Source organism: Pelecanus crispus, chromosome 11 (genome assembly GCF_030463565.1).
Source record: "Pelecanus crispus isolate bPelCri1 chromosome 11, bPelCri1.pri, whole genome shotgun sequence".
Classification (NCBI taxonomy): Eukaryota; Metazoa; Chordata; class Aves; order Pelecaniformes; family Pelecanidae; genus Pelecanus; species Pelecanus crispus.
Window position 1 is genome coordinate 9841286 of NC_134653.1, and position 285601 is coordinate 10126886.

The 285601-nt window shown below is 44.2% G+C and overlaps 9 protein-coding genes across 18 annotated transcripts; 6 read left to right on the forward strand and 3 right to left on the reverse strand.

Annotated features, from left to right (window-relative positions):
* Positions 1-1856: 1856 nt before the first annotated feature.
* On the reverse strand, positions 1857-60942 carry VPS35L (VPS35 endosomal protein sorting factor like). 6 transcript variants are annotated; one of them, XM_075719333.1, is made up of 31 exons: positions 60905-60942; positions 54519-54618; positions 53404-53571; positions 52961-53080; positions 52578-52602; positions 51450-51526; positions 49839-49967; positions 46496-46580; positions 45447-45506; positions 43432-43528; positions 42970-43017; positions 41833-41926; positions 39505-39582; positions 39006-39128; positions 38236-38282; positions 35950-36061; positions 35629-35745; positions 35220-35273; positions 34712-34792; positions 33750-33812; positions 32622-32707; positions 31483-31563; positions 28976-29039; positions 26955-27053; positions 26081-26158; positions 24799-24913; positions 14401-14540; positions 12281-12446; positions 10363-10481; positions 3196-3342; positions 1857-2629 (listed from the first exon to the last, which is right to left on the reverse strand). In XM_075719333.1, exons 1-31 carry the CDS (start codon positions 60919-60921, stop codon positions 2531-2533), a joined length of 2889 nt encoding a protein of 962 aa, XP_075575448.1. In that variant the 5' UTR covers positions 60922-60942; the 3' UTR covers positions 1857-2530. The 6 variants fall into 6 exon arrangements, with proteins under 6 accessions (XP_075575448.1, XP_075575449.1, XP_075575450.1 ...); XM_075719334.1 differs by lacking the exon at positions 26081-26158; XM_075719335.1 differs by lacking the exons at positions 39006-39128; positions 39505-39582.
* Positions 60943-62980: 2038 nt separating this feature from the next.
* On the reverse strand, positions 62981-82094 carry CCP110 (centriolar coiled-coil protein 110). Of its 4 annotated transcripts, XM_075719329.1 has the most exons (15): positions 82063-82094; positions 80959-81110; positions 79464-79592; positions 75777-77421; positions 74676-74800; positions 74344-74533; positions 72467-72606; positions 71974-72090; positions 71607-71708; positions 71213-71329; positions 70622-70701; positions 69950-70012; positions 68953-69012; positions 68302-68384; positions 62981-63631 (listed from the first exon to the last, which is right to left on the reverse strand). In XM_075719329.1, the coding sequence occupies exons 2-15, from the start codon at positions 81103-81105 to the stop codon at positions 63579-63581; spliced, it is 3051 nt and encodes a 1016-aa protein (XP_075575444.1). In that variant the 5' UTR covers positions 81106-81110; positions 82063-82094; the 3' UTR covers positions 62981-63578. The 4 variants fall into 4 exon arrangements, with proteins under 4 accessions (XP_075575444.1, XP_075575445.1, XP_075575447.1 ...); XM_075719330.1 differs by lacking the exon at positions 82063-82094 and having other exon boundaries at positions 74350-74533; positions 80959-81153; XM_075719332.1 differs by lacking the exons at positions 68302-68384; positions 68953-69012; positions 82063-82094 and having other exon boundaries at positions 74350-74533; positions 80959-81153.
* Positions 82095-82349: 255 nt separating this feature from the next.
* On the forward strand, positions 82350-91083 carry GDE1 (glycerophosphodiester phosphodiesterase 1). Of its 2 annotated transcripts, none has more exons than XM_075718738.1 (7): positions 82350-82425; positions 86503-86678; positions 87982-88087; positions 88862-88954; positions 89558-89769; positions 90175-90358; positions 90811-91083. In XM_075718738.1, the coding sequence occupies exons 2-6, from the start codon at positions 86572-86574 to the stop codon at positions 90320-90322; spliced, it is 666 nt and encodes a 221-aa protein (XP_075574853.1). In that variant the 5' UTR covers positions 82350-82425; positions 86503-86571; the 3' UTR covers positions 90323-90358; positions 90811-91083. The 2 variants fall into 2 exon arrangements, with proteins under 2 accessions (XP_075574853.1, XP_075574852.1); XM_075718737.1 differs by lacking the exon at positions 82350-82425 and adding an exon at positions 84520-84774.
* Positions 91084-96229: 5146 nt separating this feature from the next.
* Positions 96230-117299, reverse strand: TMC5 (transmembrane channel like 5). Its single transcript, XM_009486253.2, has 22 exons — positions 117226-117299; positions 116464-116663; positions 115948-116052; positions 114167-114259; positions 113294-113393; positions 112596-112686; positions 112026-112274; positions 110689-110840; positions 110008-110152; positions 109267-109422; positions 108522-108688; positions 107777-107855; positions 107307-107404; positions 103769-103864; positions 103124-103199; positions 102138-102271; positions 100780-100953; positions 98875-98953; positions 98463-98555; positions 97261-97362; positions 96926-96971; positions 96230-96345 (listed from the first exon to the last, which is right to left on the reverse strand). The coding sequence occupies exons 1-22, from the start codon at positions 117297-117299 to the stop codon at positions 96230-96232; spliced, it is 2625 nt and encodes an 874-aa protein (XP_009484528.2).
* Positions 117300-135126: 17827 nt separating this feature from the next.
* On the forward strand, positions 135127-147046 carry TMC7 (transmembrane channel like 7). The gene is made up of 14 exons (XM_009482801.2): positions 135127-135265; positions 135466-135551; positions 136093-136238; positions 136791-136938; positions 138398-138568; positions 139387-139389; positions 140049-140206; positions 141125-141242; positions 141801-141898; positions 142191-142374; positions 143202-143332; positions 143605-143760; positions 145078-145156; positions 146335-147046. Exons 1-14 carry the CDS (start codon positions 135178-135180, stop codon positions 146392-146394), a joined length of 1626 nt encoding a protein of 541 aa, XP_009481076.2. The 5' UTR covers positions 135127-135177; the 3' UTR covers positions 146395-147046.
* Positions 147047-147956: 910 nt separating this feature from the next.
* On the forward strand, positions 147957-154228 carry COQ7 (coenzyme Q7, hydroxylase). Its single transcript, XM_075718827.1, has 6 exons — positions 147957-148035; positions 148250-148449; positions 148854-148968; positions 149071-149210; positions 152999-153067; positions 153729-154228. The coding sequence occupies exons 1-6, from the start codon at positions 147957-147959 to the stop codon at positions 153804-153806; spliced, it is 681 nt and encodes a 226-aa protein (XP_075574942.1). The 3' UTR covers positions 153807-154228.
* A 21642-nt stretch (positions 154229-175870) lies between these two features.
* ITPRIPL2 (ITPRIP like 2) lies at positions 175871-177361 on the forward strand (the record flags this gene model as incomplete). The annotated part of the gene is made up of 1 exon (XM_075718903.1): positions 175871-177361. A coding segment is annotated over one exon (1491 nt), but the record flags the coding sequence as incomplete, so codon positions are not given.
* A 16671-nt stretch (positions 177362-194032) lies between these two features.
* On the forward strand, positions 194033-233557 carry SYT17 (synaptotagmin 17). Its single transcript, XM_075719004.1, has 8 exons — positions 194033-194047; positions 197387-197404; positions 198790-198938; positions 204098-204246; positions 204675-205294; positions 216508-216628; positions 217415-217570; positions 233361-233557. The coding sequence occupies exons 1-8, from the start codon at positions 194033-194035 to the stop codon at positions 233555-233557; spliced, it is 1425 nt and encodes a 474-aa protein (XP_075575119.1).
* Positions 233558-244368: 10811 nt separating this feature from the next.
* On the forward strand, positions 244369-246860 carry CLEC19A (C-type lectin domain containing 19A). The gene is made up of 4 exons (XM_009480929.2): positions 244369-244532; positions 245023-245116; positions 245865-245997; positions 246781-246860. Exons 1-4 carry the CDS (start codon positions 244369-244371, stop codon positions 246858-246860), a joined length of 471 nt encoding a protein of 156 aa, XP_009479204.1.
* The last annotated feature ends 38741 nt before the right edge of the window (positions 246861-285601 follow it).

Consider the following 285601-nt stretch of genomic DNA (forward strand, 5'->3'; position numbering starts at 1 on the left):
CAAACCCCTTCCTGCAGGGTCTAAACTTGTCTTTGAAGAAACCATCTCCTTTCAGGTGTCATTTAAAACCACCACTACCTCAGGGTGAGTCTGGTTTGCACCAGTGCTCTGAAAGCTCAGTGACTGGCTTCAGCCAGCTCTTCTAGGCTTCGGCTGTTGCTTTACTTAAATTCAGGTAGCAGAGGTTCTGTTTTCTCTTCCAATTTTAAGACAAATGCTGAATTCAGGCCCTCAGCTACTTGCCTAGCAAAAGAATGAGTTGAAATAAAGGAACAGGTAGGAAAATGTCAACTAGTGACTTTATTTAGGAGGAGAGGGACAACATGTACAGCTTTCTGCTGCAGAGCCAGTCTCGGATGGGTAGTGACTGGTCTTGCACTGCCACTGATGAGGATGCTGAAGGTGATACTAGTCCTAGCCTTGCCTTTGGATAAGGACTCTCCTTCCCATCTAGAACTGCATAATGTATACCAGTGTGTTGCTCAGCTATAGCTTTGTGGATGGCCTGGCACCTTACTCTTGATAATACTGTGCACGTGAAAATATCACAGTTTGAAAAACAAGACACATACCTGGGGAAAAAACTGCCAGTTTTTTTCAAGCAGTCAAACTTGGTCTGGCCTGTATATTTGCTATATACAGAAGAAAGAGGAGGTCTATAATAAGCAGAGTGCTTTAACTAAAATTAATTTTGCTCTAACATGGAAGTAAACCAAAAGCAGTTTATTAGAGTGGCTGCGTTAGCTTCTAAGCTAGATGTTTAGAGTTCGCTCCTGATAACTAACCACAGCTTTCTGCCTGTCATTGAGCTATTTTTGCACTAATAAAAACAGTAGTAAAACATTTGAAAGCATTCCTCATGGCGGTCTTGCATCAATAAAGAAACCAAAGTTATACTGTACTCAAAAGACAACATGCAAAAAGTGGTGCCTGTATGAGGAAGAGGAACAGTTGGGACATTTGTAAGCCTGCCATAAGAGTTTCCATTTTACAGAATTTGGAACAACCCCACACTGGGTTTAGAGCAGCACATTTGCCCCCAGAGGGCAATTTCTGCCACAGCACAGCTGCTTAGTGTGACCCACTTGGTGGTTTAGAGAGCTCAGAGTTTAATCCCGCTTACCCAGTTTGTGGTTTATGTTTCCAAGCCCAACAGGAAGAATCATCTACGTGCTGTTGAGAGTTGTTTTGTACAGCTGCAGCAAGAAGGAAAGCTAAATTGAAGCAGGACATGATAAAATGTGCAGTGCTATCATTTCATTATCTATGTGTGCTTTATGTAGAATTAAGGAAAGTCAGTATAATTAAAACACCTGTGTACTAAAGGTTGGAAAGGTTCTGTATCAAGCTGATACCAGTTCATAATTGTTTTGTGTTCCTGCAGTTTTACTCAGCTTACATATATAGTCTGTACCAGGACCAAAGGGTCCTAGTTCAGTTCTTTACAACCTTAACACAAAATAAGTATTTTAGAAGTGCCCTGCTTCAGTAACCACTGAGGAGATAAAAAACATGCAAAAAGAATGGTTTAATAATTTGGGTGGTATTTATTATCAGCTTGCTAACTCCTTAAATATATGGTTCTAGCAAAACTGATTACTTGTTTAGCCCTAACAAAACAAAACATTTTTGTGCAAAAATGTATCTTAATATCCATGGAAGGATTTAGCTCATTAAAATACTTACCACTAAGCTAAAGCAGTAATAGATGCAAGGTCTCAGCATGGTTCCTTACCATGGGACAGAAGTAGTGAGAGTGAAATTTATTAGGTGTAATAGCAGTACATGTAACTAAATTCCACAAGGGTAAGGTGATAAATTTGTCTATGCAAAGAAACACCCCCAGAACAAACAGATGAACTGCAAATTGTTTTATTCAGTGATACAGTGTACCTTGCGAATATGGAGTACTTTGCATACATTTCCATTTTCCTTTGCAGACAGCATTTAAAGATTCCTTCCATTTTACAAAACACCACTGAACTAAAATGAAAGCATAAACATCTCTGTGAAAATGTACTGTGCAAATTAGAACAGTAACACCTCGGCCATTTTTCTCTTTTACTGGAACTGACCAAACAAATGTTGGCAGCATCCCAAAGCAGAAAGACGACTTAGTAGGATTATTATATTGAAATGCTGCTTTCTACACAGGAGAAAGACTATTCTGCAAGTGGGATGAAGTTTGGAGGCTGTGAACTGATCTGGGCAGATTATCTTCTTCCTTTGTTGTTAAAATGACAACAGATTAGATTTCGAAAGGCTTTTGCAACCATAGACATTCAAAATACCCTTTACTGGATCTAAGTGAGCATTTAAAATAAGAATATAGTGGTAAAACTGGAAACAGAAAGTCAGGTCAAATTATTGCACTCAGAACAGTTTTACTTTTACCTGTGTCCAAGTCAATCTGACACACTAAGTAAAATAAAAATACACTGAACTCCTCCAGTCAAAATCTAGAGCAGTGATTTTTGGCCTCGGCTACTTGCTCTCTTGTACAGGTGACTCCTTGGAAGAGAGGCATTCATCAGGTCCTGGACTGCAAAGGAAGCCGAAGGGCCAGGTCTGTCAAGTGACTCATTTCAGGTTGTTTGCTTCGCCTCTTGATGTATTCTAGCGTTTTCACCTGGGTATGAAAAGAAAAATATTTTGAGATTTTTAGTGTCTTTGTCTTTCCTCATTTCATAAGCCATAATTTAATCTACATGAAGGTGTTTTAATAGACACTCTCATGATTTTCCCTAAATTCCACTGGCTACACAAGCCCTTGCATTTTTTACTCCAGAGCTCGTTATCACGTGTATCTTTCTTAAAGGCTCTAGAAGGCCCATTGTCCAAGCTTACACCATGCAGTTCCTGCACTAAATAAAAATGCTGTATTTCTCTTAAAGATACTTTTCTGTACTGAAAAAAAGTTATAGCACCCAACATTTCCAGGTTCCTTGATGTATGAAGTACATTTAAGAGTGCCAGAAAGATACAGACCACTTGAAATAAGAGAAGCTCCTTATTCATTAAGAAGCATTTAAAAAATAAGGTTCTTTTTTAAGCTCATTTAATTTTTTTTTTTAAGAGAGCAACTTGTAAAGAGATTAGGTTTATTCAGATCAAGAAAATGTTACCTTTTCCCAAATGAGGAGTTGTAAAAGATCTTAAGAACTAAAATTTCTCTGCATTATCTTATTCCCTTACCATAGTCTTGGTGTCAGCAAAGCCATGTTTCTGAGCAAGATTCCAGAGATTGACTGAAAGCTGGTTTAGTTTGTTGTTTCGTAGATCCCCATGAGCTAGAATAGTGTTAAAGAAATAGAGTGCCAACTGACTCTGTCGCTTTAGGGTCTATTAAAAAAAAAAAAAAAAAAAAAAAATTCCTGTATTACCACATAGTCATCCCAAAATATCCAGCATAACCTAGCCAGGTTCTTTGAACTCTTAGAAGTGCAAGAGGCAGATATTCATTCTGTAATACACAGCAATAATTACGGACACAAGAATATGGGCATAGTTTCCATGTTCCATTCAAAATGCAACAAGTAGTGATAGTCATGGATCAACCTAAGTTGCTGTAAATAAAATAATTACACAAGACTCCTACATCTCATACCACTTCGGCACAGCACAGTATGTAGTTCTGACACACATTTATCTCAAGACTCCCTCAATTGCATAGAAATCACCCTCCCACCAACCAACCTTGCACTTGCATCACCATGGAGAGATATATATATATTTTTAGAGACCACTATCATAAATCTAGATTAATGCAACTTCAGGCCTTTTCCAGCAGTCTATTCTACTTTTATTTATTTAACCAAAGATGTTTTCCCTGCTATTCTTTCACTGCAACTTTGGTGATACCAACATATTTGCACCATATTTGCAGCTACTTTCCCTAAAATTGCTGAGGAGAGACCTTGAGGAGGAACCCTGCTTCATGGTAATCTACCATGGAGGAACACCATGCCCTTCAGCCTCTGTGGAGGAGTTCTGGGACACAGACAATCCTGCACTAAGCTTACAGGGTGCTAGCACCCTGATTTGGGGTGAGTGGAAAACAGAAGTAATTAAAACGCTATCGCAGATTCTGCCCATTCCTACAGAGTAAGTTTTGAAAGGCTAAAAGAACAAATTATTAATGGATGCATCTGAGATGATGTATTTGCTTATACTGCTTTGCTGCGGCTGTCCTTTGCTTTTTGTTCAAGAAAGACCACTGATAAAAGCATAGCTCCATCTTACACGGAAACCACAGCAGCAGAGCAGTAGTTAAAACTGTCAGCTGAGCACCTCAATGAATTAACTTAATACTTCACTTCAGCCCTCTCAGTTCAATACATGTTAGGGTAGCTACTATACAGCATTCAGATACGAAGTTACAGGAAGAACTGAGGCAGAGATTGGGGTGAGAGGAGTGCAGTGATCTCTGTGACTTGCATGCTCCCGACATGATACCAATGCAGCCTCTGCCCTTTCCCTAAGGGACTGAGAGTAAATTAATTTCCCTTCTCACTGCCAGCAGAAGGGAGGTCAGATGCTATTAATCAAAGAAATGGCACACACTGAGCTATCAGTCCTCCAGATAAATATGGAAAAGGAGAAAGCCATGCCATTAAAGAATTGGCTAACTAGAAAAGAGGACACAGCATGCCCCGAACTAGAAGCATCAGACTGCTAGTGTATGTATGTGACCCACACAGTAGATTTGTACATGCAGAACGAATCTGACACATCAGAAACTGTGTACATGCGCACACACACATATATGCAATCCCCAGAGCTACTCAAGACCCCAGAAGTTCCCTAAGCGCTAAATTAGTTACCTGAAACTACCAAGACGACAGCTGTTCCTGTAAGTTATCTACATTAGGAGTTTCCATCCCAATAGCTCCAAAACCTGTTTATAGGCTAAAACTACAACTATCATTTGGGAGTGTTGAACTGTACTCCCTACCAGATAGAGAAATACAATTATCAGTCTAGTTCAGTAGTATTAACACAAAGAGCAGAAATACAACTCAAAAAAGACAATAAAAGGGACAGTAGTTACGCTTAAATGCTTAAATATTACTGTAGTATTTCTCTTACAGGACTAACATCCTTCAGGGAAAAAGAGAGAGAGGGTACAGCCAGCTAGTCCATGTTTTGCCACATTATTCACAAGGCATCCTGCCACATCACCATGTATCCTGGATTAACAAAATAACCTATATCACCTGTAATTCTTTTTCCCACTGACCATCTAATGCCTGTGTGTCTTCTGCTGAATACAAACTTCAAAGAAGTTCCTGGGAACTGCTTGGAGGTTTCCTTACAAGAAGTGGGATAGTTAAATTGTTGGCCAGAATGCAAAAGCAGCAGTACTCCAGTCTGAATATTAGCGAGGTCTTCCAGGCAGTATCAATGCAAATACAAAACCCATTCTTTAAAATAAGGATGACATTTTGACTAATTTGAAACATACATACTTCAAAAAGGTTCATACTTCAAAAAGGATCTAGAAACACATTAAAAAGCTAGAAGAATGAGATGCATACTAACTCTCATTGTACTGGGGCAGGTATACCAGACAGGATTTTGGCATCTAGTCATCAAGTTACACAATGCAAAGTGAAGAGAGAGGCAGGCTCAGGTATGCTGTAAATCCCACCATGTCTGAAAATGAACAAGAAGAGTCAGACAAGGCTTCACATGATGAAGAACAGGAATGTTTGTGTAACATGGCACCGACCTCCAACCCGAGGGAGACATTGATGCCAGCATGCTGCCAAGCCTGCTGACATGAGTGAGATTGAATTGTGGGTGGCACTCCAATTCACAGGATGTATTCACATGCAGCAAGGAGAAAGCAGCTGAGCCAAAAGCTCAGTTATTTGGCAACCACATATATCATGGGACTAGTAATTCCCACACCAAAAAGAATTGCCAACCTTCTAAGGCAGCACATTTTCCATAACCTTTGAGATAATGCTGATGACAATGAAACAGAACAAGCTACATCATCCCGGAACGTGACCCCCTTGTGTCCCAGCCCCTCCAAAGTGCAGAGCAACGTCCAAATTTCATACAGCGTAACAGAAAAAAAAATAGGATCTTTCATATAATGGACCATGTAACTTTGTATTTGACAAAATTCTGGCTAGCAATTCAAATATTCATTCCTGTCTTTCAGTGACTTTTGCCAGACGTGTCGTAAGGATACCTTGAGCCTTCTGTTAGAAAGGCATTTGTGCATTTAGATACGTTGCTCCTCTGAAGGCGTGTCTAGCCTGCTGCTGCTCCCGTGTACAGCTTTAAAATAACTGGCTCTTATACTTGTTAACAGTCCATCTGTGGCAGCACAGAGCTCAGCATGGGCTGTAACGCCCCTCCAAGGTACTAAGTATGTCAGTCTAGGCTGAGTCTCCATGCTGATATAGCATCTGTTTGCTAGTTATTACCTGAACTATCTAGCCCAAAATTAATTCCAGCACTACTATGTTGCTGGTGGTTACATTCTTGTGATCCAAATCTAGATATTCCTAAAGAAAGCCATGACAGGCAGCCTTGCCTTTCCTCAAAAGCTCTCACGTGAAGCCCTTTGGGAACCTTTTAACATCTGTTAGTTCACTGGAAAAGATCACAAGCTGCATGGGACAGACCAGGTTTTCAACTCTCTCATTATGCAACTGTCCTAACATGGGATAAATGAAGCACCTAGCACCAATGGCAACTAATACGAGTTCATTTATAATAAAAGGAAATACTGATTTGAGAAAACAAGAACCAAGCTGCAGCTGGGAGCTCACATACCACACAAGAGGATGCATATGCCCTATTTCACCATTCCTCTAGAACACTCAGATGGTCAGAAGAGAAAGTGCTTTCTTTTTGATACAATCCTTGAAAGAGCAGTCCAGAACCTCCCTCTAGAGTACTCAAGAGTCTCAGTGACAGCTTCTGCTGGCTCACGGTACAGTAACACACCTCTAGTTAAGGCAGGCTGAAAAACTTTACTCCGAGCTCTATACTGGCACCATCGTTCATCTCCTTTTCAGTGTCCTTAATCCATTTTTAAAGCTTTCAATATTCATAGTGCTGCTCACATCAGTTTGATTTCCCTCTAAAATTAATACAACAAAGATGTGCTCCATGTGGAACCTGTGGTTCATGGAGGATCAGACCATACTTTCCAAAGCCATACTCCGTAATCCTGCTGTAGACAGACCATTAGCAGAATCCCAATTTATTTATTTTCGTTTCCACCATTTACCAAGTACCTTACAAACATGCAGAAACAATGTTCCAAATCCAACTATTTCTAGTCTTTAAACTCCACCAGCATGCCAGAGACAATGGTGCAATAAAAGGATTAATCTGGGAGCTAGGACGCTCCAACTCTGAGACAAAGAAGTGGAGCAGCTCACCAGCCACAGTTCCTCACTGCACTGCACCCGTCCTCTTGCCAAGTCATCAACAGGCAAGCTGCAAGCATGCCAAAACAGGCACCTCCACCACCTGCAATGTCTTATGGAAACTGTAGCAGGTAAATTCCCTTCCCTCCTGAAGAGGAACAAAATGTTTAACCACCTTTAGAAAATCTTGGCCACTGACACAAAATCCTTCAGGAATGAGCAACCTCTTCTCAATTTAAAACACACCCGCCCACACAAAGAGAACTATGTCCAACTCTGCTTGTAGTTCAGTATTCCAACACATGTGAAATCAACTGAAGTTTTTGTAAGTTTATATAAAATTGAAAATCAGTTGTGTTGAAAGGAGAAGTCTCAAGAGCGTACCCAGGAATTGCTTTCTACTGCTCCATTTTTGATACTTACTATAAAAAGTCCAGTATCTATCATATGCTACACAGGAAGACTGCCGTCCTAACATGGCGCTGCCAAGGACACAACAATACACTCTTAATGTTTTGGATCAGAAGTGGTGTTTGAATAAAACATACTCTACCTGGACACCTATCACTGAGTAACAAGAGGCAAGGTATTTACATTTGTAAGAAACCTGGAGCATAAGATTAGTCTTCCACCCACACAAAGGCAGAGACAAGTCACTGATACATGCTCTCATGACCAGAAACAGCTTGAACTTTGCAGAACTGTCCAGAACTGAAAATTTCCATTCAAACACTGTAACATAAATGAAGCATTCTCTAATAGTGCGAAAAGACCACACTATGTTAACATAAGATGCATTGTTCTCTTCCAAATTGCCATTTTGGTGAAAGCATTTTATTGTGAGAAAAATTTATTTTCCTTTATAGCTTTTAAAGGAAATGAACCAATAAAAACCCAGTATCATCAGAGGCTTGTTCATTTAAATGAGCAGCCAAGCAGATGAATAATAAAAGGTCACCAACACTGAAGCAATCCAAATACCACAGTGATTTTGTGAACAGTTCTACTTTAGCACAAATGGAGGTCTCAAACAATATTCTTGTCACCTCTTTCCTCAGCAACAACAGCTTCCTCAAAAAACTATTCATTCTTACAAAACAATTTTTATCTAAATCTCTCAAGGACTTTTACTCAACAAAGCAAAATAAATGCTACCCCCCTTTGAAAGTAAGGATGGACAGAGGAGTAAATCCAAGGCCACAGAGGCAAAGGCAGGGCAAGGACCTATATCCATGCTGCTTAGCTTTAAATCCAGTTTTCTATGCAACAACTGCTTCAGTGAAATAACACAGGATCTCATTACTCAAAGTATTAAGCTTGAAAGCTGGGGGGGGGGGGGGGGAAGCCTTCCAGAAATCACAGAGTTCAAGCCCTACAAACGTTCTCACCCACATACTCCATATAGGAGTCAGATGCAAAAAATCCTCAATACCTCAATATACAACCCAAGTCCTGAAAACGGAAATCTCCTTCCAATACCTGCTTGGACATTCTTAGCTGTGCAAGAACTTTTTTTCCCTGCTATTATTGTTCTGAAAAAGAACTGCTGTTTACTAGGGTGACGGGTACAATGGTGTAGGGGCATTTGAACAAAGGATTTGTTAATCTTGCATTTCTACAATTGCTCAAGGAAGGGTACACAGGATAGCAAAACCAGAGAAAAGGCTAAACGTAGCATAGTGTCCTCCAAATATGTATCATTTAATACATTCTGTATTGGCAAACACTACAGGCTACTGTGCACACAGGCTATCTAAAAAATTGCATCAAATTAATCATCCCCTGTCCTCCCATTTCAGTCTACAAGCCACAAGATTTCTATCATTATACAGCAGTTTAGTAAGGGGTGATTAGGGAGCTGTGGAGGGGTTCAATCTCAGAAACAGGTGTATTAGCAGAACAGTAAGTTTTCATTATTTCAGTAATACTGAAAACATTAGTCACCTGCCTTTCACATACAATCCATTGCACTGTATTTGATCTCTCAGAGCCTCTGAACTCCAATCAAGAAATCCAATAAGCTGCCTAGAGTTTTCTTTAGTTTATATTGAACAAATATAACCCTGTACTAAAGCCAAGGTAAAGCCAAAACACCTTTTCGCTCCCTCTGCACCCCTCTCCTGACTTCATCCTAGCATCTGGGATGCAAAACTTTTACAAATTAAAGGTGGTTTCCACTGTATTTTACCCAGTAACAGACGTAACTCTGAATTCTCAGTTTGCCCATTACAGAATAGGATGCACGTTTCAGGCTACTGTTAACTTTGCTGGCAAGAAAATACAGTTTATTTACAGAGCGAGAAAGGTGACAGCCAGGAGGAAACAATAGGAAGGATGGACATGGAGCAGATTTTAGGCATACCTGTGCTGCAATCAAAGGAGTGACTGTAGCACTCTCCAATTCTCTAGCTTAGGCCAATAATTGCAATACCAGCATCACTGAGCTCATTATAGGCAGAAAGACTTTCATAAGAAAAAAAAGTTATCCCACACTGAGCATCCTATTTCCATAACCAGACTACCCCATGACTCAAGCTGGTTAATTTTAAGCTAACTCTAACTTCACTATGCTGCTCTGCAATCATCATTCTGTACTGCAGCAGAATCGCATCCTTTGGTGCAGTGCCACAATCTATACCACAGAGTATACACCAGAGTAGCTTCTACTGCCTGTCTGTTCTATCAGACTATCCACGTACAACATACAGCTAAGCAGGTAACTTTAGCCTGCATCTTAAAAATATATTATAATTGCTACATGATCTCTTTCACATCATTAGGTCTTTCCACCACAAGCCTGCCCATGTGCTTGAGTCACTTTTTAAACAAGTAAAATTACCTAATTTCCTCTGTTTGTAAAGTTCCTGTAGCTTTCTAAAAGGCTAATGCCTGGTCAGGAAGGTGGTCTGTTTATTCAGCTCCAAAGTAATTTTGGTTTTGTACTGAATCAAGCTGAGTAAGAACATACCTCATCTTTTCCAAGGGTTTTCAGATGATCCAGGATCTGCGCTATCACTGTTTCACACAGCTTATTAATTTCAGCCAGGAACTTGGAGTCTCCACCATACAGGGTATCGTTGGAATCAACTGCAGAGATGAATTCAAGCTTAGGTCTGCCTAAAGAGCTATGCATTTGTTTGCTACTGAAAACACTAGCTATTTTTAGAAAACAAGATTTGGAAGTTATAAAATGACCCTCCCCCATGAAACACAAAATAACCTTGTTTAAGTGCCTACCACCTGGTTGCCTGCTATGTCCTCTTGATTTTAGGAACAGAGCACTGAACAGAATCTTCTAGCTTAAAGCCAGTCTTATATTCCTGGATGCAGCCAGGTTCAAAAATATCCGCTAGACTTAAATGCAAAGCACCACAGTGCCAATTTTCACTTTTTCCACAGAGAGAGACACCCTGCTCCCATCAGTTTAGAAGAGTATGGCCATCATCTTCAGTGGCAGCAGGACTAGGCCAAACAGTTCATGTTTTACTTAGTGAAAACAAAAAGATTTTCAAAGGAAACTGCATTTTAAATTTGTTTTTTTCCTAAAATAAAATCTTGATTACCTCAAAGTCACAGAGAGAAATTCAGAGAGTATATTTTCGATTTCAAAGCCCTTGAAGGATTTTTTGGAGGGAGAAAGCTCTTGATGCTTTTAGAGCTTATATAATTATGAGTTTAAACATGTGTTTTGGCCTCAGTTATTTATAATGTTTTACTAAGAAGTAAAGTACAAGAAATTTGTAAGTTTAAGCGTATTCTGGGTAAATCAGAGAGCACATAAGATAAAAGATGATCCCCTGTTCCCAAGTAAACTTCATTTTAAGAAGCTAAGGTACATGGTCCACCTAGAAAAAAACCATCATCCAACCACTGGGGCAAAATTACTAGTTTATATTTCCGTGCTTCTCTCCATTGAAATCTAATTCATTTAAATTTCTCATCTTGGGATTATGCAGTTATTTTGGTTATATAAAAAAATGGAATGAAAGAAAAAGCAGCTAAACCACGTTTCCTTACAGAATTTGAACAGCAGGTTTACTATGGAGTAGTTGTTCAACTGACAACTGTTTTCTGTGCTGCTAACTGCAAGAGATTCTTGTCATGGTTGGTAACTCTGACAGACCATTCACCAGAAGAACTGCAGAGTATATTCCAGCCTGCCTCTTTGTGAAAGCCCTGTGCAACTAAAAGAAAAAACCAAACTAGCTTGGCCTCTTAGACTAAATGATCTTGCCAGTATGCTTTAAAAGATTCAATTAATACTCTACCTTAATTTAGTAACCTCTCTATGATCAGAAGACAAACACATTTTAGAGCAATCAAAATATTATTACAAAAAGACTACAGCCATTTTATAAAATGCAAAATCCTTAGAATTTTTTTCTAGCTATTCTGAAGATTTTTGTAAGTTACCACCACAATTTCCAAAACTGAAAGCCTGACTTCAAAGCAGCAAATAGATTATTTAAATAATGAAGACTAGGCATTACATTCTGAAAACTGGAGTTGTTAATAAATGTGAATGAAACACCAATGGTAAGTATAAATAAGTTGATACTTTAGACTAAAAGGAAACCCTCCATACTTATAAAGTTCTAATATTTACTTGAAAAGTTCACAGTTCTAAGTATTTGTATTTGTATCCTGTATCCACCAGGAACAAACTAAGTAAACTATCCTGCACAGATTCACTTTAAAGAACAGACTGTACATCTGTTTGGCAGCCACCTCCTGTGATTGTTTTATTACAATATCTGGACCTGCATAGGAAAAGAATCCATTCTGTAAGACTGACTACCATTGACCTTCATTAACTAGGTACAGTGATAACACAATACTACAAATTGCATGGTGGAACACAAGGATCCAGAGCCACCCTTAATTACCTTTATCTACATGGTAGATATATGCTTCTTGAGTCATTGCAGACAGCAGATGCAAAACATTAGTATAAATCCTGACTTTGTCATCACTGTTATCCTCCCAAGTATAATCCTGGATCACATTTAGTAATCCTCGCACAAGAAACAACACTGCTTGTTCTGGATGGTCCTACAGAAAAGAGAAGACATAAGTCAAAACCAACACCACAACACCCCAACACAAAAATGGGATTATCTGCAGTCATTCAGGGGGTTAGAGTCACAATATTAGCTCTATGAAAGCAAAAACTACAATATAATGAAAGCCGACAACTACTTTCCTGAAGTGTGCTTCCTGCAAACCCTTTTAAACATTTGTTCCAGTTTCTTTCTAAAATGCCCATCTGACCCATAATCATAAACTTGATCTAGGCAGTCTCCACAGACAAACTTCTAAATGCTTTGTTTTCTAGTCACAGCGGGTAGTACGAAATTAATTGTCAGCTTCTTAACAGCTAAGCCTCTAAAATTAAACACACTGGGTAGGATTTTGTTTATTAAAATAATGTCAGTAAGCTATAGAAACAAGTATATTACTCATAATTATGAGTTTCAGAAGAACACCTACACTGGGAAGTCAAAGTTACAGACAATCAATAATCTTTTAACATGAAAGGAATATAATTATAAAGGCATCTGCTTTACATAAGCTGTGAGTTTTTGCAAGCAGTTTTAATACTGCACCCAGCTTATTTCAAGCTGGCAGTTGGTGCAATGATGCCAACATACATAGAACAAATCACAGTCCACTGGGGACATTTCCTTCTGATCATGTATCCTGTAAAGTAAATAGCAGAAAAAATTATGGAAGCTAATTTCTGATCCCTGGTTATTTCATTGCAAGTTCTTCTTCATTACTGAACCTGAGAGGTTGGATCTCCCTCCTGCAATCATGTGTTAATGATCTGAGTCATTTCTCTAAGGAGCAGCCAGTTCTGACATAGCCTTCCTTCAGTCTTAGTTCTGCAGTTAGTGGACAGCAACAACACATCGCAGTGGCAACTAGCCTTTCCCTTCTAACAACACAGCACCTCCATGCTGCTGAACATGCGTGGCTTGGGAGACCCCTTCCATTGGAAAAAGGAGAATACGCTGCTCTGATTATGAGTATTTGGACAGCACTATACTATGTGCTCTTCACCAAACGTAGTCAAAGAAAAAAGGAAGGAGGAAACCGTAAGGAATGTTTCAGCGAGGAGGAACAACCTACCCTCTCCAAGAACAAACGAATAAACCTAAAAAAAATTTTTTTTTTTTAAGCATGCCATGATACTAAGCCAACCCTTGCTGGGAAAGCAGACTCTTCTCAGACAGGGCCAGAACTGCTAACAGAGGGAGGTAAAATCTTCAAGCGTTAGGTTTCCACTGCAGTGAAATCTTGCAAGTCAGAGGCCTGTCTTTCTTCTCCAAGGTCAACAAAATACCTTGGTTATATAAGATTTATTTCAGGTCTTCCAGATTAGTTTACAATTTTTCCTCATCTTTTAGCTATAGCTGAAAATACAGGAACAAAAATTACATATATCTCTCTATTTAAACTTGACAATTGGTTAAAAATTGGAAGGGTGCAGAATGGTAGTATTTTGTGAGATATTCATCAGAAGAGGAAGGTTATGCCAAAAACACATCTAATTATTGTTTTCACTCAAAAGATCAGGCAACCGATAACAAAAAAACCCCTAGCTGAAACGAATAGAAATGAGAGCTCTATATTCCCCTCCTCAGGTATTAGATTTTGAGTACTCAGCTAAAATACCACTTTTCTGCAAGGATCTATTAAAACAGTAAATGATGTTTACACAGTTAAATCATGGCAAGATTTCACTCTACCCCAAATCCAGTTAAGTGCAAGGTGCTACTGAGAGAGGCAATGCTGTACCTCCACCCCCAAACAATTGTTCTGCCTCCCCATTTTGCACTGGGGTGAGTGATTTTGCAGCCAATGAACAAATTGGTTCAGCTTGCTCGTGGAAAACTAACCACTGCAACTCCCATGCCCAAAAGCCCAGTCTACTCTAAATTTTTAAACAGGAAAGTCAAAATAGTCTACTAGCCTGTGTGCTATTCATACATACACAACTTACCGGAACAACTAATAATGTCGAAAAAAAATTACAAAGGAATTCCAGGAGGAAGGCATCAGAAGGTCGCATCTTTCCATCTACACTGATCATTTTTGGCACTTCAGGAACAAGGCTCACTGCAGCTTTGAAAAAAGCATCAGCTACAAAATAAAAATATAGTTGCTGTATTATCACTCCAACTGCAATGGCAGTCATGCCTGTGATCCAATGATTGCTTTGAGTTTGTTTCAAATAGACTACAGAAAATGAAGGTATGCTTAACTGCAAAGAAACTCGAGACTCTGCAGTCAAAAGCTGTGGTAATTCAAGTGATGCTGTTTTTTCAGAAGACGTTCCCACGTCACTGAAGACTTCTGAAATTATAATTCTTCTCCTTTGCTTAACGAGAGGACACCACTGTTTCAAATATATTGCATATGTGATAAAAAAAAAATTAGCACACAATTCAAAACTGACCTACCTAAAGAAATGCTTATGTCAGGAGAATGGGGAATCCAATGGAGGGAAAAAAGCATATTAGATCATGCTAACTTGTTCACGCATTCATTCACAAAAGGCTGTTAAAGTTATAAGGAAGTATGGACAACTTCATTTCTCTAAGTATTTACAGTCATTAAAAGCAAAATACTAATATAGTACCAGAACCTGAGGTATTGCTGGTTACCCAGATAAAATGGTTCTTTCCAAGAATCACAATACAGAAGCCATCCACCATTATGGCCTTGGCAAAATAGCTGTTAAGAGTTTTTTCATACCTCTTTATTATGGCTCTAATCCTACCAAAAAAAATACCAAACCCCATACCACTAGAACATCTATTCCTCAGTTTATTAAGTTAATATTCACAAAGTAAAACCAACTATATTTTCCCTCTTACCCTAGAAGACCTCCTATATACTCTACGAGTTCACAAAAAAAATCTGACAGCAACATTCTTTTGCATTTGGCTACATTTCAAAATATCGAAGTATCCAAATCCTATTCAAGTTATTCAGCTGTATACTTCAAAGCATCCTTCAGAATTAATACTGTATCTTTATTTTACAGGAACAGAGACTGAGGCCATGAAATCAAATTTTAGCAAAGAGAAAAAGAGAATTCTTGGTGAAAGCCAAGAGGTGTTACATGGCTGGGATGGAGATACCACTGACAGGCATGCACGGGCATTTCCCAGAGTGCAGCTTGCTCTGGAAAAATTCATTTGAGCACATGAGACTCCAAGCAAATTTGCTAAATATAGTACCAACTGATATCTAATTTAAGCTTATGAGGAATACCAGGGAAACATGTGCTTTGGAAAAACTGTAATTCTTCTGACTCTCATTTCTTTTCAGCACACAAGTGCTCAAGCCCTTCTGAACTTTTCAGTGCTTAGAACGCAGTCAAACATCATACTTTCTTTTATTCTGCACATTTATTTTGAGGTAAAAGAATGTTTTTTATTTATTTCAAACAACATAGAAGTTTACAGAGCCTACCCAAAGGAAGATAAGTAACCTTTCTCTGAGCTTATTAGAGGAAGGAAAGCAGCAGCAAATGTTCACTCTAGCACAAGTAAATGAATCGCTGTCACTTCCACAGTTGTCTCAGCAGAAAAAAAAAAGCGCATGTCCCACATCACCATATAATCAAAACATGTGACCAGACAAATGAAAAAATGTGTCTCAGAAAATAGTCTGCATATCATAGTACCCATGTCTGTGCAGAGAATACTCCTGCCTTCTGAAGTTATTTTGTAACGGCACAGGAGTGATCTGTGCAGCAATCAGTCTCTGCAATGAAAGAGAAGAGCTGCAAAGTACCTCACCTTAATTTACTGCCTGCTCTCCCAGCACAGTCCTAGACATTCTCCTCTAAACTTTTGCCTTAGCACAAAACAAAAACCTCTTATCTTTGCTATGAATAACAGCAGTTTGATTCAACTTAGTCTTCTCGACCTTCAGGCGTTGCTGCAAATGAGAGCTGTCTTCTCATCTAGTTGAGCACCTTCAGAGACATGAGCTCCCTCGTTAGACCTGCTAGCAAGAGCAGCACACCCAGCTCCTCTTCAGGTGACTGCTGCTGGGAACGAGGAGCAACCCGTCCACACCACAGACGGCCCACTGGGCCCTGCCCTTGTTGTGACAAGCTCCTCCATGCTTCCATCTTTTTCTTCCCTACCCACAGCCATCACACAGCTGCTGCTGCTGCCTCCCCGCTGTCTCCATGTGGCTGCTGTCCTCTTGCCACTGCCACACGGTTGCGTTCGCAGGTCACCTGCAACCCCCCCACGTATTTTTGCTGTCTCAGCACAATGGGGACTCTGCAGGGCTCTTGCCCTGACACTTTTAATTCTTCTTCCTCGCCTCGTTCCCCCTGTCCCACACACAATGTAGCAAGGCAAACCAAAAAAGCAATAGAGCATAAAAGCAGATAGTTGCATTTTCTATTGAAGAGAGAGGTATTTTACTTTGGTACAGAGTACTGGCAAAGGAGAATATATTCATTTTGCTACGAGTTCAGCCAATCTGTCCTAACCACAACATGGTTCCTATGCTGGAACACTAAAAGCACATTCATGCAAGGTATACATGCTTCATAACAAGCAAAAATAAAGTAAATTCACATTAATGCAAAGGTTTTATTAGAGAGTTTGCAGAAAATTAACTGTCCTCTAAACACTACCAACCTATTCACTTGTAGAGAGGTGTCAGAGTATGCATCACATGCTCTGAATTTAGAGGAAAAGTTCAGTAAACAGGTTGTCACAGAAGTGCTGACTATTTCCTTAAGTATGAAATAAGTATTGGTATTTAATTCTGAATTACACTAATTATGAGGTTATGCAACAGTGCTTTCTCTACATCTTTTAAAAGTCAATTTATAAAGCTGTTACTGTAGAGATGTTTCAAGAGAAAACCATACTTTTCTTGGCTTCCCAAAGGTATAAGGAACCACTTAAAAAGCACTGAAAACCACAACAATGTTACAGTCTTGATTTAAAAAAAAAAAACAACCCAACAAAAAAACCCCAACAAAAACCCCCCTTCTTCTGGTGAAGGATGCTGTTTTATTATCTGCCTAAGTATGATACTGCTTCTAAAGTGAGCCACTGTTAAGTTGGATAAGGGGAGAGCAGCCTGCGCATTACAGCAAATCATCATGATAAAGTCTTCCCAGACTGCTGTTAATATCTTGTGCAGTGCTCCGAACATGACATACTTCATGCTTCGCTAAATTTATCCTTTCACAGTAGGTCCTTCATTTTGGTTGACCATAATCCTATAAATCTTTTCCCCAAGCATACATGCTGACCTTCAGGCTACAGAAACTAACAGTCTTGGATATCCAAGCCAGCACTTCCAGTAATACTCTCCTAAGAAAAAGCGAGTGAAATTGGTATTGAATGTTTTGCTATTGTCAATATTCATTATGGTATGTACACACACACGTTTAATTGTACGTAAACCCAAATACATGTACCTCCATATATTTCTATATATCAATCTCTAAATATAAAAATTTAGCTTACATTGTATTTGCTGCATCTGTGATAGTCAATTAAATTTAATTTAGGATTTCAGGCAGGCAAAAAAACAAGGAGGAACAAAGCCATTAGAGATGGGAAAACAATTAAGCTCCTTAAGTCCACCTTCAAAGAGCAAAAGGGAGTAAGTTTGACATACCTACACAAACTATTTTTAGTCACACAATTACACAAGGCTAAGTCCACCCAAAGGACAAAACCCCCATACGCCATCTTCTGCATTCCACATCACCTTCGTGTCCTACAATGCTGTCAAGCATATTTTAATATTCCAAAGATTTTTCTTCCACATCCAATGGATGTTGGAAATTTAATGAAGCCTTGTACTCCAGTGCAAAAAAAATAATGGGAACCAAGCATGGGGGTTTCTGTTGCCTTTTTTTTTCTGTTGAATAAAGTAAAGCACTACTGTTTTGATGACCAAGCATTGCAAACATTTGGAACTCCTTCTCCTCACATTGGTGAGGTCACTGTGAGAGTTTTGTCACATTGTTGAAATGTGTTTTTCCCTTGAGCTATTGAACATTCTCAGTCTTAAAACCCTCTACACATCACTTCCAATCCAGCAACTACAAAGAATTATTTGAAGTAACAAAGATGAAATAAGAAAATCAATGCGCTGCTGCTTGGTGAACTGGAATGTACTATGGTAATTCATACTATTTCATACTAATTTATACTATGAATTAGCTGCAGATGAAAAGGTAATTATGTGGATGAAGCTTGCTAGTGCTAGTTTTAGGAATAGCTTGATTATAAATTGTTAGCACGGCCTTAGTACTTCCAGACAAAGGCATACGAAGGCATAAGTGGGAGGGAAGAGATTCGTACAGGGAGATCATACAGTATGAGCAAGAACACTGGATACTAGATACTTTATTCTTAAGCTGTAATCAGTAAATGCAACACACACCACCGCCCCTCCAAAAAAAACAACCAACCAACCAACCAAAAAAAAAACCCAAAAAACCAACCACAAATTCCAGCCTGCCTCTCTAAATTCCATGTAATCCCTAAAGACTGTGAGGTAAAGTATCATCAGCAGTCTTTAAAGAAAGCTCCATTAGTAATACTGGAAACTTTAAAATAATAAATGCTATAGTTAAATACTGTAGTTTCTCCTGGTTATTGGGGGGGGGGGGGGGGGGGGGGAATCAAACAAGCAGACACATGGGAAAACATGATACAACACTAAAGAGTCAATATGTTTTTTGCAGAGAGAAATCATTCCTCAGAAGTCTCTCAAGTTTTCCAAAGAACGAGCAAGTTTGTGTTTAAAAGTGACCTAGCCGATGCAAATACTTAAGATTTTTAAAAAACATTTAACAATGTCCCTCATACAAAAGGCTCTTAAAACAACTAAGCCGACAAAAGATAAGGAGGAAACTCCTCCTGAGGATTCATAACTTAATAAAGGATGGGGTGGAGAGGGAAAGGAGCAGGAATAAAAAATTTTCACAATGGAGTGAAACGCCTACCCTGTTCCTTAAGGGTACAGGGTACCCTTAAGGTTCTGCTGAGAGATGTGTCCTTACGATGATCTGGGAGGTGACAGTGTTTGCAGACTAGTCTGGAATGTGACTGCAAAGCATCGCAGATGGATCTCATGATTCTGAGCAGTAAAGCAGCAGATGAAATCTAATATTAGTAAGGCATGTGGGGAAAAAAAGAGCCCTTGCTGTAACTATAGAAAGATAAGCTCCAAACAGGCTATTTACACTCATGAACGATTTTGGAGTCATCATAGATGGTTTCCTGAAAACTACATCCTAAACAGCTGTTGAAACGGCAAGGCAATTATAAGAATCATTAGGACAGTAACGGAAAACTGACATGTCATTGTATCACTTATATAGCTGTTGTACATTTATACCTGGAATACAGTCCTGATCTTCCCATTTCCAAAAGGATAAGAAGATGATGATTAAAAAGGTGCTAAGGCGTGGAACCATTTCCTTATTAGAAAATACTATACTGACACAAATTTTTCAGACATTTATCAACTCCAACATCTCATAGGTAACATGAAGAAAATGAACAAAGAATGACTGAATTTTTCACAGTATCGCTAGTAGGTCAGCTGCATGCACTGAAACACTCAGCTAACATTAAAAATCATACAGAAATAAATCCCTGACTAGTAGATTTCCAAGTAGCATGTAACTGTGGAACTTACTGTCACATGAAGTTACAAAGGACAACAAGTAAAAATTGAGAAAGAATTAAATTCCTAAAGATTGGTCCATCTATTTTATTAAATACCATGGTCCATATGCGACCTCTGATGAAGGATGGATTTAGACCACCTGCAGCTGAAAGCTAGAAAGCATCATTCTACATTATTGTTTCCTGTATGTTCCCTTAGTAGATGCTACTAGACACTTTCAAAAACAGGTCATGGGCTAGACAGACTGGAAGAACTGACAAACTGATATGAAATGCTAGTCTGAAAAGCTTACAGAGACAGAGATGTCATCTCTCTCAAATCACATGGAAAAGCTACTGGCTGGGGTAAAGAAAGGAGCAAGTTGTTGTTCAGTGAATGGGAGAAGTTTCCAGTTGTGGAAATTCCAGGTAACAGTACAAATCATAATTTTGTTCAAATAAAGCAACATTTACTACTACTAGTAAGGAAAACAGTATCTCATCAGTTTCTCCCAAAGCTACTGTGCTGCCTTCAAGGAAAACAGTATTTAAAAAAAATGAGAGACAGCATATACCAATCTCACCAGAAAAGCATGAGCCAAGAAGTCCCAAAATCTGTAATTGAGAAAACCTCTTCAGGTTCTTATTTCTCTAAATTCTTTACCGCAAATTCTCTCTATTTATATTCTATTTATATTCTTCAGATCTATGGAGATTTTAGGAGATTAGGAAGACATACTAAAAATTGTTATCTAATGCTACTGAGAAAACACACTAAAACATTACTAGACTATGATTAAAAATTACTTATTAGATATTCCATACTATACTTTCTCCAAAGTGTGGCTGAAGCCTGTCACATGTAGAGAACATTCATGGAAAAGTAACATTTTCTGAAGTAGAAAAAGAAATTATTTTTGCAATCTACTAGTGAAATTGTGTTTCGGCTACATTTGAAGAATAGAATAAAAATTCAGAAGTACATTAAGCACTGTATGCTTCAGAATTAAAATCTGCATTTGCTAAACAAAATGAAGATCTGTGTCAGTTGATTTGGGGGACAAAGACTTTCCATTTTTAATAGATTTTTATGTTTGACAATATCCCAGTGAAATTAGTCACACAGAATCAGTTGAATTACTTTATTCACTCCGCATGTTACTTCTGAAGCAAGGCAAGTATTTCAGCAGCCTTTAAGATAAAAATGCAATTGAACATGCATTACCAGAAAGTTGTGTCATCTCTACCCACCTGCTGAATGCTGTGACCAACAATTAAAATTATGCTGTCTGTTCTGTGACAGACAAAAGCAGCATTTCCATGGGAAGGAAATATGTGCAATTAAAATACCACCTATATCTCAAAAATCCAGAAGAATGACACAATGGAGCATGCATTTAATCTCAATTTAGTCCAAGCACTCCCTATGACAGAAAGCATGCCGATGAGAATTTATTATTCTATGCTGGCAGCATGCAGTGTTCTGTGGCTCAGTTTAAAAAAAAAAAAAAAAAGAAAAGCACATCACTGTAAAATCTAGCATCCTCCTTTCTATGGTGGGCTCTTAATAGGCTCTCCAGAGGTACAAACTATGCATCCAGGACAAAATCACCTAAAACATTCTGAACTTAATTACAGATTCATTTTATTTAAAGCACCTATTCAGAGCTGGAGACAAGAGAGACAGTAGTCATGTTTAATACATGTTGAACAGCATACCTGGACAGACATCTGTCACTGTATTAATACTGGACTTTCCATGAGCCTATAAATTCCTGTTTCTGACCCAATTTCATTGTATTAAAGAAAATCTATTCTAAGAACAATTACAATTACAGTTTTATAATACTGAAGTATTTGGGTGAGTTCAAACAAGCACCACAGTTACTTTGATTAGCAGTGTGGCAAATGCCAGCACACAAGGCTCTGATTTGATAGAGCAAATTGGAACAGTGAGACACTAGGACGGATGCTGCTGCCCCTTGAGATTGGGAATGAGGCAAAACCCAAACTCCTCCAGTTATAAGTAGATTAGCTGTGCTTCTCCAGTTGTTGGTAGTTTATCAGTGCAATCCTCAGTTTCGCAAACTGTACCTACTGTTATGACCCACACATCCTCTTTATTTAAAAAAAAAAGCAATCTTTTAAATTCCCCTTATCTACCCCAATAGGTAATTTTACTCCTTTTTCAAGTTAGATACATCGTCAATTTAGAGAAATCTTCCTATTGCCAACATAAGTCTATCCTGTGAAATTCAATTTTGTTATATGTTTAAGTGAAAACTCAGCTCACTGAAATAGCCAGACTCCCTGTAGGAACTTAAAAAAATCCAAGAATTTAACTCACTAAAAACAACAGCTGGAATCTTTAAACTGCATGCACATGCATGCACCACTACTGACTGAGCTATCAGATCAGGTACATTACCTTTCAGTTTTATTTCTCTTCCCAATTTTAAACTGATTAAGCTAATTCCAATCAGCATGAAGTAAAGGTTACACACAAGGCACAATTTCACTCCCTAGCCTAATGCTATCATTAATTGCACACTCTTAAAACTTCACTTCATGCTGCACTGGTTTTAGTAGATCAGTGTCTAATTGGCATCAGTTCACGCAGTTAACTGACTGGATTTAAATTTGCTGTTATGAATTAATCAGTACTTCTTATACCCATGAAATGCATTCAGTTGGGATACAGATTCAACTGCGTTAAAAGTAACTTTCAAGGACACGTTATCTGACTACAATACACCAGAATATGCAAAGACAGTTCACAAAAAATGTCCCAAGACTGGTGTCACTGTTGCCTAACTGGTTAACACATGCTAAATTACGCATGCAAGTGACATGTCTCTGAATACAAATGATGCCAAAAATAGCTTTTCCAAGGAATCAAAAAAGTGTGTAACGGTAAAACCTTGGTAAATGGAGTTACTGAACACCAGAGTTTTGCACATGCTTCATTTCAGCAAAAGCTGAGATGGACCAAATGCTCCTCTCTCTAGCTCGTGGGTCTAAAATTCAGGACAGAGCGATTAATAAATATGTATTTTAGAGACTGAGTTCATAATACTTTGCATGTACCTGCCACCTTAAAAGATTTCAGAATGGGGATCCTATTGTTTAGTGTGTGCACTGTGTTCACATGTCAAACAACAGCTGCGCAACATTTATAAACTCTCACACTGAAAAATCTGGACAATTGTTGGGGCCCAGGAGTCTCACTCAGGGAAGACTTGGATCACAAAACTAGTGGAAAACCACTTTATAAATTGAAAGATTATTAAATCGCAGAGCTGATACCAACGTGGGCAGGGCATAGTCCTCAAAGACCAAATATTACAGAAAAACTGCTTTGGATTTGTTTCCAACAGAGATGCACCGCAACACAGCAATAATAACAAAAATTGATACAAAGAATAAAGGTAAGCTGGTCAATTAAACAAAACAGAAAGAAAAAGCAAGTCCATTTTTGGTAACCTGTTATCTACAAAGAAACCGCACAATACTAATTGCACAACAACAGACTTTGCAGATCTTTTATTTGCACAGCGTACTTGGACACAACAGCCAGCTTTACTCTAAATCCCTCTGCTTTGCTATATGGGCAGCATCAGATTCAAAACAAAGAAATACAACAGTCACCCTGCACTAAAAAGTCTTAATCAGCATCCTAAGTCAGCTTGTTTGTGCAGCTGGAACTTACTAGTAAATGCAGAGCTTGGAAAACAAGCTCTCATGAAGCAGCACAGAGTTAAAACAAAGAATTAATAGCCACAACAAAAGATGTTGCAAAGTAATCCAATTTATTACTCTCATAGCTCCACTGAAAACATGTAAAGGAAAAGCCTTTACTCTTGGAACGCAGACATTTAAGGTCAGTAGTAAAATTGCAAAACAAGGTAGAATGACATCACTTTAAAAAGGAAAGAAACTTACTGCGAACAGCTAAAAGTATGAAAAGACTTTCAGAATAGGTGTCTTCCATTTGTGATATGAACAGGAACCAGATCGTATTAAATGGTGGTACAGACTTAATGCTCATTCTGGTGCCAGAGTAGCTCCAAGTTTTTTGTCAGAATTTCCAATTACTTAAGACTGAGGTAACAGGATGGCTAAAAACCCTACTCAGGCCTTGGTTCAATCAATAATTCAGATCAAAAAAAGAAAATATATTTTTCATTCTTCATATTACCTGGTATTACTCTATTGTTTTGCTCTGATATAATGGCACATTTTCTTAGCTAAGCATTTATCATGCATGTACTTTGATAGCAAATTTCTGGTGTCACTGACCTAAGTTTTAATTCTTTTCCAGCTCGTTGCAGGATTTTGTCAGCCTGTAACTACTACACAGATGAACTAGTTTCTTTTCCCACAGTTATAATAAAGCACATAATTTGTGATTAGAGTGCTTGCATAATTATGCAGGAGAAGAACATTCTATGCTTTCCATACAGTCTAAGTAATTTAGGACCACCTACCTCATAGCCATAACTATGTCAACTAGAGTCAGCCGTCTTGGTTACTTAGATCACAGGATTAGTGTTAGAATTGAAGAGTTGCTTTAATATGACAAGTTTTCACTGTAACAGTGCTTGATACAGGGCTGTATTTTAATTATATCATAAATATATGACTTACAATTTCAACCAAGTTATTATCCACAGCTAGAAATATTTCTGAAATAGGAGAACCTTTAAGTAGACAAATTCATACCTTACCTTGTGAAAGGCACTGATTTGCCAGAGCAACCTGTCCGGAGTGTAGATACAGATTAAGACGTGTGAAAATACTGCTCAGAGATGGAATTGTAATGAAGCAGAAGGCAACACAAGCCTAAAGCAAGTAAAAAAATTAAACTGAAGAAAATGCCTAACTCAGAGTTAGAGCAATCATTACTGATTTCATACACAGTTAGGAACCAAAATCTCTAAATCAGTTTTGGGAAGGACTTTCAATTAAAAGCAAATATTAAGTGAAGTCCAAAATCAGCAGCTTCAAATTTCTCATTTCAATAACTATAACAATATTTATTATTATTAATTACTGTTATTATAAGTAGATTAGCTCAAAACTTACTCTATGACTCTAGCTCAAAGAGTTCCTCTCTCCTCAAGTGACCAGCTTGCAGCTCAAGACTAAAATCTAACTAGAGAAGCAGACTACTGGTCCTGAGGGACAATCCATCTGTCAAACTGGTCAAAGCCGGTGCATTGTGCATATCTGGGAGGAAGCAGATATAGTGCAGCATGCTGCAGCTTTAGACCTACTGCCACAGCCCAAACACCTAGATGGAGTGGGTCCCAGAAGTTGGCCAGCTATCCTTTGTCCAGGACATCATGCACAGGTGCCGTGAACAAAAATCCATTAATTAATGGTAGCATATGCAAACACCTTCACAACACATGAAGACATCTTAGTTGCTACGTTTCATGTGAGAAGAGAGGAACACAAGCAACCTGCATAGCCTGTGCATAGTTCAAAGCTCTAGCTAGCTAGCTCTAGCTCTACCATAACTATACAGACTCAGAGGCACTAAAGCCAAAAGGAGCACTCTACTTGAAATTCAAGTACTGATTTCAGCATATCAACACTGATATTATGAGACAGAAGTTTAAACACATTATTTTCCCTCTATCTCCCATTCTCTCTGTGATTGAGTTACACAGAAATTAAGTATTTTATTTCAAATATAATTTGAAAAGCTGAGCTTTCTAAAATTCACATAAGCACCTCTCCAATGAGCCTTCCTTTGGAGAGGGAGTCGATCTTGTTGCTCTTTTTTAACACAAAGCTGCCATTAGATGCTTTGGGTTTTTTTTTTTTTTTCTTAAATGGCAGCATTTGGCTTTAGAGAGTAAAGATCAATGGTAACAAGAAAAAATGAGACTACAGTGTCAAAAAATACTAATATTGTTTTTGCAAAAATTACAAACTTACGTAGCAGCAGATAGTATTATCTGCTAAGAAGGCAGGCTCAAAGTTTATGAGAGTCAGACCTACCCTGACAAATGCAGCAGTCTTTCTGGAATGATTTCCTTTCATCACCTTTCTTGTTTCCATTGCTAGTTGGTTCACAGACTACACATAAAAACCAAAAGGAAATCATTAAGAAAAATGCACAGATTTATTAGGTCAGCAGCAAATAACAAACCGCATGTTTTACTGCATGCATTTAGAGAACAGAAACTGTCAAAAGGGACCCTGGTATAGCGTGCCCTCACTGTACTATTTCGTTTTTACTTGGAGAATTTTAGTGACTGTTCCTTAAAGCAAATACACTTCTGAAGGTTTGTGAAGGTAGACTTGTTGATTTAGTCAAGGCTTTAGATCATCCCTTGCTTCCCAGCTATAGTGCTGTCATCACCTCCTGCCTAGTGTAAAAATCGTTTCTAGCTAAAACACTTATTAAAAAAACCCAAAACCAAAATAATAAAAGGATTTAAGAGAAGAAACAATATTGCAAAGGAATCAGATACAGCTAGTGCTCACCTGACATGTGACTCAATATAGAAAAGAGATTAACCTTCCCAATCACAGCAGGACTCTGCCTATATCTGCAGCCAGACACAGTCTAATCTCTCCTAGATGGAGGATTATGGAAGAGAGAAACTAAATTCTGAATGCACAGAAGTGCCATTTATTTTATTAGACATGAAATCTCTTGCAAGATAGCCAATTTTCTTTGTTGCAATGATACTATGCATGCCTGTCAAGCAAGAACTTCAGAGAGTTTAGGGTGATAAAATGAGAGATGAGATCAAAGTCTACTTTAAAAAACACCTCATAAAAGACTTCAGACTTACTTTGACATGGACCAATAATCTGGGAGGGGAATGGGAGAACTGCAAATATATGTAGATAAACTGTAGCTTACATGAATCAACTGGACTAGAACAGGCTCCAGATTGCAAAACATTGACCTGGCTTCAACATAGAAACTCAGCTGTTGTTCAAAGTCACGGCCAAAGGAAACCTATAAAAGACAAAAAAACCCTAGATTTTATCATTGTAGACCATTAACTTTAAGAAATAAAACACTGCATGCAGATAAACCACAGATATTAAAAAGTCAAAATCTCCATATATTGACAAGAAAATACGCCACCATTAACAACAAAATAGCACCTGAGAATCTCTGTCCTTTCAACTGTCTGCTTTCCAATACTTAACCTGCAAAGAAACCTGAAAGTTTTGCTGGGAGGTTTTTGTCCATATTCCACATGAGCTTTTACTTTACAGATCAAATATTTATCAAGAAAACAAAATTTAAATCCTAGACTTGTGAAGTGTTTTCAAAACTAGCAGAACTCTTAATTCTTTACAGAACAGGGACAAAGGCTTGGTATAGTTCATACTTAAAAAGCAAAACAAAAAAAACCCAGAAAAACAGAAATAGATCAGTGAATCTGTATTCAGATTCCTGTCATTTCTAGTTGCTAAAGGGCGTCCAAAAGAAATTAGCATTTTCCTAACTAGATATACCAGTAAGAAAAGCAGGTTTTCCTTATATACTTATATAGTATGGCAAAAGCCTGCGACCTTGCATGCTGGCAGGAAAGAAGAGAAGTCAAAAACAATGCCTTGTGTGAGAACACCCTACTTCCAACCCTCCAGATTTTAAAAACCAAGTGCTGTCAGCTGGTGTGTCTCAGCTGTCAATTAAAGCCTAGCAAGAGAAACAGTCTCCAGGCAGTCTACATTTATGTATTCAAATGGAATTTTTTTCTAACAGAAGTAAAGGTTGCATTATTTATTATTTCTCAAGCCACATGCAAAAGAAGTTTTTACAGAATTAAAATAAAAATTACATTTAGTCTGTACAGTGAAAGATCAAAGGAACTGCACCAGAAAACAAAAGATTGCTTCTTACATTACAGACAATTGTCTTTGCCTTTGACTGTTATAACTGCTCTTCCCTCCACATCTTAATGTGTACTGGTTTAAAATTTGTAACTAGTCATTTTGCTGCTGTGGGGTTTTCCCCCCCGCAAACCAAGACTATAAAGCCACATCAAATATTATTCAATGTGGGAAATCCTCCTAAAGGAAATTACACAATATTATACTGCATATAAAGCTTAATAAGACAAAATTATATTAAAACATATTAAACAGCAAATTATTATAGTTGAAGAGAAAGCAACCATCTAGAGATAAATTCATAGAATTGCAACATAGAACAAAGAGGACAAGTAGAGACAAAGCCTGTCAGCTCCGACTACGTGAAAGAAAAGCCAAGCATTGAGAGCACCTGGTTAGAGAATAAAAAAAGCTTGAGAACATCTCCCTGAAACAACCTGATGACTCAAATACAACAGACAAGAACAAAACATTTTACTAAGATACGAGGGAAGGGTTAAAAATTAATTTCAAGACAAAACAACTGGAGTTTTTGTGGGTCTAATTTGATGATACAAATGATCTTATTTGTAAATTAAGATAAACAGAGATAAGAATAACATACAAGTTATATTTATTTTGCGTTGTTTAAAGCTGGTATTGGTTCCATTTAGAGCTGGGTAGTGGAACTTGATTCACATAAATCAGTGACCTCTCTGATGCTATAATAGGCAAGACTAATTGCTGTATAACTTTTAAATACTTACCATGTTTTACATGACATTTAAAAAACTAGCAGAAAATATGATTAAATAAACAATGTGTGCACTTTAAACTCTCATATTGCACCATGTCAGCTTCAACACTATATGATATTTCTTTCAACACATGCATACTTATTTCACTAAAATACACTGGTTGGGGTTTTCAACGGTCTTAAGCAAGTCAGATGCAGAGTCTCTGATTCAGCTACATAAGCACCTGTTTCTCATGGGGATCTCATGAAAATCTGAGCTCTAAGGTACAACCCAACAGTTGCACACAATTGTCACTCACCATTTTTATGAATCCATTTATCAAAGCTGCTAACATTCTTTTCTCATCCTCAAGTGTTAGTGCACTGTAAGAGAAAATTCATGTGGTAAATTTTAGAATATTGCTTATCTTATCTCTCTGTAAAGGTTCAAATGATACATGCTCATTATATAAATGTTATGTCCATATAAAATATTTATTGCACACTAAGACCACTAAGCTCGGCATTTTAGTTATAAAGAAATAAAACTAATTTTAATATGAATATCACCAAGTCAACCATGTACCCAACTAAATTCCAAATTAAAAAAAAAAAAGGTAAAAATTGCTAAGAGTGTCTTTAGATTTTACAGAAACTCAGATTCTGGCATGAGGAGAAGGTAGCTTAGCTAGTGTGCTTTACTGCAGCAAGCAAATGGCTTCAGTCTTGTGTTACAACATGAGAACTTGAGTAGGAACTGATTATAAAAACCTAAAGAAACCAGTAAATCTATTCTTAGAAGAAAGTTATCCTATTTAAAGGGAAAAGCTCTTAAAATAACACTTTAAATAGTTATTGTATTTATTTTAGAAACAACATTAGTTTATTGTTTTCTTTGGGTTTTCAGGGGTTTTTTTGTTTGTTTGGTCTTTTTAAACTAACCCTGCCACATAATTTAAAAAATAATTAACATCACCTTGTTCCAGTGCTGCCTTTTTGATATTGTAGTAAGAACTGAACTGATATGTAAAAAAGAGTTTCTTTTCAAGATTACCACAGATACCTATTCTATAGCAAGAGTCCAAACCTGATTTGAAACAAATTTACATTACATGAAAATCCAATAAGTCAAACCTATTTCACTGAAAAAGGATGAACAAAAAGTTAAATTACAATTAACTAATATAATTTAATCCTTTTACTATTATATACTTGTCTCCAGCTTTGACCTTTAATATATCAGTTACCAATTTCCTAGCTCAGACACCAGATGGGAAGAGAACAATAGTTTTATTATACCAATTCAGTAAAGGAGGAAAGAAAATCTCAGCATGATTAGCTCATTAGTGTATCGCCAATCAAAAGAGTCAACTGATGAGCTCTGAAAGGCTCAGAACCTTGTAATGAGATCTCTGGGTCACTTATAGGTTTCCAGTTCAATTCTGAATCAGACCTCGACCAGTCTAAAGGCTGTTATCCTCCAACAGCTGTTACAGGAGTTAGCAAGCCCTACACAATGGGTTGGGAGTTTCCTGAACCAGGATGTAAAAATAGATGCTGGAGTTGCTCGAAGATAGTTAGAATTTATGATGATTTGCCAGTAAAAGATGACACAACAGAACCAAGCTAACGATGTACACCATCTTATCTCAGCTAAAAAAATGGCTGGTTTAATGGATTTTAAGGACCCCGCTAAACTATCAAATTGTTTTGGCAAAACGTCACAGGAAGCACCAAATAGAGATTGCCCTAACCTGCTTTTTTTTTTTTTTTTTTTTCAATAAGCTGGTTTAGCTTCAATATATTGTTCTATTTAAAGGTTGAAGTGGCTTTTAGGGCAACATACAGCCAAATAAGGTGCTCTAACCCAAAATAAAGCACTCCAGATGGTATAAACTGGAATTACACGCCAAATCTGACTGTTTTATTGGCAATAAATCTTGCATTCATGGCATATCAAGGCTGAGAAAGTTACAAGTTCCTTTACATCATCTGCCACGCTAAGAGGTTCTGGGCTCAGAGTGCCAAAAGAAACTGTGCCCTTACAATTCTACTCGACCCAAACCAGAAGAAAAAAGGAGGTTTTTCCTCTCAAGATCTAAAATTATCAGCATTGTGATTCTGGCTCTATTTTCAATCAGACAGAGATTTCTGTGTAGTTTTTGCAAGTTACCTACAAACCACAACTGTTTTCCACACTGCACAACTGCTATTCAAACAGTAAGGGTACAACAGGGCACCCAGGAGCCCTAACAACCTCAGCACTCAAAGTCAAGGGGAAAAGAGAAGAGGAGGATTTCAGGGAAAGACATAGATGGTTCAAGAGCTTCTCCTGTGTTCTAGCTTCCCCTACACAAGTTTCTAGAGATATTCCATGTGTCCTTTTAAAGATTTCACACACCTTTGTAATGGCTGAAAAAGTGGCCTAGAAAAAGGTGTAACTGAATATGGCAATCTGTGCTTTAATAGCTACACATTCACTTAAATCTCAAAAAATAGTTTATTATTCACTATAACCCAAAGATTACAGTGGTTTCACTCTCAAAAATACCTTTAAAAGATTGGATTGTTTAGTGTCTCTGCTTCACTAGGTAACTCCACAAAACCACTGCCTTTTAAAATTCTGCTTCAGTATACAAAATAAAGCAGTAATTAAAGAGCAAATGGTATGTGCTGCCACTTCACTGCACAGCTCTTCCTGCACCACTAATTGGATTCATGTCTTAATCCACCATGAAACAAACAGCCTCAGAAACGTGAAACTGTACACCAAGCAGCCAAACTTTGCATAAACAATAGTTATTAGTATGAGTAAAGTTAATCTTACTTCACAGAATCATGCATTGTCTTGCAGATGTGCAGAAGAGCATTGAGTATAACAGGATCCTTTGTAGATTCCTGCTGATGCCTATAAAATGTTTTAGAAAAAGTGATGAAAAATCCTGCTCTGTCAAAATGAAAAACAATGATTTAATGCATACTTCAAATCAGCATTGTATGACACTACGGAAGTTTTATGTTCATTTTTTAACCTACAGAAATCCAAAGATCATATGGTTAATAGACGCACAATTGCAACAAATGCCAGTCAAGAAATATTATCTTAATACACACACAGCTTTACTGCCAAGCCAGAGAATCTGACTCCTCAAGGGACAAAACAAGTTAGACATGTGATACATCGAGGCAATCTATGAACATCAAAACAAAGCAATCCTAGACCTACCAAGTAATATAGTTTCTCAGCTACTGAGGGACAGACAGGAAGGGTAAGTGTCACATTTAGGTACAGAGGCACATGTGCAGTGGAGCACCACTAAGATGATTAAGGGGCTGCAGCATCTCTCATATGAGCAAAGGCCAAGAGAGCCGGGACTGTTTAGCCTATAGAAGAAAAGGCCTGGGGGGGGGAGCGCTTAGCAGTGTATATAAATACCTGAAGGGAAGGTGAAAAAGATAAAAAATGTTTCAAAGAAGCTGTTAATTATTTGAAAAGAAAAGGACTGTTTGACTTTTACAATATTTGAAGATGCAGCCTCATCTTCTAAGTTCATTTTCAACTGTGGAAATACCCGTTTTTCTACATAATAGAGCTTGTAACAAGAGACTGCCTCTTCCTCCATTATACCAAAGTAACAGTTCTGTGCTGTCACATCAGCTGGAATATGAAATAAATTTTGTAAACCAACTAAGGCAACATGAATTTAAAAAAGCTCCAAGAAAAACTATTCTGTTAATTCACAGCAAGTCAGCATCAATACAATTACTTCAATTCCAGCTTTCTTTGTGAACAGTTAAACAGTCAATCAATAGATTAACAAAATTGACACATTTTCATTTTTTTATCATAGCCTGAACACCTTCACAAGCTAAGTGGCCTACACACTGACTCATCTTCCCTAGCAATCTTTCAATACATTCCCAAGACCCTCCAGAGGGCATTTAATCTCAATAGTCTCCACTTACTTAATGAAAGATTCCATAATGCACTTGCAAACCTCTACTCTCACACTTTCTTTCTGGAACATATCCAGAAATGGCAAGAATTTCTCCTGAAATTACAAATACATAAACAAGTAAAATTAGGTATTTTACAAACAACACACTAAAACAATAAATAATTTTGAAAAGTTTTATAATCATAGCTGCTTTAGTTAAAATTATTTTAATCATTTTTGAAGACAGTAATTCATCTCGAAGCATGAAAGAGTGGAACAACTGGAAACACACCAATGGCTGAAAGGTGTGTCAATTTACTGATTGCAGAGATCCAGAATAAAACACAAAACACAGAACTGTTTAAATCAAATGTTGCAAATTTTTTAGAAGCAATCATATGCTTGAAACAGCTTAAGATCACGACAGATTCAGACATCTATGGGAACAAAAGATAAGATATTAAAACCAGTGAAAACAGGCCACACGCCAGCAACCATTTTGCATATATCCAGGGCAACTTGTGAAGGTCCAAGACATTCAAATTTTCTTCAAAGATAAGGTTGTTCAGATACTGAAATACTTAGTTTCTGTATCATCTCAAGAACATAGCAAGGGTAAGTTTTTCAGAATTATATGAGCAATTTATGAACAAGACTTGACTCCAAATCCACAGGGTCAGTCTTGAATTTCACTCTTCAGCTGGTTTCAGTACTTTGACACTTGCTGTCTTTGTTCCTCTCACACAGTCTCTGACCTAAGTTTCACTTTGTTTCAGTGCCAAACTTAAGCCCTGTAACAGAGCATGTTACGTATGTATCATAGCATAGAAACAGGTATCAGCAATTACGCAAACACACACACAAATAAATGGTATTTTATCTTCCACTGACTGTCACTTATGCCATAGTAACAAATTTAGAGAATCTAACAGCCCAAGGAAAAAAAAAGTATAGAAAACTGGAATTGGAATAACGAATATTTAAGTAGTAAGTGGCAGAGAGCTTCCAAAACATTTCTGCAGTTATCTACTTGATAAAAAGCCCTCTCACTATGTGAGCTCGCAAACAATCTAAATATCCAAGTCAGGTAAGTTCTCTTGCACAAACAGTACAAAACAGTTCTTCCTAAAAATTTATTAAACAGAGTATCACTTACCACTGAAAAAAGCAGAGAGAAGTCATAGATATAGGTAATAACTTTCTGAATAATTGACTGCAGCTAAAGGGGGGGGGGGGGGTGGGGTGGAAAAAAGGGAAAATTATTGTAATACAAGTTAAATTAAGATTATCCACACCAGAGATTATTCTTCTCTGGTTGTTCATGGAAAACTGGGTTGGAAGACACTTCAAGCATTCATCGATGTATTATTTCTTTCCCCAAAGCAGGATCAACTACAGCTATGCTGTTCCTGACAGATGTTTTTCCAACATGCTCTTCAGAACTCATATGAACAGAGGCTGACCAGCCTGCCCAGACTTTATTTGTTCTTTACTTTTTATAGTTAGGCAAATTTTTCTAATTTCTAGTCTGCATGTCCTCCAGCTCTCTAGACAAAAAAAAAAACCACCAAAACCCAACCAAACAAACAAATCCCCAAACAAACAAAAAACCCCAAACCAGTTTGTTAAATCTTTTTTGGTAGGCACCTTATGTACCCTCCAAGTAACCACAAAACCCACCTTCTAGAGCCTCTTCAACTAATCCATATCTCACCTGGTATACAGTCTCAAGAACTGGACACAATAATGCACTGAAGCCTTAACAATGTCAAGCAGAGATGGATTATTTTATGGTTTACCTGTTTAAAAAGCCTGCCGTGACTGCTAATTTTCTTCAGCAGAACACCAGTGTTGATGTAGGTGTTAACTATTGCTACTTCTAAATACATAAATCATTCTGGTTTAGCATTTCTCTGAAAATCTCTGAAAGATTCATGTGCAGGGAAAAAAGGAGGAACAAATCTCAGCATTACACTGTTCCAAAAGGCTTCCCAAATTATAGCCAGTGTTTAAAAATAATTACTGACATCTCTTACCACAAAATAATGTTTAAGAATTAATTTCCTCTAAGAAAATGCACTTCAGATTTTTACAGATTTGGCAAAATAAATTCTTTACCTGTGGGTAAGCATCTTCAAATGCTCGATCAGGAGTCATGTGTTTGATAACATCAGCCAAAACTGTATTGACCTCTCGCTTCTGTGTAGCGAAAAATAAGGTTACAAAATACAGTAATGAAATCAGCACATAAATCAAGTCACCAAAAACCAGTTGGATAATTTATTTCCATTTGCCAAAGCACCAGCTTTCTATGGACCTCTAATTAAGCCAGGAACTTTAGCCATAGCTCCAGTAAATGCTTACTTAAACTGGTCCATCTGCCATTAAGATAAAAGGATAAGAACTATGCAGTGCTGGGGAGTGATGAAGACTCCTTCAAAGCTGCATCTTTTGTCCCTATTTATCTTTCATGAAAGGAAATACATTTTTTTCATTCACTACTGAAGTCCTACACACTTATATTGAATAGTCATAGCTTTTCCATTTTTAATACCAGACTGCTAATGTAGCCGCTTAAGTCTGTATCAGAAAACCTTCAAAGAAAACAAAAGTAATTTTCACGTACCGTAAAATGCCTGCATGTATACTCCACCCACACTTCAGCACAGTTGATATAATCCTAGAAATACATGTGTCTTATGATTACCAATATTTACAGGAGATTATGAGAAATACACTTGCAAAAATTACACTTAAAAGAATTAACTCCTGAGGTATGATTCATGCAGACGCAAAGATCTAGCACTAATAACAAACCTCAAAAGTTGCTAATGTAGAATTATGTTATGTAGAATTAACTTATACTTAAGTAGAGCTCAGAAAAGCAGGGATCATATAAAGATATTACCACGTATCATATTTTTTGGCAACTCTATGTAAACCATGTCATGCTAAGCATATGCTTACTGAACAACTGGCTACAATTTTGCCCTAAACACAGAATCAGCAGTGAAACAAAATGGACAGTAACTCACCTGTGGGTTCTTCAGCTTTGTTATAACCTTCCAGGCTTCATTTAATATTTGAAGGCGATCATTTTCAGGAGGATCAGCTAATGCCAAGTTTAATCCCAGGGAGCGAAAGAGGAGATGCTGAAAGTTAATGAGAAATTTTAAATTAAAAGCAGATGTGTGTCTGTCCAACACTGTTCTAGCAGATAACATTGTGCAGAAAGATTTTTTGGATCAAACCACCTTCTATTTAAACAATGTGCAAGTTATGTAGGCAACTAAGAGTATAAAGAACTCTGTCAGACAACAAACAGGAATTGTTACAAATTACATACAAAAAGTTACCTTTGGGAATCCAGATTCATCACACTCTTTAATCATGCCAATGAAGTCCATAGATCTTGCAGCAATAAACTCTGCTCTGAATGCTGACATTACTGAATTCAACAGCAAAGCACTACAATGAACATAACACAAATCAACACAGCTCAACATCAACTAAAATTTTGTTGTCCTTTCATGTACATTAATCTGAACTACTTAGACTAACAAATGTCCAGCATCTATTCTAAATATAAAAAGAAGGGGAGAAGGAAGAAAAAAACCCTCACAAATTGAGCTTGCACTGATGAGGAGTAATAGTGCATAAGCAAAACAAAAATTAAGCCATCAGATAACGAAAAGGTAACCCTGCCTGTACAATACTTGTTCCACACAGTTTTTTTTGAAGCCATCCTTTTACCAGAAGTTTACTAGAAAGATCAAGTAAACCTGGAGTAGCTGACACATTTAGAAACTTACTCTCTCTTTTTAACTACAGTTCAGAAGTATACTTTGGCAGGGCAAATCTCTGTTGAAGTTTTTCCTCACTGAATTAAAATATATATGCATTATAAAAGTCAGATTTCTAGCAGATGCATTGTTAGGATTAAAATAAATCTGAACAGTCATTATCATATGATAACTGGCAATGACATATTTAGAAATTTATGATTAAACATTCAGACCTGTATTTGTATTACTATCAAGCCAAAGTTATCGATGGAAGAGTGAACTCCTTGCGTTACTGTAAAACCCGGTTTAGTGATAGTATTATGCAAACGTAAGAAACAAAACGCAGTATCATCCAAAGGCAATTCCTTTGGGCAAACTCTGCCATGAGTTAGCACAGAAGCTGCCTCATAAAACACTGCATCCTTCACTAGTCTGAAACAGGCAGTTGGAATACAGGGCAGTTTACCTTGAAGGAAATTCTGTGAAGCGCTTAAAACAGCCCAGCATCCTCTTTGTTTCTGACTGAGCATTAGTAGTCCCATTGCAATCTAACTAGAATTTGCATTTTATCATTAGGCAAGTACTTCCAGTTCACTAGGTATATGCTTTGCAATACAGAGAAGCAGGCTGTCACTTTTCACTTAGGTGGTTGCAATGTAGTTCATAGAACATACTGAGATTATTTAAAGATTTATATACTGATGCCTCATGCTTTGTAATATTTTGACAGTCATGAGAAGACATAAAAACACAGAACTCCACTTTAAGAGAAAAGTCCTGTGTTTTATAGATCATCTAAACCGGACTATTCAACTTCCCAATAAAAAGACATGTCCCCAAAACGTTTCTTTAAAAAACCCTTCATTATACTTAACATTTTGTCCTTCCTTCAAAGAGCAAACAGGCACAAAGAGGAGGCACCTAGCCCACCTTTACGAGAAATGCTAAAAGGTGATTTAAAAATAAGTTCCACAAAACAAATCAACGTCTACACAAAATAATTAATACAGCAGAGTCCACGGATTATTTTTACCCATATTATACACTCTGATACAACAGCATCTTCACATCACGTTTTCAAAATGACACTTTCCCCGCACCCCTTAGCTCCATCACAGAATACTAATGTTGGCATTTCTCATCTAAGTATTAAAATATTTCAGTTCCTCAGCCACTGCAGAACTGGACTGTGCAAAGCACATCAGAAAAACTAGGTAGCTGAAAACTTTCACAGAACTCAGCCTACCTACCCAATAAAATGAACTGAGATTAGCTCATCTGCAGTCCAAACTGCATTCACACAGCTCAAAGTACATCCAAAACCTTCAGACCATCTTTCTGAACTACTCACTGAAGGTGACTAGTCTGCACACAGACTTCTAGGAGACATTTGGGATACTAATTTTAACATTGAAAAAAGCAGTAACCTAAATATTACCATCTTACAAAGGTGTCAGCTGCTTTACAACTTCCCTTGCAAAATGCATGTATGGGCTGACTGTAGCCAGTGGAGGCTAGGGGGAAGGAAGGGGAGGAAAACAGAGAAATGAAGCACCACCAGGAATCAGAGACATAGCTGACTGAGAACACATTACATGTCCTAAACCTTGGCTTAGGGGCCAAAATGCAGCAACCAAGTTAAACTAATTAACTTCTGCTCTACAAGTAACCTACCATATTTTAGAACTCATCTCTGGAAAATAGATGTTCATTATCATGATTCAGTAAGTTACTGGGAGAACAAAAGCTATACTATGCATCTAAAAAGTGTTTTCAAAAGGGAGAGAGAGAATTTTATTACAGGGACTCACAGGCACTCATTACAGACTCGTGTCTTCTACGTTGTGTAATACTTACTTGTTCCCCAATTTTTTGCATCTCTCCATCATCTCAGTAAGCAGAACCTGGAAGAGTTACTTATTAAAATTAGTGAGTCGAGATTCTGCAAATAAATTCAGCTTTAATTACTGTAGTGAAGTCTACTAAAAGTTGTTTTAATTACCTACCCAGTACATTCCAATAATCCTGTCTTACCCTGTATTTACAACACAAGAAAACAATGGTGTAGTACAACATAAAACACACCTACTGGAATACGTACAGTGGCATTTTAATCAAAAACACCATTATATGGAAGTCAAATTTGCAATCCTTCACCCATGCCACTTCTCAAAATTATTACTATTTGCCAGCCAGGTCAATTACCTCTGGCTAGAGAGGTGAAGACTACCAACTCTCTGCCACAGAATGCAAAACAGGCTTACTGAGATTAAAATAGCCCATTGACTATTGTAAGCAATTACAAAGCTACAGTTTACTCAAATCATTTTTATATCGGTATGACAGAAGAAACTAATGACCTCAGGAAATAAAGATTAAAGTAGCTAAAGGACAGCAAGAAACAAACAGGAATACTGCCTATGAATTTAAAGTGGTCTAACTTGAGCTTTGCGGAAATGAACATTCTTCCTGTATAGAAGAGAGAAACAGGCAGTCATATCTAGGCTCTTTATACTCACTTTCACACTCATGTAAGTATTGACTAAGGGTTTTTTTTTTTTAATAGGCAAAATTAACTCTTCACCCCAACGCTTCCTTTATCAGCAAGCATGACCACGCTTACTTACTTCAGGAGCACGGTATGCAATACACTGTAAAATCCAGTCTATAGCAGGAGAATATAGAGTCAAATACAAAGGAATCTCCACACATTGTACTACCAGCTGATTCTGAACTGTATCCCCGTGAATCTGTTGAAATAAAAGACAAAAACGTGTTGCTGTGAAAAGGTATTTAACAGGAGCTATGATAAACTGGACAAAGTTTGTGTATGAATGGAAATGACAACAGACAAGAACACAAAGATACACAGATATTCTGAAGCATTCCTTGCACGCTGGGGGAAACAATATCAAGTTCATAGCATATTTTATTAAAGTATGGACACATGCTGAATACAGCAGTTTCAACTTATGAGAATGTAAGTAAAATTTCCATACTGTATCTGAGTCCGGGAATATCCCTAAATCTAGATTTAAGAACTTCAAAGATTTTTAAAAAGTATGTGGTAGTTTGGTTAAGAAGTGTATTTATGTGATTTTGTGAATAAAAACCCTATTTGCTTACTTGCTTAAATGTTAGAAGAAAGTCAAAGAAATTTTTGTTAAGGCTTTCTTTGAGTTGTGGTGCCACTTCCATCCCAACCTGTATTAAAAGAAAGAGAAAGATTTTATCTGCATCTATCACCTACGATTCTCCTTCAATTGTCAGTCAAAAATGCATCTCCTGGAGGAGTACACCTAGTCACACACATCAAATCAACAAACAACATTGAATCACATGCTTTTGACTGATTATTTCCTTGCTTGCTATTATAGTCATGTCCACTAACAACTACCCCGAGGTTGTTACAGCTGTGTTTAAACATGGTTCCCCCAACATCAGGTCCAAGTATCTGTAAGCAGTGAGGAAATCAATGTCTACCCCAGTGGCTGCATTGCAACCGCCTATATTCATTGTATGCAGAGAGCCTACAGTGAAGAACAGTTAAAAAGTCAGTCAAAGTTCAGAAATTGCTTAAAATCATGTGTATTTATTCCGTGGACAGAATGAAGCAAGGATCCCAAAGGAAAATATTACTATATAGCTAGATGTAGATAAAAAATTGATAAATAATACAAGGTGATGCACAAACACAAGATCTATGTAGTAAAGCTAGAACTGCAAAGGAAACTAATCCATACGGGACTGTTTTCAATAACACAGATAAAAAATATAAAAAAATAAACATGTGGCATATTACTAAAGAAAAGAGAAAGATGCAGAAGTGAATCAGAAGTTAGTAACAGATCAGCCTTAAAAATACACACAAAGAAATCCACCTCAACAGCTTAAGGTTCCCCTCTTCAAACAAACCCAGGGTTTGAGTTTTTGGGATCCCTGAGCATATGCAATTCTAGCTGACTTCATCACAAAGCAGAGGTACCTTGCACAGACCCAAGCCAGTCATCTATCACTTTTCTTTATATATCATTTGCTTTCAAACCATGGGGCTAAAGAGAAATGCATCACTTTGCTGTGTAAAGATCTGGTTCTTTGGTTTCATGCAAGTGTTTATTCCCACATTTTACTACGCTGTGGCTTTAGATGTCATTTATATTGATACTACAGGTTTCCTATTCAAGATTTTTTAAAAATCTATTTTCATTATCTTCATTGTGAAAGTATTAATATAGTGCTAGTAGCTGGAATACAGAAGATTAAACGCCTTCCATTCCAGTAAGTTTTCTTATTTTAAACAAAAGTCAGGATTTTAACAGCTAGTATTTTATTCCAAGAAAACTTTCACTATTTCGTATGATCATCTTTGTGGACAAAAAGGAGCATGCTAAGCTCTTCCTTACTACATAACTGGAGTTACTATTACTAGATTATTAGTCCTAACTGCTCTACCATTATGCATCTCTTTTAGCTGTATTAGGAGCAGTAAAAGGTGGATGTACATACAAACTGTTTCCTAAAAAACCTTCAGAAACCTTGCACTATGTAGCAGGAATGATGAGGCTATGACAAAAATGCAGGCATTATTGTATTTCAAGATTCAAATAAACTAAGCAGCTCATCTATCAGAGTAAACCAGAGGTTAGCGATTACTTGCGGATTCAGGAATTCATATGGACACCCTTCAAGAGTATACCAAAAGCATACTGGACAGTTTATTCAAACATAACAGATAGCTCAACACTGAAAAAACTCATTATATTTCATAATGGCAGCTAATTTCATGCAAGTATTGCTAATTAGCAGCCCTACCATTTTCCAATTATAGTCGAGACCTTTGCCACTACTTCAAAAATGTATTTCACAAATATTTTTCCACTATTGATGACTTTTTTAATCATTTTAGAGTCTCCTCTTGGGTAAGTTTATCTTGGCTGAGCTGTTAAGGTAACTGCAGGAGTAGTTGAGGATAAGAACATAGCCACACTGCGCAGTCAGACAAAAAATCCACTGTCTGAACCCTTAACTAAGTGGCTCCTCTGTAAAGGAGCTTGCCAGCCCTCTGCCTGCTACATACACTCTAGCAGTAGGAGGAGGAAGATAACATAAGGAAAGTGCATATATTAACTACGAAAGCAGCGCCTAGCAAACAGCATACAGTCTCAAAGTCCAATTTCTCCTTCTACTTGGGTCCCTAACATTCCGCCCTACCTGAAGACGAAAAACTGGCATAAGCAGCACATAAAATTATTTTTCCTTATTATAAACACTTAAATAAAGATTCCCCACTATTAAAACAAAAGAGAAATTTTATTTTTTGGTTTGTTAGAAGGAAGAGACAGGCTGCTGACTACTTCAGATAAAAAACAGTAGTTAAAAGAAATTTTCTTTTAGTGGCAGAGCTAGCTGCAGTAAATCTTTGATACAGATCTGCAGTGTTAAATGATAGCCTACCCTGCAAAGGTACGCTCTTGCATAGACTGCAACCAGTGGATCTCCAATTCCTCTAATCATAGATGTTAACCGTGGGAGACATTCCGAAATCCCCCTGTTAAAGATTTTTCAGAAATGAAAATGAGATTTAGCAACTGATAACAGAATTATATCACCCACAGATAACTTCAGTAGCTGCCTTGTAGATTGACAATTGAGCATCAGTTATAGAAACACCTACCAAAGAAGCAGCATATTAGCACAAAATTTTATTTCAGAAGTAAGATTTTATCTGTATAGTAACACATACCCTATATTCAAATTGGAGTATTTGCCATTAGGAGTAGTGCAGAGAGCCAGGTTGGATGCTTGGCTTGTAAAAGATAAGTGCAACTAAAAAACTCCTCCTCTAGTTTGGAGGAACGGCAGAGCTCTAGAAGGGCTGTAATTCAATATGAAGAAAGCAACCACTTAAAGCAGAACTGGCAGAACTCCTTGTAGGTCTCATTTTCCCACAGGTCCTTCTTGACAGAGCTGTACTAGTGCCTGGAGATGAGGCCCATCAATTCCAGTAAAAGAACTGCTTTTTAGGGATAATGAAGTTGTCACTATAGTAGCAATTTGGCTTACAATACTCATTTCAAAATATAACTGAAAAAGGACGATTACATGTGAGGGAACATTTTCAGCTCAGCAACTGACACTGTTTGGCAACATATGAAGCTTATACCAAGATTTTCAACAGATAATGGTTCATTGCTCCTAAACTGTTTCTCCAGCTCTGTCTCCAGCAATGCGACACATCAGGATTTTCCTTTCAGTTTTCTATCCCATCTTTTTGCCGCACTCCTCATCTCAACAATCTTGCTTCCCCCTCTACTATCCGACGCCACTGGTTTTTAATTTGCAAACTCCTCATGTCACAATTATACATACATTCCAAAACTGAAAGCACTATTGCATTCCAAATTATACCACAGTTCACCTTGAATTTATTCCATGGCATTCTCACTAAAAACTCTGAAACCTCTCAGTACTGTTCTCAGATCTACTCAGATCCTACCCACCATTAATCACAGACCTTGCATGCTTAACTCCTTAAATTAGTTTATAAGCCTGCCCACTTGCTTCCTTCCCACACTTAACATTTACTCTTACGTTTTGGATAAGAACTTATTGCACTTCAGTATTGCTGCTTCCACGTAACTAAAATGAAGCCAAGTTAAGGAACAAAACTAAGATGCATGCCATTTAAAAACACAAAACCAAACTTACATAATGAATACATACTGAACAAACTATTTCAAGGCCTTCTGTTATTATTTTCAGTACACTTTGTTGGTTTTTACAATTCATCTACAAGATTTTTGTTTCCCCAGTTTTCACACATCAACTCTACTTTATCACTGCCACGCTGCTCACAGCCAATAATTCAGCATTCAGTTTACTATGAAACATGACTCAAAATTAAATTCAGAACATACAGCCTGAAACAAACAAAACAAAATCAGTACAAACATCAGATTGCTGTGGGTTTTACTGAAAGAAACATGTTCATTTTTGGAAAAGTCTACAAGAAACCTGCAGACACACTGCAAAAGTCTCATTTGACAAGGATACAATCTGGGAATGAGTTCTCTGATTGAAGCAATCTTGAAAAACCAGTTTAAGCACGTTTCTTTAGCCGTATCGTTAACACTCTCTGGAGAAAAATTATCTGGGAAAAATAACAACAATTCAAAAATAGTTGCAATCTTTCTGGAAACAACTTACTTTTCATTCTAGGTTTAAAATCTCTTTCCTTTCAACAAGGAATTAGGCATACCATAACACACTAGGCAATATGTTTGATTCTCAGTGCTCTCTTGCAGCAGTAAGAGCTGAGAACACAGCCAGTAAGAAGAGGTAACTAGAGCTTCCATCTTGCATTAAGTAACATTGCAGAAGCTGAAGTCAAGCACTCAAATCTAATCTCAGATCTGCTACTTAGAAATCTAACCTCAGCCTCCCTGCAAAAGCAGAAATTGTGAAAAAAAAGTACAGGGAATCTTTAACAAATACATGTATATAAATCTATAACAAATGCATACATATAAAACAGATTTAAACACTCAAATTCTTTAAAAGGCTAATATATTCTTTAAAGAATATTATCTAAAACTGTATTGCAAGAAGGAAATATTAAATACTGACAAAACACTTGCTTTTGTACACTAAACATCTAACACTGCAGCGCAGTTCTCTCCTCATGAGCTCTGGGACTATTTGTGTCAGCTGCCAGCAGGAAAAAGCTGCCACCCTGGGGTGGAACAGATGGGTTATGGGGACAGTGCTCTGGTCAGGCGGGCATGCAGCTGCATGGCTACCTGCCCCCTCTTTCTCCAGATTGCCTGGAACAGAAGGCAAAAAGGGGCTGCTTAGGATCTACCCAAGTCTGAGGCAAGGTGGCTGGGAAGGATGAGTCCCTCTTCTCTCAGTCATAAAGCTACACAAGCAGCTTCTGCTGTGAATATCTGTTTAGAAACTCCCTGTGAAACAGTTTTAAAATACCAGTGCTCTCCCATCCCTGCTCTCAGAGGGTGAGAAGCTTCTGTTCCACAAGAAAGTTTCCCACTTCCAAGACTAGTGAAGCCACACGCTAGATGCTGACTGAGTACAGGAAGATGTTCTTTCTCACCTAGGACCACAGGAGTTCTCATCCAACATTGTTTCACTTGGTTCCCACAGGACGAGCATGGAAGTTGGGCCTGAAATCCCCAGGGGTTCACGCTGCCATGCACAGCAAGCACAGCACAGATTTTCCTTATCCCTCCCACTGCTACAGCTGCTTGGGAAGGTCCCACCAGCAATGCCCCTGGCAGCTGTACAGCTGCAGCATGAGCTCAGCTCTCCAGAACAGTGGTAAACTGGGCCCAGTAATCGTGATATGCTACGGGAACTGTCTGCCTTCATTAATGTTTATAAGAACAGTTTACCAGAGCTGCAACAACCAAATTTATTTTAAGTATTTTCTGTAAGTTTATTTCAAATTTAAATATTTGCTGTTTCAGGCTTCTGGCTCAGATCGTATGGATTTAACTGTAACCTAATGGTACTGTTGCATTGCCAACTACAGAGTAAGAATGTTTCATATTTCAAGGACATGCACTTAATACACTCCAAATTGCAAGGAAAAGCCCATATTTCAACGGAATGTTTCGGTGCCTTCCTAAAGAAGTAGTTCCATACACATTTGTACCGTAAATATCAAATTAAACTTTTACATTGTGTTAGAATTTCAACCAAAAAAATGAAAAGGGCCCAAGTTAGAAAGATGATACTGACAGCCTGCTCCTTCTTCCAAAATTCTTCCTTAATTAAAGCAAAACTATCAACAGTTTCCAATGTAGCAACAAAAACATCTGTTTACCAAAACCTGAGACGCTCAGCTTTGTCTGTACATTCATGTAAACATGCATAAACACTGCGAATGGTGAAAACTATAAGCAATGGATTTTACTCTGTTAAAAATTACTAGATTCAAATCAGAACTTTTTCCATAGGAAATACAGTAGCATGGGCCCTATTTAACCTTTCTCAAATTAGTTCAGACATGATTTTTTCCAGGAGCACAGTAGAAACAAACACAAAGCTACCTGGCAAAGAGACACGATTGTCCACGCACATTGACAGAATTCTTTCATACACTAGTTTCCCTGTTTTTAAAAAAAAAAAAAAAAAAAAAATCATTCATTACAAACTAAGAACTGTAAAACACAAAATGTTAATACAAAGGTTCCCTCTCCAACAGACATTGATTGAAATTAGCTGGAAAAAACTTCCTAGAACACTAACATTATGCTGCCCTCTAGTGAGGCTGAACTGTTATGTCTGAATTTAGCACTCCGCACACTGTAAAGAATTTATCTGGCTCCCTTAAGTGCAGAGGTAGCACACAGGTCAGATTTCTCCCAGGCCAGGAAAGGACAGCTGGTGTCCTGTCTTTGCTGAGTTTGGACATTATGTTATCCTCAGCAACTTTCAGTAAGTAGGAAAGATCACAAAGAGGAAGTAAAACCTGAAAAAACAATTGGATCTATGTCAAAGTGTATCCTGCTAAACATCGAAATACCCTTCAACTTTGAATGCCGTTTTAAATCTTTTCCATAACATGGCAGAAAACCAAGAGAATCACACGAAGTGAATGACAATTTCACTTAGAGGATCATTTTAAAATGATAAAAGTAGATTTAAAAATTCAGTAACTACATTTTGATTGCTTCAGAGTCCCTATTCAGCTAAAGAAAACTTTGACTTCTTCAAATATAAACAGAATGAAATATTGAGTCAAGAGGCTGCCAAAACCAAAATATTTTCATAATAACGACAGTGTGTTTTAAGTTTCAAAATGCAGAGATCATGATTTTTCCCAAGGTTTTGTTCTAGATATTCACTAATACATAAAGCATAGAATTACAAAATGAAATATTTTTATTTTAAAGACTTCACTCATAGGAGTTTTTGAACAATTCTATACCAACATTTATACCACTGGTGTCCAAATGTTCATGTTGGAAATATTCCGTATTAAAACTGAGAGTCATTTCAGCACTTTTTGGATAACTTTGACGTTTTCTAACATTACAAAATATTAATTTCATCTTATTAACAACTGTGTAGTAAGTCTGGCACATTAGATACTTACCAAAAGTATCGAGGATATCTGTAATTAAAACAAATTTACTTGGATAGAACTGGATTACCGTTGTGTCTGAAAGAAGCTTAGAACACTAGAAGGGGGAAAAAAAAAAAAAAAAAGAAACTTTTTTAGAGGACAAATGCAAGTTTGTGTTTTTACTCCAGACAGGCTGGAACAGATGAATATCTACAGACGGAAAGAACCAACATGAACTATCCAGCAAAAAGCACAAGAACCTGTAACATAACACATCATGGTACTCTGTATTTTTCAGATCATTCTTCATTTCCAGCAGAGCTAGTCACAGAACTGTTTTTCCTTTATACAAGGTAATCTACAATCCAGAATTTCAGCTGACCATGCAGACCTGTGCATTTGTTCAGACAAGGCAAATTCTCTCCCAGAAGCAGCGTCAAAAGGCACTTCTTTTCTAAAACAACTTTTTTAAGGGCATTTTTCAGTTTCTCACCATCTCTCTAAGCATCCATATCAAACACAAAATTTGATAATGACTGAATTAAGAAACAATTTTATAAGTTTAGCTAATGAGCTTTTCACCACATCTTTGTGGCTCACATAACCAGTTCAAACATTTTGGAAATGGGCCAGCGGATCCACAGTCAGCTCCAGGGAGGAATCTGTAATCAGTCGCCACCCACAGGCATCCAACATGATCGCAGCAGCTGGACTATAATGATGGCTGGTACAAAGTCACATTTGAAAACATATGAGCCAACTTAGTTCTACTATCGTTGAATATTAAGTCCAGGTAGGAACATGTTCATTCATGATATGAATTCAAAATACACACTGAGGAATGAAGATATTTTTAAGATATTTAATTAAGCTATACTTTGTTTTCCAAGATGGTGCAAAAACTGCAGACTAAACTGGAGTCAAAAACTTTGGCAGAAGTTTATTCACAAAAAAATCAACTTCCACCTAAAGAAAACAGGCAAGTGACTGACTTGTGAGAGAAAGCTACCTCCTCCCTACTTGAGCCAAACGCAGCCTTCAACCATGAGTCTTCTCTGGTCTCTATTTAAGACTGACAAGTACAGTATTCTCTGTGATCTCTGTCCCTTCTCTCTCCTTCATCAGGAGACAATTCTTCAACCTCAATAAAATAAATGAAGTTCAAGTTTTCATTACATTCCACAAATCCAGGAAGCAATCTGATACCCCACAAGACTGCTTTGTTTAAACAAGAAAATCATAACATTTGAAAATGCTTAAACAAGGGGCACACTTGGTCTTTTTGCTTTATTCATCAGGGAGGAACTTAAGAGTGCACCAGAAAGACAGGTGAGAGCATTCACATATTACAAGCAAAGCAGAATCTTCCCTACTGTGTGGTCAGTCAGTCACCTTCAAAGAAAGGTAACGCAGTAGCTGTTTAGGACCTACACATACCGTGAACGCTTAATTACCACCTTTCTTAGAGCTCACATACATAATCAACTTACTTCAGCTTACTCTAAGTAGCTTAGCTTACCGCATCTTGACAAGTAAAGTATCTTTTAAAAAGGCACTTGAGGAATTCCCATTATAAATCCAGACCCTGCCTCAACAACCAGAACTCTTCCTGCACTTCAAGCTCTGTAAAACTCTCCTACAGAGAATGAAGGCTCCATCTCCAATGTCCAAATGAAAGATCTCGTGTAAATTCATCATTAGTTCTTATATCAAGATAATTCTGGCATTCAAATTCAAATTGCTTTTCCCAGCCCAGTACACATTTCTGAAAATAACAACCAAAAAAAAGGGCTAAACTTACTCCTCCTATTGCACACTAATCCATATGTGATACTAATGATAGACTACGTATATAATCACAGCCTGATGTCAAGAACACTGCTTAGTTCTTTAAGAGGATACAACATTCTTAAAATTATGTTATCTCCTAGGAGGGACCACAAGGGAAGTTCAGTCAGGTTTCTACCCTATCCTGTTTTATAAGTATAGAATTATTATTAGTTATTTATAGTCTCCTTTATGAAAGATTTCTGTATGCATGCTAATTACCCAAACACCTATTTCATTCTTACCCTGTCTTTCAATTAATGATGAGCATCTGCAACACAAAGTTGAAGTGCAAAGTGAACAATACACAGACAATACTTCAAGATAAACATATGCAATTTTGGTATCACTTTTCTAAAAGAAAGCACTGAATCCCATCTTAGAAACTACATTATTTCAAAATTGTTTCTGAAATGATTTGTAAAAGTATACATGAAAGTATTAATGCATAGATTATCACTGCATGTCAGACACTGCATATATACATATTTTAATGCATTGTAAATATAGTACATCCATGTCCCTCTTCCCCTCCTCCAGACTTTTAATATAGTATTCTCTTTCACTAAGATATTCAAACTTCACAATGCTATATATGGATTCTTTTTTTAAAGAATAATAGGGCTGATTTCATAGTATTACAATAGAACATTAGTCACCCTAGGTCACACAATTTTCTGATCTCCCTTCATTTACATTTCATTTCCTTTATTGTCTTTACCACAATTTAAGATGAAATTACTGCAAACGGTTTTCACAAGAATATCCAGCATGAGAAAAAAAAAAAAAACAACCCACCCCAAACTGACTTTATATAACCCTGCTTGATGAATATTAGCATTACATCAGTTTTACAGCTTTTAAGGATGTCATCATCTCCTCTGTCCTCTGATGTACTCTGCCTCTGGCCTTTTTTTAAAGGCCAAGCCAAACAAAAGAACATTTAATTTCCTATTCCCCCCCTGCCTCCCTCACAGCCCATCACCCCAAATGAGCCAGAAGATGACTGTGGAAAAGTTAAAAAAACCAAAACAAAACCCCCAAACACTTAAAAAACCTGGAGTTGTTTTCTGTACTTTGCTAGGGTCCTAAATCAGATTATTCAGTTGCCTTAGTAAGTCTGGATGGAGAAAACACTGACATTCCAAAAGCCATTCTGGTATTATTTGGGGTGGGGGGCAAGGGGGTAGAGGGGCAAAGAGGAGACAAAAGGAAATTACATGTCCTAGAAAGAGTTGATACCACTACATGTTATTTTTTCTAATTATCCCTAACCAGGTAAAATTTCCATATCCGTCATTTGGCCACTCTCTTTAATGAGAATTCCATCCCACAGACCCTAGTCAAAATCAATATATAACAACAAAGCTGAAAATCCAACTGTTGTCAGAAGGCATAAAACTCTCTGAAAGAAATGTGTTTCAGTGCAGAACAAAATAAAATAGTAGAAAAATAACAGAAACCCTTCTTTCCCCAAGAAAGAAATTGGACAAGCCACACCACCAAACTCACTCAGTTCTGTACAGAGCAAAAACATAAAACTGACCTGGATGACTATTTTCAGAGCTTTTACTTTCTGATCAGAAGACCAAGCATCCTTCAAAGATTGGTTCAGTTCTTCAATTCGGTTCATGTAATCCTGCTGAGTCAAATTCAACAGCTCTTTCTGTGACCCCTGGCAAGAAAACACAAGTCTGCTTAATAAGAGAGCGAGGGAAGGAAGGAAGGAGAGTGCTGTTATTATAGAGTCAAATCACCAGGGTGGGAGGAATGCACAAAACTTATTACAGAGTTACCTAATTTTCCCTTCTTAACTTCACAGCACCACTATTGCAGGTGTTTGGCACAGGAGTGCATCATAATAGCTTTGGTTTTCAGGAGACATACATGCTGGTACCCAAACAAAGTTGTCCGTGAGATCAGAAATGCCGGACTATTTAGTGGTATTCTACTTGTGGTATAATTAGGACACTAACACTATACATAAGCAAAGTAGCACCTGTGTAGAGTCAGTATCAGAGAGAAATGAAATGTTTTGCCATCAAGGTCCTAAGAAATTTGTTGACAGCAAGAAAAATCTGGCTATGCTTCACCCTCAGTAAGAAAATAAAACTACCTTCATTTCACACTCAGTACTGCAGCATTCTTGTGATCTTTTTTCCAGAAGACCTTGCAAACCTTATAAAAACATTACATATCAAAAATAAACTAGTGAAACACCGGAAGCAGAAATAATTGTTTAAGCTTTAGAACCAAACTGACACAGGAACAAAGTGACTATAAACGCATTTAGAAAAATCAAAAGGTGGTTCTGGAACAGTCTTAAGTAGAAGCATGAGTGACATTAAAAACTACCTTCAGGACTAGTTTTGATGAGCTTATTAAGCTGCATTACAGAACAGATTTTGTAATATGAGAGTCTAGAAACAACCATCAGTAAAACCAAACACAGCTGAAGAGAGAAAATGCAAACGCAATTAGTTTCACACAAGGTTATATATTTCCTTATGGTAAAGGGTACTTTATTTTTCTACTAAAATAATCCAATCCTTCATTTGTGATATGCAACTATTAGAATGGTGCTGGCTCAGGCAACAAGCAATCTGAAGTTAGTTAAGAGGCAGAGGCTTCAAAACAACATTACCCAAAACAATTCTAGAAAAGCACCCCCCAGATTCAATTTTTAAGAAAGTTATGGAGCACCTCATCTTTGCAAATACTGCAGTTTGAGAAATAACTTGAGTACTCAGTCTTTCTATCAAGCACTTAAGTGTAACTTTAGTCAAGCTCAGGTAGACAGTATGCAGCTTCTGCAACAGGGGCAAACAAAATTATCAGATGTTAAGACTATTAGGTGCCTTAAGTTTTATAGCAGCTGCAGACCATACACAGTACCACAGTAAATCAACATCAGAAGATCAGGTGAATTTTTGAATCACAATTTCTAGTGACACAAAAATATGATTCTGCCTGAATTCTGTAACAATAAGGATTGAAATTACCAGAGAAGTCCCATGGAAAGTATGTATTTGTCTAAATACTGCATAAGCACAGGCAGAATCAGGACCTTCTTAAAAGGTTTCATAAAAGATTTTTATTTCACAATTTTATTTCACTTTTAAAATGGTGATGTAATTGGATCAGAAAACTTTCTCACCTCTTCCAGATCATCCAGTTCTTCTAATCTTGTCCTCACTTTTTCAGAAACTGCTGAGCCAGTAGTTGTAGCTTTTCCTGTAAAGAATTATATGTCTGAGTTTCTTTAACATTTAAACACTTGGATTTTTAAAGGGAAACAAACCTGAAGGAACTTGACAGACTCGGACAACTAGTCAGCTTCCATGACAGAAGACAAGTGATTTGATTCATTTGGTGGCTGTTCCAGAAGACACACATTTAAACGTACCTACAAGTTCATTCACTTTGAACAGGGAATGACAAGTAAGCAAAACTGAATATAAATGGATTTTCTTGCAAGTTTTGGTGGTAAGGAAAGAACCACTGGATAGAACCATAGGATAATTTAGGGTAGAAAAGCCCTATGGAGCTCTGTGTCCAACTCCCCTCCTCAAAGCAGGTCCAATTTTGAAGTTTTAAGAGGTTGCACAGGGTTATATCCAGTCAATTTAATGATTTCTAAGGATAGAGATTTCACACCCTCTATGGACATCCTGTTCCCGTGTTTGACCATCCTCATTCGAAAATTTTTTTTTTTTCCAGAAGCTGAAATGCTGTATGATTACTCATATATAAAAATTCTGATTTACTATGCAATCAGCTATGACTGCTTAGCCTGGATTAGCTTCATTAGAAAACATGATAAAATATTTAACATTTAGTTCTTTTTTGAACACTCAGCATACAGTTGAAATAATTTCACGTTCATGTAAAGAGAAGAACTGAACAAGTTCCCAAGGGACTTGTTTGCTTTCCCTTCCAGCAAGCAGAAGAGTTGATAAACATGATCCTCAAAGTATCATTGCTCACTTCAAATAGAAGAAAGTTTTAAGCTACAGTGGAAGGCAGTGAATTCCTTTTCTTTCCACAACACGTAATCACAAATTCATCAGCCTACAAGGCACACATAACAAGGTTTGTTTTCAGTAATTATTTTAAGTAAAAATGCAGCAGAAGTCTTATTCACAAAAAACCCCCACAGATCCAACCGTATGTCAGAATGGGGGAGGAGAGGAAATCACATTTCAACTATTCTTGACCACAAACCCGTCACTGCAATCTACCTCAAGCAAAATCTGTTATTGTTGGATATAAAGGAACTGCTTACCTTTTTCAGATCCCATGTAGAGATTCTGTGAAGAAACAGAAAAAGCAGACTTTTAGAAAACATGTACTCGTTAGCATTCCAAGAATGTACAGGGTAACCACACTGCTAATTAAGCCTCTAATCTTTTAGAAGTAGACATAAGACCAGTAGTTATTTGTATTGTTATAAAAAGACAAAGTGATGGCTTCTAAGTATCAACAGACTTTTGGACTCAGCTCCGAAACAATCATTGTAAGTGAGAGCTTGTAGTACAGCTTTCTACAACATTAAGACTGAAATTTAGAGGACCAGTATTTACTCATGAAATAATTACAAAACAGCAACATCCAAAATCCATTCAAGGTCTGGTACAAATAAATAAAACTGGAGAAGCTGCCACTTACAATAGAGAGCTTCTCTGTTGTTGTATATCTAGCAAGGATTTCACCACGCTTGCTTGACCACGGTTCAAAGTCATTTCCTACTGAGCTGTCATCTTTATCCCGTTTCTTTCGTGTACTATCCTATGAGGAGAGTACGAGTGCAAATGTTAAATACAAATCTGGAAAAAAAAGAGAAGGCTGATAAAGGTCAACTTAATGCTTCAAGTGCTTACTGATCCAAAAAGTTACAATATTTTTTTTAAAAAAAATCTATATTTAAATAAATGTCAACATAAAACAGTTAAATTAAAAAGAATACTTTATTCTATTAATACAGTATATTTCCTGTTTGCATTAACCTCCAAATTGGTAAGACAAATATATTTTATCCAGAGTTGCCTTTGTGGTTTTGTTTTGGGTTTTTTTTATTTTATTTAGTTGAGATAACTGCCCTCCAGTGTTACCATGGTAGCGGCAGTTGTCACAGGATCTGCAGCTGCTGCAAATAACGACAAGGGATCGGTACCATCCAATACACTGCTCAATGGATCCATCATAGAACTAGAAGAAGAAGAGGAGGTAGAAGAAGTACTTCCTTTCCGGTTCATTTTCTTGGTCTTGGATTCAGTAACCTGAAAGAAAAATCCAAAACTATTAAGCAAAAAGACTTTATCTTCCCCCTATTTTCTTTAATAAATCATCAAAACATGTACTACATAAATTGTGCTGCTGCAATGAAAGCAAGGACCAACCTACAAGAAACTCTTTAGAATCAGCATTAGCATTTAAATTGAAGCACCTCTTTTTCCCCTGAATCTAGAGGCACTCTGCACTAGTATTTCCATTACTTTTTTCTTTTTCCTTCCAATTCTGGGTCTACAGAACTGTAAGAACAACCATTCTAAATTTCTTTCTAGTACTGCTCCTCCATTTTATTGTTTTTTCCCCTCTCCTTCAACCTCTTTCTTGCTATTTCATTTCCTCTGCCAGTCTCATCTTTACTTTTCTTGCACAATACTCAAGCCTGAAACATCAAATCCACTCTTAAGGCCTCTGTCTTATCTCCCTACTGACCTTCCTGAGTAGGAGCTGCTGTCCATTTATCATTCATTAGCATATGACTGCCATCTCTTTGAAGCTGGATTCTTTTTCTACATCCACATTTTTAAAAGCCTCTCATACGTTAAAGAAATGATAAATGTTTTAAAGCATATGGCTGACTGGAAGTTAACACCAAAACACATCTTACATTTGCAGGTTATTTGTAATTCAACAATTTGATTTTAAACTTATCCATTATTCAGCATTTAATGCAATCAAGGAAACCCACAAGTTGAAATGCTATATTAGTCAGAAGGAGAAGGTTTTGACACATAAGAGCACCAGCAAATTTCTGTAAAGGACAAACAACAGAATAAACCTTGATGCCTCTAAAATAACAGGCCACTAACACAGAAAGCAACTCACAGTACCACCACCAACTTCAAAGCCTTTTAATTTTAAAGGAGTGGAAGTACAAAGAGGAACACAATCAGTTTTAATTCACATTTGTTTTCCAAAAGCACAAAAAGAAACTCACTGTAATGGGTTTTAGTGGATGGTAATCGCCAAAATCCAAGGTTACAGATTCCAGTTTGCACACTTCAGATTCTGAAACATAGTTTCTTGATCTCGCATGCCTTAAAAAGCAAGAGTAAAGGGAAAGTATATGTGCACATAAATAATCGCATACTTACAGAGAAACATATCCTACATCTATATAGACGCAGGCATATTTACAAAAAGAAATGCATGTTGAAAAATAAGTCAATGTAAAGACCAAAATTTCTCTCTCTATTGAGATACATAAACTAAAACTGAAGAAGTTTTACTTTCAGCCGTTCAACTGTATTCTGCCTCTACAGCTGGATTCTATTCCATTCCACTGAACACCAAAAGGGCAATTTAACCAAGCATTTGTATGTGTGACAGGCTGATGGAGATTATTAAACACATCTTTTAAACTGAATAGTCAGAGTGAAAGAAAAAGGCAAGTGTGGAAACACAAGGGAAGAAATCAAAGTGATCACACACAGATGTAATGGAGGACTACCTAGATTAACTTGTGTAGCTGCAAAGCTCTTCCCTGAGAAATCTATTTGTATCTGTTCACTGTACTCATAACAAAAGTTGCAAAAGTCAAATTATAAGAAAAACAAATCTGTATTCACATGCTTGCATTGTGGATAAGTCCTTGTATAAAAGCCTTGCCTCTCCTACAAAAATTAAGTATGCCATTAAGTGAAATAAATCACAAAAATCTACATATTTCAGGTTCTGTTTTGAATCTGACATTAAGAGAGAACTGTGAGAACTATGGCCTCCACCTCTAATTGAAAAAAGACCTGATTCCAGAAAAGAACATAAATAAAAGTATTTGAGTAAAACAATGTTGCCACTAGGAACTAACAGTAACATACACTAATTTATCAATCACAATTTAAAGACACTGCTCTTTTATAAAAAAGACCATTCATCCTGGTTTTAATGGCTCAAATATAAATATAAATTTATATTTTAAAAATGTTTTTAACACGTTTGACAATGTAGGAACGCAAAAAAGGGGGACTAAAACTTCCCTGACTAGCACCAGATGACAATTTCAAAAGAGGCTTAAGAGTTACAAATGCTTTCCAGTATCTCTGACAACACATCAATATATGAAATTAATTCCTTTTAATTGTATGGAGTAGTAGTACCCTGGTTTCGGCTGGGATAGAGTTAATTTTCTTCCTAGTAGCTGGCATAGTGCTGTGTTTTGAATTTAGGATGAGAATAATGCTGATAACACACTGAGGTTTTAGTTGTTGCTAAGGAGTGCTTACTCTAGTCAAGGACTTTTCAGCTTCCCATGCTCTGCCAGGTGCCCAAGAAGCTGGGAGGGGGCACAGCCAGGCCAGCTGACCCAAACTGCCCAAAGGGCTATTCCATACCATATGGCGTCATGCTCAGTATAGAAACTGGGGGGGTTGGCCGGGGGGCAGTGATCGCTGCTTGGGGACTGGCTGGGCATTAGTCAGCAGGTGCTGAGCAACTGCACTGTGCATCACTTGCTTTGTATATTTTTATCATTACTATTACTTTCTCTTCCTCTGCTGTCCTACTAAACTGCCTTTATCTCAACCCATGGGTTTTACTGTTTTTTCCCTGATTCTCTCCCCCATCCCATGGTGGGGGGAGGATGAGCAAGTGGTTGTGTGGTGCTTAGCCATGACAAGTAGTAATGGCTAAACAGGGAAATGAAAATACGAACTCAGAAAAATACACAGGACAGCAGCTTCCTAAAACAACTGCCATTATAGCTACCACATGGTACCTTCCTTTAGCAGTAGCAATAGTTAAGTACTAAGGCAGAAAGAGATCCAAGTAAAATCTAGAAAAAATATATTTGAAAAGGTTTTCTCTGCACTCTACCCTCCACAGCTTCTTGATTTCTTTTTTCTTTCGGCTGGAATAGAGTTAGTTTTCTTCCTAGTAGCAGGCATAGTGCTGTGTTTTCGATTTAGGATGAGAAGAATGCTGATAACACACTGATGTTTTAGTTGTTGCTGAGTACTGCTTACTCTAGTCAAGGACTTTTCAGCTTCCCATGCTCTGCCAGGTGCACAAGAAGCTGGGAGGGGGCACAGCCAGAATAGTTGATCCAAACCGGCCAAAGGGCTATTCCATACCATATGATGTCATGCTCAGTATAGAAACTGGGGGGGGCAGGGTTGGCCGGGGAGCAGCGATCGCTGCTCAGGAACTGGCTGGGTATCAATTGGTGGGTGGTGAGCAATTGCATTGTGCATCACTTGCTTTGTATATTATTATTATTATCATTATAATATTGTTATTATCATTAATATTTTACTTTATTTCAACTATTAAACTGTTCTTATCTCAACCCAAGAGTGTTTCTCACTCTTACTCCTCCAATTCTCTCCCCCATTCCATCGGGGCAGGGGGAGTGAGCGAGCGGCTGCGTGGTGCTTAGTTGCTGGCTGGGGCTAAACCACGGACACCTTTGAAACATGCAGAGCAGCTAATTATTCCTTCCTGTTTCATCTAAGCACACACTAAGGCCTTACCTGAATGAGTAAAACTATAGGATATACAAAGGTTTCTTTAATCCGACTCCTAACAAAAATGAACAGCATTCCTCCAGTATAATACATATCTTCCCTGCAAAAACTAATCCAAACTTTCAAAGAATTCCATTCCTACTCAGAGACCTAACTCATTAGGAAGAATTTCAGCAGTGCCAAGCAGCCAGCTCTTCTACAGATACTATGTACCCCCAAAACCCCAAAATTAATTAAAAAATATTAAGGATGAGTTTAATTTACAGTTGTGCTACTCCAAGGAGAAGCTTTGACATCTAATGAGATACAGCAGACCAACAGAAAGACTCCAGAGAAATCCACGTGCTTATTCCTTTTGTTTTATCTCCAGTTCCTTTTCTTTATATATTAATAGTCTCTTTAATTTACTATTGTCCCATGATTCAATGATTCTCCTTGCTCACTTGCTTCATGGGTTAATTAGCATTTGCGTGAAAAATCTTTCACACTCTGGCTGCCTAATTATAACATTTCTATTACTCCGTTACAGTTCTGTCAGTATTTCCCTACCTCTTCTTTACAGGTATTTCCAAACTAGCAGTAAAGAAAGATGTCACTGACAGCTCACACTTGGCATCCCACTCCCAGGCCAAAATCAGTCGTACTCTAACAATAATGTAAGGTATCACTGGGCAAGTATACATGTCTAATACACACGTGGGAATGAAGAGCTGTTCACCCTGCAAATAAGTATTTAAAAAGTACATTTACAACGTGGCTATTCAAGAGATAAGACAGCTTGTAACATAGCTAATATGGGGGACAAGTTCAAGCTTGCTCTGGCATTATGTTCCACTTATTCCCCAGGGAAAGGAGATTAAGCATTCCTTTCTTGGCCACAGCAGCGCAGCCAACTTCCGAGACTAAATAAAAATAAGACCCAGGCCAAGCCGGGGTTTCATCCCCAGTGCTTACTGCAAGATACATCCCTGCTTGCAGGTGCTGTTTTAGCAGTGGGTTTCAACCTTTTTTCACATGTGAGCGTCACTGCAATTGCCACCACTCTATGCCTTCGGCACTTGCCAGATTGCCAACCTTTTTCCCTCCTCCTGGTAAACAATCTTTTTTTTTCCTGGGACTGCAGTACTTCTTCCTTACCCCTAAGTTACTGAAGCCCTTCCAGCACCCAGCCCACCCTATGAACCCAGGTGCCTCCCTCATGCTCCAGGCTCAGCACACAGCCAGCCCCCATGCAGCAGAACCTCCAGCCTGGACTCCACACCTCCCCTTCTCAGGACTCAACACCTTTCAGGTGCACAGCACCCACACGGAGCCAGTGCTTATCATAGAATCATAGAATGCTTTGGGTTGGAAAGGACCTTGAGAGATCATCTAGCCCAACTCCCCTGCAGTGAGCAGGGATCCTAAAGCAAGGGCTTCAAAAAGCTTACAGGGAGCACAAACAAGCAAGGCATGTAAAATGGAAAAGAATCTCTTTACAACACTAGACGTATATTGGTATTGATAATACAATGAAGGGTATCCCACAAGTCAATGTACCTATCATTATTTGAACATAAACTCAAACAATATTTCTAGATAGTTACACATAGCTGTTACAAAAATGAATTCTAGCCCTAAATTTTAAATTACTTTATATATTTTCCAATTCTTTTTACTACTCTAACAAATTTTTAAACTAGTAATTTTCTTAATTTGAACACTATGTTAATGCAAGATCCTTTTATTCAGTGCCAATAGGTGCTATTTTTTTCCCTCATATGAAGACTGAGTATGCAGACAAATAATCTGTAAAAGACCTTTTTAAAATTAGTATCTAACAATGCTTAAAAATAGCTAGCATTCTACTGAACCCTGTAGCATGACAATATCTTCCATATAACAGAAAAACGTGCATTAAAACCTTGTACTCTGGTTCATTATTTCTCCATGGCCACTTCTGCATCAGTGCTACCAGAGCTACTTATTAGCCTGCTACCTCATCGCTGCATTATGTAAAAATCAATTTGTCAGCATCCCTACTGCTCTGCTTTGTGGCTGCCGTCTTTAGTTTTTCACTATATTTTGGTACCGCTAGAAATCCAAAAGTTGCAGCCACATTTATTCCTTTCAGTTTCTGCAAGGTCACTGACCACACAGGTTCCACTGAAATTACTGCATTCAATGTAAGTACCATCAGTTCCAACAGCCAACTAACATGTTAGAGCCGTCTTACACCCTCAAATTTTCTTAGCTACATAAATTCAAGTTTTAAAGTATTTCATATCCCAGTGAATTTATTTTTAAAAGTACAGCCCTGATGTTGTTATAAAACCTCAACTGGTTTCATTAACAATGACTTTTAAATCCACCAATTATTTCCACTTTTTATTAAACATGGAAAGTTTGCTTGCACATTAATAACATGAAAGAGCAAGACAGATGATTTTCAGCATGACAATGTATATATGGGGAAAACTTTTTGGCATCCTAATGTTCTAATTGGCTCCAATTGCTGCATATTACTTTTCTTCATTCTACATTAGACTGAATTTCTAGTTTGCTCACATATATAACATATACGACTATAACATATCAGCCACATCAAAACCTGTAAGTTAGATATATTTGATGTGTTAAAAGAACAATAGCCTCAAGAGAGCAAGTCTTCCAGAAACAGAAAATCAGCTTGCTGTAAACAAGAACAAGCTTGGCGAAAAGTGAACATATTTTCCTTTACTCTGTCAGAGAGAGCACACCTATTTTGCCCTTCTTTTCAGTAACAAATACCAGGCTGTGTAAGTTATTCCACGTCCTATGCAGCGCAGCTTCCTCAGCTCTATTTTTCCTGTAGAAACACTGCATGTCGCTAGAAGCCGACTCTGCCTCTTCACTTTGCAGCTCGTAAACACCGTGTGTGCTTCTAAAGAGCCTGTGGAAAGTAACTAAGGGAAGCTAAACTGTGCCAATAAACTTAAATTCACTGTACAGAAAGCTTCACCGCCGCGTTTTGAAATCCAGAGCCCAGGCGGCTGCTGCGAGCCCACAGTGACCCCGCCCGGGCGCGGCGGGAGGAACACGCCTTCCCCTCACCGGCTCCCTTCTCTCACCAGAGGGGACACGTCCTAAAAAACCCAACGCGATCAAGCCAAACCAGACGCCAGCTGCCCTCGAGTACCTTTCTCGCTCAGTGAGGGGAAAATAAGGCCACGGCAGCGCGCAGAGCCCGGCGGCCGCCCGCTCCCGCCCGGGCTGCCTCGCCAGCGCCTCCGTCCCTCAGCCGCCTCCGCTCGGCTCGGCGGCGGGGCCGCCCCCGCCACCCACGGACCTGGAGGGCCCGCTCCTGCCTGGGAACCGCACGTAACATCGCGCAGAGCTCTGCCACCGCCCCGGCACCCCACGGAGCCAAACCCGGCTGCACCTTCCGATTTCTCCAGACAGCCGCCAAGAGGACCGCCGGACTGCGCTCGCAGGCCAGCGGGGCCGCGCTAAGCCAGCGCCCCGGCCCCCTCCCGCCACTCGCGGAGGTTCCAGCCCCCTCCGGCCGAGCGGCCCCGAGCCCTGCAGGAAGCAGCCCCGGGGGCGGCAAGCGCTTTCGCTTCCGCAAGGCGAGGCTTCCCCAGCCCCGCAGCCCTCGCTGGGCAGGGGAGCTTCCCCCGCTGGCACTCGTGTGCGTTCTCCGAGCCGCCCCCCGCCTCAGCGCCGCGGCCCCCGACTGTGAGAGGCGCCGAGGATGACGGCGGGAACCCGCAGCCCCCTCAGAGCCCGTTCCCCGCCTGGCCCTCCCCCAGCGCCGCCTCGGGGGCCGGGAGGAGCGCAGCCCCCTCCCGGGACGGGGGCAGGCAGCGCCCGGCGCCCCCGCCCGCGCCTCCCGCAGCCTCACCAGGGGAAGGCAGCCATCTTGCCGCCCCGTCACATGACGCCGCGGTCGGGCAGCGCCTTCCGCCGCCATTTCCCGCCCCGCCCCGCGGCGGGAAGCGCCTCGCCTCAGAGCTGGGGCGGGGCGGGGCGGGCGGCGGCACCGCGCTCCCGCTGCAGCTCCTCCTTTGGAGGTGCTCCTTTGGCTTTTTCTGGAGTCCCGTGGGACATACTACACGGAGTAAGGCCGCGGCCAGAACTGTTCATGGAGGGGTCAAAGGAGCCGCATTGACCGGTACGAACCGCAGCGAGCTGTGAGGCGGAAGGCCTTGCGCCACAGGGTTTGCCTTTTCCTATTTTACATCAAGCGACTTTTCAACCCAGAAAAAGAAGAGATGCAGTTCTTTTTAAAGATTTGAAGTTTATTGTGCAGTATGCTTCAAGTAAAAAGCAAGACTGGTGAAAATGAAATAAAGTACAAAAATAAATACACTTTTATGATGATATTACAATTCCACACGAAATAAAAAGATAAATATGTATAAATTCAAAACATCAAGTACAAAACCAAATTCTGGCATTTGTCAAGAGGAAGGCCTCATGAAAGTTAAAAAAACCCTTGTGCTACAATGTTGTGTTACACATACTGGAAGCGTGCTGAAAACAAAAGAGGTTTGGTGTGAAACCTGAACAGAAGGTAAGCACTCACGTTCACTAACACTTAAACTAAACCTATCTTTACATCAACATATTGCCTATGCTAATAATAAATACAGCACGTAAAACATCCTTTACATCAATCTTTAGCACTGATGTATGACCAACACATTTTGTCACCTGTGACACAGGTTACTCGTCACTGTAAATTTCCTCCCTCTTGAGATGTTTTCCACTCCTAAGGAAGCTGGGAACCAAAAGAGCTTTGATGCCGACTGGGGGAGCAGGAACCTTGCCTCGGCATTTCCTGTATTACCTCTGAAATCTTAGAGATCCATAGCATTTGTATGAAGGAGGCAGGTCCTCCACTGCTGTAAACTCTTAAATTTACACCATTAGGGGAGTCCCCCCAAGCTTTCAAATAAACGCCACAGTAAAGAGCCACCCAGCAGTGTCATTCTTCAAAGTGTTTAGGCAGCATTTTTGCCTTTTTCCAAGTATGCAATTTGGGTAACTTACTGCATGGTATAAAACATTTGTTTTGAACAATGTCACTAGCTGCACAGGACAGACTTGGTAAATAAAAGCCACAACTAGTGCCACAAGCAAGTCAATTCACTCATCACTGCTCCTGAAGACACTCTCCTCATCCGACCATTAATGTTCCTCTTTCATGCTATTTAACACAATGAAATTTTCGGTCGGTCCTTCTTCTCTTATATCCATGTAAACATGTTACAAAGCCTCTGAAGTTAGGGTGTTGCATTGTATCGATCCTGGGAAAGCGACAGAAAATAAGCCATTTCACATTCCAGTAGTCAGTTCTCTACCAGTACTGTTACAGAGCACAACAGTAAGTACTGCAAAGACTTCCACAGCCAAGCTTTTCTCTATTGGACTTTGAATGTTAACATCATGTCTCAAATTCATTAAAAGACAGAAGTTACAGAATTCTGCTCCCCTCAAGTTGAAGGATTAATATCCATCAGTAGGAAGGCCAAGGCAAAATATGAGCATTATCTTCTCATGTCAGGTTTTCATAAATATGAGAGCGTGTTTGTTGGGCTTAGGTAGCGATTTCCACACAAACCCACTGCCCCCCAAACCATGATTTTGGTACAAGGGCCTGTTAGATCACAGTAGAAGAGAAACTGCTCAGAAAAATTGCAACTGTCATCAACAAAACATATCTGAATTATTATTACGGACATTCATTTGTAAGTCTGAAATGGTAGAACAATTAAAATCTGGCCTTCTGAAGTTTTTGTAGAACATACACTTCTCTTCATCTTGGCCAAAAGTTGTTTCCATAAGAAAATGCAGTAGACCACAAGGAAAAAAAATCCTAGGACTCCTCCAGCACAGTGGTTTGATCTACCGTATGTATAAATGCGCAATTTCAGTATAGTCATCAAAGTACGTCTGTCTGCCCAGCAGTTAATCTGCATCCATGTCTGTCCAACTCAGCAGAAATGCAAAACATTTAGGCCATTAGTATTTAAATTGAAGTAATCTCATTCATACAGAAAGTACATTCAAAAAGCCTCTGACAAATTTACTGATGTAAGAGCTCAGTTTTGTTTGAATTAAGGGGTTTTTTTCTTATTTAACTGCTTTAGCTTTATGGTATGAAACTAAAAATACATACACACAACTTATTTAAGGTGGCAGTCATACACAGAAATTGCTATTTTAAGTAATGCAAAAAGCATATATCAGACACAAGAATCACAGAGTGTGAAAAAGTCACAAATTAACTTAATGTTGCCCTGTGGTGGTCTTTAAATAAACAAGATTATGACTCTTATGTGTACACAGTAGTATGAATATATAGTAAGTTTTAACATGCAATTTTTCCACAAGTATTAGAGCTTCACAGCCCTTCATTACTTCAATAAGCTTATATTAATGTGTCATTGTCTGGAAACAACAAAGTATGTTTATCATTTCTAAATGTACATATAGAAGATGCAGTATTTGAATCAGTGCTGAGAATGCCATCATTAAGAAACAGCCATTTTATCCCAGTGAGTGCTGTCTTCTTAAATTGTCACAACATTTGGCTTCTTTCTTTGGGTTTTTCCTGCATATGCTCCTAAAAATAAAATAGAAACATTAGCACTTTACAATTAGTAGTACAGGTTTTTGTAACAGGATTATCCAACAAAGATAGGTGAAAATGTTTAGGACAATTTTTTTTTTTAAGCAGCATTATATATTCAGTGGCTACTTTTAAAATGACAGTTTTCATGTTACACCCAAAATGCCTTAAAAAAAACCTACCTATAGGTTTGAAAGTAACAAAATTTTATAGTATTTCCTTCCTCAGTAACTATTCCGTCTTTTCTGCTACTCTACAACATCTACAACTACAATTCACAAGTTTTTAAAAGATAAGTCTGTCACATCACCAAGACAGAGATTAAACGACTGATAAGTTTAACTATGCCAAGTACTACTTTTAAGCAAACTATCAATTAAAGAAATATTACAAGTCAAATATTTAAGATAACTTTCCTTTTCGCCAGCTGCCACATTAACAAACCAAGAGACAGTTGTAGGTTTCCATATGTCCATATACACAACCAGAATTAAAAGTGCAGTATGAATTAAGGTCATCAGGCAGAGCCCTTATAAAAGGAAAGCTGCTCAAGTATAAAAATAATAATAAAAAAAATGGCTCCACATGGAACAAATATATACACATATATATTTAGAAAGCCATGTTATACTATGCATAGCACAAGTATCTTCCAGTTATAACGGTTTAGCACTGCAGGCTGCTAAAAAGTAGCACAACTCAGCATTCATTAGGTTCAGGCAGTTATTGAGAGTGTCCAGCAATGTGAGCAAACATTTACACAAAGCAGTGAAAAATCATACTACATGGTGCAGAGCAGTGGAAATGGAAGACAGCCATGGAAGAGAAATAATTACCAGGCAATTAAATGAATGTGACAAAGTGCCAGTCCTTTCTAGGCTCTTCAGTTACTCTTTCTCAGAGTTGCAGTGGTTACTTACAGGTGTCCAAGGGCTACATTCAGCACAGTGCAAAGCAGCTTTGGAAATGCCCACAGAGACCTTACCGCAGCAGGATCCCTCACATCTGAACATTGTTTCCCGCTATACAAAAAGGCATTCTCGCTGGCCCAGCACTCTCCAGTGCTGTACTCTTCAGCTCACCTGTGATCTCGTAGGACAAACAACTAGGCTGACAGGCATGATGTTTTATTAGTAATTTAACAGTACCTCTTAACTCTCAAGTGCACTCCAAGTTACATAAAAATCTCACATACAGAATAGGACAGTATAAGGAAGTGTTAGAAACCCCAGCAATCTAGACTAAGGAATCGAAGCAGCCAAATTTTACTGAAAAGTTACAGTCCTTCTGAACACAATTATCACCCAACCTTTTCTAGTGGCAAGGGGAGCAATTACATGAGGCCTCTCTCCTATGACATACAACTGACTGGCTACTCACACATAGCAAGTCATGATGCCTTCCTGAAGCGCTGGCCTGAATGCCAACACACTTCACAGCACACACTGTCTCACACGGGTAATCTGCTCTCTGCTCACACTGGACAGGCACGCAGGAAAGACCATGCTTGGCCAAGTGCTGCTGCCACCCAAACGGTCTATGTGCCTCATGCCCCGTATTTCTTTTCCACCGCACTTACTCAGACCGGGCAGAAACAAAGGAGATTAATAGGTCTGCTTGCAGCAGCTGCCCGATCTCAACCACCTTCTTTCTAACACAATCAGATCACATTAAATGCCCTGCCTGGCACAGTTTGGAGGCTACTGACTGAGCATCTCTGTCCTATTTAAAATAATAAAAAAAGAATCAACAAATAAGGCTCTTTACAGATTTATTAGTTTGTAGTTTTCTCTTTACCACAGAACTCTGGACTGAAGGAGTACAAAACAACAAAACCTAAGTTTAGGATCACCAGCTGATTCCTCAAAGAAATGCCTTCTTGCCAGAAAAAGACAACAATCAATCAGAGTGGTATTAAAGCTACAAAGCACTTTGCAGACATAATTTAAAACAACAATCAGAAGAATGAAAAGAAAAAAAAAAAAGAAGAAAGTAGTTGGACGAATATGCTACTGTTTTCTTCTGAGGGTATGTCTCACATCTAATTTGAATGCATAAGTGACATTTATATACAATAGTTGTATTCTACTAACCTTCCTTCCCTTCTGCCCCTCTAATAAGCACAATTTAATTGGGAGTCAGGGATGAAAACAAGAAATTAAACAGAAATATTATGGGTTAGGAATATAGCAGGCTGACATAGTTGCAGATATAAATAAAACTCTGTATTGCCTAGACCAAACCACTGCTACAACTCTTTTATTTTCTGACGTGCACAACTTCCACTACAATAAGAGAAGCATAGGCATTTGTTTCGCTTTTTACATTTTCTTTTCAAATTGACTTGAGATTTTCTCTGTCTATAGTCTTTCCCAGACAGAACTTGTTGCCTCACTACAGATGACTTGCAAGATCTCTCTTGAAAAGATACTTTTATTACTTCAAAAAAACAGATTTAAAAAAAATACTCACAAAAAAACCCTATTCAACATACTGCCAAGCCTTTCACTATTCACATTTTATCCATATATAAAGAAAACCATGTTCTATTTAAATGTATTCAACTTCAGGCTTTTTCATTATCACAAAATTATGTGGATTATTTCTTTCACGCCAAGTGTTCCCCATCTAATAATTTCAGAATGCACTTCTATTCATTTAGTGCAAGTAGTCTAACCTACTTATAAAGGAGCATACGGAAGTACTGGTATAACACCATGGGGACACATGTGATGTCCAAACACTAAACGAGGTTAACATTGTGCAACCAGAACTAGGCAGCATACAATTGGTTAGACACATCTGCTTTAAGTTCCAAGCAGGCCACTATAGAAGGCATTAAATAGTTTTCCAGATATTCCACAAATAGTAATAAGGAAAGGCAAAGAGAAATTTAGAGATATATCCCAAAGGATTTTTTTCATTGCCAAGTATCAACTGTCACAACTTCGATAACTATGACTAAAATAAACTCGGACTTACTTAGCAGAGCAGCACACGCTGCCAACACAGAAGAGTGAGAAAGAATGCTTTAACTGGATGTCTGATGCCAGACGCAAATGTAAAAAACACTGTAGATCATTACGAGCTGAGCATGGATTATATGAGATTGGGGATGGCATCCAAATCTCAAATCAGTGCTAAACTTGACACTGACACCACCCTTACACTGCTACTCTTTTACAACCTCTGTAACAGTGTAACTGGTAGAGGTCTTGATTGTTTTGATGTCTCTGCTCTTCAGCACTCTCATTTACTAGTAATACCAGACACGTTTTTGCAAACTTGCAGATGAGAACTTGCCTTAATGGCTACCTCTGGTTGCTAAAATTATATTGCTTAATTTTCTTCTTTGTATTTCAGAGATACTACTTACTACCTTTGCTAATTTTTCTGTAGTGTCACTGCGTGCAAGTGAACAACCACCTTGCTCCACTTTAGTGGTGACAGCACTGCCAGTTGAACTGGCAACAGAAAAATAAATGAACAAACCCTGGTTGTAATCTCATCATTTACTCTTTTATTTCGCCCTCCCTTTTTTTTTTTTTTTGTCCTCCTCCTTCAAACTGAAATGCTACAGACGTGTATGCAGTTTCTTACTATACATCCTTCTACGGCCACTTCTCTTGGTTTCACAAAGTACCATGAAAAGAGCAAGCACTCTGGGAAAACATCATATTTCAACAGTGTACATACTGCCCTAAAATTCACAGATACTCCCTGCCAGCATTGCTCCAAGGCAGTAATAAATGGAGAATTTCCCTTATAGGACAGGTTTGATACTTAATACATAAAGATAATTCAGATCACTATGGAAAACAGCTGAAATCTTACTATATTCTAATTTGCCTTCTTTAGACCCAAAATTCCCAATTTTTATACTTGGCTTTTGGAATTCTCCTTCGAGAACAAAGTGTAACTAAGATCTTAAACAGTTTTAAAATGTATAAATCACTTTACCTTTTGAAAAATTAAGGTTTGTCACTTAAGAAATTTAAAATCTGATTAAAAAATTGAAATTGTATAAGATGTTTCGTAGCATTTTATTCCCTTCATGGCTGAACTGGCTGAAAACTGAGAGGTTTGGCACTATTATCAAACCTTTTTAACAAAAGGTAACCAATCGGTAATCTCTGTATGCAAGTACAGGAATACTCCACTTTTAAAATTGGGTCATTAAGACTCAAACATTTTGTAAGATACTACAGTAATATATGTAATTTTAGGACTGTATGATGACTGAATGCCAGCTGATATGTCTAAAACTGTCCTTTCTGTCCTTTCAATAGGTTTCATGTTAAAGACAAGTTACATGTGTGTACAGAACTAAGAATCAAGTGACATTAAGATTCTAATCCAATCTAAGTTTGACTACTATTAGCTTCTCAAACAGTTACAGTGAAGGTATCTGGCAAACTGTTTCATGACTGGGCATCTAGCGAGTGAAAGCAAATGAGCTGTGCAGTACATTCTATACACTGTGTTTACAGAATTTGAAAGTGGATGGTTAAGTTACCAGCACATGTTTGTTTAAAGAGACAGGTTAGATTTAAGACATAGCAAAGCAGGTGCACAAGAAAAGGAAAACAATATATCCCCATTTACTTTTTCTAGATACTAGTAACTTATTTACTATAAGATCCAAGCACCAATTTTCTACACACCTGAAACAGCCTTGTTAGACACTCTGCTCTCTGGGGCCTTCTTTCTATTTTGCTCAACCCCCTTCATTGAGGTCTTAGGGGTTCTAATTAAATATAAAAGAGTTAATAAGTCACTTGCATCGAAGTTGAAAGGCTGTATCCAAAAATATAAAGACACTATCAAACTGTGTTTGGCATAAAAACATTTTTTACAGTGTCCCACAGAGCTTCCTCCTACGTGTACAATTCCTATTGACATTATTATGGCTTAAGTAGGTACATTAAATAGGACAACATCTCCCCATGAACAGATTTTTAAAACTCCATTCAAGAAACCAATTCAGTTCAGATACTGTGTCATTACAGTCTACATTTAAAAATATACAAATTTCATTAAGTGGAAGCAAAGCTTCATGGAATGAATGTTACAAATAGAAATGTTGGAACACAGTGTAAATGGAGACAATACACAAGAGGATGAGAACACTAAATATTTTTTTGCAGTATAAGGTAAAACAAAGCTTCATCACTCTCAAAATACTGTGAGAAGTAATTATTTTCACTTTGAATAAGAGTTGCACCAGTACATATAAATATTATTCAGAAATCACTGTGCTCTTGCACTTTGCATTTACTTTTCATCTTTAGGCTATGAACATGCAGTGCCCTTACCCTTGTCTGCAAAGCAGTCTATGAACTGGGGCATTCTGTCCTTGATTGGGTTGAAGTACGCTGTTAAAACACAAACTTCTATTAGCGCTTTTTCCCTTCTTTATAAAAAAAAAAACCTCATAAGGAATACTGAATTATGCATCATGTTTCACATAATGAATTTCAGAAAGGCTAACAGGTTCTGTAATGCAGACAACATGTAGGCAAAAGTGGCAGCAATTAAAATTCCAGAATAGGATTACTACTTCCGCCCCTTAAAACAAACAAACAAAAGAGCACACAGATAAAACCCCCTCAACAGTGCCTTGGGTTCCTGGTCATTGACAAGAACATACAGGAAAAAAGGATTGAATCGCTTAAACTAGTCACTGAAGATTGAACTGCATTAGTAGACAGCATGTCTTCAAAGCTTTTGGGTAAGCATGGAATAAAAATAGTTTTTAAGGGATGCCAGGTACCCGACTTTTTATACTAGAAAAAGGTGCAGACAGGCCTCATAAGAGAAGGGCTACTGTCTTCCTGAACAGCAAATACTGAACACTGTAATTTCTGTGATCTAAGCAAACAATCACACAATCTAGAAGCAGGAACTTTTTCCCACCACAGAAGCCACTTCTTATCTGACAGCTTTCTAAAGATAAGCATACCAATGATTACATTGCAAAGTAAAGGGTATTAAGAAAAGCAGTAGCATCAAACTGAAGCTTAAGAGATACTAATAGTGTATCTCAGAGAAAAACCTTGAACCTGAGCACAGAGATTTAAAGCCATAAATAAGCAATTTCTGAAGATAAAATTTCAGAGCTGATTCGGAAGAAAATAGATCTTTTCTAACTTCTAATGAACTAATAAACCCCGTTCTCAGACCATGCTAAATCAGATTTCATTACTGTCTGTCATAACAGTGGCAGGAATTGAGCTGATGGCAAACCCGCACCACAGATCAAATATAAGACAGTTCTTTAAAAGCCTCCTAGTACAAGTAATCTTCACTCACCGGCTTTCAGGAGTTTTTTGTTTTATGATTATTTTTTTACTTGGCATTCCCATTTCTGAAGCTCTAGAGAAACAGAAGTATTGAAACATATTTAAATTATAAAATCATCATCTAGGTCTTAAACAGAAATAGTAAGAGAAAACCTACAAGAGGATCTCTATCTACATGTAATACTGCCAGAGCAATACTACAGATTATCACCTTTTACTCATGACCAAGCATAACACAACTGTTCAGTCCACTGTGTTGCACGATAATGCCTGCTACCACCCCCCCCAAAAACTTTGCCAGAGATATGCGACCAAGTATCTCTACTGCTAGGCACTTTAGAAAGATGGATAAAATAACTTGGAGCACTTTTTACAATTTACAAAATCAACCATAAACTAAGTGCACAAGGATGATTTTGCTCACCGCTGAAATAGAGCATAAACCCACAACTTAGAACAAATGTTTTTATCCCTTACAAACAAAAGTCTCCTAAAAGTAAGAGCGAACTACTATTAGTAAATCACCACACACATGAAGACTTTTTTTATTCATTCTTCCTAGGGAAGATATTAGTTTGCAAAGAAGCTGTTACTCCAAAAACTTCTTTTCACTGTTTCCAATGCCTCCTACCCATCCTCTTGCACCCCGCCCCCCCCACCACAAAGGGAGAACTGCACATACTTCATGTACTTTTTTCTGTCCAGAGATTTCTGTGTAGCTGTTGAAAGCGTCGCTCGCTCTCTCGGGCTCTTTACTTTATCCTAAAAAAGCAAAAGAACCGACAATAACACTACTTACTGCTCTTCTTGAGCTTAACCCCATCTGACCTGCCCCCTACTTAAAAAAAGAAAAAGAAAAACAAACCCCAAACCCCAAAACCAAACTAACCCAAAATTGCTTTCAGTACTAAGTTCATGTTCAGGCTAAATTCAAGGGTTTTTTTATTTTTTAAAATTAAAGGTTCTTCCTTATGAGATCAAAAATATTTGTGCCATAATGAATTCTTATTTAAAGTACAAATTTTCTGTTATTACTTTCACCATGTTTTTCATTCTATTTTTTATACATCTACACACTAAAAACTCCAACATATTAATCTCCTACTGCAGTGACCTTTTTTTTTTATTCGAAGAAAGTTACCTACAGAAGCATAATTAAACAACAATTTAGATCTTAAAAGCTTTTTACTGAGTAAGGAAGAATCTCTTAAAAGCAAAATGATTCAGTACTTAAAGTCTTAAAACAGTTCACATTCCCTTGGCTATAACACACCATCTGCCTGAGCATCTTCTCTTTACGAACTTCACGATCATGACGCAGAATATTCATTCTTTCCGATGCCTCCATCGTAAAAAAGATGTCATGGATGTCATACAGAGCAGCTCGCAGCTGGAAAGAATAATTAAAACTTTAATAAAATATTCAGTCCAGCTAACATTCCCATGGTTTTGGTCATCAAGCTTTTCTCGCTTTCAATCTAAACAACACACTTGAAAAGATAATTTTGAAATCTCTCTTAATGTATCAGCACAAAAATAGAATCTTCTCTTCACAGCCATAGCTTAAACCTTTTACTTTAAACAAAGTCACTGTGAAGGTTTTAGGTATTTATATTACAAAAGCAGAATAGCTAAGAAAGAAGAAAAAAAGGTTTAAATTGTGTCACCTGAGCCATTACTCTTTCATGAAGGGATGCATCTTGTGCTGAAACACTTCCTCTTTTTAATGGGGCTTCAGACTGAAAATTTTTTATGAACTCCATAGTATCCTGGGGAAGATGGGGAAAATAAGATTAAGCACCAAGCATAATCCTTCACAACGAAGGAATCATTACAAACTATACATATAGGACGTACAGCCTTTGTCTGACTTGGACCTTATGACACTAAGCAACGCAACACTCAAACACGTTCATGTGACAGACATTCCCAAATTCTTCTGAAAACAGAAAATGCATGATTTTGTCTCTCAGCTGAAGATATGAGCAAAAACAAACAGGAGGAGAAGCTGTATAACAAAAATGCTGATCTTACTTTTACAGTTTGCTTCAGATGTTTCAGTTTTTCTGTCTGCAGGAGTCTACGAGTGAGAAACCCCTTTGCCACAGCAGTGACCTTCTCGAACTTCACCTGTATCTCTGGACTGAAAACCTTAAAAGAAAAGAAGGTTTCTAAAGGTTCTAAACATTCAATAAAAAAGCAAGAATTATGAATTATTTCTGAAATAACATCAAGCATGTGACTTAAGTTTTCAAGTAAGAAACAAGCTGTTGATGAAGTTTTGGCTAGGCCAGAAGTACCCACCATAATACTAACTTAGCAGAAGCAATATATTGTTATATGATTATTTTGCATGTATGAATGAGAAAAGTATCCTATACAGTTCTCTTGTGTAATCAAAGTTGATAAAGGAAGGGATACCAAACATTTCTGTGAGATTTATTACTGCACAGCTATTATAAAGTTACCAGTGTCTTACAAAAACTAGAGGGCTTCTCAAGCTATAAACAAACCTTTTTTTCCTTACCTGAGTCCACCTAGTTTTGATCCTGTTACTTGGCCTAGATACTGAGGTTTTTATAACTCCACTACCTGATGGTCCCCAGAGAAAGAATGACGTTTCACTTGTTGAAGCAAAGGTGTTAGGTGTCGTAGTATGAGCAAAACCTGCATGCAAAGCAAAATATACAGCTCAACACACAGACTTGGTCCATAAAGTAATGACTACGTGTGCGTGTACACGTATATACATAAGATATATACACAAATACACAAATGCAGTGCTCCATAAAAAACAACAAATGCAGATAAAAATCAAGCACATATATAAACTTTAACTCTGGTTGCAGTCAGGAAGCCTTTTTGGGCTTAAGAACAACTAAGCTCCCAGTGCTGTTAGCTATTCTTATTCAAATTGAAGATTATAATACTTTTATATTGGGAGGAAAAACGTCGATATACTACAGCATGAAAAATCATTTACCTAGTGTTAAAATTGCTACAGAAAATCTTAATTCACAAAGCATCTCAAAGAAAATAGTTTTGAAGTGTTTAATATTGCTATCATGGATCGTAAAGATGAATAAGGTATAATCATATAGTTCAGCAATTTTACCCTCAAATAAAGTTCCTTTCCTGTTTGCCTGTTAGTATACCCAAGTGCCACCTGTGTTTGATAAGTGCATGTTAATACACTCAAGAAACAGAACTCAGCTCAAGAGGTAGCAGCTTTGTTTACAAGGTTGTCCTGGTTTTGGCTGGGATAGAGTCAATTTTCTTCCTAGCAGCTGGCATAGTGCTGTGTACTACAGTATGAGAATAATGCTGATAACACACTGAGGTTTTAGTTGTTGCTGAGTACTGCTTATGCTAGTCAAGGACTTTTCAGCTTCCCATGCTCTGCCAGGTGCACAAGAAGCTGGGAGGGGGCACAGCCAGGCCAGCTGACCCAAACTGCCCAAAGGGCTATTCCATACCATACGGCATCATGCTCAGTATATAACTGGGGGGAGCTGGCTGGGGGGCAGCAATTGGTGCTCGGGGACTGGCTGGGCATCGGTCAGTGGGTGGTGAGCTGTTGCATCCCTTGTTTTTCCTGGGTTTTGTTCCTCTTTTTGTTGTTTTCCTTTTCACTACAATGTATTATTGTTGTTGTTGTTATTTTATTTCAATTATTAAACTGTTCTTATCTCAACTTATCTCGACCCATGAGTTTTCCTACTTTTGCTCTTCTGATTCTCTCCCCCATCCCACTGTAGGGGGGGGAGGGTGAGCAAGCAGCTGTGTGGTGCTTGGTTGCTGACTGGGGCTAAACTGTGACAAAGGTCAATTATAGGCAAGAAGCAATCTGAGTATTTCCGAATGATTTCCTAGCAAAGTTTGCTAGACAGAAGACAAAAGAAACATTTCATAATGTTCTAGAACAGATGAGAGGTGTTCCATCAGCTATAGCTGTACTTCCTTGCAGTCAAGAGCCTCTGGCAGAGCCTTTCTAATCCTCCTACACAAATGAGAACACCTGGCCCACAGCTGTGCAGCTACCTGGAACAAGGATGAACATTCTGCGACATGATGCAAATCCACCTCCCCATCCTTGATCAAATCGGTTTACTTTTAGCTTGTTTTCCTCGAATATGTCCTATAACAATTATATACCAATGCAATACATGGAACAGTAAAAGGATGGCTGAAACTGTGCTAAATGCCAGCTAGACAAAGATGCAACACAGAATTTGTTTTACATATGCTGTCAATAGCTGAAGGCAGCAGCTGTCCGCATGTCCTGACCAACAAGTGCCCCAGGACAGGAACAATGCATTTATCATACAGTGGGGTGGCTGGTCCAGTTGAGCACTGCAGAGCAAAATATATCACAAACATTTAATCTATATTCTACCCTCTCACTTTTACCAATGTTGGTAGCATTTGCATTATGGACTGTCTCCAGCTGAGACTGCACACTTTCCAGCAAGCCACTCTCGCTTTTTTTCCTCCACTCCAACTCCATCCTACTGTTAATATTCACTTTGGAAATTTCTATTTCTGTTGTAGCAACCTTCTTTCCTTTCAACTTTCTCTCCTGCTCCTCCAGTTCCTACAAAAGAGAGATTCGACTATAAGACTATTTTTCTAACTCCAAAGCAAGAAAATAGACATTTTAAAACCAGTTGCTTCCTGAGAAACTGCAATACAACATACATGACCTTTGCTTAGATTTTTTCCTCTTCTTACATTACCTTCTGCAATTTCTCCTGTTCTCTTTCTTGTTCAGCTATAAGAATCGACAGTTGTTGTGCATGCTGTTCTTCAAGTCTCTTCCTCATTTCTTCAAAGGCCAACATTTTAGTTTTTAAAATATCTTCTGAGAAGATACATTACAAAGAATCAAGCATTACATATTTTCTATATGATCTTTGCCACAGGCATACATGCTTTAAACACGAATAATTTGCATCATCAGTAAAAAAGTACAACATATCTTTGACATCAAGTTTCCATTAAGTATTGCAAAGAACCTCGATATCAAGTTTCCATTATGTATTGCAAAGAACCTCGTCAGTTACTATAGTTCTTCAACGTATTTGCACGTTCATATTTGTTGGATAAGCACATGAATGGAACAGCAGTAACACCAACTGAGCCTATATTAAAAAAAAAAAAATCTAGCTCTGAGAATAGTATACCTACACTTGCTTGAGTGAATTAAAATGATTTATGCCACTTCAGCTTGATTTGGTAGAGACATACAGATGTAACAGTCTTGAAGTGGAAGACAATACCTATATAATGATTTGCAACCCATTCAAAGGTATATTCTTTTCATTTACACATGGTATCTGTTCTTTTAGTAGTCTCCGTTAGACCTAGTGGAATAAGACATCATTTTCTTAGTAAAACTAAATTCAGATTTCTACATTCAAATAGGAAATTGATATTTGTGGTGTCAAATGATACCCTTGAGAATAAATACAGAATTCACAAAAGTGATAAACAATGTTTTAGCTGATGCTTCCTCATAAATTGTTTAATCAAGCATTTGTTACAAATGTTATAAGACTTTTGACTCCAAGCGACTCCTGAGACAGCAATTATGCCATTCTGTAGCAGTTGAAAATGACTCAATGAGTGAGTTGAATTTCAGAATTTGTCATTAATTAAAAAGTAGAGAAACAATGAAGCTACTGGAAAAAAGATAATTTACACAGAATAAAATTTTAGCTTTTTGATATATATACGTATTTAGAACCACCAATGACTAATGATCATTGGGGTTTTTCCTAAAAGATCTATAAACAGAGAAGTATAAGAAAAACCCTCAACTACAGGAAATCTTTTACCTTTTGCCATACTATCAGGGGCTGCATTCTTGGTAATATAAACTGATCCCACAGGATATTTCTGTTCTTGCAACCACTGCTTCTCTTGTTCTTCCATTCCAACTGTTAGAACACAGGGATTGTTTTCTTTTTGGCAGTTGTCAGTGTCCAAATCAAGTCTACGTTTTACCTTTTCAAAACTATTTTCTAGAAACTGTTCGTTTGCTGGGGAAACACTTGGAGTGTCCATCTGCTGTCGCATATTCTTGCTCTGCATTAGTAGTGGGGATGGGTTTTCTACGTCGTAAGATTTATTGAGTTCTACTGGAGAATTACATTTAGTATTTTCTAGCAAACTAGACGGTTTGGTTTCATTCACAGCTAGGAGCTTCTGTGTTACTGTAGACTGACTGATGGCAAATGGCTCATTCAATTTTGGAGCTACAATATTAGTACTGGTCTCTACTTTATATGGCCCTCTGCTGTCCATGACTACCTGTCCTTCCATGGTAGCCGACAACATTCCTTTGCTTTCCAAGTGCCCAAACGAATGGCGATTTGGTTTACCAACCCCAAACCCATCACAAGGGCCTGAAGAATTCCTGTTGACACCAGGAACTCTGCTAGGGCAAACCATAGTGACGTCCACCATGAACTTTGGCACCGATTCAGACACATTATGTTTATCAGCGATATCTTGCATGATTAAATCCATCGCTCTACCCTTGCCTTTAGGACTCAACTCATAAGCATTCACAGGGTTATTTATAATGATGTGTCCCATGGATAAAGGTCTTGGGCGCCTTCGGTGCATTTTAGGGCTCATGCTTGGCTCTGGGCTCGGCAATTTGGCATAAGAGCCTGTGAGGCTCCTGACAATGCTACTGTCACGATCAAACATAGAAGTCTTTTTAAACTCTTCATCCGAATCCGAATCCACCAATGGGGGTGTTCCAACTCTCATAGGTATGTCCACTTTAGAAAAACTGGATAAGGTTGACATACTTGTGTTATTTGTATGAGTAGAGGCACCTTGGAGAAGGGTATTTGATTTATTGAGACTGGGTTTATCAAGTGTCAGAGCTGTGCAACTTCTGCCTGTAAGCTTTACTCTTTCTTTCACAGAGTCAGTTGTTTTAATGCCATCATTTTCTTTATCTGAATGACTTTCACTCATACTCCTCTTTGAATTACTTTTTGAGCTACGCTTGGTTTGCTCTTTCTCTATATACTCCCTAGATTTCTTCATCAGGTTCTGAAGACTCATTACGTATGGATCTTGGACTTCCTCATCTGACAGTGGCACTCCTAGTCCCTCTTGCTTTTGCAAAGCATGTGGCGCAAGTTTATTATGCACGTTGTCAGGAGATGCAGCCCTTGGACAAGGTACATCTTTTGAGAAGTGACTCTCACTTTGCTTTGAAATAACATTTTCTTCTGCTGCTTTAACTACTTCTGTCACACTTGATGTCACCTGCCCAGTAGTATCTGCTGGCATAGGTTCTGGTGTCTTTTCAAGCTCTGTGGGACCATGCCTTTCAGGAGAACATGCCAAATTGACATCTGATAGAGCTGTGAAGTCAGTCAAAGCTTTTGAGTCTGAATCATGGCAAGTATTCTCAGCCTCCTGTGCATTCACGTCACTCATGCTAGGTTCCTTCCTGATCTGCAAATAAAAGTTGAAAAAAAAAAAAAAAAATCACATATTTTCAATGAGTCTCCTCAGATTCTCAGATTCCTGCAAGCTTCGCCTGAATTTAAAAAAAAGAATGCTACCAGCTTAAAACCAATAAAAATTTTCACTTCAACTATTACCAATTTCCTACAAATTACTTACAGTACAGAGCTCTTTGCAATGAGAAAGAGGTTACTGGAATTAAAATATAAATGTCAATAATGGTCCACTCAGCATTTTTACTGTGTCCTGGTTTCGGCTGGGATAGAGTTAGTTTTCTTCCTAGTAGCAGGCATAGTGCTGTGTTTTGGATTTAGAATGAGAAGAATGTTTAAACACCGATGTTTTAGTTGTTGCTAAGTACTGCTTAGGCTAGTCAAGGACTTTTCGGCTTCCCATGCTCTGCCAGGTGCACAAGAAGCTGGGAGGGGGCACAGCCAGAATAGTTGATCCAAACTGACCAAAGGGCTATTCCATACCATGTGACGTCATGCTCAGTATATAAACTGGGGGAGGGGGAGCGGGGGAGGTTGGCCAGGGAGCAGCGATCGCTGCTCAAGAACTGTCTGGGTATTGGTCAGCGGGTGGTGAGCAATTGCATTGTGCATCACTTGCTTTGTATATTATTATTATTATTATAATATTGTTATTATTATCATTACTATTTTACTTTATTTCAATTTTTAAACTGTTCTTATCTCAACCCAGGAGTGTTTCTCACTCTTACTCCTCCAATTCTCTCCCCCATCCCACCGGGGCAGAGGGAGTGAGCGAGCGGCTGCGTGGTGCTTAGTTGCTGGCTGGGGCTAAACCACGACATACTGATACCAAGTTTCTGAATGCAAAGATGCTTTTTTCTTCATAAGGCAATTTGGATATATTCAAATAATTTTATGGCTTCAAATTATCTTGCAAGATTCCTCTTAAAATATGAAAACTTGTTTATATTAAATAAATGTAATTGAAAAATTTCAGCCTGAAATACAGACTAACCTATAGGCAACTAAGGACAAATCAACAAAATTCCTAACAAAAATAGTGGAACTATAAATAATGTGTTAATTTCTTTACTAATCCAGAGAAAATGAAATACGAGTTTTCATTCGTCAAGTACTTGGAAAAAACAACTTTATTTAAGTGAGAATTACATGCTACTTCTAGCCAGCATTTGTTTAAAAGGATTTTCACACTAAAATTATCCTACAGGTTATACTATGTGTTGCAACTCAATTATCAAGGGGACACCTGGGGTGGGGGGGGAAAGCTAACTGTTTTGTATTGAACATATGTTTGTGGTCTGCTCTTCAAATCCCAAGCCAGATGACTGTTGCCACCTACACTCCAGTAAACAATGCAAACTAGTAGATCTTGTTTGCCACCTTAGTAACTCAACAAATTCAGCGTTAACTGTACTTGTTTAAGCAACAGGTTAATTTAAAGACACTATTACAACTGTTGCAAAGACAAATAATACCACTTGATTAGATGTATTTAATATTCTTTTCAATTTAAACCTCTACTAAATTCATCATTGAAGCAGCAAAGAAAACAAAATAGTTGCGGTAAAATTATAAAGCTCACAACAGAATTACAAATTGTTGTGAAGGTAATTTTAATTCTGGAATCGTAAGGTTGAATATAGATTATTTTCTAACTGAACTATAAGCTTGCAAATAAAGCAAGACGGCTGCTCTAACACTGAGGGGTTTGTTCATCTGTTTTTACAATCTAGTTGTTTCAAGCACAGTTACAAGAGCAACGGTCAGTCATCTGGTGTGGTCTGTCTTTTGCATATACCAAAACAAGCAGTCAAAAGCAAGTCCCATGCATTACAATGAAGGTAGACATTATCACTAAATAATCAATTATCAAGTCACATAACACAAAATACTAGCAAATGCTGGTTCTGGATAGTTAACTGCTATTAATTTCATGTTTATATTGGTGAATACTTAAAACCCCAGCGCTTTCTCAAAATGTCTATAAGCAGAGGTTTTCTGTAAAGCTATAAGAAGGTTTTGGACTAACATTACCTGAACGTTTTCTAGAATCTCCTGAACACGATTCAATAAAGCCCTTTTCCGGGAGTTCTGTCTCCATGTCTCTAGGTCCAGTGCTTTCTGTTTATATTGCTGTATTTCCTTTTTCTTTTCAAGGGTAAGCTGCAAAACAGAGTGTAAGAAACATGGTTTATATCACTAAATGCAAATTTCAATACAGAATTACAGAAATAAATTAAAATAAAAACAACAGAACAAAACAATAGAGGAACAACAATCACCTAAGCCAAGACTTTGCGCACATTTTAAATGACAGCTTTTTTTTTTTAACCGATTATACTTCTTTTTAATGGAAGATGCACAAAATGCCTTCTTGACACACGTGCAAATGAACATGGATGTAAAATGTGATTTATGAAAAACATTTGCGTGAACCTTACATGCTACAGTACCAACCTCAAAGGACACAGGACTCAGACTGCAGGACAGGTCTTTCCCAGTCCTATACAGAGATGGGAGGTTTGGGAATCCTCTAGAGCCCTCTGTGACCTGTCTTCCTACCCATACTCGACTCAACTATTAAGCTCTATGAAGGACTAGCTCACACTTGCCCTCTTGAACCAGAGGTGAATTTCACAACAAGACAGAAATGTTTGCAAGCAGTCTTCTGGATCCTTTCAACAATCAGAATCTGAAAATCTGCTGAGTTACCTCTTTAGAATATGCAGTTTGGATAATAGTCAAAACTAGATCTACAAAACTACATCTACAAGAAATGGTTTCACAAAGTTCTATAAAATTAAGTAGTCTCAAGTCAAATTATGCATTTCTTCTATGAAACCTTAAAATATCCACCCATTTGTAAATGAAAAATATTACAACATATCATTTAGTCTCCAATGTATATTTGTATCACGATTTTTGGAGATTGTTGTTAGAGAGTCTCTCCATTCATACTTCCCATCACTGAAACAAGGGAGTCAGCTGCATTATTGCACAAACTACCAACAGTCTTCTACTTGGCTCTGTTTGCATTAAGCACAGAATGACTTAACGTAATTGATGAGCCTGTGAAATACATTAGAGGAAGCTGCAAACACATGAAAAAAAAAAAATTACTTAAAAGCTTTTTAACTATTTCAGTATTTCCTATTTGTACTTTTTTTTGGACCCTTTTAAACAAACTCACTTGTTCAATATTTTGAATGTCAATATGATTTTACATAAAGTTAAGCGCAGCAATAACATTCATCTATTTAATACCACAAACATTTTTACTCCCCTTGTGAAGATAACAAATTTCAAGAAATGAATGCAAACGTAGTCTATGTCAAAAAAAGTACATTTTATCCCTTCATTTGGTAAAATTAAGGCTAGGAATGCTTAGAATACACTAAGCAGCAGGCCAGACGATACCTCAAACAGAGCTGTACCTTCAGTATAATCATTACATGTGGACATCAAAGCTAGCGCCAATAGCACAGTAAGCACACGAAGTAAGAAAAACGAAAAAAAAAAAAATCCTTACCAGAGGGGAAAGCACAGGAACTCCATGGAACTGAATGAGGGAGATGTTTTTGTGCTGAACAGTGAAAGAGGTTTCACTTTTTATTGCCTCTTCTTGGATTCTGGAAAGATGCTTCTTACAGAATATTTCGTAGTCCTCCATCTTCATGTTAACTAAGTTGCAAAGAATAACATTACTCTTCCATGTACTTCCAAGACCATGAAGAGGAAACACCACCACAACTAATTCTATATCACTATATTCTGGGAAACAAATTATACATTAAAAAAATCAATTAAGTTTCTCTTTTCCCTATCGTTAACAAGAGCCCCATAGCTGGTTTCCCCCCCCCCCATATAAAAATAAAATCTGCATATATGAGCAACAAAAGATGATCACAGGTACATTGAGAAGAAAGCAAGCATTCAGATAATCAAGATTTACAAAACTACACATACTACAGATCATCTTAACAGTTTCCATCAAAGACTAAACCTTTAGAGTCTCCCACAACTATCAGATAGATCCTATCAACTGTAAAAAAAAATAAATAAAATTGCAGCCAAATTTTTAAAAAAATTTAAAAATAATTAAGCTAGTATTAAAGCAAGACCAGCCTTTATACTTAGGGGGCTGGGAGGAATTTGTGTCTCACTCCCATGAGCCTCCTCCTCGATTCCTCCCTGCACGAACGGACGCCAATACTTTCACCAAAAAAATAAATTACAGCCTAGTTTCCTTAGAAGAGCCTCCGTATTTCACACTGCCCATCCCGACCGGAGTAAAAACAGAGCCAAGCACCACCCGCCAAGGCCTGCCAACGCTTTTGTTCCCCTCGCACGCCGCTTCGGCCCATCTCCGTCTTCCTCCCGCCCGCCCCGGGCGCACCGAGCCCTCCCCAGGCCGCCCGGTAGCCCCCCCCGCGCCCGGTCCGGGCGGCTGCCTCCCCTCGCCTCCCCCCTCGGCTGCCCTGCCCACACCGCCGCTGGCAGGCAGGTGGCACCGGCGGGGCCGGGCCCCGCGGCCCTCCCCGCCCGGCGGCAGCGCGCCCAGCACAGCCGCCGTCCCCCCCGCGGGGCACGGCCCCCCCCGGGGCCCTGGCGCTGCCGGCGAACCGCTCGGTACCTGCGCGGGGCTCGGAGCCCCGGCCCGCCCGCTCCCCGCGGCCGCGCACCCCGGGCGCCCTGCGCGCCCCGCCCCGCCGCCTCCCGGCAACCGCCCGCCGCGGCCGCGCTTCCGGCCCGGCCCGCCGCGCTACAGGCCCCGCCGCGCACTGCCGCCCCGCCCGCCGCGGGCCTCGGGCGGGCGCCGCTCCCGCCATCCGCGCCGCCTTCTCCGGGGCCGAGCAGTTTAGGAAAATCCCTCTCCATGCGGCCTAGGGAAGGGCGTGAGCTCCGGCTACAAACCTCCTCGCGTACCCGAGCCCCGCGGGACGAGCCTGTCGTTCGGGGGCGAGCTCCCAGGCAAAGGCAGCTCCGATTTTCAGAGGTATGAGGTGGGACCGAGGGCCATCCCGGTACTCCGATTTACAGTGGTTTCCACCCATAGGTCTCCAAGACGAGTTCCCCCGTTAGCACGGGTGAAGTCCGTTCCGCTTCATCACATTAAATATCATATGGCTGTGCGCTCCTTCTATAGTCAGGACCGCAAACGTGCCACCAGCAGGTATCAGTTTCGCTGAACGCGCTGTGATGAGAAAGATAAACATGAGAACTCGCTAAGATGCTCTGTGAGGACAGCATCACCGCGTCACCGCAGACATCCTATCCCTCCCGCCCGGGCGGCAGCCAGCTGCTGGTCCAGCCGGCCGGAGGAGCAGGTAACACTCACCCACGAGGCAGGTCGGGCGGAAAATACACGCTTGTTTGCCAGCACTCGGTCCAGGGCATATTAATTTAAATTTACAGAAACATCTAGTTCCCACTGAGCATTTAGGGATGTTAAAGCTGTCGTTCTTGTTTTGACAAACGACTCCTTCATCTGTTACCTCTTCAACACATTAAATATTACTGAGGGTTTTTTTAAATCTTCATCTTAACAAATGCTGTTGATTATCAAAAGATTTTTAAAATGTAAGGCATTTAATTAGGTATTTCATTATTTGTTATGCATCTGCATATATATGTCTGATTTTTCTTCACATACTCCTGGCAGAAGCATAAAACCATAGGCAGAAAAGAATATCCAAGATGCTCAGAACCAGCTAGGACAATATGTGACAAATATTTACCTCAGCTATTAAAAAAAAAAAAAAATCCAGGTTAGAATATTGCCTGGTGCCCGTTCCACCTCTAGTTGGCAAGAGTTTCTCACTGCAAAGACCGTTTCTTCCCACCCTTCCCGCAGAGAACACAAAAAAGGTCAAAATCCTCATTTCTGTTAATACAAGCTATTTCCTCTGCTTGGGTATTCTTTTTCTAGACTAAACAAGCCCAGTTTGCTCAACCTTCACCGATTTCCTTGTCTTGCTGCTCTTTCCTCTGGATTCTTTCCAGTGTTTACGCATTTCGTCGCCCGCAGTGATGAACGGGAACCTCCCTGTCCCGCAGAAGCCGCTCTTCAGGCAGGAGGGAACCGCGGTCCCTCGGGCGGCACCTGGGGTCGCAGCCCTCCGCACAGCACCAGGTCTTGGTTGGTCTGCGAGCACGCGTGAATGGATAGTTAGCTATAAAATATACACAATATATAACACTGTATATAGAAATACGATAACTAATTGGGAAATAACTACTATTAATACTGTATTTCCAATTAATTAGCTGGCATAGCTGGAAAAAGCCCCGACACTCTCCAGACACACAGGTCGTATAGAATCATAGAATCGTTTAGGTTGGAAAAGACCTTTAAGATCATCCAGTCCAACCATTAACCTACACTACCAAGTCCACACTAAACCAATCAAGGGTAGACTAGACTAAACCATGTCCCAAAGTGCCACGTCTACCCGTTTTTTGAACACCTCCAGGGATGGTGACTCCACCACCTCTCTGGGCAGCCTGTTCCAATTCTTGACCACCCTATCTGTAAAGAATTTTTTCCCAATTTCCAACCTAAACCTCCCCTGGCGCAGCTTGAGGCCACTTCCTCTCGTCCTATCGCTAACCACATGGGAGAAGAGAGTCTTCAGCGACTCTCTGGGCAGCGGTACCTTTCCTTCAGTTAACACCACTTATTTTTATCTGCGCCATTTTTTATCTGGAATAAACCGCATTTTCTGGCAGTGCTCCTCCGCCCTTTACCTGAGGGGGCGGCCTTTACCTGAGGGGGCTTCTCCGCCCTGAGAGCCGCCCGCCCCGGCCTGGCCCCGGCCGCCTCCACCGCCTCAGCGCCTGCGGCGGGCGGCGCCGAGCGGCGATTGGCTGGCGGTGACAGCTGCCCCGCGCTGGTTAGCTGAGGGCGGGTGAACGGCGGGCGCCGATTGGTTGCTGGCGGCTGGTGGCTGCGCGCTGGTTGGCTGGCGCTGGGCGCGGCGGTGTTGCCGTCGCCCTTGCCCTCGCCCTGAGGGGAGGCGGTGGCCGTGGCGGTGTCGGCGGCTCTGGTCCCGGTCCTGTCCGGTGCGGCCCGGTGGGCGCCGCTGCCGCCATGTTGTGCCACGGGGAGGGCCTGCTGAGCTCCCTCACGGCGCTGCTGGGGGCCGTGCTGGCGCTGAGCCGCAGCCCGGCGCTGGCCTGCCTGCTGACGGCCGGCCTCTACCTGGCGCTGCACCTCTTCAGCCTGGAGCCCGCCGCGCCTCGGAGCGCCCAGCGCGTCCTGCGGCCCCGCGGCGCTGCCGCCCGCATCGCCCACCGCGGCGGCGCGCACGACGCGCCCGAGAACACGCTGGCGGCCATCCGACAGGTCAGCACGGCGGGCCGCACCGTAGCGTGCCCGCCGCCCCGAGCCCCTCCTGCCCCGGCCCGGCCCGGCCCGGCTCGGAGAGCCGGCCGTGACCCGGGGGGCGCTGGAAGCTCCTTTAACGAGCGCAGCCGCTGAGGGGCGTCCGGGGCCTGGAACCGGGTCAGAAGCGTGAGGCAAAGCTGCCAAACGCTCTGTAGAGAGCGAGCGAGCGAGCCTCGGGGAGCCTGTCTCCCCGTAGGTCCGGTGGGTGAGAGACTGAAATCGGTGGGCAGTAGTAGAAGCCTGTGGGTTATGTTTGATAAGCTGCCTTTTTGGCAGGCATCAAGCCCTCGTCAGCCCGGATAACTCCAGCCTCTTCCAACTTGCTGCAGGAAGCTGTGTGGCTTGTCAGTCCTTCATCCCCAGGCAGATTCAGAACAGTTTGATCGGATCTGAGTCTTGTTATATCCTCCATGCTGATGGATATTTTAGCATTGTAGCAATAATGAAATACTGTATTTTGCTGATCTTACAACAGAATATAGAGAGCGGACAGCAGCTTAGTAACAGGTCGTTTGCTTTTTAACCCTTGAAGTTCTGTAATGAGAATCCACACTTAGAGGAAAATATGATATTCTGAGAACTTCACTGTGTACAGCCCTGCCATGAAACTTACTGCTGCCTCATCTGTGAGGCATCATAGTGCAGCCAGGGTTCAAAATCTGTTTCTGAGAATCATTTGAAATCGTGATTAGCAGTCTCTCAAATGTAGTGTATCTGTGATGATGAGATGTTGCTGCTCTGATGGTTTCTTACCTTTGGGCGAGGCAGGGCTCTTTGTTCTGATAAATTCTGAAGCTGCACTATAGAGATCCTTACTTGGCAGATACCCCTAGAGTAACCTCTAGTGCCTACCTGGCATTTGTCTGTCTGGTGCATTGGCCCTTTTCTCAGGAGGACTGAGGATTGGCTTCATCTTCCTTGCAGTTCACTCAGGTGCTTTTCTGAGGAGTTCCTGGGGCAGAGCCAGGGCAGGAGCAAGATGTATGAAATGTCCTAAGGCAGCCCAGCTACTTATTGCGCTCTGATACAGGGATTCCCCAGACAGGAGCAGGGATTTGCCTGCATGTGTACTATTTAGTACAAGCATGGTAAGTGGTGCTTCTGGGAAGCAGAGTATCTGCTGCATATGGTGGATCAACTGTACTGCACATGAATGGCGAATCTGACTCTTAAAGGAAATATGCACCTGTGTTCCATAAAAAAAGGGATGATAGCTTTTCCTTGTGCAAGCAGAGACTTTATGCTCTGATGGCCTGCTCTGATTCTGGCTCCTAAGTGTTAATCTATAAATTATCTAAGCTGTAGGCATTTGCTTCCCTTCTTTTTTAGAAGGTAGCATAACTTAAGGACTCAGGAGTTCTTGGACATGAAGGAGAGAGCAGAATTCTTCCCTGCATTTTTACCCTGAAACAGTCCCAATCCCAAGACCGAGACATTATCACTATGGTTTTATCTGTAAAATAGATTATATGCTTTCAGTTGATCTACGAATTCTTCTCACAATAACTTGGATAAAACCTACTTTGTTCTGCAGATCAAGCTTACTGAAAAGAACGTTAATAGTTTATGATTTTTTTTTTACCAGAATACAAACTAATTGTAGCTGTACCTATATTGAGTCTATAAAGCTGTCTCTTCTGTCGTGTATGTGATTTTTTTCTTTTTTCTTTTTTTTTTTTTTTTAAGGCAGCTGAGAATGGAGCAACAGGTGTTGAGCTGGATCTTGAATTTACTGCAGATGGTGTTCCCATTCTAATGCATGATGAAACAGTAGAAAGGACAACTGATGGGTCTGGAAGATTGCGTGACTTGACTTTTGATGAAATTAGGAGGCTTAATCCATCTGCAAAACATAGGCTATGGTAAATGAACTATTGCTATTCTGAAACCACTGTTTCAACAGTGAAAAAAACATTGTTGATAAACAAAATTATTGATTTGATTTATCACTGATGACAATTTTTGTAAATTTAAAACTTAGTCCCACGTGTTGCTTCTCATTTGATTTTAGAAGCTTATGAGACTATATCTCCTTACCCATCCCTGCAATATGAACAGTGAAGCAGAGTCAAGATAATTGGCTTTTAAGGACAAAATCCCCAGGCATCTAATGTGAAAAAGGTTAATCTCTACACAAGCTTCCCTGAAATTGACTGCAGGACACTAAAAATACTGGGACTTTCACGATATGTCAAAACTGGCTTGAGTCATTCCTTCTAAAAATAATTTTATTCACATATATTTCTTGCCTGGTTGTGTCTTGGGGGTTCTAAACATCAGGATTATACTGTTGAAAAGGAGCTAGACAGATTTCCTGGGTAGTCTCAGGTAGGAGCTGTGACCCAGTAGCTGATTAGGTCCTTTCCAGTGGTATGCAGGGGAAAATATTTTTATACATTACTAAAATTCTGATAACAATGCAGCTTCTACAGTATCATAAGTGAATCCATCTTAGAGGAAGAACTTTTTAGTGTGTGCTCCTGGGGCACTGCATTAGGGATTTCCAGACTCCTGTAAATATACCACCTGCGAGTCTGTGGTACAAGTAAGCATCTTCCCTGTCTGTTACTGGAAGGGTGATCACCTGAACCACACAGCGAGAACTTCCACATAGGCAGTTACCACTGATCAGCTTTTGTTCACTGTCACCTTAAGAGGAATAATTTATTAATGTGTGAAGCTGCTTCTCCTACATCCTCGGCTTGTCTTGCTGATTCTGCCAGGATCTGCCTTTCTGGCTGAGGGTTAGGGAGCACAGTCAAAGCAGGATGAAGCAGGTGCATAGGTGGTCAGCCATCGGGACTGAATGCTTATTTGTGGTAGCTGAGGAAGGAGGTGAAGAACTGAGGTTAGTGCTTCGGTGTGGGACATCGGGTCAGTGAGCATCAGATTAGACCTTGAATTTGGAAGGATGTAATTGTCTAGTGGGATTCTGGGGGAAAAGGAGATGTGCACATATCCCCCTACATGTGCAGCCTTTTACTGGGTGAGAGAGCCACCACTGCCATTGCTAGTGGTGCTTGATCCCACCTCTAATACTAGTGTATCAGCAAACTATGTTTAGGAATCCCTGGGAAACAGCTCTGTGTAGCTGGGGATGTGTGTGCCTGTGTGTGCGCACATGTGTATCTTGACTGCATTCCAGTGAGTTCTCCGTTTCTACAGGAGCAAATTCCAAGGTGAAAAGGTACCAACCCTGAGAGAAGCTGTCGTGGAGTCTATGCATCACAATCTTATAATCTACTTTGATGTCAAAGGCCATGCAAGTCAGGTACTGCTTACTGTACGAAGACACCTTCCTTCACCCTTTCTTTGGGTTTCTAACCTGCTTTTCTTGGTCTCAAACTGATATGTGTGGTACAGTCCCTCCTCTAATACGAGTGAGACTGGATCTGCTACTTGTGTCATCCAAAATTGGGCTGTCAAAGCAAAGACAACATGATCCCTCGTCCCATTCCATTGTCCTGGGAAGCTGCAACTTAAAATTAGCATGAGACTTGTGTGAGTGTTGAGTTCAGCTCACAGCACCATCATGAAACAAAGCAAAGTGAATTCCCTGCCTGTGCTGAGGGGAGCTACTATCTCATCTTCAGCCTCCAACTAAGGATCCTGCTTGTCTATCATTTGCATTACTGAAGGGAGATACAGGTGATCAATCATTAACATTTTATGCAAATTAGAATACTTTTTTCTTTAGCATAGCAAAATATGGAAATAAATTCATTTTTCCCCTTGAGCTAAACCCTAGGTAGTACTTCAGAATTTTATCCACAATATATTTAAGGGTATTTCAAACACTGAGAATGCTACTCATTGCTGTAAACCGAATCATGAAAAGGACTTTTGTTGCAAAAACCAAAATGTCATTTCTGTGTTAACGGTATAAACAAGATGCTGTTTTTCTTCTCCCTCCTTTCCATTTCAATCTTGGTACACAAAACAGGGAAGTATTTTTAAAGGGGATTGTTCTAAAATGACTTTGCAGTGTAAAGTAAATATGAGCTTATGTATAAAGATAACATCTGTGTGTATCTCTAATTGACAGGCAGTTGATGCCCTAAAACAACTCTACCTGGAATTTCCACGTTTGTATAACAACAGCATAGTCTGTTCTTTCATGCCCGATGTTGTTTATAAGGTGATGTTTCCTAAAAGTTTATTTGGGATTTTTTTAGTTCTCTCTGGGAATTTGAGTAAGATATACAACTCCCAGTTCCAGGTTACTTTTGGGGTTGTTAAAATTGCCAAGACTTTAAAAAAAAAATGAAGCATAATTCATAAGTCCCCTGCACACTCTTATTAGATCACTCTTTGCTCATTAGATGCACGTATGAATCTACAGCAATTCCCTCCATTCTGAAAGCTATGTAGAAAAAAGTGTGTCGCTCTTACAGTTGGCATATGGGCAGGTATCTGTGTGCAAGGTCCCTGTTAAATCTCATATTTTGATATAAATGTAGACTATTCTTAAAACTTTTTCCTAATTCTCACTGCCAAGTCCGTTTACTATGTATTTTATTCCAATTTTTTTAACGTAAGAGCAGTTGCTTATTCAGTATGTTTAAAAGAAAAAACAGTAAAATATCATAAATGGCTTTGTAAAAGAGTTACAAAAGGATCTGGGGGGAAGGGGAGAAGGATTCTGGTAGAGCTGCAAATGCAGGCTAGCACTTTGTATCTAGCCTCTCCCAATTTATATTGCTTTTGTATCAATTACAGTCTTTTCTCCTTGATATTCCAGATGAGACAAGCTGACACAAATGTTGTAACAGCACTAACACACCGGCCTTGGCATCTGAGTCATTTTGGAGATGGGACACCCCGTTTCAGTTCTTCCTGGAAACATTATTTGTATATGATGATGGATGTCATTCTAGATTGGAGCCTACACAGTTTCTTGTGGCGATTGTGTGGGGTTTCAGCTTTCCTCATACAGAAAAATTTTGTTTCTCAGTAAGTGTTAAAGCTTGCTCATATATCAGGAAGCAATATCATTCCGTTAGTATATAAGGGTGGAGTTAACATAGTATGTTAATCAATATGTGCCATTTAGTGTTGCGTAAGGTTGTTTAGACAGTTTCTTTACCGCATGCTATTTTATTATTTTAAGCCTCTATCTTTTCAATCTGTATTTTTATCTTATGTTAGATCCTAAGTTTAATCTCAAAGGGGAAAAAAACTGTTGCTTTTGCCTGTTTACAGTAATAAAACACAAAAAGATGATGTTGCAAGAGATGACGTAGTGTCATTCTTGATGTGATACTGATGTAAGACTAAAACTGGGTTGTAGCCTCAGCAGTGTCTGCCTTAAATATGGTAGTGTCAGCCTTCCTCTTATGGTGCCTTTGTTCCTTGCAGGGAGTATGTGAAGCACTGGTCTTCAAAAGGAATTCAAGTGGTTGCCTGGACAGTGAACACATTTGCAGAAAAAACCTACTACGAAAGCGTCCTTGAATCCAGTTACATCACTGACAGCTTGGTGGAAGACTGTGATCCTCATTACTAGACCTGTGCTTTGTAGACACTCGCCAACCTAAATAAGGTATCTTACTCGGGCAGGTCTGAATTCACCATCAAGAGGGCATCCATTGGTGCAGATGGGACAGCTAACGATAGTTCTGGGCAAAGGAAGAGCAGTAGTTTACTTCTGCTGTGTGGTCAGATCTCAAAAGCAGAAAAACCCTCTGTTGCAACACTGGACAAAGCTGAGGTACAGCCATTCATAGTCTGAGGAGATCGCACTGTAATGTAAAAGGATCGGTTTTGACAAGCTAACTGGGCAATACGCTGTATGTGCAGGTTGCTTTATAATTCTCAGACTATTCCTTTGCTTTGTTTAAATCTTGGTTATAAAGTCATATCAACAATTTTTGGTGGCAAAATTTAAAATCATACCTTGATTTTAGTAATTAAAACAGCCTGCTCTATGACTGTGTAATAATTTGAGGTTTATTTATGGCATCCTAAACGTCTACATTACTGTTCTCAAAACAGAAACTGAAGATAATGGTGCTAAAATAGAGGGTGAATATATTTCCTCCCTACTGCATGGAAAGATGGCTGTGCTGCATCTTGACAAGGAAAAGAAAGCTGATTTTCCATGTTCAATGTGAAGACTATGAGAATTAATGAATAAAACCTGAGTATCTTCATATCTTCCAGACCTTTTAAAAGAACCAAGAGAGGATAGAAGATTACGTCTTCTAATGATACAGCATATGAATGTATTTATTTTTAAAAGAAAGCTGTATGTCGAGTGCTGGTAGCAGTAAAACAAATAGAGCTGATGTCCTTTTTACTTTGCTTATTGTTTGCATGATTGAAGGGCACTCACAAGGACATGTGGGAAACTAATCCAGATTTAACTTGAAATCAAAAGAGTCTGCAGTTACAAGTATCTGATAGCTCACAGGTACAGTATTCTTTATCAGCTGTGCAGAAGTAGACTGATGTAAAATGTCAAAATTAGTGCAGGTTGCTTGCTATTTTTTCTAACAAGTAAAACCCCCAGGTGTCCTCATGACAGCTACTGTCAAGGGGCTGTGAACAATCTTGGCTCTGCTCTGGAAAGAGCTGGTAGGTAGAGCTCCAGGACTGTCAATGATTAACAAGAGCAGAAAACTCCTCTGGAGCCAGCTCTAACATAAATTAGACCACCTTTTCTTAATGGCCAATACATGGAATTACTAAGTTTAATCACAGAATGCTTTGGGTTAGAAGGGACCTTTAGAGATCATCTAGCCCAACCCCCCTGCAGTAGCAGGGACAGCTTCCACTAGATCAGGTTGCTCAGAGCCCCATCCAACCTGACCTTGAATGTTTCCAGGGATGGGGCCTCCACTGCCTCTCTGGGAAACCTGTTCCAGTGCTTGACCACCCTCATTGTAAAAAGTTCTTTCCTTGTATCCAGTCTCAATCTATCCTCCTTTAGTTTAAATCCATTACTCCTTGTCCTGTCATAACAGGCCTTGCTAAAAAGATTGTCCTCATCCTTCCTATAGTCCCCCTCTAAGTACTGGAAGGCCGCAGTAAGGTCTCCTCACAGCCTTCTCTTCTCCAGGCTGAACAACCCCAACTCCCTCAGCCTGTCCTCATAGCAGAGGTGCTCCAGCCCTCAAATCATTTTTGTGGCCCTCCTCTGGACCCGCTCCAACAGCTCCATGTCCTTCTTGTGCTGAGGGCCCCAGAGCTGGACGCAGTACTCCACGTGAGGTCTCACCAGAGCAGAGTAGAGGGGCAGAATCACCTCCCTCGACCTGCTGGACACGCTTCTTTTGATGCAGCCCAGGATTCAGTTGGCTTTCTGGGCTGCAAGTGCACATTGTTGGCTCATGTCCAGCTTTTCATCCACCACTACCCCCAAGTCCTTCTCCTCAGGGCTGCTCTCAATCCCTTCATCCCCCAGCCTGTATTGATAGCGTGGGTTGCCCCGTCCCAGGTGCAGGACCTTGCACTTGGCCTTGTTGAACCTCATGAGGTTCACATAGGCTCACCTCTCCAGCTTGTCCAGGTCCCTCTGGATGACATCTCATCCTTCTGGCGCGTCAACCGCACCACTCAGCTTGGTGTTGTCTGCAAACTTGCTGAGGGTGCACTCGATCCCACTGTCACTGATTAAGATATTAAACAGCACTGGTCCCAGTACGGACCCCTGAGGGACTCCCCTTGTCACCGGTCTCCATGTGGACATCCAGCCATTGACCACGACCCTCTGGATGTGACCATCCAGCCAATTCCTTATCCACTGAACAGTCCACCCCTCAAACCCATATCTCCCCAATTTAGAGAGAAGGATGTTGTGGGGGACTGTGTCAGACTCTTTACAGAAGTCCAAATAGATGACATCCATTGCTTTTCCCTTGTCCACTGATGCAGTCACTCCTTCATAGAAAGCCACTAGGTTGGTCAGGCAGGACTTCCCCTTGGTGAATCCATGCTGGCTGTCTCAAATCACCTCCCTGTCCTCCATGTGCTTGAGCATAGCTTCTAGAAGGATCTGTTCCATGATCTTGCCAGGCACAGAGGTGAGGCTGACAGGTTGGTAGTTCCCAGGGTCCTCCTTTCTTCCCTTTTTAAAAAAGGGCACGACGTTTCCCTTCTTCCCTTCTTAATTTCATTTCAGAAGAATGTGATACTAATTTCAACAGGGATGAGGAATTTGAATGTTTAACTGATTGGTTGCCTGCTGCAGGTTATTTGGACATAATCATAGAATCATTTAGGTTGGAAAAGACTGACAACTCCAAGCATTAACCTAACACTACCAAGTCCACCACTAAACCAATTAAGGGTAGAGTAATAATTAATTTCATGTTTCCTGGCTTGGGGGCTGGATTATTTTTTAATGAAAGTAAAACTAGGAATCATTAAGATTGGAAATGATCTCTAAGATCATCAGTCCAACCATCAACCCAAAACCACCATGCCCACTAAACCATGTCACAAAGTGCCACATCTACCCGTTTCTTGAACACTTCCAGGGATGGTGAATCCACCACCTCAGCCTGTTCCAATGCCTGACCACTCTTTCAGTAAAGACATTTTTCCTAATGTCCAATCCAAACCTGCCCTGGTGCAGCTTGAGTCCATTTCCTCTCATCCTATCGCTAACTACTTGGGAGAAGAGACCAACACCCACCTCACTACATCCTCCTTTCAGGTAGTTGTAGAGCGTGAGAAGGTCTCCCCTCAGCCTCCTCTTCTCTAGGCTAAACAACCCCAGTTCCCTCAGCCGCTCCTCATAAGGCCTGTGCTCCAGACCCTTCACCAGCCTTGTTGCCCTTCTCTGAACACGCTCCAGCACCTCAATGTCTTTCTTGTACTGAGGGGTCCAAAACTGGACACAGTATTCCAGCTGCGGCCTCACCAGCGCCGAGTACAGGGGCACAATCGCCTCCCTGCTCCTGCTGGCCACACTTATTCCTGATACAAGCCAGGATGCTGTTGGCCTTCTTGGCCACCTGGGCACACTGCTGGCTCATGTTCAGCCGGCAGTCGACCAACACCCCCAGGTCCTTTTCAGCCAGGCAGCTTTCCAGCCACTCTTCCCCAAGCCTGTAGCGTTGCATGGGGTTGTTGTGCCCAAAGTGCAGGACCCAGCACTTTGCCTTGTTGAACCTCATACAACTGGCCTCGGCCCATTGATCCAGCCTGTCCAGGTCCCTCTGCAGGGCCATCCTACCCTCCAGCAGATCGACACTCCCACCCAGTTTGGTGTCATCTGCAAACTTACTGGGGGTGCACTCAATCCCCTCATCCAGATCGGTGATAAAGATATTAAAAAGACTGGTTCCAAAACTGAGCCCTAGGGAACACCACTTGTGACTGGCTGCCAACTGGATTTAACTCCATTCACAACTCTCTGGGCTCAGCCATCCAGCCAGTTTTTTACCCAGCGAAGAGTACACCTGCCTAAGCCATGAGCTGCCAGCTTCCCTAAATCCCCATAATCCCACAAGATACCTTAGACTGCATATGTAGCAAAGTTTATGTTTGACTAGAACCTGTAACCATGTTTTGGTAAGGTTTCTTTGTGCTACTTCAGTGTTGTTGAATTCATTGTTTCCTTGTTGGAAAGGAAACATTGTTTCCTTGTTGGGGCATTGCTGTGTTTCAGCTCTACACTAGCTGACCACTTTATGATGTGCTAGGGGAAAGCTGCGCTTACCAGAAATGGAACAGCAGAGTGCACGGATTGGTGGTGCAGTCTGGTACATTGCTTTGGATATAAATGTTCTTGATAATATACCTCATGGTTAGAATTAGTTCTCATGCATAGAGCCAACTGAGATTTTTAAAAATAAAAATAAAACCAAAAACCAAAACCACAACCCACCCCGCCCTTTTTTATAGAGGCAAAAGGTAATAAAAAAAAAAAATCAGGCATCAGTGGAAAGAGCTACAGAATTGTCCCAATTAAGGTAAGTGCAGACTTCTGAATTAGCAGCAGATTAATGCTACCTTCTGCAAGGGGTGATGGATTTTTTGCTTGCTACTTTAACTATATATAAGCACAAAGAAACATAAGAAGAAGGGGTGTTTTTTTCTGTCAGGATTATGAAAGCCTCTGCAGTTTGTGCCAGTCATCCACCCCACACTGCAGAACCAACAATCTCCATCTTCTGGGCCACATTCTATAGCATGTGTGCATTATGCCCTCAACCAGTTTCTGCCCCGTGTCCAGCCCTCTCATCAGTGCTGTAGCCTCTGCCTTCACTGCTGTGTTCTACAGGCGCTCCCCGAGCGGCCAGTGAAGAGCAAGTGACCCTTCATGGCAAGTGGCCCTTGCTCCAAAGGTCCATTCTTTTTGTTACTGCTTGAGTTGCTGGCACTGCTGAGTCACCGTTCTCCATGCAAACGCTAGGCCCATATTCAATGTTCCACAGCCATACATGCAGAAAAACATAATAAAATTGAATCTCTGATCTTGCATTGTGTATAAACTTTGTCCTTCCTTCTGTACCTTTGGTGGCTGGTTTTGGGTTGTCTTTAACCTAAATTATGAGCGTGAGGAAAAGATGTGCCTCTTTCCTAAGGCATTTTTATGACCAAAGCAACAAGGGAGGAATAAATCAGGCAGTAGTAGAAAATGGGCTACAAAAAATTATCACCATGGCAAAGTCGTGGCTCTGAATAAAAAGAAGCTGCATCTAATGTCTCAGAGTCACATATGATTAAAAAAAAAACTCAATTGTATTACTTCCAATCTATCCTTTACTGCAAAAAGTTATTTCAAACTTTTTGTTTACAAGCAGTGGTTTTACACAGATGAGAATTTTGATAAGTAGTCACTCTTATAAAAAGAGTTCTGATAACCTTTGACATCAAAGCTGGTTTTGAGTGACTGTAATAAACCATAAAAATGGCTCAGAAATGTGAAAATGGAATAGAAGCTTAACCTGGTTCACACAAGTTACTTTGCAGCCTTTACAATGTCTCAGTCATTACAAACAACTGCACTTTAATTTCCTTCTATTTTTGTTTGACTAATACTTCACTTTTGGTTTAGATCAGATAAAAACAGTTTGAACAATATAACCGATATAAAAATACTTTTAGATCAAAGCTTTTATTTACAATTAGGCACAAGTTTCCTTATATTTAGTCAACAATGAGTGACCAGCTGTGGAGGGACCCTTACTGTTCTGAGGTAATGGCCAGTCCTAGGGGAAGGCTGATGATCACCAGCATATCACTACTTCAAAACCAAACTAAACACGCAGGATATTCCCTATCATAATAATAAACGGCAGTCGGGACGCATTTTGCAATCTGTTCTATTTTTTTCTTCCATTTAGGGGTTAAAAAAAAATGTTTGAATGGTTCTTTTCAGGCCTTAGTGCCAATGAGTATTGCTTTCTGCAGAACGTAAGCCAATGACTTAACATTCGCTATTGATTCTGCCGGCTCACGGTCAAAAGTCTTTGTCGTCATCTTCGTCTTCCCACTGAGCTGCTGCTCTCGCACGCAGAGCGAGCGCCACTGCCTCGGACATGCCTGGCCTGCTGCTGGGCTGGGATGCCTCCGAGTCTGTTTTTCACAAAGGAAGGAAGGTTAACTGTGCTGGTGTCGGTATAATAACCGCCCCCATTAAAAAGCCCTGTGCTATAAGTGTCTCATCTGTCAAACATTGGGAATGAAGTTACATGTTTCTGTAAACCAGGAACAGTTCAAGCTACCAAGCAACTTTCCATAGCTTTTTTTATTCCAGACATGCAATGTCCTAGGGACTCTACATCATTAACAACCTCTTCTGAGATTCACACCAAGATGTGAAGTGTACCTCTAATGTGATGTAATATTTTTGCCTGTGGCTGCTCTGGTAAAACAAAATGGCTCATTTACCTACAGAAATTAAACACTCTGGTGTACAGAAGCTTGTGATCAGTCTGCAGAAGTCACCACCAACATTGCAACAAGCTACCAATAAGCACGGCCTATAGAAACATTTACCTCGACACCCAATCTTTTTGTTTTCTCCTTATACAAGATGCTAAAATTCTGCGTCTCTTACATCAAGGTGTTATATGCTGTGTCTGTACTGTATTAAATATTTTTACTGAGCTGAGCTTCTAGAAGCTGCTTTCTGTGTTTAGCATTTGTTGCTTACCTAGTGGGAAGCTGGTGGCCCTCAAGATCCCAGCAGAATATGGATACTGAAAACAAAATTCACAAGTAGATTTAGGTCGACGTGCCCGTTATCTTGTGTTTAAAAAGATACCAGTTACACATAACAAACCCATACTCTCCAGATCTTAAGCAGGTCTGTGAGTATGACTATTCCAACAGCTATTCTGATTTTTGTACCTGTTCAAATCAATCTTCAAAATTATTTGTATACATACAGGATGTCCTCTTTGTTCAACATATGCTCATTGTCTGTATCATACCCCAGGTTCTATATAGGGAAATCTAGCGGAGACTTCCTTCTTCTGACCACCTCACCTCGTTGTGGGATGCATTTTGATTTCTGTCAAATGACCTTCCTGGGTAGCCTAGCACTTGCTGGGCAGGTTGCCTGGATGGGCGGTATGAGGAAGAGCTTCTCTGAAAGACAGAATATTTGGCATTAGCAGTCCTATGTTGTGGCTTCCAATCATGACTCTATGGTCAGCGCTACTCACACCCAAGGCTATTACCCTTGTTTTAGGGAGATGGCTCTTCTACTAGATCCACAAGGAGATTACTCTGGCATCTCCTTTTGACATCTGACCTTAACAACTACAAGAATATCCACATTTTGTAGGTTATCAAACCTGCCCCTCAGGAGTCCCAGCTGTGACCCTGGACATCGCCACAGGGTAGTCCAGTGTTTGAAAATCCCCAGCACACAGAAAATGTCCATTCACTTTAAGCTCCCCTCTTTACAGTCAATATTTATTTATATTATCACATATGTATCTATATAGCAATATAAATGACTATCAATATTTATTTATATTTATTAATATTATCACATTAATGATGGCCAGTCATACAGGGGGATTTGATTTTTTGGGGGAGGGAGGGGAACCTAACAAACCCTTTTTCATCACCAGTATGTAGGTCAAGGAGTTTTCACTCAACCCAATTAAAAACACTGCATAGCACCTATATGGGCACATTTTAACACTAATTTGATGGTTCAGCAGGCAGGACTGACTTGAAAAATAAATTCAAGTTTAAGACATTAGATGTCTATCTAGATGTTTTATTGGATTTAAAATGATAATGGTCAAAGCACTCAGTTTTACCTCAGCTGAAAAGATTAGGCAGGGGCGCACAAACCACAAACCCTTAAGGAAATCCAGAGTCAGGGGAGGAAGGCAGCCTCCTCCTTAGTCCAGGCAAGGTTCAAGTGTGGTTGAACACTGCACAGCTAGATTAAGAATGTTTCCTTGCAATTTCATAATCATAAATAATGTCTAGTGAGGGTAAGTACGTTTTTTATATCCTTCCCAGGTTAAATTCCAGTCTGGAACAAATAGTTAGGCAACTTCCATGGTATCCTTTTGCTGTCTGGAGTTAACTAGTAATCAATCAACTTGCATGAAGTTTTAAACACAGATGTATCCCAAAACGGCAGCCTACTTGCAAGGCTAGAGGAACCCCATGAAATCGTACCAAGCACGTAATTGAGACAGTAGTATCTGAACTATCAAACTGACCTGCTGGCCTTGTCCTCCTGGCGCAGATGGGTTTTGTTTTGCCCTTTGCAGTGCCCATAGTTTTTCAAGTAAAAACTTTTTATCTCTTCCTTCCTACGGTCAAGACATATTTGATCATTAGCTGGAACGGACTAATCATTCTTGAGAGGCTCGAGTCCTATCAGTAACCATTGACGAGAATAATAATTAAAAATTCCCTTTATTCTAAAATAATCTGTCTACAGAGGGAGCTGCAGCAGCACAGCTTGAAGATGAAACTATTTTGCAACAATTCTATTTGCGAGTTAAGTTTCCCTGCAATTCCATGCATTGTCACAGGACAAGCAGATTACAGCTCCACAATAGCAGGATGAGACAATAAACAAGGAAGCCAAATTTAAAAAAAGAAGACAAAGCTGGAAGTCAAACTTACATTAATAATTTGCTTATGTAAGAGTTTGGTCACGGTCGTTCTTCCTTCTACTATTTGCCAGTAAAGATAAGTAATACTTCTGAACAACAAAAAAAAAGTCCAACATATGAGCACTCTTACACATGAGTATTTCCTCCTAGTCATTGCCTAAACAGAAAGTTATCTTGTTTATTCTATCCCTTAAAAGATACACATACACACACATACATAAAAAAATATATGTATACAATTACACAAGGAATGGCAAACACATGAAATTGCTTAAGACATTCTCTTGGAAAAGACCCAAAGATTTATGGGCTTGTATTCAAGACGAGAAGTACAATTAAAGTCACTCAGCAATACAAGGTACATTTCAGATAACAAATAAGAACCTAGTGCTCTTATCCAACTTTGTGTCATTTGCTTAGACACATGCCTGGACCTTAAATCACAACACTGAACACACTGCTTCCAGGCCCAGCCCTGGTCCCACTAGAATGAGTGGGATCTTGTTTCATGAGAACAGGTTTGGGCTCTTCGGTGTGTATGACCCATGCTAGAAATATCAAGCAGCACAGCTACAACATCAAACTCTACCGGTGGGCACATAGCTTAATACGCACATACTGGTTTTGCCAAAATAAGTTACTTCAGCCAAGGGGACAGTATGTGAATTTACCTGAGATTAGCTGGAAGAAGACTGCAACCAACTTATTAGCATTTTCCCATATGGTGTGCTCACTTTAACATGTGGCTTGCTCACTAACACGCCCTTCCACCGCAGTGTCCCTATGGTAGCTCAGCTATTCTTTACATGGTATCAACTCCGCTAATGACTCCACTGATGAGAAATGATCAGAAAAGACAAAGCAACCATCTGCCAAACTTCTGCTTTTTATGTCACTCAGGGTCCTAGTATACATCTGGCCTGTATCCCCTGTGCTTGTGAAAGCTTGCTCTTTCCCTACTATTTACTCACCTCTGGGGGGCAATTTACCCTGCCAACTGTATGCAGCACGTTCCCTTTTGCTGATGTTCTTAAAGCTAAGTGTGCCGATGGTAGTAAGATCTGGACCCTAGGCAGCAGTAGACTAGAAACATTCAATTAAAAGCAGTGTATCCTAGGGTTAGCATGAAGCTGGTTTTGTCCTGCTTTTGGCTGGGATAGAGTTAATTTTCTTCCTAGTAGCTGGCATAGTGCTGTGTTTTGGATTTAGTATGAGGATAAAGTTGATAACACACTGATGTTTTAGTTGTTGCTAAGTACTGCTCATGCTAGTCAAGGACTTTTCAGCTTCCCATGCTCTGCCAGGTGCACAAGAAGCTGGGAGGGGGCACAGCCAGGCCAGCTGACCCAAACTGCCCAAAGGGCTATTCCATACCATGTGACGTCATGCTCAGTACATAACTGGGGGGAGTTGGCCAGGGGGCAGCGATCGCTGCTCCGGGACTGGCTGGGCATCAGTCAGTGGGTGGTGAGCAATTGCTTTGTGCATCACTTGTTTTGTATATTATTATTATTATCATTATTATATTGTTATTATTATCATTACTATTTTACTTTATTTCAATTTTTAAACTGTTCTTATCTCAACCCAGGAGTTTTCCCACTCTTACTCCTCTGATTCTCTCCCCCATCCCATCGGGGTAGGGGGAGTGAGCGAGCAGCTTGCATGGTGCTTAGCTGCTGGCTGGGGTTAAACCACGACAAGTTTGTAAAGAGCTTTGGCATCCTAACACAAAAGGAACAGATCTTATAACTTCTTCATGTACTTCAAATACATGAATTTCCAATATATTAACCACTTCTGATGCTTTAAAATGCACTTTGCAATTTTTTCTTTAATTAAGAATGGTTATGTCATAGCCAGTTATTTCCCATTTCAGGTTATTTTCCAGTGCTTTTCATTAGCAGGTACTTACAAGACAAGAATGGAGAGAATGAAAAAGAAAAGTTCACTTGTAATTAAGTTATCGTAGATCCACACTACCCATTTTGAGGCAGTGTAATTTTCCAGTATTTCTACCCACTCAGAGACTGCAGCATACATAGAAGACAAACCTCTGAAAGGACCACATTCTTCTGAAGGTTTTAACCTGAAAGTGTGAGAAAACAGCTACTTAAAGCTTCATGTATTAACTAGTGATTTAGTTAATATTGTGATTTTGTACATCAAGATGCTCGTTAGTTTGCTATAGCCCTCTGCTGCCTTTGGACCCTCAGGGAACTTCCATGATCTATGTTTGATTTTTAAACTTGGGTCACTCTCCAACCATTAAAATGCCCACTGCAGACTACGCAGTGAGAGATAAGAGACCTCGCTGCAATGGATTGGCACCAAGCCCTATAAACACAATCTCAACCTAAATGTAACAAGTCAATTGCCGTAGCGCAAGCTACAGAAAATTGAAAAATCTGGATTTTCAAAGTTTCACCACAGGTGCTTAAGGGAACCATTACTTCACTTTGCCTTCGAGGACATGAGTCGCTACAGATTTCCAGTAACAACAGGATGTGGTGAACTAAGGCAGCCCCTAGCAAGAATTAACATTTTCAGGTAGATTGAAATAGGAAAATGTTGTTTGCTTTGAAATTGAACCACTCCAGACAGTGCGAAATTCCCACTTACCATCTGGAAATGTTTGCTCTGAAATACTTCATCCCACCTGGTTTCATGTGCAGCCACCTGTCTTACTAAATGTGGAAACCATGTGGCTGAGAATTGCCAAGAAAAAGAAAAGGGCTATCCATGCTGCCCTCATTACTGTGACCAGAGTAACATGCACATAAACAAAGCAGCTTTAATATACTGGTAACAAACAAGATGCATTATTTCAGAGGTCAGCACTCCCTCCAAAAAGAGCCTTTGAAGTTTGTAAATAATCCAGAGTTGACCTCAGTTGAGTTTTTTCCAGGTATTTCTCCACTGCAGACCCAGTATAGCCTATAACATAAGTCCAGAAACTAGGACTAGATCACAAAAACTTTTAAGGAGGAGGGAAACCCAAAATTTGCTGTGACATTTAAATGGGAGCCCAAAACTTCAAGGTAACTTTGTTTCTCCTCCCACTTTCTTATGGAACAAGTTACTGCATGGACCACATTCTTGCAAACTCACTCAGCATGTCTTGCTTTCAGAATACAGAACATCTCAAGAACATCTGAAACCTTCCATTAGCAATTAATACAGCTTTTTTGATAGAAAAATGCAGATTCTTCTGCCTGGTATCAGGTCACACAGCATAACATATGAGGCTCGAATGCCAGTGATCTTCCATACCTCCAGACAGTGACTCCAATGACAGACAGGACTCCAAGGAAGGAAGGGAAAAACAGCAGGAACATGAAGGATGTTGTCATTTGAGCAGTTCTCCAGACTTTGCGAGGGGGCTGGCAATTCATCATCAAACTGATCTTTAAAGAGATGAAGGTGCATTGGCTCTTGGAATGGTGTTACCTGCCACTTCAACTTTGTTTAAGTCAATCCCACTGAAATTGCTGGTGGCAATTGTTCGAATAGCATCTATCAAAAGTTTCCAAGAACTTTTTATATGAATTTGATAGATACACTGTAGTTTTAGAAAACTTCAAGCATATAGTTGTAGAATCATAGAATTCTGTGAGGCAAAATGAGGTTCTGATGGGTTCTTCGGGACTGTTGGGACGAGTTTGCTTATGTAGCATACGCAAACCCACCGTTCATGGAAGTTTGAATCAATCTTTCTAGCTATAGCTTTGTTGTTGTTCTACTTTCAACACTATGAACTGTTCCATGACCCAACAATCTATCATCTACTCATACTACCGAGACAAAGAATTCTGAAAAGAAGACATTTCCACCATGGTCTTTAGCTGAATCACCCTGCTTACACTTAGATAACTTGGAGGGGGGCATGGCTGGGGAGTAAGCAGAAAGTCAAAGTCACAGCTACAGGCTTAGTGTCTATATTGACATACACACTGTACACCGTTAACTCCACAGCCTTTAATTTTACTACTTTATTCTCTCCCCTCTCTAACTGTGCTCCTAACCCCTCTTTTAACCCTTCCACACTTTTCCCCCTCTCATGTTTCACAGGTTTGTAACTCAAGAGTGTGCATATAAATTGTGTTCCTTTAAAGCCCCCCCCAAACCCAATCAACCAAACTGCTCCCCTAAATGAAAAACCCCACAGCTTCCAGACAAAACCAGTACTTTAATGCAATAAATCCTGCCCAGATTTCAAATGGTGTAAGTTTATGATGAATACATGTAAAGCTTGTTACCTTTTTCACGTAAAATACTATAGAAAATGATATCATCTGGATACCAGGCAGCAGAGGTGAGAAGAGGATACCTATCCTGCAAGAAAGGATTTATGACAGAAAAGTTACATCTTCACTATTCATCACATAGCTCTCAGTGCACTGAAAGCAGAAAATATCACACTAACTTCAAATACAGTTAATGTAATTATATTAACATTGATCCTGTAACAGCAAGTCAACCTTTAACAATATGCAGCTTCAAACATACATATCTGTGTACACGTCTGCAAAACTCTCTTGTAATTGGAGTAACATACTCATTCTTACAAATAAGGCATCTTTTCCAGGGTTTAATACTGAGACTATTTCAACAGGAACACCATTCCAGTGGGGAAGTAAACAAAACTCTAGGATGTTCCTTTTATGGGTTTCTCCCAGACCAGGTGGCCACAGGTTAAACTACTGACTAAAGTTATTGTTATTACCTGCATAGTTATAAAGAGAACTGGGAAGTCACAATCCTTACAGAAGTACTTAATATTTGTCATCTCTCTCAGGCATTTATCCTGTTCTTTCCCCCATGATGTGAAGCACCCAGAAATGCCCAAATAAGAAAGTATTTCTAAGTGCAAATGAAGTTTTGGCTGTAAATGCACCACTTACCAGGTCAAAGTCTGTGCATAGATCAAATCTAAAACATTTCGTCCGATATCAAATTCTGGCAGCCCCTGGCTCACACAGACTGTAGTTCCAATAATTCTGGGGGAAAAACACCAACACAGCACAATAGCATTTGCTAAATAATAAACCCCTTTGTATAAATCTCTACAAATGACCTGCTGAATACAAGCATCAATGACAAATTATTCAGGGGCTGCATTAACCACACGTCACGCAAAGCAGCCACAGCTTGTTGATTAGACAGCACATCAAAAATGAAACAGAATCTGGCAAAAGCAAATTCCTATAACGCATAGTAGGGGAGAAATAAGACCTAGGATATTTTTTGTGCAACTCAAAAGAGGAAAGGAAAAAAAAAGGATTAGTAACCTTAGCAGAAAAGTATGCTTATGATTAAACAGTTGAAATGGCCTCAGTTCAAAACTGTAACAGCTTTTCAGTTCCTGAGTCTTGAAAAATTTCAGGCTCAATAAAAAAACCCAAACCTTGCAGACTCATACTCTTAATATATCTTGAAGTATATTCTACTTTAAACTAACTGAGGTTGCAAGCAGCTGAGACACACACAGGTAAGCAAGTACCCAGAGGATTCCTACTGAGGGCCAACAATCCCTTTTTATCACCTCATTTTTTGTGAGCTGGGAAGATTCAGCTTCTGCTTGTTGTAGCAAGAACAGTACAGATTTTGATAACTGTCCCATCCCTCCTTGAATACAGGTCTTGGTACCACCTGATCAGTTGCATCATCAATACTGTTTCAGGGCTGGGCTTGCAGGGTGTTACTCTGAATACATATTAATAAATACAAGTAATTGTACTTTTTCATGACTGTAAGTCTGGTGCTTTTGCACAGCTTAGTGGAGGGCATTCATCACAGCTGACACTGCAGTTTTGGTACTGTGACCTTTTGCTGGGAGGTGATTTCCTATCTGAACAGAACAAGAATAGAAAGAGGATTAAAGTACACTGGCAAAAGCTGTGGAGGCAAAGTCTTCAAGGACTTCTCAATATTGTTTTGTGTTGATTTAACAAAATGTTAACAAAGCCCTGCCTTGTAAACCAGTCTTTTTCACATCATGTGCAAAGGGAAAACAATGGATCTCCTACACAAGCATGGCCAGGAACCGTAAATGCTCTGTAGAGCTGGCATGCACTTAAATACTCTACTACCTTAAGGGACTTATGACTTAAGTCATGGGACTCAGGAAAAAAACGAGAGTTTACCGCCTTTGGAAGAAGGGGCAGGCAACTCAAGAAGAGTACAGGGATCTTATTAGGTCATGCAGAGAAGAAATTAGAAAGCCAAAAGCCCAGCTAGAACTCAATCTGGCCACTGTTGTAAGAGATAACAAAAAATGTTTCTACAAATACATTAACAACAAAAAGAGAGCCAAGGAGAATCTCCATGCTTTATTGGATGCGGGCGTGGGGGGAGCATTGCCACCAAGGATGAGGAAGAGGCTGAGGTACTTAATGCCTTCTTTGCCTCAGTCTTTAATAGCCAGACCACTTATCTCCAGGCTATTCAGCCCCCTGAGCTGGAAGACAGGGACGGAGAACAGAACAAACCCCCCATAATCCAGGAGGAAGCCGTTAATGATCTGCTATGCTATCTGCACACTCACAAGTCCATGGGGCCAGATGGGATCCACCCAAGAGTACTGAGGGAGCCGGTGGAGGAGTTTGCCAAGCCACTCTCCACCATCTATCAGCAGTCCTGGTTAACAGGGGAGGTCCCTGATGACTGGAGGCTTGCCAATGTGACGCCCATCTACAAGAAGGGCCGGAAGGAGGATCCGGAGAACTACAGGCTTGTCAGCCTGACCTTGGTGCCGGGGAAGATTATGCAGAGGCTCATCTTGAATATGCTCAACAGACATGTGCAGGTCAACCAGGGGATTGGGCCCAGCCAGCACGGGTTCATGAAAGGCAGGTCCTGCTTGACCAACCTGATCTCCTTCTATGACCTGGTGACCCGCCTGGTGGATGAAGAAAAGGCTGTGGATGTCATCTACCTGGACTTTAGTAAAACCTTTGACACTGTCTCCCACAGCATGCTCCTAGAGAAGCTGGCAGCTCATGGCTTAGGCACGTGTACTCTTCGCTGCGTAAAAAAATGGCTGGATGGCCGAGCCCAGAGAGTTGTGGTGAATGGAGTTAAATCCAGTTGGCAACCAGTCACAAGTGGTGTTCCCCAGGGCTCAGTTTTGGGGCCAGCCTTGTTTAATATCTTTATCGATGATCTGGATGAGGGGATTGAGTGCACCCTCAGTAAGTTTGCAGATGACACCAAACTGGGTGGGAGTGTCGATCTGCTGGAGGGTAGGGTAGCCCTGCAGAGGGACCTGGACAGGCTGGATCGATGGGCCAAGGCCAACTGTATGAGGTTCAACAAGGCAAAGTGCCCGGTCCTGCACTTTGGGCACAACAACCCCATGCAACGCTACAGGCTTGGGGAAGAGTGGCTGAAAAGCTGCCTGGCTGAAAAGGACCTGGAAGTATTGGTCAACAGCCTGTTGAACATGAGCCAGCAGTGTGCCCAGGTGGCCAAGAAGGTCAACAGCATCCTGGCTTGTATCAGGAACAGTGTGGCCAGCAGGAGCAGAGAAGTGATCATGAAGCAATCGAGCAGGCACTGGTGAAGCTGCACCTGGAATACTGTGTCCAGTTTTGGGCCCCTCAGTACAAGAAGGACACTGAGGTGCTGGAACGTGTCCAGGGAAGGGCAACAAAGCTGGTGAAGGGTCTGGAGAACAAGTCTTATGAGGAAACATGAAATTAATTGTTACTCTACCCTTAATTGGTTCAGTGGTGGACTTGGTAGTGTTAGGTTAATGGTTGGACTGGATGATCTTAAAGGTCTTTTCCAACCTAAACAGTTCTGTGATTCTATAGATGATGTTTGGCAATAGGAAGGTACACACAGCAGATGTCAGAATTAAGTGACTTCTTGCTTACATGCTTAGCTGTATTCATGTTCAGTTAAAAATACTTTCTCACTTACCATGCTGCAGAACTCTACACTTCAGAGTCATATAACATCCTTAGTAAGGCTGATTAAAATAAGACTTTAAACTTGTGTGCACTCTGTAGAGTGACATAACTAAGAAGAAAAAAAAATACAGGGGGACAAACCAAGGAAAGCCAGCTGTGTGCCTGTGCATGTGCAGAAAAGCAAGGTTTTTCTGCTCGAGACACTTGGTCCTCTGTCACCCCATTCAGGAGATCTACACGAGTACAGTATGCCTTCCTCCCTGCCTGTGTTTCCATCTCCAGAGGAAAAAGGGACACACTGGGAGAGTAGAACAGTACACACTCTGACCTCCTCCTAAGAAGGAGCTGCAATATACACAAGGCATGTACCCAGAGACTATGCCTGGTAGAGACAACCAAGGAAGCTTCAGTGGTGCCACAGCCATGCTTCTGTTAGACTTCCCCTTTTCTCACATTGGAAAAAAAGACCATGTCTTTGGTGTCTTCAGTTAATGAATAAAAACAAGATTAGAAAAGTAGTACTCACCTTCGTAAAAACTCTCCAAAGAAAGAGCCAAGCAAACAAAATATGAAGTCAACTAGAACAAGACGATAGATATCTTGGCCAACCAGAGTTTCCCAGCACTTTAAGAAGTAGAAGATAAAAAATAAAAATGCATATCCAGAAAGTCAAAAATCATGCAATTCTAACATTGTTCCCAAAAGCCTGGCATCTGAAACTTGGGTTACAGATCAAAGTTTTGCTAACACCCTGACTGATCATAGTTGACCTCTCATTGAACAATGCAGCAAACCAGTCAAGACCTGAGTTGGGCAATTCATTTTTTCCTACAGTTCATTTCTCTAGAGATGCTAATAAAAAAAAAAAAATGTTGGGCTGGCAAATTCATCTTTCCAAGACACCACATGTAGTTCTCTTTGCTGGAGCAAGCTGTTTATCAAAGTGGTTCCTAACCTGGCATTGCAAGTCAAAGATTTTTACTTTTGAAACTTTACCTGTAACTCTGATGCAGCCACAATATTAAGCCAGTAGTAGCACAGTATTCCAACAATTGATATCTTCAGGATGATATTTCTAAAAAGAAAAAGTAACAGTAACTGCACTGACAGCTGGTCCATAAGCTCACTGGAGGGAATGATGGCAGGATGACAGTTGGCTACATGTTATTACCTCCTTTTATAACAACAATAGCACTGCACAGTGCCAGGACTAACAGGAGCTCTCCTTGGCGCTCAGGTACAGCATTGTTCTATTGTCCTGGCAGAAGGGGAGCTGGGCATGACAACCTTGGCACAAGCCTCTGCCAAACAGGCAGGTTGGGTGTGCAGGCTCCATGGGGCAGGGGAAGGCCTGAGGGGCACCAGCAGTTACATGCTGTTAATTCCATGCATCTGTAGTGAAGTAAGACCTCCTCTCACTCCTCTCTCCCCTTCCTTTCCTGGGGGACCAACAGCCCAAGGGCCATCTAGGGAAGCTACAAACAAAACGTACGCAGTGTCACAGTGTGCCTAATTGAGAAGGAAACCACAGGCCATCCTCATGCAGAGATGTAACATTCCAGAAGGCTCACAGAAGACAAACAAAACATGGAAGGAAGAGTGTACGGAAGCCTTTGGAGAAGATGAATTCTCCTCCATAGCTCCCTACTGCCCAGCACACCACCCAGACACAGCTTGCTGTCTAAAAGAAGAGTCAGACAACCTCAGGCAAAAAGCACTAAGAGGTGGTAACAACAGCTACCTTGTAATAGTGACATATATCTGGTATCCAGGAGTCTGAAATCTCTCCAGGTGTCCAAGCCATGAGTAGAAGAACGGGACGAATGTGTTGAGGAGAGATACAACAATAGGTAGCACCAACATGGCAGCTTGGCTCTCCAGGTCATTTTTATGCTCTTTCACAAACAGCTTAGAGAGGAAAAACAAAAAACCAACCAAACAACCTCAACTTAGAGCCTTAATCGAAATGCTGCCTCAAGTGGTGTCCACAGAGAAGACACTTGGCACACTTGCCTGTATGTTCTCAGGTTAGAGACTATCATGCTCTATGGGCCCATGTCCAGCAGCACAGCAACCCTCTCCCGTTCCCCTGTGTTACGTGGGACCAAGGGTGGAAGCCCCAGTTTAAAAGCAGCTCCTAGGCAAAGGAGAGGCAGGCCTTGCTGAGGTTTCTTCTTGCTGTTTCTTTCAAGGTCACCAGCTGCACTATCCCTAACCTAGCCATGAGCCCAGGCAAGCAACTGCTGGGGTGAGGAGGGAGATTTGCTCAAATCCCTCAGGTCCTACGCTCTTGCCATAGTCCCCACTGGTGCCAGTCTTTGCAAACCAGCTTTTTAGGTATGGCAGAATTTGTATTTGCACTGGCAGAAACAACAGCTATGCTTCCCCATGGTCCTAGTAGTGAACAGACCCCTGCTTGCACTCAGTGCAAGATACCCATCTGGAAAAACACATCTCCAAAACCAGACTGCAAAATCTGTCCTTACCTTTAGGTTATTAGTGGAGAGGAAGTAAACACCAGCACAAGCAGCTACTGCTGTTCCCAGGCAAGCAATCCAAGAAACAAGATGAATAACAATATGAACAACTCTCTCTGTTACAGAAAAATTTAGAACTTCTCTGTTTACTTCAATGAGGTCTTCCTGCAAGGAAACAATTCCTAGTGAAGAATTCCTTAGTCAACAGCATAAACCAAAACTTGTTTCAAGTAACTACTTGAGAGACTGAATGAAAGATTATTTCTCCAGAAGATGGACAGAGTATCCCAATACCCTGGGAAAATTTACTGGACAACTTTGTGTTCCTATCCAAAAAGTCCTATCTCTTGACAGTTACACTGTATTTCACAGATATTACAAGCCTGCCTTTTGTTTACAAAATGGTTAAATAGCAGGAAGAAAAAAACCAGAAGATATATTCTGTTTGGCAAATATTTAATAGTCACAGAGATTTATTCAGTAGAACAGACACATACAAATATTTATATGTAGCTTAAAGATAAAAGAAAAACAAGTAGATAAGGCAACTCCAGGAGTTCAAACCAAATGAAACTTAACAATCAGGAAGACTTAAATCTATTAGGAACAGGGTTAGCATGCTTGAGTCACTCTGCTGGAGACTTGTATGTGCATACACAAATTTGTATGCACAAATAAGTCTTTGGCAGAGTCACTCATGCATGCTAGTTTTGTACCTTTCTACCTTTTTGTACCTGCTGTGTTTTGTACCTTTATTTGTGTGCTGAGATTCTTTTGTTTCAGCTTCACAGCTTTTTCATTAGTTATATTGAAGTCCCAAGTGCAGAGAAGTTTGCTAGCATTTCCAGAGTATTTCTGAGGGTTAATGAAGTTCCTACAGAAGGATTTTGCTATGCTGCAATGAAAATTAAATTTGTGATATATGTAATGGGGAAATATATCAAGTCTGTACAGCAGGGCAAGAAGGGAGATTTGTTAGTTTTTCTATCCCGTCCCAAGGCTACTGGACCTATGTCAGAGCATCTCACGTAAGACATGGAAAATAAACATTTATGTAAGAAACAGCTCTCGCATTTCCTTCTCCTAGTTGTTGCTGCCAACCTTTACCTCTGGAAGGCCACATCAATACCAGAGGATATTAGGAGCAACAGCTTACAAAAGGGGGATCATAATATTCATTGGTTTGAACTGGGATTCTCTGCATGTCACTTACTATTTTACAGTTATTCTTCATTTGTCTAACAAAGGTTTGATTTCTGGAGACTGTCTTTTGAGCAGAAACTTCTATATAAACCCTAGACCTGGAAGTAAGGACTTACAGAAACATACTCAGGTAATTATTACTGCCAATCATTTACAGGGTGGGGTTTTTTTTGTGGGATTCCCCCCCCACCTTAATATAAGTGAAATAAGAATATAGAGTTAGTTTACCTGAACAACAAGATAAGAAAACAGATGACAAAATACATTCCAACAGTGAAAATATAGGCCAGCTGCATATTGTAAGATGGACCATTCTCTATTTTACTGATTGTAGCATTGGTGTAAAAGCCATAGTAGAGTACTGTTTGTTGAAAATAACCCTGAAAAGATATGGACATCATTCAGAACGTTTGCTATCACCTGCATATGGTGGGAAGTATCATCATCTGAAGCCCAGTTAGTGGAAGTGGGAGCTGTCCCATTCCCTACTGTGAAATCACAGGTGTGATTAAATTTCTAAATACCAGGCCCTTTGTTTTCCTTCTATCAGCTAAAAACTTCCATAGTTCTGAGAGCTTCTAGAGACATAAATGACTTGTATCCTTCTTAAGATTCATGTGGGATGGTCATGAGCATTCAACACCTTTGCAGGATTTGGTCTTTTCTGAAAATTCCCGATGAGGGAAAGGCTTAATTGCTTCTTTCTTAGAAACAAGGTTCTGTACTGACAAATTGTTATCAACTATGAAGGAATCAGAAAGGAAGCTCGTGACATTCAACACTACAGTTACTACATTATAGCTGAACTCCTGCAATGGTGACTGTACTTTGCAAAGTTCAACAGCATTACACAGCACTTTAAAAGCAATTTTAGGGGGAAAAGGATGACACCTTTCCTTTTTAGAAAGATCTCAATTAAGCATTAGTAAGAGCAGAGTCTCGCTTATTAACTAGAGAAATCCTTTAACAGTAAGTCATCTTCTCAGATCACTTAGTTGATTAATACTAGTCAAGTTAGAGCAGTGCAAAAATCTTCCTTTAAAAACAGCCTGGGACTTTATTCCCTGAATGTGAAGATCTTCACCCAATGAAAAGATCCTCCTATTTCCAGGCCCCAGTGAGTTGCCACAGAAAGCGTGCTCCTTGGAAGAATAAAGCTTTGGAAATAAGCAAAATTCACAGGATCACATATGGAAATCTGCACTGTATTTTCAGAGGAAAATTAGCATGGGAAAAATGTTTTGCTGACGACTATTGTAGCTATCTCTGGAAGGCCTGGCTTCCCTTGTGTCTCTTTCAGAAAGTGATGAAAGTCTTGAAATATTGCTGAACACAGCAATCATTTGCAGTGAGACAAATGCATCAGAATGAGTTCCATTCGTCTCACTCTGAGTCAATGTTTGCTGCAGCTTCTTTTTCAAATATGTACTACATACTATTTCTAGTCATGTAAAATTCTAACTCAACCTCTTAGTAAGAAATACTAACTTTTTTACTCCATCGTGAGTTTTTAAAGTAGATCTGCTGCACACAGTACTAATACAAATCTGTTTTTACATACTTACAGCTCCAGTGAACAGCTCCAGACCAGTGAATGAAAGGTTATTTGGTTCTGCTGCAACAAACTGAGGGATTGTGATGAAACTGAAGTTTATGAGGAATGAGAAGACGTTGAAAGTTAGCAGCCACTTCAAGAAAATAAAGTAAGAAAGAACACTTGTTCCAAACTTGGCACCAATGATCTTCAGAGTCTTGTGCCATAACTGCAGTAGGTGAAAATATCCTGCCAAGCTATTTCCAAATCGCCGAAATGACTGAAGTGCAAAAGAGGAGGAAGAGATGAATCTCAGCAAGCAGTCTTAAACAGGACCCAAATCCACATAATAAAGCCTCACATTTTTTACAGTTCCATTTTGATAAGAACAGATTCCCCCCACTACATGCACCATAAGATGCTTAACTGGTGTTCCTAAGTGCTACCATAATGCAAGTCATTATTAATGAACACTGCAGCAATTAATTGGTTCTTTGGTAAGTAAAATAAAGCAAGATACTAGAGACCTCTGGAGACAGGGATAACATTGCAGCTAAAGTGGTTTACTCTGTTGTGACTGACAGAAGTTTCTGACACTTACCACTACTGTTCCCTGCAGACACTGTGTACAGCAGGAAAGTTCAGTACCGTGGCGCCTTGATTTTTTTGTTATTTCTTTAAGAACATTATTCCTGTGGAAGAGCAGGGCAGGGAGTGACAAGCATTACAGTGTGGGTTGTAATTACAACAAGAGGCCAAAGAAGCTGCTGCAAATACAGTTTCACACATGTGAAATGTGCACGTGAACAGAGTTAATAAAACATGGAGAAGTTCTGCTGGTTCTTCTTCTATTAGCTGATACCATGGCTCTTGCCCATGCTATGACAGCATGTTCTAACCTCTTCACTAACTCACTCTGGGAACAAAATTTAAATATATTCTGTGAGGAGACAAAAGGATGGTTGAGACCACATGGTCTCTTCTCCATTTTCAATGGCCAACATCCAAGTTTCCTTTGAAAAGAAATTGCGAGTCATCATTCATAATCAAATCTCAAGGTCTTGATATTCTCTTTTATATTAACATGAGAGATTCTTCTCATCCAGAGAAAGGACAATGAACTATCTTTAAATTATTTTCCCTTGCAAGATGTTAACTTTTAAAACGTGCATTAAAAGTACTTTCAGTTCTTTCAAAGTGACAAACCAAAGTTGAGCAGATGGCAAACACCCATACCTGATAGCTAGACATTGAAAGTATAGTGTTTATAAAACTATACAGATAAACTTTTATTTTTACCTGATCGCTCTCTTTTTTTTCATGGTCTCTGGCATCTTCTGGATTGCTTTAATCCTTTCACTGGTGGACATACTTGCAAGATTTCCAACTAACTTTTCCTCTGCATAAAACCCATGAAAAATCCAAATTTTGGGATAATAATACAGTAATTCTTATACAAAATCTGAAATGGATATAACAACATTCCCCATTTTCACTGCTACCAAGGTGTGGCAAGTTCTGACAATAATACTCCCCAGAACATCCTCAGCTCCATCAGTACTCTAATACTGAATGTCAAAAAAATAAATATCACTTGTCTGACACTTGTTTAATGTTAATACAAAGACCTACAATATAAAGGAAAACAAAATACTGACAAACTCCAAGATTATTCTGGTCTATTGCTTGATCACTGTTTGATAGTTACATTTCTATGATTTCTATGATATTGACTTGAAAGCTAAACATTTGTTGTATTTGTTCTATAGTTTTAGTTGATGTTAGTGCCCAAACTTAGCACTACCTATGAAACAGACAGAACTGTATTGCTTGACAGTCAGGCTGTTTTCATGCAGTTGGAATTTGATGCTAATTCCAGACACAGTGGCTGAAAATCCATTAGCCGATCAAACAAATTCTAATAAAGACTTTAGCTTTTCCTTCTACAATTTAACACATATTCACACTGCACTGTGCTTCATTTATGATGGGATTTTAGTGTGCTAGTAGAGTATAAAAGATTAATCGCTGGTGTTAACACAAACCCAAGTTGTTCCCATAACCACAGAAAGACTGTACATGCAATTCTGGTGATAAACCAAGAATAGTATCAACAACACCGTTCTTGTGCAAGATGCTATTTAATATTGAACCACTTGTCTAAACTCCTACCTTCTTGGCATGCTGGATCTGTTGCAAACAGGCTGGAAGAAGTCATGAAGATCTCATCAGGTGGTCTTCTATTGCATCTCCGAATAAAGCTATCTAAATAACATGCACTGTTTAGTAAGCCCAGATGCTCCTGACAAATTGACTTAAGAAATTCACATTTCACTTTTACAGAAACAACTTAAAAGTACACCCTTCAATCTCGCTACCTACATGCAAATACATACTCCCCCACTCACTTCTTTCCTGGTCTTGCTTGATGACAGTATGCAATTTTTCAGATACATGCTGGAAAAGAGGTACTGAACCCAGTCTTCAGCTGTCATGGAAAAGTTTGTCATCTAACCCATTCATAAATGCACACTGATTATTCAAGACTTTCTTCCTAGAAGACAGGTCCTTTATTTAAAAATCCTTCCACTGACTTCAGAGAGACTGTTTTAGAATCACACTCAATCATGCTGAGTAAGTTATATGTACCAGACTCCCATTTTCCTGGGGCCAAAATGCAACTGCTCTCTCAACGTTCTTTCATCCAATTATTCAAACACGAGTGACTATAGTCCTTAAATGCATCCACCTTCCAGCTATGAAGCAGCTTAATTTAGCCACAGCTTTCCTTGCCTTGCCTTCCCAGTAAGCTAATGGCCACTCTGCGCAATGTTACATCCTCCTTTTGAGCTCGACCCTCTAGTGTGGAAGGCCCCAGCTGACTGATGCACCTGTTAGTTAATGCACATGTTGCAGGTTCCTTCACCATATTTACTATTTAGATCTAATGGTCCCCTGATGTTAGTGTCATTTCCACTTTGAGCCAACTTCCCTTGCAGCAACTAAAAAGAATCAGAAAAAGATAAGTATCTGTGCTTTCTTGTGGAGGTACTTCTTGAACTTTCAGCACCCAGACATTTATCCTCTAGTTGTTTGTGTTAGAAATGCGCTCTCTCCTTCCTGTCAGGTATTAAAAGTCATGCATAATAGTTAATGTTTGGAAATGTCCTATTTCTGTGGTCACTCGTGGAGAGAGGCATTTCCAGGTACCAATAAAATCATTGTTATTTAATATGAATACAGGATTTTGCCAAATCAGATCTTAATTTAAAGACTATGTTCTTAAAGATGAAAAAGAGGAAAAAACCCAAGAATCTCTCACTTTGGGGACACAGAGCAATGATTCTTTCAATGCATCTAGGTAACAATTCCAGAAAAGAACTCTTATTTACATTCTAGAAGCAGCAGACAGGAACTGAACTGACTGTAACAGAAAAATTACAAGATATGGGAAGAACAGTTCCTACCCAGAAAATGAACAATAAACTACTATGCTAGACCCAGATTATACTATTCCAGATCCCCTGTATTTTAACGAATATAAATCTCCAATTACTATTATAGTCTAGAATTTACATGGAGACAATATAGTGAACAATTCACTAAAGACAGTCTCAAAAATGCATCCTGTCCTCTCCTTATTTCCTTCTACAACGAGTCTCTTCAGATTACTGTTTAAGTTTGTTTTACATTGACCCACTTATAGGGAGTTTAGGGTACCAGCAGGCATTACATCTTTCATTGCTGAAGAAACAAAGATCATCACCTTCAGAAAGATATTGAAAAATACAGCTACAATGATGTAGGATAGTAGAAGAGAATTTATGTTTTATGATTCTTTTTTTATGTGAAGATCTTCACACCGGAACCAGAAGGCTTTTAAATATTTATTATTTTATGGAGGGAGAGACTGACATTCAATATTCTGATGCACGCCAACCCTTACGCCTTACCTCCCGATACACTGGAAATTCTGTGGGTATAGGGGCGATCCAGCAGATGGAAGGTAGAAGGTGGGCTGTATGCCAGTTCTGGCTCAGGCTCAAAGGAAAGATTATCTGTTGAAGGGAATCAGAATTATACAGGAAGTTGTATACTGCTATGGATTATTTACACACACAGAATATCAGCCCTATTGACCAAATACAGCTCTACTGCCAACACAGGATTATATCCCATTAACAGAACTCCTGTATCTCACCCCAATGTACATCCTAGTATTCAACAACTTACATGGTCCATACAAGTCAGTATTTACCGATTTGTTACAGATCTGTTTATATAACATCTGAACTACTTCCAGGGAAAAAAAAAAAAAAGCAAAAAAAACCCCAAACAAACCCCATTGCCACCACATACAAATATATACAGAGTTGAGCTTTCCAGAGCTGCAAGACTTCCCTCAGGACAGAGTAAGCCATTATTTGTTCCAGTGTTTCTATAAGCTGTTCATATGAGAAATTACATACCCATGGCATTTCCATACGGGCTTCTGCTTAGGACGTTATCTCTTGGTAAACCTTTGCTGTGTTCAGACCCATGTCTCATGGAGGCCATTGGTATGGCCAGAGGGTAATTCTGTCCTCTTCCACTGTGTTCTCCATAGGAACCGTGCAGTGAAAAATCATAAGGGGTTTGGGAAGAGAACAGATTCTTCTGAGAATTCCTCCTGTGTGAGCAACAAAAAAGAAAAACTAAGTGCCACAAAAACTCTCAATAGATATCCTTAATGAATTGTTACATATTATCATCACATTTGTGTACATTATAAAACAAACTCTGATACTGAGAAGTATTTTGTATTTAGAACTCCAACATTATAATTCTAATTTGGTCATCAACTGAATTAGAAAGACTAAAACTTTCCTCCACCTGAAGTTAGCTTGGACTCTACCTAAACAGGAACAACTGCTTGGAAAATGAGGACATCCAAGGTTATAGCACATTGTGAAAATTACTGGGACTAAAAAAAATATCCATAACATTATGCCATAAATCCTAAAATACATTTAACCAATAAATTCATCTAACATGTAAAAAGTAAACATGCCATTTCTCTTGAATGCCGCCTTCCTGATAACAGCTTTAAAAATTTGTGTCTGAGAATGCAAACATAAAGGAGGGATTAAAAGAATTCCACAAATTAAAACTCTGGAGAAAAAGTATCTCTTGCATATAGAGAATTTAATTCCTTATGGCACAGTCACAACAGCAGAATTAAATAAACCCACCTTCTATCAATTTCCAGCGTCTCTGAGAAATGGTAGTCTGGATTTTCAAAGGCTTCATTGTAATGGTAAGACATGACAAGTCCTTGGTTTGAGGGATGAAATCTTCCTTACTTTCGTCTCTACTGCTTCATTAATATGTTCATGGGAAGACTGATTACAGACCTAATTTCAAAATAGATGCATATACATACAAAATTAAAAGAAAGGAACTTCATTTTAGTGTCTTAGTTAGAAGATTTTGCCACCCTGCTAACAAATAACATGAAACAATATAAATAGGAAATGGTTCTAACTTAGCGCTATTTACCATTGGGAAATTGGGGTCCACCAGAAGTTGCAGGTAAAATGGGAACTAATATTTCTCTATATTAAGCTCTCTACAAAACTAAGGAACTGGAGTGCCACATGAAGCCTTCCCCAGCACTGACAATGAAGCTAGGTTTTAGAAGCATGTCAAAACATTAAGAAGAAACTAAGTTCTTTCTTTTCTCCTCATACAGGAAAAGCCAAATACACAAATTTTCCGAGTACTACAATTCCAAAACCAAAGAGGAGGTGAAGTCCGCCCACTTCCTTACTAGCAGTGACATCTCTAAGCCTTAGCTGTGAACAAGGGACCCACTGGACCACTGCTATGTACAGAACTGACATTATTTAGAGACCCACTCTTAACAAGGGCTCTTCTAATGACTTAATGTCTCGATCATGTAAATAGGTTTGGTTTTAGCTTTTTTTCCTCACAGAGTGCTCCATTTCAGTCTTAAGCAAACTGGACTTGGTCAGAGTTTAACAAACAAGAAGTCCAGGTAAGTCAATGAAAAGGCAACCTTATATTAGAAAAACAGAATCCAAATTAAACAGGTAGTTCTTGCAATTAATCAAAAGTCATACTCAAAATTTAAAAGGGAGCAATTTTTAGCATTTGTTCTTAAGGCACCATGCCAAGTTTGATCAGCTGGCAAGCTACTCAGTGACAGGGAAGGAAAAAAAAAAAAAAACAATAAAGGACACATCTGGCAAAATCTATCAGACCCTGCTTTTATCTTAGCTCCACTCGTAGAAAAGTAGAGCTGAATCTCATTTAATGGTACAGTATCAGCCAACTTTTCTGTCTGCAGTGTTTTTTATTTGCGTTTCTACTGCAGTAAAGGAAGGATCACATGGAGAAAAGTATCTTCAAAATGGATAATTGTACAGTGTTTAGTTTCTGAAGGCTTGTCAAAATCTTGTTCTGCCAAAAGAAGCTTTTATATTACTCTTGTGTCATTTACACATCTAAAGATCTTGGAAGATGATCTAAAATCTTGCAGTGTGACATACAGCTGTAAAACACTGCGCAGGTTTTGCAGATTGACTTGCAAAGAGATTTGCACAAAAACACAGGTGGTTGATCAAATTCAAACACCTACATTTTAATCAGAACATTGTCTACGCTTTCATTGTAGCATGATGAAGCATGCTATGAGGCCTACATCTTCAGCAAACACTCAGTAAAAAAGCATACCAGGCAATTTGAATATATGGTGCATCACCCATCCCTTCTGTAAATAGTGAAATGAGATTACTGCCAACAAGAAACTATAAACATAGTGTTCCCTAGGTGAAACTTGTGTTTTTTCCGGCAATAATTTCACACCTACAGAGACAGAGTTAGATTCTCATGTATTCAGAAAGGTAATTAGCAGAGCCTTATCTCCAAAGAAAACCAATAAACACCCCAAGGAAGCTAAGGCTCTTACATTAAAGTCATGAGAAGTTTAAATCCCCTGAGAGGTAGGTCTTCTTTGACAGGAACCACTTAGCTCCTGATGATCTTTTGAGAACTAGCTTAGAATACATCTGAAGTTTTGTACAAACTCTTCAGGAATTAGTACATTCTGTCCTTATACTCCATTAAAAAGCATGGAAGCAATTCTTGAAAAAGATAATTGTGGTCTTCTGCAAAGAGTTGCTTGGAAAACTAAACTTCCCCCTATAAAAGTGGTTTACATTTCAAACTGTAATAAAAGCTAAAGACGAAAAGATTACTTTCTCAGGGGAGGAAAATTCTCAGACAATTCCCTTTGAAGAGTGTGCAAAATTACATTTTTCTATTTTTTAACTAGTTTCCCAGGAACCCAACTCAGCCATCCAGAAAGCTGGGAAGCCTGCCAGCAAGGCAGCTGGAAAGCTGACCACTGATAGAGAGAGCTCATCAACTTGCCTGGTCTTCATTCAAACTGCAGAGAGAACAGATATTTTGATGGAAGTGTATGGGTTGTGTAGAGTCAGCATTACCCAGAAGCAAGCTGGTAGGAAGCATCAACCAGCTCTATCAACCAACTTGAAGTGCAACCAACCAGAACAAACAGATCAGCCTGACTAAAAAACACTTCTTTCTCTCACTCAATTTACAGACCTCTAGGCATATCCATAAAGGCTTGCTAAGACACTCAAATAAGCCCAAGACAGACTGTCTATTGGTTCCATCATTATCCACTTTATTTCCTTTGAGTCTGAAGATGCACTTTACACCAGGATTTCTATGAAGATCCACAGGGACATTCACAGTCTAACACTGAACCCAGCACCTGAAGCCATTCTGTTTTTTCTCCACTCCCAAAGTTTTAGGGATTTTAAATAAATTCCCCATGTGCGCTGAGGCAAATTCAAATCTTCGCATTTTGTTCCTGAAAAAACTAGAGATTTTCCTCTTGCTACCTGAGAGCATTAGGTCCCAAACCTTGAGGTATTTGGAGTGAGCAAGAACGTGAACATGGATAACCCATATGTTTCCTGACTGAGGCTGTAGGCACTCAAAGGTTACTATGCTACCTGGTACATAAATACTCTCAGGTGGGATGGAGGTGTGTATGAGCATACATGCTCAGGGTGTACGGGTGGCATACCAATGCTGTCCAGGTGGCATGCCAAGGGTGCACAGGAGGCATGCTAATCCACCCAGTTCCTCCATCTCAAGCCCAAAGATCACGAGAAACTCTTCTTATCAAATCAGATGCCTACATTACAGGTTTGGTTTGGGGTTTGATGGACTGGCAGTTCATAAATTTCTGACCAGTCATAGTTCCTTGGAAAGAACCCAAAGCAGGTAATACTCAAGCTAAATCATCCCTTTATTCTTTTTGACCTACGATGGCATGCAGTAAACCATAGCTCCAGGAAAAGCTATGACATTTAGACTTAGCTTTCCCATTAAAAAGTTATTTTCCAGAAGGAAAAAAGAAAAAAAAGGTGGAGAACAGAGGTCATTTGTGAAAGAAAGATAAAAAGCAGGAACTTGACAGATCTCCTCTTTGCAGAGCAGTGTCCATTTGTTGGATGACATTTTTGATTTCGGCAAGCAACTAGACAAATCTTGTGTTCCTCCTCTGGAGACCAGAAGGGTTTAAGATCAGTGGGTTTAATAATCATCAATATGTAAATAAGTTACAGGATAGGTGGAGAGCGGGTGCTTTCCACTTAAATAGTTCAACATACACTGTAATGATATAGAACAGGAAACTTCAAGCAGTGCAGACTCATACTTCTGGATCATTTCCCAGAAAAATACCTGCCTTCACGTCACAGACCAACAGCCTTGACAAAATATTCCAGGTCAGTTTCCTGTTATTCCAAGTTAGTTACCTGTACTCCTGTACAGGTAATTCTCTTCTAGAGACACTAATCCTCATTTAGAATATAAACCAAACATGAATGTCTTGCTAAAATAGCACTTTTTCCTGGTATCAAGTTTCAGGAAAGCCACTTACACCTTCAAGTCCTTTACCTGTAATCCCTCAGTAAAAAGGATTACATAAAGTACATTCTACTGACACAAATCTTGAAGAGGAATGGAAACAGTATGTTCAAAAACTACATCACAGTTGACTTAATAGTGTTGAATGAAGGGAATAGAACTCATGGAAGAACTGATTCAGAAGGTTAAATGTGCTCTATTTCCATAAAGATCTTTTAGTTTTGTAGGGTATGACTGGACAGGGCTTCACTGTTAACTAAGTTATTTTTATTCATGAATCCCTGTCCTGTTTAACATGTTCCACACAGCTTCATACTGAAAAAAATCAGATTGATTTCTGGAAGCCAAAAGTGAGTTTGAGAGACAGATCGCAGTTAAAACTAGATTACATGCTGCATCAGCAACTAGGTTCCAGTACTGACCACTACTGCTCCACTATCTCAAGTTCCAACACTGCTGCAACAAACCAGGAAAGCCTCTCAGAAAATCTAAAGAGCCTGTGAATTGACGCTAATCAAACACTACACTCAAGAAAACCTGATCTTTAATTGACATATTAGCAAAGAAACAAGCATGAATCATACACAGAAATGAAAGTCACCTACCTTTCATGCATATTGCCAAAGTACCCAGTCTGCATGGGCAAACACCACCTCTTACCAGCCTTCCATTGTGTTTTTATTGATGTCACCAGGGTCAATTACAGGAGCCAACGTCAACTTTGTTATTTTAGACCCTCAGTTACTTTCAACAATGTAAATTGTGCCTCTGCTACAAAAGATCTTCCCAGTGAAAGATGACACGTGGTAGCACTAATGACTCATCTGCTTACTGCTGTATAGGCAAAAAACAGACAACCAAATTGGGAAGGGAAAGGAGAGAGTGACAGCATCCCCATTATGGTTGCAATGCTGCTGTCTCCCCCAACAGCTTGTTGGATCTTGAGCTCACGAAGGCATGTATTCCCTAGTCCTGTGGTGCAATGCTACCTACCAGAATTCAGAACCCATCCTCCCTGTCCTCCCAGCCCTTCTTGGTGAGAGTGGGGTGCAGAGAGCAGCCAGGCAGGCTGGCAGAAGCAGACAGAATAGTGTCTGTCCGACACAGGGGAACATCCTACTGTCGGAATATCTCTGCCTTCAGCTGGCTGCTCCCCTTGCCTCCAGGCTACTGCCTCAGCATCATGAGCTCTGCTCCTTACTTGCTTTTTACCCATTTTTTGCACATACTCACTTGTTTGCCTTGTCCTTTCCATTTAACATTCCTCTTGTAATTTCCTCCCCCCATCTCCCAAATATAATAAGACTACAATATTTTCATCCTGTTCACTTTGTTTGTAAGTTAAATTCCTTCTATCACCTGTGTCTGCTTAGATAAGGCAATTGGAGAAGGACTGCTGACTACTTCATGTTTGCAGTGTCTCAAGCAGGATTCTATTTCTTAGAATAGAATCATAGAATCATTTAGGTTGGAAAAGACCTTTAAGATCATCCAGTCCAACCATTAACCTACACTACCAGGTCCACACTAAACCAATCAAGGGTAGACTAGACTAAACCATGTCCCGAAGTGCCACATCTACCCGTTTTTTGAACACTTCCAGGGATGGGGACTCCACCACCTCTCTGGGCAGCCTGTTCCAATGCTTGACAACCCTTTCCATGAAGAAATTCTTCCTAATTTCCAACCTAAACCTCCCCTGGCACAGCTTGAGCCCATTTCCTCTTGTCCTATCGCTAGCTACGTGGGAGAAGAGACCAATCCCCACCTCACTACAACCTCCTTTCAGGGAGTTGTAGAGAGCGACAAGGTCTCCCCTCAGCCTCCTCTTCTCCAGGCTAAACAACCCCAGCTCCCTCAGCCGCTCCTCATAAGGCCTGTGCTCCAGACCCTTCACCAGCCTTGTTGCCCTTCTCTGGACACGTTCCAGCACCTCAATGTCTGTCTTGTACTGAGGGGCCCAAAACTGGACACAGTATTCCAGCTGCGGCCTCACCAGTGCCGAGTACAGGGGAACAATCACCTCCCTGCTCCTGCTGGCCACACTTATTCCTGATACAAGCCAGGATGCTGTTGGCCTTCTTGGCCACCTGGGCACACTGCTGGCTCATGTTCAGCCGGCAGTCGACCAACACCCCCAGGTCCTTTTCCACCAGGCAGCTTGCCAGCCACTCTTCCCCAAGCCTGTAGCGTTGCATGGGGTTGTTGTGACCCAAGTGCAGGACCGGGCACTTGGCCTTGTTAAACCTCATACAACTGGCCTCGGCCCATCGATCCAGCCTGTCCAGATCCCTCTGCAGGGCCATCCTACCCTCCAGCAGATCGACACTCCCACCCAATTTGGTGTCACCTGCAAACTTACTGAGGGTGCACTCAATCCCCACATCCAGATCATCGATAAAGATATTAAACAAGGCTGGCCCCAAAACTGAGCCCTGGGGAACACCACTTGTGACCGGCTGCCAACTGGACTTGACTCCATTTACCACTACTCTCTGGGCTCGGCCACCCAACCAGTTTTTTACCCAGCGAAGACTATGCCCGTCCAAGCCATGAGCTGCCAGCTTCCCAAGGAGAATATTATGGGAGACAGTGTCAAAAGCTTTGCTCAAGTCCAGGTAAATGACATCCACAGCCTTTCCATCATGTACCAGGCGGATCACCAGGTCATAAAAGGAGATCAGGTTGGTCAAGCAGGACCTGCCTTTCATAAACCCGTGCTGGCTGGGCCTGATCCCCTGGTTGACCTGCACTTGCCTGTGGAGTTCACTCAATATGAACCTCTCCATAACCTTTCCTGGCACCGAGGTCAGGTTGACAGGCCTGTAGTTTCCCAGATCCTCCTTCCGGCCCTTCTTGTAGATGGGCGTCACATTGGCAAGCCTCCAGTCATCTGGGACCTCCCCTGTTAACCAGGACTGCTGATAGATGATGGAAAGTGGCTTGGCAAGCTCCTCTGGCCGAAAAGGCCAGACATGTGAGCATCCAGTGGCACAGCAGGTCATTCACTGCTTCCTTCTGGACTATGAGGGCTCCATTCTTGTCCTCATCCCTATCCTCTAGGTCAGGGGCCTGAGTACCCTGGGGATGACTGGTCTGGCTGTTAAACACAGAGGCAAAGAAGGCGTTAAGTACCTCAGCCTTTTCCTTGTCCTTGGTGACAATGTTCCCCCCAGCATCCAGCAAGGGATGGAGATCCTCCTTGGCTCTCCTTTTATTGCTGATGTACTTATAAAAGCATTTTTTATTATCTTTTACAGCATTGGCCAGATTGGCTCTTCACCTGAGTTTAGACACCTTTATTATAAACATGCTCCTGAAACATTCAAAAAATTGTTACAACATATAGTTAAATTTTAGTGTTCGGTAAAGTGTTGTAAAGACATGGCACACACTTCAGAGTTTTTCCTTAATGGCAGTGGATGAAAGTTCAGATACTTCATTAATTCTGTGAAATTCATAGTACTCTCCCATCTCTACCACACAAATCTCTGCTACTCCACCCAAAAGGCCCCACAGAATCACAATTCTTATGGACTGAAGTACATACCACAGTGATTTTGCATTATCTAATCCCTTTCCCAGAGCACCCTTTGAGAGCAAGTCTCTTTTCATTTGCTGCTTTGTTGCTTTTAAGTCTGACCACAAGTTGCACACTTACTCCATTGGGAAAACTATGAGCACTGCATAAAGATGAACAATCAGGGATTTTTCACCACTAAAATTAGAAATAGGGAACAGAAGAGTAAGAACAGTATGCCTGGCAGAGAGAGGAAAGATTAACAAGAATAAGAAACTGTGAACAGAACTCTGCATTATTTCTTTAATACTTGAAAGACGTTACCTAGCTCATAGTCCGACTATTATGGGGAGAAAAAGGCTGAGGCAAGAATCACTTCCTATCAGTGCAAGCCAGTCTTGTGACTAAATTTCCAAACTGCAGACTATCACATTCTTTGCATATAGCAGGACTAAATCTTGCTTTGCCAAACAGGTTTTTGAAGTCTGTCTATTAACCAACTTTACCGGCTACTTGTATTTGAAGGAAATGTCTGGTTACAAAAAAAAGGAACCAGTTTTTGAGTACCTGTTTGGAATTAGTTTTCTGCTTTCAGTGGAAAGGCAGCCTACCACACCAGGTCTATTAGAGGCATAAGATACTGTTTACTAGAACAGTTCTAATGTTTTCCCTTAAAAGAAAGCTTTGTTTATTCTGTACTTGCAATGGATACCTATACAGTTTAAATGCAACCTTAAAATTATACTTTAATGAGCAGTATCAGTTACAGGAGTCTCATTCACAAGTTCAATTGGAAAAGCTTATGAAAACAGCGCATAGGGTCATTTTAGATAATAAGCAGGGGTTTAAAGATACATGGTGTTGTTGGACTAAAAAAAGGGCATTGTTCTGTTTGTAATTTCTAGCTTAACTTCCTGTTAAGATATCGACCTCTCATTACTATTTGCACAAGCAGCATTTCAGATGACCCTGAGGGAAAACAAAAAGCTATTCACTGTATTCCAGCAAATCACCTAAGAAGCTAGACAACGGCTGGGGAGAACCAGTCAGAAGAAAAGAGAACCACTTTTGTCACAGGTTTCTCCTAACTCTTCAAAATCCTTACATGCAGTTTTCAGATTGTTGGACAAATAATTTCACGTAAACCAAATACTTCTTTTTCAGACAAAATAAAGCTACATTAAAATGCAGTGTAACATGTTAGTATGTTAGGGTTCTATTCTACAATGAACATACAGAATCAATGGACTACACAAGTCACAATTAGAGGCTTTTTCACAAAAACGTGAAAGGGGACACCACTGTAGAGCACTAGTTCCTGTTACGTCAGCCCATACAGCCCTACCACACTGCCTCACCACTTTACTACTTCCATGGCAAAAGTCAAAGTCCTCCCAACAAGCTCGGCGTGGGGAGAAAGAAAATAAAAAGAAATTGATATCAATTGCTTTGGGTGGAATACTGACATAACAGCCCGGAAAAGGTGCCATTTCAACTACATCGCTTAGCACAGTCAGTCCACTGCTATCCTTATCCTGTGCCAGGGCTGTGGTGCATGGGCAAGGACTGACACGACACCCACACTTGAACTACCACACCTTCAACATGGCTCTAGAGCCACCGGCTGGCTGCTTCTGCTACACAGAGCAGGGTTGGGCTGCTGTTGGTCCCAGGACTGGCAGAGGAGACCACAGTGACACTAGGTCAGTGGAAGCAGAGGTTAGCACAACTCCCATGCAGCACCACGGACTGCTTGCAGGTTTGCATAACTAACAGAGCATTACGTTACTAAGGGACAGAAACTTAGCAATAAAATCTTGGATGTAAAGATTTGGCTTTTAGATGTATGTATAATCTTCTGCATAGAAACATTTCAAACTTTGTAGGTTAGGGCATAAAGGAAGAGACTGAAGAAAAAGAGAGTAGTATTTAAATAGTATGCCTGTGTGTTTTGAGGGAGTGACAGAATGATTGACCACGAAGAACATGAATACTTAAACCTGAGATTTTTCCCACCTATTTAATACAAAAGTACTTCTGGCTTTGCGTTACTTATTGTAACATACAAAACTCACAACCTGCTATTTGGAAAATGCAGTGCCACACTCATTCACTAGCTAGCAGACCCCAACACGCAACTTACACCAAAGCAAAAGCAGATGTCACGCTGCAAGCTGGTGATCCCAGCAAGGGCGGTGCAACACCTGACAGACTGAAGTGTGGCACACCGGCTAAATACATCAGGGAAGGATGTGGCTGTTAATCCCCCATGGGACCAACCCTTCCAACTGAGGACAGCAGAAGCTCGTATGTGATGAACGGAGCGATAAAGCTGTGAGGTGCCGTGCAGCAGGGCTGATGCCAAGGTCAGGGCACCGCTCTGAGGGTCTATTTACCTCCCAGACAGCAGAAGCCGAATACATCCCTAAGCACACACGCAGTCCAGCCCTAACAGTTCTACCACTCTAAATTAGCAGCGAGCATTAGTAAACTGTCAGGCAGTTCGGGTGACTCCTCCAGGCCAGGTGCGCGGAGAAGCCACCCTTCAGCCCCGCCGCCGGGGAGCCGGTGCCGACCCTGCTGGGACCCCAGCAAGCTCCAGCCCCCGGCGACCCCGGCCCTGCCCAGCGCTGCTGAAATCGCAGAGCCGCAGCGGCCAGGGGCACAGCCCCGGGCCCCGGAGACGCCCGCCGCGGGCCCTTACCTGCCTGCCCGCCGGCAGCGACCTGCCCGGCCCCGGATCCCCGCGCCAGGTGCCTCGGCGGCGGCTCCTCCAGGTGCCCGGCCCCGCCTCCGGCCCCGGTGCCGGGGGTGCCGCCCTGGCCGCCCGCTTCGCTTCGCTTCGCTCCCCTCCGCTTCCCTCCGAATGGGTTGTGCACGGAACCGCACCCGCCCCGGGAAGGGGGAGCTCACGTCCGGCTCTTCCAGCTCAAAGGGAGAAAGGAAAATCACCAAAAAAAGTCCTTTTCGTGTTACCTGCTATAGAACACGTTGATCTCCAAGATACTTGGTCTCCTTCCCTCCATGAATTAAAACACCCTTTGCTTTTGGCCTGGATCACAATAACATCACAATAAAAGGACAGAGGGAAATGGTTTTCAGACATGATGTGTCTGTTACCTTTCTCTCTGGATTAATCATTTGTAGAGATAAAGAACAATCTCGACCTCACATTTTTATTACAGGAAGGCTCTTCTACGGGTGAAAAAAATAGTTCACACAAATACAGGCAGTAATTAGCAGCTCCTGGATGGGGAATTTAATACCAACCCTATCTTCCTGTACTCTATATGGACCAGAAGGAGCTGCTGCTTCCTTAGTGTGACACAGAGGCACTGATTTTTCTTGTACTCCTCCTCTCCCTGCATGTCTTCTTTTCAAGCAGACACAGGCAAAACTATGGACTGGACAAAGCTACAGCTGAGCACCACGCAGGGTGCAATACAGACAAGCCAGCGAAGTGCCGGAGTGGTACCTCTTTCAGGAATCTCTGTCCCAAAGCAGCTCAGCAGGGTTGCCTCCATTACTTTAACTCTCTGTAGCAGCTGGATGTTGCCGGCGGGACTCACCAGCACACCCACCGCACAATAGTCACCGCCAGGCCGGTGCCCAGCGCCCTTCCCGAAGGCCCACACTGTCCTCTGAACAGAGAAGCATCCTCAAAACTGCATGTGGGGCCCAACAGCCACCACGGGGACTGACACAGGTGAAAAGGGAAACAGGGTAAGGACAAGACTGGTTCTGCTGTCCCAGACCTGTGCTCTGCCCATTACTTTTTTTCCTTTTTGCTAGTACTGTACAGAATTATAGAACCCCAGCCACTTTTGTGTTAATACAGCTTCTTACACGATTTTGGCATATTTTATCTCCCCAGAAAAAAAACCACATCTGAAAACTTGCAGCAACTATTCCTAAGTAACTTCTCTGGTCAGCAAGATTAAAAAAAACAAACAAATGAAAAAATACCCCTGTCAACCTTTGGATTAAAGGCACTCTCACTAGCCAGTGGGGAATTGGTAACAAATCAATTTGCCCGATGTTCAGAAGCTGTGCTGTTGTAATGGCTGAGGATCACTTTTACCAAATGGCTAGTGCTTTTCCAGCTCCTAAACCGGGTAAAACATGTCTATCCTGTACCAGACGCATTCAACATGGATTTAAGTGAAGTTTTCTAACACTACTTTAAGATTACGTTTTGCCCAAAGCAACATTCCTGGCATGACTGCAGAGGACTTGTCTGCAGATCTCTTGTACCGATCCAGGAGCTGCCTGCATACTGCACAGGCCACAGGACAAAGCAGGGGGAAAGTTGAACACAAGATTCCCTCCCAAATTAGAACTATCACTCAGAACTTCCCTGAATGTTTAGAAGCATTTTTGAGCTGTGGCATTATGAAGAGGAACCATACAAAAGAAAAAGTGTCCTGGAAACACATGGTGTTACTCAACGTGACAGGTGGATCTCCAGCATCACGGGAAACAGTATATGCCGCTGGCTTCCATGCTCAGCACAGACTGAAAACTGCTGCTTTTGTGAATAAGGTACATTGGACAAATAATGCACGAGAGGAATCTGCCGCGCTCCCTGCATGTGACTGTCAAGCTCTGGCAGAATCATCTGGTCTCTCCTCCTCAGTATGTCTGTCTTCCTGTTTTCCCACCTGGGATTACCAAGATCCATAAAATTAATTGAAACATTTCCAAGTGTCTAAAAAGCCTTCTCAACTGAAAAAAAGAGAGAATACAGAATGTTCTCACAAAATTCCTGGGGCAGTTAATCTTGTTTCAGTTCCTCCAATCTTTAATTTGTTCTCACAGGGCCATTAACCCAATACTTTTCTAGCACACGGAGTTTCAGAGTCTAATTAATCAGCAAGTGTATTACCTTTCTTCTTTGTACTCTTAGCAGTAAGCAAAACTGACACCCCTAGGGAAGTCTTACACAATCCATATTCCTATTTAAAGCAGAACTGGCCCTGCTCTGTGTTCACAGCTAAACACAAAGACAGCCCACGCTTGGTTGCCTTCAAGGGACCAATGGAAGCGGGTACTGAGGCTCTGGTGGTGCAATACACTTTTGAGTCTGGCATATGAATCAGACACTTAGCATGAACGCTGAACAATACTAAATTATTTTTCAGGAATGCTACTGAGGGGTTTCAATTTCCACCTCCTGAATTGTCAGGAATGATCAGCTGGAAGTTGTTCAAACGAAGCCCATGAAATGTGACACTCAACCAAAGAACCAAAACCACCCGTGTAATGGGCTTCTCCGAGGCATCCTACATGCTCTCGGCTACAAGCCGATCCTACATGCTCTCAAGCTGCAGCACAGCCCAGCCTCCCAGGAGGGCAGCAGTCACACAGCATCAGCCTTTGCTATACAAAAAAATCCCACCTAGGGAAAATCATTCTGGAGATCTGTGAAAAGGAGAAGAGGAAAAAAGCAATAGGCTTGAATTCCTGCCATCTTGTACTAGCCTCCAAAGTGACCTGTTGAAGGATGAGGGCAAGTTATAGTTTATTCTCATGGAAAAATAGCTACAAAACATATTAGTTATATTCTAGACCAATCTACCAGCACAAAGGTAAGAACACCTACAAAGTGGTGGTTGTTGGGTTTTTTTTCCCTAAAAGTAATTCAGTGCAATAAGGAAATTGCTGTGCTTTAATTTCATGCCTCTGTATTTCACAATTGCCCTTAAGATATACCTTTCTCCTCTGCCACTAATACATCAACTTACTGATCATAAACATGTACCTCTAAATTACTTTAAGAATTTACATTTTTATCAATAACTTTTTATAGTTTTATTATGAAAACTGATTATTCACATAGATTCTTACTGCCAATAAAGCAATTTGGCAGTTGCTTTGAGCTGATGACACACAGGTAAGTTATGTGCTCATTTATGTCTGATTCAGCATCCTGAAACCTAATGATGACTTATTTTTTAAAAGTACTGCAGAAAGCAGATGAGGAATGTTCGGAAAAATCTGGTTATTGATTTAAGTACAAGTAGAATACAGTAAGAAACACTAGAAATGCTTCCCCCCCCCCCCCCCCCCCCCGCAATGTAATACTGTTGAAACTACCGGAGGTTTTCTTTTTCATCATACATGCTGTTATTTTCACACTAAAGGCAAGAATTATTCCAAGAAATAAGTCTCTTGGGGATGTTTACTACAAATTAACATAAAAACCACCCCGCCCTCACCGTCAGATGGAAAGAGAGATCCAAGCACCTCCCGACTTTGCTCCCGTTCATGCTCAGTTTTCACATTCGAGGGTAGAGTTGTGTTGTTTCCAGCGCAGCCCGTGTCACCGCGTCCCATCACCCAGAACCAGCTAGGGAGTTTGGGCCCGCAACCTAACGGGAGTTGACCAAATACCAGAGTTTGCAGGAAGTTTTTAGAGCACCCAACACCAGCACGGACATGTAATAGTAAGGGAAGACACGGAAACAAGGGCTGTCTCTGTGCCAACCGGCTGCGAAGACGGGGATGCTCGGGCCTTGCCTCATCCCCACGGAGAGGGGGGTCTGCTAGGGGCGGCTACCTCCCGCTGTGTTTCTTCACGGTATTTTTAACGAAAACCTTGGGCAAGGGGAAGAAAGAGACTCCGATGTCCCCAAATCTGAAACCCTTGTTTTAAGCCTACAGGTTTAAGGACACAAAGCGATGCCACGGAGGGAGGGGGGCCAGGGCCAACGAGAGGGCGCTCGGAGCAGGCGGGAGCGGGCCCTGCGCGCCTCAGCCCCCCGCCGCGCCCCGAGAGGCCCCGCGCTCAGCCGGCGGCAGCCACGGCGGCGGGGAAGGGGAAGGACCCGGACCCGGACCCGGCCCCGGCCCGGGACCCGCGCCCCGCGGCGCCCACCTGAGGCGCGGCCGCGGCCCCGGCCCCGCGGCGCCCACCTGAGGCCCGGCCCCGGCCCCGGCCCCGGCCCCGGCCCCGGCCCGCCCGCGGGGAGGGCGGCTGCGGGCGCCCCCTGCGGGCGCGGCGGAGAAGGCGGCCCCAGCGGGGAGCCTCGCCCCCGCCCCGCCGGCGGCGCCGGCTCTCCGGCAACCGCCGCCCCGCAGCTCCGCAGCTCCGCCCGGAAACGGCAGCACCGGCGCGGGGCTGCGGCTTCCCCCACGCAGACATGAACGGGCTCGGGGCGGCCGCGGAGGCGCCGGGCTGGCGGCTGAGCGGCGGCGGCGGCAGCCGTGCGGGCGCGGCGGAGGCAGGTACCGAGCGCCGCGGGGCGCAGGCGGGGAGGGAGCCCGCGGCTGCGGCAGGTGGCGGGGCCGGGGGGGAGACACACGAGGGAGCGGCGCTGGCGCCGCCGCCGCCGCCCCGCCTCGCCTCCCGCGGCGCTGCGGGGTGCCGGGGGGCGGCCGGGTGCCATGTTGTGGCGAGCCCCGCTCCGCAGCCCCGGCGCTTCCTTCCCTCTCGCAGAGGTCTTTCTTCCCGAGGAGCCGCGCCCCGCCGCACCTGTGGATTTCCTGCAGGAGCTGCCCAGCTGCCAGTCGGCGCGGAGGCGCCGCGCCGACGCCGGGGGCACCCAGGAGCGGCGGGCGGCCCCGCGGGGCACCTGGGGGCTCCGCGCCGCAGAGGCCTGGGGGCCGGAGCAGCAGGCAGGCGAGCTGGCTGCTCGCCCTGCGAGAGAGCACCCCTGGAGTATCGCGGAGAAGAGGAGAATAAGGTTAATCTTCACACGTTTTTCTCCTTTTTTTTCCCCTAAAAGTTGCTTTTTCCTAAACACAACAGAGGTGCGGTGGAAGGCTGAAGCAGAACTGGGTTCACTGTGTCTGTTTTGCCCTCTGGTACGTGGTTTTGGCGAGAAGTTGCCCAGGTTTTCGTGCCACAGCGTACCTGACAGTACCTGACTGGTGGGAGGATAGGTTGAATTGGAAGAAATGAATCAAAGCTGGGAATTACGTGCAGCAGCCAAACGCGTTTCTCAGTGGCTTCCTTTTTTTTGTGTTTTTTTGCCTCAGGGTTTTGTGCTTTTAGGCGTCACTGTGGGTTACCTGTCATCAGCAACCCCCTTCCGCTGTGCGAGCGGTCCTGTTCTTGAGGCTTCTTCCCAAACACATTGCGCTCTCTCTGGTGTGGCTCAATACAGGTGGAAAGAAGCTTTCCAGGACCATTTCTTCTTTTTTTCTTTTTCCGTATCCCTTTTTAAATCGCTCTTTGCTGTGAGCTGTAAGCAGTTGCAAGCCCCTCTGGTGGTAACCCCCAGCAGGGAGGGGATGTGAAGAGCGTGCCTTGCCCTGCCTGTATTTCTGTGCTTGCTGTCTCATGCCTTTGCTGCTGGCCTGAAAGCTCTGTTGAGAGGATACAGTATGTTTTTACATTGTCAGGGAGCAGCTGCACCTTTAAATCGGGTACTTTGTAGTTGTTATGATCCAGGAGAGAGGTGAAAGTACAATTATTGTCTGGTGCTCCACAGAGAACGAGTTACTCACTTGCAAGAGCAGTGGGAAACCAGTTGCAGCCTGACCCTGGAGTTAAGTTTAACCCTACAGCCTGTACACAAGGAACAGCAGAAGATCTGGGTCATGGTAAAGGAAAGTGCTCGATACATTGAATTTCTATTTGAAGTTGGATGTCTAAAGCTCAGTTCTTCAAGAAAAAGGAACTGCAGTCCTGTGGACATGGTGTGTGTTAGGAGTTGTGTTGGGATGTCCCAAGTTTGTTTACGCATTTTTAGCTCCAAGAAATTCTGGTGGGGCTTCTTGGCACTTCTGTGGATCAGTTATCTGTGCATATTGTGCAGCAGCTGCCAACACAAAATGCTTCATATAAATGTCCTGAAAGCTGAACACTCAACTTCTATAGCACAGATGACTATGCAGCCCACGCCTCTATTTAAAATGCAGACCAAACACGGGCCAGATAGTTCTCCAAAGTATCTGTTTAAAACACTACACGCTGCAGCCTGTAGTTCTCTCAAAAGATTTCATTTTGTGGATAGCTGTATTTGCACTTTTAGATGAGGTCATCTGCTGCCTGTTCGATTGTTGCGTATAGGGCTTAATTCGGCTTCCTGCCAAAATGCTAATTTTACTTTTAGCTGAGAAGGATATGGAAACTTTGTCAATGTACAGCACACATGGCAGTGGCATGGCATGGCAGTGAGTCACTTATGCATTTAAGTAGGGTTGTTTTTAAGGTTTCTTAAAAGAAAAAATGAAATGCAAACTCTGAGCCACTCGGAACTCTCCTTGATGCTGTCGCTGACCATGCAGCAATTTTTAAAATGCAAAGGTATGCATATAGTATGAAAATCTGTAAGTGAGAAGCAATTAAAAATTATAGACAGTTTGTGGCACATCCTCAGTGTTTGTTTGCAGCTGATTATTAGAACCATATACCCTCGCACAGGTTGGCAAAGAAATATGTGCTCAAATTCATTGAGTTGACATTTTTTTCAAAATGCTATAAAATCTGAAAAATGAAAAATGAATAATTTTGAAAACATTTGTTTTCTATTATGTACTGGAATGTGAGATAAAAGTTAAAATTGTAAAATCCAAATGGAATATTTAAGCCTCTTTATAGCTCTCTGTTTTTTTTTTTACTTTTTTTTCCCCAACATATTTTGATATTTCATTCTGATTTAGAGATCTGTGAATTTTCTACAAAAAAAAGAATAATTTTCTATTTTGAACAGCTGTATTTATAGCATTAAAAGAGGAAAGCTAAATATTTTAGAGAAGTTTTTTAAGAGCCTCTTGGTGAAGATGCTCTGGTCAGAAGTTTTGAGGAAAGAATCTTCTCTTCCTTTTCCAGCCATTTGTGAATATGAAATCATTAATGGCAACTTCCCTGAGATCCCACCGGGAAGTTCAGCTACGTATTTTTTCTGTGTTACGCAATTGTCAATTGGATTTTTTTTTTGTCCTCCAAGAGAAGCAAGTGTTTTCTGTGAGGGGAAGTGCTATATTTGAATTAACTTGATGTCGCAGTTACCGGGAGGAACAGATGGGGACTGCGAGCTTGTGTTACTCCAACTTTTAGCACTCTACTATCCCTCTGAAGGCTGCAAGCAGGCTCCATTGTGCTAGGCCCTGTAACATGGAGTGAAAAAGCGCTTCTGTGCTCGGTAACTGTATTTCTTGATTCTTAGGGACTGTCAGCAGGCTGATATAAAATATTTATCTGGATGGAAACAGTGGAAAAGAACTAGCAGTAAATCATTGAAAAAAGTCCTCAGTGAGGTCAAGGAGTTGTCATCTTACCTGGAGCTTTGGCGACATGATATTCACAGCATAGAAGGTATTTACTGTCTTATGCCAGTTTCTCCTCTTTCCAGTTGCTTCTGCTACTGGTACTTTTAGGTGTGCGAGCATAGTTTCAGATATAACTGTACGTGTTTACGAAGTTGCCTGCTTCCTTTATTACTGCTGATGTAAAATCCATGATGAGGTAGAAGGAAATATATTGGAGAAAATTATCAAAAAGTCACATTTCCATTTCAGTTATATTGCTAAAAGCCTGCAGTAGTTAAAACCAGCTTTAGTAATGTTTTGTCAGTTAACTCAATGTTACTGAAATGATAATCTGCTCTTTCTGTATTTTCAGTGATTTTATCGTCTTCATTTTTGGCACATGCTTCTTTTATTCCCAGGGAAATTTGGTACCGGCATCCAGTCCTACTTCTCCTTCCTGCGTTTTCTGGTCCTGCTGAATTTTGTAATTTTTATCCTGATGTTCAGTTTTGTTACCCTTCCCAGCATCATTGCTAAATATGGAATATTCAACAGTAGCTTTGCTGAAAGTCCTCCAAAGAACACAGGTAAACACCTTCTCTGTGCACTGCTGTTGTTTGTAAGAGTCCCCCTTTCCATCAGCTTCTGCTCCACCTCTCAGGACAAAGAAATGCTTTTTTTGTAAGAACTTGCCTTGTTTGAATTAACTTGATCATGCAGTTTGGGGCATTACCCATGCAGATGGGCATTACCGTTTGAGTGACCTTTCTTGCCTTTCTTTTGACAGAGCTTCACTGCACAGTTTATACACCTAGTGGTAATCAGGGACTTGTTTACTTCTATACTTACCTCAAAGATTTGCTCAGTGGCACTGTAAGTAATTAGATTTTTTTTTTTTATTAATTTTCTGTGTCTCGCATAACTTGTAAAATGTGAAAACATTTTACTTGGGGAATGAAGCTTTGATGATTTTGAAAAATGATAAGGCATATGCATCACTAGGGTAAAATTAGCCTTTATCCTTCATCTGTGAGAAGGGGAGTTTTCAAACTGACTTTTACGGAGCGTCCACAAGGCCTGGTTGGCCACATGCTGCAGCCTGCGCCTCTCCTCCCCAGCTGCTAAACCTTACGTATTCTGGAGCATGCTGCCTATTGTGCTCTCTGTGTAGGGTCTCAGTGTCCTTGTCATAGAGCTCTTTGATTGCAGAGGGGTGGGATTTTAAGCACGTAGTGTCTGCATTACAGTTTGGTAGAGGCAATGGCAGTCTTTAGAAGCTACAGACTGTTGTAGCTTGCTGAGGGCCCCAGTAGTAATTTTAAATTTACAAAACAATTGCTTAACACCAAGTTGGATTTAACTGGGCAGTTGCTGCTACTGTTACAAATTCAATTTAAACTTCATGTTTTCACAGGGGTTCCTTGAAATGACAAGTTTGTTTTATGGCTATTACACAATAGATGCTGCGTGGTTCAGTATCCTGAGGTACAACTTGCCACTAGCATATCTGCTGGCTACATTTGCCTACCTTGCATTAAGTCTTCTCTGGATAATAAAAAGGTAAAGATGGTGGTATAGTTTATTTACTGCTACCTGTTGCACAATTTACATTGCATTCTTGCTTGTAGGGAACATGCTGCATTCTAGAACTGTTTTATATGGAAATGGAGAATCTTTTGCTTGAGGATGCAGTGCCACAGTAGCCTTTGTCTGTCTTTGGGAAGCTGAGCCAGCAAAATAAATAAAAATAAATTAATTTGAAGTGTTAGTTTTTCATATGTATGTATACTATACAGTAGTTGTTATTGGAGGATTTTAATTTGGGGTTTTTGGGGGATTGTTTTTGCCATCTCAGTTTCCTGAGCCAGCTCTTTGCAGTGTCAGAGAAGCACTGGATGAGGTGAGAAGGTATGACTGGCTAAGTGCAGAGGGAAGTAACCTGATATAAAGCAAATGTGGTGGCTGTTTGCTCACGGGGGGGTGGGGGGGAAGAGTGGGGGTGTGTGTGTGAGATTTAGTCTTTGAGCGAGGTTGCTTGAAGTGTGGGTTTTTGTTTCATTTTCTGTGCATGAAGTATGTCTTTTCATGATGTAAAGTTGTATTTTTCTCTAGGTCTGTGGAAGGATTTAAGCAGAATTTGGTGCATCATGAAGATCAATTTCAGAGTTACTGTAACAAAGTCTTTGCAGGCTGGGACTTCTGCATTACAGATCCAAATGCAGCACGGCTAAAACATCGCAGCTTGCAATATGAGCTCCAAGTGAGTAACTTTCATTTTTCTAAGATTATGGTTCATACAGCTTAGATGGCTAAAAAAGAGAGGTGTATAATCCTGCAATTAATGGAATAAGGTTAAGAAGGATTTAAGTGGTTTATTTTGGGGGCAGGGCCACCCACATCTTCTTGCACGCTTCCTAGGTAGCTAGGATTGTGGTGTGGGAAGGGTCGGCCCGGAGGTTGACAGCCCTTCCCCATCCACTGGGAACTGAAGCCAACCCGTTAGCTGCTTGTCTTATCTGCCTCTTACACTCCAGTCCTGCTTCCTGTGTTAGTTTCTACATAATCCAACAGGAAAAGCTATCCCAGCTGTGGACAAAACCCCTGTACTGTTGGGAATCAGTTTCAGTATACTGGGTTATAAGTCTGCAGCGTGGTAGGCAGTAGTTTGGGGAGGAATAAAACTCAGATGGTATTCTTCATACAAGTTGAGAGCATTGTTGCAGTAAGAAGATACTGAAAGCTTTTCGCTAGGTGTCTTTGACACACATGCACACACAAAATGCTGATGCAGCTGATAGATTTCCCAAATCATAAAGCTCTCTGAAAGGAGAGTCTGAAAGACTTTTCTGGTGAAACAGTACCTTCTTTTTGCTCTGTGCACTGGAAGCAGAGATTTGTAGTGAAACAATTACCTTTAAAAAGATACTTCGACTTCAAACCACAAAGCAGTAATTACAGATTTCATAGAGTGAGTTGCTTTCTGCTCTAGCAGAGTTCACAGTCATCTTTTTTCATCATATAACCAGAGCCTCCTTCACTTGCCACACTTTTTCCTCTAGAACTCACACCTTAGAAAAACTTGTGCCTTAATATTACTGTTTGATGGAAGTAAGTCGTCAGAAAATACCTGGGTAATCTGTGGGTTTGCCCAGGTTAAGTTTCCTTCACAGGTGATACTGTATTTTCACATCAGTTAAGGTGAGACATACCAAGTTTACGTGACAAGCTGCTCAAGACTGTACTTCATTCCTTCTGTGCCATCCCCCAGTTTTCTTTCACAAAGAGTAGGAGAAGGAAGTTTGAGCTATAGCGGTGAGGACTGGTTATTTGCCTGCAGAAGTAAAGCGATGAGTGGGCTGATTTACCCATTTCAAAGTTTAGTACCAAGCTATCTGAGACCAATCTCTCACAATAAACAGACAAGTTGTCTTTCTGTCCTCAAGGAGATATGTTACTGATATAGCAGAGATAAGAGGATTACGAGATACTTGTCTTTGGCTACAGGGCCCTGAGGAGACTGAGCACACTGGGGCTTCTGCTCCTGCATGGACCTGTTTGTGTCAACGAAAAGGCACTCTCAGTTCAGTGTACTTGGGCAGGTGGTGGAGTGACCCTCCTAGAACAGGCTATGGATTTGCACATCCCAGAGGGAGAAGACATGGTGTCAAGTGCTGTATGCTGCACCAGAAAACTACACATCCTTTTTCTTTTGTTTGTAGACAGACTTGGAGGAAGAAAGACTGAAGCGAAAAATAGCCGACAGGACAATGAAAGAAAAGCTACGCATTTACTCTCTGAGAATATTTATAAATATAATTGTCATTGCAGTTTTATCAGGATGTTTCTACTCTATTTATAGAGCAACTGTCTTCTCTCAAGAAAACTCGAATGTAAGTATCAGACATGACATTAGGACAGATTCAATCGGGGCTGGTGATTACAGCCAGAGGAACTATTGTGAAAGAGTGAAGTATCTTAATATAGCACCTTTCATGCAAGGGATCTGAAAATGCTTTCTACAGACCTAGAATTTTTTTAGTAGAGGAGAGTGAGAAGGATCAAGAAGCATGTGCAAAAAAAAAAAAACCTCAGTGATGTCTGCCTTTGATACAGAGGCTCCAGTGTCATCTGCCTTGGAGCTAATGCAGCTGACAGGAAAAGCACCCCTCACTTCCCTTACCACGTAACTGTTCTCACCTCGCTGTGATCTGCCAGTACAAGTGCTTTTGTGTCTGGGCAGTGAACTGGCTCAGGGAACTGATCTGGTTAAAATAAACTTCATGGTGATCAGTTTCTTGATCTGGTTCACTGCTCAACTGCAAAAATGAACAGCAAGGGAAGGGGAGAGTAAAGATTATGATCTGTGTTGTGGCTTGAGTTACAGCTGTGTGGGGAAACAGGAAGACTTTGAACGCGGGGCGCTTTGCAGAAGAAAAGGTTCTTGCATCAGTAGTGGAAAGAATCAGGTTGGGTGGGGTTGTTCACCCCTGGCACGACAAGCAGATGGGAAGAGCGGTTCGGAAGAAGAACAAAAGCAGACAACAGTTTCAACAGTTTCGCAACAGTAATTGCGTTCTCTGTAGGACCCCAGGGTTGAATTAGCCTGACATGAATGGAGACCACACTTTTTCTCTCCCTCTGTTCATCGGTGACGTGATGGGCACTGGCTGTGTATGTGGAAAGTGATGGGCACTGGCTGTGTATGCAGAAAGTTGTGCTCGTGGTGGACCTAACTCTTAACTTCTGTAAACTGCCAGGATTGCAGATAGAAGCAGGAAATGGGGACTAAAGAAGTGTTTGTGTCAGAGGTATTGTTTGAGGGCAGAGAAAGAAGATAGCACAGTGCTGAACAACTTGAAAAACAGCCTCATTTGCTGTCAGCTTTATGTATAAGGGTTGATATCTTGACCTTGCCTAAATGAGCAGGTAGAGGAGCTTGTTAAGATCATAGGAAAGTCAGGGGAACTGCTTGGCACCAGTGCAAATAACCTGAAAAGTGTCTGCATTTTGGCATAGGTGTAAAAGCTGGTAGCTGTAGTGCTGGGTTAGACAACATAGTCGGACACAAGCCTTGGTGAGATGAGCCTCTTCAGACAGAAGCTTTGGGGAGGTGCTAAAATACTCATACCTGGAGGTGGGGGCAGTTACTGGTGAAGGGAGCAGGAGAAAGCAAGGGTATAGCAGCAAACTGCAGGGATAGCTAGCAGTGGTCTGGCTCGTACTTCCAAATGTAGATGCCCCCATGAAGACAGATTAAAAGATGCTACCTGAATCCTGGACAAGAGAGGCTGGTGGGTAGCTTGAGAGAGCACAATGTCAGGAAGGTGTTTTTCTCCGAGTATTACCTTTCTCTCATCTCTTCTTGTACAGGATGTCGGCAACAAAAACTTCCAGGCTAATCTCTTTGTGCAGTATTTGCCTTCCGTGGTGATCACATTGGCCAACTTCATTGCTCCTCAGATCTTCTCATTTCTGATCACATTTGAAGATTATTCACCAGCCTTTGAAATCAGGCTGACACTCATGAGGTAAAGATGTTTTTATTGTGGCCTTGGATGTTTCAAGAACTTGTTTTTAGTAGGTTGTAAGTACTGTAAACATTGAAATGTCAAGAAGCAGAGAGGTTGGACTCTCTGCACTGGAGGGCCTGGGCACTGGAAGCCAAGCAGGCATTGTTTGACTTATGTTTAGTTGGAAACTTTAATTTTAAATGTGGAAGCAATCTCCTGTTTTCATGACAGTACAGTGCAGTCATTTCAGTGTCCAAGTTTTTCTCTCGGTCCCATTTAGCTATGTGATCTGGGTATCTTCAACAACCTGAAGTCAGTAGAGAAGTTGTGGCTGCAGAGCTGTGAATTCACACCACTTTGTGTGCAGCAATACCTTAAATGAGCAAATGTGTGTGTACAGCAGTGACTGAAGCTCGGCTTTGCTCAAGGCAGAAGTTAAAAGTTTGAGGCTAAAAGATATATCAGCACGAGAGCATGCAGAACTGGCATTTGGTAGCTTAAGGCAGTAAGATCTGGGTTGAAGTATCTGAACTCTGCAAGCCCCTGTGCTTTGTATTTCTGATTTGGCTAAGTGCCTCTGAAGGCCTGAAGCCACGTGAGAGGGAAATGCTGCACACAGAGTTGTCACCTGGCCTCTCAAACTGCACTTGAGAGTCCATTGCAGGGTCAAGATCTGCAACGGAAATGACTGATCTAGGAACAATACTGAGAAAAAGAAACAGGATTGTAGCCTAAAGCAGGGAAGGTGAAGAGCAATTTAACTTATTACTAAGGAAAGAAGTGTGTTTATTAAATAGCTGGTCATTCCATTAAAGCTCTGTACAACCCAACCCTTTTGTGTTTCGAGCCTTCCTTGGACTCCTGTGCAAGATGAGCCAGGTGTTAGAATGGCTCTTTTTTGGCAGGTCTGAAAACTGGGTTTTGCCTTTCTTCCAGGTGTGTCTTTGTGCGGTTGGCCAATATCGGTGTTCTCTTGTTCTCGCTATGGAGTCAGATCTCCCATTGTACCACCGACAAGTGTAAGGCCTGTGGATACAATTACGAACTCTATCCTGTAAGCAGATTTATCTTGGTGTTTAATCGTCTGAACTTGTGAATAGAGATTTGTTTTCCATGAAACTTGCTTGCCTAAAGGTATTCAGAATCAGACCTAGAGTTGCCGTTCAGGTTATATCTGGTGCTGATTCTTACTGGTCAGTGCAAACCAGTACAGTTCTTACATATATCTTTTGTTTATCTAAAACTCTGATTAGAATTAGTCCAGTGGCAGATTATCGTTTAGCATAGACTTTCTGACTACCATGAGGATTGTTTGAGGTAGCTCTGTTTTGGAGACAATTGTGTTACTGCATTTTGCTCCAATAAGACAAATGGTCTTTCCTCAAAAATCCCCCAACAAAACAGAACCAAACAAAACCCAACAAAACAAAGAAACAAAGAGCTTGGCATGGAAGCTCTGAAACACGTAAATATTTTAGAAATGGGAGTTAATACAATTTGAACTTTATAGTGTTAACTGACTGAGAATTTTGTTGCTTTAGTGATTGACAGTTTTATTTTTCACTTGTTATTTAGATTCCTAATCTTGCTTTTTCCTGGCTTGTTTTTATAGTGCTGGGAATCTGAAGTTGGGCGAGAAATGTATAAACTGATGATATTTGATTTTATTATAATTCTTGCTGTGACCCTCTTTGTAGATTTTCCTAGAAAGTAAGTATCTCTGCCTTTTGAGCATGCTTTTGCAAATGACTTAGGAAACGTGTTTCTTTTTTCTGTTATTAGTTCCCCATATTTCTAACCAGATTACTGGTTTTAAAATAAAACATAAACATATTTCTGGTAGTTTTTTTATACTTGCGTCTTTTTTTTTTTTTTTCTTCAGACATTTTTCTGTTATGTTGTCTAATGCTTAAATACTAAGTATCTATGTGTTCCAAATGTGTTAGAATTCATCTAAGCTCTGCAACTTCACTTTAGAACTAATGAAGTTATTTGGTTTTAGGTTGTTAGTTACTCATTGCTCTTGCAAACCAGTTCAGTGGTGTGGATTGCAGGAATTTGGAATTTCTGACAATGTCCTGGAAATCATTTATGGACAAACTATCTGCTGGATTGGAACCTTCTTTTCACCACTTCTCCCTGCAATAGCAACTATAAAATACTTCATCATCTTTTACATTAAAAAGGTAATGAATGTGTCTGGTAAGCAAATAAAATTGAGCACCTCTCTGTGGTTATTATAATGTAGATATGCAGTTGACTTAAAAAAAACAATCAACCCTAAAAAAAACCACCCAAGGATGTGATCTACTGGAAATGAGGTCATGGTATTCCATTTTCTGTAGGGTTTTTGCTTTTGAGAGAAGGTTGAATTTTGGTTTGAAATCAAGCAAAACAACATTTTAATAATTACCTCATCAATTATTTGTCTGGTGTTTTTTAAAAAATAAAATATTTTTATGTAATAAAGCCAGTCTATAACACTTTTCTGCAGTAATCTGTTTACTAGCAACAGAGCTTAGAACTTGGACAAGATTTTGCCAAACTGATAAAAATTTGGAAGCAAAATGGATAATCCAAGCTGGAGTGGATGTAAAAGACGTGGTTTCTGCGTATCAGAAGCTTTGCTCTATGACCAGACAGCTCCTTCTGTGCAACAAATTCTTACTGATATTTTAGTTCTTACAAGGGGGGATGTATCCAGTGAAGACTTGGCAGATCAAAGCTAAAGGCTGTGCCATGGATCATACACCAAATGACTGTGTCAGTCGACTCTGTGCAAGTGTATGAGGCCCTCTGGATCAAATTCTTACCCGAAATAGGAGACATTGACTTATACCAGAATGTAAAGCGTTCTTGTAGCCCTTTTCAGTTGGTGTACATCAAAGGAAGGATGATTATGTGGTAGCTGGTAGCATATTTGAGGATGGAAAATGCAGTTGGTGGGGAAAGTACACTTGGACATATGCATACAGATGTACTGCTAACAGTTTTGCTCACTTTGCCTCTTCAGATCAGTTTGATACACACACGTAAACCTGCAGCTAGGCCTATCAGAGCATCAAGTTCCAATTTTTTCTTCTTGGTGGTACTGTTGATTGGGCTCGTCTTGGCTTTTGTTCCTTTGGGAATCAGCATAGCACAGTAAGTGACAATTTAACTGCTATGAAGTTGACATTTGCTCTAAGGTTATCAGTTCCCTAAAAACAGACACACAACTTTGGAATGATAAATCAGAATAAAATATATTGTGTATAATAAATTGAATTATTATTTAGTTCATATAAATAAAAATTGCAGTTTTAAAAACGAAGGACATCTCTACCTCATCGGCAAAATGGTGGTAGGCTTGTGTTGCATTATTTTGTCTTTACATTTGGGTATAGCATCTCCTTTCTGTTCTGCTTCTTTGACAGTATCCCGTCCTCCAAGGCATGTGGGCCATTCAGGAGTTTTAACACTTCATGGGCAGTTGTTCCAGCTACCGTACTTGGGTTTCCAACAGGTCTGCAGCAGGTCCTTCATGCCATAGCATCAGAAGCCTTTGCAGTGCCTTTTTTTATGGTCATCTGGTGAGTACTGTGGAGACCTGATTCAGTCATGCAGCTGCATTGTTCATTTCCTTCCTTACTGACCTGATACCAAGCAACTATTAGACCTGATTTTTCATCTGCAGTCAAAAGCATCAAAGCCCAAACCTTGGTTTAAAAAACCCAACAAACCAAACCAACACAAGCCCCAAACCATTAACTGTGTAAGATTAAATTCAATGTAGAATCATAGAACTTTTAAGGTTGGAGGTCACCTCTAGAGATCATCTAATCCAACCCTCCTGTTCAAAGCAGGGTCAAATAGAGCAGGTGCTCAGGAACTCTGTCCAGTTGGGTTTTGAATATCTCCAAAGACAGAAGCTCCACAGCCTCTCTGGGCAACCTGTTCCAGTGTTTGGTCGCTCTGGCAGTAAAAAGGTTTTTGTGGTTTTTTGGGTGGTTTTTTTTTTGGTGGGTTTTTTTTTTTTTTTGCCTTACGTTTAAGTGGAATTTTTTTGCATTTCAGTTTAACCTGAGTGTTCTCAGATCCTGGAGCCTTGTTACCTGATACTTCCTACAACTTCTACACTTGAGAGACCATGCAGTCTATTTCAGACTCCACCCAGTCCTTTCTTCCATAACACATGCTTGTGTGTTCTCCTGAACTGAACCTGTTACTGTGCACACAGGAAATATCAAGTCCTCTTTTTCGGTTTGGGGTTTTTTTCCTTTTTTTCCTTTATCGTAAAACCTGTGTTAGAGGTGGAGGATCACTTGCACTGCTACCCTACTACTTATTATTTGGAAAAGGAAATACATGATTTATATAGGCATTTGTGCCATTCTAGGTTTTGCTACTGCTCTTCATCATTTAATGCACTGTGGATAATCTGGGTCACAGATTACACCTGGAATATGTGCTATAAGGAACGGCTGCAGTGCTGATCTGTGGCTGCTTGCCATAGTTACAGACCCCAATGGGAGCAAAGAGTTACTCCAGTGAAACCTCATTAAATTTAATTTCTGAGGAGCAAAGCCCCCATACATACACTGTACGGAACTGACAGTCAGAGCTGTCAGAACACAGCCTGTAACATCTGAACGTGGCCGTGCCTGTACATCCTCTAGCATTCTGTCCCTGCCTGCTGGCAGCCCAGATATCTCAGCAGATGTTTTTGAACAGAGCTATGCCCAACCCACCGCAGCTGTATATCGATTTTTTTTTTTTTTTTTTTCTCCAGCAGCTTCTCATCTGAAGCAAATGCACAAACTGACAATTTCTCTAGCCCATAACAGCTTTTTTCTGACTAATTCTGTTTTGTATGATGCTAACATACAATGTTGGTTTGTTGGTTGTAGCCTCATTATGGTCTATCTTATTGCCTTGGCTGGAGCACACAAACGAGTGGTTGAGCAGCTGAGGGAACAACTGGCTCTGGTAAGATTTAACCCACTTTTCTGTACCCCTGAAGTTTTCTTTGTTGTGTCAGTAATCAGGCATGCAGAGGAACAACAGTTTTCATAGCCTTCTGGATGCTTGTGTTCACACAGGCAGTGAATGTTTTACAAATTATGCAGAAAAAATAACTGAAGCACAATAGTATTTCTCAGTCTGGTTGGTTTTCTTGGATATCAGCTGCAACTGCAGCAAGGTCTGGTTATATCAGGCAACACACATGCATGAGATATGTCTCTGAGAAGCGGTGTCCCTGTTCTTCATCTGTTGTCTTGCTTAAATCCACCTATCTGCATGGGGTTTTTTTCTGCCAAACAAGAACCTGAATCTTGTGCTTCCTGTCCCCTCCACCATCCTATGCAACTCCCACCTCTATTTCCTTCTCCGCTCTCACAAACAGACACCCAACTCCCTACCCTTCCCTCCAGGTCTATCTTTCTACTTCATCATGTCTGTTTTTATTCCTGAGTGCAAGTCCCAGCACTGCTTGCAACAGGTACTCAAAGTGGAGCAAGTCACCACTAACTAGTCCTTTGGAGAATGGTACCAGTGCAGACATGGTTCTTTGTGGCCGTCAAAAGCTGCTGCCATGTTTGACAGTGTTCAAATACTGTGGTCTGTCAAACTCTGCTCTAGTCAGAACCTAGCCTCACTAGTAAGACTTCTCACTTTCTTAGGAAATAGCCCATTTCTTGGTATGTGCTTCTTTTAGATAACAGCATTTAACAACCCATCCTCAGAAAAACACTATGCTGGGAAGAGATTTTTGAAAAGTAAGGAATTTAGGAGCAAAAGCCCTACTGCTTTTTCAGGGGTTCCCAAATCAGTTAGGAATTCTGAAAATCCTTGTATGCTTTTTATTTTTGTTTGTTCACTGTTGTTAGGCTTCTTGGAAATATGGTTTTAAGTTTTTAGGTGTGCAACAAGTTTTTACTAGGCTCAGTGCAGAACTGTTAACATGGACCTAACATCAGATAAATGAAGTCAAGACTATTGTAAACTTAAAATTGTTCAGGCAGTTGAGAGTGTGCTGGGAGCCACTGATTAGAGTACAGTGTGGTGAGTGCACCTATTTATTTCTAATAAAGAAATGAGCTGTTCATAGATAACTTGTACTACTCCTGTTCATCTAGAGTGTACTTTTTATTCTGTCTTTCCAGGAGAGTCGTGACAAGCTGTTCCTAATCAGAAAGATAACAGAAGCTCAGAGATGTCCTTGAAAACCATGAAAAGCCAGAAGAACTTGACTTCCTGAAACTCCCGGAACCACTAGATAAGAGCAGAAGCATCTGCAGCACGTAAAAACTGAGCAGCTGACTGGCACCCTGGCACTGTGGTCTGTGTAATGGACACTTACGGTCTTAGTCTTTATTATGCTAGTGGGCCTTAAAAGTTTCCAGGACTAGAAATTTAGCTAATTTATACTGTGTTAGACCTGCCCAAACAATTGTATGGTAGGACACTTTATTGCTGCTACAATTTCAGGTCTGTTGGGGTTTATTAAGTCCCAATTTTTTTCAGTGGTTTTGGGTAAAATGTGATCAGAACTGAAACTCTGTTTAAGAACTTTGTACAGTTTTTACAAATTACACTTTAAGAATCGGGAGGGAGGGGAAGGGTATGGTTTTACATGTTTCAAACTCAATTCTCTTTTAAAACCAAAGCAAAAGAGAGACGTACGTCAGTATTTTGAAATAGTGCATAGAGGAAGAAAATATGGCATGGGTTTGAAATCAGTTTTCTAAATATTTTTAAAGAGACTTTGATATTTATTTTGCTCTGAAATAGCAAATGCAGCTGAACATGGGATAACTTCACAAAATGGTTCAGCGAAAACAAGCTGATAAGAGCTCTGAATAAACACTGGGAGTAGGAAGAGACCACCAGTCCGGTGGCCGGGTGGTGCACGTCTGTCGCAGGAAAAGCCATTGCTCAGGTGCCAGCCTCGCTGCTGTGGAGTAGCCTTCCCCCCCCCCCCCCCCCCCCTTTTAAATGTGTTAAGGCATTATTACTTGTGTTTTATTTCTTGTACAAACATCTTGACTACTGTTCTCTTTGTTCTAAAATGTGAATATTTGAGAGTTGAGTTATAGTTTGGAAGTATAGCATTCAGAAACTTGTGTGTCAGTACCCTTTAAATTCATGTTTCTTCTTGCTTAAATGATGGAGCTGCGTGACTCGGAGGGAACAGCATTTCTAGGTAGACTGCTGTTTGCTTTATTTAAAGATTGTGCTTAGGGATTTTCTGTACAGAACTGTGTTTATTACTTGAAATTTGCCAGTTGCACACTGCTAGTTAATATGTGAGAGGCTGTTTTATGTAATGTTTTGGAATGCCTCGTGTCTTCATTTTAAAGAAATTAACATTCGATAAATGATTTTTTTTAAAAAAATATAACGTCTGACGCTTTTAAAATTAGTTTGCTTTGCCTCGTTGGACCGGCCCTTGTGCAGCCTGGGCCGGGCGCGCCCAGCCCCCTCAGGGCCCAGGGCCCCAGGCCCCTGGGCTCTCCCGCCCACGGCTCGCCCTCGCGCGCGCAGACACCGCCTCATCCCCGCGCAGCGCCGCCTCGCGCCTCCGGAGGTCGCCCCGCCCCCGTTCCCATGGCAGCCAGGGGATGCGGGCCCTGACTGACAGCTCCGCTCTCCAGTGCGGCGGCGCCGGGGAGCCAATCGGAATCGTGATAGGGCGGGATGGCGGCGGGAGGCCGGCGCGGAGGCGGCCCGCGGTGATGACGTTGCGGCGGTGCGACGCGGCGGAGGAGCCGTCGGGGTCAGCGGGATGGAGGTGGCCGCCGCCGCCGTGGTTCCGGCTGTGCGGCGCTCGCTGGGGCAGTGCCGGCCCCTCCGCTGCGGGGCGGGTAGGGGTTCGGCTCGGCTCCCGCGGTTGCCCACCCCTCACCCGTCGGGGCGGCGCCCTGAACGACGGCCGCGGGCCTCGCACCGCCGCCCGGGCCCGCCTCACACCGCCCGGGGCCTCCCCAGGCCCCTCGGCCCCGCGGGTGGCAGCGCCCGCCCGCCTCGCACGGGGGCTGGGCGGCGGCAGAGCTCGCGTCACCTTTGTCTCTCCGGCAGGTCTCCGGGGGAGATGGCCTTTGCCCGCCGGAGGCGTTTCCCTCAGGCTTTGCAGCACGCGGGCGACTCTGGAGGGCATCAACCATCCCCTCATAGACCGCATCATCCGGGTGGACCATGCGGGGGAGTACGGGGCGAATCGCATTTATGCGGGGCAAATGGCCGTCTTGGGTAGGTCAAGCGTGGGACCGATTATTCAGGTTAGTGGGCCTAAAAGCGGTCGCTGTGTTGCTGGTTAATTTGCTTTTGATTAACGACGGTTGAATGAAGTTGTCATAACTTTCACAGTAAGACAGCCGTCTATCTCTTTCTAAACACGTTTAAACACGTAGGTTTATAAAGAGTGATGGGATTACTTGGTAAGGGAGTAACCAATACTACAATTGCTGTAGTATTGTTACAAAGGCTCTTATTTTGCAAATGTTTTTATGTTGCCTATTTATAACTATCCTCATCTGCCCTTCTTTAACATTTCCTCTGTGATGTGAATAGCATTACCTCTGCAGTCAAAGCGTGAGTGGCCTGAGCTTTGTTGTTTGTTAGTTTTACTGGAAATGTTTAATTTTTCTGGTCTTATACTTACTGTGATCTGGTTCTTTTGCAGCAAATGTGGAATCAAGAAAAAGACCACCTGAAAAAGTTCAATGAACTAATGGTTGCATACAGAGTTCGACCTACTGTTTTATTGCCTTTTTGGAATGTAGCAGGTTTTGTTTTAGGTGAGGCTGTATTATTACTATTATTGTTTTGTGAAGTTTTCAAATGTGCAAATTACTGCTTCAGATCTCATTGTTTGTACATGTTTGGTACTGCAATCACAGGGGCTGGAAGTGCTTTACTTGGAAAGAAAGGTGCAATGGCTTGCACAGTGGCAGTGGAAGAGAGTATATCAGATCATTACAATAGCCAGATCCGAACTCTTATGGAAGAAGATCCAGAAAAGTACAAAGAACTATTGCAGGTATTTAAGTATGACTTAAAAAGTAGTTTAACATATTAATTGAATTATCTAATGTGACTCGAGTCTTTTAAAATAATATGCTCATAGTATTTACAGTAGATCTCTTTTTGTTCTGTCACTTACAATGCTGAAGTCAACAGAAACTTTTAAGTTTCTTTTAAGTAAAATCTTAAGTGCTTCAGCAGCACTAGATTGATCAAGCACCAAAATTAAAATGCTGGATTAGCTTCAGCATGCTTTCAGTAATTCAGGATTTCCCTTTTGACTGTGAGAAATATGTTTTAATTTTGATTACTTTTAATTGAAAGGAAGGGTTTAGAGGGGAAACAGAAGGACAAAGTATGATTTCGTAATAACACTTTGCTTATACTGGATATGATTATGTAGTTAGAATGGAATATTTCATTTGGAAGGGACTTACAGTGTCATCTAGTCCAACTGCCTGGCCAATTCAGGGCTAACCAAGTTAAAGCATGTTATTAAGGGCATTGTCCAAATGCCTCTTAAACACTGACAGGCTGGGGGCATCAACCACCTCTCTAGGAAGCCTGTTCCAGTGTTTGACCACCCTCTCGGTAAAGAAATGCTTCCTAATGTCCAGACTAAGCCTTCCCTGATGCAGCTTTGAGCCATTCCCACGTGTCCTGTCGCTGGATACCAGCGAGAAGAGATCAGCACCTCCCTCTCCATTTCCCCTCCTCCAGAAGCTGAGGAGAGCAATGAGTTTGCCCCCCAGCCTCCTTTTCTCCAAACTAGGCAAACCCAGTGTCCTTAGCCACTCCTCATAAGACATGCCTTCCAGCCTTTTCACCAGCTTTGTTGCCCTCCTCTGGACGTATTCAAGGACTCTTCACATCCTTCTTAAATTCTGGGGCCCAGAACTGCACGCAACACTCAAGATGAGGGCACACCAATGCTGAATGCAGCAGGATAATTGGCGCTCTTGACCGGCTTGGTTATGCTGTGTTAGATGCACCCCAGGATGTGGTTTGCCTTCTGGGCTGCTGGGGAATGCTGCTGACTCCTATTGATCCTGCTGTCAGACAGCACCCCATTCAAGTTCTACTCTTGAATACTGTTCAGAGCACGTAAGGAGCTAATGTTTGTTAGCTCTGCAAGAAAATTATTTCCCAAGTACTTTAGGCATCAAATTGGAACACATGCTTGTAGGGTGCTTGTGAGAGACTGACCTGTTTCCACATTGTGGTGGGTTGACCCTGGCTGGATGCCAGGTGTCCACCAAAGCTGCTCTATCACTCTCCTTCTCAACTGGACAGGGGAGAGAAAACATAATGAAAAGCTTGTGGGTGGAGATAGGGACAGGGAGATCGCTCAGCAATTGCTGTCACGGGCAAAACAGACTCAACTTGGGGAAATCAGTTTAATTTATTACAAATCAAATCAAAGTAGGGTAATGAGAAAATAAAACCAAATCTTAAAACATCTTCCCCCTACCCCTCCCTTCTTCCCAGGCTCAACTTCACTCCCAGTTTTCTCTCCCTCCTCCCCCTGAGCGACACAGGGGGATGGGGAATGGGGGTTGCGGTCAGTTCATCACATGTTGTCTCTGCTGCTCCTTCCTCCTCAAGGGGAGGACTCTTCACACTCTTCCCCTGCTCCAGCGTGGGGTCCCTCCCACAGGAGACAGTCCTCCATGAACTTCTCCAATGTGAGTCCTTCCCATGGGCTGCCGTTCTTCATGAGCTGCTCCAGCGTGGGTCCCTTCCACGGGGTGCAGCCCTTCAGGAGCAGACTGCTCCAGCGTGGGTCCCCCGTGGGGTCACAAGCCCTGCCAGCAAACCTGCTCCAGCCTGGGCTCCTCTCTCTCTCCACGGGTCCACAGGTCCTGCCAGGAAGCCTGCTCCAGTGCAGGCTTCCCGTGGGGTCACAGCCTCCTTTGGGCACATCCAGCTGCTCTGGTGTGGGGTCCTCCCTGGGCTGCAGGTGGAGGTCTGCTCCCCCACGGGCCTCCATGGGCTGCAGGGGAATCTCTGCTCCAGCGCCTGGAGCACCTCCTCCCCCTCCTTCTTTGCTGACCTTGGTGTCTGCAGAGTCGTTCCTCTCACATATTCTCACTCCTCACTCCAGCTGCAGTTTTGTGTGTAAGGTTGGGGTTTTTTTTCCCCCTTCTTAAATACGTTATCCCAGAGGTGCTACCACCATCACTGATGGGCTCAGCCTTGGCCAGCGGCGGGTCCGTCTTGGAGCCGGCTGGCATTGGCTCTGTCAGACAGAGGGGAAGCTTCTGGCAGCTTCTCACAGGAGTCACCCCTGTAGTCCCCCTGCTCCCAAAACCTTGCCACGCAAACTCAATACACACATGCAGCATGTGGAGCTCGTTTGTGCTCTGTGTGGTGGGAGCGTGCTTTAAGGTCCACATATTCATTTCCCATTTTGCTGACTATCAGTATGTTCAGTTGTGCTTAGTTTAACATGTAGCCAAGTCTGGTTACTCCAAATGTGTCTTGTTACAGAAATGGTATCTGAAGTAACCCCAGTTTTGCTGATGTTGTGCACAAGGGAAATACTACCCCTGAAAATAAAAGGCTATAAACTTGTCGTGGTTTAGCCCCAGCCAGCAACTAAGCACCATGCAGCCGCTCGCTCACTCCCCCTACCCCGATGGGATGGGGGAGAGAATTGGAGGAGTAAGAGTGAGAAACACTCCTGGGTTGAGATAAGAACAGTTTAATAATTGAAATAAAGTAAAATAGTAATGCTAATAGTAACAGTATAATAATGATAATAATAATAATGATACACGAAGCAAGTGATGCACAATGCAATTGCTCACCACCCGCCGACCGATACCCAGACAGTTCCCGAGCAGCGATCGCTGCTCCCCGGCCAACCCCCCCCAGTTTATATACTGAGCATGACGTCATATGGTATGGAATAGCCCTTTGGTCAGTTTGGATCAACTATTCTGGCTGTGCCCCCTCCCAGTTTCTTGTGCGCCTGGCAGAGCATGGGAAGCTGAAAAAGTCCTTGACTAGCATAAGCAGTACTCAGCAACAACTAAAAACATCAGCATGTTATCAACATTCTTCTCCTACTAAATCCAAAATACAGCACTATGCCTGCTGCTAGGAAGAAAATTAACTCTATCCCAGTTGAAACCAGGACAAAACTGAAAGGGCACAAAATAAAGGGAAAAAGCTAAGCAGCAAGGTTATTCACAGTGTCAATGTGAGGAGGACTAGCGATAAACCGAAAGTGATGTGAACCTGTTGGGCAGGGACAAGTGCTTGGGTGTCTGCAAACTCTGAGCACTTTATTAAGCAATCCTAGTTATATGCAGGCATCTCAAGAGAAACCTTTTTGTCCCAGTTGAAAAATTAGAAGAGAAAAATGGTGTCCTTTAAAGTATGCTAGAATGGACAAAAGCTCTGCTGGCTTACAGGGAAACACCCTGACTGGTTACCTGACAAGGCAGGGACCTCAATTTTGTTATTTAAATTGTCAGAATAATTTGTATGTGTGAAACTAATTAGTGTTATAAGTGACTACAGGTTATAGGTTTTCTTGAAACACTGAAAAAGGTAGTGATATTAAACAGCAGCTTAGTTTTTAAAGACTTTTTTTGAGAATACTAGAAGAACTTTAGGTTTGGGGAATGCTGTAAATAATTCCCTTCTTGCTGAATTGGAGATTCAGGTCTTTGAGAAGCTTCTGAGAGACCTGGGCCTCAGATGGTGCATGCAGTGGTCAACAGCGTATGGTATTGTGTACTAGCTGCCTTGATTTCTCTGCAAAGTAAACTTACTAATTAACTGCTACTTTTAAAGATAATAAAGCAATTTCGGGATGATGAACGGGAGCACCATGACATTGGGCTTGAGCATGATGCAGAAGCGGTAAGTACCATGTTAACTAATTGGCAGTGTTAGCGAGGCTGTAGATGTGATACTGTTCTCTTCCTTATCCAGTGACTGTGACATAGTTCTTTATTTGAGAAATAGAAAATAAGGCGCTTGATATTCTTTCCCAAAGATAAATATAAGAAAACACTGCATATTACAGCTTTCTTATTTCTAGAGCAGAATTGAATCTTTAGAACTCATGTCAAGTGTTGAAGTGATTGTGTTTTCCTGAGAGGTGTCCTCTACACGGTTTTAAATTTTAAGTTCAGATTAAATATTTTTGAAGATAAGGCTAATAAGTGCTATCCATACAGCTGGGAACTTGAGGCATCATCTTGGTAGACAAACACAACCATGTTGGGAAGTGTGAAATACAAATTCTGTGCTCCCTTGAATGCCCTATGAGGAATGTGTGACCTCTCTTTTTTTTACTCTTGACTTACATTTGTGGAGAAATGGAAACTTTCTGTGAAGTTGATAATTTCTAATTTAGTTTTCTCTAGGATAGATTAGACTACAAATACAGGTGGGGTTTTGTGTTTTTGCTTTGTTTTGGTTTTGGTTTTTTAGATAACGCTTACTATTCCTTACCACAATCTGGTTCAAACAAAACACTTCATTAGATGTATTTAATCTCTTATTCTTTGTTTTACAGGCACCAGCTTATTCAGTTTTGAAGATAGCTATACAACTTGGATGCAAAGCTGCAATATTTTTATCTGAAAGAATCTAGTGATATTTTCCGTAATGTTTGTGGCAATAAACTGTGACACAAAAGTGTATGGAAACTGCAGAAGACTGATAGTTATTTTATTCAGCCTTTTAAAATTTTCGTCACTAAGCATCTGATTCAGCCAGCCTTTTTCACGAGTACCTGTTTAAAAAGTGTCTATGTTGAAGTCAGTTGAGCTACATGTGAATAAAGATGGCAGAATTGGGTCCGTATGAACTAAACCTTATTCGGAGACTGTTCACAAGGTGGCAGCAAAATATGTATGTATATACGATTTATATATATAATGTGTGTGTATATGTATACACATAAAAATGGTAAATACATTGTGTGTTGCCTTCAAATTTATATTTACTTGAAATAAGCTGGAGCTCATCAGCTCATTTTAAAATGGTTAATACTGACTAAGTAGGATATTTGAGTTCTATTTTCAGGGTAAGTAAATGAAGTACTAGTAAGTATTTCTTTTCAGCCTGTCTTGAATAAAGATTGGTATTATAAGACTTTCATTTGAAGACTTGTTTGTGGTTTTTTTCAGGCTCAATTCTGAATTCTTTATTTAAGTAGACTTTTTCTTCCTCTGTGTGTTTTTGGGTGGGGTTGGTGGTTTTGTGTTGGTTTTTTTTTTTTTTTTTTTGTCCTGAATGTGTGTGTAAGGAATGGATGCCTGATATAAAGCAGGTGGAGAGAACAACTTAGAGCACCTGTGGAATTTGTACTTAATATTCTATCAGAGCTTTCAAGTTTATCTTAGTTTGCTTCTAGTCTTCAGTGGCTCTTGAATAGAGACTCTCTTGCTTTCTTAATGTTTGAACAATTTCCCAGTGATTTCTGTTGACAGCCTGGCATGGAGCAGTAAAAATAAAAAAGACATAGTTGTGCACGTCTGTTCTGTTAAACACTAATCAAAGGTGATAAAAGTACAGCAATGGAATTAGCGTGTCTTAAACTGGTAGGGATGAAAGGGACTTCTTGCAAGATTGAATTTCATGCTCTTTATGCCTTAAGAACTTCCTGACTATTCCATTCTTTTCCTGTTGCATCATTATGGAAATAGGATAGCTTTCCAAATGCATATGGATTATATAGAAGATGCTGGTATCTTGATACAAATACTTAAAGTCTGTGAGAAGCTTCCATTTTATAGCTGAGAAGCACGATCTTGATTGTATGTGGCAAGACAGGGAAACCCTATGAATAATACTGTGGGTGACATAGATAGCATGCTTTTCCCCTTATATCCATGCTTCTAAAACTTTGGGGAGATGCAGCTTGTTTAACTGCCATAAACTAACTTTCATTTCCCAATTTTACAGGTTTTGCAATTTCTACAGGTTTGTGGTTTTTGCATTGGTGTTTGTTCTGGTTTGGTTTGTTTGGGTTTTGTTGTGGGGTTTTGTGTTTGGGTTTTGGGGGTTTTTTTTGGTCTTAATAAGAATAGCTCAGCTTGACAGATCAGGTAGCAGAATTTGTTGCATCTCATTTTCTGGTTAAAAGCTGTGATGTATTAGAAGTCAGTATTTCTTAGCCCAGGCAATGGGGTATAACTAATTGAACAGGTGTCCTGGTTTCGGCTGGGATAGAGTTAATTTTCTTCCTAGTAGCTGGCATAGTGCTGTGTTTTGAATTTAGGATGAGAATAATGCTGATAACACACTGAGGTTTTAGTTGTTGCTAAGGAGTGCTTACTCTAGTCAAGGACTTTTCAGCTTCCCATGCTCTGCCAGGTGCCCAAGAAGCTGGGAGGGGGCACAGCCAGGCCAGCTGACCCAACCTGCCCAAAGGGCTATTCCATACCATATGACGTCATGCTCAGTATATAACTGGGGGGGGTTGGCCAGGGGGCAGCGATCGCTGCTCTGGGACTGTCTGGGTATCGGTCGGCGGGTGGTGAGCAATTGCATAGTGCATCACTTGCTTTGTATATCATTATTATTATTATCATTATAATATTGTTGTTATTATCATTACTATTTTACTTTATTTCAATTATTAAACTGTTCTTATCTGAACCCAGGAGTGTTTCTCACTCTTACTCCTCCGATTCTCTCCCCCATCCCATCAGGGTAGGGGGAGTGAGCCAGCGGCTGCGTGGTGCTTACTTGCTGGCTGGGGCTAAACCACGACAACAGGTCAGCTATGGATCTGGGATGTAATGGATATAAACCTAGTTGAAAATGAAAGAATTGGAAACCACGAAATCAAACAGTAGCAAGTGTTGTCCATTACTGCCATGAGGAATGGGGCCGCCATTGCTGATCTTAACTGGCCTCAAATTAACTGTGTAGTTTTGCCATATAAGGTAGAAGTCAAGTAATTTGACAAAGTTTTGCTGTGTGCTGGCCAGATGCTCTGTACTGATTTTGTAGCTGCTTTGAGACCAGAGGAGGATAAGAATTGCGGAGTTGCTGGCAGGAATCCAAGACCTGTGGGAGCATCTCAGAGCATCTCAAATTCAAGCATCTGGGAGCTTGGTAAGGCTTCAGATAGCTTTTAATCCAGGTACATCTGACTCTACCTTTTTGAGTAGCTCTGTTAGGGTTTGTAGGAACTGATTGTTGTGTAATTGGACATGAAAGTCTTCTTAAAGAGGATTGTTTTCCCCGTTTTTTTTTTTTGTGGAGTAGCTTAGACTGAAGGCTAAATCTTAATATAGAAACTCCTGTATGCTTTATTATGACTGACACTTTGTACATTCTTTACAAATAATTTCTATCACTTATACCATTGCAAGTCTGGCCTGGTTATACTCAAACTACTGATGTTATTTACATTGTCCAAACAAAGTAGTGTGTTGTTCTCTATGACTGGTTTGCACGCCTACTGGAATAACTTGACTCAAGGAACTGAAAGCAAAATCGCAGATGTCTTAGGGACTGTGTAGTAAGAAGATAGTTCTAAGAGATTCTCATTTTACTTGCCTTAGCTCCAGACAGTTGTGAGCATCGTGCAGGTAAACTTGAGTTTACTAAAGGTACATTGTATTAGACTAACACAATGTCTTCTCTAACTTGACCAATTCTCTTAACAAAAGTTATATCTAGCAGATTTCTTGCTTTACCTTCTGTAAAGAGTTCGATATGCTGGCATGTGGAAAATTCCTAGGTAATTTGGAGAAGAGAGGAATCAGCAGAAAAGAATAGTTAATTAAAGTGGCTAAAGGGCTAACAAGTGGTATTGAAAGAACATGCAGTGCAGTCATGTAAGTCATGGACTTTAATAATTGAGTAAAAAAAGATTGCTTGACGAATGGTCCATTGTAAAGTCTTTAAAAACAGGGGCAGCATGGGATGGCATCTTTTCTAAGTCCTTTATTAGAACTGGGGAGGGAGGGGCACAGTATGTTTTGACTCAAAGCTGGCAGTTGCACACCCATGCATACAATGGTCTTGTGATACAAACTGGAAACCGAGCCAGACAGTTTCCTGGTCACTTAGCCATTACCTCAGGATTGAATGCTGGTCGAGGCATCCATAGGGCCTTCCTGGGTAGATGATACTCAGCTGAAGCCCGATATCCTCCAAGGCAGTGGTTAGATGCCTGCGGTGGTGTTCAACAGTTGTGGGATTTGCTGCTGACATAGAGGAGCGTTCGCGTGATCCTTCGTCCAAGGTGTGGGTGGCCTCTGAGACCATCATGCACTGCTCACTTGGGGCAAGAACATTTGAGGGACAAATCTCATTTTTAATGCGTTTAGTTTGGCCACAGGCTGGGAACATCAAATACCAGGCAATCATTATATGAGGTCTGTGTGTTTGGCCATATCTGTAGCAACAGTGAAAGCGCTCACAGCGAGTTCTTTGTCCTCAGCAGCTGAAGACATTCTGCACGTTTGAGTAGGCCGTCCGACAGTAATACTGTCTCTAGCTGTGAGCATAAATTATGAATCAGGGGAACAACTCTGCTTTATGCTCCTGAGCGGGATTTGTTCCTTCTTTTTACTGGAGCAGCATATTTGCGCCTATCCATTAAAGTGTGGGTGAGTTGTTCTTTGTGGCACTTCCAATGGCTATGCATTTCCCTGCTCACTGGCAGTTACTCTTTATTTTTGTTGTTTTTCATAGAAAATGGAGTTGCTTTTAATTTTCCTCATGTAAAAGGGAAGTGTTTTTTGTTTAAAAACCTGTTTCAGATTTTGAAAGACCACAAAAGGTGGTAGAAGGTGACAAAAGGGCTAGAGATGCTCAAGTGGTGTACAAAACTTCTATTGTACAGCTGCTGCAAGGCTGTAGTTTCTTTTTTATGTTATTTTGAGGCAGAACTAAAGCTGACTAATGTCAGCCATCCTGGCAGGGGTTAATGGCAGTCCAAAGTATATGGCTTATATAAGTCTGTTATCATGGCGATTCTCAATGAACTATGGTCGTGTTGACAGAGGAAAAGGAACTTGGATTCTACAGGGAGGCTGTGAAATGCTGTGTTTTCAAAACAGGGAGTGGGGAAGATGACAGGGTGTTCACTGTGCCTTTGGGTTTTGGGGCTCCCTTCTGAACCATAAGATAAGCACATAATTTGGGTCTTATAGTGGGATGCAGTGGGATGAAATCCTTCCCCTCAAAGTAATAAGGGCTTCTTCTAGCTCCTGTGATAACCAAGGGCTTGATCCTGATTTTTCTCCTCCAGAAGGAGAGTAAGTTTTGTTTTTCAGTGAGGAGGAGCAGAGGGTATCTGCCTGTGTGTGTAGGGGGCATAGGGCTGTTATCTCCTTGATCAGCATCTTGCCTCTTACTGTTTTCTCCTGCAATCAGTGCTGGGGACAATCTGGCCCCTATTCTCCAAAGCTGCTGAGTTAGAGATTAAGGTAACGGCAGTACTTGGAGGAGAGTGACCCAGCTAGATGGAGAGGTCCTTGTGCTGAGCATTGGGGCTTTTTCTGATGCTCTGACAGCTCTGAAGCAGGATCTCTGCACTGTCTGTAGGCACCGAGCTGGCTCAGGAGGAGGAAAACCCAGCAAAGGAAAGCAAACGGGCAACAGCAGCTCTGTCTCACGAAGCAAGAAGGATGGTTATGACAATTCAAAGCAGCTCTGAAGATCTGTGGCCTGTCAGTAACAGCTCTAGAAAGCTACCAGGGTGGCAAGGCGCACGTGATGCCACAGCGGCGCAGGTCTGGCCGTGCCAGTACTTGTTTCAGCTTCTTGATGCTGCAGCTAGGCTAGGCAAAAATCAAATCCCCATGGCTGTGATTAATGTGGTGATGCTGACATAAGCTGAATGGACTTATGCCATAAGTTATGTAAAATGGGACTCATAAGATTGTTTGGCAGAGAGCTAAATCATTGTCTGAGATGATAAATATTACAGATAGAAGAAATATCAGATCTAATGGGCTTGATCTTTGGAGTAAATCTGTGTGGCTCACTTGAGCATAATAGTGCTAGGCTTGCTCCAGATTGGCAGAGGATATGCCATGCAATTCCTATGCAGGGGGTGATGTGGATTGTACCTCCCTATTTTTTTTTTCTTAGCATTTAAGGCGTTATTTAATTTATACAGTCCCTTGTGTCTACCTCATTTCTTGACTTCAGGGAAGATAAAACTTCAAATGGGTACCAGTCATTTTTGTCACTAGCTTCAAAGTTGTGGTGTGTCACTTGCATTGAATTCTGCACGTATTTTCCGCTTGGGGAGCTTAAAGTCAAAAATATTGGCCAGTTTAAAGGAGGAATGTATGTGATAAGGGAGGAGATTTTTTTAAAGGTACCATTTTTCTATTTGTTAATTCAGTTTCCCCAGAGTGGCTGAGATGAAAAATCTGAATATATTTAGGAGAATGACAGCAGCTTTGCAGTTGTACTTCCAGAGCAGCAGAACTTAACTTGGGCTGAGGAAAGCTTGCTGACACTCCTGTGTAGAGTTGGGGGGCTGATCTAATGTTGAGTAGGTGAATTAACAATTAATTGGAACAGGTTCAGTGGGTAACAGATCTCTAAACAACTTGACTGTGTTAGAAGGAATATCCCATTTGTTGTCGTTATGTGCTTTCAATAAATGTAGCCTCGTGTTCGCTTCAGGTGTTTTTGAGAAGTACCACCTTATACTACAGTTTTACAGAGCAGTTTTACAGGGCAGAACCCAAACCTAAACAGACCAGGGGATTATCTCTGGTACACAGGTACCTCTGTGTCCAGTAGTACAGCTTATGGCAGCAGCATAATTTCATTGTGTTAAGATGCAGATTAATACACCTATGCTGATATTAAAAAAGATTTTTTTTTTATTTTAAAAAAACAAAAATATTAAAAAAGAATATTTTTTTGGTGCTAAATATCTTTGTTTCACAAATTAAGGCCATGGCCCTGCCTTTACTTGTGTGTGGTCTTAACTGGAAGTAGATGATGATGTTCTGATGGAAGCCCAGGAATCACGCAGTGTTGCTTGGAAGGGAGCTCTGGAGGTCACTCGTCCGACCTCCCGCCGGAGGTAGGACTACAGCCAGCACTAAAGCAGGTCAGCCATGATTTTGTCTAGTCAGGTGATGAAAACCTCCAAGGACAGAAATTCTACAGTCTCTATGGGCAGCCTGTTCCAGTGCTGCATTACCCTACCAGTGATGCTTTTTTTTTTTTTTTTTTCTGATATCCATCCTGAACCTGCCCCAACTGTGGCTGCTGCTGCTTGTTATGTCACGTGGCACCATGGAGAAGAGTTTGGCTTCACTATCTTGCTAAATACTCTGAGTAGTTTTAAGCAGCTATTAGATCACTCGGTTCTTACCTTCCCAATATACGTGCCCTCCACCGAGCCCTGTGCTGAAGAGCAGCCTGGGAGGTGGTGAGCGAGGCGCTGGGAAGCAGGGCAACAGCTTGGGGTGCCCATCTCTCCTCCTCTGTATGGCTGCATCCTTCCTGCTGTGTGTCCACTGCAGTCACGACTTCCACAGCAAAAGGTACCTGCTGGCGGGTCTGCGTCCATGGGAAGGAGGGAGTAGAGCTGTAGCTCTCCTTGCAACGCCTGGTTCCTGAACTGGCGCAGAAGAAAGTAAGAGATGCACCTAGTGACCACCTTGGCAGTCTCATTATTTGTTTTAGACTCCAGGCTTCATACAAATGCCTGAACCTGTCTTCTTTCCCTGCAGGTATTTTCTAGCCAGCTGATTGCATGTCAGTGATTTGTCTTTTTTTAATATTACCTGTGCCTAGGACAGATGGATTTATTGATTTGATGGTACAGATGGACATGTGTAGACTCAAGGTATTAATGAACGCAAGTCATATGCACACAGTGGGTGTTCTTTCCTATTTAAAGTATCTTTTCTGGACTGCAGAATAAGAAGATTATTTCTGGCACTAGAAGTGCTTTTCTGTTTTCTTTGCAGCCACTGGCCAGCCACCTGCTAGGGACTGCTCAGGTCAGAGCAGAGGCAGCAGCGGGTAAGGGGGATTTGAATTTTTTTGTGGTGCATTTTGAAGGCAAGCTCTGCCAGCTGCATTTTAGCAAGCTGACGTGAATTTCTCCCAAGTTTGTGGTTTGAGGGCAGCTGTATAGTCCAAGGCTGCTAACTGCGTATGCAAATGGCTAAAGCATTTAGCGGAGTGAAAAGCATTTGCTTCTAGGAGAAGACAGCCATGCAATGCCAAGGCAGATGACTCAAGCCCATTGGTCTTTGTTGCTATCTCTGGATTACAGTAAATTTCCTTTTTAAACAGCAGCTTATGTCTAATTCAAAGCCATCTCTCATCTTGCTGATAGATTGTTTCCTCCCTCCTGTGGGGGCAGAGATGTGCTCCGGCTTCTGAGGCAGGACAACAAACACGACGTTCTTTCCCGGGACTGGTGCCCGAATGCCAAAACACAGCGGGGCTTCTGCTCTCTGGGTGTGTTGACCCGGGCCTCCCCGCGCTGATGGCTGCGGGTCCCGAGGCAGGCGCGGCAGAGTCTCGCTCTCCTCAGGAGTGACCCTATCGCATTTAACAAATGTCTCTTCTCTACTAGCCCACGGCATTCCTGTGAGAAAGGAGCTTTGCTTCAGGGCTGGATTAAGCGAAGGCTACCGGGTGCAAGCCTACTAGAGATGTAAGATTATGCTTAGCTCTAAGCCCAAGAGCGACAGGGATAATTGGATGCTCCAGGCTAAACCTGTTCTGAGGCTTTAGTAACTTGCCCGTGGCCACCTACCAAGTCTGTGGCAGAAATACACTGGAAATACATTTTGAGAGGAGTTGCACCTCCTGGGTGTCTGCACTAACCATACAGCACTCCTGGTATCTGGCAAAAATGTGCAGACTTCACTGCTTTTAAATGGTTTTATCCAGCAAAAGAACAGCAGCAGGACTTAAAATCACTGGTGAGATTGTTCTGCAAGTATAGTTTAATGGCTCAGTTCCAGCCCTGACCTGGAAAGCTAACTGCTAGTGATGGATGAGGAGCTGTCTTCCACATCTCATCTTGTCAGTCCTCATTCTTCTGACCTTGGCAGGAAAAATGCAGTTTACTTGAAGACTTCAAAGGTGGCTGAAATGTTGTGATTTTTAAAAAAATATAACAACTGTCATTTTTTAATTCCTCCCACCCAAATATCGCAGCAATACTTGCTAATGAGAAATAATTATATCTCACTTTTAAGTGACACAAGTGCTATTGTTTACACAAAATGTGAGAATCTAGTAAGACATCAGGCATATGTTTAGAGGGATAATGCATGAGAAATCACTTCTCTCTTCTCAGGGAGCTGAGCCTTGCAAAGGAAGATGACAGATACATGTGTTTATAGACAGACTCTAGAGCCGGTTGTATTTGCTTATCATTTGCCATAAATGCAGAGACTTGCAGCACAACGTACTAGTACAGCATAAGCTGGAACATATGCTCTTCTCCAACAGATGTGGCACCAATCCTAATGCTCACTGGATGTTTCAGGTTGGTGACCAGCAAGAGGATTTATCCTGGCAAGCAGGTATGAGTAACCTTGAGCCTTCCCGTGGATTGTTGCCTAATCCATGGAAAAATCCCAAATGGCACAGGCCAAGTTTTCAGCTTGCAGCACTGGCAGTTCATAACTCCTGAAACAGCCACCTGATGCATTGCTTGGATATGATGTTGCAAAAGTGTTGGGATGAAAATGCTTACTTGAAGCTATTGCTTTGAAGTGACCTGTAGAGTGACCTGGTACTTCAATATTTCTTTCCAATTGACTCATCATTCTCCATAGACTTGGTATTCAAACAGAAATAACTCTTTCACCACTCACAGTGGTGTCTTGTTTCCAGTGACTTTCCTATTAACAAGAAAATCCATGGTTATATTTTTCCCTCTTCTTATCCTCCCTGCACTTACCAAAATATATGTGATACTGATGCAGCCTTTGTTTTTAGAAGATTATAATACATCCTCTGTACGCCATCTTGTACTGAGTACTTATTCCAGGCTGAGCTGTAGTGAGTTAAGAATAATCAGCAGAACTCTCTAATACACTTGTCTTTTTGATTTACTGACACACGCCCCCCCACCATTTCACTTACTAAGTGTTATTGTCACAACCAGGAGAAACTAATAGAACAAATTTCACACCTAACGTGTAGCTCATGTACGTAAACATAGCAAGAGGAGAAGTTAACAGAGATTTCCTAGAGAATATTCGTCCATGTTGTAAAAACAATGATAAATAAATCTTGCTGCATCTGGCAATTATTATGCCACACTCTGTTCTTACTCAATGTTCACCCTGTTCATCTTAGGCAACATGTACTCATTCCTGAGTTCTCCCACATACCAAGACATTAATCTGCTCCTCATGTAAACAGTCAACAATCTGAAATTGCTACATCACACCATCATGGACTTGATTCGGTAACTGTCTTGCTTTTTTTTTTGTTATTGTTAAGGATAAAGAATCCAAAATGGATCCAAGTCCGTTCAGTCTCTGGAGCTGGACCCATGCCCCTGCTTCTCACCCCTTTGTTTAGACTTGCATGCTGTGAAGTTTCAGAAGTTGTAGCCACCACATCTGTGTTTGCCTTAAATCAAGCAACTTCTTAAATGGATTTTAGGTGTTTCATTTTTCTTTGCTTTGCTGGGCATACGTAGGGTCTGATTTTTTTTCGGTGGGCTTTGCTTTCCTTGGCTTCTAAAATCATCTTACAAGGTGTTGCTGATTCGAATCATTAGGTCATTGGGTGAGTCCAGCTGCGCCCCTTATCCAGCATCGCTCTGCTTCAGGGGGTTACAGAAAGAATCAAGCTTTTGTGCTGAAGGTAATGAACTACAAGTATTATCATGACAATTTACTTCAATTGTTGATGGGTGGGTGAAAGTATCTATGCAAATGCACATCAGTTCATGCCTCTTTATTAATACTATGTATCTCTGTTGAGCTGAGGAATGGGCTATGTGCCTTTTATTCCGAGAGTACGTTCACAGAGAGAAGAGCTGCTACGGCCCTGCTTGCGATCACCAGCAATGAGCCGCGTTTAGGTGCGGAGTCGACTGTGCCTGGGCAGGCGACGAGTGGGTAGGTGCTGGCTGGAACGTGGCTGTAGATGGAGCCATTTACATTTAGGAGAGCTGGCAAGACCACTTTACTAGCCATGTCTTCAAGTGTACTGGATGCTCTTCGCTGGCTCTCCCGGGATGCAGAGAGCACACAGGCGTATTTATGCCTTTCCTGGACTGGAAGCCTTCCAGCCCTTCTTGGTGAGCTGGTGACAAATGGTGCGTTCACACTGCTGAGCAGGAGCGGGGTTTCCTGAAGCAGAGGAGAGGTGGTTTCATGCTGTTATGAAAACCCACAATGTGGCTGGAGGCCAGGAGAGGACAACCTGGCTGCCGTTGAGCTCCCGCCTACCGGGCCACCAGGCCCTGTTCAGATATATTTTGACCTGATGGCTTGCCTTTTGCTGATGGATGAAGATGGCCACTAAAACTAAGTTATGTTTATTTCTACTCTTCCCCCTACCTGCCATCTTTGATCAATGGACACGGTGTAAATGGACTTGTTGGCTGGCTGTTTGGGAGATACTTATTCTTTGTACAAATACCCACCTTCGATTAATCTTGGGGAGCTAAATCAGTGCTGTAGCACATATGCAGCTGTACGCACAGCACAAACTAAAAATGACGGAGGATATTGGAGGCAAATGGTGTCCAAGAAACCCACTGGTTCAAAATTGCTCATTCAATGTATTTGGTGAAGAGCTTCAAGTAAGATAAATGTCCAAAAGTCCATGAATGATTCATTAAAACAAGGGAAATTAGTCTAATGAAGCATTCAATCATCATGAGTAATTAATTGTATTCTAATATGTTTAGGAGTGATATTTAAAATATATTTCCTAGGCTTATAATTCATAAACCTGACAAAAAACTGATCTAGAAAGAGGGTATATTATTTATTCCACAGCCAAAGCCTAGTGCTGAAATTGCGTGAACTGAAATCTCTTAGTGAGTTCAGATGCAACCCTCAGTATTTTGTATTTCTTAAATGACTAAAAATCTTCCCACAGAGATGAGTTATTAAAGCTGCTATCGGATCAGATCCCAGAAAAGCTGTAACCACAGTGGAGCAAAAGGTATGGAAATTTCAGATGTGTAACTTTCAATATCAAAGTGCTCTCACAGAGAGCTTGAAGTTTGTTCAGCCTGAGGCATCTCTCCCTGAGCCTCTGTCATCTGTCACACCAAGATGGGAAGGGAATAATGCATCATACAAGGACAATGTCGTGTCATTTAAAGAGCTGCAATCTGAGCGCAAGTCTTGGTTTTGGGTGGGTAACCGTTCCTCTATTTTTTCAATTCAAGCTTTTCATTCTTTGTCTACCACAGATATCCCTTTTTTATGCTACCGTGAGGATCAGCAAATTATTGCGAGGGTGGCCAGTGACATCTCCGCTCTGCAGTGCCACGTCTGCGGTCCCTAATGTGTGATGCTGCCAAGGTGTCTGTGTCTGTTTCGCTTTAATGCTTTCTATGTGGTCTTTTACTGCTCCATGCTTTCTCCAACATTTATGTCCTCCTTTAATTATGAGCATGTTCTTTGCCATTCAGAGAGGACCCAGACATAAAGATCCCAGAGGCACTGGTGACCCTGCTGCTAGGGAAGGTGGTGATTTGGGGAACTGCAACACGAGCCCGACGCTGGTGAGAAGCCATCTGCAGGGAGCCAAACGGGCCTCGTGCCACTGGAGATCAGGTACCGACAGCTGCAAAGGAGAACATCTCAGCATCCTCCTCGCTCCTCTGGAAGGTGCCCTCGCATCCCATCTGCAAAACCTCCTGCTAGTTTCTCCGAGTGCTGTAAAAGCCCCCAGAGAGAGAGATCCACTCACTTGCAACAGCAGGACCTCAGCTGCGTCATGGACGTGTCCATTCTCGCTGCTGTCGAGATAGGGGAAAAACAACCTTTTGCGTTCACCGTTCTCCTCCCCTGTTTGCAGGTAGCACTTCAGAGATGGCAAAGGGAACAGGAGACAGAACGTGTTCCTGGAGGTAACGTAAGAAATAAAATGCAGCTGTGAACCAGTTTGTTGCAAAGGCAATTTGGGCTTGACCTCAGCTTCCCTTAGGCGAGCCTGTGTGGTTCCTGTCGTTTCAGTGGGTTTGCTTTGCATTTGTACCTATGTGAGATGAGAAGGATGACTCATATTTTACAGTTCCAGGGAGCAAATATGATGCCTTCTGTATTGCAAATTAAAAAAATAGATTTAAATTGAATTAGGTAGGACATGAAAGATGATCCTACCTCTATTCAAGGGGTCGGCACTGTAATAACAAGGAAACCTATGAGACCAGATGTAAAAATAGCTGTCATTTAATGAGCTCGTCTGACTGGCCTTAAACAAAGAGATGTATATGCTGCACTTGCTGTCTTGCTAATGAAGTAATTGTGTTGCTTTGCATCGATCTGTGGAATGTTTAATCTTAAAGCGGAACAGCCTGAGGAATCAGTGCAGAGGGATGCTGGGAAGAGATCAGGTTTAGCCTTCCTGGTGGGATTTCAGGCTCCAGCGCTGTAGTGCTGGTCTCCTCACAGGGCAGCTAAGCAGGTGTGCTGGTTTTGGCTGGAATAGAGTTAGTTTTCTTCATAGTAGCTAGTATGAGGCTACATTTTGGATTTGTGCTGAAAACAGTGCTGATAACACAGGGATGGCTTAGTTACTGCTGAGCAGTGCTTGCACAGAGCCAAGGCCTTTTCTGCCTCTCACCCCACCCCACCAGCGAGCAGCTGGGCGGGCACACGAAGCTGGGAGGGGACACAGCTGGGACAGCTGACCCCATCTGACCCAAGGGATATCCCAGACCATGCAACGTCATGCTCAGCACATAAAGCTGGGGGAAAAAGAAGGAAGGGGGAGGACATTCAGAGTGATGGCGTTTGTCTTCCCAAGTAACCGTTACGCGTGATGGAGCCCTGCTTTCCTGGAGGTGGCTGAACACCTGCCTGCCGATGGGAAGCAGTGAACGAATTCCTTGTTTTGCTTTCCTTGTGCGTGTGGCTTTTGCTTTACCTATGAAACTGTCTTTACCTCAACCCATGAGTTTCTCACTTTTACCCTTCTGATTCTCTCCCCCATCCCGCTGCGAGGGGAGTGAGCGAGCGGCTGTGTGGGGCTCAGTTGCCAGCTGGGGTTAAACCATGACAGCAGGAAAAGAATGTCCCTCGAAGCAGAAAGATTACATGAGTGAGGCTGATTTTTAGGCATGATTTAAACAACTGTATGTGCAGACATCTCCTATACCACGCACTGTGCTGCAAGGTTTTCGTTTCAACCGACGATTAGCAGTGCCCGCAGCATCCCCCCAGCATCTCCACCCAAGCCGGGTGGGCCAGAGCAGTGCAGAGGACACTGCCCTGCGTGGGCTGGTGTCTCTAGGGTGGCACTTCCCAATGGAGATGCTGCCAGCTGGGCATTGCTGCCAGGCTCCCTGCATAGGCGCGGGGTGAAACTCCGTTGAGCCCAAGGACCTCTGCTACAGTCCCTCTGGGAATGCAGGGGTGAGAAACAGTGCTGGCTCAGGCCCTTTTATAAGTTTTGCGTGGCTTTTGCTTCTCTACAGGCCACTTTTCTTCTAAGCCGTTAGTTTTCCCCGCCTCTGTCCTTGATGGGATGAGGTAAGGGTCTAGGACAAGGCTTCCTAGAGCTACCGCTGCCCTCCAGCCCTGCAGAACGGGTGCTGGGAGCCAGAGCATCAGCTTTCTCCACCCTAATTGCCGAGTGCTGATAAGCCAGTTTCCCTGGACTGATCCTCCCTCCCTCAGGTTTCCTCCTACGCTGTTTTCTCCCTCCTTTTCCCTGGGTGGGTGATCCGGCCCAAGCTCATCAGGAGCCATGTCAGCTGAGCCAGGATCATCTCTTTATTTGAGGCTGTAAGCCGATAACAGAGCTTGTTCCCTGTTGTGCGCTTGCCTTTGATTCTCTGTGCTGTATCTCTTCGCTTCGTGCTTCATCTTCGCAGCTCGCTGCTGCAGGTTATTTGTCAGGCACAAAGCCCCTTCTTTAATTTCATAGCAAGCGGAGGGGTACGCAAGCCCAGAGCTGAAAGACACGGAGGCCAGGCAGGCTCACGGCTGGGACCCCTTAACGAGAGTCACTGGAGCGGAGGCGGCTGCTGCCGCTCTGCTGCTCTTTAGAAGCCATCGGTGAGACAGACACAACGCTGCTGAGACCAGCAGAAAGCTGTGGGATGAGCCCGAGCTCTCTTCTCTAACTCCCTTGCACTGGTTTATGAAAACCAGAAGCTTTTTTTATTTTTGTTGTTGCGGTTAAGGTGATATGTATCATTGAGGAGCTGTTTTCACTGCATAACTCGACTCTCTGCCGGGATAAATTCTCAAATGCTGGTAGACGGGATTTATATGTGTAGTAGTGAGGGAAGTTTTAACCTGCTTTGTGAAAGCTTATATTTTTAAAGTTAAAAAAGAACAGGTGATTCTCTGAGCCCCCGATGAGGTTTTGGCTTTATAGCTCTCAAGTGGAACGAGATGGCCAGGCAGTGCTGATGTCATGCTGCAGCCTGAGGGCCTTAACAGGGTCTCTCTTGTATGAAATTGCATACGGTAATGCTTTGGATCTCTGCTCTCCTTCCCAATGGCCACTTTCAACCAAATTGATTGCACAGTTATTCAGAGGGGGAGTGCTGGACAAGCAGCATAGTTTCCTTGGGAAGCAAAGGGAAAAGTGTGTTCCAATAATGTGAGCAATAAATATCAAGTTGAAACCTGTGATAAATTCTCTTTCCTAAGTCCTCTCCTTGCTACCAAACAGGCATTAAAGATCCAGACCTATTTAAAATGGTCCAATCTTGCTAAATTGATTTTAAAATCAATCAAATGGCACAATAACCCCAAACAGGTATAATGAAACTGTTACAATCCTCACGAAAATTACTCTGCTTTAATCAGCAAATTAGGGCTCAGCTATGCGATCAGTTTTTATTAATTTAGCAAGTTATGGTGCAAATACACTTTTAAGTGACTTACCGTTAATTAAGCGAAATCATTTCAGTCTGATTAAATTTACATTTGAACACACACGTCCAGGTTTAATTAGATTGGTATTAAACTGTTTTTTGTTAAACTAGTTTAACACAAGCACATGATGCAAGATTTGGCTCTACCTGATGCTTTTCAAACCTGGGGGTTGCCTGGCTCCATCTTGGGGGTCCTCAGACCCAGGAGCTCTGCTGAGCCCTGGGGGTGGTGGGGAAAGGGAAGGGCTGAGTAGGCTCCTGCACCCTGGGGACTGCCCTGCACAGGGAGGGTGACACGCCGGGGCCTCATCTGCCACCCGAGCACTCGGATAAGAGCCTGAACTGCAGTAGGGAAGGCACAGCCATAGGGCTGATTTTTGGCAGTGCACTGCAGCAGAGTGCTGGGAGCACCAGCACAGCACGTTAGCCTCCTCCGCTACCCTGGGAGAGTTAGCAGGGCTTGTTGGCTGGAGCCTTTAGATACAGCACTGGAAGCTATACATCAGCGTGACTGTTGTCGTTCATATGTGGATCACACCAAATACTGAACTTAAAGAGCAAGTGCAAGACTTATGATCTTGACCTGGAGAGTTTTCATGATTCCATTTTCAATGTAAGAAACATGTCTGGTGGAAATACCTTTAGGTATTTCCATTCACAGTTACTGTGGATTCCCCTTCCATATGATGGTTGTATACTTGCACTCCCCTTGCCGAGAGATGTTTCCTTTCCATGATGCTGTAGTTGGCTTTCTTCACAATACCAGCAACTTCTGGAGGACATGTGATAGCAGTTTCCCATGCTCACAGCTTGTCAGACAGCTCAGCATCCCAACTGACAGTAGTGCAGATAGGCTGGGTTTTTTGTTCCTCTTTCATTGCTTAGCTGGAAACGTAGAGGCATGGCTTCCTCAATGCCAGTGTAATGGGTAAGTATAAATGCCCTGCTCACAGGAGTTTCTATGCAAAAACAAGTCCTTGAGGGTTTTCAAACAATACGGGACAAGCTGGAGATGAGCCAGCTGATGCTGGTAGTGTTCACCAGCATAGAGCCGGGGTATACGGACAGGCTTGGGCAAGAGATTGTTGTATGAACTACTCAGGAAGCCATCCTTCTACAGCAAGGAAATCCTGTATTGGGCTATATGTGGTTTATAACAGCCAGATCTGCTTGCAGGCTTTCTGATTAAGATGTGCTACACCCTGCTGATAGCTAGTGAGCAAACAGACCGGCAGAGGTGGCAAGAAAATCCCACTTATTAAATAGAAAATATTTTAAGAGAGACTGTGCGGTAACACCCCTATCCCCAAACCCCTCCCTGTCCATGCTCTGGAGGTCTGGCTCTCCTCCGTCCTGGGTTGCTGAGTCTCCTCAGCTGTTTGTGGTAGCAAGACACCCTCCCCTGTTTTCCCATCCCTAAATGGGGACTCGGTCAGCCTGCTGCTGTGACTGGCACAGATTCGTTAGTCCACAATACGAAATGGATTCGTGTCTGCCTGGTCATGTTGGTTTGTGTTGTAATTAGCAGTATCCCATAAAACCTGGCAGTCAGAGGAATGGCAGGTGAAGGATGTTTATCTTGATCATGGCATCTCCCTCGCAGGACCACCCAGCGGGCTGGGGGAGGAGATGTGCTAGCAGCTTTGCTTTCGGAGGAAGTGCTTAGCAGAGTAATGATTGGGGCATGAAGTCAAGTGACTGATCTTTCAGACCTGTATTTTTCTGCAATCAATTATTGTACTTTTCTGCTATAGACTGTTTAATAGTGCATTATAATAAGTTGGAGGTATAACCCACTTGCTGTAGATGAGTAGCTGTACATCACTGGTGCAGGAAAGGATCCCCATATATTTCCTCCTGCACCTGGAATAGCCTATGTGCAGCTTTGGTTCACTGGGGCAGATACCGACCTGGGATAGCAGGTAGGAAGTCTACGGCTTGTGTCTCAGGTTCATCGTGAAAGCACCAGACAAATGTCATCACCTGTCTGTGCCTTCTGTCTTTCTGCCTCTTTCTTGTACCTACTCAGATGGTGAGCTCGCTGGTGCAGACAGCTCTTCCTACGTCTCAGACAGTGTCTGACATACTGTAGCATTAACAGATCAGCTACACAGATGTATGAAATACTGCTGTGGAGAAACTTTAATGGATGCTATATACCCAACACTTCCTTTTACCTCTGCAAATCTCCTCCAGAGATATCACGCAGACTGTATATACTGGGATACATATTTTTAGCTCAGACTTGTATGTGAATAAGTATAACATTATTCCTTATTTAGTAAACAGGATATCCTGGATATGGGACATTCTAGAGCAAGTGTTTAGATAGCATCTATTTAAACAATGGGTGATTTAAACAATGGTAGTAAAAATTGATGTTGTGAATTCTGTCTGGTCCTGATCTTGAGGTCATGGTTATTAGCGTACAACCTATTATTTTTCCGGAGTACGCAATTGCTAATAAAAACCTGACAAACTTGAGGTTTTTTTAGTTTTATACAGGAACAAGATGACCACTGCTTAAGTGAAAACCAAGAAGCATCAGCATTGTAACTTGCCAGCAGTGGAGTTTATAGACATTTTAATCCAAACAAATGAGCCACTACTTCTTTGGGAGACACAGAAAGAGGAAAACAAATCTGGTAGCCACCACAGAAGTAAATGTGGTCCAGCTCCTGGGACGTGGTGGAAGACCATGCAGGAAAGGTGAGTCACATCGCTGCACCTTGTTCTCAAGTTCAACATATTCTTCTTACTAGAAGTGACAAGAGGAGCAAAGTACTCCAGGCGAGATAAAATGGTTTGTTTCTTTTCCTCTGCAATGGGTTGTAAAATGCAAACTAGGGATAAGCTGTGATAATGTGGATGAACTGTATCCATTGCAAAGTAAATACAGCCCCTGCAGCATAATTTCAGTAGGACTGGAATGATGGGTAATGAGGAATGCTGCTTGTTGCCATTTGGTAACTGAAAGCAGTTTTGTGTTTATGACCACTTCAGTTCTGGTACAGCAGCTCAAATGCCCTTAGCTTGTGCGAGCAGATGGAAAGACCCAATTTAAGAGCCACTCCATCTAAGTAAGGTCTGGATAGTAAAGCTCAGCACCTCTGTGAAGTCTCCCACCTCTGACGTATTCAGTGTTTTGCCCAGAGACCATGGGTCTAGAGACCACAGAGGCCGAGCCTGTGCTGAGGGAGCAGTGAAGCAGCTGGTCCCAGAAAATAGGCTGTTGGCCATCTTTTATCAGCCTCAGACTCTACAGTTCTTGTCTTGCCACTGGCTGAGGAGGTGAGAAAGGACTAGCTGGTAATTTAAACAGCGGTAGTAAAAATCAGTGTTGTGGATTCACTCTGGCCCCAATTTTGAGGTCACGGTCATTAGCGTGCAACCTGTTCTTCTGCAGCTCGAGTGAGCCCGCATCGGCACCGTCTGGCTCATGTACAAGCATGTGCCAAGCCAGTGTTTGCACTGGCGGGTCTGGTGTGGCTGGTCGCATGCTTTCTGCCAGCTGGGCCCTGGGCTTGTCCGGCTGGCTGGAGTGACATCTGCATTTTCTTCAGCCTGTGGGGCCCACGGCTGGCTGGGAGGCAGCAGCCGTTCCCCTGCACGCAGGTCCCACGGTGATAATCGCCGTGCTGCTAAGCTCTAGGTCACCCCGTGGGCAGCAGCCCGACAGGCACAAAGGGCCGTGCCAGCTCCTGCAGATGTAGCTGTCTGTCTCCTGAGCATGGACGTGCAGCTAATCAAATCAACCTTGCGTGAAAAGAGAGTGCAGGCTGTCTTGAAAAATCAGCATGCCTGTAGCAAGACCTGAATGCATATGAAGCATGTTGCGCTTGAGGGTGTAAAAAAGCACAGGCTAGTAAAAATCAAATGTATGGGCCAATGGGTTCATAGAGTTCAACGGTATTTTTCAATACAACATCTTGAAGGATGGATTTCATACCAGCACAGCTGTGCTTTTTAAACATTTTTTGTTTTGGGGGGCACAGAACAAAGTGTTTGAAGTGATGGGTTGCAGGCAATAAGCAGCATGATGAATGTTTTTGTCCTCTTATCCGGCTTTGTGAAGAAATACAGGAAAACATGAAACAAGGAGTGGGGAAGAAAGATGCTTTTCACTTCCTGGTTGTTTTCAAAGATATGGCTGTTACAGAATGACATTTCTGAGTGGTAAGGTTGTGGGTTCAGCTGTCCCACAGCTGTCAGAAAACATGCTCTTGGTGGTGGGGCATGGAATATTGTGCTGGTTGAGATGTTATAAAATTGCCTATGGTTACTTACCTTTACATCTGCTTTTTTTTAATTTAAAAAAAAACCCAAAACCTCCTGATTATGACTCTAAGGGTCAGTGTTGGAGAGGTTAGGACATCTTTCTGTGGCTCTCAAGTGTATTCTTGACTCTCACCCTGGTTTGGTTGCCTGTGAATTAATTCAGGCTGCTTGACCCTGGTTACCTAGTTTGACTTTGAGTGCAGCATCTCGGTTATAAAACATAAGCTTCTTTCTGTGAAGTATGATTTTTATGCACTTGAAGTCATGTTTTGTTTCATATAAAGACAAATGACATAACCAAACATTTGTACAGCCTGTCTCTTGCACTTGGTTCTCTGACCCGCTCCTTCTTACAGCATTTTCAGCTTGCTGAGTTCAGTCTCTTGCGTTCAAGCACTGCTCCTTCACCTTCATGGGGCCACCCATGACACTCTGCAGATGCAGCAAGTTGCAATAATGCAGTAATAACTTGATCTCCTGAAATTAAACCACAACAGAATACTTACATAGATGCTTGTTAAACTTCAGCAAACAGCTTCAAAACTCAGTAAACATTCATTAAACAATCAGAAGCTGAGGATGATAATCCTGTCTCCATCAACATCTGAGACAGAGCTAACACACTTCCAGCAAAATACATGTTTAAAAATTATCTCAAGTATCTGTGCAGAAAGTGGAGGGGACGGGTTCTAGAAAGAAAACAAGAGCAATATACAATACAGTCAAGAAATACAGTGACAGATAAATGCTATATAAAGAAGTCTTGTCCTAAACAAGAAAAATGTCAGCCCACCTTGATGACTGGATCTATGTGTTACCCTGTGGCACAGTTTTCCTTTTCTCTAAATTTGAAATGCTACCATCCCATCTTTAGGTAATTGGATTCTCCAAAGACTTGCAGGAGCTTGATACGCTTGTTCCTCAGGTTTAATCATCATCACCATTGTAGAGGACTCTTCAAGCTAAAGCTAGTTGGGGCACAAAGACACATCCAGAAATACAGCTCAGCTACAGTGGGGATGCCGTAGCCCATGAGGGAGACATTGTGTGAGATGTGAGGAAAGGTAGGTCCTGATGACCTCTTCAGACGGAGAAGTTTGGGTGAAGAAGTCTTAGTGACAGACAAGTCTCGGTGATTTCTATGGGGTTTAATGTGACTGCTCAACTCTCCAGAAGTGCCTGGAGGCTTTGCATGTGCAGTGATGTTTTTGTGCTTGTCTTCTGACCTGAATGTTTGGCTCTGCTGTTTGTGGGCTTGGGATGACGCCCGAGGCAGTGCTGTGTGTGTATTTCTGAGGGATCCCAAATGCTTCCATTTGGTTCATGCTGAGGGTGATGCTGTGGGCAGAAGCCTCACGCCAGCTGCAGTTAACAACAACGGGCCTGGTAGCGTCGCGGCTGTCACGCAACAGACGAGGCCCGAAGTGCCTGTGCAACAAATTAGTAACTTTGCCCAGGGTTACTTCTTCCCTTTTAGTTTGTCAGTGTCTGAGTAATTTGGGCGCAAGGTAAAAAACTCAGGCCTTTGAATCATTTGACCGCAAGCGGCTGTTAGTACGGCAGCAGACCGTACGCACCCTGGTGAATTAACGGTGACGACTTTGCTGTCCCTTTGGCGCCGAGACCCTCGGGTACAGCTGTGAGCGGCAGAGACGCCCCCGCAGCGGGACAGACCTTTACCACCTTTCTTGGAGGAGAAAACGGGCAACGCGGAGCTTCTGACACGGCACCGCTGCCCCGGCGGCAGCCCCCCCCCGATGTGGGGCTACAGAAACGCTCGGGTTTACGGCGCAGCAACCCCGCTGCAGCGAGGGGGGGGGGCACGGAAGCGCGTGCCCGGTGCCCGCAGAGCGGCTCGCGCTCCGCTTCTGGGGCGGCGCGGGGCGGAGGGGCTCTGCCCTCGGGGCTCTGCCCTCGGGACGGCGCCGCCCGGCTCGGGGGGGGCCCGGCCTCTCCCGCGGCAGGGCCCGGGGCTCGGCCGCGCTCCCTCAGCGCGGCGGCGGCGGGAGGGAGCGGGCGGCGCCGCTCCCCGCCCCGCGGGCGGCCCCGGGCCGTGCGGCCGGCCCCCGGGCGGACAACGCCCCCGGCCCTCACGCCGCGGCCGGGCCCGCCGCCCGCGGCATTTCCTCTGAGCTCACTGGGCGGCTGACGCGGCGCCGCTTCCCTCGGAAGAGGAAGCCTCGCAGCGGAGCGGCGGCGGCAGGCAGGGGGGCGCGGGGCGAGCGCCGCGGCGGAGCGGGGCGGGGCGGGGCGGGGGGCAGCGGCGCGGCCCGCGCTGGGGGCGGCCGGGGCGGAGGAGGGGGGGGGGCGGCGGCGGCGGGGGCGGGCGGGCCCCGCCCGCGGGGCCGGGTGGCGGCCACCCCCGCGGCCCGAGCCCCCGCCGCGCCGTGCCCGTCTACACCCTCAACGTGCGGGTCTTCTGGCCGCTGGTGACCGGCCTCTGCACCGCGCTCCTCTGCCTCTACCAGGCCCTGCGGGGCGGCGCGGCCGGGGAGGGGGCGGCGGAGGCGGGCTCCGTGCCGCTCCTCAAGGGCTCGGCGCTGCTGCTGCTGGGCTGCCTGCTGGCCCGCTGCTGCGGCGCGGCGGGCGGCGGCCCGAGGCCCGGCGGGGTCCGGGCGGCGGCGGCGGCGGCGGGGGGGTCGCGGCGCAGCGCCCTGGAGAGCTTCTACGCGCGGCAGCTGCGGCTCTCGCCCCATGTGCTGGGCCACAGCAAGGCGCACGTCGGGCGCGTCGTGGCCGAGCTGGTGCGCGCCGCCAAGGCGCAGGGGCTGCAGCCCGGCCCGCTGGCCCTCAGCCTGCGCGGGGACTTCGTGCGCATCGGCAGCGCCTACGAGCAGCACAAGGTGCGAAGCCCCGACTGCTTCGACATCCTGGTGCCCCTGCGGCTGCCGCCCCACCTGGAGCCCCGGCCGCGCTGCGCCGACGGGCCGGGGCCGCGCGGCGCCTTCGTCTGTGGGCTGCGGGCGAGGGCCGGCTGGCCGCGCCGCTACCGGCCCTTCGCCGAGGGCTTCTGCGTGGAGCTGCAGGGCCGCAGCCACCTCTCCTCGGGGCTGGTGCTGCGCTGGTTCCAGGGCCACCTGCAGCGCTGCCTGGGCGCCGTGCGGTACCGGCTGCAGGAGCGCTGCCGCATCAGCCTCTCGGCCTGCCCCGGCCGCCCGCCCACGCTGCACATCCTGCCCTGCTCCGACTACGTCTGCTGCCACATCTCCATGGCCGTGCGCCTCATCCCCGCCATCCCGCTCGGCGACGCGCTCTACCTCACGGCCCTGCCGCCCGAGGGCCCGCAGGCACCCCCGGCCCCCGAGGCGCTCTGGGGCCTCAACGCCTCGCGGCAGGAGCAGCGGCTGCTGAGCTGGCTGAAGGAGCAGGCCCCGGCCTCCTCCTGCCACCTCAAGTGCCTGCAGATCCTCAAGGGCCTGCGGGACCTCCGCGGGCAGGGTCTGGAGGAGCCCTTCTGCTCCCAGTGGGGCCGGGTGCTCTCCTCCTACGTGCTGAAGACGGCCCTCTTCTCCCTGCTGCTGCAGGGGTCCTTGGAGGCCTGGGACGAGCGGTTCCTGGTGGAGCGGCTGGAGGACCTGGTGCTGTACCTCAGGGACTGCCTGCGCAAGCAGGTGCTGATGCATCTCTTCCTGGGCAATGCCAGCCTCCCCGAGGCCGTGGCGCTGCCCCGCTTCCTCAAGGAAGCCGCCCCCGTGAACTTGCTGGCCGCCTTCGACGGCCCCACGCTGGACCTGGCCGCCTTCCAGCTGATCAACACCTGGATCCAGGCCCCGCACGTCATCAGGATGTACAGCAGCCCCCGGTACTTGCGACCAGCGCTCGCCCCGTGCCGGCACGTCGCCGAGGCCAGGCAGGAGCCGGCGGGAGAGTGAGCCGGTGGCTGGGTGAGCCAGCGTCGCCCGTGGACCCCGCCGGGGCAGCGCGCGCTCCCGGCCCGCCGGTCCATCGGGAGCCCGCGTCTGCCTGAGGAAGGTGGGATCCGTTTAAATGTGGTTCTGTGGTTTTGTCCCTGACCGGAGAAGACTAGGAAGCCAGAAGCCAAGACTTAATGGAATTGTGATTTTTGTCTTTTAATCTTGTTGGTTGTTCATGGGAAAATTGTGACATTTCTGGGGAAATGCCTTAGTCGAGAAGCATTATGTTCAGTTGACTGTTTGCAAACCTAACTTTAACAGGCTCAGACTGACATTTCTGGAAATCCATGTTAACTTGTTGTCTTAGTGGCAAAATTGACCTTTTTCTGAGATTTGCTTTTTATGATACAAAATCCATTTGGGATTTAAAAATCCTGTAAGTGCAAACAACACCCCCCCCCCCCCCCCCATGTACCAAGGTGCTCTTAAAATGCCATGAGCACTAGAGCATGGGTGTTGATCACAGTTTGAAATGCTCAATGACATGCTTTAAATTTCCTGTGTAATGGAATACATTGTGCTGAATAGAAATATTATACACGTTAATGTAAAATTGAGGGAAGAAGCGAAATCTCTCCGACAACAGTATGAAGAATCTAGTTGCACGTTTCTGTATTCAAGTGAAGGTTATACTGAAGGATTGAAACATAGATAAGAGGAAACAGATAGCACTTTATTTTCACAAAGGCCTTCTTTTTAGGATAATTGGCTGCACTAAATACTTGCTATGGAGGAGGCATTAGCGTTTTGTTAAAGGGATGATGTTTGAGTCATCCTGAGGAAAACCTTCTTTTAAGGAGATACTCTGAGGTTGGTTTGTTTCTGGGTTCTTGATGAGATTTTTTTTTTTTCCCCAGGCTAGAGTATTCTTAGAATTTGCTTTCCTTCAAGGACCAACAATAAAACTGAGGAATTCTGGGGGGTTTTTTTGTTGTTTGTTTGGTTTTTGGAACAAACCTTAACCCAGTCCAAATCTCGGTGCTGTAAGCTGACTGCTGCACCCTCCTGCTCTCCAGTAGGAGTTTGGTGGGATTTTTAGATGACTGCCTAACCAGTTGTCTGATTGTGGCGGTGTTTTGACCAAATAACCTGATGGGATTTTCTAGTGCTGTGCTATGGCAAATTGTTATCTTATTGCGGGGAGGAGGAAGCGAAATGTTTCAGGGTACTTCAAAATTATTCAGCGCTAATTCATGGTACAGTGGCAGTCTTAGGCTATGGATTCTAGTGTCCTTTGAATATAGACATCAGCCAGGTAATTTCCATTTTTTGCCTGGTTATGTCCCAGTCACTGGAATAACCTGGTGAGTTGTAACGCAGCCAGCTCTGCAAGTGTCCTTAGCTCCCGGTGCAGGTACCTGGGGTACGGGAACCTGATGTGTCCCAGGGTGTCAGCAAATTGAGAATTTCAAAACCTTGCTTTATTGGGTCACCTGCTCAAGTATTTGATGTATTAATACCCAAAATGTGTTGCTGAATTGCTGGTTCTCAGGAAGCTGAGCGTGTGCCTTATTACCCACTATACTGTGTCCTAGGTGAAATGAATTATAAATGACCAAGTGTAACTTCTGGGAAGCTTTAGGATAACTTGAAGTTACTAATATACTCCTCCTCTCCCTGATGTACATAGAGATACCGGTATGCTTTCTTCACAGTTCTATGCATTGGAGCACAAAACAAACATTTTCAAAATCTATGAAGCTTTATAAATATCTATTTTTCTAAATGGAAACACTCCCTAGGCAGATGTTTGCCTACTTCTGTCTATTTTTTAAACTGCTCTTGCAGTCTTATTTTCAGGTAATTATAGCCTAGGTCACACCCGCAAGTTGGGTTATTTTTATATATGAAGCACTGTGCTTCTTTTCTACGAATACAAATGGTGTATTTATAGGTAGTATTGATCAAATGTTCTTTGCACATGGTATTTAAGGCTAAGTGAGCTACCTTGGTGTTTTGTTTGGGTTTTTTTTTTTGGTAGTAGACCATGATACATACTATTTTTGCAGACTTGTGTTACTCAGTATTTGAAATAAAATGCAGTTCTGCAATTGATGCCATTGAATCTTTTGCCTGAAGAAGGACTAGGTGACCGGCCCAGGGTATTGTGGCTGCCTGAACTCATGACATAAAAACCCTTTAGCTGTTAATTCTGGCATCATAACCACTTCAGTCAGCTGTCGGTTTGTTTACATCGCTGTGCATCCCTATCTCTGAAGAGCGATCTTTTCTCTGAAAAGGGATGCACATTTGGTGTGTATTTAGTATTGCTGCAATACATGGAAATCTGTAATAGGCTTGGTAAGGACTTTCTCACTAAAATGTAGTAATGCCAGGAAAAGACAGTTGCATCAGGAAGTGCATGACAAGGAGAGATGGTGGAGAATATAAATAGTTTAGAAAATGAAAGTTGGGCTGAGGGGTGGGTGAGAATGATGGTAAACTCTCAGTGAAGACGCACTGCAAACAAGCCAAAGGACATGGGGATAAAATTGGAGGAGAGCTATTGAAAGCAAGGCAGATTTGGAGTGTAGGGAAAAGAGATTCAAGTGGGTTTTGCTTTGACAGTATTTCCAAAGTGGCTGAATCCATCAGGGCTGAGCAGTGAGGCGAAGTGCAGCTTCTTAGCCTTGCAGGCAGATCTTCAGCGCGAGTTCTTGCTCAGCAGGGCATTTTTGAGTTTGTGATGGCTGGTGATGGGAGAAAACACATGCGTTTGCTTTAACCTTGGGCTTGGGCAACCTTTCTTGAGGAGAGGGGGCTTCCTGCCAGTAAGGCAATGTACATGCAGTTGGTGGGAGGTCTGAGAAAATCTCTTAGGCTGACTTGTGGCTCTGTTGTACAGCTGAGATATTAAGCGTATTTTCTTTATCTTCTATAAAGCGTGTATTCATGAATACGATTGACAAAAGGAGCTGATAAGAGTTGGGTTCTGTTATGGTTTTCATCTTATTCCACAACAAACGTGACGGCAGTGGTACCTGCAGGGTACTGGAGCTATTATAGGGCCTTATCTGCAAGGAGGTGTACAGAGAACTTGACCTACATGAGCAATCCCATGGGCCTTTTTCCTTCTTCTCCCAACCCATGCATACTGTAGACAGAACAAGGCTATGAATATGTATTTGTTAAGGTCGTAACTGCTACAATGTACCATAAATTCAGCATGGTTGCCTCTGTGTGTGTAAGCTGAAACACAAACACAGAAGAAAGAGCGTGTTATTTAGCACTAGTGTGGGGTTTTGGTTCTCTTTATCTGCAACCTAATTTTGCAAAGACTCTGTGCAAATGAAGTTTTTATTGAACATTGATTAGGAAGAGGAGTCATACCTGCAAGAGAATGTTTATTTACAGTACCAAAATGCATATATGTGACTTTGTTTTGTATTGAAAAATGCTGTTTATTTCTCAAAGACGTCATTGTTTCTTATCTGACTAAATATCTCGAAAACATTCCTCTCTTGATTTTGAATCTCTGCAGAGTAATGTAAATTTTAAATGTCTGTTCGCAATGGACATTCTTGGTACAACTATTTTTTGCTGGTTAATCATCAGACCAAAGATTAAACTAAAGTGTTCAGCTGCTATTGTTTTTTTTAAAAAAAAAAAAAAATGTTTATAGGCTCAAAGTGTCGGCCCATTTTAATGAAACATTTATAAATTCATTTCCTATTTAATATCAAAGTACATTTGCACTTTTATTGTTTCCATTAAAAGTTGGTGGGTTGGTTTTAATATTTCGCCATAGTAATAAACAGCTGTTTTGAAGCATCTATGCCTCAAGATTTAATTTCCTTGTTATCTTTTTTCAGTAAGGGCTACCTGCAGCCACAAAACTCTGATCGGCAGGTTTATGTGCTCTTTAGGATGAGACTGCTAAAGTGGCAAAACCATGGGAAAGCAGGAAGTCCACGCCTTGGGAGTTGTGCAGAGGGATATGGGAGGAGAGCCAGGAGAGAGACTAGAGTGTGGCTGGCACCGTCTGTGGTGTTGCTGACTTTTGAAATGGAGCATGTTGGGGTTTGTGGCTGTCTCGCTCAGAGGTTAAGAAGGCATCAGTTCTCCTCTGGCTCCAGTTTCAGCTCACTGCATAAAATCTGCTTTTCCTAGTGCTTAATGAAGAGCTAGGACTTCATTTCACAGTATCTGTGTGAGCTTTTCAGCATGGCATGTACAGACACGTCTCCGTTCCAAAACGCGTAGGTCGCGCTTTATTAAATATGGAAAAAGTCCTGCTGAAGCCAGCAGGAGTTTTGTGGATGGGCCAGCAAGTTACCTGTCCTTTATTAGTCTTTGGTAAGGTGCCAGAACTATACACTTGTGGTTCATGCTGATGTTCCCTATTAAATAATGAAATAACAGCAAGACCCCTAGCTTTTTAATCGTTAAATCAAAGCTAGGCTGAAAATAACTATCTCCAGATCTGTATGTGCCTGCCTCTTACCTTGCAGGGAGCAGCTTCTGTAAGAGGGGCGGCAGTCGTCGGTGCAGTGCTGGGGCAGCCCAGCTGGCTAACGGACCTCGCTGGCAAAGACTGGAAGAATGTCATTCCTTTAGTGTCAACACTCAGTCACCCAAGTCAGCGCGGAGGAAGTATATTTAGATCTTTTGCCTCTTTAATAGCTTTATCTCATATTAATGGCTTCCTTTAAAAGCAATAACCATCCTCTGGTCTCCATTCATTCCTTGCTCTGAACTATTTCTCTGTATGAAGCCTGAGTTTCTATTCAGCAGAAAATCATTGAAGAAACATAGGAGTTTCCTTTCGTGATAAATCTGTTAACAAAAAATTAACTGGACTAAGGACTTGCATCCTTGGTGTTTAAAGAAAAGCCCGTTTGCATCCAATTTATTGGATAAATTGTTTAAAATCTTTCCATCCCTGTGCAAATACCTCCCTTGTAATGCAGCCAAGGTCAGCAGGGAATTGCTGATTAAGTACTGCTAATGTGAGTTAAAGCTGCCTGGAGGGGAAGGGACTCTCATTTGTGCATCCCATTTTCATAAGGCTCCAAAAGAATTCAGACACGAGAAATTTGGTTTTCTAGGCTGGTTTATTTCCTGTGTCACCTCTTTAAATGTCTGCCTGGTGAGTCTCCCCTGAGGTAAGTGACATTCGGACTGATGATAATTAAATTGAGTAGCTGGCAGAAAAGCAGCCAGCCCCACTTTCATTGGGCCGATAGCACTGGGAAGCTGGCGGTCAATGTAGGGGCAAGGACCTGCACCCCTTTAAGCACGTGGATTTGCCTTCAGTGCTTGCTGATGCTTCAGAGCACAGTGCTCTGCTTACTTGAGGAGTCTGAGCAGCTCACAACTCCAAAATAAGCAGGATATGGGGGGCTGACTGTACATAGATCTGCCTGTACATTATATTACTGTCGTGGGTTTCTCAAAACATATGGTATGCCTAATTAAAAGACTACCTATGCTCTCGTGTGTGTGCCTGCAGTGTCCTATTTTAAATATGTAACCAAGAATTGGCATATTTGCAACTCCTTTATAAGAGATTCAAAGCACAGTAATACTCGATCAGCAACAGAGCTATAGATAACATTATGTTCTGTATCTGTGCAACAGTCTGTTAGGATCGAAATAACGATTTACACGCAAAACTCTTAAAGGTTGTTACAAATGCGTATGCATCAAATGTCATTGTGTACCAGTCTTCTGTGTTAAGGAAGCCTTATTTTTTTCCCTTAAAGGATAGCAATGCCGAGGCAGAGACTCAGAAAATTTCTGCGTACTCAAGTTGCAGGCGTGCGTTTCTTGAAACCCCTGGGAAGTTTTTTCCACCCTAAAACCAGGACCAAAGCTGCATACAGACTAATCAGTTCTTGGGGCTGGACTGGATGTAATAAGGGTTTGCTAGTGTTTTTATGATAGTCGTGATCCTCTGTAGGCTTCTATCCCTGCCACAAAGAGTCCATACAATAATCTGGGTTGGAAAATAGAAAAGGGAAGTAAGGAATCAAGACAGGAGTGATGGGGATTATGCTGTGAAGGTTACTAGCTGTCAGATTAAGGATGAAAAATTACCCTTGTGGTGGATTTCTAGTGGAGAAAGCGGAAGAGTTGCTCTGAAGAGTCTTGTTGTACCGATAGAAACCCGCTAGCTGTAGAAACAGAGGAAGAACAACAGTAGCAAAATCCAACAAGATCCCCCACTTCTCCACTGCTCTTTCAGTATGCTCCTTTCCAGTTTCAAGTAGGGGAGAAGAGAAACTTAGATCTGAATTCACTGGCAAATTAGTGTGCTCACTAGCCACGCTTCAGGGGAGGGCAAGGGAGAGAGCAGCTCTCGGCTCACTCTTCCAATGTTTTATTTTGTGCAAAATTAAAATGCTGAAATACAATAGTCCCATCAAGGGAGGGAGTGATTGGGAACCGTTTGCGAATCTGTCTCTCCTCTGCTATCCCAGATGACAATCAGGGATCCCTGATTTTAAAGACAAGTCCTAGTCAGAGAGGTTTATGTGTGCTGAAAACTGCTCCTGATTTTCCCAACTCCTGCTGGCATGGCACAGGGAGCCACTCCACTGCCTGTGCAAGTGAAGGGCCGGAGCAGCAGCTACAGAGGAAATGAGTCATTCCTCTATTTCTGTTGCAAAAGACTTCTCTGTGCTGTACGATGCATTTAGGAATATATTCTTAAGGCTTCTTGGAAATTCGCCTCCTAGGACCACGTTTAGGTATCCAAACATCAGTGTATTAACAGGCATATTACAGACTTTCACTTGATTTTGAATAGGTTGTGCAGGCTTGGCTTCTGTGGGGTGGTGTTGCCCAGGGTCTTCCTCGAGCTGGTTTTTCATGCCGCTGTCAGCTCTGGGTCTGTCTGCTGGTGGAGGGGCTGCTGCCAGAGAGGTGGTTGTGTGAGGGTATTAGTGTGTCTTCTGAGCATCTTACTTTGTCATACACGCTCGATGGCTTGTTTAAGTGTGTTTCAAAAAGAAGAAACTCGCTAGTCATAAGGATTGTGAATCACGGGCACTTCTCCAAAAAGTATTTCTGTGCGGAGCCTGTAAGTGTTTTCGCAGAAGCTATTTGAGCTCACCAGCCATTCAGACCCTACCAAAACTAATGACATCTCCTGAATATTAAAAAAAAAAAAAAAAGGGAGTGGGTGGGAGAAGAATAGCAGTAGACTCTGAGAAACTAGTAAACCCATTTCTCCCCCTTTTATTTCAGCGTGGTGTTTTCCAGAGTGCTGCAACCAGGTGTTAAACTGGGTGCAGGTAGGATGGCTGGTTTAAGAGGCACAGTGTGCATGAGGCATTACCTGATAAGAGGGCATCAGTCCTCTCTCTCCTCACTGCTGCCTTGGCAGGTGGATGACTAAATAAAGTGGACTGGCACTCTGTTGTAACTTCTGCTGCAAGAGCGCAGGAGATCTTTGTAAGAATTTGGCAAATTGTTTTCAAATCTCACAGGAATCTAACTTACTCAGGAGCAAAGCAAGTCTTGGATGAAGCTTTGTATGTGCCTATGGATGAGTTTTTTTCTAACAGTCTGCTCATCTCTTGGCTCCTTGAGTGGCTCCCTACCTTGTAATGCAGAGTCTTTGAGATGTCCTGCATGCTTCCACCTGGCTGATGGCACCAATTCCAGCAGAGCTGCAGCAATGCATGGGGGCAACACAACTGTCCCGTGGCATTTACCCCTCACATTTTACAGGTGCTCCTTAAAACATTCCCACTTTCAGTACAAAGACATGGTGGGTGCCAGAGCGGGGGAGACTGGTAGCAAAACACGCTGACTGCTGTGGTTTTCTCCTTGGAAATGCTCATAGTACTCAAAGAAACAGTGCAAATCCAGAGCTTGTGTGAGCAGCGGTGTTTTAAATTTACCTCTTGAAATCATTCTCGTTAGCCAAAACGTTTATATGGGCACATAATGAGCTTTCAACACTCCAATAATTCCTCAAGGAAGAATTGTTATGGTCTTCCAAAATGATCCCTGTGTTAAGTGGCAATTAAGAGCTAATTATAATGAGATGCTGCGGGATGAAATTAGTATCCAACTTAGAAACATCCATGCAGATAAGCTAGAGGGGAGATGGTGGGAGAAAGGGGAAAGCAGGGACTGCAGCAGCTATGCTGCAAGGAGGGGCAGGTGCATCACCTTGGAGCAGATGGCGACTAACTGGATGGCCGTCAGGAGAGTCAGCCCTCAATGGAAAACGTGATGGCTTTTCTAAGGGCAAACTGGGATTTGCATGAACTTCTTCGGCCAAAGCTTTCAGGGCTTGTAGCTTTTCTGGAAGAAGATGTGGTTTGAGCACTGCTTTCTGCCTTCTGAAATGTCAGCTGGTGAAAGCGCTGTTCACCCAGCTCCAGCAGCTGAAGGGGTATGACATCTGCTACCTCAAAAAAGGCCATTTCGGTGGTGAAATTCGTCTCTTTGGCTGATAAAGACCTTTATAATGAGACTTTCATATCAAAGGGGTGTGGGAGTGCAACAGTTTGAGTATCTGTCGACTGCCATTGGAGTAGCTGCATGTGAAGTGTACAGGTATTTTATTTGAATAAAAATTCTTGCTCTCAATGATTAGCAAACACAGCTGCCCCGGAAACCTGCGAGTTGCAGAGCAGAAGTTAATTTTGGGTGCATAATGTGCCGCTCTGATTGAACACAATAGCCTGCACATACCAGGATACGCTGTCCTAGCTGCCCTGGCATGTCTTTGCCCCTCAAGAGCAACTGGGGTTTGTTTTCAGCAGATTTTCCCCCTCCATGATGGGTCCAGGCTTGCAGAGGAGGCAGGCCCTTGCAGCAAAGGGAAAATACGGGTAACTCCCTTCTCCCTCCTGCGTGGTATTTTCATAACCTTTTAATGGCATCCTGGCAGAATGGGGACAGGATGGTGACCGCGCGCTGGCCGCAGCTGCTCCATTTCTTACAGCGGGGGAGGCGGCCGGGAGGAGGCGGGATTTATTTTTTCCCCTTTTCTGCTTGGAAACTTATTTGCTTTGCTAATGAGGTTCCCAGTTCAACGCCATAAAAGGGATGCCGCAGGGAGGGGGACAAGTAAGCTTCCTCCCTTGGGAAAGGGCTAACTCAGTCCTTGAGTCATATAAATGGCTTTTCGGAGGTCAGTGGGCATGCAGTTTGTCACCTGTGATGGCAGGTGATACTGGGCGAGCCATTGGCACAGTGGGATGAGGCGGCAGGTGGAGCTGGACCCGCACCGGCACATTGCTCAGGAGCAAAGACATCTTCCCTGACGGCACTGCTTGATCAACTGCAAGTTGCTGGGCACAATACGAGGGGAGGAACACACCGTGCCGCTCCGTCTGTAACATAGGGAGCAAACCTGAGAGCAAATGTTGTTACTATCTGATCTGTAAGAACAGGTTTCTTCAGTCGCACACCCAGGGGAACGCCCAGCAGCAAGGAGGATTTTTATCCCCTGGATTTGAGCAGCTCCTGCAGACTTTTGCGCATGAGGTTGGCTTGGTCTGTGATGAAGAGAGGTTTGCCTTCCAAGTACAGCTCTGAATCGGAATGGTGGAGAGCACAGTGTGTTGCTCTGTGTAGTGATTTTGGTTTCCATTAATGCCCAGAGAAGAGATACCTCGTGAGAAGGAAATTTTAATTTGGACTTGGTTCATTTCTATTGGTTGCATCTAGCCAGATTTACAGACTCCCTCTTCAGCAGGGCTACGTCCTAGTGAAAACACTGAAGGGTAAACACATAGAAATGGGGTGTAGGGGGCAAAAAAAAGAACAACAGAAACAGACGGGTGAAAACAGAGTCCCTACGAGGCAGAAATAGTCAGTAATTCCATGTATTTCTCAGCTATAGCACTGCAGTGCTTTAGAATGCAAATTACCCCTTTAACCCACCCAGTTCAGCTCTACTGCCTAATACAGTATTTTGCACATCTGCTTAATGAGATGGGAAAACCAGATGTAACGGTCGTTGCTGCTGCGAGGGGACGATTGGAAAAGGAGCCTTTTGTAATAAAAATAGTCCTGCCCTTTTGAACCTGTTGAATTCTGAAGTCGACACGGGCATGTTTTTGCAAATGATGATTTGGTATTTGCAGCTGAATGATCCTAAACTCATTCCCATCGCTGTTCCTTCACAGCTCGGAAGTGGGTTTTATTGCTGTTGATACTGTTTTTTCAAAAAGCTTTAAGCAATCGCTATTTTTCTGTTTTGGTCATTTGTTTCATAATTGAACAGCTTTCCTCTTACCAGCCGTATTTAAATGGTTTTGGATAACTTTTGCTACATTTTACAGCTGCACAGCCCCAGGGCTCAGTTTGAAAGCCTTGCTGATTTAGTTCAGGAAAGTGTGCTTGACCACATCTGTTTCTGTGTTAACTTAGTGCTTTAGGCCACTGCTGGAAAGGAGGAAACTCTAAATGCCAGTTCTTCCCCCTCCTCTTCCTAGGTTTGATATAGTTTTTACTGTTCATATGAATAGGAAAGGAATATTTAAAATTGTGACTTATTAAATTAGTGTGAATTAAATAGGAAGAGTTACAGCATAGTTATTCGAACAACTTCCAGAGGATGAGACTGTTCTTCTAAAATAAGTCATCTGTGAGTTTGTAATGCAACCAAAACCCTCAGCATTTGTCTTGCAGTTTTATCCGTGAGTCTCAGAGAGACGACCTTGAGTGAGTGTAAGACTGAGTTTCCTTATTCTATAAAATCCCACACTTGGACCTTTTTAGAAGATATCCTCTTCCTTTTTAAGATGGGCACTCGAGGTATTGTGAGTATCTTTATCTCTAAAGTTGTGTCACCTTGGACACCTGGGTTCTGTCCCCCATTTGCTCAGCTCCCCTCGCCGGGGTCGTGCTGCATCCCCCCGGGGCCCGGGAGGCCGCGTCTGCAGCTCCCATCCAGCTCCTCTTGGTAGGAATAACTCTCATTCTGCTGAATTTGTCTTCCCGAGAAATGGGGATAATACTTCTTGGCTTCAGAAAGGCTGATGTTGCTCGTTTCTCAGTCATCAGATTAAAACAAATACTAAATAGAAAATGTCTATAAAAATAGAGCTCACTTCCTCAGGAATTTGCTTCAGTGGGGACTGTGAGATAGTCTCTCTAATGATTTATACGACAAAAATAGCTCTGTCCTATGTCTGCAAACAGTTAGAAATGTGAGCCTGGAAAAGAAATCTAGCAGCTAACTCCTCAGCCTTACAGCTTGAATAAACCAATTGTAAACAAAATGAATTACAAAAGCAACTGAAAAACTGAACTTCCCTCTAAATACAATGTTCTCTCCTCGGAAGTCTGAAAATACTCCGGGCTTTTTAGCATGACCCAAAGCGTACTGTATCCAAGCTTTTTTGGCCTAAAAGCGGGGAGCGAGTTCCAAAGCAGAAGAGTCCTGGCAGTGCCGTGCCTTCTCCGGGGGACTCCCCGGCTGCCGAAACCGCACTGAGTCAGGAGGGACCCTGCAAGCGAGTCCCAGGCCAGAGAGGTCCCGTCTTCATTGCAAAATGAGGTCGCCAAAAGAACACGACCTCAAATTCATATTCACACATGTGACCCAGCAGTCACCGTTCGCCTTCAGCGCTGTTGATGACGCTCGGCTTACACGTAGTGACGCCGCGTGACGCCACCGAGGGCCCTGCTACGACGGGACTGGTGCTGAGCCGTGGTCGGCGTGTTGGAACCCAGCACGACTTCACCGGCCGGCGACGGCTCCCTCTGGGGACGGGTTTCCTTTGAGCAGGAACTTGGATTCGAGTGCTTATACAATAATATGCGGAGGCTTCCTCGGAGGCTGTGTGCCCTTTGGCTGTGGTTTTTATTTCTGTTTACTATAGAAATAGCTTTAGTAGATTATGCTGCGTCATTCAGTTCCCTGCCAGAGCGTATGTTAAAGACAAAATAGAAAGCGTGTGAGTGCAAGAGAGTAGCTGTAATTTTTATAGCATAAGCAAGGCCATTATAAATTATACAAGGCAATGAGGAGCTGAGGATTTTAGATCAAATTTAGCCACTTTATCTGGAGACTTAAGAGAAAAATGTGCTTTTACTGATATTGCAAATTAGGGAGCTGCCAGGTGGCCAGTTAATAATCCAAATGCGCTGCAGAAGCTGCAGCATCAGCAGAGGCTGTTTCTGAAGTGAAGCAGAGGCGCACTTTCCAGGGCACAGCCACAAGCGGGGCGAGCGCCGGCAGTTTCCTCCTGGCTATGGGTGTGAGTCGAGTCCGGGAGATGTGACAAGATGGAGATCCTAGGGTAGGTAATGCCAAACCAGAAAGGGATAAGAGCTTAGGAAAATTGCAGAGAAGGAGGATGTAATATAACACGGCAATGTAACATAAAGAACAGTTGGCTACTGAAAATGCAGAAGCCTGGGAAATGGTATTTTGGCTTCGAATCGGGCATATTCACAGGTGTCCATGGAGCCGATGGGCTAATTTAGAGACAGTTGAGTCCAACAGCTGGATGTGTCATGGAAACGGGTTGTAGCACCTTCCCCTTTTGTCACTAGCTGGGATCTGTGTCTGTCACACTGATGTCAGCCCAGTTCCTGCTGGAGACTGCATCATCGCTGGCACAAGACCCACTGCTATGAGCCTCGCATGCCTCAAGGGGCCAGAGCTTGGGACGGAGGCACTGGGGGCCCAGGCTCCTTGCTGACCCCTGGAGTGCAGCAGGAATGATCTGGGAGAAGGCGATAACCTTTCCCTACTCCAAACAAAGCTGCCTGGGCATGCTGCTACGTGGGAATTTAGGAGAAGGGATTGCAGAGATCAGCATGTGAGCCTGGGTGGGCAACCAGTGGGGTTTAGCGTGCACCTCTGCCATCAGCAGGAAGCAGAACTCAGCTCAGGACACTTCAGGCATTTTCTGCACTTGTAACGAGGCGCGACACAGACCCTGACACCGACTCAGTCCTAGAGCTAGAATAAATACAGGTTCCTACGGCAAAGTCAAAGCTAAAGTTAATCCTTGCTGCTGAAAGACTATGAGGTGTGGGGCCAGCATGGCAGAGCTGTCCTGTCCCAGAGCAAACTGTCCCTCTCACCTGCACCGTGTGTTGGGTCTCTGCTGGGGTGCAGCTGGGGCAAGGGCAGGTGAGCAGAGCTTGCTGCTTTCTCCTTTGACAGCCGGGGTAGATCTGCTTCTCAGAGATTGGCTTGCACTCCCAAATAGGGGTATTTACTCAGGTTTTTTTCCCTCTGTGTGCCGTTCCACTGCTCAGGGTCTCTGCATCAGTGCCCACTGGCCCTTCATCTCTCCCAGGTGCAGGCTGCAGGGGACAGTCCTGCTCCTGGTTGCCCAAAACTTGCATAAAAGCTCATGGACTTGCCTCTTCAGGGTACAAAAGCCAAGGCAGAAAAAGGCTGGAAAAAACCCAGAGGGGAAACTGCATTTCCATGAAACCTGCAAGGAGACAAGCATGTTGCTAGAGATGGCTCTGGAAGAGTGAATCTGAGATGCTTTTGTTGGAGGGATGATGCTGTGGGGAACGAAGCTAATCCTCTAATGATGAGAGAAGCTGGACCTTTATGGGCTACCAACAGCAGTGGGGAAGCACCAGCTACAATGGCTTGCCATTTATAAAAGCATCTGGAGATAAGAAGCTTATTTTTAAGCAGAGCGGTAGCTGGCTATTCCAGCAGGCTCAAGTGATGATGATAAGGGCTTGGCGTATGAACAGCAGAGTAAGACATCTCATCTTATCTTGCACCACCACTTTTTCGCCTCGCTTTCCCCCTTGCAGCAGGAAAAAGCACTGCCAATTGCTTTAGGAGGATTCAAATGAAAATCCTTTGAAATAGCCATCAGATTCCTTTCCTTTCCTTTCTTTCTCCACTTTTTCAGAGCGATGCTCTTCTCTCTTAACTTTAAGGCATGAAGCAGCTGAAAGTCTTTGACTAGGGTTTGGAAGACACATGCCGACATGGCATTCCGAATACCGGCAGCCCTGGTTCTGGTTTGTCTGAGAAGCTGCTGAACTGATTTGCTGTGCTGGAGGTAGATTTTGCTACTTGCCGGGCTGGCTGTAATGATTCAAGCGCGTGCTCTGGATGTGGCTGATGTTATTCCCAATGTGTATTAATATCAGTAAGAATAGAAATCTATCATAAAACGATATTCTGCAAAAGCAGTCTTAATTACCTTGTTTTCTGCGTAGAAATTTTGCATTTGCAAGCCTCGCCATCTGCACTGCAGCCATTACATGTGGGAAGTATGGAATGTGTCTTATCAGACACAGAGCGTGCACAGCAAAGGACATCCAAAGGTTATGTTGTCATCATGTCAAATGGGTCTGTTTATTCTGAGTGCTGTAGAAGCAGAGCTTAATCAGAGCATCAGCCATATGCAGATTTGAAATTAGATTTTACAATAACCACCTGTCTGCTGTTTCAAATCCATCATATTCTTTGGGTTAGAGCTGTGTTTGCTTAGCGAATATATTTGCTGAGAGACAGTAATCTAAAAGCCTTCAAGCAACAGTGTAAAAGGCACTTAAATGCATGTATATGTATGAGCATGCAAGGGAAGTACATCTTATGGCTTTGTACTACAGTCTGCTACTAAAGCATGTGGGGGAAAAAAAAGGTATTTTTCCATGTAAAAATTAATAGTATTAGCACCCCCCCCCAAAAAAAAAACCCCAACCTTCTTTTGCTCTTCTTTTTGCGTTCATAGAACTTGTATGTGTCAGTCAAAAAAAAGTTGGTGACAACTGATGCAGCATTGGATCTTCCTTTCTCTGTCCTAAACGTTTTTAAAGGAGTAAGGACAAACGTGCGCATAATGTTTCTATGGCCAGGCATGCCATAGCTTATGTGACTCACAGCATTCTGCCTTTAAGGAGTCAAAAAAATCTGTCTGAAAAGTTTAAGCCTCTCTCCACTACGTCGTAACATGGAAAAAAAAAATTCATGTGTTCACTTATTGTAAGCTGCATCAAGGCGGTGGTGAGTCAAGATGAAAAGAGCAACGATATTCAAAGTAAAGGCTGACATTTTAGACGCTGGCACTTGGAAAGAAGTGGAATTAAAAAGAATTGCAGATGAAAAATTGACAAACAACTTGTACTACAGTTTAATCATATGCTCAAAACTGCCTGAAACAAATAAGTATTACAGTTTTTTTTTTCTTGCTTATCTCCACTGAGATAATTATTCTTCTAAAGTGGTAGCTGCTCTCCCTGGGGAAAAAGAGAATTTATTTTTTTAAGTCAGAGTATGGCCCTTCCCACGGAAGTCAACGGGAGTTTTTCATTGAATTCAATGAGAACTTAAATGGGACATTGAATGAGATCAGTAAGGCAAGAGCTTTCCAAAGCCATCCTGCCCCAGAGGCTCCCTCCTCACCACGAGGAGCAGCAGTGACGGGTGTTTTTAGGCTGGCCAACATCTGAAGCTGCGCATATCCCCTGCTCCGGAGTGGGAGTGTTTTTGCCATTCACCACAGTAATCTGAAATGCAACGGGGTTGCTGTGAGTCAGGGAAGTGCCCTGTAGCATGCAACTGCCGACCGTCCAGCTGGGCTGAGCTGTAAAACGCTGCCTCTTGCCTCTCCGCCTCTGTCCAGGGTTTAGTGTAAATCCACGTGCTAGGAAGGTGCCAGAAGTGTAGCCAGAGTCTCCTCCGAAGCCGAGGGCAGGAGCTTCTGTTTACAGCGGCGTGAAGGGAAGCCTGTAATTTGTGCGCTACCAAGGTGGTGCTCAAGAGGAACAGCCCCAAATCTCCACCTTTCCTGTGCTTTCCCTTTCCAAGAGTTTGACCTCAAAAGAGACCACTTTCCTACTTGAGTCCCCCAGGTCCAACCACCCCTGCCGTGGGATTTGCCCGAGAGGGTCCCGCTGGGCCACATCTCTGGCTAGGACCCGATACGTCAGCACAAGGACACGCAGCTCAGCGTGGCCTGGGGGTTACAAGCTCGCTTCTTACCCCAGCTCCTCATCTTTCCTTGGGAAGATGCGAGCATATACGTTGTAACTTTGTTCATTCAAGCTCATAAAACAACCGCATCCCTGTTGAAACTCTGGTCTGCTTGTAGCATCTTCTGATACGGGTCTGCTTGTAGCATCTTCTGATACAGCCAGCTCTTTGGAGGAAAACACTGCTGTAAAAATTGCTTTATCAGACAAGGCCACCGCTCTCACACCCGCTGCTGCCGCTCGGCTTCCACCGACACCTCCCGCGCTGCCGGCGGCTCCGCGGGGCCGCGCCGTGCCGTGCCGTGCCGCGCCGTGCCGTGCCGTGCCGTGCCGTGCCGTGCCGTGCCGCCCCGCGCCGCCCCCCGGCTGCGGCCCCCGGGGCCAGGAGGGGTTTCCAGCCCTGAATTTCCGCGCCGGGCCCTCTGGAGGTCAGTGTTCGCCCGCGCTGCAGCGGACCTGTTGCACCCGCGGCTCACGCCGCGCCGCGGAGGCTCCGCGGGCAGGGCCGGGCAGCAGCCTGCCTTGCCGGGAGCCCCCCCCCCCGCGTTTCACCGACCGGCTCGGCGGCGGGGGGCGGCGGGGGTCCTCGCCCTGACGGCGCGCCCGGCCGCCGCGGTGCCTGCGCGGCCGCGGAGCGCCCGGCGGAGCCGCCCCCCGCCCGGGGCGGTGCCGCACCGCGGGGCGTAGCGCGGCGGGGGGCGGGCGGAGCGGCGCGGAGCGGCGGGAGGCGCCGTGCGCGCCCCGCGGAAGATGGCGTACATCCAGGTGGGTGCGGAGCGGCGGCGCTGCGGGCCCCGCCACGATCCGCGGCCCCAGGCGGCGGGGGGGGCTCTGGGGCGTGTGCGGGGGGAGCCGCTGCTTCGCCTGCGGGACGGTGCCGGTGCCGCGGCGGGGTCCCCCCCGCCCCGCGCTCCTTGCCCGGTGCTGGTGCGCAACTTCGGGTTAACTTCTGGGGAGGAGTTCCCGGCGGCGGCGGCGGCGGCAGCCCCCGGCGAGGGGGGCAGGCGGGGCCGGGGCAGGAGCGGGGCTCGCCGCCTGCTCTTGGCGGGGCGCGGATCCCCGCGGGGGGCGGCGAGCAGCCCCCGGCCCCTCTCCTCTCCGCCGGCGGAGCGCGGTGGCCCGGGCTGCGTGCGGGCCCGGCCCGAGCCGGCGCAAGGACTTCGCGGGGGAGCCGGGGGCTGAGCCCCGCGGGCGGACCCAGGTGCGCTGGGGCTTGCTCGGCCGCGCCCGGCGGGGTGGGGGGCGCGGGCGCCCTGGGCTGCGGCGAGCCCCAGCCTTCGGCGTGGCGGATGGGACCCCCCCCCCCCCCAAGCAGCGTGAGGCTGAATTACATTTTGGGCTGGTTAAAACCCTGAGCGATTTTCCCCTCCGGCCCTGCAGTTCCCAGCTGCCTGTTTTCCATCTGGAGCTCCGGAGGCTGCCGCCCGGTTTTAAGACGGAGCCGAGCAGAGCGTTGCCAGCTGCGCGGGGAGTCCGGGCGCTGCGGCGGTGATGGAGGCACCCGCTGTCCCCGCCACCCCCGTCCCACGGGGCCGCGTCCGCCCCGCCGCGCCCCACGGCCCCCCTCCCGTTCGGGGCAGGAGCGGGGGGGTGCAGGGCTGCCGGGGCCCCTCGGCTCGGCGGGGAGCTGGAGTGGGGCCGGGCGGGCCCTCCGGCAGCACCGCCCTCGGGGCTCCCGTGTGCGAGGTGGGGGTACCCGGGTGGAGACGAGGGCAGCGGGGACAGCCTGTTGTCCCCCCCCACACCGTGTGGTGGTCAGCGTGGGGTGGTGGGAGGCCACCCACGGGTGCGCGGCTGGGGGGACCCCGCTGTCCCTAGGCTGCAGGGTCCACTGTGGCGGGGCTTGCGAGCCTTCCCTCGGGGTGTCACAGCAGGGGCGCAACGCGGTCTGTCACCAGTGGGGACCCCACCCTGCTGCAGCATCCCTGGGGACGCTGCCACAGCAGGTGGTTGTAGCCGGTCCCTTGACCTGTTTGTGGCCAGTGGCTGTGCTGCTTTGGAGCAGGCGACCCTCCCCGTGGGCCCGGGCAGACCGGGGCTGCTGGCTCCTGCAGCAAGGTGTGAAGCGGGGATGCAGCCCTGCCTTGCGCCTGACTCCAGGCGAGGGGATGCACCTGGGGCAGCGGGGGTCGGCCCTTGAGGAGGGTTCGCTCATGGCTGGGGCTCCCAGCTGGGTTGTCCTCATCTGGCTTGGGACGACGTGGCAAGGCATGACCGTGTCTCCCTGGCCCTGGGGTCCCAGCGCTTCTCCTGGGGTGCTGAGCATGTTACAGCAGCTTTGCTCCCGGGGGTCCCCCAGCACCTGTTGGCTGTCGCATGCTTCCCTAAACCTCTGCCCTTCCCCAGCCCTGACCCTCCTGCCCGGTGGGAGTGAGGTGGATGCACGCAGCTGGTCGTGTTTGCTCTCCTTCAATAGGTCCCTGCATTTAAGCCCTATATGGCTCTGGTTACTTGTTTACCTCTTCTGCACTGTATGATTTAGCTCTTATTTCAGTCCTCCCATTTCCTGGCAGAGATTTGTGGGTGGTCACAGAGGCACTTTATTACGGTGCCTGTGGGACTGCTGTGTGTGCTCTTTGGACTGGTGGCACACAGGAATGGTTTCACATCACCAGTGGCCGATCCTAACCAGGAGGGCTGTTTGACATAAGCCAACTGTGTGTCCCTGTGGGCCGTTCAGAAATGCCACTTCCTTCGCACAGCACGTGCTACGGCGTTCGATCGTGTGGCACGGATCCAGCCGCTTCATTTTAGAGCAATTTGAATATTCTTGTTGCAGCTTTGCTAAACCACTGTAGCTTTGGCTGCCGTGCTTTGGCTGCAACTTTGCATTAATAAGGAATGATAAAGCCCTTTTAACCATTTAGGATTTTCTTAAACAGTTGGTCCATGAGTATCTGGTAATCACTGTCTTGTCACATTGTGCTGCAGCATTTCCAGCCTCTTAATTTGTGTTTCAAACAAGTGGTGGCCTTTTCACCCAGCACTGGTTTCCAAGAAGTGTAAAAGGGAGGCTTGGGCTGAAATTTGGTCCATGGGAGAGTTCTTGGAACTAAAGGCAACTTCTGCATCTCAGCTTCTGTATAAAAGGCTGCTCTTGTCCCTGTCATGAGCGTAAAGCTGGAAACCAATTTCTACATGTGGAAGAGTAGAGTGGGAGGGTGTTGTGTAGTTTTTTTGTTGTGTGTTTTTTGTGGTTTGGTTTTTTTTTTTTTTTTTTTTAGGCATTCCCTGTGTAGAAAGACAGCCAGGACAATTAGGAGACTCTTAGGCATTAGACGGAAAGCGATAGGAAAGACGTTTCAGCAGGCATCTGAAATGCTACTGTCTCCAGTTATCAGCGAAGTGGGTCAAGTATAATGTTCCAAGGGTGGCTTTGTGAATGAAACAGTGGCTTGTGATGATTTCTTCCTTTGCTGTAGATTTTCTCTGTGACTTGGGGGAAGTGGCTGTAGTGCAGATTTTTGAACTGGAGTGTGTGACTCAAGTTTTAAGCACTTCTGTTTTTGTATTCTTCAAGTCATACCTGAGGATGAGACTGAAGATACCCAGCTACCTCAAGGGATGTGTACATAATGGAGAGTATTCTGAGTCTGTGCCCCTTCCTAGAAACGTTGCTTTTAGTCAGTTAGCGTTGCAACTGCGTTTATATGGGCTGAATCTGGAGGAAAGCCTTTTTTTCCACTGTGGCATCTAACCGGAAAATTTGGATATGGTTTGCTGTCAGCAGCAAGTACTTGCTGCAATTAGAGACAGGTTATTAAAGAAAAGAAAATAAGTGGTTGCACGTGATACCCCATTAGCAAGGGGCAATGAGCAGGATTTTCATGCTCCAGGATGGGTTTGGGAATTTCACTCCTTGGGAAGGAGGAGCAGAGGGAGCTTGGTGGGGAGGGACTCGGAAACAGCAGAAGCTGATGCGTGGTCAGGAGACCTCTCCTTCCTCTAACATTTTCAAGGTACTGTCTTGCCACAAATCCAAGCTCATCCCAGGCCAGGGCATGTCATGGCAGAAAATTTAAAGTTATTTGAGCATTGCTAACCTGTTTTTGTCTTTTTCATTTTGTTCCCCCTTTGCTTCATCCTGGATGTCTAAAAGGACAGTTGGAACCAATAAATGAGGTAAGTTAATCTGATGATTCACTCTCCGCTCTGTCTCCTCGCTCCATCCTGAGGGGATTGTCTCGTATTTTCTGACTCTTTACTGATGTCCTAGATATAAGTAATGCACTGCATTTTGGGCTGGTAGGGGTTTTTTTTTTTTTTTTTTGTAATGGAAAAAAATGTGTGTTTTACTGGAGCAAAAAAAACGTTCCTGTGGAGTCTTCTCTGCAGATCTGTGTTCCTCAGAGGAAACCCCTTTGTGTGGTGTGATAGTGCCCTTGTATCTACACACTCGTGGATACTGTAGATGTCTCAATAATTTGGGGGGACATCTACAGAGACATTCTCACATGCTTTATTTCTTCAGCTTCTTGGTAACATTTCAAGGTCACATACAATCGTAAAGTGATTCGACCCTGGGTGTGCACATGCTTGCTCTTGCAGCTGCGTGTCTCCCCCCCATGACTGCGGAGCGATGCCCTTTATTAGCAGTGCCCTTGTGCTGCTTAATGAGCCTTCTTACAAGCCGCAGAAGTTGGAGCTGGCGTGGGTGGGAAATGGGCTAAGGTTTGGCTTTCTGCTCCTCTTGAAGCAAGCAGAGCTTTGAAGTGGAGGGAAGGCTGTAGGGATGGCGTGGAAATGGGGCAGCAGCCTGTTGCCCCTCTGATGGGGCGCTCGCACCCCGTGGTTGTAACAGCAGAGGAGCACTGTTATAGGTGATGCTGCCAGTGCCACTGTGGAAACCTAAGAAATTAAATGCTTTTCTGGGTCAAGTAACTTCTTTAAAAAAAAAAAAAAAATCACTGAAGGTTCTTCATTAAATTAATCATCATAGCAGAGGGGAGACATGTGGATAGCATGCTTTTGCTAATCCATTTTAGTGGCAAGTTTGTCGGGTTGTAATGCTGTATGTGTACGCAAACATTACGTGCTGATACATCTACAGGGATGAAATGTGTTCACGTGGCTGTGTTAAGATTTTCAAATTAAATAGACCCTTGCCGGATTAAATCGGAGCTTTCACTTACCTTCTGTTTTTAATTCCTTCTGTTGTACATTTGCCGACCTATTAGTTTGTTGATGTGCGTGAAAGAATAAGCCTGTTTCCACTCTAGCATATTGCTACGCCATAGTGTTTTGTAAATCACCTCGTTGCCAACCTACATAATAATACATGGCTACTAGAGGGAAAATACCTGCAGTGAATGCTTATTTTCCTGCCTTGTTATAGCATCAGTGAAGTTGGGCTGGTAACTGCATAGCACTTGTCTGTTGATATAGATGGAATAAATATAGTTCTTAATGTTCTGTTGCAGAAACACAAACATAAATACAGCTGAATGTTATTTCTCAATAGCTACTGATGGGTTGTAATCTTGTACTTTGGTTTCCAATGGCTTCAGGGTCTGCTCGCTAGAATCTCGGATCTCTTGCTGTGCCGGTGGACTTGTAGAAATTGTTGTCAGAAGTGTTTCGACTGTAGCTGTTGTCAAACAAATGAAGATGAAGTTGAAATCCTGGGACCTTTTCCTGCTCAAACTCCAGCGTGGCTGTAAGTGTAGATGCACAATTTCATAGCTTTGACTGAGGAGTAGGGCTGTTCAGCTGTAATGAGAGTATTGATGCGAAATGGCGACAGAATGTTCAGAGGATGCCACATAGAAAGGAGGAACCTCCTTCTGAGGGTGGGAATGTAGGCTACTCAACGGCAAGGTGAAAAAGGGCAGCCCTGTTAGCTCAAATGGTAAGGCTAGTCTTTGTAAAACACTTTTCTGATGAGTAAGAAGTTATTTTGTAAGCTGGCATAGGAAGCTGATAACTGGTTTAGCTGTGCACCCTTTTCTAAAGATGCTTTTCATCTTCAGTCCTATTTCCTCTTCAAATGGACCGGCCCTTTGGAGCACTTGAACTTAGCTGAAATGCTGATGAGGTTGTTTTGAAACATTTTCTTATCCTAGCGTGAAGGTGGTTATCATATATATGCCTATCATCATATAGGCAGATGAAAGGCGTACCTTGTGTGTGCTCTAAAGGGGAAATTCATCTAAAGTTTCACTTAGCAATACTTGATCTCCTGTGTCATCTTAGTACTCTTCAAGATTTCCTCTTGAATCATTAAAGAACAGTAGCAGCAACGCCGGGTTTTATCTGGGCCTTTGATTAGTGTTTTTGCAAATCTATTACAAAGAAAGTCAATTAAGTCTTTGCTGGTTTACTTCCTCTCATTTGGGAATTTGCAGCACGGAGGTGGCCCTGTGGCATTAGTGAAACCAAGAAGGGAGCAGAGGTCTCCTGTCTTTTAGTGTCTGCTCTGTTGGCTGGGCTGGGCTGTCTTCTGAGAGAGCAGATCGTTTGATGGACACGCCTTTGGTGTGTCCAGAGGCTGTGGCACAGGAGATGCCTATTTAGTGCATCATATGATGCTCAGAAGTTGGTACCTAGGCACTGAGACACTCAGTTAATTTTATCTACTCCTGTGAGTACCCACTGTTGTTCGGTGTCAGGTGTGGAAGGTCCATGTCTTGGTGCTGCAGGAAATAAATTGTCTCATGTTTAAATTGCAGACTTGTCTATATACTCTTTGGAATCCAGGTAGAATAGGATGGTAATTAATACTGAAGCAATAAAAATAGAGATGTTCAAGATGTGTTAGAGTGGTTTTTAAGTGTGGAGCAGCATATTTAAGAGTCCGATATATGCCCAGAAATGGATTCACCTGCAATTAATGGGAAATGGAAACAAAATCAATGCTAAATAAGAAAGCATTGCACACAGGAGAACACAGTGATGAGGTTGCGGTATTGGATGTAGAAGGATTGCTGCAGGAACAATTACATACTTGGGAACAAGTAGCTAGTCTTGATGTGAGAGGAAGCTTTGGAGTTTCTCTGGTGTGCTGAGGAACAGAAGGGACATCATGTGTGTTTGGGTGTGTGGGGTAATTGTCCCATGGTGTAGTTTTTGACTGCTGGATCCATCTGTCTGGCTAAAGGGGCATTGTAAGCATTGAAGCTCTGTTCTTCTTTTGATCTCAAAACTCGGATGTATGGTAACTTTGCAGATGAGCTGGACTTCGCCACAGGCAGAGAGCATGGAGACCTTTGGACTCATAAAATGCTTTCTCCAGCCTGCGTTGTTTTCCTCCGGTCCTGCTCCATCTGAAAGCCTCTACAATTAACTTACTGGAATGGCCGTAAACAGAAGACAATGCGCTCTGAAAAAAAAAAAAGCCCAGTTCTTCAAACATGTTGCAGACTTTATGCTGCACCTCCTCAAGCTAGCAGCCCTGGGTAGGGTCCCCAGGACCCCAGCCTAGGTCATGTATCCCTCTTTCCTTCCAGCTTCAGGTGATCTAGTGCAGTTAGGGTGTCCCTGTTCTGCTCTAGTGCTGGGAGAAGGTGAGTTCCCAGAGGTAGTGCCCGGGAGGGGCAGCAGGGATCCAAGAAGAGGACACATGAGAGACGTAGCTTTGCTTTGCGAGGAGGCACAGATGCTGCCATGCCTTAGGATCACTGAAGTCACCATCTCCTCTGGCACTGTTGCAAATCCTGTGACCTCTAAGGACGCCTGTTAACATATGTTGATGTGGAAGCTGGAGATCAGGCTTTGCTTGCTTGAAAAGGCTGGTGGCTCTTCTTCTTGAGCTGGGATGGACCCAGGGTGGTGCCAAGGAAGATGGCAATGCTTTAAGCTTCCAGGGTGACTTTGTTAGAAAATGGTGAGGGAACCCAGAAATGAGTCGAGTGAGGAGGGCAAAGAGAGCAGAGGAGCTACGGAGAGGGAAAGGAGCCGAGGGGATGTGATTGAGAGGAGACGGGGAGCAAATGAGCCTATAGGGGAACAAGAGTCTGGAAGACGAAGAGGAAAGGAGAGTACAAGACAGGAAACAGAAACGGCGTATTTTGTTTGCTGATCAATGGGAGGGCTGCGCTTTTTGTGTGTGCAGGTTTAGGGTGGGAACAATCCCATGCAGCCTCTGCTGGCTCAGAATTCAGAAGCCAAAGAAGATACCTGGTTTTACTGTATTGATCTTACACTCTCCATATCTGTTTTTGGAGGTAGGAAACAATGTCTGGAGTTAGATGTGTGAGCAGGTTTGGAATTGCTCGCGGAATGAGGTGTTTAATGGGTATGTTTTTAAGTGCTTGGAGATCTGTGTATGCCAAATGACCCCTTGTCCCTTTTTTTTCTTTTATTTTTGAAAAGGGGGCTTTGGATTCAGTGGAAACCCCTAAAATGGAAGATGAATTTGACACCACCATATTCGGCGTTTAGATGTGTGCATTGAATTTGGGAACAAATCAATTTATTGTATTTCCTTCTCACAGCCTGAAAGCGTTTTAAAAATAGATCTAGGTTTTCAGCTGAGATCTTTCCATCTTGCCACTTCTTCATGGGCCCAGGACACTGGGTTAATGCAGAATGCCATTTGCTCCTTCCTTGCCTCCCACCCAGTCCCCAGGGGAAAAGTGCTTTTATGGTCTTCATTGGTCTGCTAGCAAACATCTGAATGCCCATGCTTAATAATCCATCCTTTGTTTTTTGCCCATAGGTTTTCCCTTTGGCAGCTCTGAGACACCTCATTGTCCTGGAAATTCAGGAGGGGACGTTAAAGCTGCAAGTTTAAGCCCTTCCTCTTGGGAGACTGTTGATTTTTCTCACTTTCTGAATTTTTTACAGTGGCAACTTAGGAAAAAGAATTCTTACTGAAGTGAGTCTAATTGTATTTGACCTGAATGCATAGTAGCTTCTTGTTACTTCATGAGGAGCGCTTGCATCCTGGTCTTTGCAGAAATGGGCTGGGAACGAGGGTGTATGTTGGCACTGCCTGTTATGGAATATTTTACATAAACCCCAAAGGTAAATGGTGCATGGTTTGTGAGACTGAATTGAAATCAGGACGTGATTCCTCTTCCCAAAGGTTTGGATTAAACAGAAACAGAGCTGCTTTAAACAGAGCCAAAGTTTATTTGAGGAAAAATTATTGTGGCTCAGTAGCAATTTCCTTACTAAAGGTCATCTGTATGTTATTAACTCACTATTACGTTTACCCGTTGTAGAACATCCTTAATGCCTCTCTTCCTGATTCTCTTTTCACCCTGCCTTCTCCTTGTTCTATGCATTTGCTTCTCAAACACAAGTATACCCAAATGCTACCTATGATTGTGTAGACCCGCATTTAGGCATGAAAAAGCTATTTGTGTTCCAAGGACTGATTATATGTCAAACGGCATGATTTGGACTGCCTTTAACGGGCTGCAGAGTTGTGCAAATATTGTATGCCCCTTTTAGCGTACAGTTTGGTTTTGATTATTAGCAGACTTTTTTTTAATGTGGGTGAGTTGTGTGACTCTGGGTGGTGAGATTTGCGTGGATCCTGGTGTGAACTTTGTGAATTTGGATAAGAAATTCCAGTTTAAATGTATTTTATATTTGCGGGGTGTTTTCTGTGAGTTTGCTGCTTTTTGCAGATTATATTTATTGTTCTAGTCCAGTCATTGGTTACTAAAGCAAACGATTCAATGTATTTCGTTTATACCCAACTGAGCCATGCACGTAGAAAGGGTGAATCAGGAGCAAAACTCGCACAGTATTCCTCTTTGCTTTGCTCATTTCATGCTGATGCTTTCCTTGTGATCTGCTGCTATTTTTTGGAGTACTGTGTCTCATGGATTAACCAAAAGGCTTATTTTGCATGATGCATTACATATCGCATACCATTGTGTGATTTCATTTCCATTGGCAGATGTCTGCCAGCCGCTCCCCTCTGAATGTGCAGTTGGAGACTTTATCTCCTCTACTTGTTACTGTTCTTGCTCTTCCTTCAGTCAAGGTTGGGAGGTCCTGACTGCTTTTGTGAGCCACTAAGGCTGTGACACATTGAGGTTTTTAACCAGAATGTTGTTTTATATGAAAACAACATATATATACACACACACATAAATAAAAACTGAAATGGGAATTACATATGGATTTCTTCATGATGCCAGTCTTCTGTTGAGTCTGCTGAAACACGCCACAGCTCTTGCTGCAGCTTGCTTTGTTATTTAGATCCTGCCAACTTTCCTGCTTCCGCTGAGACCCCTGGGCAGTAAAATTACTATCTTGTGAGAATTGCCTCTGCTTTATAGAAGAGGATAAAAAGCAGCCAATTATTTAAAAAGGCATGTCAATAAATAGCTGTTAATTAATTATATTTATAAGATTGAGTTTTGAAACCTTAGTGGTGTACCTGCAGAGCAATATTTTACTGAGAGGTGTATGGTAGGTTTGAGATGTCTGTGTGGTGGTTTCCCGTGCTGATTCGTTCCTAGCGAAGGCCATGCTTCCAAAGTGGAGCTGTGAATTTACAGCCGTAAGCTACTGTTTGGGTTTTGTGGTTTGTGGGTATTTTTTTTCCCTTTCTTTTTCTTAAAGACAAATATAATACTTCTGATCAAGATCTGAGTCACACGTGCCTGTGTGGCCTCTGTCGTGCTCTAATAGTGATATAACTCTGTTTGAAAGACAGGCAGAAAGATAAAGAATCTGTTTTTTACATAGGTCTGAAGTCAGTTGCTCAGCCTTTTGCTTGCCAAATAGATCAGGAGATACCCCGCAGCATCCAGGGATGTGCGCCCAAGATTAGAACGAGAATACCAGAATGCATTTTTATTCTGTATATACTCCTTTTACTGGGCTGAATCACCCAAAGGTCTCTCATTATAACAGGATAAGCAGCCAAAATGAGGACAAAGATGGAGACTCCGATAATACAATCAGTGAGCTGCCTCCCGCTCTTCAGGATGTTTCCCCTGACAGAAGGCGGTCGTCTTCAGATGCATCACGGTCCACTTACAGCCTCACAAGGCGGATTTCAAGTAAGGTCGTCCTTCCAACATTAATGTAATTCTTGTGGGGAAGAAAATCAAACTGTAGTGCTTGCTCTTTCATCTTTTAGACAGGGAATCAAGTCAAGTTGAAGGTACATTGATTAAAATCTCATCCTGTTCTGCAGCAACACAGTGGAAGGGGACAGTGCTGTTTTTTCTTGCTGAAGCATATGCATGGTAATTAGATGTGAAAAAGGATGGGGGGGGGAAGTGTAGCTGAGCTTGCACTTCAGCGTAACTAAGGGTGCTATTAATTGTTGGCAACATAATGGTGAAAAGTCCCACTGGGGAGCCCGCTGTGCTAGGCATTGCACAGACACAGAGTAGCTGTACCCAAAGAAGCACAAGTTGACTTGTGCCTGTAATGGCTTCAGTTGAATTTCTAACAATCAAATTTGTGCATTTCTCTTGTCTAGGTTTAGAGTCGAGGAGGCCAAGTTCTCCATTAGTTGACATTAAACCTATCGAGTTTGGAATAATAGGAGCTAAGAAAGAAATAGTTCAGCCAACTATCCTGCGAAAAACCTATACCCCAGATGACTATTTTAGAAAATTTGAACCAAGACTGTACTCTCTTGACTCGAATAGCGATGATATGGACTCCTTGACAGATGAGGAGATCTTATCAAAGTATCAGCTGGGCATGCTGCATTTTAGCACTCAGTACGACCTGTTGCATAATTATCTAATAGTGCGAGTCATTGAGGCTAAAGATCTGCCTCCTCCAATTTCTTACGACGGTTCAAGGCAAGACATGGCTCACTCCAACCCCTATGTGAAGATCTGCCTTCTTCCTGATCAGAAGAACTCCAAGCAGACTGGAGTGAAACGCAAAACGCAGAACCCGGTGTTTGAAGAGAGGTACACATTTGAAATCCCCTTTTTAGAAGCCCAGAGAAGAACTCTGCTTTTAACCGTAGTGGATTTTGACAAATTCTCACGCCATTGTGTTATTGGCAAAGTGTCAATGCCCTTGAGTGATGTAGACCTTGTGAAAGGTGGACACTGGTGGAAAGCCCTTGTGCCTAGTTCTCAGGTAACAGAATTTATCAGATTATTGCCACAATTTTTCTTGCTGTTTTTTTGTGCGGTTCCTTTGCTTGTTGGCAAGTCACGCAAGTTCTAATTAGTCATTGTTATCTTGTTAATACAGGATCTGCTGGATTGAAATAATGTTGGGCCTATAACTGGTCTTATAGCTAATACTGTGAGGTAGAGGAGCTGTCCTCTTTCATGTTCAAAGGAGGTGGCATGACAAAAGATCCTGTGTCAACTCTAATGAGACTAAATCAAGACTGCTTTGGAACTCTGCACCTTTTGGAAGATCTTTCTTGTCACTGCAGTGACCTGCATCCATTCCCAGACACTGCAGTGACACTGTCCCATCTGAGTCACCCCTGTGGTTGTTAACATGACTGTGCTTTGGCAACATGAGTTGAAACACTGGTGCCAGTTCAGTAATAATTTGATGCAAGAAAGTGTATAGAAGACAGTCTCTACAGACTTATGGCACAATGCATGAGCAAAAAATTGCAAGGTAGTGGTAGATTTATTTTTATCATGTCCCTGAAGGAAATAAACTTGCCATAGATTTTGTCTCATGTAAGTGGCATGTTGCATGCATGCAAGTTTGAGCATGCATTTTGGACTAGATTCAGCCATCAGATGGGATGGGAGGAGAAGGTGTAGAGGGTCTGTGTGCTTCGACGTCTGTTCTCAGGATAGGGCCCCGGTCAGTGCCACCTCCTCTCCAGACAGGAAAAGAGCTGTTCAATGGGAAAATCTGACCTTTGCAACCAGGAATGGCAGTTAGCTACCAAATTTGCTGCTAGCCGTATCACCCACATAGCTAGAGGCATAGGACCCTGTAAAAAGCCAAGCTAAGAGCTTGGCATGAGCGTTATCTCAGGCATTTGTGCTATAAGGGCAGGAGTACCACTCAAGGTTGGGTGTAATGCGATTGCCTCTCCCAGTTCCTCACCAGCTCTGGGATTGCAATTTCTAAGTTTTAGAGCCTTCAGTGAATCAAAACCCTGCGTGAACTTGGATGGTTCACAGTGTCTTTGATTTTTATGTGTTCACAAAAGGGTGGCATAGCCCAGAGGTATTAGATGAGATGAACAGTAAATCATTGACCTCATTGCTCATTTATGGTGTGGGTCTGAGAGTCTGATTTGGAGCGGAAACTTGTGATCAGACACTTGTGGAAGTAAAATCCACCGAGCAGTGTTTCTACATGAAGTCAGCTGGGTCTCTGGCCCTGCTTTGCCCCCTGTCTGTGTGCAGAGGGGCTGGAGAGTGTTTTTACCTCTTGCTCAGACCTTCTGCAGTATGTAACGGAGGAGAAGATCAAGACCCCTGATAACTGCAAGAGAGCCCACTAGATTTGCTGTAATAGAAGTAGGAGTGTTACGGGATTAGCCTGAACATTGCTCATGCAAAACGGAAAGTTCTGAAAGTTGTGCGCAAGTCAAAATCGTGGGGTCCCTGAGTGTGTCTTTATGTAGGACATGTCTTCGTGTCAGTGAGATCTGCTTTGCTCCGTATAGTGGCAGTGGGAGGTGAGGGGACAGCTGTGTTACAAAAAGGTTCATAAGGAAAATGAACAAGAACAGGTATTCCTGGGCTCCCCTCACTGCCTGGGCCTTTTCCCCAAATATTTATTTACAAGTGCCTGCAACAGTTTTTTTTTTTCTTCTTTTTGATATTCATGGTTCATCACAGGCTCTGCGTTGTGTATCTGAGGACAGAGCTCTTCTCTTTGCATCCTGTTACCCTCCCATGATTTACACCATGCAGCCTTGCCTTCCCCCCCCCCCCCTCTGCTTTTGCATGATAAGTACTTCTCTGTATTATGTATCTCTTTATTAGTAACATGGATTCATTCCACAGCTAATACAGACCTTGATTAGACAAGATCATCTCTGCCTTCGTGTGCCAAGCTCGGAGCCAGCCCTTCCTCCCTCCCTCTCCAAAGTTTCATTGAAAGCTGCTGCTGTTCTCAGCAGTGCTGTCTGCTTCACCAGGATTCAAGATAAGTTATTTATGCAGAAATTGGCATTTCTGGTATTTATAAAAGGAAGGCGAAAAAGAGAAAAATCCCTTTGAATGGGCAGGCCTAACCTTAGAAGCCTTTTACATTTATCTGCTTGCTATCATATAGGAAAAACTTAATTTAAGCAAAAAGTCCTTTGCCCCTTGATTAATGAAGTGCCTTGTTTTGGTCTTTTCACACTTCCTTGTTCTTTTTGGCTGGGCCTTAGCTGACAGACTGCGACTGCAGAGAACAACAGTACTTGTACTAGGATATCCAGGGAGGATATTTGGTATCATCTCCCCATGTTTTCTCAGTGATAAGATTTTTAAAGTTCATTGAATAAGGTGTATTTTCTCTTAGTAGTGATTAAAGTTAAATGCATTGATCAAAGGGTTAAAATAGGTCCTGGAAGAAGTAAAACCATAAAGCTTATTACTTTGAAAAACTGCATTTTAATGTCTTTCAATAACAGTGATGCTGGTGCTATAAATTTGTGAGGGTTTTTTTTGATTAAAGATTCTGCTTGTGGAATGATAGATTTGACACGTTGACAATTTTTTTATACTTCTCACTTTTTTTGCTTGATTAGTTGAGGGACAGGCAGCTTTTATTAGTTTCTTGTTGGACTGAGCCTGAGTCAGTTCTGATCATGAGTCCATGAAAATTTTCCAGGCTGGGTTGGCTGCCCCGGGGCTGTGGCATGGAGCAGGAGCTGGCAGCGGCACCTCCCAGCGATAAAGATCGTGGTAGAGAAAATGCTGAAGCAGGTGCTTGGAAAACCAGTAACAGGTGGGAGAGAAAAACAGACAGGCATAGACGTGATATGTAAAGATGAAAGACACAAAATACGTGAATTCTTTTTTTTTTTTTTTTTTTTTTTAACTGGCATTTATAGACAGAAACATGATGAGCTGGAGAGATGGAGGAAAGTGAATCCAGATGGCACGAGTTGTGGAGGTTTTCTCCTCATACCGGTGGGAGTGGGATGGGGCAAGGTCTGTGGAAGAACAGAGAAAGCAGCCTAAATGGTATTGGCTAAGATGAGCATCTGTTTTGCACTTGCTGTATCCACTTGGAAGCCATTTCCATGGAGTGTGCTGATAAAGGCAGGTGCTGAGTCCTTGTCCCACCCTCGCACTGAGCCCCGTCAAGCCCAGAACTGGGATGCTGCCTCGGTACAGGACTGTGCCAGCACGAGTGAGCCCTGCTAAAAAAGGTGGGGGATGCCAGCAATCTCTTGGCACTTGTGGTGTCGGCAGGGACGGGCGCGTTTCACCCAGGCTGAGGCATGGTCCTGCTTCTGCAGCCAGTGACTCCCTTGACTCCACTGTGAGCTGGACCAGGATAAGCTCCTTAGGGCTGTGAGATGGGATGTACAGCTCCTCAACTGGTGAAATCCCATCATTGTTAATAACAGAATATCTTCATTGCCACCTCATGGAGTTGCTTGTTAACCAACAGCCTGAGAGCTTACCTTGGGTGTAATGAGGGGGGCTGTGCAGCATTACCATGCTCGTTATGTTGGGAATGGGTTGTCAGAGAACCCGAATATGGGTGAGCAAAGTGCTGTCATCTCAGCCTTGAGGAATCAGTGCAATAAAAGACTTGATGCTAAAATTCAGGCAAAAGACCGTATCTGTGCATAAGTGTTTTTTTAGCTTGGATCGTGTGTTCAGCACTCGGTGGGATTGAGTCCAAAGCGGAGGTACAAGGGAGCTGCCGTCCAGTACATCGTCAGAGCCAGCAACTAAGCAGAAGGACTTATTCCCTGTAGAAAATGTCAATGCAGGTGTTGCCAAATTCTTTATCCCTGGTAGTTCTGGGAGGCTTTTTCTTGCGGAGTAATTAATGTGTTTCTAAATAGCAGTAGCTGCTCATGGAGTAGCTCTTGAGTCCAGTCCCCATAGGAACACTCTACGCTCCTTAAATATCCCCTTAAATGTGTGTGGCTTTGCTTAATTACCATGAATGAAGTTGGCAGGCCTTGCCGTAGCTGGGCTCAGATTCACACATTTCGCCGTTAAGATTAATTCTGAAACACATGTTCAGGACCCCAAGTTTTATTGACATATGATTCATGTCTCTTTTGGCAGATTCGAGTGGGCAGGAATGAATGTTTTAGACCAACAGTAATGAGAGCTTGGAGATCATTCTGTGAAAGAAAAAAAAATTGCCTGGTTGTGGGGGCAAAACAGCACAAAAATTCCTTCTCCCCTCAAATTAAGCCATTTTTATAGTAGAGGGAGTATGTATTGGACTTGCTTTTTAACTTTGTACTATGAGTGCGCTAGAACGACAGTCATTTAAGGAGCTGTCAGCTTTTTACATTCGAAATGGTATGTGCTTCACAAATGGAGTGGCTTTCCTATGGCAGCTCTCTACAGTTTTTGATTTCCATCTCAGGGATAAGCCTACAACAAGTACTGCACTGTTGTTCTTACCATGCCTTGGTTGGGAAGGAAAAGGGAGAAAGGATTTTGAAATTCAGATAATAAGTCATTTTGGAGCATTTCTTTTGGGCGTTACGTTGAAATCTGCCATGCAGCCAGGTGGTTATGGCGTGCGGCTTGGAGGTCTCCAGTTGCGCGTGTACCGAGTTTGTCCTTGGCACCCTTGCTCCTTGGCTTAGCCATTGCAGCCCTGAGAAGAAGCCATCCCTGGGGAACGTGGATGTTGCCTTGCATTTGGTAGCACAGCGTGTTATTGAAAATAATGCCAGCACCCCTCTCTCTTACAGGCGTAAAGCATTGGACTGATGTGAAAGTGGCCAGGCAGAGACTTGGTTCAAAGAGTTGACACAACAGTTGACTCAGGGCTGTGTGCATCAGTGTGGAACAAGGGTCTGTGCTCGTGACACAGTCATGGGAAATTAAATATAGAAGTGAGTGTTGTCAGGGTTTTTTCTTTTTCTTCCTTCTTTTTTTTTTTTTTTTTTGAGCTGTCCAAAAGCTTAACGGCTGCTTAATTAAAGGAATGATGTAGAATCACTGATGATGAATGTGGCTTGGTTACGTGGGGGTCTGCTCGCTCATTAAAGGGATGTTAAAATACACCTGGCAGTTTACCCATGTCCGGCGGGAGAGATGGCCTGGGCAAAGCCTGCCTGGGGGCGGGATGCCACCACCCTGCAGGTCACTGGCGTTGAGCGAACAGTGACGGGATGCTGTGATGGGCATTTATCCATCCCTCCGCCTTCCCAGGAAAGGCTCAGCAGCAGTGCAGCAGGCTCCTGGATTTTCACACTCCTTCCCCATGTGGTCTTGTCTCCTGGCAATGGTTTTTACTCTTATCCTGTGATTTGTTGTCATATTTTGGCTTACGGCATTCTACCATCTTTCTTTCACTGTATCTTTATTTTTTTTGCCAGATCCATTTCAGTTGGTTTTGTTTCCCCTTTTCCAGTCTTTAAAGCTCCAGCACTGAGAAATTTTTCTTCTTGATCATTTTTTTCCTTTATCCTTATCCATCTCTTCTACTTCCCACCACCATTTCAGTCACCTCATCCCTTCCTCTCTGTGCTGTTCACTCCTTGCCCTTTCTGCGGAGGACCGGGATGCTGTGGGGTTTATTTTGCTGAGGAGGAGCCCACAGGAGGGGTTGGTGGGGGCCATGGGGTCTCCGTAGGAAGCCTTTCCTCACTTGCCCAAAGGTCTTCGTACAGGAGAGGCTTTCTCATGGCCGTGCAAACTGATGCAAAGCTGGTTAGACTTTAGAAAGGGTTTTGTGACTCTTTTCACCATATATCTACTCAGCATCTGTTACATAGGTAACGTTCTTGATCCATTGGTAAGTACATTTTTTTTTCAGGTTCTTGTCCTTAATCGCTCAGCCTCCACGAAATGATTGCTGTGTGTCACAGGATGCTGTAGAAAGCCTGTTAGAGCAAACTGTTCTAAACCATCAGTTTTCTAATGTGCCTGGAGGTACCATCGCAGATAACCTTGAGGAGGAAAATCAATCTGAAACTTCATTAGGAGCGTTGCATAGATGTCTGTGCTGATGTAATGTGCTCTGGTTCCCGTCGGGAACCGGGGAGGGTTTCAGCTGCAGAATTTTGCTGGTCTTGTAGCAATGCACAGCAAACAGTCTGGGGGGGCTGTGAGTAAAGAATTGCCCTGATCCAAACAAGATGTGCAAATGGCATTAATTAAAAACTCCTCTTTCCTTGAGGTAGCCTCTTTGTGTTTCAGAGATGACAGAAAAGAAAAAAACACAAACTTCTTACGTGTGTCTGGTTCAACCCAAACAGTAACTGCAGAAGGTTCTGGATCCCAGGCGAGCCCAAGGCTGCAAATCCAAACGACTGGCTGTGTAATGCAGCTGCAGAGAGGAACAGCCAGGAGTGCAATGTTAATCAGAGCTTCAGGAGGGCCTCAGACATCCCAGACTTGGTGTCACTCCCGCACCTCATCAAACAGGAAATTGCTTTTCCAGGGTCATCTGGGATCTCGGCACAAATCAGGGCGTCATCAGCATAATAATGGCAACTAAAATGATGCCTTTGCACGGTGGTGCCTGAGGGGCACTTCTGCACGCTGCGTTCTGTGAGCAAAATATTCAAGGTGAAACCAACAGCATTTTAGTTTCCTGATGAAAAGACCTAGGAACAGTAAAAATCAGGCACTTCCTTTCCCTGTGGTGAACAATATGCCGATGACACCTCTCATGCATAAGCATCCCTCTCCTCCACTCAGCCCCTATGCGAGTCGGAGGTTCGGGGAGGCTCCAGTGTGTGACAAAGCAAAAGCCATGCTTCTGTGCCTGCAATCCCCCAGCAAGAGGTGTCTGAACGCCGTTGCTTATGAAGATGCCTGCCAACAAGGTGATGGGCATGGGGGTTGACGGTTATGGCAGCGCAGAGTGTTTCCAAGGTGCAGGTGAGCCTAGCGGGTCCGTGGGCTGGAGGAGCACCCTGGGCAGCTCCTGTGGCCCCACCAGCCACCTGAGACCTCTGTGGCCACTTGTCCCTCCCTGAGCTGAGTCTCCTGCCTGACCCGTAGCAGGAAGGGTCCTGTTTCTCCATCCTGCAGTGGACCCCACTGTGCTCCCCAGTTATCTCCGTTTTGCCCGCTGAGCCAGTGAGTCCGTTAAGCCGCAGCTCTGTCTGCATCTTCATCTCTGACACAAACTGTGCCACCAGCGTGCCTTATTAGCAAGGCTGTCACATCAGCAAAGGTACGTTGCAGCGTGAGCTTGTCGGGGAAGGCACGGGGAACTAAAACCTGAGGAGGTATGCCTTGTACATTGGGCTGCTTGGAGCAACCTGTTAATTCCTTGCTTGTTTGCTGCTGATGTGACCAAAGAACAGGAGAAAGCTAGCGAGCGTGGTGCAGCGTGGCACAGTGGAGGCAGTGCTGGTCTGACGTGCCGGGGAGGAACACATGGTGGCTGCTGGCCACTGATTCATTTTCTTGAGTGCCTGATGTCCCCTCAGGCGCTGTGGCGGGATTTGAAGCATGTTTCCTAGATCCTTGCAGCTAAGCTAGAAATAATGCGTTTATAAGATCAGAGGCAGTTCACTGCTCGAGTTAAGTGCCTTGAAAAGGCTGAGTCACTTGTACAGGGAGGTGAGCTATCCGGGGATGTGGGTTCCCTTCTGAAAACACCTTTTGTTATCACTGTAAACGCTGCTGGTGCTCTGCCTACAATGAGGCTGCTGCTCTCTTGCTGGCCCTGAGCACACCCATCCTGCCATGGCCTCTGTGGGTTGGATTGTATGTTCCTTCCCTTAAAATAATTAACAGAAATCTGGGCACGCTTGAAAAGCATTAAGGGGGAGAAGGTGCTATCGAGATTTGGGAAATTAGGCCTGATCTGAGACTCATTAAAGCTGGTGGTAGTCTGTCTTCTGACTTCAGTGGATCACACTTACAGAGTATAGCATTTTATATCTCACCTTACTGAAATTTAAGCCCAGATAGTCAAAAACATATTTCTAGAGGTGCCGGTATCCCTGTTAGGTTAGGTCCTATGTAAAATCAGGGATTTAGCTTTACCTTTAGCTGTCAGAGGCTCATGGGTTAGGCAGCAGTGTGATAGTTACATTATAGTGGCTCCTTCAATAACTTCTGCAGGGGTTACGGGACCTGGTGCTGGGGAGGGTTCAGGTGGGGCTGGATGCCTGGTTCTCCTGCCTGTGCCTCAGTGGGTGTTACACACCCAGTCTGATATTGCCAGTGCACAACGTGGGGCAATTTTTTTAAAATGGAGCATAAATGTAAATGTGTCGGAAGCGTGAGGATCTACCTTCCCTTGCTGAGCTTCACTGCTCCTCCCTGACCCAGGGAAGCCCCTTAGTTCCTGCAGGTCTTGGATAAGGTCAACAGGTTCCACCAGTGGACAAATCCAGAAGTAATTACCCCAAATCTTAATGTGATGATTAATGATTTTCAGCACTCTAAGCTTGAGGTGATTTGAAGGGTCCTACATCCCTGCCCAGTGCTAGCCTGCCTAGCACTGTGCAGAAGTGCTGTGCCAGAAGTTTGGTATTTGCAGCCAGAGCTGTCTGGTTGTCTCTTCCCAGCAGGTAATAACATCACTAATTAGGTTCCTAATTTGTGCTGTCCAAATGTACCTGAATTTCTAGGAATTAAAGCCTGCATGAAACCCGATGCAGCGGTGAATGCAAGTGGAATTAGGACTGGATGTATTAAAAATGTTTTTGATATGTTATAAAAAACAAGCTGGGGTCAAGGGGTACCTCAGGTGGATCCTGTTGTGGGTGGTGGTGTGGGCACAGCGCCGCTTTGTTACTGTCCTGGTAGTAGATTTAGAAGTCACCAACTGTTCTCGATGATAAACGTGTCTTCAAGCCACAGCCCCGAGAGGAGCGGTGTTGGGGAAAATCAAACCAAAGATGATAGTTTAAATTAGATAGATGATGTTTAAATCACCTTGGATGTGAGACTCTCTTAGAACTTCATGCTGTGCAGCCATTGGGCACAATGGTGTATGTAGGAATGGTTTGACCTCGCAAAAGTCGTGAGCGTTGTGTGCGTATTGGGTCAGGTTTATGTTGGGGAATGGCTTTGTGATGGAAAGAATTTAAAATATCTTACATTGAACAGAACTGTGGTGTGGGAGTTGACAAAGGTTGACGGAAGAGGGGTGCCTTCTTGGTAAATCAAAAATACTGTAGGAAGGGGAGAAAACACAGATGGTGAATGTGAGCGTGTGATGTGTCATCACATACTGCCACATAATGTGACCCAAGAGATGGTGTGACAAAAGGAGTTTGGGGTAAGATGTCAGATGCTTTTCCTCGTGTGGGAGAGGGGCTGGGGGGAAGGTCAGGGAGAAGGTGGGCCAGCTTGGGGTTGACGCTGCCGGGTTGGCTCTGGTGCTGGCTCTTGGGCAGTGGAGTGTGTGAGGGGGGCAGATGGGTTTGCCTTAGGATCTGTGATGTAGGTCCATGCTTTTTGCCCAGGGGCTGAGTGTACTTTTGCAGCCTTCACCCTGCTCCCCGCATGGTGCTTCCCTCTCCGTTGCTCATTAAATATGCAGGGTTAAACACAGAGGGGTTCCTTTGCCAGCTCCCGAAACACAGAGACCTTTGATGTGAAATTGGGCAGCCTATTGCCATATTTTCCGTGGAAAGCCAAAAAAAGGATACTGAACTAAACTGAATTGTATTATGTAGCATTGGAGGTGCAGGACTTCCTCAGCCTGCCACCTGCTCCTGCATGCCATGCATGTCCCGCTGCCTTTGCCGGGAGTAGTCAACAGGAACAGGACAGGAGACAAAGTGCCTTGGGGAAAACTTTTAATACCATTACCTGACATCAGTTTTGGCACTTGGCTGGCTCATTAGGTGAGGAGCCGAGTGGCCTGCCATTAGCGGGAGCCGTTCCGTGCTGCTGGCCAGCCAGGCAAGAGGTGCTGTACTGCTCCTGGCAGAGGGACGGGGCTTTTCCCCAAATGCCTCCTCGGGTTTGGTCTGAGCCCTCTGGTTCATCTGCACTCAGTGGAAATTGTGCTTTTCCATTTGCAGCTGAGTAGCCGTGAACTGGTTGGGTTTCCTGGCAGCCATAGCCTCAGTTTTCCCAGAGCCATTGGTAGCTTTGCCAGGGATGGGTACCTCGTGTGCTGGCCCATCTGCTGATGAACCTGGTTCTTTGGGTCAATTCAGGCTGTGACTGTGTCTTAGAGCTTTTTTCTTTATTGTCTACCCAGTCCTTTAGTCTCTTGATTTCTGTAATCTGATATTTGAGGTATGAGTAAAGATGTTTAAGCCTTTTGTTACGATTGCAATACCATTGCAGCTCCTTCTCCTTTTGGGAATGGGCTGTGATCATCCAATCTAGGCTTGGTTTTGAACTGCTTGGCTATTCAGGATGAAGAACTAGCTCTGCACTCCTGCATCGACCTGAGATGAGGCAGATGGACTGATGCCCTGCCTGGGCTGGCTGGTGTGTTTTCAGTCTCTAGAGCTGTTTCATTGCGTGTATTTTGCATCTGAGAATAACAGCATCTCGGAGCCAGGTTGAGCTAGGGGGGAGAGGTTATTTTAAGCTGTCACGTCTGAGGAGCTTTGATGTCAGTTCTCCAGCTCTTTTTTTTTAATTACTAGTTTTAAGCATCATTAAATGAAAGGAAAAGAAATAATGGCTGAACAGCTATAACGGTGTGAAGCTATGGCCGTGGTACAGCCTGATGAACAGCAAGGGCACAGTTAAGCTGCGCTGTGGTCTCTGGGTAGAACAGGGCTGGATGCCAAGGGGATGTCTCCTCTAAATTGCCTTCCTGTGACCCAGGGATGCATAAACCATCTCATGCCTGGACTTCCCAAGTGGCTGGTGTGGTCCTTGAGGGCTGGGAGGGAAAGAGGATGTCTTCTCCAATGGGTCCTTGTTTTGTACATTAATAAGGATGTGAGGTTGGGTAAGATCAGAACCACCCAGAACCGTTCAAGATGGAGCAGGTAGAAACTACTGACCATGTATTCGTTCCTCCTTATAGGTCCTCTTTGCATGACTGCTGAAATGCTGGTGAAGGATCAGCAATGAAAGAACAATCTTCACCTGGGGATAGTATTCTTTCCTGTTTCTGCTCAGCATGAAGTACCACCAGATGGTTCTTGGTTGCAGTTTAGAGCGTGACTAAAATTTGTTTTTCAGGCACTTAGGCAAATGGGATTTATTTAATTTCTCTGCTGGCTCTTCCCTTCCCCTCCAAGCTCTGTTCTGAATTTCCACGTTCCCTTTTCCCTGCAGAATGAAGTGGAGCTGGGAGAGCTACTGTTGTCACTAAACTACCTACCTAGCGCGGGAAGACTGAACGTGGACATCATTAGAGCAAAACAGCTTCTTCAGACAGACATGAGCCAAGGTTCAGGTAAAGGGCAGTGCATTTCTCACATTACTCATGCAGAGATTATATGTGCTTTTAAAGCAGATCAGTGGTGAGGCTGCAATTTGTGGGGGACCCAGGGAGGTTTGGATGCTCAGTTCCTATTAATACAAGGCTCCGGATATTCATTTTATATATATAGGCAACAATAACAAAAGTATTTGGTACACTTACCCTGAGATACAATGGAGGGTGCGAATACCTTTGCCATATTTAAAGTAAAAATCTCTGAACCAGGGTGAGGAACCAGGAGCTCTAAATAACCCCCGTGTAAGGCAACGCGTTTGTGGCTGCGCTGTATTTTGCAGATGCTGCATGCTGCCTGAGTGTTAATGTTGCAGTGGTGTCATTTACAATATCTAGCTGCTCTGTGGATGGTGTGAGGTTTTTCCAGTGTCCATGCATTGCTCCCTGCTGTTTCTGAGTGTCCTGGCTGGTAATTGCTTCATGTATATGTCCTCAGGTGTTTTTCCCATGTTCCCTGCCCCGGCCACTGCTGCTGCAAGAATATTGGCATTTTCCAAAAAGAACAGTATGGCCTCTATCAAGGCTGTCATTAATCGTGGTTTTGGCAGGGAGTGTTTTTAATCCAGCTGCCTGACTTTTGTCTCCACTTCAAATCGCTGGTAGCAGGGCGGTGGTACAAGTCCCAGTCATTTCCAAATGCTGTTTTCCAGCACGGTCCATCCCTGCGATGCCCAGCCTTCACAAACCGGGGTACTGATTCAAGACACCCATAACACAGAGCCTGTGTTTTGTGTTTTTTGTCAGATCCCTTTGTGAAAATTCAGCTTGTTCATGGATTAAAATTAACAAAAACCAAGAAGACCTCCTGCATGCGGGGGACGATAGATCCCTTCTACAATGAGTCCTTCAGCTTCAAGGTTCCACAGGAAGAACTGGAGAATGCCAGCCTAGTGTTCACAGGTAAATGTGGTGGTGTTACCGACTCGGCACGGTCGTGGTTGCCTCCGAGGTGAAAAAAGAAGCAGTTGCGGGTCTGCAGATGAGCCTGCACAGGATGGTGTCTATCCCAGTAGCCACCTTGCAAGGGGTGACCATTGCTGGATTCTCCAGGGAAGCTTAATTAGCACTCTGTCCTCTGCAGAAGCTGTTCCCAGCATTGCCACCTGATGGCTGGAGCTGCCTGGGAGCATACCTCATCGGTCCTGTGCTTAATTGGTGCCATTGGGAACACTTTTGTGCAGAGGAGGAGGCATTAATTGCACTTCTCAGCCACAACCAACTTGGGCATAAAGTCAAAAATTAGAAGAATGAGAGGGAAGTATTGAACGATCCCAGAGCCCAAACACTGGCAAAGATAACTTCTGGTGCTTGGCATAATTTGCCAGTGAGATGATGCAGCTGTAGGTGTTTGACACTGATATCACCTGTTCTGTGAGCAAGTTTGTTCGTGCCTTTATTTTTAAAGGGCTGGGTCTTGGTGCCAAGCTCTGCGTGGCACAGCTGAGATGGACCAAGGCACAGACCACGCAGGCTGTGGGCCCGGAGGAGTCCTAGAGCTAACCTCACTCGAGAGCTTTGTCAATGCTGGAGTTGTTCAGCTGGGATGGGAATTCTTATTTTTAAACAATTTCTGAATCTCCTATTTTTGTTCTCTAGGCATGAAAACAGTCAGTAGAAATCGGCAATTGGGCGTGCGGCTCAGAGCAGGAGTGGCAGAGCGCAGGGATGAGTCCCCAGCTGCGCTCTCGCCCGCAGGCTGGGCAGCAGCAGCAGGGCTGAGCTGAGGCCATGGACCCGCTGTGGCCGGTGGCCTTTTCTGCCGTTCTGCAGTGTGGAGGTCTTGGACAGGGCTGCAGGGACCCCTAGGAAGTGGTGGGTTTCCCTCCCGTGCCACGACTTCACCCAGCCTGCGTGTGCCGCGGAGCTCGGGCACCATCAGGCAGGGTCAGACCTTCCTGTCCTCCGGAGGAGCAGAGGGGCTGGGTAGTGGGACCCACGCTCTTCTGCCACGCTGGGCTCTCATGCTTCACAAACAAGGGTTTTGGCAACTTTCCACCCATTACTCACCATCTTTTGATGAAGAGAAAGGAATCTGCATCTGAAAGAACATCTTCTGAAGTAGTTTTAATTTTATTTCTTACATGGCAGATACAGGTGTCAAAGCTGTTACAAGGAGCCTAATTCCAATCCATTAGTTTGTTTCCAAACATGGTATAACAAAAGCGATGCTGATCAGCAATTTAAATTTTGCCCTTTATGCTCAGAAATTTCCTCAGCAAAAAGTCTGTCACCCTGACTGTACCTTGTATGTGCAATGATGAATTTGTTCTTGGAAACTTCCATCAGGTGATCTTGTGACAGGCATGAAACACTTTTGTTTTCCCCTTTTCCTAATAGAAGAAGAAAAGGCAAACAGGGTAGCAGCTGTGTGCAGTCAGAATGGTGAGGGGAGGATGCTGCTCCTTGCCATGGCTGATGAAGTTAGCATTAATGAGTGGATGTCTGATTATTTTTTTTCTGTGTAAATGGATATATTGTCAAATAAGTCTGATTTATAATCTTATGTAATGCAGTCAGATTTCAGTGGTGTGCCTTCTAAGTGGCGCTTCACTTTACAAGTGACGTGTTGCTTGCTTTGAACATTGCAATAAATAATCCCGGGCCAGAAATGTCACCAGCAGCTCCGAAGCTGGGAAGGAGCACGCAGAGCTTTTCAGAGGAGCAGTAGGGCCAGGTTCTCATGGCTGCTCTTGGACTGAAGTATGACGCATGGCTCGGGCACGGCGCTGCTGTAGGCATCATTGGGCTTCCTGCTTTTGCTGTGGTCGGGACTCTGTTGTTTGAGATATGTGGTTTGTGTAGCCAATATGTAGCTGGAGTCAGGGGTGTTGCTCACGTTATTGTGTGTACAGTCTTCTGCTGGTTCGGTGCCTGTATTGCCTCCCGTTGTTAGAGGAGCCAGGACTGTTAGAGGAGCCGAGAACCTTTGAATCAGGACTCCTGCGGGCATCTGTGGTGTCACAGGAGTGAGGTGGTTCAGGGGACATAGTGGTGGTGAAGATGCTGAGCCACGATCAGTGCTCACCTAAGTGTTGGAGATGCTCTGGATGTTGGTGGAAGCGTGTCCCCAACAGGGAGAGCGGCACCAGTTTCTTCATGTATGCGTCTATGAGGTTTTAATAAAATGAATATCAGCGTGCAGCTTGGCTGAAGTTCTGGGATGGGGATGGTGGTATTCCCCACATAGCTGCCTTCTTGGCATGTTAGGGTATTGCACAGCTTAAAAGCTTGTAAAGGGATTTGGGATCTTCTGTTAAAAGACAAAAAAGAGCGAATGGTTGCCAGCATGGAGAAGCTGTACCTCGCAACATGAGGATCTTTTTATTATTTTGCATCTCTACAAACCAGGAGCATAAGCCACACTTTTTTCTCTAGTTTTTTGTTTTTACTTGGATTTTTTTTTTTTGGCTGCAGTGGTGGTTCTTTCTATTGTGTGTTTTGTGGGAGTTGTTTTTTATTTCTTATTTTTTTTCAATCCACAGCTCTAGTCCATTAGGTCAGTTAATGAAATTTGCTGTTGAGTCAAAGTCCAATTGAAAAGGAAAATAATCCTGCTTGAAGGGTGGGTGACGATGCTTTGAATGGAGAGAGAGCTGTAAAAGCAGTCATGGGAGCCAGAAGTGAGTATATCTTCAATAATTTAAAGAACCCTTTTTTGTGGCTTCATATTTTGGACCCAGTCTGCAGCTGTCTTTACATTGGCTTGGCTTCACTGGAAAGCAGTGGAGCCATGCCAGTCCCTATCAGTTGAGGCTCCTGGCTCCCTCTGTGTGGCTGGTACCACCCTGCAAAGTAAGGCACTATCTAGACAAAGTAAGATTAATTTTTTTTCCCCCTGTGTGTTTTTCTCCTCTGCATCTTGAATCAAACTGTCTGGGTTTAGTGCCCTGTAGTAAGAACTTATGCACTGTTTTGCTGTGACTTTAGCAAGGACTGTGTGCACAAACACTGTGGGTGGACGGTTTTCTGCAAAGCACCATTCTGCTCCCTGCTTTGCTGGTGGTGCTCTGGAGAGGTGGACTTTGGACCAAATGCCTGCATTTGGTTGAAGTGTATCTGGACTAGGAGACGGACAGCGGGTGTCTCCAAGATGGGGTGCACAGAGTGAGCTCTGCATTAGCCAAGATTTGTGTGTGTCGGGGTGGGCTGGTTCTTAGATCTTTCCTCCTCCTTAGGCATACTAGGATTCAACACTGTAAACTATTGGCATTTACAGACCAAAATGCTTCTCCTTTCACATTGGTGCAGGACACCTTGTACAAGCTGTCTTTCTGCAAATCTGTTCTTACCTCAGATGCTTACTGGAGCTGTTACTACTCGCATGTCCCAGTTTAGTGCCTAAAATGAGGTGGGATGAGCTCAGGTGGAGATGTCTTCTCCAGGAGGAGGCATCCAGGGTCGAGATTGCTGTTGCAAGTATCGTCTGTTCACAGCTTCTCACCAAACGAGGCTAAAACCAGGAAAGCAACTGATACTCATAACAAGTCTAATGTCCCGACAGAAAAAAGATGGTGAGTGAGGCAACAGCTAGTGGAGAAGATGTTTGATTTTCATTTACTCCATCAAATATGTTGTCTAGGTAATAAGCATCTGTATACATACTGTAACAGAAATGCACTTTTTTGAGTGGTTCTTTTTTCCACTTTCTGGGTTTTGGCAACTTGATGCACATCCCCCATGTGCCATCTTCTGCTCGAGTGCAAGCAAGTCATGGGTTCACCTCTTGCAGAGAAATGGTGCAGGCTTTAAAAGACAGCATGTTCTTCTAACCACCTGTGAAGAAAGGTGTTATTTATTCTTTGTCCCATGGTAAGGGGAAGGTGGTGTTTTGCCCCAGCAGCAGGGCTGTCAGCTGCTGCCTGAGGTCATTTCCAAGCAGAAAAAAGGATATTTGAGGTGCGACTGCAGCCTCTGCACTCGGGAGGGCTGGATGCTGGGTGCGTAGAGACACTGTGCTCTCCTTGCTGATGGATTTTGGGCAGGCTGTCCTCTAAATCCCAGCCTAATCTTCAGAAAGCCTGGGCTGTGCAGTGGGAGGTGAGATGACACCTGAAATCCAAGCACTGTGGTATTTTGTTAATGATTATAATGTTGTTAATAACAATCGTCGGTAATGCTGTTTGCGTTGCAGTAAAGCCCAGATGGCCCAATAAAAAACACCAGCGCTCCAGGGCAAACTGCATCTTGGTGACTCGTTAACATCTTTTGATCACTTACCATAAAAAATACAACCTTCAGCGCTCAGAGTTAGGGAATATATATCTCCCCGAGGTCCTGTGGTGACTGTATGTGTCTTTCTCCATCTAAATAAGCTTTTGTACATGTTTAGATGACAGGATCTTTAGGCCTTGTGAAGCAAGTAGGGTCTCCAAAGAGGGACCCTGGGTCCCTGTGCTCTGGGTACTGTCTGTGCAAATGCAGAGGGAAAACCTGCTTTGCCGTCTGACCTGGCCGAGAGCGTAGCTGGAGCTGGGACAAGCGCTGGGGCTTGTCGTGGTTTAGCCCCAGCCAGCAACTAAGCACCACGCAGCCGCTCGCTCACTTCCCCTACCCTGATGGGATGGGGGAGAGAATCGGAGGAGTAAGAGTGAGAAACACTCCTGGGTTGAGATAAGAACAGTTTAATAATTGAAATAAAGTAAAATAGTAATGATAATAATAACAGTATAATAATGATAATAATAATATACAAAGCAAGTGATGCACAATGCAATTGCTCACCACCTGCCGACCCATACCCAGCCAGTTCCCAAGCAGTGATCACTGCTCCCTGGCCACCCCCCCCCAGTTTATATACTGAGCATGACGCCATATGGTATGGAATAGCCCTTTGGGCAGTTTGGATCAACTATTCTGGCTGTGCCCCCTCCCAGTTTCTTGTGCACCTGGCAGAGCATGGGAAGCTGAAAAGTCCTTGACTAGCATAAGCAGTACTCAGCAACAACTAAAAACATCAGCGTGTTATCAACATTCTTCTCCTACTAAATCCAAAACACAGCACTATGCCTGCTACTAGGAAGAAAATTAACTCTATCCCAGCCAAAACCAGGACAGGGCTGATGGTGCCTGATGGAGACGGGTGGTGGGGCTTGTCCCACTGCACCGTTCCCATGCGAAAGGTGGCCATGGCTCCAGCAGGACAGGATGCTCTGCCTGGGGTGGGAAGTGGGCCAGGGCAGGGTTTGCTTGTCGGTGGAGGGGGGTCCTCGATACATGCGTGACAGCTGGTGAGATCATCATAAGTGCTGGCTGAGGAGGCAGGTCACAGGCACTCTCTTTTCTGAACCATTCGTAGGATTTTTATATGGTTCTCTTCACTCTTCAGTATGCTTTAAAAATGGACCATGCCTCTGTTTTCTCTAGTGATTTAGGACCATTTTTAAAATTTATTTTTGTAAGTATTTGAGTTCCTGAGGGAGCGTTGTTGAACAGTGAGACTTTGCGCACCTACACCCGTGGCTTCAATGGCTACTGCAGAGGGGTGCTGACGATAGCGTCAAGTGTTTCCGTGCGCCGAGTGCTGTAACAACGCATGTCTTCAGACCCCGGATCACTTTGATGCTTTATCCCAGGGCTCTAATCAACTTCCAGTTAATAGGCAGTACTTGATTAAAATAACAGATTGCTGTTCAAGAGCAATATACCTAGTTCCTCTGTTGGCTCATTTTCCCTTTCCCTTGGCCTTTGGGAAAATTTAAGGACCATTTAATGAAGTTGGAATTTTTAGAGGAAAAAACTCATCATTGTTGGTGTGTGGTGCTAATGGTGCAATTCTGGGTAGTTTAGTTTGGTTTGCTTTCACTGAAATATTTTCTTTTTGAAGAAATACTGCCTGTTGGAGCATATTCGTTCCTTTTGTGGCATTACAGCTTGAGAGGAGACAAATTGGGTCTTCCTTGAAATCCTGAGGAACTGGGTCTACCTTGAAATTCTGACTTCTTGTTGGAGGTGGATGTCTTGGGATGTTTCTGTATCTGGAATAAATGGTCACTACTGGCACAGGCAGTCCCTTGTGAGCACAGCTCTGGCCCGCTGTTGCCCTTCACTCCCAGGGATGTTGGAGATGCTCTGGTACAGACCAGTTTGCTTTTGTATGTTGTCTAATGAGCATTTTTTGGATGTTTGATAGAAAATGTTTTGGGGTGCTCTTGACCCACATGACAGAGTTTCTGGGGCAGCCGGTGGTGGTGGAGATGGCGGGGAGGAGAGCAGCCCTGACCGGGCAGAAAAGGCTGTATAGAGATGGGCCAAAGCCCATCAGCTCCGGACCTCACCTTCCAAGTGAGCCCAGGTTAAGTGAAGGGGCAAACTGCTGCGCCAAAGGCTTACAGCTCACAGACCCGCACTTACCCATCACAGCTGGAAATAAAACTAACTAGGATTCATTCTGGGTGAATGTTGGGCCTCTAGGCAGCTTGAGTCCTGGTTGAGGAGAAGACAGCTGAAGCTCCTCAAACCTTAAAGTGATTCCTTTTTTCCCCGTCAGCTCTTGTGGTCAGACTTGTGGTGTAGATGTGGGCGACAAAGTGACGCTTTTGGTGTTTGCCTGCGCTGCACAAGATTTGTAAAAGTCCCATGAATGGGATGCAGAGATAGCGAGGCTTTTCAGTGGTATTTTTTTAATTAACAGGCTGATTTCCAAATGTCCCAGTTAGCTGAGCAGGTTGAAGGCTGATAATGGTTTTGTCCTCAGGCTTCTCCAGAAATACACCTGAATTTTGATTTGCTTGGCTGCGTGAAAGCATGACCTTCATATGCCAGCATCATCTTTAGGTGCCCGTTTGCAGGGAAGGAAACTGCGGTGTGTTTGGGGTCATTACACGTCTACATTTTGACTTGCTGCTTCGGATGCTCATCTCTCCTTTCTCCTTTTGCTTTTTCTTTCCTGCAAAAAAAATATTCAGGCACTTTGTCTTTTGCACATATACCAGGGGAAAAAAAAAATCTCCTCTAATATATGAGGCAAATGAAACTTTTTTCCCATGCTGGAACGCAGGAGGAAGACGTGGTTTCTGTTTTGAAACACTATCATGTTGGCCACCGTAACATTCTTAGATGGATAGATAATTAGGCAACTTGCTGCTAGAAAATTGTTTCTTGTTGTCTATTAGATGTGTGTTCCTGAAGCATTGGCCTGTCTGTATATTCCACGTATCTGGAGCTCAGAAGCAGAATCTAATCTGTGCTTAAACCTGTGTAATCCTACCTTAGCCAAAGAGGAAAAACAAGAAAAAAACATTGATATCAGCACTGGATTTTCTGGGGATTTATACCTGTTTAATTTAGATCAGAATTCGGCCTTTGTGTCTGGCGTTACAAAATACTTCATGTATTTATGCACCAGACACCATATGGCCTGTGCTCGGGTCTGGGGAGAGCAGAGTGCTCCTGGTCGGCACCTCCCATGGTCCCGGCTGCTTTTCTCCAGGTCCTGTGGCCACGGGAGGTGACCCAGCAGGTCTTGTGAGGACATCTCCTGCTCTTGGGGTGATGGGAGAGGGGCACGGGGAGATGCCCTGGCAGCCAGAGACCTTGGCCTCCTGGAAACTGCCCTGCCTGGCAGAGCCTCTCCACAGCGGGTATGGTGCATTGGCTTCAAAACCCTTTTGGGAGGAGGAAGGTCCCCATTGCTCACCATCCTCCAGATCCCCACCTGTGGCTTTTCGGTCTCCATGACAGGTGCTGTTTGTCAGCCTGGAGCTGCTGACAGCAGAGCGGGCAGCGAAGATCGGTCGGAGATGCTGAGCAGGGTCCCGCAGCCCCAGTCGCGCCTGGCATCGCCTCTGGGTTAGGGCCACTCTGGGAACATGCTCCAGGGATGGATTTGGCTTTTTGCAGCAGGCTCGCTGCTTTCACAAGAAGTGAAATGCTGTTAATCCTGGTGAGAGCAAGAAGATGCTGACGCTTCCTGAGCCGATGTGTTGCTTGCTTAGAAGGCAAAATTACACTCTTCAAGTGGACTGACTTTGTTATTAAGTTTTGTGCGGCTTTGGAGTCCATACCTGATTGCGGACATGGCAGAAACCGATTGTCCTGGTGCTCTCTGGAATTTTTCAGGAATCTTTTTCTCCTAAAGAAAAGAGAAAACCCTCCTCTCTCTAGGCTGATCATCAGCGCTTGTTCATTTTGCCAAGCCCATTAATTTAAGCAGTGTCATGCCTCTCTCGACCTCAGCATTTCATCTTGTTTTACTCATGCCGTGGTGAAAGGAATTGTTGAAATGTCTCACAAGGCCATAATCTTTCTGTGTATCAAATGAGGAGAAATCTTGGTGGCAGTAGCTGCTCTGGGCAGTAGAGCAGCATCTGGAGATGAAATGCCCCTGCCCGGCCCTGTGGCCGTCAGAGGAGATGCATGAATGTGCTGGCAGAAGCTGCCTCTCCTGCACAGCCATCCCAGCCTTTGTTTGCAGGTGCTGTATGGCGTTGGTGTTGGAGCGTGTTCGTGTGAGGTGTATATATACGGATGAAGCCATTCATGTGCTTGGTTGGATCTGGGGCTCACGGTGCAGACAATTAAGATTTAAAAAAAAAAAAAGAGGAGTTGGAGGTGGAAAAAGCCAGCTGTAGATACTCTTTTTCAGTATCCGTCAGGCTGTTGCAATAGATGCATCCAGTCCACTGTTCCAGTTCTTCCTGATGAGATCATTTCATGAGGTGTCATCCCTGCAGCATCCCTTGAGACCTCTGCAAGACACACTTGTGCATTTGTATTTCCCCTGCTCCCTGGGTCCCTGCTCTCTCCTACGGGATTTTCCTCTTCCTTTCTGAGGCCAGACCCAGCTGAGCCAAATGCCTGGCTCGGGGTGCAGTGCCGGGTGTATCCGCAGGGTCCCCTTCCCAGGCTGCCCCAGCCAGAGCACAGGGGCTGCCCTCGCAGGAGGACGAGGAGGGAAATAGTTTCCCAAAGAGTTTCCTTGGTGTGGTGGTGTTGTCCCACGTGGAGCAGCAGCTGGATGCTGGAGGCACGGTGGGCCTGAGCATGGCCAGGATTCAGCCACGCAGCCAAGCGGTTCCAGTTCCCTCTGGAGCTGGGCAAGCGCGGACGTTGCAGGGAGCAGCCTCATGGAGGAGATGCTGGGAAGTGAGTTTTATGTGCGCATCAGAGCCTGATGGAGATTAAATTGATAAATGTGAAACCACTGCATCTTCTCCTGTGCTTTTCTGTCCTCTCTAATAAATATCACAGGCCACGCTCAAGGAGCCAGGGGCAGAATTTGGTCCGTACCTGTGACCTTCGCAGTGCGCGTCATTAGTCCTGCTGCTGCCTGCTCCTAGCAGCACCCTCTTTGTGCTAAACAGTTTTTTAATATTGATGTCAAGCAGTTCAGAAGTAGTTTTCAGACCTGCTTAACCTGACAGCTCAGACCCACTAGCTGATGGCAGAGCTCAGTGGCCAGCATAGAAAAGGCTGAGCGCTGGTTTCTACCCGCAAAGGATGGGGGACGAAGCGTCGCCTGCGTGAGTGGTGCAAGCAAGTGAAATAGGGTGCAAGCATGGGAAATAAGGCACTTTTTGAGACCCTGCCAAGCCCTGAGGCTGAAGTGGGGAGGTGCAGGGAATGTTGGTGGGTCAGTGCTAACAGGATTGTGGTTCCTGCCAGAGAGATCCCCATGGTCTTGTGAGACCTGTGTCCTCAGGGAGGCTCTGCCGCTCAATTGCCCATGTACAGCCACGTCTTGGCTTATTTTTCCCTTTTCCCCTGGTTTGGCTGTAATCCGAGGATGCATCTGGGCACCGTGTGCAATGTGGCCGCCGGAGCAGGATGCTGATGGCTGAAGACTCCTGGGTGTAGGTTTTGCAGCTCGCAGCGCGACGCCAGCTGGCAGCAAGCAGTCGTGTCTCTGGGCTGCGGGGTTAGGTGTGCCTGTGCTGCAAAGCCTTTGCAGTAAGAATATTTACCATGTAGGTGTTTATTCAGTTCCTAGCCTGGTGGGCCAAGGGTATCAGGTGAAACTTTTACACGCTGTGGCAACAGCATTGCAGGTATATAATAGTGGGTAGGATTTTTTTTAATGACTTTCATGCCTGATGATTGACCCAGGCACCCAGTATTCTCCTCTAGACCAGCTATAAAAACTAAGCTAGATTTTTGCTCTCTGATATTTAGATGGAATAGCTTTATCCTGTAGTGGAAAGGCAAAGGGCAGGTGCCTCTAATTCCTTGGGAGTTTCTTCCACTGGGGAGCTGGTTCTTGTGGCTGTGTTTGCTTTGCTGGGAAATGCCCCCGGCCGCGGCGGGCTGGCTCTGTGATCGCACTGGCTGGCGTGTTGTGCCACAGCATCGTGTGGCGGAGGGCTGCACGTGAGCCGCACTGAGGGATGGTCAGTTATTTATGGCCTTTTAAAATATGCAGGATGCAACCAAATTGCATTTTAAAAAAAAAAAATAAAAAAAAAGGAAACAACTTTGGGGGCAATTTGTTAGAGAGTGGGGGGTGGTGTGCTGTAAATAGTATAAACTGGGTGAAGATGTTCTGCTCGATGTGTAGCCCGAGTAAGAAGGAAGATGAAAAACAGAGGTGCATTCCTGCTGTTATTTTTCTTCTCTCTGAGTTAAATGGTTTTAATTGCATTGCAGGTAACTGATGTAGGTGACTGAAGAAGAGTTAAATTATTTGTGCTGGAGCCCACCTGCTCCAGCGCGCTGAGATTTCTCTGCGGGTTACTCCCGGAGAGGCTGCAGTAGGTGCTCCGGCAGCTGCAGGCAGCAGCAGAGGCGCTGTGCGGCCGTACTTGGCGGTGCAGCACGGCTGTAACTGCTGAGTAACTGCTGGGCATGTCTGGCAGAGGATTTGCAGGAGATGCAGATGGTTTGTAACCCCAGCTGAGCAAGGTGCTTCTGTGTAAAGCTTGTCCCGCATCACATAAATGGTACTGATAGCCTTGAAATTAGCTTAAGGAACTTTTTCGAATTAGTGCTTTTTCCTGGTCATGTCAAGGCTGCTAATATGTTCAATCAAAGGATGAACTAATATTTGAAATGCCAGCTTAAATTCTACCATTGCACATGAGTCATAAATCACGATTGCTTGGCAGTCATGCTCTTCACAAGTGCTCGGTTTGCAAGTCTCAGTGTAGAGGCAGAGGGGAAGGTAAAGGGCGTTTTGGCTGGATCTGGTGCCTGGGCTGATGCCACCCAGGCAAACTCAGGGCGAGTGCCAGATTAAGTGACAGGCGAAACTGTTGACCGGTGAAAAGCAATTCCACGTGACTGAGGTTGGTAGGAGATACGGCAAAGCTCAGGCTGGAGTTGCCTTGGAGCCAAATGTTGGAGCTCCAAGTCCCATCACATCTCTGGACAGTCCCTGCCACCCCTGGGGTGCCACTCTGGGCTGTGCGATGCCCGGTACCCTCCATGCCGTGCTGCTCCTGCGCAGGAGCCCCACAGGGGACATGGGCCGTTCCCTGGCTGATTGCTCTGCTCCCTGACCCAAAGAAAAGTTTCCTGTAGTACCCAGGCCCCCATCAGTTTGATATGGATCATTTGGGAGCAATGCATCAGTAAGTATATAACATAAAAATGTTTTATGTACATCATATCGCTTGTTCTCAAGAATTCAACCCTTTTAATGGACATGAGTGAACCCAATTTTCTTTTATATTTCAGCATTTCTATTGTAGAGAGTTTTTTTTAAAGAAGCCTTTCTGTTTCCAAATGCATCCCTCAGTAAAGAGCAGCTGTAGAAGGAATTGGTTTGACCTCTGCTTTCTTAATTGCTTTTTGCTCTGTGTTGGCCTGGAAATGGATGTTGCTATTGTGTAAATTACTGCAATGGTGGAAAAAGAGCTCATGAGATCAGGTGTGTAGTTTCTGTCAGGAAAATAGGTTTCTTAAATGGAAAGCAGCATCTATCTGTCCATAACCAGAGTCTGGGTGAGTCTGAAAACTCAAAATGATAATTACCTCATTTTCTGCTTCTGAGCAGCTCCACAAAGTTACTGTTTTTTGTGGCCAAGAGCAGATTTAGTCTGAAATCTACTCTTGAGTTTCTTTCAGACTCTGGAAGGGGATGCTCAGACGTCGGGTAATACAGCTCAGCCCATGTGTACCAGAACCTGGGCTCAGAGCGTGGCTCAGCACCCGACTGCTGTCCTGTGGGCTGGACCACAGGGGCTTCTCCACCCCTACCTGTTGTGGAAGAAGCTGAAAGGAAAGAGCAGGAGCTTTTTTCCTGCCAAGGCTGAAGGTGTGAGCTTGTGTGGAGTTGGCTCCACTGCAGGTGGGGCTATAGCCATGGTATGCAGGTCGCTGTATGCGTGTGTGTGCAAAAAAGCAGAGGGGCTGTGGCAGAGCTGCTCACCCCCAGGCTGCTGGCCCCCCCGCAGCTCTGCAGGGGTTTCCTGCTCAGAGGGGCTCCCCGGTCTCCCCACGGATGCCTGCTGCATCAACAGGTCCCCCTCTAGCCAGGGCAGGGGTCAGCCCCGGAACGGCGCGCAGCTCGCCTTGTATCTTGAAAAGTTGTCTTTTTGGGATCGTGTCCGAGTACCCGGGAGTTCTGGTGGGTACGTGAGTGAGTGGTACATACGGGGTCTGTATCGAGGGTGTGATGTTAACCACTTCTGCTGGGCTTTGGAGCAGACCAAAGTGTCAGACAGGAGTGTAAATAGTGTAGTAAGTGTAATGGCTAGTGCACGCTTGTTGGCATTCAAGGAAACGGTTCCTCATCTGTCTGAGAAGAGAAGTGAGTGCTGCAGCAGAGGAAGGAATGGGGGAGAGCTGCTCCCCCTTCCCTGCACCTGGGTGGGAGCCCGTGGTGCAGAACGGCTCCAGCCTGGTGTAGCAAGTGCCAGCAACACAGCCAGCCTCTGCTTTCAGCTTCTCACCTGGGCTTACGGGCTCCTACAGTTTTCCTTTCCAAGCTGTTCTTGGAAGAACCGGTGGCAGCAACAGGGAAAATTGTGCTCCTGAATGTGAGCAAAGAAAAGGGCTTATTTTCTCAACACTAACTTCAGCACCTTCTCCTGGGTAAGGTCCATGCAACAGCTCTGTGCCCAACCATCAGCAAATTTGCTCAGCAAATACTGGCCTTTTTAAGAGTGGAATAAAGCAATTAGCTGCGGAGAAAGGCATGTCCTTGAATTTTAAAGGCTTGTGAACTGATGGTGAAGCTGAATTTTTGGCACACAAAGATCTCTCATCTTTTGAGAAAGCTGCTGTGGTGAAGCTGCAAGTTTGTAAACCTGAGGTTGAATCTAGTGCCACCTCTTATCGTCTGTGTGTGAATAAGCATTTGGCCTTGGAAAGTGTCCTCCCTGTTCTTCAGCAATAAGTCTACCTCTGTGCTATCTAAACTGGTTGATAATAGAAGCAACAATGCTTGTGTAATTAACCCATTAATACCCTAAAGGAATCAACATGCTAATTACCAGACATGATGAGATTAGCAAGATGCTTTATAATAATTCAAAATACTCAGATCAGCAGTAAAATAACAGGTCCCCTTAGTTAGCACACCTACTCATTTTACAATCCTGATGTGGATTGTTTTTGAAGAATTGGTATGCCTGGGGTACTGCCCCACTTTCATTTATCCTGTGATTAATTGATGGCCTTTAAGACTTCTGGGTTTAAATTACTTGGTATTGTCTCCCAGGATTAGGCTTCATCTTCTTTCATTCTTGAAACAAGAGGGACAAAAATACCACCTATATAAAAAATTAGGGAGGCATTTGGTTTGGGGGTACTTTTGTGTGATTTTATCACAATATTTGTTTTCTCTAGGATAATAAATCGTAGCAGGATATGTAGCATAGCCATGCTAGCTATACTTGTGATCCATTGCCTTGTAGGAGAACTCGTTAATAACTCTGGCGGGCTGTGTACTGGTTGGAGATGGATGGCTTAAAATTCTTCACCGCATCCTCAAAAGGTGGTCTTTCCAAATAACACCACCCTGGCCTCTTGACAGGTGCGCTTCCTCGGTGGCATGTTGCAGAGAGCTGATGGCATCACCCCTAGATAACTGATGGCGACAAGCAGGAGAGATGAGGCCTTCCTAAGGGGAAGATGTACCCCCAATTCATTTTGAACTGTAGTTTGAAGATAGACTTACAGTGCTCTGAGTTGCCGTGTAGGTTTTTTTAGTGCAGTTATTTGGAGAAATGTTTTGGACATTTGAAGGTTTGCTGTTACCAAAAATATCCCCAGGTAATTTGATGTGGAGAAGCATCTCTGCCCATAAACCGTGTGGCAGAGCTGTCGTAAGGTAAAACATGAGATGTAACCTTGTGCAGCTTTATTTTGGGACTGCACTGGCAGGTGGCACCTGAGTGACCCAGAGCAAGATCGCATACTGGTGCAGTAGCTAGGAACCAGCTTTTGCAGAGTATGGAGATGGCAGATACTGAGTAGCACGTTAAAATAATACTAATTAATCGCAGGATATATTGTAATAGGAGATACACAGCCTTGACAAGGATGCGTGGCTAAAAGCCAGGCTGTGTGCTTAGTGCTTGGTGTCCTGCCTGCCTGGACGGGTGCGTGCTGCCTCGGGCGGTGCTCCCACCAGGGATCCCAAACGTAGCTTTGCTGCCAGCGCTGGTTTCCAGCAGCCCTGGAGAGCTGGTGCTGCTGGCAGAGCAGTGGCGGCAGTGCTCGGCTCCACGCCAGGCTCATGGCTCCATGCCAGGCTGCGTTCCTCCTTTGAACTTGCTCTTGCTGCACAAGCCTGGGTGGATTTGGAGCCCCTGCAGACACTTGTTCTTAAAAATCCCTCTCTTTCCTGAGGAGACTTTTTTAATCCTTGATATTCCAGCCAGTGCCCGTGGATATTCTGGCTTCAGCTTGCGCAGACTTTTTGTTCAACTTTCTAATGAGCCAAGGCAGGGCTTCAATTTGCAGAACACAAAGTGCTTTTGCTCCTGCCTGGCAGCAGCGTGCAGCCTTTCCCAGGATCAGGCCCATCATTACAGTTTGCTGCTGTCTGCAATCTTTTGTTCCAGGAGACTGGGCTAATCCAATGGACGGGGTGTTGGGTTGATGTCTCTCCGTCAGTTGATTTCCTGGACTTTAACAAGTAGCTGCAGTGATAATTATGGCAAATTGTTTCTGTACAAACATCCCGCTGACAGCCTGTATGCGTGTGATTCCTGTGAGTTGGGAAGGCTATCGATTAGCACTGGAACGGTGCATGAAGATTTGGAGGAGGACAGTTTGAGCATTTGGAGGAGGACAGTTTGAGATGCTGCTTGTTCATTTACCCAGCTGTGGGCTGCTTGGCTGCTTTCATCGTTTCACGGTGCCCAGGCCGAGCTTTCAGCATTTCTTTACACAATGTAATTCTACTTCAAGGCCAGGTTGGATGGGGCTTTGAGCAGCCTGATCTAGTAGAAGGTGTGCCTGCTCATGGCAGGGGGATTGGAACTAGGTGCTCTTTCAGGTCCCTTCCAACCCAAACCATCCTATGATTCTACTTCACCTATTCTTGCTAAATACCATGAGAACTGTGGATTTGTGTCCTGTTTTATTTGAATTGTATTTCAATCTGTAGTACAGCTTATCTTACTCCTTCCAAACTCCTGATTCGGTCTCTAGCATTTTTGAGGTGCTGAGTTACATGCCAAAAAATCTGGCATCTGGCATGCTGTGTGAGGGGGCATTTGCAGGACATTTGGCTTTCCAGGGGCCGAGGTCCGAGTGGATGAGCGATGCTTTTGCCTTGACCGGTCTCTGTTTCTGCTCTCCCCAGTGTATGGGCACAATGTGAAGAGCAGCAACGACTTCATTGGGAGGATCGTGATCGGGCAGTACTCGACGGGCGCCCCTGAGTCCAACCACTGGCGCCGGATGCTCAACGCGCACCGGACGGCCGTGGAGCAGTGGCACAGCCTGCGGTCCCGGGAGGAGTGTGACCGTGTCTCTCCGGCGTCCCTGGAGGTAACATGAGGTGGGGGACTAACAGCAGCCAGACCAAGCAGGTGGACGAGGAAAAAAAAATAAACCACCAACCGAAACACCCCACCTCACACCCTACATGCACCCCACAGCAGCTCTGTTGGATTGAAGCGGCTGCCGGCACCCAACCAGCCGTGCTGGCCTCTGCAAACCATGTCCCACCGGGTCCTGGCCGTTCTCCTGGGGCCACCAGCGGCCCAGCCGGCCGGACCTCTCGCTGCTCACACCCGGCACTGCTCGGCTGTTTGCATCCCGTGCAGCGGAGCGCATGGCCCAGCGGCGTGGGCTGTGCATGGAGGTGCCACGGGAAGCGCTGAGCGGGTGGAAGAGTTGGGAGTTGCCTCCGCTGTCCTTCCAGTCCAAATCCATGGCTCATCCTCTCGGAGATATAAGTACCCGTGTGCTCTCGTTGGTGAACGTGGTAATTAGGCTAGAATATTTTTTTAAACGGTAGAACCTGTGGTGAAATCAATTCTGACTCCAGTTTTGTCCTTGTACTAGTTTTAACAGAATTAAGCTCCTGTTAGTACGTATGCGTGCATTTGTGTGCTGGGGCACGCACGTGTGCGTGGGGCCCCTCGTCAAACGGATCTGATGTCACGTCAGCGGTGAGACCTGCCACTCTCGATAGCAGTCTGTGTGCGTCAAGTAGATACCGTGATGATATAGCAAAGTAAACATTTCCAATAGCATTTGTACAGGGAAAGCCAGCTCATGTCTTTTCAAACCTGTGTCATGCAAAAGGAACCTGCTGCAGGGACTTTTGCGGTTAAGACGACCCAAAATACACAATTTTAATTCTCTCTCAGACTGCAGTGGCTCTTCCTGTGTTGTGTGTGTTAACCAAGGTAGTTTTCCAGGTCACCAAGTGAACTTAGCTACAGTCAAGCTGTCCTGTTGGTTGCTTCTGTACATTTTATTTTTTCACAGCATATTGTCTGGTACGATGCAGATTGTATATTTATTGAAAATAAAATTCTATTTAATTGTGCCATGGAGACTGGGGTGATACTTGTTAGCAGAATTTATCTTTGTGTTGAGCTCCATCGGTTATGTTTATGGCACAAGAAAAGCCAAAATGTTGGTGTTTACCCCCTTGTTACCCACTGCAGATGAACCAGAACCAATTTGAGAGAAACTGGGGGCCTGCTGATGGGGATGGGTCAGGAGAGTGAGGCAAGTGCATCGGTCTGGCCGTGGATGGTTCCCAGCCAGAGCGCACCCAACACGCTGCAGGTTGGATGTGTCAAAGTCTCTGCACCGGACTCTGGGTCTCAGTTCTTTGCAGGAGCTGGCCCCAAATTATTATTATTTTTTATTGCTCTATTTATCAACATTGAGACTGCCCAAAAATCTGTAGCTTGCTTACAGCCTGTTCAAGAAATCAAACAAGAAGGGCATCCTCCTGAAGAGAGCTGGGCCTGGCCCATGGCTTTATTGTCTTTCCATGTCTTTGTTTTGGAGAAGGAAGGACCTGTTCTATCTTCAGCAATGTTTATCTGTGTTGGGCCTGAAAGCCTTGGGGTGTTATGGATGGGTCGGCTCTGCCGCCACGTCCGTGCTGCTGTGATCAAACAGAGGTGGGGAAGGGCCCCGGGCTCTGGCCGTATCCTGCTCCCTGGGTCTGCCTTGGTGACCTGTGTAATCGTTGGGTGGTAGCCCCATGGCCCCTGTAGTGGCCCAGGCCCATGGCCCACTCCCCTTCCCTGCACCCCGCAGTGCAGAGCCTTCCCACGGCTGTGCCAGTCCCCAGGGTCCCCATCGGCTGCTTGGGAGAGGTGCAAACCAGCGTGCTCTCTGTCTGCCCTGGCTCAGTCCCTTTTTGCTCTAAGTGGGAGAGTTGCCTTGAGCAATATAAAGGTGGCGTTTGGGGCAGGGACTTGGGGCTGGGTGCTGCAGGAAACTTCGCCTTTGCAAAAAAACCCAACCTTGGTACTTCTTCGGGCAGATGTCGGTGAGTCAGTCAGTAGTCCTTGCTGTGGCTCAGGGTGTTTGTGCTCCAGGATGAAAGTCTGTGTTGTAATTCTGACAGCAGCATCCCTGCAGCACACCTCCGTTTGGGGACCTGCTCTGGTTTACGTTAAGTCATGGGTGTTTCGTGCACTCCGAGCATCCCTGTGCATGCTGTTCATGTGACGGCCAAGCAAGTCTGATACGGCGACTGCCATCATGGAGGGGGGAATGCAGTCGACGTAAGGAGGCTACAAGAGATGTCTCCACTCTGCATCAAGAAGCTGTTTCTCAGCATCTGGGGGAGAGGGAGAGCGTGGACACCCTTCTCCTGGGCGGAGCGCAGCATGGCCTTGGATAGAGGATGGCAAAAAAGGCTTCGGTGATCTTATTGCGGAACCATCGCCCAGTTGCTGTTGCTGGGGGTGAATGCGAATGCAGGTAGGAGCTTACCCTTGGTGTGGTCGTGCACGCTGTCCCCTGGTGAACACCCTTGCTTCTTACTGACTACTGCACGTAGCTCCCTGCTGCTCTCCAGCATGGCTGGCGTATGTTGGCAGCACAAAGCGATGGGGACAGTGGTTGCCACAGGGCTGTCCATGGGCATCCTCTTTGCGAGCATGTTGTGGATGGTGGGTTTCAGTTCTAACCTGCCTCTCTGCAAGGTGAAATTCCTCCTCTGTCCTGCAGCGAGGTCGGTAGCAAATCTCTGTTCTCTGGCTTCCTCCCGGTTTGTGTCGTCAGTAAATCACGGTGGAGAGGGAGCCCAGGGGGGAGTCCTGGGCAAACATGCGCTGTAGGAGGCTGATCTCTTCCCATGGCTTGAAAAGGCTCAAAGGGCTGTGGTTTCAGCAGTCGCTGCCATCAACATTAATGTTCTTCCACATGGGTCTGTGGGCAGGAGCACGAGCTCTGGGCATCCACTGAAGCTGACCTGAGACCTGCCACGTGCTTTGCTCAAGCACTGGGGATGAAATGTTATCACAAGGCACTCTTGCCCATGAGTCTGTCCTTGGAGCCATGCGGTCCCTGTTTCACAGGGAGTGGGTTGTCATGTACATACACTGCCAACAATAGGAGAGGAAACCCTGAGGAAAGGTCAATAAAAGTGGGACTGAAGCACAGTGAGGAGCTCCGACCTGGAGGGCAATCGGAAAACAGCATGGGGAGGGAGGGGAGCAGCAGGGCTGAATAAATGAGACATGGCTGTGCTCCTGAGGCTGCATCCAGCAGGTAAAGCACATCTCATGTTTTTGTGACATCAGAAGGTAACCCAAAGTGCAGCTGCAGCTCCAGCCGGCTCTGCGTGCAGGATGTGCCTGTACTTTCCCAGGGCTGGAGCAAAGCTGGTGCCCAGCTGCTGTGCCGGGCACGGAGCCACCAGCTCAGGGGGCAGCACGGGGGGCTCGGTGCTCCCGCCTGCGCTGGGGGGCGGGGGGGAGGATGCTGTTGCGGTGGGTCTGTCATTAGAAACAGAATTAAAATTATTCTGGATTTCTGCTCTCTCTTTAAGTATAAACATTTGTGCTTTGGGAGTAGATTAACACGCTCAAAGAGTTTTGTTCCATAGCTTGCTGATAATTGCTTATAACAGTGGCTTTATCTGGGGATGGTGCACAGTTAAGAAGGGAGAAAGCATGCCTCGGCTTCTAATACTCTTGAATTCCATCACTTTTAGTGGTCAAATATATCAATAGACTTCCTTGAGCCATATAGTTTCAGATCAACGTATGGAACTGCAAATGAAAGGGGGAGGGGAGTTTTCTTAAAAGGTTTTATTTAATGCAAAGAAAATTTAATATATGAAAGTTGATTGAATGACTTACTGTCTCTGGAGTACTGAATACTTTGCTATACTGAAAGCTTTCTGTCACCCCAAATTGTTTCTACCTGGATGTTGCCTGTAAAAACAGGGGTGATCCCAACTGAAGTCCCAGAAAACACTGAAAATTTTAATCTGTAGCTAAAAATAAAAAGGGAATAGCATTGGCTGTGTTCCTAAGCAGTTCATTCAATGTTGATTTAAGGAATAAATCTGAAATGGAGCAGGACCACAAAAAATGTATAGCATTTGTGCCTATACTGTTTCCCTTACCAGTGCAACAGCTAGGAAAGGACTTTATACAATATTTTTAAAAATCTGAAGTTCCTTTCGAAAAAATTTTTGACCACAGAAAGGAGATGTGCTAGATAATGTTGACTGTTGCCTGATGCTGAAGGTTTTCTGCTGTTAGAGGACTGCATGGACCCGGCACCGACCCAGCAGATGGGCATAGCGTGAGTTCCTGGAATAGCCTTGGACCCCCTGGAACAGCTGGTGGTTTCCCCCTCCAGGCTGTTTTAGTGTGTCAAAGCATTGCCTTTCCCTGGTTAAAAAAAAAAAAGGCAAGCACAAAATGGGGAAGTAATGGGTTAAGCCCCACAGCGACAGGCTGCACAAAGCCTCACCAGGCAGTGCCCCCCTGCAGCCCAGGGGACCCTCCCCACTGCTTCCCCCAGCTGCAGGCCACCCCACCCCAGGTGCCCGTGGCGCAGCTTCCCCCGGGCTAACGCAGCCCTCGCCTTCCAGCTGCGTTTGAAGGGCTGCCGGCCTTGCACAGCAGGCGAAAGGGGCGCGTTTTTCAGGCACCCCAAGGTGAAGGTCTGCCCCAAGCTCCTCTCCGCGCAGCGCTGATGCCTGCCAGCATCCCTGCGGGACACGGCAGCCAGCGCAGTGCGCTTGGGCAGTGCTAAATTTGCGACACAAAATAATGTCTCAGGAAGGGACTGGGGGTGGTAGATAAGGGATTTCCTTGCTCGCCTGCAGCCTCTGGCATGTGACAAAGGCTCTCTGGGGGGAGACATGCACCCCCCGAGCCAGGCCGCGGGCAAAGGTCTGGGCAAAGGTCCCTCGGGGTGGGATGCAATGAGCGCGCCCGGGCTCAGGCGGTGGCGGGTGGGGAGGCGTGTGTCGCTGAGAGAGCTGCTGCTTTTGGGGGAGGGAGCAGCACAGCGCCTATATCCACCTCCGCGCCGGCAGCCTCCCTGGCACAGCCGGGAGGTCCCGGACCGAGCAGCGACCCCTGCAACCAGCTGCTTGCGGAGCTGGGGGAGCGCCCCGTCCTCCCTCGCTGGCGATGGGCACCGGGTGGCACGTGTGCGCGCTCCTCTCCGCGGCGTTGCTCGCCACCCAGGCTTTCCCCCAGACAAACATAAAGATCAGCCAAGGTGAGTGCAAAGCGTTGATTGTGGCTTGGGGTGAAAGTAACCCTTAAATGGCAATGGCTTTAGCAGGGAGAGGAGAGCGTGTGCCTCCTGCAGGGTCAGCAGCTGGCTTTCCCCTTTCTCCTACTGCTCCAGAAATCTCTGACTTTCCTTGAAATCGACTTTCTTCTTCACTGGGGGGATGTGTCAAGAGCAGCCCCAGTCTCTCTCCCGGGATATTGAAGCTGTCTCTGCTCTGGCTTTGTTTCCGTGTGTAAGAGGCTGTGCTTTCGCCTTCGGCAACGCGCGCTCGCGTGGCACGGTGCCATGGACCTTCGGCTGTCCCTACCGTGGGGCTGGCGTAGCCGGCAGAAATAACTGCATGGAGGTACATGCGTGAGCGGCACCGCACTGCAGCCCGCCAGCCTGGACAGGCGGGGAGGACCACCGTGGCGCCTAGTTTATTTATTCATGCTTAGTGCATGTGAAAAGTGGCCACAAATAAGTGATTCCCCCTTATTCCTGTTGGTGACAGCGGCTGCTTTATGTCACTTAAGGTTCTTGCAAACTTTTTCATGGGGCTGGTGTGAGCAAAAGTCGCTGCTCTGAGTTTGTTCACGCCCTGTTAGGTTTGTATGGGAACGTGAGCAGAGAGGGGCTCCTTAAGTGCTGTTCGGTGAGTTCGTGAGAAAAAGGATCGATATGAGCCCGGCTTTCAGATGCCTAATCTGTGGGAGCGTCGCCAAAACTAATTAAGGAGGGAAAAAAACCATGAAAGATAGCTCCTATCTGTTAGTGCTGGCTGCAGGAGGGCTGCTGCTGGCGCCCGCCATAGCCTCACGACTACAAACACACCTGGCAGATTTGAAGCTGTAAAACCAGCTTGGTGGTGTTACAGGATTTAGAAAGCTAAAGCCCTCTGTGTGAAGGGATGTCACTTCCAACATGCTTCAACTGGTGTTTAAGATTTTACTTGGAAATTGTAACATGTACTTTAAAAAGCGTGTAAAATACTGCCCAGTTACTAAAGGAGCTTCACGTCCATCGGTGGATACCATCCCCTCCAGCTCCATACGTTCCCCAGGCACAGAGACCGAAAATGCTCCCATGAACTTCTTGTTTTGAAGGTGGATGCTAGGCAAGAGACTTTTTCATCTGTTAATGAAAGACAAATATTGCAAATCACACAAAAGTGGGATTGTTTTTCCGTAATGACTCTGGTGTCAGGGCTTAGGGACGTGCTTCTAAAGCCATGGGTGACCTGAGGCATTGCAGCATCATACAATAGCACCGTCTTAGCCCCTGCCACACCGTCCTGCCCACCAACCCCCCTTTTTAATGCTTATTCTTTGGGTTTATTCAGTAAAGAGGATGTGGGCTGGCAGATGTGTGGAGGCTGTGGTGGGATGGAGGTCTGGCTCAGCTGGCACTTGGAACCCCCTGGCCTCGCCACAGGCTGCTCCCCTGTCCCAGCCCTGTTGTCTCACCCATCCCCTACAACTGCCCGCTGCTGTGGCAGTGTAAAGCTGTGCTGCTGGTCTTCCCCATGGCCCTGAGCTGGTAAGAGGCAACTTGGTGTCGGTGAGTGCCAGGATGCTCGTCCTGAGCCCCTGCGCTGACCGCTGGCTGGGGAGCGCTCCCCCTCCCTCGCTCTCAGCATCGCAGCCCTCGGGTACCAGCAGAGGGGTCCACAGGCAGCTCTGCCCTGGGAAGGACCCAGCCTTGTACATGATGGGGATCTCCTCAGCTCTTCTCCGTTGGCATCAACTTCAGACAAGCTTCTTAGGCTTTGATGGACACCCTCCATGGAAACGCAGCTGCTTGCCAAGAACTGAAAAGGTTCACTTGCTTTTTCAGGTCAGACAGCAGCATTAGCTTATGGATGTGCCACGAGGGGTGTTTCAAGACCATGCCTTTCAGTGAGGTGTCTCCTAACGTCTCTAAGATTTTTCGTAAGTCATCAGCTGTTGATGAAACGGAGCCCTTCAATGCTCTGCAGCAAGAAGAGCATCTGCTGCCAGCACTGACCTGATCTGATCTGCTGTCCAAAACACTTTGATGGAGCTGCAGTATCCCCAGGAGTCTTCCTTGCATGGACATCTCTTGCCAACCTTGTCCTAGCCCCAAACTTTGTATCTCAAATCTGCAGATCGCTGGAGGTGAGGCAGAATTGCACCTTAGGATGAAGCTGTTCAGGAAAAAACCTGCTCTTCCTTGGCTGAGTCGGGGGAGTCACACAGTTGGTATTTTATCTTTTTCAGTAGCATCCTGGAACAACAACAAAAAAAAGTTAAACTGGCTGGAGTTTTCTCAATTAATTATTTCTAGCTGGAAAATGGCCACTTGTGGAAGTGAAACTTTTTGGCAGAGCAGTGCCAGCTTCTGTAAGATTTTGACAAGTGATTTTCCTGGTGGTTCTGCAATGGGTCTCAGCTAGTAAATAAATAAAAAGGCTCCAGTTTTGTTGGCACTAACACAAATCCAGAGAGCACAAAAATTCTTGTTTTCCAGCTTTTCTGAGTTAGTACAGCTGCCTGTTACAAATCTTATCCTCAACCAAGTTTGGACATCTATTTTGCTAGTGCTGCATTAAAACATGGCCCTAACCTTAAAGCTCCTGTACTGTAAATAAGCAAATGGAGGAATAATTCTTGCCATCATTTTTCACTAGGGGACAAATGGATGAACTGACTTGGGGTCAACAGGAGCCCCCATCCCGCGGGCAGTGGCTGTGCTCCTGCCCTGTGCGGAGGAGCTGATGCTGCTGGGAGTGATGTTTGCTGGGGTGCTTAAAAGTGAGGATCTGGTCTAAATAGCCCCAAAATGCTTCCCCTGTCCCCTTTTAGATCGAAATACCATTAGCGGTTGCTGGCTTGGGTTATGAGTTTTTCCTACAGAGCCATGAGTGGGCTCATATACTCACAACCGTACATTCACTTTGTTATGGCCTTTCTGCTAAAAATAGCCCCTGCAGACCCCAGGTAAAGCAGCACCCCCAGTTGTTCCTGCCTGTAAAACTGGGAGCAATAGCTCTCCTCCAAAGAGACAGCCAAAGCCTCTGATCCTGACCTAACAGAAAAGATGCTAATTAAACGCTGACCTCCCATACTTTCCTTTTCAGTATATTTAACCTTAAATTCCTTCAGGCACCTCTGGTTCACTGAAGCTCATCAAATTAATGCTACCTAGTGGGAAGCAGTAAGGAATAAAAAAGAAGGACTGTCTCCATCTCTGACTCGGTTTCGGCTGCTCTGAACAAAACGAGGGTGATTTTCCCAGATGATTGGGACACCGACAGGCCCGGCTTGGAGCCAGGGCACCGGGACGCCCGCTGCAATTAGCACCTGGGAGCGAAGGGCCCCGTTTGCTGGGGATGCTGCTGGGTTAAGCCCTGTGAATTTTGCCACTGTGCTGCTAGAGGTGAAGAGTTCGTCAAGGCGCTTCACAGCCTCTATAATAAAACCCCAGATGCTGGGGAGCTGGTGGTGCCCGTCTGCCGCAGACCCCCGGGGTGCCCTTGGCAGGAGGGAACAGCAACCTGGAGTCGCCATGAACTGGGACCAGGTTCCAGCCCTGTCCCGGACGGGGGGAATGCGCCTCATCTGCAACCTGGCAGTGAAGCTGAAGCCTCGTCCCATGGGGTTGACCCTCTGCCCTTGCTCTGCTTTGCTTTCCGTGTGGCAGGACCGCTGCCCAGCGCCACGTGGGGAGGAGGGCTTGGCTCCCAGGAAATCACATCAGCTCTCTGCATTCCTGGTCCTTCTGCTCTATTACTATAATAGCAACAATTTGCATTTTTTTAGGGCTATTCCAAGGTTTTTTCCAAACACAAGGATGGCTGGGGGTGAATCTGAGAGCTGAACCCTACATTGTCACTGGCTTGGCCACCCTCCCATAAAGTTGTTCCTCTTGCTTCCAGCTCAGCTTGCCTTATCTTTTTCCCTCCGCAGCCCATAACTAGTGCTGATGAGGGTGGGAGAGCCCCCCCGCTGCCCTCGGCAGGTTTGTTGCTGTGGGGTGCAGAGCTGCTCCCAGCCACAGCGATTCTGGAGGGAGCGGCCGGGGGTCCCGAGGCGGGGGTGATGAGGTGACAGCCCCGTGGGCTTCAGCACAGTGGGTGCTACTGGCAGTTGGGTTGGCCTCTGCACCTTGCTCAGGAGGAAAAAAGGGCTCTTTGCATTCGTGGTTTGTCACCTGGGAGGGTTGTGTGACAGGAGGGATGCAGGGGCTGGCTGGCGGGTGTTTGTGAAACACTCAGAGATCCCCATGTGGAAAGAATCACAGAATCGTTCAGGTTGGAAAAGACCTTTAATATCATCCAGTCCAACCATTAAGAGCTGATGAAATATGTAATTGTTGTCTGGAGCTGCCGGTGCTGGGGCAGGGAAGGATTCCGCTCCATGTACGCTCCCGCAGCTGCTTTGCATTCACCTCTCCTCTCCTTTTCCCCTTGCCAACGCTGCCCTCGCCGCTCCCACGTCCTGCGCTGCTGCTGGCAGGGTTTTGCTCTCCCCACCCTCAGGGAAGGCCGCTCCCCCCCAGCCCCTCAGTACCGGAGGCCCTGTAGCACCACCCTGACCTCTCCGGGCTTGAGCCTGTTACCTGCTTGGATAGTTTCATGGCATCTGATGTGTGCCGTAACCCCCTGCTCGCCCACCCTGCCCACCTGCCCGCTCGCGCCGGCAGGACCCCATGAGAATGCAGGAACTGGCTCCAGGGGACCTGGCAATTCCCCAAGGCTCAAAACCCAGCAGCTGAGAGAGTTAAGCCTACGTGCCACAAGATTTGGGGGTTCTGCGTGCGTTAGTGTTGGGCAGCGTGGGGTGTGTGTGCCGCATCCTCCCCACGTGTGACGGGAGCGTGACGGGGGAGGTCAGAGGGGAACGTTAATGCCGCTGCGGTGTTTACACAGCAGCAACAGCAAAGGCTCCAGAAATGAGTCCTGCCCCCCAAAATGGCCTCTTTTGGGGTAACTCCCCTGCTGTGCTGACAAATGGCGGGGGAGGAGGAGTGGCCGCACGGAGCCCCAGCTCTTATCTGGCGGCGGGAGGCAGATAGGCTGGCACCGCTCCTGGCGGCACGCGCCTGGCTATTTATGGGGCCGAAATCCAACGTGTGCCTACGTGCATGGCTGTGTCTGCGCCCAGGGACACAGGGGATGGCGAGGGGGTTTGCTCGGAGGGAGGAGGTGCAAGCTGGCCTTGCAGGAGGCGAGAGCCTGAGGGCAGAGTGTGGCCATAACCCCGCAGCCCCGGCTGTCAGCTCCCATCCCAGCACGGCAGCTCCCGTAGTGCCTGATAGAGGCAAGAGGAGCCCTTATCGCGGTTTCCCCAGTAGCAAATGTCAGTGCCTTTGTTTTAAGCACCCTAAGTTTCAAGGGCATTTTAAGATGCCTAAAATGATGTCAAACTGGCTTGAAATGTCCCTCCTGATTTAGGCAGATACTAAAACTGAGACACCCATGGTTATTGTAAAATGTGTTTTGGCTTCTGCAAACTTTTGCAGGGCTTCTGTGACAGTTGGGTTTTCCATGCATGTGTTTGGTGGTTATTTGCCTGGGGGAGGTGGGGGAGCAGGGCTGGGCAGTGCTGCCTCCACTGCCTGCCCGGCTGCCTGCTCAGCTGCCTGCCCGGCTGCACTGCTGGATGTCCTCTGCTCTGCCCTCAGCCATGCCGGAGCCCGTCCACGCCTATTCCTGCCCGCTCTTCTGGACAGAATATGAAGGCCATTGCTACCGGTACTTCCCCATCAACAAAACCTGGGCTGAAGCTGACCTCTATTGCGCCGAGTTCTCCATTGGCATCAGATCAGCCAAGCTGGCCTCCATCCACAGGTGAGGGGTGCAGAAACATGTCATCCCACCCTGGCACATCCTGGGGAAGAAGGAAAATGGGGACAAAGTCCCATTCCCACAGCACAACCTCTGTGCCAGCTGCAGGCTCGTGTCCCAGCCTAAGCATCCGTCTGCAGCAGTGACTGGGTCAGGTCTGATGCATTGAGCATACAAAGGCAATGTAAAAAATGCCTCTTCCTGGCCTGGCAGGAAAACTGACATAGTATTCCCTAAATTTCCCCAAACTGCATTTTTTACTCTTGAAAAAAGGATAGAAATACAACGCGATTACACAGACTTTTCCCCTGCTCCCTCTCCCCCCAGCTCTCACCCACACTATGCACCTCTTGCACAGACCCGGGAAAGCAATCAACAGCAATTAGAAGAGGGGGACCCGTTTGGCCATGCCGTAGGGCGAATGCTTAGGGCCATGCCTGACCATTTGCCTGACGTACCCCCTCAGTGGCTCCGTATTGCTCTGTTTTGCCAGCTGGGAAGAAAATGTCTTTGTGTACGACCTGGTGAACAGCCGTGTGCCGGGCATCCCCACCGACATCTGGACGGGACTCAATGACCTGCGGCAGGTGAGAGCTCCCCATAATCATGTGGAAAATGGCTTTGAAAAATTCACTTCCCTGCGTTTTCCCCCTGGCAAGCCACTTGGTTTCCTCCTTTGTTCCTTATAGCCCCATTAATCACGTGGTAGCATAAGGTTTGTTGTACAGCGCATGGGGGAAAGTTGTCATTTCATCCTTTCCAGACTGTTTTTAAAAGGAAAGTGTTACTAGAATAATTACTAATTATTCACATATTTTATTAATGGATTAATAGAAAGAGTATTGTAGTGCTGGCCTAGGAAGAACAAATAAACTGAAACGTCAAATATCACCAAGTTTCATTACTTTGTTGTGATACTCTGTAACTTTTCAAAGTTGACATGTTGGAAATACATAGTCTAATATGCAACAAAGAGAAATCGAGACCATCAGGAGAACAGTCCCATGCCAGCAAATTTTTTTTAGATATTGGGAAAGGAATGGAAAAGAAAAAGGAAAAGGAACGCAGAATTGGGTGGGTGTGTTAAAAAATATACGGTTTTAATTTCTGAGCTTCCCCTGGTGAGAACACTGTGAATGCTGGGGCTTTCCAGGGTAAGTTTTCAGTTGTAAAACCCAAACGAGCTGTTTGGCCTTTGCTGAGTGGTGACAGTGTCTCCCCATGTTCCTGGCTGTGTGGCACCGGGGATGGGGACGGGGTCCGCACGGGAGCGGGAGCCCTGCCCCGCAAAGGCGGCTCTGCAATCGCCACCTTTCACCGCTTGCCCCACGCCAGGAGGGCCACTTCGAGTGGACGGATGGCTCCTCCTACGACTACCACTACTGGGACGGCAGCCAGCCCGACGACGGGATCCACTCCATCCCGGAGGAGGAGGACTGCGTGCAGATCTGGTACAGGCGCAGCAGCGGTGAGTGCCACGCCAGGCGTGGAGGGCACCTTAAGTCTTACCTGCATGTCAATAAATTCAATCCACTGCAGCTTGTGCTTTTCTGAAGAGGTTGCTGGCAGGCTGAGGATTTGCACTTTAATTTTTTATTATTATTTTCTTTTTTCTTTGCAGAGAAGGGATGTGTTTTCTCTTTCACCACGTACATAGGTACACATGCACACACACACACACTTTCTGTCTGCTCAGAATCCATCTCCCTCTCCCATAGCAGCGGCAGGAGGGGAGCATCATTCACTTTGAAGAATTACTGAATTTAGCCAAAGGTCAAATTATCCTATTTCCCTTCCTACACAGCAGGCGCATGGAAATGCCCATCAGTTTTCCAGCTTTTTCCTCCCTCACTCAGGCCAGGTGCATCTCGCTAAAGCAGGGCCAGACCCTGCTTGTGCAAAAATCCCACTTCACACCCTCATTGCCAGTGAGACCAGTCAGGTGTATCCAGACCCTTTGGGCATGCCTAAACTCCCCCTCCACGGGCAGTCTGTAGATATTTTGCGGGGTACGGGGCTGTGTTTGCAGCTGCCTCCCTGCTACCTTGTTCGAGCCAGGGCCAGGCATCCCCGCTAGCATCCCCAGGACGGGGATGGGGATGCTGGGAGGGGGCATGGCTGAGAGCAGTACAGATGGAAGCACATCCAGGGAAAGTCTCCCACAATGGCAGGAGGCTCTGGTCCTGAGGGTGGTGCATGGTTACCTCCTCAGGCCTTTTTTCAGCTAATGCCTTGTTTTTTTGGGGGGTAGCGCTGCGCTCCTGGAACGACAATGCCTGCGGCAGAGCCTTCCCCTTCGTCTGCAAGATCCCCTCGCTGGCCCTGGACTGAGGCTGCCGGTGCTGCCCGCGCCCCCCTCATTTTGGGTCACCTCTCCAGCTGTGCCAGGGAAGAACAGCTGGGACGTGGCACGGGCGGCCAGAGCCACAGAGCTGCTCGGCATCCCCAGCCAGACCCCAGCTGCGAAAATCCCTCCCGGGAGCGCTGCGGGGACGAACCCAGCGCTCACCCTCCCCACGGGCAAATGGCGATGGGAGCTGTGTTAAACAGCAAAGGAGCCTGCCCAGCCTGAGCTTGGGTTTCAGATCAACTATCGCAGCGTATTAGAGGAAACCCATGATTTTATCAGTACACCAAACTGTTAGCACAAAAAAATAGCCATGTCTAGGAAATGAATTTGCCCGTTGATCTGCGAAGAGTGGAGGAAAAGTGTTATTTTCTGTTAAGTTATACAAAATGCCTCATGTGCGCGTTGTTTTTCTCTCCGCTACAATAAATGACAAACAGCAGGTGGAGGCTCCTCCGTCTTTCTAGTGCTCGAGTAGCAGTGACTCCCCGGGGACGCAGGGTCTCATGCGAAAGGAGCTGGGTTTACCCCAACCCGCTCTGTATTACAGAGGTGTGCTGGGGGAAAGCGGAAGCGGGTGGGGGAAAGTTTATTTTATTGACCCTGACTGGTTTTTAGGGTCCCTGGGGCAGCCTGTGTGCACACCCTGCCCTTTGCCCGGCCCCATCAGCCACGCGGCATCACCGCACGGGGTGTATGGGGCCACTCAGCACCCCACGGCTTCGCAGCATCCGCGCCCCCAGCAGGTGAGCAGGGTTTGGCCCTGGCTGCTTTGGGCTGAGCGAGTTACAAGGCAGGCGGGTGAAGGGCTGATGCGCAGCAGCTGGGGGTCAGCCCACCCTCAAAAACCCTTCCTGGGCAGGGAGAGCTCACAGCTCTCGGCACAGCCCTGTTTCCTAGCGGGATGATGCAGTTTCCTGCAGTTGTTGCTAATGTCCTCCTGTTCTGCACTGGCACTACAGAGGTACTTTTTTCTACCAGGTAAATAATTTTGGGGGAGGTGTGTGTTGTAGTGGCAGCCCCAGTGTGCCTTGTTTGGGATGCTCAGTGGGAGATGGGACCCTCTTCCTTGCATGTGGGTGAATTTGCGGGACCTGGGTGCAAGCGGGGCTGTGGTGGTGCCAGAGCCCAAGGGAAGGGCAGTGCTATCGAGGCAAAAATGTGCTTCTCCTTCAGGGAAAATGGCTGCAAGGGCACTACTGGACCCAGCCAAACGCAGGAGGTCCGGTGCTCCCTGCAGGGTGACCCCCCCCTGCCCCTTGCCCCCGTCCCGCGCAGCCCTGTGGCACCCAGGCGGCTTTGCGGGAAGCCCCGTGCAGAGGGGGCTGCCTCCCCCTCCGGCCCCTTGGCCTCTCCTGGGAGCCGTGTGTCCCTTTTGTCTCTACTCCAGCAAAGCCCCAGGGTCTCATGGCACCAAAGCAGCTGGGAGAGTGCTGGGCTGCCCCGTCTCAGCTGCTGCCCGCAAAGATGAGTAAAAGCATCCGCATCAAATTGTCCAGTCTCCCTTGATGTCACCATCTGAGAGACATAAAATTTCAAAGCTAAGACTTTCCAGAGTGATTACACTGGATACAATGAGGTAAATAACTGAGGCTCTGCTGGGAGTGTCCAACTGCTTCCTCGGGTGTCAGCACAGCTTTCAGCTAAAATACATTTCCACTTGGAAAGAAACTGCAAAACTTGGGGGGGGTAACGGTGGTGGTGTAAGTGGAACATGTGTGTTAGAGCAGGTTCCTAAAATAATGAAATACTGTCATCCCTGATTGCGTGCTTTTATATTAAAATATTGTTAATATTGAATATAAAATATATTAAAATGGATATTAGATATAAATAAAATATATTCTTTTTAAATGGATTTTTTATATATATATGCTATCCATATATTTATATGGAAAGTAAGCAAGTTGCATAATTTTCAGTCCCGGGCAGGAGACAGTGTTGAATGTGGTTTCTCGAGGCTTTTGCTTCATCTGAAAACAAGAAATTACATGTAGATGATAACAGTATGCAAAGAAACCAGCTGTAAAAAAAAAAAAAAAATTTCTTGGATCCAACAAGTTAACAAAATGTCCATGTGTAGGATCTGATCTGTAGCAGAAAAAGGGCTTGAGGAACCATTTTGATTGCTGCCCTAGAGGTCACCCATGGACGGGTCCTGTGCCCGCCATGGGCACCAGGACAGCAGGGTCGGGCACCCGCGTGGCACGGGACGCATGTCTGATCGACTCCTGGCTCCGAGCACCGGTGCGGAAGTGTGGTCCCGTCTCCATGCACTGCAGGGACCGGAGCCAGCACACCCGCAGAACCCCCTCGGGCTCGGCCATGCCCGGAGCCCATCACCTGGGTGGGGAGGGTCGGGGTGCTGGAGCGGGGGCTGCCCCGCTGGCTGATGCTGCCGCACGGTGCCAGGCTCGGCTCCGGGCTCCGGGCTGCCTCTCCCCAGTTTCTTTTCCCTGTCTATCCTGTGTCCCCCATTCAGAGGAGCCGGGAGTTCATCACAGCCAGGGCCCGGTATGCCTCAAGCCAAAAACCTCTCTTTTTATCCCTGCAAGTGGCATGAGATGTTTCAAAAGAAAGGTTAAAACCTTCCCTTGGGAAAGCGTTTGAAGACTTGGGCCCTACTGTGGCTAAAAATATTGCTAATGGGGAAATCTATGAAAGCTGTCAGCTCCAATTAATATCTTCATTTCCAGGTAAAAAGAACTGAACACGCGCAACCGGAAAGTCGGAACCAAAGTTAATAGAGGCTTTGTTTTGCAACCCCCCCGTCTTTCTCCCCAGACTCCAGGATCCTTACTTAAAAAACAACCCTCTCTCCTTGCTAGTGGCTTCTGTTTCACAGTAATCAAATGAAATTCAGAAAACAACAGGAGTTTTCACCTCCCTAATGAACTTTTAGTGGATCTGGCGAGGTCAGTGCTCGGTGGAAGATTGGATGTGCCCTTTCCCGTGGCACGGACAGTCCCGGGCTTTGGGCGGCCAGGAGGAGCTACAGCTCTTGAGGCTGAACTTTTTTATTTTATTTTTCTGTACTCCTTGTCCCATAACCCCTAACTCCTCTGTTATCTTGAATTTCTCCGTCCTGCCTTGCCATATGGTGCAGGCAGTGGGAAGCCTGGCAGCGGCAGGACTCTGCCACCATCACTTGCAAGCAAATGATGCCAGAGGGTCCTTTTATGTCTCTGAGTTTTTTGGGAGCTGAACATCTTCCTTTGTAACGCATGAAAGTCAGGGTAAGTGTGAACATTCTGTGAGGTAGCCTGGGAGTGAACAAAAATAATTGTCTCTTGGTGACAAATGTCTTTACCCTCCTATACCCCATTTCATGGTCTGTAGAGACAACATTGCCCCCAGCCCTGGGCGGAGAGATGGGCATGCCTGGGCCATTTGCCTTTTGATTCTTTTTTTTCCCCCTATTATTATTATTATTCTTTTCCTGAAATACGCTGCTGGATGTCCAGGGAAGGGAGCTGCGAAGACAAGTGCTGTGCTGTCGGCAGCTTGCTGGGGCACGCTGGTGCTGCCAGCTGGCAGCAGCCTGCCCCGGCACAGGCAGCCTGCTGTTGATTTTCCTCCCCGGTTTCTAATCTGGACTGCTCACATGGCTGGCTGGGCTGGGCTGAGCTTTCCTTTCCTCTATTAATTCAGTAAGATTTTTTTCCCCCGAAAATTACTGGGAGGATAAAGCCCGCACAGCTGAACTGTGAGCTTTTTCTTGTGCATCTTCTTTCCCCTCCCTGGTTTCCTTTGGTTTTAGTCGCCTGCCTAGCGGAGCAGCTCCTGCCCCAGGGCGGGGATGCTGCAGAGCTGTACCCTTTGACAGGGAACAAAAATATCTCAGGGCCAAAAAAACCCAGGCTTCTAGCATCTCAGTGAGAAATTAGAGACATTTACTGGCTGTGGCAGTGAGGTCCATCACCAAAAAACCCCCCCAAACCACAAAACCTTATGGCAAATAATGTTACCTATCTACATGATGGTGTTAGCATTAAACCCCCCAGCTTTGGTGCATCCCAGATGTGTGCTGCAGGGAGAGACGGAGCAGCGGGGCACGAGGAAGGCGAGCAGGATTTGGCCCCGTGCTGTGCAGATTCCAGTGGATATTGGCTTAACCAAGCCATTCCTCCTGTTCTGGGGGGGGGGGCTCCCATCCCATCTCATCTCACCTCACACCAGCTGCTCCTTGCTGCTGCCAGGGAATGAGCGGGATGGTGGGGAGCCAGTGGGGACAAACCCGCTGGGAAATGCATCTCCTCCTGGGCGCGGCTGAGCCCAGCCGCCCCTCGCACGGGCAGGGGGCTCAGCTGCCTTGGCCATCAAGAGAGGGCCAGACACGTGATCGAAGGTGGATTTATAAACTGTGCAAGCTCCTGGCATGTGATGGCACCTTAATTAATTGCAAAAGCCGAGCGAAGCTCCAAGGAGTGCCAGTTTCCCTCTGGGAGATGCTTGTTGCTGCTGGGGGCTCCTCCAGCCTGGGGGACCCCAGGACGGGGCTGGCTCAGCACAGGGGCTGCCTCACGGCAGCACCAGGGCCCGTTTTGCTGTTGATTGCTCCTTGTCGGTACCCCAAAAGTCTCCCTGTCTTTTGCGGCCAAGGATTACCAGGCTTCCTGCAAAAACTGCCGTGATGGGGAGCGGTGGTCTGTGGGTCAGCAGCCCTGTCCCCCTTTTGGCGCAGGGCTCTGCGGCACAGCCACCTAAAAAGGATGGTAACGTTTTTTATTAACTGCTTTTGTTTTGCAGGGGCTCGGTAACTTGGCTGGAAATTTTCATTCCTGGGTGCAAATTGACAGAGACACTGCTGATCAGACGTAAAGCACAGATCTAACGAGAGCGCAATTCCCACTGTGGTTTCTGCTCATGAAACCGGTCAGCCTTGAAGGCCATGGAGCCAAAGCGCAGGTGACGTGAGAGAGAAACAAATCGCAGCTGGCACCGTGAATGTGAATCCCCTGGAGCCAGTTAGGGAGGGCGGAGCTTTTCTGGGCAGATTGCCGAAAGAGCTGGTGCTCCTCAGCGATACCTGGTTGCTGTCCCCGAATGAGGTCCCCGGCGCCACGCTCCTGCTGCGTTGGCAAAATGTAGCTGTATTGGGTGATCTGCAAAAGTCTAGTCCAGCTCTTGGGGTTACCATGGCAACTAGATATCTTCTCATTTGTATTTCTTGAAAATTATGCTTGGCTGTTGATTGCATCGTTTGTGAAGCTGTCAGGGGCAGATAGAGCGCTGTTTGTCAGGGTTGTATGGGAGTGACCGGCGCTGTTATGAAGCAGATTTCCAAACGGGAACTTTGCTGGAGTGTGGTGTGTGTTATAACTGCATCCGTCCTGCAGAAATCCAGTAACATAACCCCTGGCCTAGGAAGCGTGCTTTTGCTCTGCTCATGCCCTCTGACATCCATTTGTACTCACGCAGTTGCTTGGGGTAACACAAAATCTGAGTGACTCGGCGTGGGGGACCTTGCTGAGGATGGGACGGGGGAAGGCTTGCAGGAGAAGCTTTCTTCTTTGCCTCCTTAGCATGGAGGGGACTCTAATAAAATGTTCTCCTATGGCTGCACTTGGAAATCTGCCACGGGGTAGGAAGGCGAGGAGGTTTGATTTGAAGGTAGTTTGAGGAACCGCCGTCTCCCCGTGTGATCGGGAGAGGAGGTGAGAGCAGTGTGGCTGGAGGGGCCCCTGGTGCAGCCCCCGCCAGCTGTGATGAGAGGGCTGTGGCCCTGCTCCCAGGGGAATAACCACTGTTTCCCGCTTCCAGAGTGCATGGAGACTTTGAGGTTTTGGAAAGTGCCAGCTTAGATTAAATGCTTACTAATTCTTGGTATTGCAAAGCCAGCACTAACCGCAGAGCACTGGGCAAGGACAGTGCTGCAGGGCTGGCTTGAATTTTCAGAGGTAGCTGTAGAAGAGGATAGGGAAGGGGTTTGGGTTGGGGTTTTTTTTTTTGGTTTTTGTTTTTTTTTTAATACTGAATACAAAATTAATTTGATTTGGATGGTGTTTAGACTCAATGGCCATGGACTCCTGAAAGTCAATTGACCCACAATCCAGTGGCAGTTTAAGAGGCTCAGCATTCATTGCCAAGTATTTGTTTAATGGTGAAAATCCACTTGCCAATAATTCCTCTTTTATCTTGATAATTAAATTAGGAGGCAAGACATTGTCACAGGTCTGCAGATAGAAGTTGTTTTGTGCAGCTTGTCCACATGAGGATGTAACACCTTTGTGGGCTACCGGTCTGCTCATTGGTGCTGGCACTGGTGCCCGCGTGGAGCCTGGGGGCTGCTGGACCTCATCTCCTCCATCATGGCAAATCTGCTCCATCCTCCCACCACCTGCCATGGGTTGCACCCAGCAGACACCAAACGTGAAGGTCACAGGCAGAGGGAGGGGAAGGAAGTGGCAGAGGTGAGGGTTAAAGCAATTAAATGTGATATTTCATCTGTGTGGAGGGCAAGCACTTGCAGAAAAGGGCCATGGCCTTTTTTTAATCTCCAAAGCATCACATGAAGTTACGGTCCCAAGTAAGAGCTGAATGCAAAAGACAGACGTATGCATCTAATATGGATAGTTCCCCTGGATTTAGCTGTGAAAGCGATCATAATTTGGCAATAGCAATAAGATTAACAGCTCTAATGCAAACTTAAATGGCAGCTTTGTAACCTGCCCTTTTTTCTGCATTGACTCCATTGACTGACCTGCTGTAGTTGTCCCGGGGGGGGCCTGTGTGTCTCTTTCCATGTGATCCCTCTGATCCCCCATGCACACCTGGCCTGATTGGGATTTCAGCATTATTTATTACCCTGCGTCCCATAACCACACAGCTAACACAGAGTGGCTCCTGCTCTGGCAGTAACGCCGGCAGGGGCACTGAAAATCCTTGCCCAGATTTGACATTTTTGGGTGTATTCTGCATCTACAGTAAATTCACTTCATTGCATGTTATCCTGACCCCCTCGGTGCTGCCTGCATCTGCAGGGATGTCCCTTGTGGGGACAACTGCCAGGGCAATAACCATCGGGCTCCCAAAGCACCCTGGCGCTGGTGCGTTTGGTCCCTTCAGCCCTGGGTACCCCCAGGATGTGACTTTTGGGGAAGGACTGGTGACTTTGTGGCTTTCAGTGGAGCTGGGTGAGGCAGTGTTGAAGGATGCTTGTAGTTTCTTCCGCTCCTGGTTTTAGGATACAACCGTACAAGGCACAAAATGCCTGTCAGGGTGGGGTTTTTAACTTTAAAAGGCCAGTGCTGACTCTCACTGCTCATATTATCTGGCAGCTACAGCCACCACATCCTCTTTCACGTTACTTTCTCCATTTTTCTGGTTTAAACTGAGCAACCCCCAAAAAAGCTGCTGTTTTGTTCAGACGGCTCAGTGCAGTGAATGACCCATTTTTCTTCTTGGATGAGTCATGGATCCTCCTCTGAAAGATCTCATTATTAATACACCATTTGAGGGATATGTCTGAATTTTCCAGCAGTGGCAGCAGCCTTGTCTGTGCTCACTAAGGGAACCTACACAATTAATGGCATATGCCAAATGGCTGCACCCTAATGCAATGGATTTAGGATCTATGTATTTTTAAAGCATATACTGCTTTTTTAATGGGCATTTTTAGATACAACATGCTTAACACTTTTTCCTTATTAGAAATTTGTTGAAATTCTTCTTATAAGCAGGGGAAGGGGATCCCTCCCCACATGGTATGTCTCACAAAAAAGAAGCAGAAGAGGATTGGGGAGGGTATTTTTCATCTGCAGGATGCTCACAGAGCAAGGTTGCAGCTCAGGGAGAGAGTGACCATCACACCTCTGTCTGGGCTGCCAGGGCAGCACATCCCAAAGCCCTGCTCTTTGTCTTTCGGACAGATCTCGTTAAGCTGTTGGAGAAAACGAACCCTTGTGACAGATGCCCCCTACAAGGGGAAATGCAGAGTCCTAATGGAGGAGGACAGAGCCGAGTTTATTTTTGGAAGAGGCCTAACATGCTGTCTGGGCTGGCTGAACCCCACCTCGGATAGAGGCAGTGTACTCGTTTTATAATGGTACATTTATTTATAAGTTGAAATGTGTTTTCCCTTACATTCGTGGAGCTCCTGCCTCCAAACACCACCTGAAGTGTGACTTTAAACAACACCTTCCTAGTCTAGCAGCTATGTTGATTCAAGGGTACCAAATGCAAGCTGAAGGAGGATTATGTTCCTCCTATTTTCTGTTTGTTGGTTTCCCCTGAGCTGCATTTTCAAGACTTGACTTCTCTGGAGCATCCTGCAAATGCTCCGTCTCCAGCAAGCCTAATAAAAACATGTAACCATATATACATAAACATACATATATAGTCATTATATATACATGTTTAACCATATATAAATACACATATATATTTACATATTGCATTACCATTATATCATAACCATTTTATGTACAAACATACACACGCATCCTCTGCATGTCCCGCACTGTGCTCTCCCTTTTCCCCACCCTGTGCAGAGTAACCAGCACTAAGGTCTCATCCGTGGACATTTCTTCTGCAGAAGAGCCTAATTACATAATTTTGAAGTTTCAAGCGACATAGTTTGTACGATTTACACTAAAACCTAATGTCAGGCTGATTCAGGAAGTTGCGGTGCATATCGCCTCATTAGCCTGATTAGCTGGCTGAGCTGAAGGACGAGCGCTCTGTGCTCTGCTGAGAATGGCTTATAGAAAAAAGGCCTAGTAGCGAATAAGGGTTTTTGGCAGCACTGAGTATATTTACTGGTTTGGGGGTAATTCTCTTTATGGGGATTTTGGGATCAGCCAGGTGCTGGGATTTGCCCCATGCATAAGCGGCTATTTGTGCGGCTCAGCTCTGCTGGGAGACCGAGACATCCCCCTGATTAGATTAGTTTTGCACACTGAGCTCTGCCTTGCCCACCCCCAGTCCCATGCCTATTATTGCAGATCTGCTGAAAATAACAGGTCTTTGCCGAATTTGGTGCTGGGCTTGTGCTGGGGCAAAGCCTGGCCACGCTTCAGCCCTCCCCTTGTCACGGCAGAGCATTTGGGAGCGCAGAGGTTCGGTGCACAGGGGCGTCGTACACAGGAGCCAGGGCCACGCAATTTACATTACTTTAACCTGTAGCTCAGCCACTCACTTTAAAGGTTTTTTGATTTTAAATGGAGGCTTTACACGTGTGCCTGTCTGCCCTGAGGCTCTCAATGTGTGCTTAAAGCCCCACTGATTTAGTGGACAAACATCGGTTTAGTGGATTTAGCAATGGTGCTTGCTCAGGCTCCCTGAAAAGGCACCAAGCAGCTGGAGCCTGCTGGGGACTCTGACCCGTTTTCTGACTTGGGGGGAGCTGTGGGATGGCAGTGTTACCTCCGAGCTGGGCAAGAGGTTTCTAAAGAAACAGGTGACAAGGGAGCCAGGCACAGAGCTCTGGGGGCTGGGGCAGTTGGCACCCGCCTGGGAGCATGCTGGGGTCTGCGGCTTCATCCCTGCCGAGGATGTGTCCCAGCCACGTCCCAGCTCAGCCCCTCATTGCTTTCTGGGAACACAAGGATCAGCTTTGTGGGGCAGCTCATGTTGGTCACTGGTCTCTTGCATCCCCTGCAGCACAGTGAAGGTCTGCCCCGTGCTCACCCATCCTAGGAAGCAAAGCAGAGACAATCTCATGTGTAGCTTCATCAAACAGAAACTGATGTCAGATTTGATTAAAAGATGGGAAAGAGACTGAGAAATAAATTAACCTCGATGGCACTCATCACCCTGGGAAAACAGAGCTGGGAGTTTGCATCTCTGGTGCCTCCTGGAGTCCCAGGCAGAGCTGGATAGCAGGTTTTACATTATCTGCTTTGGGGATCGACTCTTGGCCCGCTAAATCAGAAATACAATCTGCCCAATCTCTGGTCGGGTAGTTCCTCTGGGCCTTGCTTCGGGTGAGAGCTGTGCTGGGTCAGGGGTGGCCGCTTGCTCTGCGGGGGGCTCGGCTGTCACAAGGCTGAGTCTCCTTCTTGGAAAGGCTGCAGCTGTTGTAGGCTGTTGTACTGCAAGTTATCATCATGCAGATAGTGCAGCACATCTCCGCTGCACCCCTGGCAATCTCTGGCATCAGTATGATTTCCTCTGGCTGCTTTTTGAATACAATTTTGAATGATCAGTGTGTGACTCTGCAATAAGAATGCTAATTAAGTGCCACTTCCACAACTGCAGGGTTGAATTAGTTTCAGCCGTCACCAATGACTTACTGAATGTTTGTACTCCTGGATACTTTTTGTGATTTTTCTTTAAATGATTTAGTCCTGAATCCAGCGTGGTTCCATTTAAATGGGATTTGCCCCACCCTGATGGGCTGGTGTTGATGTTGCATTGGAGCTCGCCTGGGTGCTGTGGTGGCAGTGGTGACCTGGAGCCTTGTGTCTTGCAAACGTGGTCCCCAGAAGAAGCTGCTAAGATGTGTAACAAGGGTAGGTTGTTCCTGAATTGCTTAAAAAAAAGAGGAGGAGAAGGCAAACACAATGATATATAGATAATTTCTCTGTCCCTGCCTGTGTCCTGGGCCAGGTTCTTATTTCTAGTGTGCTGGAACAAACCCAGAACAGCGCCATTAATGATGGTGGAATTACTTCTAGACTTACATTTGTGTGGTTGAAACAAAAATCTGTCTGTAGTTTGGGCTAAATCTGCCTGTCAGCTTCTCAGGAGAAGGAGCCACCCAAATTACTTTTTGCAAGGTAGAATCTGATCTCTTTTAATTTACCAAAAGCTAGACAGTTTGCTGTGGGTATCTTCTGGCTTGGATTCACCATTAAAAAAATCAAACAGACTGAGTTTTAGTAGTGCCAATCACACGAGTGAGACAGCAGGAGGGTGGGATGCCGGGATGGAGAGCAGCCATGGTGGCTTTCCTGGGGTCCACGTGTCTCCTCCAGGCACAGAGGGATGCAGGAGCTGATCTGCAGCCACGTGCCAACTTTGTTACCAGACGGGTGTCTTGCCGTACTCCCTGGTTTGGCACATGCTGTCTCTCCCTCTCTCCATCCCAGATTTCTAAAAAAGCATTGCCATATGTTGCACGAGCTATAGGCCGTAGGGGATGAATCACGGCTCCCACCGCTGAAATGAGGCCATCTCCAGCTTGGATATTGTCGTCGTCAATAATACATGACCATTTAGGGTGACAATGTAGTGCCTGGACTGGTGCCATGGGGTTGGGGTCGGGCCAGGAAGGTAACCCCAAAAGAGCAGGGTTGAACTCAGAACGCTCCTGGTGCTGCGCAAGGTCTGGTCCAATGGCAGTCGAAATCCCATGGGCTTTCCTGGGGTTTGAGCTGGACCACAGGGCTGGGGGTGTCCCTCAGCTGGGTGGAAATCCAGCTACTGCCCCTATTTCATGGGTTTTTCATGGTTTGGGAGAGAAAATCCCACTTGGGTGGCAATTTTGCCTCTGTACAAGCCTCAGCTTTCAAAACTTCGCCAAGACTTTTGATGCAAAACCGAGTCTGAAATATCCTAATTCAGGGCTATGTAGATTATGGCAGTTTTGATGAAATTTGCTTCCCCTCCCTGGTCTCTGTAGGTCTGAGAAACCAAGCGTGGTGCTAAAGCTGACCCTGAATTTCACCCCAAATTTGATGTGTTTCTTTTTGTTTGGTTGGTTTTTTTGTGTGGTTTTGTTTTGGTTTGTTCCTCTTTTAAAGTAAAGGGTGGGTTCGTTGTTTTTTTCCCTATTATTGCCTCCAACCAGCCCTGCAGGGCCAGGGAAAAAGATAGGGTTGATTTACTTTTCAATTCCTTTGCCATCATTCAAATTGTTATGGGATCTGAATTTGGCCCAGTGGAATCTTTTTGCTAAGTGAAGGCTCCAAGATAAGATAAAATAAGATGCTCTAGCTGGACGCCACGAAGAGGAGATGCGAGCAGGGCTGTGGCAGGTACCTGCCCTGCACTTGCCAGCCTGTGCAGCGCTGTCTTGGCAGTGAGGGTGCTGATTTACAGCAAGGACTTCCTGAGTGGTAGGAATGGTAATCACTCACCATTTATTAGCATTTTCTTCCTTTCATACAAGGATTAGTTGCTGGTGAGGGACTAGATTTCTGGCTGGAGTAAAACAAATAGGAGTGCTTTGGATAAGATGCCCCAGGTGAGAAATTGCAGCCAGAGGTACAAAGAAACTAGGAGCTGCAGCAGAGCAAGGATGGGGAAAACAAATCTAAAAATAATACCTGACCAGGATCTTCCCAGAAGAGAGAGGTAAGTACATGCAAAATAAAAAGAATTGGTCATTCTGCATGGGGAAACGCCCAAAGTGAAAAATCCCCGTGAGACAGGGAGTACCAGCGAGCAAGCCCAGAAGGATGCAGTACGATTGTCAGTGTGGAATTGGTGATTGAAGAACAAAAGCAGTTTTGTCTCTAGTTCTCTGAATTGCCCTTGCAGTGATTTATTTTAGTTAAGTGGTTTGTCCCTGCTAGTTGATTTGGGGAACTGGGTGCTCTGCTAATGACAGATTTTTCATGAAGCCAGATTCTGCACCGATTTACTTCGTGCCCCTTCACTGACTTCCCTGACAATGCCCAGGGTGTAAAACAGCACAGGTCCCGTATGCCAGACTGAGAAAGATCCCCATTTTAATCATAAAATGCCTTCTGCGATACTAAATAGGCAGTTTAAAAACAAAGCCTAAAATCACTGTTATTAAGCCATGACTGCTGCTGGCCTTTGCTTTTCTTGAAGGTTATTGATTGCCACTGTGGATAACAGTTTTTCCTGCTTGGGCTTTCTTTCTCCCCAGGCGCTGGGTTCCCAGGGAGCCTGTAGTTATCCATCGTGTCTTTGTGTCCAGGGCATGGTGCTCATCAGCTGGGGTGAAGTGTGGGGTGTCCCGGGGAGGATGTGGTGGTTCCTGTGATGGCTGGTTCACCTGGTGCCACTTGCCTCCCCGCGGAGAGCGGCTCTGCAAAGCCTGAAACACTGCTCGATGCCTGGGGTTGCAGCAATGCTGCTCTGTGATCTGAGGGAGGCAGTTACCGTTGCTTATAAACATCCTGCAGAGATTAGATCTGTTGGTCCTTTTCCCTAGGAAAGCAGCTCATCTCTCTGCTTTGTTTGAACACTTCAGCACAGGCTGGGGATCGGAGGAGCCTGCAGGACAAGTTACGGATGGGTATTGCAGTAATGCTCACTCCGCTCCTTGCAGCACATCTGCAAATACAGAAACAATATTGCGCTCTTGTTTTTCTATTATGCTCATTTTGAACATGTAATTTCCAAACGGCTCTGGGTGTTTGGTTTTTCCATTAACCCAGACAAGGCATCCTCGAGTACCACCAGAAACCAAATGAAATGCCTGCCAGCGTAAGCAAATCTAGGAGACATTATGCTCTGCGTTTTGCAAAAGAGACGATAAAGATCCTATTTCCATGGCAGGTTGCTGTAATGTTTGTTGCTGCTCGTCCCCTAGCAATGCTGCTGAGGTCACACCGGGGCTGCGGGCCAAATTTGGCCTGGGTGGAAGCGCCGGGCTCTCCTTGAGTCTGCAGAGGGTAAGGCAGTGCCTGCATCCTTGTCTATCCTGCCAGTGCTGGATCAGAGCAGAGACTTTTAAGGAAGCCCAGAAATCAGTGGGGCTGAGATATTTCACACACTGCCAAAAGCAGCTTCCAGGTGTCACAGAAGCTGCCCTGCTGCTGGAGATGCCTTCCTTCCCAGGCTGGTGGGTCCTCCGCGTTGCACTGGGGTTACACCAGGATTACCCCCAGGTTACCCCACGGTGAGGCTTGCCCAGCTGGCGCAGGATGACCCAGCTACGCATCCCTGCAGGCTCCAACTGGGGAACCTGAAAGGGGAGCATCAGCTCTGCTCGCCCCGACGGGGACAGCAGCACCCGCAGGGACGGTGCACAGATGCTGGCCCCTGGGCAGTGTCCAGCCCTGGGAGCTGCTCGGGCAGCACAGTAAATACCCCCAAAAGAAGAGGGGAAAGGATGTGACTGCATGGGAGCTGCAGACAGGGCGTCTGCCCCCGCGGCCCGGAGAGCACTGTAATGGAAACTCATCACATCTGTGGGAAATCAAGGAGAAAACACTACACCAAACATGCTCAGTAAGTTTTCTGTCAGTTTTCATTTGCAGTTGGTCCAAATCCCAGATTCCTTGTCTTTTAAAGCCTGGATCTGGGCTTTTAGCACGCCTTGCTCTGGGTACTTGTGCCAGAGAGTGGCAGCTGGAGCAGTAATGCCCTCGCAGAGCAGAGGACAGAAAGTAGTCGGGCTTAATGAGCAGCTGGCGTATGGCAAGTTTTCCATGCTAAAGAAAACATTTGATGCATTTTCTTTAAGCAAAGAGCCCCGAGGAAATGTTTCCTGTTGAAGCTGGCTCCCGCAGGCTGCCGGAGGAGGTGGGTGCCCTGCAGGAAGGTGCTGCAAGCTTGGGGCTCCCCTCCCGTGACAGGCGGGGAGGCTGTGGCATGGTGGCATTTCTAGATGAGGCCACCTTGCTGCTTCCAATGAATGCTGTCACTAATTAATTCTGTCCCCAGTTCTCTGCCCAAATTTCTCATATTGGTGGCAGTGGGCTGTCCGCTGCGGAAACCTGAGCCAGAGGCTCCCTGAGGTGATGGAGTGGAGCTGTGGGCTGTGCCAAAACCCAGCGGTGAAGGAGCATCTCCGGTTGGTGCTACCACCTGAGCAGACACGGCTCACCTCAGAGGCTCTCCTTTGTAAAAATTTGTCATAATTAGAAATTATTTTCCCTCCCCAGCTCTCAGAGTGATACCTTTCACTGTTGCTACTTCTGATGTCACAGCGTTAAGCAGAGAGGGCTCAGGTCATGCTCACATTTCACACTAAATCTGCCCGTGGTCATGGGCCACAGTGAGCGTGGATAAAGGGTCTGCCCCTCTCCAAAAGCAGCAACCGAGGCCACTGCCCCGCTGCGCGGCTCCTGGGGGATCATCGCTTCAGGCCAGGAGTCCCCAAAGATGGGAGTCCCAGAAGCATCCTGGAAGGGGGTTTATGCCCCTTGAGTTAAAAGCCAAGTAATGTTTTAACCAAAACACTGGGAATTGGGGCAGGGTTGTGGTTGGGAAGCAGGGTGTGCATGAGGTATTTGGCTGGAAGTACGTGGGGCTGGTCAGGTCGGAGCCCCCCCCAGCTGCCTCACTTGATGGCGTGGCAAACGCCAGCCGGGGCCCCCCAGGAAGGAGAAACTCGGCATCGAGCTGGGCACGAGGCTGCAGCCGCGGCCCCTGTTAGAGCCAGCAGCGCTGAGCAGCAGCAGCAACGTTCTGCCCTGGGCCCTGTTTCCGCCCGCCCTTGATGTGGCGTTGCATGGCGGGCTCATCACGCCCAGATAAATGAAACTTTTTCTCCTTAATTTGGCACAATTTGACTCTTGGAGCCGGGGTAGCTTCCCTGCTGCGGGCTCTCCGGATCTGCTGGAAGGGGCCCCTGGAGGGCTGGAAACGCTCAGCCCTGACTTCAACCTTAATGCACCGAAGATGTGATTATCCTAACGCAGCACGGCTCCTGTTGCGCCATTACTCCCCATTGCCGATGGGCTTCTTGATACAAAGTGGCTTCCTCTGGGTGCAGACACCCATGTCACCCACGGTGGCGAGGGACTGTCAGCTCCAGCTTTTCCCCATGTGCAAATGCCATGATCTGCTCTGCAAATCTGAATTTCCCTGCAGCTCTCCATCCTTCTTCGTTCCTTCTGTTTTCATAGGGATTATAAAGCAAATCCTTGCATCAGAATTCTTGAAAGCAAACCTCAGATTCTTCTGTTTGCAAAGTGCTGGGAATAAAGGAGGGATGGCTGCGACCCCAGGCAGCAGCAAGAGCCTGGTGGGATCCCACGGGAACCAAGGCTTCCCAGGGGCCAGCGCGTCAATGCACAGCAGCGTCCTGGGGGTGCACACAAATGAGCTCAGCAAAGTCAGACAAGAAATAGGTGCAGGGTAGGAAAAAAAGGCAAGTGGATGGAATCACATGGTGGATTTATCAGCTTGGATAAATGCAAAAATCAAAGCTGAACGTTTTCTCTGAGTTTCTCTGCTCAAGCTCTTCTGGTGCACTTGAACTAGAAGAGGGTGTGCACCCAGGGCAGCTGGGAGCTGCGCCATACGGGGTGGCAGGGGAAGGTAGAGTCATTCCGGATGCAAAATTTGGCAAAGGATGCTATTAACTTTTTTTTTTCCTTCCCCCAAACAACACTCAGCAGATGAAGAACAAGTCCTTTCACTGACACCTAGCAAGCGCCTGGATGGACAGCCCAGCATCTGTGCAGTGCTGACGGGGACGACCAGGCGTGCGTGAAATGATTACAGCCTTTTCTTCCGTGCGTGGCAATGCTTGGTGGGGGCAAGGCCGGTGCCACCGGCAGCAGCATCGTCCCTGCCCTGCATGCTCACAGCCTGCGTGGCCACCACTGTGAGTCTCGCTGTGTGCTACAGCAGAGGAGACCGGAAAATGTCCCTCCGATGTGCATCGTGACTGGATTAGTTATACACGTTTGTATGCATGTGTAGGGAGAGGGGGAGCTTTTGCAGCGGCACATATGTGAGAGAGTGCTGCCATCTTTTGGCTATGCAAATCAGGAGAGGTATAGAGGAGTTATAGAGCGGTCCTATGGCAACTTGCATTGGCTGGGAAAATGTTGCTTGTGCACTACTTTATTTTGTTCTGTGTATTTTTACCATTATTCTCATTACCATGTATTTTTCCTGTTACTGTGTGAAGTGACCCTGGGTGCGAGGGGAGAGCCCTGACTTATGCTCAGTGCTGGCCAAGGGGACACTGTGGTGGGTCCCAACAGCCCAAGCTGAGCATCCAAGCAAGCGTACTGTGTTGCAGGACACCGCATCCCTCTCTTCCAAACAAAATGCTTGATGAAGTATCTATTTTTAGTGTTTCAACCCAACATAGATAAAGATTTTTCTGTAAATTTGAGAATTAATTATCAAATGATGGAAAGTCTCAGGCTTATCTGTTTGCTTTAGTGGTGCACTGCAACATCTGGAGCCATGTAATTAGCACTTTACTGGGTTTAAAAATGGAGCTTACAATCAGAAAACAAGGGAGAACTCTCTTTTATATACAGTGTTTACTGCATGTGTGTTGCCCAGGATTGAATGGTAAATGCTACCACTAAGCACAACAGGTTTCAGAAATGAACTTTAGAAAATAGGATATCTGGTCCCTCTCTGGTGAGCACCATCCAGAGCTAAGCATGACTCACTCCATCCATCCATCCATCCATCCATCCATCCATCCATCCATCCATCACCACAAAATCCACCAGTGTGATTTCTCTCAAAGAAAATGGGTTCTGCTTTAACAGCTCCAGGGCACCATCAGCTGTAGAGGTTATTCGTCAGTAAAGAAGCCTTTGTTTTTCATTTGTGTTGGTCCAAACAGCTCATCTGTGGTTCTTTGCCTTTGAAAAGGAAAAGAAAATGGAAATCATTGGAAAGATAGAAGTGAATACTCATGGCTGGCACAGCTGGACATAGGAAACGTGACCCGATGGCTTGCTTCCCACGCTAGGCTGGAGCCAAGCTGCCACCCACGCTGCAGTGGTATGTTTGGAACCCCACTGAGGTTGCTTTGTGCTGTGTGATCCCTTCCCCAGCCAGGAAGCACTGGCCGTTGGCGCTCGGTTCGGCTCCATCATGGCTGCGGTCCTGCCCGATGGTTTGGCTGCAGCTGTGCGGTGCTGGGCAGAAATACCTCCTCAGAGGCTCACCCTGATTTAAACACCTCTTTTGGGGTGAATGCTTTTGGGAGAACAGCCCTGTGAAAATAGCCCTGAAAAGCTATCATGAGCATTTGCTCTATAGGTCACTCCCATCCTTCCCGTGGCAATCAAGCCAATATTTGAGCAGCATTGAAAAAAGAAAGAAAAATTGCCTGGGGAGATGAGAGGGTCAAACTGTGGCAGGTATTTTGTTGATGCAGATGTGATCCATTTGAATGTGACATCTCTGGTAGTGACATAAGCTGCTTTCCCAAATATATGGCTGTCAATATATCACTTTTCCAATATAGAAAAATAAATTTCAGTGATGCTGCACTGAAAGGTGAGGGGGTGGGGGGATGGGGACCTGCTCTGAGCTAATAGCCCTCGTTGAGAATATGAATTTCGGGCTGTTTTTCTTGTCTCTGCCCAAATCAACAGCGGTGAGTCATCACGGCAGACGGTATCAGCTGCCATGGTGTTCGCAGCGGTTCATAGCGCAGGCTGCTGAAACCTGCTGCTTTCCTCTGCTGCTGACAGAGGCGGGACTCTGATCCCGGCCATCCTCAGCACCAAAACGGTGATCGCTCAATGGAAATGTGGTTTCAGGAGCCAGAGACCCTACCTTTCATTTTCAGTACCAAAAGAAGTGGTGCTGTACTCCTGAGCTGGGATGGGAGACTGCGAAAGACTGGGCAGAGTCCATCCCAGCAGGTGCTGGGGAAGAGGAGCCGTGAGACGGCAGCCCAGCGCGCCTGCCTGGCAAATCCCACAGACACAGCCCTCTGAGGGTCTGAGTGTTGTGGTACTGTTGAACCCTGCAAGAGGTAGACAAGCAAAGGTCTGCTTTTAGCTGCCTTCTCCCCCACTTGCCCTTTGGCCATCCCTGTGCCACCACGGCTGCTGCCAGAGCATCCCTGCTGATGCAAGCCCAGTGTTTCCCCTACCCTACCCCATATCAGCAAGGAAAAAAGTGAAGGGGAGCCAGGGCCAGCTGGGCAATGCCACAGCACCCTTTTGGTCCATGCAGCTGATTGCCTGTCTCAGGGAGACCAGGGTGTTGGGTGGGGAAAGGGGAGTTTGGCACCTTGGTGTCCTGGCCCCGTATGAATTCAGGATACCTCCAGGACATGTTCCCAGACCTGTGACTGGGGCTCCCCGCATGCACCCACTTGCACAGAGCTGGTGCAAGGTTGGTGGAGTCCTTCCCCATGTGGAAATGTGGGGTGGGGATCAGTGTCTGGAGCTCTCCATGGCCCTGCGGGTAGGAGGCACTGCTCAGCACCTCCCCTGCCAAATCCGCCACTGACCACCCCAAAACCTCCTGGCTGGTGGCTCCAGGAGGGCCAGAGTGGTGCTCGGCAGGGCAGACTGGGCATCCTGGAGCAGTGCCAGGGCTGCGCGGGTCATGCAAGCCCTCTCCTCCAGGACCACACGTGCACACTGCTGGGGACTGGGGAATACCTGGATTTCTCTAGGAAAGCTGCAGGACGTGTATGTCACTGAGCAGCTTTTGCTGAGCAGCCTGACATGATTGAGAAGGAAAACCTCAGTACTTGTAGTCATTTTCCAGGACTGACTAGCATGGCTTAGCAAAAGGTCAGTCCGTGGCTGGAGCTGACCGACAGTCCTTGTGGGTGCAGGTACATACCCACAGCCCCAGCAAAAATAGCAAATGATGAAACACGCTGGCAGGACCTGGGAGGATTTAGTTCAGTTTGCTACAGAGGGAAGTATTTCAGTAGCTTTTCAAGGTCAATAGAGATGCCCTTTTGCCTTGGAAGTCCTTGTTGCTGCAGCTCCTCTCTGCCTCTTGCTTGGGAATGGAAATGCAGTTGAATTTGAAGGAGCAGAGCTGAAAGCTACTGCTTTGGCACAGCCTGGGCTTTGCCCTGCAAAAGCCCTAGCTGCTCCGCTCAGGCTCTGGGGAGAAGACAACCTTCTCTGCTTCCCAGGTGGCTCCCTGCGCAGAAAGCAATGGGATGGGGAAAACGTGAGCCTGCATAATCATCGCTATTAACACCGTCAGACCAGCCAGTCTCTGAGGGCATTCTCCCTCACAGATATTAATCAACCAGCCAGGCAGATTAGATTAACCGGATTTCTGCATCCAAAGCTGCTGCTGATATCCACTGATTGGAAATCACTCCAGAGCACAGGCAGTTAAACAGGAAGGTGTTTCCTATTCCCGCACAAGCTCTTCTCAAGGAGATAAGGATTCATAATAAGAGGAGGCAGAGGAGACAAGGAGCAAGGCTGAATTAGCAAGGAGTTTGGTATGCTTTTGGTCTGATGGTTACTACAGCCTCAGGAATTTGCTAATTAGCTGTGTGGGACAACTAATTATCTTGTCAGCCAGTAAGTCAAATAGTAACTCAGTTTAAGCACACCTTTTTTCTTTTTGCTATTTGAAAGCATATTTGGCACTTTGGCATCTCTCTGTGCTGTTGTGGTGCTGCACAGTCTGCAGCTCATTAATCCCCCTGGCTCTGCAGGAAGGTGGGCTCCCACCCACCTGGTCTCTGGGGTGACACTGCACACAGCCTCACTCGCTGCTGCAGCAAAGCAAAGCAGGACAAAACGTTGGGGGTTTTTTGGTTGGTTTTTTTTGGTTGTTTTTTGGTTTTGGGGTTTTTTTTTGCATCCCACAGGACCCTGAATTACATCTCAAGGACCAGGCCAAAAGACAAGCCCAGAGTGAATGGGAGCTTTCAGCCTGCTACAGGGGGGCAGTGGTCCACGAGGACCAGAGCTAGTGGAAAATAAGAGCCTGAATGTTTTTAATAAGAGACATGAGTCTGAGCCAGCAGTACATAAACTTTTGCATTAAGCAGGTGCCCTGGTTACCCCAGGCCCTAATTTTCTCAGTCTTGTACACTTCCCATGTGAGTAACCAAAGCTGTGTGCACTGGATGGGGCAGAAATTAATAGCTGGAAAAGGCATTTTTTTCCCACCTAGATGGTAAACACTTTAGTGTGTGGGCTTAACCCTGCTCTGAGTAGTACCACAGTAAATCTGAAATTCATTTAATTTATTAGAGACACTCCAGGTGTAATGAAATGCAGAATTCATCCCTGCATCTGACAAGGGATCCACATCCTGGGCAGGAGAAGAAAATCCAGGATCAATGCTGCATTTTCCCCCATCAGTGTAAGAGTTAACTCCCCCACCTCCACTGAGCCAAGGGAGAGGGGGACCAGGGTATGACTTCCATTATTCATGAGCTGAGTCTTAATGAGGCTAATCACCAGCTAATTAAAGTCCTCCTATTAGATATCCTGCACTGCTTTGCCCTAATATACAGCATGGGGAGTTCTTAGCTGAAGAAGCTGAAACAATTTCTTTGGAATACATTCCAAAATTAATTTAATATATGATGTCTGCTGGGACTGGGTGAGTCAGAGCGCTGTGATGGGACTGTGAATGTGCTGCAATTTATTTGTACTGAAGTTTAAATAAGATCGATGGAGCCATAAAAACATTATTGAAGAGACTTCATGGTAGAGCCTAGGGGGGAAATAAAGCACAGCAACAGGCTTTTGGTTTTGTAGCATCCTCCCACCTCACTGTAAGGGAGTGATGGTGGTAGGTCTTCTTCATCAGATGGGTTTGGGTCCGCGAAGAACTGTGGTTGGCTGTAGGCTGGGGTGGATGCCTGGGACTTGCAAAAGTTGCCAAAGCTCTGCAAGATTTCCCAGGAGATGAGAGACAGCCTGTGGAGCCATATCTGGTAGAAGTTTAAGGTCAACCTGAATTTTCCGGTTTAGATCTGAGGTTTTGTCAGAATTGACCTTGAGGAAGAAAGCTTGTAAACCTGGTGAGGTCTGAGGCTAGCACGGTGGGGATAACTCTGTGGGGACGCAGACGTTCCAGCTGACTTGAGCTGCAGCTCATGAACAGCTGAGATCCTCATACTGGCCCCTTTCAACTGCAAATTAATTCAATTGACTCCTAATACCTTTTATTAGCAAACACACTGAGCACTGGTCCCAGGAGTATTCCCTTCCTTTTTACCCACTGAGGACCTGAACATGCCCCAATGGGTAAAAATGTTCTGGTCCAAAGGATGTAGGCAAAAGGCTGGATTTGGCCAACTCACTACTCCCTTAAGCTATTTTTTTAAAACATCCCATGAGTGGAGAGCTCAAATCTCTTCCTGTATTCCTTGAAACAGTGATAGGAGAGTAGACCAGAAGGAGCCCTTTGGCTGCCTGGGGTGAGTCAGGGCTATGGCAGGGAAAGATGGTTTGGAACAGAAACCAGAAAATCCAGAACTGCTGAAGGCTTTGCTGAGAGCTACTGGTGCTCAGACAGTTCAGAGATGGCTTGGGACACTGTAATACCTCTTGGAACAGAGCATTCATGCTCCTACAGGAGAAACCAAACTCGGTTGCTGGCTGCAGTGCCTGGGAGAGTCTTTGCAGTAGCAGGTGACTGCAGGTAGGAAGGGAGATGCCTTGAGGGTCCAGGCACCTCCACATCCCTTTTCCTCCAGGGCACTAAAGCTGGTTCTCCCCCTCCTCACCCCATTCCTTCTCAGCGATGCCAGTGCCTCTGCCTGCGGGGCTGTGCAATGAACCCACCAGCAAACCCTGCCAGGCTGGAAACTGGAGACAGCCCATCTGCCACAAAGGCTTTTGGAAGCAGAGCAAAAGAAATTGGATGGATGGTATAATAAAACTACAAAGGATTATTGGCTTTGGTTTGCTTTTCAAAGATTAAGAAGCTCTTTCAAGTGTCTTGGGCTTCATTTATCACCTAGATATAGACCAGCACAGGGAAGTACATTTATGGTGCAAGATATGTCTAAAGGTCTTTATACTTCACAGCTGTGAGGTATCAAACCCTCAGCTTTTCAATGATAATTCAGTCAAAGTGAGCCATAAAGAGAAGTAGCAAGTATACGTGGTGCTGTGGCAGTCTGCAATCACAGGCTGGGCATCTGTGGGCCCTGGGCAGCTCCGCTTTCCCAGTGCTTGTCACACTGTCACATCGCCGGCATGCTTCAGTGGCAGGGATGGCCTGGGAAGAGTAACAAAAAGCCTGCTGTAAAATGTTTACAAGCATCCTATTCTGGCTGAACCTTCTCCATTTGGGTTTGTAGAAAGGTTTAGTGGCAGCTGCTGCCTTGAGGTTTTCAATGCTGCATGTGTGCAGCTGATACATACAATATTTCTCACTTGGAAATCTCTTTCCAAATGCACTGAGACCTCAGCTTCAGGGCAAGAGCAAGAAAGACCCAGGACACACCAGGATTTCCAGAGGGGGTATTTCTATCATTGCCGGATAAAAAGCACCGAAGCAGGATCCTTCTGAGTAATTCAGAGTCTCTGTTTGCAACCGGGCGTGTGAGTCATCAATATGTTGACACATACTCATTTTAGTAAAATCTGGTATTTGTTTCACTAGTAGTGTTGATGTACAAAAGGCACTGAAATTAAGTGCTGCATGTTAAAGATCAATTAGCTTTTACTCCCACTGAAAACGACATTGGTATTTGGAAGACATATGTGCACCCACATCCCCGCTTACGCTCACCGGGAAATTTATGGCCCTCTCCCCAGCTGCAGAGAGGCCATTTCCTCTGCAGTGAACTTGAAACTTTGGTTTCTAGCCTCACTCTTTTTCCACTTGAGTACATTTTTGTGTGCAGGAAGGAAAGTCCTGGAAAGAGTGAGCGGGTCGGTACTGGCCGGGAGAGGCTGGGAGCCGCCTGCTGCTCTTCAGACCTCACTCCATTCTCCTGAGCCTTATTTTGGGTAACCAAAGAAGCCGATTCACATCATGTGTGTGGGCTGCAGGTGGAAACACATCACCTCCCACGAAAGTTGCACCCCCGGGGTCATTAACAGCAGCTTAAGGGGAGGAGGGGAGGTACTGTTACAGGTACCTCTGTGGGAAGTGCTGTGAGATCTGGTGCAGATGTTTGCAAGGCTGGTACCAAGGACTTCGTGCTGCTCTACCAGAAGAAGAGATGAGGCAGGAGTAAACCATGGTAAAGGTGCTGGGTTAAGCTAGTCCTGGTCCTTGCAGTTGTCCTTGTGTGCGTGGCATGGGGCCCTGCTGATCGCTGGGGTGCTCCTCTGCCTCCACCAGTTTGAACAGGGAGGGGTTTAATGCTGTTCTCTACTTAAGCAGCTTTGTTTATCAGTTCCCTGTGATCTTGGGCCACTGTTTTAAAAGAAAGTGGTATTTTGAGGAGTAAAGCGCATCCCTCAGATGCATTATTTCAAGCAACAGTCATCCTTAAATGTGGGGTGGCACCTGCCCGGACTTTCCTGTTCCTGCGGTTGGTGTTGCAAGGAGGTGGAGGAGGCTGTTGCCCAACACTTGTGACTAATGCACCCCTCCCTGCCCACAGCTCTTGCAGGCACCAGGCACCCTCATCGCACCCTGGCCCTGCTGGGGTCTGGGGCGGCTGACATGGGGCTCTGCATGAGCAGAACTGAGCCAAAGTCACCCTGGGAAAAGGGGACTTGGGGGCTATCTTCAGCCTGAAAATGTCCCTGATGTGGTTAAGAGGGGTGGAGAGGGGCTGCTGGTCATGGAAGAAGGGGGTGCTCAAGAAATTTCTTGCTGCCAAAAGAAATGCCTGAGAGGTGGTCGCAGGTGGCAGCTGTGCTGGCTTCAGCCATCATTCAAGAATTATGAAAGAAACCAGCACAGAAGGGAGGCGACTCTTGCACTGGATCAGTTCCCTGGTGTGGTTTTTGCACTGCACCTCCCAAGAAAAAAAGTGTAGTGGCCCAATTTGGGCAGGACTGAGCTGGTGGGGAGAAGCTCTCCTGGGCCAGCTCTGCCCTTGAGAGGAGGATGATGTGTCGGGGGTCAAAAAGGTAAAACACAAGGCTCCCTCCTGCCACTTCTCTCTCTTCTGGACCCAGAAATTCAAACACTGCTGCATAAAGGATTTGTGCACCTTTTCCTGTGTTCTGGCTTATTTTCTCTTCTGTCCCTGTGTGAAGATAGATGCAAACTGAGTTCAGTACAGACTAGCTACAAAAGTGATTTCGACAGCCCACAGCAACAGACTGGAAAGACAGAGGGACAAGAGGGACTTGCATGCTCTGCCTCTCCTTTATACTGAAATCGTAGATGTTATTTTTCATTTCTAATCGTGTGTGTGATTTTTTTTCAGTTTAATCAAATTACTCCTTTTAACACTAGATTTGCTCAGGGGCTCCTTTCCGTTCCTTCCTGCCTCAGGTGAGGCTCTGGCATGGGCAGGGCAGGGGAAGGCCATCTCGATGGCCTGCAGCCTCCCCGAAGGGCTGCTGGCCAGGGATGCTGCTGGGGGGCTGTGCCCAGCTTTGGGCGCAGGCAGGGGCCGCAGGCACAGAAGCAGTGTGTCAGGGACCCCCAGCAGTGCCTGTCCCTGCCATGATGCTGGTCCCTGAGGAAGCCCAGAGGAACTTGCCTGGTCATCAAGGGCATCTGCAAGCAATGGGGGGGCGGGCAGCAGTAAGAAACTTGACGTCACTGCTACGGCTGCTCGCTCCGTCTTGCCTGCCACGGACTATTTTTAGCATTATCTCAAAAGTGCCTCCACGCCAGGGTTTAGTTGCTTAGCAGCCGCCTCGTGGCTGGCATGATTAGGATGGGAGCAAGCAGTTATTAATGCACACGTGTGGAGATTACCTTGCGGTTTCCACCCGGTCGCTGCCCAAAAACCTAGCAGCTCTCAGGTGTGCAGGGCTGTGGACCAGGTTTTTCTGCCATAGGGGCTGTTGTCCTCTGTGTGCAGTGGTGACAACCCCGACCGGCCTCAGGGGGCTGCCTGCATCCCCTGTCCTGGGCTCACCCCTCTGAGTTTGCTCTGTTTGCGAACTGGCACCAAAAAAGGGGCTCAGGCTCAAAATACGCCTCTGTGGAAGTCCCCAACCTGCAGCCAAGAAAACATGGTGCGCGAAAGATTGGCAGGATACTTCGCTTATTCTTTGGTGAGCCACTTTACTTTCAGATGATCTGTTTTCTCTGACATGTATAGAATTTCATGTTTCTAAAACTGCCTACCAGGATTGCTGGAGTCTGAGAGTGGAATTATGTTTGTCGCAAAGTCAGTGATACCCTCAGCCATAATAGGGCTCTCGGAAGACAAAGGGAGTTATTTTCTCAAATTGAAAAGTTTGGTACTTAAATTATGTCTGCTCAAATTGATTAAATCAGACTGCTGAGCCACAGATAACTCTGTAAATAAGTTAAGCTGAAGAAAAACTTCTTTCAAGTCTCCATGCCCTGACAGGCTCCTTTTAAAATTGGAAAATCCTGAAATGAGTTACTGTAGGTACAAATACAATACACAAAAAGGACTTTTAGGGACTGGTTTCCAAAATGTCAGGAGCCCAAGCTGATGCACAATTGTAAGCATGTCCTAGCTGCTGGCAAAGTGATGTCTGCACATGGGGACCACTGCAGCCTTCCAACAGTCAGAGTATTGAAGCTGCTCCTAGGAGTTACTACAAGAGGTTATTTAGACAGCAAAGTTGTCCTTCAGCCTCTGTTCAGGGGTGGTCTTGCTCAGTGGTGGTGTTTGGGATGGCCACTGTGCAGAGGGACGGCCAGCACGGCTTAGCCAAGCGCCTGCCCCAAGGAACAGACAGGGGACAGACAGGTCTTGGAGATTAGGTGGCAAAGACAGGGGCTTTCGTGGATGAGCAGAAAGGGATATCCATCACCTTAATGCCATCCTTGATCATGGTCTGGCCCTGAGAGATCTCTTTTTTTGAGCTGTTGTAGAACAAAAACTTCCTTAGCAGGGTCCCAGCTGGGGACAGCAGCCCCTCATTAGCACCTTTAATACTTTCAAATTCCAGGACAGTGCAAATAATATTCCTCAAGAGTGATCAAAAGCTCGCACATGGACATGGAGCAAAACTGGAGATTGCACAAAGTGGAAAATTGGGCATAATCTAATATACCTGAAAAATCAGGCTGAGGCTGTGTATGCCTCCTGAGGCACATTCTAGTCCTGTCTGCCCAAGCCCCTCAAGGACATGCTGTAGCTCCTGTTCCTGCACTCGCATCTCCTCATTGCATATGACTGGATATATCTGGGAGTGCATCCAAGCTGGCGAGTGGTGATGCAGAGCCACAGGTCTCTGAGCACAGCCAAAGGTGGTGTCGGGAAGGTGAAGGCAGTGAGGGTCTGTGGGGAGGGCTGCCTGGGGTGGGAAGGTGCTCGATCTGGGCAGCTGTGGGAGGGAACAGAGGCCTGGGATCTCCTTGATAACCCCCTGCCGGGTTATCAGGGAAGGACATGTCATTGCAAGGACAGATGCTATTTCAGGAGTGATGCTGTCTGTGAGACAGAAGGTCTCTGTCAGGCACCAGGGCCTGAATGCCACTGACAGGAGAGGGCTTCTGCCGTGTGTCAGAAGCTGCCAGGAGGAGTCCCACAGCATCCAAACCAGGGCCTGGGATCAGACTCCTACTCAAAGGAAGTGATGTCTGAACATCACCCCCTGTTTAATCCATGGTAGGTTATACTACTTTGTGTTTTATGCCCAGGATCTCATCTGGAGTATCTCCATGTCCCTCCTAGGCTGTGGGTAGGGATAAGAGGTGGGAGCACTGGCTCCCAGCATGAAAGCCCTGCGTGCATACCCATAGTCTTGTTGATTTAGCATAAAAGACAGAAATCAGTTATGAATTCAGTCTTCTTTGCCAGCTTGGTCCACAGATAGTGAATTTTTAGAAAGCTATTCTACATCCTTCATGTAACTGAGAGTTACAGGCTACCACTCTTGATAAATGCCAGCCAAGAATTAAGTAGGGTATGGGAATGGGGCAGTTGTGTGTTTCCTGCAGGTGATAGGGACACCAAAAGCCTTTCTGGTGGCCCATGTTACTACCCAGCTAGCTGGAAAGCTGGAACAGAACTCAAACAGTTTGAGGAAAAGTAAAATACAGTGCTGTACAACAGAGGAGGCATTTTGGTCTGGTTACTGTTGGCACCCTAGAGTAATCTTTAATCACTTAAAGACTAAATGGCAACTCCCAAGCTATTGGAAATTCAGCATTTCAGGAAAATCGTTCTCTTAAAGCATGCTTGAGTGATGGAGCTGTTTCCTTTCCCTTTGTCCTCTTTAACTGATGTACAGTAAAGGATGCGGAGCCCATTACTAAGTTGTTTTTCCTGACCAGCCCCTGGAGAGGTGGATCTGCCAGACAACAGCAGTAATGGCCTGGGAGTCCTGGCCAAAGCAGCAAAACGCAGGTGCATGTTTCTGCCATGGTCCCAAAAAGGTGATGGAGAGTCGGGTACCACTGTGTCAGTGCTCCTGTTCCTCTGCAGCTACAGCTGGCTCATTTTCACTGTCTGGCATGTGTCCTGGCTGAATCAAGCCAGTGTGCACCCAAGTGTCTGCACAGGCATGCCCTGAGGTGATGCTGGAAAGGTTATTCCTTGGCTTTTTGCTCTGATTAGTCATGTTAGCGCTTGTGCCCATATTGATTATTTTCAGACATTATGCAACGCTAAAGCAAGAAGTTAAAGCCCCTCCGCCCTTGTGAGGCAGCATGAGGGCAGATTTGCATGCTTTTCTTCAAAACAGCTAAAACCATAAAACTGTGCATTTGCAAAAACAACCCCTTGCTGGGCCTTTCTATGTTTTTAATGAAACACTTTCTGCATTCAAATTCCAGTTGCCTCTCGCTCTGTATGACAGCGCCTTTGCTCTGCCACCTGCTGCCAGCTGCTGCGAACACTGGCTTCACTGCAGCCAGGTCTAGGCCTTGGGGTTTTCTTCTTTATTGTAAAATAAAATTGAAATAAGAAATAATATTTAGGTGTTTTAGGGCAGAGCTTTATCCTACTACTTGTTTGCTTCATGCTCTTTACTTTGGCAAGCATGTCAAGAGTGGGAAAGGAAATGAGTGTTAACATTTGTCACACATTTGGTAATATTGCATATAGAAAGGTAAATGCCAAATGTACATATGCCATTTTATTTATAAATGCTTCTGGCGAGGAAAGGCGTTTTCTACCCAATTATGTGGCCTTTTTGATGTAAATGTTATGTATGTGTGGTAATATTTGGCCATCTGCTGATGATAGTAAGAATTGCACAGGCATGGCAGAACGGAGCCCCTTCACGCTGGCTTCTGTGGGAGCCGCGGCCGACTGTGCCGCTGCGAGCGGGAGGAGGGATCACAGCGACCTCAGCACCCCACAGAGGTACCGGAATCTGCCCCACATGGCAGGATAGGGGTGACGGCCTCATCCGGACTTCCTGACATCAAAAGAAACCTAAATCCAGGTTTGGGATTGCCACCTTGGTCTGTAATAGTACATGCGGGTGGCAACTAGCAGATGACCCTGCTGGCCCATGGCAAGCTTTCCCCAGGTTGTTGACCACTTGTTGCTTTCAATGGCTGGAGCTGTTTCTAGAAAAGTGTTTGCCTAATGTCTGTAACCTACAGGGTCATGGACTGCACCCGGGAACAAAACCAGGGCACAATATCTGGGTGAGAGAGGAAAAGGAGAGGTGTGAGAAGAAAGGAAGGGAGATGAGAAAAACACAAAGTGGAAAATGTCTGAATAAAAATAAGGTGTGTAAGTTTTGGTTTGTGTGGTTGAGGCTGTGTGAGGGAGGAGATGGAGGTTGAGAGAATAAAGAAAAACTGATGAGGGAAGACAAGAAAAGGAGAAAGGCAGGGAGCGGTGGAAGTGATGGGCCGTTCTCAGAAGAGAGAAGTTAGGATCTGCTGTCCAGGTCACGATATGCAGAAACTTGTCCCTTGAAAGTCCCCTGTGCTCCCCTTCTATCTGGACAGGCTGTGGGGCAGGGGGGAAGAGGGGAGCGTGCAGGACTTTTTCACTTCTGTCCAAGCCCTGCCAGCACTAGTATGTGCATTTCATACTTTCTCGGCTTGGTGTGCCTGATCGGCAGTGGGATGCACTGTCCCTGCATGGGCGGAGTGGGGTGTTCCAGTGCCCTTCCAGCCTGTTGGCTTTCCTCATGGATTGGGGAAAACGGTGGGTTCAGGTCTTACACTCATGAGCTGGAGTCAGTCCAGATGGACGGGCTGGGGCAAACACGCTGTGCGCTGGGGTGACGATGGGGACATGAGACCGTGACAGCAGAGGTACGGTCTAACTTTGCCTCAACTCCATTTCAGAACTGGAAGAAGTTGGTTAAAGGTTTCATTGCTGGTTTTGTTTTCCTCTCTGAGACCGGCCACCCCTTTCTGTCTGCCAGCACAGACCAGCACTGCAGTGGCCCTGGCCAGGATGGACACAGGGACATGGGTGCCCTGGCACAGCAGACACCTGGTGCTAAAGTCTTCACAGTCCTTTCCTGCTCTTCCCTCATCACATGCACATATTGCAGGATATTGCTACTGTGCTTTACAAAAAAAGGTTGCGTAAGAGGATGTGATTTTACAGTCTGCCCAGCAGAAGGCAGTCAGGTGAGCTCCAACAATATTTGATTATCTTATCCTCCTCCCATCAGATGGAGCTTTCAGAAGTTCTCATCCCTGCCGCCCCACAAAAGGTACCAAGGAGGTGTTTTAGGAGGTGAAAAAGGACGACTTGGCTTTTAAACCCACAGAAACATAGTGAGTCAGGAAAGGTTTCTAGAAGAGACAGATAAAATAATAGCACAGCCGTTTTCTTTCAATCTTTCCTAAAAGCGTTTGTTACATCTTTTTCTGCTGTATTAATCCTGAATTTTCTCAGCACAGCCAGAGTTGTGCCCTGTGAACCCACCCCCAACAGAGACAGGGGCATCTGGCATCATTCTAACACCAGTCCCACCTGTATCCACCAAACCCTGAGTCTCAGCTGTGGGTCATGAGCTGGGAACAGAGGACCATGTCCTACAGCGAGAGCTAGAATCGGGTAAGGAAGGTGACAAATAGATGGCAGGGATGCTGAATCAGTGGAGTTCAATAGGAGTATGGAGGCTGGGCAGCTCTGACAGCCTCCAGCATGAGGAGCAGTCCTTGGGGCATGCATTGCTGCTGGTCCAGCTTTCTTGGGGGAGAAGGAGAAATTCTCATTATCTGTCAAAAGACATCACCTGAAACCCCCCAGTCCCTGGTTCAGCCCTGGGGTCATTCAACTGCTACAATGAATTTGTGCCAGCTAGGGACTCTGTTGATTGCATCTGTAAAAAATATGTATTTTTTTTACTTTCAGTTATCATCAGTTTGAAAACCACTTCTGTATTTGACAGGCAGTGTATTGACTCGCTTCTGCTCATTTGCTTTCCAGCTCGGTTTTGCATTTCACATTTCTCAACGTCTCACCAGAAACTATTCAAGTTTGTGCTCTTTCTGTGACAGAACTACTCAAACTGCACATTTTGGACAAGAGGTGTCTGCTCCAAGGCTTACTGCTTGGCTTTTTATAAAGACCTGAACAATTTGCAAAATTTGGATCCAGCTGCTGTTTCAAATGAATGCAGCCAAGACTGTATTAGGGAGCTCAAGTAGAGCATTGTAGCCGTTTTGCTGCAGCACTATGTTTTTGTTTCAGCTTAGAGTAAAAAAAAAAACCTGACACATTGAAGGAATTGGTGGAGATGTCATACAGAAGAGTGAGGTACTCGTGTTAGAGGTATGGGGGCAAATTCCCTGTTAGGGGACCCTATAGGGGAGACCCAGACTTCCAGGGGTGGGATGTTCATTTGGCAAAAAATCCTGTGCAATTCCTTCGTCCTCCTAAGTGTAAAGCTTTGTGCTCTCTCTCTCTCCCTCCCTCCCCACAGTCCTTAATCGTAAGTGAAAATCTTTCCACACATGGCTGAAATCTGTCTGTGGCCTAACAGCGTTCGTAGCAATTGTATTCCAATTTCCTCTCTTATTTGATAGTTTAATAATATCCCAAGTAGCATTTAATGCTACTGCTATACTTGCCGTATCTGGTACAGAATGAATATCGATCCCTTACAAAACTGGAGGTTGGGATATTAATGAAAACTTTATTTTATGCCAAGTTCATTGTTGATTTGTTTAGTGTTCCCCTTTCACATCGTCTGTTTCAATTAAAGAAAAAAAACAACTCTAAAAAAGAAAGGGAGGAGAAAAGGCAGTTTTTGCAGGCTCACTTTAGCGTTCCTGACCTACAGCCTCTTGGTCCTGCTTGCCTGTAGCTCAATTGAAGTCAAGCTGATGTACAACCCCTGTCGCTGTATCAGGCTGGGCCATATTGATATTTATGTATGAATTCCCCTAACTTAAAGGAGAATATTTGACCTCTGAAGGGCCTAAGCAACCCCCATAGCCTGGAATGGGAAAGGTGTCCTCTGCGCGTTTGCCACGGGGAACTGCTGAGCTATATTTCAGGCTATTGCTCCCTGCTCCAGAGGTGGCTGCATTGTAGCAACAGCAAAAGAATCCCTGGGTCGGAGAGCTGTGAGGTTAAACTGAAGCAGGCGTGGAGCCATTTCTTGCCACAAGACAAATGGTATTACTTGCACAACATGAACAAGATCTATCCTAGGGCTTATGAAGACTGTCAGCTTTGCACATGCGGATAAAAGGCATTAAGGAAATCTCTCTTATTTTTTCAATGTGTTGTCTTTTCTGGGACTTGCCCATTTGCAGGGTTTGGGCTCTCATGTTGAATGCATTTTGAAGCTCTCTTCAAGTGCTGTGTATTTAATTGGCTTCACAGGCAGACACCTCGTGCGACACAGTCTGTCTTGTTGGCAGTCTGTGAAATATTTTGCCATTGTTCTTTTTCATTTGGCACACAAGCGTCTGCACACAGTGTCCAGAATAGCCAGGTCCAAGTCACCGATGACATCATGGTCTCTGGAAGAAAAACTTCCTCAGGGAGCAGGGGCAGTACGTGCAGCTTTGGGTTAATGACAAAACAAATCCACTTTTTGGGTAGAAAATGAAAAATATGCTCAGAAAGATAAAAGTGGATAATAACATTGAGTACTAGCAGAGGACGTGTTGGATGAGCCCAAAGTCAATGTGATTGTACTTCACAATATACCAGTGATTACATCTGTAGGACGAGCCCCAGCTCTCAGTGAATTCATCCTCGTGCCTTGGTGGCCCTTTCCCTCTTACAGGGGCAAACTGTGGTCCAGAATGACCTGCCAGGATTCAGCAGCAGCTGACCTGAAGGAAAGTAGGGCTTTTCAGCAAGCCTCCTGTCCTGGGAACCCATCACTTCCAGGCTAGAGCCTGCTGGGCCCCACGTTCTGGCTGTGGTTTCCATTTTTCTTCTTTTTCTTTTTTTTTTTTTTTTTTTTTATGCTGAATGCTGGTAGCAAATGGTAAAAGCCCTCTTTGCTGACAGTGCTGCAGGAGATTCATAGATTCCTCCTGGTTTACAGAAAATATTGAAAACTCCAAGGCAGGGAAGAGTCAGCTGTGAGGGTGGGAGGAGGAACATGGCAGTAGCTATTCAGCTCTCCTGGGAGATTTACATCCTGCAGCTAATAACTGAAGTAGGGTATAACAATGGAATTAATTTTAAATCGCCTAAACAATCAAACAGCAATTACTTCCTTTAATTACAAACAAGATGGGAGAAACTGCGATTTAATTTCAATAAAATCTCAACCAACTCAGCTATGATTTTTATTTAATACAAAAGCGACAGAACTTCCCGCTTTGTGATACTCTACACGCCTGAAAATATTGTGCTTTATCTTCACCATTGATGCGATAAACCATGGTATGGACTTTGCTTAATACTCAGCACCTGACTGAAAAGTAAACCAGGGCCCTACACTTTGTTTTTAAATTATAATCCCAAGTCTGTACAGCAGTATCTCCTCTCAGTGCCAAAGTTCACTGGGAGAACCTGGGACTAAGTTGAATGATGCCCTGTTTGTTTTGGTATTACTTATTAATTTTTTTTTGTTTTTAGACATCCCCCCCCAATATCATAGTTCCTTTACAGAGCACACAGCTAACTCAATCTCTCCCTGGAGGGGCTGAGCACTCAGCAAGGGGAATGTGAGGGGGGCCTTAGGGTACTCCCGGGCTGGAAAAACTTACTGAAATCTGGTAAACAGAAAGGGCAATGACAGCAAAAGTAACAGCTGGATTAGTTGGCTTCTGGAGCGCTGCAGGCAAGCTGGTGAGTGGCACAGCTGTAGAACAGTTTTGGCTTGCTTTTTCTTGCTTTTTTTGCCTTTGTAGTTGCAGTTTATTTTTTTGCTAGTATTTTTAGCATTATTCCAGTTTGGTAGCATTTAACCTTGCTGCTATAATAACTGCTGCAGAAATTGTCATGAGGGAATTTATTCTGACTTTGTGAATATGTTTGTACAGCATGAAATAAAGAAGGCCTGAGGCAAGCTATTGAACAACAAGGTAAAGACAAAATATTGACTCACCAATTCAGTAAGCATTATCTGCCTAGTGTGCTGAACAAGGCAGGGGTCCTATAAGAAAAATCTCCCTTGATCATGTTATTAAGGAATATCTCAAAAGGCAAAGAAACAGGAGGACTGGAGACAGCTGCATGGCCTATAGTAAGCCTGATATTTTTTGAATACTTGACTTTGCAGCATGTGAATATATAAAACTCATACATAATTCATATAGGTAGGCAAAGGTACTGATATACCCAGACATATATTTCCAATTCATGTAAATCAGTGGCAGTTTCATTTCTAGTGTTAGTGGCTCCATTTATTCTTGTCTTGGTGCTTGTTGCTTTAATTTAGAGTAGCCCCTTTTGCCGTCCTGAGTCACTTAGAGGAGGACATGAGGATCCAGCTTTAGCTTCTCCAGGCAGCGCTCTCAGTCCCATGCCTCGATTGTTGTCAAGGAGACATATCTCTGGCATATATCTTCTCTGTGGTTTCTCTTCTTAGTATGCTTTTCCATTGCTATGGAGACTATCAGAAACTCATTTAGCAACTCCTCATGCCCCACGAGGAATGTGTATTTCATAACTCACTGCTCAGAACGAGGAGTGTCGTTTAATTTTTGGCCTCTTACCTGCACTGTCCAGCCTGGCTATGCCAGGGACTGTCTGTGCTGAGACTTTCTGAACTGACACAGCACAGCTCTAAGGGCAGGGCTATAAAAAGGTGTCTTCAATGGGGACAGTTTTGAAGCTGAGGCAAACCTTGCATGTGGGAGGTAGCCGAAGGCTTGCCCTGGCTACTTGGCATGGCTCTCCAAGTCCAAAACCTTCTTTTTCTCCAGGTCTTCAGCTTGTGTTCTGCTGAGTTCTCGTGCCATTGCTATCTCCGGCAAAGAGACAATTTCAGATCAAGGAGCAAGTGTTTGCATGCTGTAGGTGAACAGTAGCTCTGGAGACCTTAAGGATTTCCTAATAATTTACTCTGAGGAGACATAATTACAGGAAAGACTATTAAAAGACAAGTCTCCAAATAGCAAGAGGGACTGAACTTGCTGGGATAAGAGCAGAAGCAACTCACAAACTTGAGGATGAGGGCAGAGAACACAGGTATGGTGATCTTTCATGGATACTACATGAAGCAAAACAGATGAAACCGACGAAAATGCCTAACTATCATGGTGCAAAAGAGGGGGAAGCAGAACCACTCTGTTGGCCACCATTGCAGGGCAGGAGAGAGGGAACCACGCAGTGGGGCTAGCAGCGGGGAGGTATGCAGTGAGAGGGAGGATCTGCGGCTTCGTTTAACCAGCTCCCAAGACTGTCAGCATCCTGACACTGCAGATGAAGGCTGCATCCCCCTCAGGGCAGTACCGGAGTTTGTGCCAGTCAAGTGCTCACACTGTGACTCCCAGAGAGTGGTGGGGCAGTTGCACTAGAAGCAGCAGCATCCCAGCAATAGAAGTGGCAATACCGGGCTGGAGGAACCTAGCTGTGTGCTGCCACTGTGCACTCAAACCACTTTGGCCACTACAGAAGTGTAGGCTTTACTAAGAAAACCAAGACATAAGAGAAGTTATCATCTAGGGTTTACAGCAGCTGGTACACGCGAAAGGGGTCACTGAAGGGCCAGCAAGCAGTGGGTTTGAGCACACCGCAGTATCTTCCTTCTGAGATAGACAGGAGGGAGAATAAACCTTGCAACCCGGTCCAACAGGGACTCAGTACCATGGGAAAACCCCTTTCAAAGTGGATGCAAGTGAGCAGGCAAAAACTAGAAATAAATAGGGCAGCCTATAAAATAATAAAGTTCCATATTCAAGGTGGGAATTACAGCCCCTCTCATGAGCTCTGCGGTTCATGCTGAGACGGCAGCTGAAGCTGCAGTTCCCAGCTCCCTGCCCTATTTCCCCACTCCAGTGCAGAGTCTGACATTAGCATAATCCTCAATTCCAGTTTGCATTAATATGTCAGTCTATGCCCTGCAGTAACTCAGGAACAGATATACTGTCATTTGGCTACTGGGGCTAGAAGGCCATAGAAGGGCTCTGAGATGGGGACAGTAACTCCATTACCATCCCTGGGTAAATCAGAGCCCACCTGCACCCAGAAATCTGTAAGTAGCCAGATAGTCTCCCAATCACCACCTTAGTGCAACACAGAGCTATAAATATTCAGCAGGTACTAGGAACAGCTGAACCCAGCTAAAAGAATCTAAAAATATAAAAAAAAAATGAAGTAATTAATCAATTCAGGCATTTTACAAAAATGTACATCAAATTTACATATTTTACTAAGGCACATGATTTATAATGAAGTAGGGTTTGGGGAACTGAAAGGAATCATGTATACCCCGTCACTTATACAAATCTCTCTCTATCCACTGATTTAAAAAATCCATCAGTTACACATGAAGCTGCTTTAAGATGCTGATGTGCACCTCCCTGATGTACTGGGCTGTGTTTACATATGCTGGACTGTAGCCGGTTCAGCACAGTGCAGAGCTGTGCCGGTATAGGAGACATACCCCGAAAGTACCCTCAGTGTTAGGGAGCCAGCACACTGCAGCCAACACACTCGCAGGCAGCAGAGAATGAAAAGAGGAGGGAAATGCATTAAAAATCTACCCTGAACAATTGATTTCGGTATGTCTTAGAAGTGATGGGTTGCTTTGTAATTTGCTTCAGTATCGTTTTTAATCTTATGAAGTTCAAAATTTAAAGGATATAGTTCATTCAAACTTAGATGTTCTTTTTTTCAATGTGGATTCCAGATTTAAAGGAAATCAATTATGTTGATCCACCTAGTGTCTATAGAATTGTACGTGTATGTATGTCTGTATACACCATACACGCAAATGTATTTCAGAGGGGTACCTATGTCCAAACAGCAATTACCCATGCAGCTCTGGTTTGTACCACTACATTTCTCAGTGTTGCTTTTTGGTCTCATCATGGGTTTTCTTCTCAGTGTTTAAATGCTTAGCTTCTTCTTTAGCTGTGTGTTAGTGAAAGTGTACAGCCAGGATTTATGGATTTGCAAACATGTCATTATGGGGTTGGTGGACTGGGTCCACACGCTTGGAGCTGAATTCCATTTATCTGGAGAGTAGGTGTTTAACTAATGGGCACACCAGACATGGACTAAATGCAGGGCAGCTTCTAGTGTCAGTGTTTTACAAAAACAACTGAATGAATGAGCTGAGAGAGCAAAACATTGCCTGTTTTTATATTCACTGAACAGAAATAACAAGAAAAAGCACCATGATGAAGCACTATCCTTGTGCATTACTGATTACTTCAAGGTTAATTTTATTCATTCTGAATGATCGCAGTATCTGCAAGAGTGAGGAACAAGTTCAAGGAACTGAGAGAATTAAGTAATTACAAACCATAGACTGAAAACAAACTAATTAGTATCTTAAATAAGAGTTTAAAGGAACTTACGTGAAAGACAACAATAAATTTATGTCACTTATTGATTACTTTCTAGCTGAATGAAAGGCTGATCATGTTTGTTAAAAGGCCTCTGGGTTAAAGGGCCGTAACACTGCTGCGTACATCGGCTGCACAAGCTGTGGTCCAAGGAGGACAGCTGTGCTACGAGGAACCGGGCAAAAACGTACCATAAGCTATGGTCTAGAAAAACAACGGAAGAGAGAAAGAGGAGGAGAGAGACGTGCTCTGTTTAAGGGCTCATTCTGCTTCAATTGATGAAGCTCCCACTGACTTCAGGCTCTTGGTCTCTTCTACAGCAGAATTACTAGACTTAACCTTACGTTGTGCTCCACGATACAAACTAGGTCAAGGTCTTACTGTGCTAAACATAAGGATACATGTTGATTCTGCCTAGAAAGCTTTACAATATACAGAGTTTTATAGAATAAAATGTTTTTACAGGAGAAATCACAAGTATTTGGGACTAAGGAGTATCAATTATATGTAAATCACCAAAAAAAAAAAAGTTAAAAGAACATGTCAATGCTGCATGATGAGATCTGCTGTCTGTCTTCTGTTTATTTCTGATTAAATCCTTGGAGTTTTCTCTGTAAACATGCAAAAATTGAACTAAGGGAACTTTATGAATGCTGCAAAAGCAAAACTTGCAAATTGGGAAAAAGTCAGAATTCAGGCTGACTAGGAATAACGTATGCTTTTTATGCACAAGACTGCATACTATTTTTTCATCCTGGCCTGGAGATGAGTCAAAGCTGCATATTGAAGGAAGCTGTGGTTTGTAAGGCTGTTGTTAGAGAAACTGGAAATTGTAGTGATTTAGATAGGGCACTACAGGAAGATGATTTGGTGGTTACAATGCATGTATGTTATTTGGGAAATCAGATTCTCTTTTACATAATGCTAGACAACTCTCCCACACCACGTTTTCACAGGCTCAAATTAATACCAAGTCTTTGCACTGAATGTATCTAGCAGTAGAAGGCGATTTATTCTCATTTGATTCAGCTTGAATTGTGTCATTATTTAGACACGGACACAGCCATTCTCACAAAAATAACATGCAGCAACAACTATGCAGGTGAGATTTCAACCAAGTAGTGCCTGGGGCCTCATTTACCCCTGTGGAGACTTTGAACCCTCCCGGGTTTGCTCTAGATAGTGCCAGGTGACCGCGGCCACAGGGATGCCCGTCCCCTGCAGCGCCAAGCAGAAGAGCCACGGCTGAGCGGGAGCAGAGCAACTTCTGCTGCTGCTGACC

What these genes read in the sequence shown, in the direction of transcription:
- VPS35L (XM_075719333.1), bottom strand. An exon ending in ATCCACTAAAACCCATTACA is followed by an intron (nt 53,572 to 54,518) that starts GTGAGTTTCTTT and finishes TTTTTCTTTCAG; the next exon opens with GTTACTGAATCCAAGACCAA. An exon ending in TTCTTCTAACATTTAAGCAA is followed by an intron (nt 39,129 to 39,504) that starts GTAAGCAAATAG and finishes TTATTTCAACAG; the next exon opens with ATTCACGGGGATACAGTTCA.
- CCP110 (XM_075719329.1), bottom strand. Translation starts at nt 81,105, where the DNA reads ATGAAGATGGAGGACTACGAAATATTCTGTAAGAAGCATCTTTCCAGA. An exon ending in AACAGGAGAAATTGCAGAAG is followed by an intron (nt 74,534 to 74,675) that starts GTAATGTAAGAA and finishes TCTCTTTTGTAG; the next exon opens with GAACTGGAGGAGCAGGAGAG. An exon ending in TCAAAACTAGGTGGACTCAG is followed by an intron (nt 72,091 to 72,466) that starts GTAAGGAAAAAA and finishes TTTTCTTTTAAG; the next exon opens with GTTTTCAGTCCAGAGATACA.
- GDE1 (XM_075718737.1), top strand. Translation starts at nt 84,520, where the DNA reads ATGTTGTGCCACGGGGAGGGCCTGCTGAGCTCCCTCACGGCGCTGCTG. An exon ending in CGCTGGCGGCCATCCGACAG is followed by an intron (nt 84,775 to 86,502) that starts GTCAGCACGGCG and finishes TTTTTTTTTAAG; the next exon opens with GCAGCTGAGAATGGAGCAAC. An exon ending in TGCCCGATGTTGTTTATAAG is followed by an intron (nt 88,955 to 89,557) that starts GTGATGTTTCCT and finishes TTGATATTCCAG; the next exon opens with ATGAGACAAGCTGACACAAA.
- TMC5 (XM_009486253.2), bottom strand. Translation starts at nt 117,299, where the DNA reads ATGTCTTACCATTACAATGAAGCCTTTGAAAATCCAGACTACCATTTC. An exon ending in TTTCTTATCTTGTTGTTCAG is followed by an intron (nt 110,153 to 110,688) that starts GTAAACTAACTC and finishes TTTTCATTGCAG; the next exon opens with CATAGCAAAATCCTTCTGTA. An exon ending in CAGGAGGACAAGGCCAGCAG is followed by an intron (nt 97,363 to 98,462) that starts GTCAGTTTGATA and finishes TCTGTCTTTCAG; the next exon opens with AGAAGCTCTTCCTCATACCG.
- TMC7 (XM_009482801.2), top strand. Translation starts at nt 135,178, where the DNA reads ATGTTCAGTTTTGTTACCCTTCCCAGCATCATTGCTAAATATGGAATA. An exon ending in ATCAGGCTGACACTCATGAG is followed by an intron (nt 140,207 to 141,124) that starts GTAAAGATGTTT and finishes CCTTTCTTCCAG; the next exon opens with GTGTGTCTTTGTGCGGTTGG. An exon ending in ACAATTACGAACTCTATCCT is followed by an intron (nt 141,243 to 141,800) that starts GTAAGCAGATTT and finishes TTGTTTTTATAG; the next exon opens with TGCTGGGAATCTGAAGTTGG.
- COQ7 (XM_075718827.1), top strand. Translation starts at nt 147,957, where the DNA reads ATGGAGGTGGCCGCCGCCGCCGTGGTTCCGGCTGTGCGGCGCTCGCTG. An exon ending in AGTACAAAGAACTATTGCAG is followed by an intron (nt 149,211 to 152,998) that starts GTATTTAAGTAT and finishes CTACTTTTAAAG; the next exon opens with ATAATAAAGCAATTTCGGGA. An exon ending in TTGAGCATGATGCAGAAGCG is followed by an intron (nt 153,068 to 153,728) that starts GTAAGTACCATG and finishes TTTGTTTTACAG; the next exon opens with GCACCAGCTTATTCAGTTTT.
- SYT17 (XM_075719004.1), top strand. An exon ending in GCTCAAACTCCAGCGTGGCT is followed by an intron (nt 198,939 to 204,097) that starts GTAAGTGTAGAT and finishes TCATTATAACAG; the next exon opens with GATAAGCAGCCAAAATGAGG. An exon ending in CCCTTGTGCCTAGTTCTCAG is followed by an intron (nt 205,295 to 216,507) that starts GTAACAGAATTT and finishes TTTTCCCTGCAG; the next exon opens with AATGAAGTGGAGCTGGGAGA.
- CLEC19A (XM_009480929.2), top strand. Translation starts at nt 244,369, where the DNA reads ATGCCGGAGCCCGTCCACGCCTATTCCTGCCCGCTCTTCTGGACAGAA. An exon ending in GACTCAATGACCTGCGGCAG is followed by an intron (nt 245,117 to 245,864) that starts GTGAGAGCTCCC and finishes GCCCCACGCCAG; the next exon opens with GAGGGCCACTTCGAGTGGAC. An exon ending in CTGGTACAGGCGCAGCAGCG is followed by an intron (nt 245,998 to 246,780) that starts GTGAGTGCCACG and finishes TTTGGGGGGTAG; the next exon opens with CGCTGCGCTCCTGGAACGAC.